The sequence below is a fragment of the Giraffa tippelskirchi genome, chromosome X (genome assembly GCF_054371585.1).
Source record: "Giraffa tippelskirchi isolate mGirTip1 chromosome X, T2T-mGirTip1v1.2.pri, whole genome shotgun sequence".
NCBI lineage: Eukaryota > Metazoa > Chordata > Mammalia > Artiodactyla > Giraffidae > Giraffa > Giraffa tippelskirchi.
Genome location: NC_137289.1, coordinates 109,830,033 through 110,090,433, shown reverse-complemented (window position 1 = coordinate 110,090,433; position 260,401 = coordinate 109,830,033). Strand labels below are relative to the sequence as shown.

At 39.3% G+C, this 260,401-nt stretch overlaps 1 protein-coding gene, 1 long non-coding RNA gene, 1 other non-coding gene and 1 pseudogene across 8 annotated transcripts; 3 read left to right on the top strand and 1 right to left on the bottom strand.

Annotated features, from left to right (window-relative positions):
* The first annotated feature begins 40,273 nt into the window (after positions 1 to 40,273).
* USP9X (ubiquitin specific peptidase 9 X-linked) lies at positions 40,274 to 179,571 on the top strand. Of its 6 annotated transcripts, none has more exons than XM_081564465.1 (45): positions 40,274 to 40,498; positions 96,101 to 96,354; positions 100,644 to 100,789; positions 102,509 to 102,588; positions 104,292 to 104,404; positions 105,594 to 105,812; positions 107,965 to 108,080; positions 108,272 to 108,523; positions 108,596 to 108,734; positions 110,436 to 110,588; positions 111,681 to 111,785; positions 115,460 to 115,666; positions 117,013 to 117,149; positions 118,322 to 118,455; positions 126,122 to 126,209; positions 129,111 to 129,453; positions 131,517 to 131,612; positions 132,346 to 132,557; positions 134,345 to 134,585; positions 134,928 to 135,077; positions 135,927 to 136,047; positions 141,938 to 142,068; positions 142,259 to 142,537; positions 145,727 to 145,852; positions 147,069 to 147,194; positions 148,363 to 148,529; positions 151,804 to 151,912; positions 152,144 to 152,290; positions 152,851 to 152,997; positions 153,902 to 154,124; positions 156,469 to 156,689; positions 158,669 to 158,859; positions 162,882 to 163,055; positions 165,430 to 165,571; positions 166,754 to 167,507; positions 167,873 to 167,996; positions 168,351 to 168,576; positions 169,020 to 169,149; positions 171,791 to 171,976; positions 172,440 to 172,660; positions 172,874 to 172,962; positions 175,486 to 175,642; positions 175,860 to 176,120; positions 176,434 to 176,529; positions 177,971 to 179,571. In XM_081564465.1, exons 2-45 carry the CDS (start codon positions 96,259 to 96,261, stop codon positions 178,106 to 178,108), a joined length of 7,713 nt encoding a protein of 2,570 aa, XP_081420591.1. In that variant the 5' UTR covers positions 40,274 to 40,498; positions 96,101 to 96,258; the 3' UTR covers positions 178,109 to 179,571. The 6 variants fall into 6 exon arrangements, with proteins under 6 accessions (XP_081420591.1, XP_081420594.1, XP_081420593.1 ...); XM_081564468.1 differs by lacking the exon at positions 40,274 to 40,498 and adding an exon at positions 45,528 to 45,682 and having other exon boundaries at positions 175,860 to 176,072; XM_081564467.1 differs by lacking the exon at positions 40,274 to 40,498 and adding an exon at positions 62,307 to 62,926 and having other exon boundaries at positions 175,860 to 176,072.
* On the top strand, positions 79,885 to 80,010 carry LOC145537313 (U6atac minor spliceosomal RNA). Its single transcript, XR_014076336.1, has one exon. It is a non-coding gene; the product is annotated as a U6atac minor spliceosomal RNA (small nuclear RNA).
* Positions 179,572 to 203,164: 23,593 nt separating the features above from the next.
* LOC145537140 (small ribosomal subunit protein uS5 pseudogene) lies at positions 203,165 to 204,024 on the top strand (annotated as a pseudogene).
* Positions 204,025 to 219,552: 15,528 nt separating this feature from the next.
* On the bottom strand, positions 219,553 to 227,315 carry LOC145536053 (uncharacterized). Its single transcript, XR_014075636.1, has 4 exons — positions 225,677 to 227,315; positions 224,725 to 224,928; positions 219,899 to 219,989; positions 219,553 to 219,745 (listed from the first exon to the last, which is right to left on the bottom strand). It is a non-coding gene; the product is annotated as an uncharacterized LOC145536053 (long non-coding RNA).
* Positions 227,316 to 260,401: the final 33,086 nt, after the last annotated feature.

The window sequence follows — 260,401 nt, the reverse complement described above, 5'->3', positions numbered from 1 at the left end:
TCTAAAACTTCTTAAAAGAAAGTCTTGAAGAGATCAAGCTGACCTACAAATAAAATAACTATCTGCCAAAACAAGTCCAGTAGTATTTAAAGTAATATGGCAAATTCTAAGACTCAATGATGTAAAATTCATAATGCCTGAAATCTAATCAGAAATTACTTAGCATTCAAAGAAATAGAAAACATGATCTATAAGGAGAAAAATTAGTCAATAGAAACAGAAAGAGGAATTACAGAATGATAGGGCTAATGGACAACAATAATAAAACAGCTATTGTAAGTATTCCCCATATAGTAAAGTAAAAATAAGAAGTATAGTAAAAGAAAATATAAACAGAATGAAAATAGAAATGGAAGATAAATGGAAATTTTAGATATGAAAAACACAATACTTAAATTTACAATTTCACTAGATGAGATTAACAGCGATTTAGACAACACAGAAGACCAGAGGACTTAAAAGACGTAGCAATAGAAACTATCAAAATGAAGATAAAGAGAAAATGGCTAAGAAACAACCCACAGAGCCTCAATGATCTATAGGAAAATATCAAGCAGTTTAACACATACACAATTGAAATCCCAGGAGAAGAGAAAGAAAAAGAACACAAAAATATCTGAAGAAGTAAGGGCCAACCTTTTTCCAAAATTGATTTTTAAAATCTGATAAACTTTAGTAGGTGAATGAATAAATAAATTGTGGTACATCCAGACAAAGGACTACAGTATTATTCAGTGCTAAGAAGAAATGAGTTATCGACCCATGAGAAGATATGGAGGAATCTTAAGTGTGCATTAGTAAGTTAAATCTGAGAATGCTACATATTGCCTGATTCTAGGAGAAGGCAATGGCAACCCACTCCAATACTCTTGCCTGGAAAATCCCATAGACAGAGGAGCCTGGTAGGCTACAGTCCATGGGGTCGCTGAGAGTCGGACACGACTGAGCGACTTCACTTTCACTTTTCACTTTCAAGCATTGGAGAAGGAAATGGCAACCCACTCCAGTGTTCTTGTCTGGAGAACCCCAGGGCCGGCGGAGCCTGGTGGGCTGCCGTCTGACATGGGGTCGCACAGAGTCGGACATCACTGAAGCGACTTAGCAGCAGCGGCAGCAGCCTGATTCTAACTATATGACAGGGCTTCCCTGTCATATAGTGGCTCAGTTGTAAAGCATCCACATGCCAAGCAGGAGACAATGGTTTGATCCCTGGGTCAGGAAGATCCCCTGAAGAAGGAAATGGCAACTCACTCCAGTCCCCTTGCCTGTGAAATCCCATGGACAGAGGAGCCTGGCGAGCTACAGTCCATGGGATTGCAAAAGAGACAGACATGACTTAGTGACTAAACAACAGCAACAACAACTATATGACATTCTGGAAAAGGTAATACCATGGAGACAGTGAAAAGATCAGTGGTTGTCAGGCCGGGGCTGGGGTCGGAGTGGGGATGGGGATGAATAGCACAGAGCACAGAAGATTTTTAGGACAGTGAAAATATTTTGTATTTATTATAATGGTGGATATATGTCATTATACATTTATCCAAAGCCACTGAATATACACCACCAGGAGTGAACTCTAATGTGAACTATGAACTTTGGATGATTATAATGAATCAGTGTATACTCATCTTCGTTAAAAAAAAAAAAGGATGTAACGTTCCCATGAATGATGTTGATAATGGGAGAGGCTATGCATATAGGGGAGCAAAGGGCATATGGGAAATCTCTGTATCTTCTTCTCAATTTTAGTGTTAACCTAAAACTGTTCTTTAAAAGGTCTTTTAAAAAATAATATTCTTTTCTTAAAAAAAAATCCTATAAACAAATATATCTATATGCTCAAGGAGCCCCAAACATGATAAACACAAAGAAAACTACATGAAGACACATCCAAATCAAACTATTAGAAAACAAAGATCAAGAGAAAATCTAGGCAGCTCTCCATTTCACAAACTTTTCTTTTGGCCGCATCAGGTCTTAGTGGTGGCACATGAAATCTTCCCTTGTGGCACAGTAATTCTCTAGAAGTAGCACGTGGGCTCAGTTGCTCCTTGGCATGTGGGATCTTAGTTCCCTAGTGAGGGATTGAACTCACACCCCTTACATTGCAAGGCAGGTTCTTAACCACTGAACCACCAGGGAAGTCTCATGAAGTGTTAAATAAAGTTGTTTATATCGTTCGAAATTAGAGAGAGAATCTTAAAAGCAGCCAGAGAAGAAAGGCACATTATGGACAGATGTGCAAATGTAAAAATCACTGTAGACCTTTCTTTAGAAACTATGAAAGGCATAGAAGATCTTTACAGAGCTGAAAGATAAAAAAGATATGTTGACTTAGAATTCTCTACTCAAAAAATATATCTCCTTCAAAAATGAAGGTGAATGAAAGAGTTTTCAGGTAAACAAAAACTGAGAGGATTTGGCACCAGCACACGTGCACTACAAGAAATGTTAAAAGTTCTTCCAAGCATATAACACCAGAAAGAAACTTAGATCTACACAAAGGAATGAAGAGTGCTGAAATGGTATATATGGGGTTAAATATATTAAAAGTTATTTTCTTAATTTTCCAATTATCTTACAAGGTAACTCTTTAAAGCAAGAATACAACATGAATGGGTCTAGAGATAGTCATACTGACTGAAGTTAGTCAGACAGAGAAGGAGAAATACTGTATGACATCTCTTAGATGTGCAATCTAAAAAAGAAATGATACAAATGAACTTACTTACAAAACAATAAGAGACTCGCAGACTTAGAGGACAAACATAATTGCCAGGGGGAAGGAAAGGGGAAGGGATAGTTAAAGAGGTGGGGATGGACACGTACACACTGCTATATTTAAAATGGATGACCAGCCAGAACCTACTGCATAGCATATGGAACTCTGCTCCATTTTATGTGCCAGCCTAGATGGGAAGGGGGTTTGTTGGAGAATGGATACATGTATATATATTTGGCTGAGTCCCTTCACTGTTCACCTGAAACTATCACAATACTGTTAATTAGCTATACCCCAAAAGAAAACAAAAAGTTTTAAAAAAAATTAAACATTTCAGTTCAGTTCAGTCGCTCAGTCATGTCCAACTCTTTAGGACCCCATGGACTGCAGCACACCAGGCTTCCCTGTCCAACACAAGCTCCCAGAGCTTACTCAAACTCATGCCCATGGAGTTGCTGATACCATTCAACCATCTCATCCTCTGTCGTCCCCTTCTCCTCCCACCTTCAATCTTACCCAGCAACAAGGTCTTTTCAAATGAGTCAGTTCTTCGCATCAGGTGGCCAAAGTATTGGAGTTTCAGCTTCAGCATCAGTGCTTCTAACGAATATTCAGGACTGGTTTCCTTTAGGATGGACTGCTTGGATCTCCTTGCAGTATAAGGGACTCTCAAGAGTTTCCTCCAACACCACAGTTCAAAAGCATCAATTCTTCACCACTCAGCCTTTTTATGGTCCAACTCTCACATCCATGCATGACTACTGGAAAAACCATAGCTTTTAGTAGACAGAGGATTGTTGGCAAAGTAACATCTCTGCTTTTCAATATGGTGTCTAGGTTGGTCATAGCTTTTCTTCCAAGGAGCAAGCATCTTTTAATTTCATGCCTGCAGTCACCATCTGCAGTGATTTTGGAGCCCAAGAAAATAAAGTCTGTCAATGTTTCCACTGTTTCCCCATCTATTTGCCATGAAGTGATGCGATCAGATGCCATGATCTTAGTTTTCTGAATGCTGAGCTTTAAGCCAACTTTTTCATTCTCCTCTTTCACTTTCATCAAGAGGCTCTTTAGTTCTTCTTTGCTTTCTGCCATAAGGGTGGTATCATCTGCATATCTGAGGTTATTGATATTTCTCCTGGCAATCTTGATTCCAGCCTGTGCTTCATCCAGCCTGGCATTTCACATGATGTACTCTGCATGTAAGTTATATAACCAGGGTGACAATATACAGCCTTGACGTACTTCTTTCCCTATTTGGAACCAGTCTGTTGTTCCATATCCAGTTCTAACTGTTGCCTCTTGACCTGCATACAGATTTCTCAGGAGGCAGGTCAGGTGGTCTGGTATTGCTATCTCTTTAAGAATTTTCCACAGTTTGTTGTGATCCACACAGTCAAAGGCTTTGGCATGGTCTATAAAGCAGAAGTAGATGTTTTTCTAGAACTCTCTTGCTTTTTTGATGATCGAACAGAGGTTGGCAATTTGATCTCTGATTCCTCTGCCTTTTCTAAATTCAGCTTGAACATCTGTAAGTTCACAGTTCATGTGCTGTTGAAGTCTGGCTTGGAGAATTTTGAGCATTACTTTGCTAGCCTGTGAGATGAGATTGTGCAGTAGTTTGAACATTCTTTGGCATTTCCTTTCTTTGGGATTGGAATGAAAACTAACCTTTTCCAGTCCTGTGGCCACTGCTGAGTTTTCCAGATTTGCTGGCATATTGAGTGAAGCACTTTCACAGCATCATCTTTCAGGATTTGAAATAGCTCAACTGGAATTGCATCACCTCCACTAGCTTTGTTCGTAGTGATGCTTCCTAAGGCCCACTTGACTTCGCATTCCAGGATGTCTGGCTCTAGGTCAGTGATCACACCATCATGATTATCTGGGTCCTGAAGATCTTTTTGGTATAGTTCTGTGTATTCTTGCCAGCTCTTCTTAATATCTTCTGCTTCTGTTAGGTCCATACCACTTCTGTCCTTTATCGAGCCCATCTTTGCATGAAATGTTTCCTTGGTATCTGTAATTTTCTTGAAGAGATCTCTAGTCTTTCCCATTCTGTTGTTTTCCTCTATTTCTTTGCATTGATCACTGAGGAAGGCTTTCTTATCTCTCTTTGCTATTCTTTGGAACTCTGTATTCAAATGAGTGTAACTTTCCTTTTCTCCTTTGCCTTTAGCTTCTCTTCTTTTCTCAGCTATTTGTAAGACCTCCTCAGACAGTCATTTTACCTCTTTGCATTTCTTTTTCTTGGGGATGGTCTGATCACTGCCTCCTGTACAATATCACAAACCTCTGTCCATAGTTCTTCAGGTACTCTATCAGATCTAATCCCTTGATCCTGTTTGTCACTTCCACTGCGTAATCAAATCCCTTAGGATTTGATTTAGGTCATACCTGAATGGTCTATTGCTTTTCCCTACTTTCTTCAATTTAAGTCTGAATTTGGTAATAAGGAGTTCATGATCTGAGCCACAGTCAGCTCCCAGTCTTGTTTTTGCTGACTGCATAGAGCTTCTCCATCTTTGGCTGCGAAGAATAAAATCAATCTGATTTCGGTGTTCACCATCTGGTGATGTCCATTGTAGAGTCTTCTCTCGTGTTGTTGGAAAAGGGTGTTTGCTGTGATCAGTGCATTCTCTTGGCAAAGCTCTATTAGCCTTTGCCCTGCTTCATTCTGTACTCCAAGGCCAAATTTGCCTGTTACTCCAGGTGTTTCCTGACTTCCTACTTTTGCATTCCAGTCCCCTATAATGAAAAGGACATCTTTTTGGGTGTTAGTTCTAGAAGGTCTTGTAGGTCTTCATAGAACCATTCAACTTCAGCTTCTTCAGCATTACTGGTTGGGGCATAGACTTGGATTACTGTAATATTGAATGGTTTGCCTTGGAAATGAACAGAGATCATTCTGTTGTTTTTGAGATTTCATCCAAGTACTGCATTTTGGACTCTTTTGTTGACTATGAGGCCTATTCCATTTCTTCTAAGGAATTCTTGCCGACAAACATTTAAGAACAAAAAAAAGTAATAAATAAAGTAAAAATGATTATGATGTACTGTGGGGTTTATAACATATGTAGAAATTAACACAAAGGCCAGGAGAGGAGAAAGGAAACAGTGTTCTTATACCATATGTGAAATGATATAGTATCTGAAAACAAATTTTGATAGGATACACAAGCATTTTGTAAACTCGAGAGCAAATACCTCAAAACAAAGAAGTATGGAAAGTAAGCTAACAGTGGAGATGAAAAGGAATACAAAAGTACTCAACCAATCCAAAAGAAGACAGGAAAAGAGGGGAAAGGAAGTGAAGAACAGATGGATAAGAAATGAAACAAAGAGCAAATGTAAGATTTAATCATACTGGTACATTAAATGTAAATAGTCCAAATGCTTCAATTCAAAGGAAAAATTAGCAGACAGGGTTTGAAAAAATAAAAATGTGAGACCTACCGGTATGCTGTCTACAAGAAGCAAAAACAAGAGAGAAAGCCAAATTATTATTGGAGATTTCAAAACAATCCCCATAGAAATAGATAGAAAAGCAGACAGGAAATTGATAGGAGTAAGGAACACAACATAATCGTTCAACTTGACCTCATTAAATTTATATTTAATATTTAAATTAAAATTAAAATACTTCATACAGCTACAGAATATATGTTCTTTTCAAGTGTGTATGGTTCATTCACCAAAATAGACCATATAGGGAGCCATAAATCAATACATTTAAGATTATAATCATACAGAGCATGCTGTTTAACCACAACAGAATTAAATTAAACCAATAAGATCTGGAAATGTCCGAATATTTGGAAATTAAACTGCACACTTCTATAAAACACATAAGTGAAAGAAATCTCAAGGAAATTTTATAACTTTAAATATTTGTATTATAAAAGAAGAAATGTCTAAAACTAATGATCTAAGCTTCTACCTTAAGAAGCTATAACAAAAAAATCAACTATAGTTCAATTTGTAAAAAGGAAGCTAGAAAAAGAACTTATTAGACCCAAAGAGATTGCAAGAAAGGGAAAAGTAAAGATAGGAACAGAAATCAATAAACTAGAAAATGGACAAACAATAAAGAAAATCAATGAAACAAAAAGTTGGTTTTTTGAAAATGTCAATAAAGTTGATAAACCTCTAGCTAGACTGATCAAGGAGAGAAATAAGACACAAATTATCAAAATCAGAGGTAAAAGAGGACATATCATATGGATCATGATAAATATATATTTATATATATTTATATTTATATAATGACATATATTTATATAATGACTTAACACCATAAGTTTAACAACTAGATGAAATGAACAAATTCCTTGAAAGACAAAAATTACCAAAATGGAGTCAACAAGAAATAGAAAAGAAGAAAAATCCTATGTCAATTACAAAAACTTAATTCCCAAATAACCATTCCAGAAAGAATATCCTAAGCCCTGACGGCTTTACTGAATTCAACCAAACACATAAGAAAGATATAATACTAATCCAACTATACTCTTTTCAGAAAATAGAAGAGAAAGGAACACTTTACAACTCATTGTATGAGACTAACATTATCCTGATATAAGAAAATAAAACTACAGGGACTTCCCTGGTGGTCCAACAGCTAAGGCTCCTCACTCCCAGTGCAGGGGCCCTGGGTTCCATCCTTGGTCAGGGAACTAGATCCCCCATACCACACCTAGCAGTTCACATGCCACAACTAAAGATTCCACATGCTGCAGCAAAGTTCAAAAATCCCACATGCCCCTCCCAAAAAACAAAACAAAGAAAATAAAACTACAGACCAGTATTCCTCATAAACATCGACATAAAAATTCTGAATAAAATAGCAACTCAAATTCAGCAACATATAAAAAAGATACTACACCTGACCAAGTGGTATTTATCTAAGGAATATAGGTTAGTTTACCATTTGAAAATCAACCAATAAAATGACCATATTAACAGGCTAAAAAAAACCTGAATAGGAATTTCCTGGCAGTCCAATGGTTAGGATTCAGTGCCTTCACTGCCAGGCCCTGGATTGGATCCCTGAGGGGGCAACTAAGATACAGCAAGCTGCATAGTCCAGCCCCCCCAAAAAAATTATATGATCATATCAGTACAAACCAACCCCCCCACATTTGACAATATCCAACACTCATTCATAATAAAATCATTCAGAACGTTAAGAATAAAAGACAGTTTTCTTAATCTGATAAAGAATGTCTATGCTAAACCTACAGCTAACATCATATTTAATGTTAAAGAATAAATGTTTTCCCAGTAAGACAAGGAGCGGGGCCAAAACACTGATCTTCACTATTTGCACTTAATATTGTACTAGCCAGTGCAATAAATCAGGGAAAAGAAATAAATGGCATACAGATTGGAAAGTAAAAGGTAAAACTGAACTTATATGACATGATCATGTACATAAAACATTCTAAGGAATCTAAAAAAAGCCCTAGAACTAATAGGTGAGATTAGCAAGTTTTCAAGACATATGAGACAAAAATACAAAAATTAACTATATGTCTATCTACAAGTAAAGAAGAGTGGGAAATTGAAATTTTAAAAATATCATCAATGATGCCATCCAAATACATGAAATAAATTTAACAAAATATATCCAAGACTTAGACATTGAAAACTTCAAAATACTACATTAAGAAATTAAAGAAGACCTAAATAAATGGAGAGATATAGCATATTCATGGATTGGAAGATTCAGTATTATTAAGATAACTGTTCTCCCCAAATTTAATAGATTCAACACAATCCAAATAAAAATCCTACCAGTGTTTTTTTTTTTTTAAAGAAATTGACAAGCTATTTCTAAGTTCATGAGGAAATGAAAAATAACTAGATTAGACTAAACAATTTTGAAAAAGAAGAACAATGTTGGAGGATTTACATAACCTGATTTCAAGACTTAGTAAACCACTGGATATCCACATGGAAAAAAAAAATGTAGCTTTACCTTGCCTTACACCATACACAAATATAAGCTCAAAATGGATCTTAGTTCTAAATGTGAAACCCAAAATAAAAAACTTTTACAGGCAAACATAAGAGAAAATTTTTGTGGTCTTGGTGTAAGAAGAAATTTCTTAGATAGGACCTAAGAAATGTGAACTAGATAAGAAGAAATTAATACGTTGAACCTAATCAAAATTTAAAACTACTGTTCATTGAAAACCAATAATATGAAAATTAAAAAACAAGTCGACTGGCTGAGAGAAAATATTCCCAATATATATGCATATCTGATGAAAGATTTGTATGCATAAAGAACTCTTAAAACAATAAGACAGGGACTTCCCTGGTGGTCCAGAGGTAAAGAATCCGCCTGCCAATGCAAGGAACATGGGTTCCATTCCTGAAGTGGGAAGATCCCACATGCCTCGGGGCAACTAAGCCCATGCGCTACAAATACTGAGCCCAAAGCTTAGAGCCTGTGCTCTACAACAAGAGATGCCACTGCAACAAGTAGCCCCTGCTCATCACAACTAGAGAAAGCCCACGCACAGCAGCAAAGACCCAGCCATATATAAATAAATTAAAAAAAAAACCCAATAAGAAAATCCCCAATATATAGGAAAAAATTTAAACAGATACTTTAGGAAAGAAGATACGGCCCATAAATACATGAAAAGATGTTCAATATCATTAGTTAATGAAAAAATGTAATTTAAAACCACCCACTTAAAAAAAAAAACAAACCACCAACTAGATTGCTAAAATTAAAAAGGTTAACACTGCTAAGAGTTGACAAGAATATGAATCAACTATAATTCCCATACCTTGTTATTGGGAATAAAAATGTTACAGCTGCTATGGGGAACAATTTTAAAGATTCAAAGTTAAACATATACTTACTATACAATCCAAAAGCAATGAAAACATGCAAAAATTTGTGCACAAATGTGCATAGCAACTTTGTTCATAGTAGCCAAAAATTGGGAACAATATGAAAATCAATAGAAAAATGGTTAGACATATTATGGTATATCCATATGAAGGAATACTATTCATCAATTAAAAAAACAAACAATTTATTCACACAACACCAATAAATTTCAAAACATTATGATGAGAAATATAAGCCAGACATCCTATATGATTCCATTCACATGAAATTCTAGAATGAGCAAAACTAATCTATACTGATAGAGAACAGGCCGATGGTTGCCTGGAACTATGAGTGAAGGTAAACATTGACTGAAAAGATGACCAGGGGAGCTTTATGAAAGGCTACAAATATTCTATGTTAAAGGTTAACAAACTTCACCCCCATGGGTCAAATCTGGTCCACTGTCAATTTTTGTACAGTCAGTAAGTGACAAATGTCTTGTACATTTTTTTTAGAGTGTTGAGAAAACTCAAAAGAAGCATGTGAACATTATATGGAATTCAAATTTCAGTGTCCTAAATAAATTAGGGCTTCCCTGGTGGCTCAGATGGTAAAGTGTCTGCCTGCAATGTGGGAGACCTGGGTTCGATCCCAGGGTCAGGAAGATTCCCTAGAGAAGGAAATGGCAACCCACTTCAGTACTCTTGCCTGGAAAAGTCCATGGATGGAGGAGCCTGGTAGGCTATAGTCCATGGGATCGCAAAGAGTTGGACACAACTGAGCAACTTTACTGCTACTGGTTGAAATAAATGCAGTTGATTCTCTATTCCAATACAACCATGCCTATTTGTTTATGTACCGTCTATCGCTAATTTCATGCTACAACAGCAGGGGAAAGAGAATTTACGACCTACACATGTAAATGATTTACTATCCGACACTTCACAGAAAATTTTGCTAACCCTTGAGCTAAGCCATCCAATGCCATGCAGTTTCCACCTTGCTTACTACAACACTCTCTGAGCCTTGAGCTGCCATGTCATCAATCCAGCCACCTGGAGCTACCATGCAGTGGGCACCCAAGCCATAAGGAGAACCAAACGTAGGCACTCTGGCAGACAATTAGAGCTGAGCCCAGACTCCAGAGTATCTTATACCAGGCACCAGACACCATAAAGGAAGTCTTCCAATCATGCTTTGACCCAGCTATTCAACTCATCCCCAGACATTTCAGTCTCCTAGCTGAGGCCCCACACTTCATACAACAGAGATAAACTGACACCACCACTTCCTTTGTGAATTCCTGATCCATCTATAATAAAATACTAGTTGTTTTTTTGCCACTAAGTTTGGAGCACTTTGTTAATCAACAATGCATTACCAAAATAGGTAAACCTACCTTAATAAGAAAAGGATGGATAATTAGGAATCTGGTTTTAAAGCAAACACAGAAAGAAAGAGAGACAAACACGCTCATATAAGAAACCAATCAGTAAATATTTTTAAAGATTTTCCCCATTTGGTTATTACCTCTTAGAGAATGAATTTTCCACAAAATTCCAGCACATAACATCAAAAATATTCAAAGCTCCAGAGGGCTGCCACTATGAGTCATCATGACGCAGTCTGGGTAGAGCTGGCAAGGTTGCCTTTTATTTTTATGAAAAGGGATATGTTTATTTCAGAAATGCAGGATTGGTGTGCAGTTTGAAAGTAAATGCTACTCACTATATTAACAGAATAAAGGAGCAAAATCATGAGTATTTCAAAAACATTAGAAGCATTTCATATAACATTCATTCATGATAAAAAAAAAAAATTCTTCAAAAGCTCCAAATAGAAATGGGCTTCCTTAAAGTGACACCTCCTAAAACCCTACAGCAAACGTCATACAGTGATGAAATAATGAAGGCTTTGAAATTGGAACAAGACAAAGATGCCCACTCTATTTAACAGCCATCGTAATGTAGCTAGGACAATAAGGCAAAAAAGAATAAATAAGAATGCATCATGTCTGTGTTCGTAAGTCACTTTAGTCGTGTCCAACTATTTGCGACCCTATAGGCTGTAGCCCGTCAGGCTCCTCTGTCCATGGGATTCTCCAGGCAAGAATACTTGAGTGTGGTGCCATGTCCTCCTCCAGGGGATCTTCCTGACCCAAGGATCTAACCCACATCTCTTACGTCTCCTGCGTTGGCAGACAGGTTCTTTACCACCAGCGCATTGTGTCTAGCAAATAGGAATAAACCATCTTATTTGTTAGCAGCATGATTGTGTAAATGGAAAGTTGTGTGTGTTGGAAGGTCAGCAAGGTGCAGCAGAAATTGTCAGAACACACAATCAAATTTTTATATGACATCAAAAGCATAGTTAGGGGACTTCCCTGGCGATCCAGTGGTTAAGATTCCAGTACAGAGAGTGCAGGTTTGATCCCTGGTCAGGGAACTAAGATCCCACATGCCGTGAGGCCAAAAAACCAAAACATAAAACAGAAGCAATATTGTAACAAACTCAATAAAGACTTTAAGAAAATAGTCCACATCAAAAAAAAATTTTTTTAAGTGTAATTAGGAAATGACACCTTAAGAGAAATAATTTATATTAGCATCAAAAACACTAAACATATAAATCTATCAGAGTTGTGCAAGAACTCTACAGAGAAAGCTATAAAATACTATTAATATTGTTAACGGGCTTCCCTCATAGCTCAGTCGGTAAAAAATCTGCCTGCAATGCAGGAAACGCGGGTTCAATTTCTGGATTGGGAAGATCCCCTGGAGAAGGAAATGGCAACCCACTCCAGCATTCTTGCTTGGAGAATTTCATGGACAGAGGAGCCTGGCAGGCTACAGTCCATGAGGTCTCAAGAGTCAAACATGACTTAGTGACTAAACCACCAATATTGTTAACAGAAATGCATGGAAACCTAGGTTGAAAGATAATATTGTGAAGATAGCAATTTTCCACGAATCAGCTAAACTTAAGCACCTATACATTGTTCATAAGGGCACATTGGCTAGCTTTATTGACTAAGCTAAAGCCTCTGTCTGTGTGGATCACAAGAAACTGTAGAAAATTCTTAAAGAGATGGGAATAACAGACCCACCTCACCGGCCTCCTGAGAAATCTGTATGCAGGTCAAGAAGCAACAGTTAGACCTGGACATGAAACAACAGACTGGTTCCAAATTGGGAAAGGAGTACATCAAGGCTGTATATTGTCACCCTGCTTATTTAACTTACATGCAGAGCACATCATGCGAAACGCTGGGCTGGATGAAGCACAAGTTGGAATCAACATTGCCAGGACAAATATCAATAACCTCAGATATGCAGATGACACCACCCTTATGGCAGAAAGCAAAGAGGACTAAAGCAACTGGACTGAATTGGATAGCTTATCTTTTTTCCTAATGTTAATTTTAATATTTATAGTTAACAGTGCTGATAAGCAACAAGGATATAGTACATAGCATAGGGAAATATAGCCATTGTTTTGTACTAACTTTAAGTTGTTGTTGTTCAGTCGCTCAGTTGTGTCCAACTCTTTGCAACCCCATGGATTGCAGTACATCACCAACTTCTGGAGCTTGCTTAAACTCACATCCTTGGAGTCGGTGATGCCATCAACCATTTCATCTTCTGTTGACCCCTTCTCCTGCCGCCTTCAATCTTTCCCAGCATCAGGGTCTTTTCAAATGAGTCAGCTCTTCACATCAGGTGGCCAAAGTATTGGAGTTTCAGCTTCAGCAGCAGTCCTTCTAATGAATATTCAGGACTGATTTTATTTAGAATGGACTGCTTGGATCTCCTTGCAGTCCAAGGGACTTTCAAGAGTCTTCTCCAACACCACAGTTCAAAAGCATCAATTCTTCTGCACTCAGCTTTCTTTAGAGTCCAACTCTCAATCCATACATGACTACTGGAAAAACCATAGCTTTGACTAGGCGGACCTTTGTTGGCAAAGTGATGTCTCTGATTTTTAATATGCTGAATAGGTTGGTCATAGCTTTTCTTCCAAGAAGCAAGCATCTTTTTTTAAATTTCATGGCTGCAGTCACCATCTGTAGTGATTTTGGAGCCCAAGAAAATAAAGTCTGTCAATGTTTCCATTGTTTCCCCATCTATTTGCCATGAAGTGATGGGACTGGATTCACTGCAGATGGTGACTGCAGCCATGAAATTAAAAGATTAAAAGAATTAAAGAGCTGACTCATTAGAAAAGACCCTGATGCTGGGAAAGATTGAAGGCAGGAGGAGAAGGGGACGACAGAGGATGAGATGGTTGAATGGCATCACCGACTCCAAGGATATGAGTTTGAGCAAGCTCCAGAAGTTGGTGATGGAAAAGGAAGCCTGGTATACTGCAGTCCATGGGGTCACAAAGAGTTGGACATGACTGAGCGACTGAACAACTTAAAGTTATTACAAAACAATGGCTATATTTCCCTATGCTATGTACTATATCCTTGTTGCTTATCAGCACTGTTAACTTTAAATATTAAAATTAACATTAGGAAAAAAGAATAAGCTAGCCAATTCAGTCCAGTTGCTTTAGTCCTCTTTGCTTTCTGCCATAAGGGTGGTGTCATCTGCATATCTGAGGTTATTGATATTTGTCCTGGCAATGTTGATTCCAACTTGTGCTTCATCCAGCCCAGCATTTCACATGATGCACTCTGCATGTAAGTTAAATAAGCAGGGTGACAATATACAGCTTTGATGTACTCCTTTCCCAATTTGGAACCAGTCTTTGTTCCATGTCCAGTTGTAACTTTTCCTTCCTGACCTTCCTGAACTTCATTCCAGGTTTCTCAGGAGGCAGGTTAGGTGGTCTGGTATTCCCATCTCTTTAAGAATTTTCCACAGTTTGTTGTGATCTACACAGCCAATAACCTCAAATATGCAGATGACACCACCCTTATGGCAGAAAGTGAAGAACTGAAGAGGCTCTTGATGAAAGTGAAAGAGGAGAGTGAAAAAGTTGACTTAAAGCTCAACATTCAGAAAACTAAGATCATGGCATCTGATCCCATCACTTCAAGGCAGATAGGTGGGCAAACAGTGGAAACAGTGGCTGACTTTATTTTTCTGGGCTCCAAAATCACTGCTGATGGTGATTGCAGCCATGAAATTAAAAGACGCTTACTCCTGGGAAGGAAAGTTATGACCAACCTAGACAGCATATTGAAAAGCAGAGACATTACTTTGCCAACAAAGGTCCATCCAGTCAAGGCTATGGTTTTTCCAGTAGTCATGTATGGATGTGAGAGTTGGACTATCAAGAAAGCTGAGTGCAGAAGAATTGATGCTTTTGAACTGTGGTGTTGGAGAAGACTCTTGAGAGTCCCTTGGATTGCAAGGAGATCCAACCAGTCCATTTTAAAGAAAATCAGTCCTGGGTGTTCATTGGAAGGACTGATGCTGAAGCTGAAACTCCAATACTTTGGCCACCTGATGCAAAGAGCTGACTCATTTGAAAAGACCCTGATGCTGGGAAAGATTGAGGGCAGGAGAAGAAGGGGACGACAGAGGATGAGATGGTTGGATGGCATCATCGACTCGATGGACATGAGTTTGGGCAAACTCCGGGAGCTGGTGATGGACAAGGAGGCCTGGTGTGCTGTAGTTCATGGGGTCGCAAAGAGTCGGACACGACTAAGCGACTGAACTGAACTGACACAGTCAAAGGCTTTAGTGTAGTCAATGAAGCAGAGGTAGCTGTTTTTCTGAAATTCTCTTGTTATAAAAAGACTGAATCACTATGTTGTACACCTGACACTAATACATTATTGTAAATCAACTATACTTCAATTTTTAAAAATTTTTAAATAAAGTTACCAGTTCTGTTATTGAGAATATTAAGATGGTTTCATGTTGAAATGATTAAAATGACATTTGGAGTAATGAATGATGAGTAATGCACAAATAGCCCCCAACACTTTTTTTTAGGTATAAAAAGTATAAACAACTATATATATATTTATATATAATATATATTTATAGGTATATCTGGAAATATATTTATATTATATATTCTATAATGAAAAGTCTGCAGAGGCATTCTTTTGGAAGACTCAGAGTCGGGAGACCAGAAACACAAGGCCAGAGGGTCCTAAGAGGTGATCGACCACAAGACTTGGAGCCTTACCACCTACCTGGAAGGATACAGAACATCCCCAGTAAAATGAAAAGCAAGTTGAACTGCTTTGGAACTCAGTCTTCTTTTTCTTTCTAATTGTTCAAAGACTAAAAATGCCTGTTAAAATAGGCCTTTATATTCTGCCAGGGAGAGTTTGCCAAGGTTGGCTGATTTTGAACTCAAATATTACTTAAGCATCTAGGGCAGAGCTCCAAATGTATAGTTTGTTTCTCCTCCTTGCCAAAGTTGCATCAGGCCCTTTTCAAAGATATCTTAATTTCATTTTTCCAGCAGCATAGGTCACCCACAAAATGATGCTTTTGGCTTTTGCCATCAGTACACAGAGGTATCATCCTGCTCCAGGAGGGAACCGCTATGGTGATGAAGGTTAGCTGAGCCCAAGCCTTGGCAAGGAGCCCCTTCTTGTGTGATGGCAGCTTGGCCTGCTGGCCTGGAGAAGAACCTTCCTTAAGTACCACTATAAACAGTTCACTAACCAATTGGAACTCCCAAGGCAAAGCTCCATGGAAGAACTTGGCAGGTTCTTTTCCCTGTCCCCACCTCCAAAGCACTGCAAAGCAGTAGGATGGACTATTAGTCTTGGGGCAAAAGAATCTGGGTTAGTTCTGGAATAACCCTGACAGTAGAAGCAGAGATATCACCACTTCTGCACCCAGCCTCCTCACCCTCTAAGCCTCTCATTTGCCACCAGAATGACCTTTCTCCTGCCTTCCTGTGGGCTGCTTGATCATTTTTTATAATTCCATTTTGATTTACCTGTAGTGTTCTTTGGATGTATCTTTTTTTTTTTTTGGCTGTGCTGAGTCATTGTTGCTCAAGGGTTTTCTCCAGTTGCAGCAAGCAGAGGCTACTCTGAGGTTGCAGTTCATGGGCTTCTCATTGCAGTGGCTTTTCTGGTTGCAGAGCATGGCTCGGGAGTTGTGAGCCTCATAACCTTCACGGGTTTAGTTGCTCCACAGCTTGTGAGATCTTCCCGGAGCAGGGAATGAACCTGTGTCACCTGCGTTGGCTGGTGGATTCTTAACCACTGGACAACCAGGAATGTCCTGGGTGTAACTCTTTGTATAGCAATTTTAGTGGCTGTGCTAAGTTTTATACATACATAATTTACCAGTGCATTTTACCAGTTGGAGTAAAGTGCAGAAATTTTACTTCCTTTTAAGACTCTTTACCCTCCCCCATTCATAATATAATTGTCTTAATTATTTTCCTCTACATACATTGAGGAGCAGGGCACGGCAACCCACTCCGTTACTCTTGCCTGGAGAGTCCCATGGACAGAGGAGCCTTGCAGGCTGCAGTCCATAGGGTCGCACAGAGGTGAACATGACTGAAGCGACTTAGCACACATGCACACACATTCACTGAGAACTACATAAGCCAGTGTTATAATTTTTGTTTCAACCTTGAAACATAATTTAAAAAACTCAATAAAGAGAATGAAAGTCTATTGTAATTACCCACACTTTTGCTCTGCTATTTTTCTTCCTTTCTGATGGGCCGAGATTTCCTCTTTTATCATTTTCTTTCAATTTAGAGAATTTCTGTTAGCTGTTCACAAGAGTAGGTCTGCAGGCAACAAATTCTCTTAGTTTTTTGTCATCGGAGAATGTCTTGATTTCCCCTTCACTCTCTAAGGATATATTTGCTAGCTATACGATTCTGCATTGAAAGTTCTTTTCTTTCAGCACTTGAAAAATGTGCCATTTCCTTCCATCCTCCATGGTTTTGGATGAGAAGAAACCCATCATCGCTCAAACTGTTTTCCCCTGTAGGTAGTGTACTTTCTCCTAGCTACTTTCAAGATCCTTTCTTTGTCTTAATTTTCAGAAGTTTGACTATGGTGAGCCTTGGCGTGCATTTCTTGAGTTTTATCCTGTTTGAGGTTTGCTTCAGTATCTCGAGTCCGTAGGTTTATGCGTGCTAAGTCACTTCAGTCGTGTCCAACTCTATGGGAGCCTATGGACCATAGCCTGCCAGGCTTCTCTGTCCATGAGGTTCTCCAAGCAAGAATACTGGAGTAGGTTGCCATGACCTCCTCCAGGGGATCTTCCCAACCCAGGGATCGAACTTGTGTTCCTTATGTCTCCTGCATTGGCAGGCAGGTTCTTTACCACTAGTGCCAACTGGAAAGCCCCCCTGTAGGTTTATATCTTTTGCCAAATTTGGGGGAATTTTAGCCATTACTTCTTCAAATGGTATTTCAGCTCCACCTTCTTACTCCTCTCCTTCTGAGACACCCATGATCTGAATATTGGTTTTTTCTTATAGTCTTATATGTTCCTGAAGTGTTGTTCTTGTTTTTTCTTTTCTTTTCTTTTTTTAGTCTGTTTTCTCTCTGTTGCTCAGACTGGGTAATTTCTATTCTATCCTCAAATTCTCTCTTTCCTCTGTTCTTTATATTCTGCTGTTAAGTCTATGCATTGATTTTTCAATTTCAGTTATTGCAATTCTTAGATCTAAAATTTCCATTTGGTTCTTCCTTATATCTTGAATTTCTTTCCTGAGATTTTTTAAAAATTTCTTTCAAGCTTCTTTGTAATTGTTCATTGAAACATTTTTCTGGCAGCTGCTTTAAAACCCTTGTCAGATCATTCTAACAATTCTGTCATCTTGGTTATCTTTTCTCATGCAGATTGAGACGTTCCTGGTTCTTGGTATGATCAGCGATTTTTGATTGAAACCAGCACATCTAGCGCAGTGCAGTGTTGTAAGAGTTCAAATATTACCTAAATCTTGTATGTTAGCTGACCTCTTCTGAAGCTGTTCAGGCAGAGGAAGTGAGGACACTGCCCAGCCAGATGAGGGTGAAAGTCCAGTTTCTCCTTTGTTGACAAGTGTGGGGGTGTGCTCCTTGTTACTGCTGGACAGAGATGGGAGTTCAGGCTCTCCATAGGCCTCTACTGATACCATCCTTCCTGGGAAGGTTAAAGGTGCTTCATGACTGCCATCACTGACGCTGTGGTGGGGGGTGGCCTCATAACCTCTGAACCTTGGTGAAAGTCTTGATCCTGCATTGGATCTCCTCTGACGCCACCCCTGAGAGAGGGGGAGGGGTACCTTGTTACTGCAGGGTGACTGAGCTGTGAAAGCTCAGGCTTCCAGATGGCTTCCATTGACATCAAGGGGTACAGGGCTCCTTACTACCCAACAAGGGATAGAAGTCCCACCTTCCCATTCAGCCTTCTCTGATACCACTTGGGTGGGGGGGAAGGGATGGTTTGAGGGCACTTTCTTACAGTACAGCAAAGATGGAGGTCCCCAGTTGGTCTTTGCTGGCAGAGTAGGACCCCAATTTTTGTTCTGTGGTGTTTGCCTGAAGTAGAGAGATTATTGTTTAAAAGTTTTGCTAGGTTGTCCTTCTCCTGGTCTTTTGGCTAGAAAGGGCAGGCTTTTCTTAGAATCCTTCTTTTTCTTTTTTTGATCTGTGGGCTTCTCCAGCACCCAGTCAAGGAGATATGAGACAAAAAGAAAACTCTAGGAATTTACCACCATGCTGTTGCTTGGGTTCTGAGGTTCCTAACCAGTCTGCCTTTTTCTCTCCACCTCTTAGATTCTTCCCATGCTCTAGGGCTTTCCTGGCTGATCAGTGGTAAAGAATGCATCCTGCCAAAGCAGGAGACATGGATTTAATCCCTGGGCCAGGAAGATCCCCTGGAGAAAGAAATGGCAACCCACTCCAGTAGTTTGCCTGGAAAATTCCACAGACATAGGAGCTGGTGGGCTACAGTCCATGGGGTCACAAAGAGTCGGACATGACTTAGCGACTAAACAACAACACCAACAATGCTTATTGTACATATAAAGTCTAGAGAAAAGTACATTTACTCCATATTCCCAGAAGTAGAAGTCTCACAGGTTGCCTTTTGGTGTTAAGCCACAGCCAGTATATAACTGTACCATTGCTCTGTATGTGGATTTGGTGGGTCCTTTCTACTGTATGAGAATCCATGTGTGAATGGGGAACAGTCTTAAAAAATGAATTATTGGATTAAAAAAAAAAACTTGAAAAAGTAAGCACTTGCCAAAATTTTTCTGTCTCCCTGCTGTCAAGATTATGTAAGGTAACAGAGATCCACTGTTGGGGGAGTGGTGAACCCAAGTCTGGGAGTTTCTTTGCAAGTCTTTATTGAGGTATAATTGATACACAAAAATCTGTACCTATACACATTTAAACTATACAATTTGAAAACTATATATATAGTTTTATATATAATATAAATATATATAGTTATATATATACATATGTCTGTATGTTTATATCTCCATGAAATGACCACCGCAATATAGTGAACATACCTATCACTCTCAGAATTTTCCTGGTGCTCCTCTGTAATTCTTCCTTCCAGCCCCTCCCCAACCCACTGCTGCTCTAAGCAACCACTGATCTGCTTTAAGTCACTATAAGTTATTTTGTACTTATTTAGAATTTTATATAAATGGAATATATACAGTATATTCTCATTATTGTCTGGTTTCTTTCACACAACATAATTAGGTTGCAATTCATCCATGTTGTTGCATGTATCAATAACTTGTCCCTTTTTTAAAAATTTATTTATTTTTTAACTGAAGGATAATTGCTTTACAGAATTTTGTTGTTTTCTGTCAAACCTCAACATGAATCAGCCATAGCTATGCATATGTCCCCTCCCTCTTGAACCTCCCTCCCATCTCCCTCCCCATCCCACCCCTCTAGGTTGATACAGAGCCCCTGTTTGAGTTCCCTGAGACATACAGGAAATTCCCATTGGCTATCTATTTTACATATGTTAATGTAAGTTTCCATGTTATTCTCTCCATACATCTCACCCTCTCCTCCCCTCTCCCCTTGTCAATAAATCTGTTCTCTATGTCTGTTTCTCCATTGCTGCCTTGCAAATAAATTCTTTGGTACCATCTTTCTAGATTCCATGCATATGTGTTAGTATATGATATTTATCTTTCTCTTTCTGACTTACTTCACTCTGTATAATAGGCTCTAGGTACATCCATCTCATTAGAACTGACTCAAATGTGTTACTTTTTATGGCTGAGTAATATTCCATTGCGTATATGTACCACAACTTCTTTATCCATTTTTTCTATCGATGGACATCTAGGTTGCTTCCATGTTCTAGCTATTGTAAATAGTGCTGAAATGAACATTGGGGTATGTGGATCTTTTTCAATTTTGGTTTCCTCAGGGTATATGCCTAGGAGTGGGATTGCTGAGTCATACGGTGGTTTTATTCCTAGTTTTTTGAGGAATCTCCCTACTGTCTTCCATAATGGCTGTATCAATTTACATTCCCACCAACAGTGTAAAAGGGTTCCCTTGTCTCCATACTCTCTCCAGCATTTATTGTTTGTAGACTTTTTGATGATGGCCATTCTGACCCATATGAGGTGATATCTCATTGTAGTTTTGATTTGCGTTTCTTTAACAATGAGTGATATTGAACATTTTTTCATGTGTTTGTTAGCCATCTGTATGTCTTCTTTGGAGAAATGTCTGCTTCGGTCTTTTTCCCACTTTTTGATTGGGTTGTTTGTTTTTCTGGTATTGAGTTGTATGAGCTGCTTGTATATTTTGGAAATTAATGTTTTGTCAGTTGTTTCATTTGCTATTATTTTCTCCCATTCTGGGGGTTGTCTTTTCACCTTGCTTATAGTTTCCTTCCATTCTACAGCTGCATCACAATGTGTTTATCCATTCACCTGTTGATGAACATCTGGTTTGTTTCCAATTTGGAGCTATTACAGATAAAGCTGCTATGAACATTCAGGTACAAGTCTTTGTATAGATATATGCTTTCTTTTCTTTCTTTTCTCTTAGGTAAATACATAAGGGTAGAATAGCTGGATCATAAAGTAGGTATATGCTTAACTCTTAAGAAACTGCCAGGCATTTTACAAAGTGGTTGTACCATTTTACATTTCTACCAGCAGTTTAAGAAACTTCCAGTTCCTCTGCATCCTTGCCAATACATGGTATAGTCAGTCATTTTAACTTTTGCCATTCTAATAGATATGTAGTGTTTTCTTGTGGTTCTAATTTACATTTCCCTAAAGGGAATACTGACATTGAGCATCTTTTTAAGTGCTCTTTTGCCATCCATATGTCTTTTTTAGTGAAGTGTCTATTCAAATCACTTGCTAAATTTTTATTGGGTTGTTTGTTTCCTTACTATTGAGTTTTGAGAGTTCTTTATATTTCTTAAACACAAGTCCCTTATAAAATATATGCTTTGTACTTAAAAATAGAATTACCATATAACCCAGCAATTCCATTTCTAGGTCTAGACTCCCCAGAATTGAAAGCAGGGATTTAAAGAGATCATTTGTACACTTATGTTCATAGCAGTATTATTCACAACAGCTGAAAGGTGAAAGCAGCTCAAGTGTCCTTCAATAGATAACAGATAAGTAAAATGGGATATATCCATACAATGGAATAATCAACTTTAGAAAGGAAGGAAATTCTGACACTTGCTACAACATAGATGAATCTTAAAGACGTTATACTACATAGAATAAGCCAGTCACAAAATGATGAGTACTGTATGATTCTACTTATATGATGAAGTGCCTAGAGTAGTCAAACCCACAGAGACAGAAAGTAGGATGGTGATCACTAGGGACTGGAGGAGGGAAGAATGGGAGTTTAATGGGTATAGAGGTTTAGTTTTACAAGATAGAAAGAGTTCTGGAGATTGGTTGTACAATTTCAGGAATGTACTTAACATTGATTAAACTGTACACTTAAAATGGTTAAGATGGTGAATTTTATGTTGTATAAAAATTGCCACAACTAAAAATTCTTAAATATGTTTTATAAATATGTTTCCCAGTTTGTGGCTTGTCTTTTCATTCTCTTGTGTCACTCAAAGGACAAAAGTTTTTCATTTTTATAAAGTTTGATTTATCACTTAGGGAGGGATGGCACTTTTGGTGTTGTATCTAAAAAGCCTTTGCCTAATCCCAGGGCACATTTTCCTGCCTCTTTATATGCCTGGCAATCTTTTTTTTTTTTCTTTTACACGCCATCCCCCAGCCTGGTCATCTTTGATTCGATGCTAAATATTGTAAATCTTACCTTGTAAGGTGCCAGATATTTCTGTAAACCTATAAATATTTTTAACCTTTGTCTGGGATGCAGTTCAACTATGTGGACATAGATTTATCCTTTTGACTCTTGCTTTCCTGATATTTGTTAGGTGGGTCTGGAGCAGTCTAGGACTAATTATTCCCCATTACTGAGGCAAGATCTTCCTGAGTACTTCTAGTTTTGCCTGTTAATTGAGGTGTTTAACCATTTGGGTGTTAGTTCTAGAAGGTCTTGTAGGTCTTCATAGAACCGTTCAAATTCAGCTTCTTCAGCGTTACTGGTTGTGGCATAGACTTGGATTACCGTGATATTGAATGGTTTGCCTTGGAAACGAACAGAGATCATTCTGTCGTTTTTGAGATTGCATCCAAATACTGCATTTCGAACTCTTTTGTTGACCATGATGGCTACTCCATTTCTTCTAAGGGATTCCTGCCCACTGTAGTAGATATAATGGTCATCTGAGTTAAATTCACCCATTCCAGTCCATCTTAGTTCGCTGATTCCTAGAATGTCGACGTTCACTCTTGCCATCTCCTGTTTGACCACTTCCAATTTGCCTTGATTCGTGGACCTAACATTCCAGGTTCCTATGCAATATTGCTCTTTACAGCATTGGACTTTGCTTCTATCACCAGTCACATCCACAGCTGGGTATTGTTTTTGCTTTGGCTCCATCCCATCATTCTTTCTGGAGTTATTTCTCCACTGATCTCCAGTAGCATATTGGGCACCTACTGACCTGGGGAGTTCATCTTTCAGTGTCCTATCTTTTTGCCTTTTCATACTGTTAATGGGGTTCTCAAGGCAAGAATACTGAAGTGGTTTGCCATGCCCTTCTCCAGTGGACCACATTCTATCAAAAAAGATGTCCTTTTCATTATAGGGGACTGGAATGCAAAAGTAGGAAGTCAGGAAACACCTGGCGTAACAGGCAAATTTGGCCTTGGAGTACAGAATGAAGGAGGGCAAAGGCTAATAGAGTTTTGCCAAGAGAACACACTGGTCATAGCAAACACCCTCTTCCAATAACACAAGAGAAGACTCTACACGTGGACATCACCAGATGGTCAACACCAAAATCAGATTGATTATATTCTTTGCAGCCAAAGATGGAGAAGCTCTATACAGTCAGCAAAAACAAGACCAGGAACTGACTGTGGCTCAGATCATGAACTCCTTATTGCCAAATTCGGACTTAAATTGAAGAAAGTAGGGAAAACCACTAGACCATTCAGGTATGACTTAAATCAAATCCCTTATGATTATACAGTGGAAGTGAGAAATAGATTTAAGGGACTAGATCTGATAGACAGAGTGCCTGATGAACTATGGACAGAGGTTCATGACCCCCGACAGGAGACAGGGATCAAGACCATCTCCATGGAAAAGAAATGCAAAATAGCAAAATGGCTGTCTGAGGAGGCCTTACAAATAGCTGGGAAAAGAAGAGAAGCAAAAAGCAAAGGAGAAAAGGAAAGATATTCCCATCTGAATGCAGAGTTCCAAAGAATAGCAAGGAGAGATAAGAAAGCCTTCCTCAGCGATCAATGCAAAGAAATAGAGGAAAACAACAGATTGGGAAAGACTAGAGATCTCTTCAAGAAAATTAGAGATACCAAGGGAACATTTCATGCAGAGATGGGCTCGATAAAGGACAGAAATGGTATGGACCTAACAGAAGCAGAAGATATTAAGAAGAGGTGGCAAGAATAACCAGAAGAACTATACGAAAAAGATCTTCACGACCCAGATAATCACGATGGTGTGATCACTCACCTAGAGCCAGACATCCTGGAATGTGAAGTCAAGTGGGCCTGGAGGAGGAGCCTGGTAGGCTGCAGCCCATGGGGTCGGGAAGAGTCGGACTCGACTGAGCGACTTCACTTTCACTTTTCCCTTTCATGCACTGGAGGAGGAAATGGCAACCCACTCCAGCATTCTTGCCTGGAGAATCCCAGGGACGGAGGAGCCTGGTGGGCTGCCGTCTATGGAGTCACACAGAGTCGGACACGACTGACGCAACTTAGCAGCAGCAGCAGCAGCAGAAGTGTTATACCTTTAAAGGTATGAGATTGGGCTCTCATTCTTTTACAAAGGTGCAGAGCCAATGTGACTAAGCACAGGCAACAAAGCATAAGGATTAGAGCTAAAGGAATAGACCCACTATGGAGTCTAGTTTGTTCTTCTCTGTTACACTTTCATGAGTGATGGAAGTGCTCTATATCTTGGTAGGGGTTTAGGTCACTAGTCATTTGGCAAAATTCAATGAATGTATTCTTAAAATTTGTGTCTCATTATACATAGATTTTATATTAAAAAAATGTAAACAAATGTTCTATTCTAATTAATTATCTGCCTGCTGAAGTATTTGGGGGGACATGTACTGATGTCCACAATTTAAAGTACATTAAAAATGAGATAGATTAATGGATGGAGGGATGGATCAAGAAATTTATGATAAAACAATTTAGTAAAAGGTTAATGGTAAAATCAAATGGGGTATATCAGTGTTCACTATAAAATTCAATTTTGCTGTATGTTTGAAATTTTAGTATTAAAATGCTGATAAAAAATTAAAAGAACACAGAAAAGCATGTTATAAAAAGTAAAAATCCCCCTTTCCCCACCTCAACCTTGGCCCTTTTCCAGAAGTAACCACTATTATTAACAGTTTGGTAGATATTATTGTGAATCCTTTTTCTTTGAATTTGCATAAATGTAAAGGTTGAAATATATAGTGATCTTTTTAAAACACAAATGGGATCGTACTATTCACACATTGAGTAATCTGCTTTATTCACTTTGTATTTTGTCTTGGAGATCATTCTGCTGCTGCTGCTGCTAAGTCGCTTCAGTCGTGTCCGACTCTGTGCGACCCCATAGACGGCAGCCCACCAGGCTCCGCCATCCCTGGGATTCTCCAGGCAAGAATACTGGAGTGGGTTGCCATTTCCTCCTCCAGTGCATGAAAGGGAAAAGTGAAAGTGAAGTCGCTCAGTCATCTCCGACTCTGTGCGACCCCATGGACTGTAGCCTACCAGGCTCCTCCGTCCATGGGATTTCCCAGGCAAGAGTACTGGAGTGGGCTGCCATTGCCTTCTCCGGGAGATCATTCTACATCAGCACAAATGTTACTGACTTTTTTGCTGTTGAGAAAATAAACCTCTCCAAAGCAGCTGGGCCAAATCATGTATAATAGGGCTGTTTTTTTAAAATATTTGTATCAACGCCTGATTCCCCACACTCTTGCCACCACTGAATATTATCAGTCTTTTTCATTTTTGTCTGTCCAATGGGTGAAAAGTGTTTTGCATTTTCCTGAGAGTTGGTGAGTTTCTGACCTGGTATTTTATTGGCCATGTATGGTTTTTCTTTTGTGACTTGCCTTTTCATATTCTTTGTCCTCTTCTCTATTAGGTTTCACTCCTAATTGATTCTTTATATATTCTGGATATATTCCTTTGTCAGTTATCATGCTGAAAATATAAAAATATTGTCCCCTTGTGTGTGGATCATGGTTTCAGTTTCCTTATAGTGTCCTTCGATTAACAAAAGTTTTAAGTGTATTTGTCGCTCAGTCGTGTCCGACTCTTTTTAATCCATGGACTAGAGCCCACCAGGCTCCTCCGTCCATGGAATTCTCCAGGCAGGAATATCAGAGTGGGTAGCCATTCCCTTCTCCTAGGGATCTTCCCAATCCAGGGATCGAACCCTGGTCTTCTACACAGCAAGCAGATTCTTTACCACCTGAGCCACCAGGGAAGCCCATTCAAATGTATAAGCCTTTCTTCATGATTTGTCTTAAGAAATTTTCTGCTATCACAAGATCATCAAGATATTCTCTTATATCATCTCCTAAAAAGTTTTCCAGATATTTTTTTTTTCCTCTGCATATTTATGGTCTGGATAATAAGAAAACAAGATGACATCATGCATGGTGTTTTACAGCCTGTGGTTTTGTCATTTAGCAATAGATTTTGAACATCTTTTCATGTGAATAAATGTATCGGTAATGTTGTGGGTGGGGTTTCCCAGGAAACAGACCCAGAGACAGAGATTTGTGTGCAGGATGTTTATTAGGCAGTGCTTTTGGGTTCAACATGTATGGGGGAAGGGAGTGAAGTAGGATCAGACAGGAGGGCAAGCTAGGTAATGGTGCAGGAGCAACAAGGGCTCCAACTTTGGAGCTTAAAGGGCCCCATAAAGCTGTCTCTAATTGAAAGAAGGCTAGGACTTTATACTCCTGGGTTGTTAGATGTGGGCTGCCCCCACCCCGGGAAGAGGGCGTGACACTGGGCAAGGCAGTTGACTTCCTCAAGATAGATGACACATGGATGCTGTCAGCCTGTAGTACTTCCAATAGTTGGGCTTCCTGAAGAGGTATCTGTGCAGCACATCACAGGGTCCACCATGGTTAGGGACACTTTTGACTCTGAATAGCAGAAAACCTGACCGACCCTTGCTGAATAAACGGGAGTCAGTCTGACTTAACAGAAGGTCTGCAGCAGGTGAGCGCTGGCATCAATAGTATCTGTCCTTTTTATCAGGAAAGCAACATTTTTTCTCAGAAGTCCCCAGAAGACTTCCCCTTCTATTCAATTGGCCAGAACTGGATCTCAGGTCCATCCCTAGGGTCAGGGGAAGATGGAAAAGTGGGAACAGGATTGTCAGGATTCTGTGCCTGGAGCAGTGAACATTCATTGCTAACTGACCAATCTCTGGGTTCTGTTAGCAGAGGAGAGAAGGGGAAAGGATATTAGATCCGAAACTAACAAGGCCTGCCACAAATAGACCCCTACAAAATGATTTTGGAATAATTGCATATAGATATAACTTGTTGAAATGATCTCCCTGGACATGTGCTTGTTTCCAGCTTTTTGCTATTATCCACAGTAGTATAGGGCTTCCTTGGTGGCTCAGACAGTAAAGAATTCGCCTGTAATGCAGGAGACCTGGGTTTGATTCCTGGGTCAGAAAGATTCCCCTGGTAAAGGGAATGGCTACCCACTCCAGTATTCTTGCCTGGAGAATCCCTTGGACAGAGGAGCCTGGTGGGCTACAGTCCATGGGGTTGTAGAGTTGGACATGACTGAGCAACTAACACTTTTACTGTAGTATAATAAATATCTTTGTAATTTTTCCCTGCCCATATCCTCATTTATTTCTTCAGGATGAAATGCTGTACATGTAATTGCTAGGCAGAGGGAATGTAGCTTCAAAAAATGTTTGATGCAGATTGCCAAGATGTACCTTAGAAAGGCTCAACAAATTTATGTTTTATTTGAGCAGTGAATGAAGAAGCCTGTCCTTACTGACACTGGATATTAACATCCTCATTAATTTTCACCAGTTTTATACTCTTTAAAAAGTACCTAGTTTGGGCTTTCCTGGTGGCTCAGTGGCAAAGAATCCACCTGCCAATGGAGGAGACATGGGTTCGATTCCTGGCCCTGGAAGATCCCACAGCCACAGAGCAACTAAACCCGTGGGCCACAACTATCAAGCCCGCGCTCTAGAGCCTGTGAACCGCAACTACTGAGCCCATGTGCTGCAACTACTGAAATCCATGCACTGGAGTCCATGCTCTGCAACAAAAAAAGCCACTGCAATGAGAAGCCCACACACCGCAACTAGAGAGTAGCCCCCGATTCTGCAACTAGAGAAAAGCCCTCCCAGCAACGAAGACCCAGCATAATGAAAAATAAATACATAAATGAATTTTTAAAGTACCTAGTTTTGATTGCATTTTGCTTTGATTTTTATTAACCATTTTTGCTAATGTTTTCATTGTGGTCTAAAAAACAAAAATGTGCTTTGAACACTAAGCTTTCTGGAAAATAATGAGATATAATCAGGGTTTCATTGTCATGCTCTAGGGGTTAATTCCAGCTGGACTGAGTTGTTTTGCTGGGCAAGACATGAAACATAGTGATTAACAGTTTCATTTTAACCTCAGGCCCCAGGAATTTCAGGGCATTTTGACCCAGTTTGTTAACATTGTTTATCAATAACAGTGAGGCTGATGATTTGCAGGTGGTCTTGATGTTACCCATCCCCACCTCCACCCCCAGAGGGCTATTGCCTGGTTACATTTCAGGAAAATGGCTAGGTGTTACAAATACCTAAATATATGTTCATAATTATTCATAGTATTCACAGTGGCAGCAGTAGAACTACACATATGAATATTTGTATGACCTATAAATTGATTTTTAAGATATCACTCAGCAAGGTAAAAGGAGAAAAAAATCATTTTGCTAATTCCTCCAGTGAGGATTGACTTGTGAATTTAGAAACATATGCCATAGCTATCTTATTGGGAAACATGGCAGCGCTGTTTTAAAAACATTTACTGAATATGTAGCTCATGAATAATAGATCTCTACCTCCAGATTGTATTTTCTTAGTGAAAAAGGGTTAACAGTTATTATTAGAGCAAAAATAAAACCATAGTGCTATAAATCTGTAAAAAATCACACAAATATTTTAATATCTCTAAATATATGAATATCTTGTACTAAAATTGCTAGAATAATTTTTATTGCATTTTATATGACTTTTGTATAATCATTGCTGCATTTTATAATTTTTGCACACATTATAGTCTTGCATGTAAGAACTAAGTATTCACTGGCTTAGAAAAATATTAAGTCCACATGCACTTAAAAGATATAGAAATATAAATTTAAACAGTCTAAAAGATATTTGATGTATTTATAGTTTGTAAATTAATAAGTTATGTCTGAAATATAGAGTAATAAACTAACAGTACTAAAGCATGACGTGAAATTACGAGGCCACTACAAGAATATACCTAGATATAATTGTCAAAATAGTATAGATTAAAAACAATTAGACTACTCAATTCAGATTAGAATATAAAGAAAATGTAATATAGTGTAGTTCTTTTCTGAACCAATTTAGTAATACACAAACAGAGCATGACTACTGGTTTTTCCAGTGGTCATGTATGGATGTGAGAGTTGGACTGTGAAGAAAGCTGAGTGCCGAAGAATTGGTGCTTTTGAACTGTGGTGTTGGAGAAGACTCTTGAGAGTCCCTTGGACTGCAAGGAGATCCAACCAGTCCACCCTAAAGGAGATCAGTCCTGGGTGTCCATTGGAAGGACTGATGTTGAAGCTGAAACTCCAATACTTTGGCCACCTCATGCAAAGAGTTGACTCATTGGAAAAGACCCTGATGCTGGGAAGAATTGGGGGCAGGAAGAGAAGGGGACGACAGAGGATGAGATGGCTGGATGGCGTCACCGACTCGATGGACATGAGTTTGGGTAAACTCCGGGAGTTGGTGATGGACAGGGAGGTCTGGCGTGCTGCGGTTCATGGGGTCGTGAAGAGTTGGACACGACTGAGGACTGAACTGACTGAAATAGAGCATAATAACTGTTCATACTTTTGATTTAATGAATATGTATCTGTAGTAGCCTAATATAATAATCCTACATCCGGAAAAACCTGTGTACACAAAGATATCCATTACAGCATTGTCTGTAGTGATAAAAGTTACAAGCAATTTAGACGTCCAAAAGTTGGAGAAGAATTAATAAATGATGAAACCAGTAAGATATCTATATAATGGAGTTTTTGTTGTTATTGTTGTTTTTAGGCCACACAAAGCAACATCCTGAATCTTTGTTTCCCAACCAGGGATCAAATCTGTGCACCCTTCATTGGGAGTGTGGATGGAGTCTTTAGCCCTGCACCACCAGCGAAGTTCCTATAATGGAGTTTAATGAAACTATAAAATGGAGTAATGAAGATCTCTGTATGTTGCTATTAGCTGATTCAGTAGGAGATGACACTAACTGAAAATAAACAAGATGCAGAAAAGCTGAATAGTAGGGAATATGTTTTGGAGTATGAATATAGGTACATATTTCCTGATCTTTTTCAAAACAGAGCAATGGAAAGATAAAGTAAAAACTAATATAATTAAAGTGGTTTTGTAAAGTGGGAGGAAAGGAATGTGGAAAGCACAAAGATGGAAGCTTGTAAAAGATGGCCTCCAAAGATCCCCACCTGCTGGTATTCACATCCTTGTAAAGTTCCCTTAACATTGTGCCAGGATTGGTCTGTGTGGCCAAAAGAATTTGGCAGAAATGATGATATGTGATTTCCAAGATTAGGTTCTTAAAAGACAATGTGGCTTCCGTTTTATTCTTTCTTTTCTTTTGCATCACTTGTTCTGGGGGAAGGCAGTGCCCTGTTGAGCGGTCACTCCCACAGGGTGAGGGTCTGAGGTCTGCCAACAGTCACATGGGTGAACCAACCATCTTGGAAGCAGATCATTTAGCCCCAGTTTAGCCTTGAAATGACTGCAGCCCTGACTGATATCTAGACTGTATTTCATGAGAGACCCTGAGCTAGAACCATCCAGCTAAGCCATCCTAGATTTCTGACCTTCCAAAACTGTGAGATAATGAACCTTTGTTATTTTGAATTGTTAAGTTTGGTCTAATTTGTTAGGCAGCAGTAGATCATGCATACACGTTGGAGCCATAAAATTGTTTTAAATAATTAAAAACCTGAATATAAATAAAAAGAAAGAAAGCAGTCCTTAAAAATTCAAGACAAAGGGAAACAAATAAACCGAACTATCAAGCCAGTGGCAAAACTACACAGACAATAATTACTTCAAGTGACTTGCAAACAGTACTTTTTACTGTACATCCCTAATGTGCTAGATCCTAAGGACAAAAAGAACTGCAAATAAATCTTAAATAACATTCAGTTGTTTAATTGTAAGCAATGACATTGGTATTGCTGCCCTGACACTATTCTCTCCATATAGAAGTAAAGCAAAGAAGTCATTATGTTAACATCACTAAGAACCAAGATTTTGTATGAGTCAGAAAAGAGACACAAACACAAAATCAAAGAAGTAAAAATCCTTTGCTCTTTAATTTGGATTGGAAATAGCAATATAGATTCATTATTTTTCTTTCTCCAAAAATATGTCTTTCCTAGCTCTGTGCACTGAAAGACCTAAAAGAAATAACAACATAATAGCAATAAATACCCATCCAGATTGTGATGACTGAATATAATTTAAAACAAACAAACATGTAGAATTCCTTAGGGAAATGGCTAATTTCAATTCTGAGACTGGGAATAGAAAAGATGAACCTGGAATGTTCTGTCTTACTAGAAATTAAGAGCTACAAGAGTCAAATTAAAGGACTAAGGAGCCAACTTTTTGAGAGGTTCTCACTGGCCCAAGATAGGATACTTTGAGCATCCAAAAAGTGTGATGACTACAAAGTAGTATATGTTTTTATACACCAAATATTTTAAAACTCCATGAGTTCATAATGATGTGTGTGTTAGTGGCTCAATTGTGTCCAACTCTATGTGACCCCATGGACTGTAGCCCACCAGGCTCCTCTGTCCATGGAATTCTCCAGGCAAGAATACTGCAGAGGGTTGCCATGCCCTTCTCCAGAGGGTCTTCCCCTCCCAGGGATCGAATCTATGTCTCCTGCACTGCAGGCAGATTCTTTATCATCTGAGGCACCAATGATACTAAAATGTAAGTAAAACTTCAATGTTCACTTTTTGGAGGTTGCTTGGACACCAACTTATTAATCATAAAATTGACAAAGGAAAAAAATTTAAACTTTTTTTTCCCGCCTGGCTGTGTTTCAGAGCATCCAGAATTAATGGGAAAGTTCTACAGCTTATAATTCAAGCTCTGAAAGAATGTCAGAATTGGAAAATCACCATTTCATGAAGGAATGGTCTGGGTTATGAAAATACTTTCATATCTTGATCTAAGTGGTAGCTACATGACTGGATCATATATAAATATTTTTCCAGCTTTCCATTTAATTTTTATGCATTTTATTGCAAGTATATTTCAATTTAATAATTTTACCTCAATTTAAAAAAAATTCCCATTATGTCATCCCATGTAGTGTAATAGGAAGTACACAGCACCCTATGAAATATCCTTGCCAAAAAATTGAACTTGAATCTAAACAGGGCTCCAGATATAACTACCAGCTCATAGAAAATAAAGAGAACAGAGGAACATGTTAAATGATACCAACAGGGTACAACCAGACAAATGGAGAATATGGGACGTTCTATAGAACAAATGGGGCTTCCCTGGTGGCTCAGCTGGTAAAGAATCCACCTGCAATGTGGGAGACATGGGTTGAGAAGATCCCCTGGAGAAGGGAAAGGCTACCCACTCCAGGATTCTGGCCTGGAGAATTCCATGGACTGTATAGTCTATGGGGTCGCAAAGAGTCAGACATGACTGAGCGATTTTCACATTTCACTTTCATAGAATAAATGTCCATGGAGTAGCCAAGAGTTAGACATGATTGAGTGACTGAATACGAATCTGTGCACAGGACAAATGATGTGACTTCTTCAGTGAATTCATGATCTAAAAGGGAAAGGGAAGGGGAAAGGATGAGTCATAGATTGAAAGAGACTTAAGTGTTAGTCGCTCAGTCGTGCCCAACTCTTTGCGACCCATGGACTGCAGCGCACCAGGCTCCTCTGTCCATGAGATTTTCCAGACAAGGATACTGGAGTGAGTTGCCATTTCCTTCTCCAGGGGATATTTCCAACCCAGGGATCGAACCCGGGTCTCCTGCACTGCAGGCAGATTCTTTAGTGACTGAGCTACAAGGGAAGCCCAAAAGAGACTTAAGAGACATATTAATCAAAACAATATCTGGACATTGTTTGGGTCTTGATTGAAACGAACCAACTATAAAAAGCCATTTTTGAGACTATCGGAATCATTTGAACACAGATGATATTAAGGGATTAGTGTTCATTTTATTAGATGTGATGGTGGTATTGTGTTCATAAAGTCTGTATCCTGGTAGATAGTTAAGTATTTATGGGTGAAATTATACGATTTGCTTTAAAATATTGTTGGGGAGAAATACGGAGAGGAATAAATGACTCAAGAAAGCCACAAGGGTAATAACTGTTGAAGCTGAATGCTAGATAAACTGGGGGTCATTAAACTTGTTTCTTTATGTTTGTGTACTCGATGGACATGGGTTTGGGTAAACTCCGGGAGGTGGTGATGGACAGGGAGGCCTGGCGTGCTGCAATTCATGGGGGTGCAAAGAGTTGGACACGACTGAGCGACTGAACTGAACTGAACTAAGAAGCTCTTCAGTTACTGAGCTTCAATTCACCCTTCTATACCTTTTGATTCTAGGGATGGAATTCGACCATCCACATTTCTGCTTTGCCAACTGTTCCCCATCAGATTCTGACTATAGGGGGTTGATAGACGGAGACTGCAGAGCTGGAGGAGAATAAAGGAATTTAAACTCCTTTCTGTTCTTCCTTCTTCCTTCCTGCCAGCTTCCTGCCTCCCTCAGCATCCCCCCACCCAGGAGCATTTCTTCACCCCTGAACCAGCAGCGCCATTCATGTCAAAAGCTGATTGCAGTTTGCAGTTTTCCAACATTCACAGAATGAGCCTCGTCAAACCCACATCAGAAACACCAGCATGAGGTGAGCAGCAGCTCCTCAGAGGTCTGGGTCCCAGCCCACGGAGCCCTTCCTCTAAGCTTCTAAGTTGTAATAATTCCATTCTCTTTCCCTGGTACTCAAGCCCTGGGGCGGGGGTGGTAGCAGTTTTCTGTTTCCTACTCCAAGATATCTTACAGTTCTCTGCACCATTTGAGTTAATCTATTGATACTTAACAACTTTATGACTGCTTCACACTTTTTACATGAAATTCTGCCTGTTCAAATAACTAATGTGGCTTCTGCCTCCTGACTGAGCCCTGACTGAAAGGTACACCCATCAGCCATTGGTTGAAGGCTGCTTCCAGAGAGGTTCATTACCCAGCATTTACCATCAGTCACAGGGGAGGTAAAGTCGACACCTGCAGCAGGGCAGGGTCCAGTGGCAAGAGACCACACTCAGGCAAAGTACTGTAGGAGCTAGCTTTGGAAGTTGGGCCAGTGTGTACTAAAGTGATAAGGGAGAGGGAACAAGGGCGGGAGGGGGACGGGGTGTGACAATGTTTGCTACACAGCCTAATGCTCTTTATAAAAAATTAATTTCTCATTACACAAGCATTCATTATCTTTGAAAGACTCTTAGTCATTAAGCATAAGGCAAAAGTCCTCTCAATCACCATTCCCCATCTCGATTCCCTTTTCTTCCTTCCTCCTTAGAGGTAATCACTGTTATCAGTTATCATTTACATGTGTTTTTTTACATATATATGTATATAAAACATCCATGGTATTATTTTGTACGTTTTGGTTTTTATTTCAGAGTATACATGTCTTCTTGCAATCTGCTTTATTTACAAAACAATTTGTCTTGGAACTCATTCCATATTATGACACATAGATCCACCTATTTCTTTTTAACTGCTGCATAATATTCCCTAATGTCCATATGCCATTGTTTATTTTGCTTGTGATCTATGTTCACAATTAACAAAATTCTATGATTAATATCCATGCCTGTATGTCTTTGTACCAGTTTAGGAATGTTTTTCCAGGTTAGATACAGAGCAATAGAAATGCTGGGTCAGAGAGAATGCAGATTTAAATGTGCATTAGATGTTAAAAATATGTCTTCCAAAATGTGGTTCTAATGTACAAGCTGTGATATTGCAGCTTATAATAAGAAATATATATAGTAAGTTCCCTACATACAAATGAGTTCCATTCCGAGAACGCATTTGTAAGTCCAATTCGTTTATAAGTCCAACAAAGTTAGTCTAGGTACCCAACTAACACAATAGACTATATACTACCGTACGGTAATAGGTTTGTAATACTTTTCACACAAATAATACATAAAAAGCAAACACAAAAAGTAAGGAAAACATTTTTTAATCTTACAGTATAGTGCCTTGAAAAGTACAGTACTATAGTACAATAGCTGGCATACAGGGGCTGATAGCAATACAAAGTACAGCTTTTACGCTTGCTTCCGCGCATCCTGAGCTTGAAATTAAGATACTGTATTGCTGGACTCTATACAGTACTGTACAGTAAGGTACGTAAAAGCACAATGACTTATAGAGGATGCACGCACATGACAATGTACGCCAGACCTGTCAACTATTATGTGATTGGATGTGCAAACGCACGCTTGCATCTTTGATAGTTCACAACTTGACCGTTCCTATGTAGGAGACATACTGTAGTCGGTCTTCATCCTCATTTCTGGCAGAGTTCCTAAAACCCTTGGAATTTCCTAAGCGAAGAAAGCAACAAAGGTGTCTTTGTGATGTGAATAAGGTGATTCCCCAACTGCACCTAAGGATGGGGGCTGGTTGCCAGGGGAATCAACGTGTGATTAGAGGGTTGCAACTTTCAGTCGCATCTTCTAACCTTGGGGGAGGGGATGGGAGGAGAGCTGGAGGTTGAATCAGTCACCAATGGCCAATGATTGAATCAATCTTGACTAAGTAATGAAGCCTCCTTAAAAACCCAAACCTATAGGATTCTGGATTGGTGCACTCGTACTTATCTGGGGGGAACGGGACTACTGGAGAGGACATGGGCGTGCCTCATCCTTTCCCCACACCTTGTCCTAAGGATCCTTTCTGTCTGGCTGTTCCCGAGTTTTATCCTTTTATAATAAACCGATGATCGAGTAAGTAAATCGTTTCTCTGAGTTCTTTGAGCCGCTTTAGCAAACTAACTGAACCCCAGGAGGGGATCTTTGGAACTTAGCCAGTTGGTCAGAAGTATAGTGTCAGGATTGAGTTGAATTCTTGGACACCCTACTGGTATCTGAAAATTGGTGTTGTATGGGAAGCACCTCCGCTCCCACCAAAAAAACCCTACACATTTGAATTGGGTTTGGGAAGTCAAGAGTTGGTGTCAGTGAAATGGGATTTTCTAGAACGGCCCAGGCTCAAAGAAACTTGTAGTTTGGGAAGGGAAAGGATGAATGGGGGTGGGGAGGTACATAAAACCTTATTAGAAAATTTTAAACTGGTTTGGGAAGTCTTAACATAATTTGCTATTCTGCTTCCCCTCAAGGGTCTTACAGATGCTAATTAAAAACATTAGGTTAATTAACAAGAGAATGAGAAGGCAACTCTTCTTCCCCACTAGGTGGAACTTTTTAAACTGTTTTTAAGGCATAAGGTAGATAAAATGAATATTGACTGGAATGAAACAAAGAAGAATCTGGAGAGAGCCCTGGGAACTTGTACCAGTAGGGTGGAAATCTTTAGATGGTTTTTAAGAAATGGGATGAAATAAAAATGGGACATTGGTGGAGTTAAAACAAAGGTTTCTTTTTAAAAATAATTTCTTTTGGCCACGCTGTGTGGTTTGGGGGAATTCCCTGACTAGGGATTCAGCCTGGGCTGCGGCAGTGAAAGAGTCCTATCCAATAGACCACCAGGGAACTCACCAAAACAAAGGGGTCCAAAGGATGGGTGGGCAAAAGGACCCCTGTTGACTCCCAATATTAAAGGACCCCAAACAAGTCTGCTCTATTTACCCTAGTGGAGAAATTAAAAGCTAGAAAGCAAACTTTGCGATGAGAAACATGACCAGTATAGTAATTGCTTAGGGGTCATGCTTAGGCCTGTTAATCAAAACAGAGATTGACAAAAGGGTTGGGGTCCCTAGGCTTGACCCCTTGCTGGAGACCCAAAGCCTTTTACACTAGAGTGGATAAAATGGGTAGGGGGTGAAGAAGAGAAGTTGCCAGTACTCACTGATAGGAGAATTGCATGAACCCATTGGTGAAGCCCTTACTTAGGTTACAACTAGATCGAGAGAAAGTAAAAATGGAATGGTTGATAGAATCATGAAAGTTGAAATGTCTAAGCAGGGATTATGTAAAAAAGTTGTGTCAGCGTTACTGGAATGTTTTGTGGGAATGGCTGTTATGGCTGGCTGGGGAACACCTCCCCTACCTAGTGCTGTAAAATCCAAACCTGTGGATGATGTCCTAAGGGAGGACCGTAATGGATGGTGGGACTAAGGTAAAGTTTTGTGGGAGAAGCTGTATGTTGGAACAGGCTTTCCGTGAAGTGGTGGTGTCTCTCTTACCTGTCATGGGGATGGACATGCTATCTGACTGGGGAATGTTTCTCCCACTGAGGGTTGTAAAACAGAGGACATGTGACTCCACCCCCCAAGCAATATTAATGGGACTTGCTAAACGGGAACCAGTAAGACCACCTAAGCCCACACAGTGGAATAGAAGCTGGGGTACCAGTAGGGACAAAGTCTCTGTGGCATAGCCCAACATGAAATGTAGCTTGGACTTAGGGCAGGAGCCTGTCAGGGCTCCCCGTGACAACTGGGGCTTGCAGCTAGAGAATTCCCAGTTGAGGGCTATTTGCTACCCTGTTATTGTACATTATTAATTGAAGCTACCCTTATGACTGAAGGACTTAAAGTGCTCTTAAATCTGAAATGGTTATAATGTCAAGGACAATGTTGGAGAAATGGCCTAATGGGAATGGCAGTGCCCAGAACAGTTCCATAATAAGGGAATGGGTTATACAGGATTTTGTTATTGGGAGAAAGAAAGCAAGGAGACAGTTGGGAGCAGGGAGCCTCTTTTCTCCTAGGACTGACTCCAGAACTGTGTGAGTAGCGGCTGGATTCTACGGTCATTTGAACAGTGCCCTATAAACAGCTCTCTACTGACAGAGAAAGAGCCACTTGGTTTGCGGACAGCAGTTCCACAGTAAATGAACATCCCCGATCGAAGAAGGTGAAAACAAATTAGCTCAGTGGGCTGAGTTGCATGCTGTTTGCCTAGCAGTGATGAAAGAATTGAACAGTGGTAAAGCCCCTGTGTCTGAGTTTTTACCGACTCATGGGCAGCGGCCATTGGCCATACGGTCAGGCAGAGCGCAAGGGAAACCTGGCTTATTAAAGGGATGCCCATATGGAAGTCACTATGGGAATTTGAGGGGGGTGTGAAGGTAGGACGTGTCAATGCTTGTTGGAAGAATACCCTTCCGGCTTTGGGAGGTGTGTGGCAGATTCTGGTGGGAAAACCTTGACTGTAGCTGCCAAGTGAGGCTAAGGCTGGAGTCTCAGGGCTCCAAATGGGTCCTGGGTCCTGACAGGAGCAATGTTGAGCCCAGCCTGGGCTTTACTTGCCTGGTGGTCGATGCCAGTTCTCAGGGTGTTAGGAAAGGACCTGAACACAGGAGAGGGCACCAATTTGAACATCTGATCGTCATTTCTTCAGACTAAGGAACACACTTCACCAGCTTATAATGTCCAAGGATGTATGTTTGTGCTAAGTCACTCAGTCATGTCTGACTCTTTGCAACACCACGGACTGTAGCCTGCCAGGCTCCTCTGTCCATGGGATTCTCCAAGGATGGACAGCAATATATCCTCTTCAGAGTGTGATGGAATCTGAAGGGGCAGTTAGAACAATGGTTGTCTATAACAGGGGATATAAGCATGAAGGGCCAGCTTCCATGCCTTCAACACTCACATGAGTGGGGCTAAAGGGTTTCCTCGCTGGGTAGATTTCTCTGTTTCTCTGGTGGATATGAGGGGAAGTGGGGAGTGAAAGGCGCTGGTATTTTTTTCTTCCCCACATCACTTTGGCATTTTTTTCCTCCCTACTTGATGCAGGGGTCAAAAGACCAGGCCTGGAAACAGGGATGGTTCCTGAGCAAGAAACTGTAACTGTGTTTTTAATCTTTGTGTCAGAATTCCTAAGAGCCTGATGGGGCAGGATGTGCCTTCACTGACAAAATTGGGATCAACAGCGAAAGCAGCTATATTGCCTGGAGGTAAAGATAGCCTGCTAGTTCTGAGTCTGTGTAACCTTATCTGACTAGAGGAGCACTCAGGGGGAGGCGCTTGCTTGACTAGTAGCGCTGCCTGCCACCTAGACCAGCACCGCTGCCTGCCACCTAGACCAGCACCGTGGCCGAACCTAAAGTCCTTCAAAGGTAGCAAAATTTGGATATAGATGGAGAGAAGGGAAAATGGTAGCCGAGGGTAAATAGGAATGAATAAATAAATCGGTTCAGTAATGAGGGACATCCAATATTATGTTAACATCTCCCAAGAGGCTCAAAGCAAGATACCTGAAAGGGTGAAGCCACATGTTGCTGACCCCACTCCTGCTTTTAGAACCTGACAAGATCAAACTGAAGCTTGCAAACCTGAGTGGACCTGGCCCTGGGAGACATTTTCATATGATCTGATGCTGGGTTGGAAATTTATTAATGACTGAGTGGGATTCTAGTCATGGGCCGGTATCTTTTGACTTTTAGGGTTATTTTGCTGTAAGGGATCCATATTTGAAGATCAGGGAGTGGACTGGGATATTTTGACTTATAATAAGAAATAAATATCTTTGGTCCCTGATTCTGGCAGTTACTAAAATCCTCGGAACTTCCGAAGTGAAGAGAGCAACAAAGGTGTCTTTTGTTATGTTAATGAAGTGGGTTTTGGAATGTATCTAGGAATGGGGGTTGGTTGCCAGGGTGACCAACGTGTTGATTAGAAGGTTGGAACTTTTAGTCCTACCTCCTCATATGGGAGGAGTAGACGGGAGCTGTAAGTTGAATCTATCACCCATGGCCAATGACTTAGTCACTCGTGCCTGTGTAACAAAGCCTACATAAATGCCTAAAAGTACAGAGTTCAGAGAGCTTCCGGGCTGGTGAACACGTGGAGATGTGGGGAGAGTGGTGAGTCCAGGGAGGGCATGGAAGCGTGAGCCCAGGGGAGTCCTGTCCCCCCACCTTGCTCTATGAATCTCTTCCCTCTGGCTTCCTGAGTTGTAGCTTTCTATAACGAACCAGTGATCTAGTGAGTAAAATGTTTCAGTTCTTTGAGCTGTCTCTAGCAAATTAATTGAACCCAAGGAGTGGGTTGTTAGAACAAAGCCAACTGCTCCAAAGTACAGGTCACAACCTGGACTTGGGACTGGTGTCTGAATTGAGTTACCAAGGGGGACATGGTAGGAATCTCTGATCTATAGCCAGTTTGTCAGAAGAATGGGTCACAGCCTGGGCTTGTGACTGGCATCTGAAGTGGGGGTGAGGTAGAGGGCAGTCCTGTAGGACTGAACCTTCAACCTGTGGAATCTGATGCTGTCTCTGGGTAGATGGTATCAGAATTGATATGACCTGAGTTGAATTCTTGGACACCCTGCTGGTGTCTGAGAATTGCTGATTTGTTTGGGGAAACCTTCCTGCCCCCAACATACATTGGAAATTGGATCTCAGAACACCTAAAAGACAAGGGTACTAGGAAGGTGCCAATGTTCTTCTTACTACAGGACTCACTATAGCTGTCTCAGCTTTCATTTGCCATCCGGCACTGCTCTGGGCCCCTTTAGTAGAGGATAACCCAGTGGGGAGAGAGAGCTAGCTGTTCACCCCAACCATCCACAAGCCACCAGGCATCTTCTGCATTCTACTGTCCATGGGGCCATCCGGGCAGGCCTAACTTGAATGTCACAGGAGACACCAAAGGGGAGTCTTCAGGCTGGCAGCAATGTCTGTGGTGTCCCCTGAGAACACAGTCTCATAGAGATTGTTGGAATGGGCTTGTTCCTGGGCCTCTGTGACAGTCCTTAGCAACTCCTGGAAATAATTACAGTAATTACATATGAATGAGTTCCATTCGGAGAATGCGTTCATTAGGTCCAATTTGTTTGGAAGTCCAACAAAGTTTGCCTAGGTACTCAACTAACACAATCGGCTATATAGTACTGTACTGAATAGATTTATAATACTTTTCACACAAATAATATATCAATTCAGTTCAGTTCAGTTCAGTCGCTCAGCTGTGTCTGACTCTCTGCCACCCCATGGACTGCAGCACGCCAGGCTTCCCTGTCCACCAACTCCCGGAGCTTACTCAAACTCATGTTCATCGAGTCGGTAACGCCATCCAACCATCTCATCCTCTGTCGTCCCCTTCTCCTTCTGCCTTCAATCTTTCCCAGCATCAGGGTCTTTTCCAGTGAGTCACTTCTTCACATCAGATGGCCAAATATTGGAGTTTCGGCTTCAGCATCAGTCCTTCCAAAGAATATTCAGGACTGATTTCCTTTAGGACGGATTGGTTGGATTTCCTTGCAGTCCAAGAGACTCAAAACAGTCTTCTCCAACATCACAGTTCAAAAGCATCAATTCTTTGGCACTCAGCTTTCTTTATGGTCCAACTCTCACATCCATACATGACTATTGGAAAAACCATAGCTTTGACTAGACAGACCTTTGTTGGCAAACTTATGTCTCTGCTTTTTAACATGGTGTCTAGGTTGGTCATAGCTTTTCTTCCAAGGAACAAGTGTCTTACAATTTCATGGCTGCATGAAATAATGTATAAACAAACACAAAAAATAAAACATTTTTAATCTTACAGTACAGTACTGGTGGCTCAGCAAGTAAAGAACCTGCCTACCAATGCAGAGATGCCGAAGATGCAGGTTTGATCCCTGGATCAGAAAGATCCCCTGGAGAAAGGAATGGCAACCCACTCCAGTCTTCTTGCCCGGAGGATCCCATGGACAGAGGAGCCTGGTGGGCTACAGTCCATGGGGTTGCAAAGAGTTGGACATGACTGAGTGACTGAGCCAGACACACACTACTGTACTCTATACAGTACCGTACAGTAAAGTGCACAAAAGCACAACCACTTGTAGAGGATGCACATATATGACAATGTACACCAGACACTTGAACTAACTTACATGATTGACATTCAAAGAAGTGGTAGTTCCTCAGTAGTGTCTGACTCTTTGCAACACCATGGACTAGAGTCCACCAGGCACCTCTGTCCATGGGCTTCTCCAGGCAAAAATACTGGAGTGGGTTGCCATGCCCTTCTCCAGGGGATCTTCCTGACCCAAGGACTGAACCCAGGTCTCCCGCATTTCGGGCAGATTCTTTCCTGTCTGAGCTACCAGCGAAGCCCCTGACATGCAAACAAATGGTCGTATCTGTGAAAATTCGAAGCTTAAAATTTCGTATGTAGGAGACTTACTGTAGTTGCATTTGAGGGGCTCTGAAGTCCTTGCCTGACCCTGGGGCAGAGTGAGTAGCTTACCATAGCCTTCCTTTTATGCCACTAACACTGGACCCAGTGCCCGTGGGAGTGGCATCAGGTCCATGGGCACTGGGTTCAGTGTTAGTAGCATCTGCATGAGAAAGGCTAGTTGGTTTCTTTCAGTTTCCCCTAAGCATACCTGGGATTGGGATCCACAGTGTACTTGGCCATGTCAATATTTGGAAAAATATTTTTCAGGCAGAAGAAATACAAAGTCCTAGGATCTGAAGTGAGGACATGCTTAACATGTTGAAGGAATGGTCCAGAGGCTGGTTGGAATACAGAGTGAGGAGGACAAGTGGGATATGGAGTCAGAGGCAATGATGGGGATTGGAGACTACATCAGCTTTCCAGCTCACTCCTGCCCAAGGGTTGTTTTAAAGTCTGCTTTTCCAGACTCTTGGGCTCTTGCTTTCTTTGGCGATTCAATTCCCTCAAACCTGAATAGGCCTCTGATCTTTCTGCTTCTAGGCAGTTTTGAGTTCTGTAACCATATTCAAAGTTCTTTCCTAGACATAGTTGTTAAGTCTGCTTTGTGTTTTTACCTCCTTCTTCCCATGCTTTTCCTTTTTCAAGTGAATGGTGGCTACCTTGATGCCATCACAAAAAAACAGGCTCAGAAGAAGGATGGACACCAACCACCACCCTCAATCTGATTTTTTTTCTTGTTTTTCATTGAAGTATGGTTGATTTACAATGTTGTGTTAGTTTCAGGTGTACAGCAAAGGGATTCAGTTAAATATATATATATATATATATTTTTTTTTTTTTTCAGATTCTTTTCCCTTATGCTAATGTGCTCAGTCATGTCTGACTCTTTGCTACCCTATGGACTGTAGCCCTCCAGGCTCCTCTGTCCAGGGGATTTTCCAATTAAGAATACTGGAGTGGGTTGCCATTTCCTCCTCCAGGGGATCTTTCCAACCTAGGGAATGAACCCTCATCTCCTACATTGACAGGTGGATTCTTTACCACTGAACCACCAGGGAAGCTCTTTTCCTGTATAGGTTATTATAAAACATTGACTATAGTTCCCTGTGCGATACAGTAGGTCCTTGCTGGTTACCTATTTTATACTCAGTCTGATTTTTGCTTCAGGGCAGAGTCCCTCTGTTTAACTGAGGAGTCTTGTCTTTTTTTTTTTTTAAACCTGAGGAGTCTTAATGTGCTTTGTGTCAAGTGCTTAAGCAGTCCCTAAGCTGGGGCCTGGTGGCTGACACGATTGCAGCTGTTAGGCTGGGGAGAGATAATGAGGCCAAATGCATTTAGATTATATATTACAGAGACCACATAGGCAAGATCAGCATGGTCTCCACTCCCCACGTCCCTCGTCCCACAGCATCATACTGAACAAGAGGAGCCAAGTGACTGAACACCAGTGTGCTAAGTCGTTTTGCTGGGAGGAGGCCAATTCCAAACTACAGCCAAGCAGTTTTCTAGATAGCCATGGAAGTTGGCAGCTGTAGCCTGGCGGGTAGTCAGGTGGGTAGAAAGGGTTGCCCTCCCCAGAACTAGGGAGATGGGTGAGAAATGGCCTTGTGGCAGTCTCCCACAAGATAGTGAGGGGAAACTGCCTTGCAGCAGCTCCCTGTCCTTATCTCCCTTTGTTCCAGGTGGAATCACAGAGCTTTCTGCCAAGTCTGGTCAGACTACCGACAAGCCCTGCTTCTGTGACCTATATGGAGATGTGCAAGGCCACCAGTGTGTCCTGATACAGCTTGTCCCTTACACTCTGTTACACAAAGCCTCTTTCAGTCTTTTCTCTTGTCGTTGGGGATTCAAAAGCAGGCAGCTTTTCTAACCCTGTGTTCCCCAATTTTTTCTCTCTTTTCCTTTTTGTCCTTGAATCTGCCAATTCTGGCCTGAGCTTTTCATTTTGTTGGAAAAATACCTTGTTAAACATACCAAGTAACCATCAATACACACTATTAACATTTCTTTCTATCCTCTTTCCCTAAAGCCATTGGCTCAGTCACGTGTAGAATCATCATTGGGCATGTCAGCTATTAGTTGCGGCACGTGGGATTTTTAGGTGGCATGCAGAATCTAGTTCCCTGACCAGAGATTGAACCCAGAAGGAGCCTGCCTGCAATGCAGGAGACTCGGGTTCGATCCCTGGGTTGGGAAGATCCCCTGGAGAAGGAAATGGTAACCCACTCCAGTATTCTTGCCTGGAAAATCCCATGGACAGAGGAGCCTGACAGGCTATAGTTCATGGGATCGCAAAGAGTCGGACACGACTGAGCGACTTCACTTCACTTCTTCTTCCTGCATTGGGAGCTTGGACCACTGGACCACCAGAGATATCCCCTGACGTCTTTTTTAATACAGGTGTTACCTTAATCAAGCCTTTCGCACCATTTAATAAGACTCTCCATCTTTCCATTCTCCAATATTAGTTTCCCATCACCCACTGGCTCAAACACATCAGAAATTTCCTTATTGCTTCTCTGGGTAGGTGAACAGATTATTGGGACAGTTCTCCATGCAGTTGTTCAGAAACCTAGGCAGAAACTTTGGTATCTTTAACACAGGGTTACCAAGGTCATCCATAGGGTAAGGTACAGAGCCATCTCTGTTGTAGCAAGCTGGAAACATTGTAGCAAGCTGGAAACGTTGTAGCAAGCTGGAAACCGTTGCAGCAAGGCATAAACATGTAGGAGTATGCTTGGGAGGTTATATAGGCAGGCTGAAAGTCACACATGCAGTTTGTTCTCACATTCCTTTGCTATCATTTCATTGCCTGGCCATACCTAACTGCAAAAGAGGCTTGGGAAATGCGTCCCCAAGAAGACACAGAAAACCTGGATTAGGTAAGCAGCTATCCATGTCTGTCAAGTGGTGCTGTGGAACAGTGTATTGGCAGTGTGAGGGTGGTGAGAAGTGGCTGAATTCTGTGTTTATATTGAAGGTAGAGACATCAGAATTTGTTGATGCCAAGGTTTTGGGCTTGAATAATTTGGAAGAATAGATTGACTGTAAAAGGCTATTGCGGAGAAGGCAATGGCACCCCACTCCAGTACTCTTGCCTGGAAAATCCCATGGATGGAGGAGCCTGGTGGGCTACAGTCCATGGGGTCGCTGAGTCGGACACAACTGAGGGACTTCACTTTCACTTTCCCCATTCATGCACTGGAGAAGGAAATGGCAACCCACTCCAGTATTCTTGCCTGGAGAATCCCAGGGATGGCGGAGCCTGGTGGGCTGCCGTCTATGGGGTAGCACAGAGTCGGACACGACTGAAGCGACTTAGCAGCAGCAGCAGCAGCAAAAGACTATTGAGAACTCAGTTTTGAGCAATGTGATCTTTCAGGTGCCTGTGAAGCTTCCATGTGGAGACATTAAAAATGTAGTTGGATGTGCACGTTTTACAGTTCAAAGGAGGGCCCTCAGGCCCTAGATGGTATCTAAAGCCATTGGACAACACTAATGTCAACACTGTATGTACAAATAATATTGCACAAATTTCATTCATTCCATAAAGTCCATTTTTTCACATTTTTGAGATTGGAATGTATCTTAAAACACTCAGTCCACTCTTCAGTGATTATGACTGATGGTGTTATCTTTCCTTGGTGGTAGTATTTAAAATAATGATGTATCTTACAATTGATAGCACCTCAGATTCAGTGAAACTGTGTTTATTAATGGTTGTAGAAACAATGATAATATTTAAAAAAAAATTTTTTTTTGGTTGCACTGGGTCTTTGTTGATGCTCACAGGCTTTCTCTAGTTAGGTGAGAAGGGGCTACTCTAGTGGTGGCTTCTCTTGTTGCAGATCACGGGCTCTAAAGCATGGGCTCAGTAGTTGTGGCACACAGGCTTAGTTGCCCTGAGGCATGTGCGATCTTCCCAGACGAGGGATCGAACTGGTGTCCCCTGCATTGCAAGGCAGATTCTAAACCACTGGCGGCTCAGATGGTAAAGAATCTGCCTGCAATGTGGGAGATTTGGGTTCGATCCCTCGGTCGGGAAGATCTCCTGCAGAAGGGAATGGCAACCCACTCCAGTATTCTTGCCTGGAGAATTCCATGGACAGAGGAGCCTGGCAGGCTACAGTCCCTGGACTCGCAAAGCATCAGACACAACTTGGTGACTAACACTTTAACTTTCCACAAGGGAAGCCCTGATGATAATATTTAGAGCACTTAATGTTGTTCATCACACAGTGTGCTAAGCCACTTACATGATTATCTTTATAGTATGGAAATATTCAGAGCACAGACATTGTGGCCTGACTGTGTAGAAGGCCAAATGCTTAATCTACCTGTGCTATGGTATCCTCATCTCTAAAATAAGATGAAAATAGTACCTAAGTTGGGCTTCCCAGATGGTGCTAGTGGTAAAGTGGGCAAGGCAACCCACTCCAGTATTTATGCCTAGGGAATCCCTTGGACAGAGGAGCCTGGTGGGCTACGTTCCATAGGGTCACAAAGAGTTGGACATGACTGAAGCGACTTAGCATGCACAGTAACTAAGTTATAGGTTTATTAAGAGAATTAAAGGAATCGACACATGTAAAGCACTTAGAACAGTGCTGAAGTTCATTACTAAGGTATTTGATAATATTATTGTTGAAACTATGAAAAATACATGTATGCAAAAACTTCATCAAGCTATACTCTTTAGTGCCTTTTACCCATGTTACTGTATATATTTTATGTCTAAGTAAAAGAGGAAAACAAACCAAACAAAAAAGTTTAGAGAAAGAGATCATCTGTTTTCTAAATAAGAAAAAAATATGTGTACAATGATATTCACTGAAGTATTTTTGTTGGAAATTAATATAGTTACTCCAGCTTTCTTTTTAGTCTATCCCTTTCCTTGTTTTTTTTTTTTTTTTGGCGCACCACACAGCAAGTAGGATCTCAATTTCTGAACCAGGAATCAAACCCATGTCCCCTGTATTGGAAGGTGAAATCTTAATCACTGGAAGTCCTCTATCCCTTTACTTTTAATTTATTGTTTCAATTTATTTGTGTCTATATTTAAAGTGGGTTTCTTGTAGACAACAATGATTGGGTCTTGTTTTTTTTTAATCTACTCTGACAGTTTTTGTCTTTTATTTGATGTACTGAGAACACTGATGTTTAAAGTGATTATTGATATAGTTGGATTAATATTCCTGTTTTCTAATCATTGTCCTTGTTTTTTTGTGTGTGTTTTGTGTGTATGTGTTTGCTTTCTCTTGTTCTGCCTTTTTTCTTTTTATGAGATATAACTGTATATAACATTAGCTTCAGGTGTTCAACATGATTTGTTATGTGTATGTATTGCAAAATGATCACTGCAATAAGTCTAGTTAACATCTGTCACCATACATGGTTACAGAAAAATTTTTTTTCTTGTGATAAGGACTTTTCCAATCTACTCTCCCAGCAACCTTCAAATATTACAATACAGTATTATAAACTATAGTCACCATACTGTACATTTCATCCCCATGACTTATTTATTTTATAACTGGAAGTTTGTACCTTTTGATGCACTTCACCAGTTTTGCCCACCTGCCCCCCCATCTGTGGCAACCACCAATCTGTTCCTGTATCTATGAGCATGCTTTCATTTTATTTTTTAAAGATTTCACATATAAGTGAGGTCATACAGTACGTACTTGTCTGTGTCTGTCTGACTTATTTCACTTAGCATAATACCCTCAAGGCCATCCATGTTTTTGCAAATGCCAAGATATCATTCTCTTTTTATGGCTGAATTATCCCTTGTATATATATCACATTTTCTTTATTCATCTGTTGATGGACCCTTAGGTTGTTTCCATATCTTGGCTATTGTAAATCATGCTGCAATGAACATGGGGGGTGCTACCTTCTCTGGTTTCAACTGAACATTTTGTATATGACTCCATTTTCTCTCCTCTCTTAGCATATTGGTTATATATATTTTTAGTGGTTCCCCTAGAGTTTGCAATATATATTTACAACTAGTTAAGTTCACTTTCAAATAACACTATACCACTTTATGAGTAGTGCTAATAGCTTATAATGGAGGATTTTCAATTCCTCCCTCCTGTTCCTTACAACATTCTGTCATTCATTTCAGTTATACATTAGCTATTACACTTATTAAGTATTGCTATTATTGCTGACATTGTTGCTATTATTATTCTGAACAAACTTATCTGTTAAATCAATTAAGAATAAGAAAAATAAATACCTTATTTTATCTTCATGTATTCCTTTTCTCTTCTTTTTTTTTGGCCACACCATATGGCTTGTGGGATCTTAGTTCCCCGACCAGGGACCAAACTGAGGCCCATGTCAGTGAGAGCTTGGAGTCCTAACCACTGGACTGCCAGGAAAGCCCCCATTTATTTCTTTCCTAATGTCCTTTCTTTCTTTCTCTTGATCCAAGTTTCTAAATTGTATTATTGTTTTTCTTCTTTCTGAAGAACTTATTTTAACATTTCTTGAAAGGCGGATCTACTGGCAACAAATCCTCTCAATTTTTCTTTGAGAACGTGTTCATTTCTCCTTTACATTTGAAGGATAATTGACTAGATACTGAGTCCTAGGTTGGTGTTTTTTTTCCTTCAACACTTGAAATGTTTCACTCAAGCCTTCTCTCTTCTTGTTTGCTTGGTTTCTGAAGGAAATTCCAATGTGATTATTATTTTTGCTCCTCTATAGATAAAGTTTCTTTATCTCCTCTGGCTTCTTTTAAGATTTTCTCTTTGTCCTTGGCTTTCTACAGTTTCAGTATGCTATGCCTAGGTATAGATATTTTGGTATTTATCCTGGTTGGTATTCTCTGAGCTCCCTGTATCTGTGGTTTGATGTCTGTCATTAATATTGGAAAATACTCAGCAATTGTTAGTTCAAATATTTATTCATTTCCTTTTTCTCTTTCTTCAACTTCTGTTATTCCCATTATGTATACATTATACCATTTATAATTGTGCCCCCTCCCCCAGTTCTTGGATAGTCTATGCTGTCTTTTTCATTCTTTTTTTCCTCTTTACATTTCAGTTTTAGAAGTTCCCATTAACATATATTTCCAACTCACTTATTCTTTTCTTGGGCATGTCCAGTCTACTGATGAAGCCATCAAAGGCGCTCATTTCTGTTATAGTGTTTTTTATTTCTAGCAATTCTTTTAAATTCTTTCTTAGAGTTTCCAACCTTTGCTTACGTTATTTGTCTGTTTTTACATGTTGTCCATTGTTCCCACCAGAAGTTTTAGGATATTAATCACAAATATTTTAAAAATTCCTTGTATGATAATTCTAACATCTTTTCTGTATCTGAGTTTAGTTCTGATACTTGCTGTCTCTTGAAACTTTTTGTCTTTTGGTATGCCTTGTAATTTTTGGTGGAAAGTCGGATATGATGTACTGGGAAAAGGAAACTGTAGTAAATGGCCCTTTAGTGATGTGGTGGTAATGTGGGGGGCAGGGGAAGCATTCTATAGTTTAGGATTAGGTCTTAGTCTTTTTGTGAGCCTGGGTCCTTGAACCGTGACTTTCACAAGTGCTTCTCATCCTTTCCCCCTTCCTCATGATAGGTGAAACAGGAAGGCTAGTGGGGACTGGAGTTGAGTATTTCTCTTACCGTTTGTAAAAGGCTACAGGGACCAACATCCCAGCCCACATCTTTTAGGCTCTAGTGATAGCCAACATAGTTCAGCAATGTTAAAACGTTTCCTTTGGGACTTCCCTGGTGGTCCAGTGGATAAGAATCTGCCTGCCAATGCAGGGGACATGGGTTCAATTCCTGGTCCAGGAAGATTCTACATGCTGTGAAGCAACTAAGCCTGCGTGCCACAACTACTGAGCTCACCCACCTAGAGCCTGTGTTGCACAACAAAAGTCACCACAGTGAGAAACCCAAGTACCACAACTAGAGAGTAACCTCACTCTCTGCAACTAGAGAAAGTCCGCGCAGCAAAGAAGACCCAGCACAGCCAAAAAAAAAGTTTCCCTTGAAGGCAGGTCTTTATTAAGGAGAACAGAATACTCTGGGCATATTTCACAAAGGTTATTTTTCCCTCTCCCTGCTGAGAAGTAGGAGGGGATTTTTCTTCAGTCTGCACAAAACATGGTGGAATTCCTAGAGGTAAAACTTAGAAAATTATGGGGGCCCACCTAAGACGGGACACCCCCAACCCCAACCTCGCATTTTTAGCTCTCTAGTTTTTCCACACTGAATCTCCAGTGATTTATTGATTACAATTCAAGTTTTCCTACCCTGGTACTGGCTCCAGCTGCAAGCTTCTGTTCCAAGGCTTCTGCTCTAGTAAACTGTAATTTTCTGTAATTGCCTGTCTCTCCCATTTGAGGGGCAGTTAACTGTAAGATCTCAATTTTCTGATGGATTTAAAAGGAGTGGTTGATTTTCAATCTATTTACCTTTCTTCTTGTGAGGATGGAAGTGATGAATTCCAAGCTCCTTACATGCTGGATGGGAAACCAGAAGTCAGCATTTTCTTATAATAGAAAAAGATTAAAAACATAGCAATGCAGGAGACCCTGGTTCGATTGCTGGGTGGGGAAGAGCCCCTGGAGAAGGGAAAGGCTACCCACTCCAGTATTCTGGCCTGGAGAATTCCATGAACTGTATAGTTCATGGGGTCGCAAAGAGTCGGACACAACTAAGTGACTTTCACTTTCATCCAAATTATGTTGCATCCACCTAATGGAATATTATACAGTCAAAAAAAGAGTCAGCTCTAGATGTCTTAATATGGAAAGATCTACCAGATATTTGAAGTGAAAAGTGCATGGTGCAGAAAATAAATAGAATAAATAGAATAATATTTGCTGAATGTTCTTTGAAGTGAAAGAATGTTTGTTTTTTTTTAAAAGAGGGTATACAATAGCATACAACTACTATTTAAAATAAATAAAGAAAATACAATTTTAAAAGATTAGTGGAAAATACACCAAAATTATAGCAATCACATTTAGCAGGTGGGCCAGGGAGAGAAGGGGCAACATTCTCAGGACAGCGGGCATAGGGGCTAGTGTGTGCTGCAAGCATCTCCAGGGGGTGGTGGTGGTGGTGGTTCAGTTCAGTTCAGTTCAGTTCAGTCACTCAGTCGTGTCCGACTCTTTGCGACCCCATAGACTGCAGCACACCAGGCCTTCCTGTCCATCATCAACTCCCGGAGTCTACTTAAACACATGTCCATTGAGTTGGTGATGCCATGCAACCATCTCATCCTCTGTCGTCCCCTTCTCCTCCTGCCTTCAATCTTTCCCAGCATCAAAGTCTTTTCCAATGAGTTGGTTCTTTGTATCAGGTGGCCAAAGTATTGGAGTTTCAGCTTCAGCATCAGTCCTTCCAATGAATATTCAGGACTGATTCCCTTTAGGATGGACTGGTTGGATCTCCTTGCAGTCCAAGGGACTCTCAAGAGTCTTCTCCAACACCACAGTTCAAAAGCATCAGTTCTTCAGCACTCAGCCTTCTTTATGGTCCAACACTCACATCCATACATGACTACTGGAAAAACCATAGCTTTGACTAGACGGACCTTTGTCGGCAAAGTAACGTCTCTGCTTTTCAATATGGTGTCTAGGTTGGTCATAGCTTTTCTTCCAAGGAGCAAGCATCTTTTAATTTCATTACTGCAATGACCATCTGCAGTGATTTTGGAGACCAAAAAAGTAAAGTTTGTCACTGTTTCCATTGTTTCCCCATCTATTTGCCATGAAGTGATGCGACCAGATGCCATGATCCTAGTTTTCTGAATGCTGAGCTTTAAGCCAACATTTTCACTCTTCCTCTTTCACTTTCATCAAGAGGTTCTTTAGTTCTTTGCTTTCTGCTGTAAGGGTGGTATCATCTGCATGTCTTAGGTTATTGATATTTCTCCTGGCAATCTTGATTCCAGCTTGTGCTTCATCCAGCCTGGCATTTCGCATGATGTACTCTGCATATAAGTTAAATAAGCAGGGTGACAATGTACAGCCTTGACATACTCCTTTCCCAATTTGGCACCAGTCTCTTGTTCCATGTCCAGTTCTAACTGTTGCTTCTTGACCTGCATACAGATTTCTCAGGAGGCAGGTCAGGTGGTCTGGTATTCCCATTACTTTAAAAATTTTCCACAGTTTGTTGTGATCCACACAGTCAAAGGCTTTGGCATAGTCAATAAAGCAGAAATAGATGTTTTTCTGGAACTCTCTTGCTTTTTCGGTGATCCAGTGGGTATTGGCAATTTGATATCTGGTTCCCCTGCCTTTTCTAAATCCAGCTTGAATATCTGGAAGTTCATGGTTCACGTACTGTTGAAGCCTGGCTTGGAGAATTTTGAGCATTACTTTGCTAGCCTGTGAGATGAGTGCAATTGTGCAGTAGTTTGAGCATTCTTTGGCATTGCCTTTCTTTGGGATTGGAATGAAAACTGACCTTTTCCAATCCTGTGGCCACTGCTGAGTTTTCCAAATTTGCTGGCATATTGCATGCAGCACTTTCCCAGAATCATCTTTTAGGATTTGAAATAGCTCAACTGGAATTCCATCACCTCCACTAGCTTTGTTCGTAGTGATGCTTCCTAAGGCCCACTTGACTTCACATTCCAGGGTGTCTGGCTCTAGGTCAGTGGTCACACCATCGTGATTATCTGGGTCCTGAAGATCTTTTTTAGTACAGTTCTTCTGTGTATTCTTGCCACCTCTTCTTAATATCTTCTGCTTCTATTAGGTCCATACCATTTCTGTCCTTTATTGTGCCCATCTTTGCATGAAATGTTCCCCTGGTATCTCTAATTTTCTTGAAGAGATCTCTAGTCTTTCCCATTCTGTTGTTTTCCTCTATTTCTTTGCACTGATCACTGAGGAAGGCTTTCTTATCTCTCTTTGCTATTATTTGGAACTCTGCATTGAAATGGGTATATCTTTCCTTTTCTGTTTTGCCTTTCACTGCTCTTCTTTTCTCAGCTATTTAATAAGGCCTCCTCAGACAACCATTTTGCCTTTTTGTATTTCATTTTCTTGGGGATGGTCTTGATCACTATCTCCTGTACAATGTCACAAGCCTCCATTCATAGTTCTTCAGGCACTCTATCAGATCTAATCCCTTGAATCTATTTCTCACTTCCACTGTATAATCATAAGGGATTTGATTTAGGTCATACCTGAAAGGTCTAGTGGTTTTCCCTACTTTCTTCAATTTAAGTCTGAATTTGGCAATAAGGAGTTCATGATCTGAGCCACAGTCAGCTCCCGGTCTTGTTTTTGCTGACTGTATAGAGCTTCTCCATCTTTGGCTGCAAAGAATATAATCAATCTGATTTCGGCGTTGACCATCTGGTGATGTCCATGTGTAGAGTCTTCTCTTGTGTTGTTGGAAGAGAGTGTTTGCATGACCAGTGCGTTCTCTTGGCAAAACTCTATTAGCCTTTGCCCTGCTTCATTCTGTACTCCAAGGCCAAATTTGCCTGTTACTCCAGGTATTTCTTGACTTCTACTTTTGCATTCCAGTCCCCTATAATGAGAAGGACATCTTTTTGGGGTGGTAATTCTAGAAGGTCTTGTACGTCTTCATAGAACGGTTGAACTTCAGCTTCTTCACCATTACTGGTTGGGGCATAGACTTGGATTACCTTGATATTGAATGGTTTGCCTTGGAAATGAACAGAGATCATTCTGTCATTTTTTAGACTGTGGTAGTTGAGTCGCTAAGTCGTGTCTGACTCTTGTGACCCCATGGACTGTAGCCTGCCAGGTTCCTCTGTCTATGGGATTCTCCAGGCAAGAATACTGAGTGGGTTGCCATTTCCTTCTCTATGGGATCTTCCTGACCCAGGAATCGAACTCAGGTCTCCTGCGTTGCAGGCAGATTCTTTACCAACTGAGCTACAAGGGAAGCCGTTCTTCAAGAGGTACTCGGCCTCAAATACTCCTGCAGATACTCTGAGTATCTAGTTAACATTTGGCATCTCAAAGCCTTAATGGATGACTGAGGATTGGCTTTTGGCTCTAATTGGAAAGTCAATAACATTTATCCAGAAAAATGTGTTTTAAGGCCCAGGCTTCCAATCTACAGCTTCTTGGTTTCAGCCTGACCCCTATGCAGAGTGCAAATAGCTTCTCCTGCCTTGGAACTTTCCACTATGATTTGGCATCCTGTAGCAGCTAAATGAGGGCTTCCCAAGTGGTGCCCTCAGAACCAGCCTGCCAATTCAGGTGACATAAGAGAAGTGGGTTCAATCCCTGGGTGGGGAAGATCCCCTGGAGGAGGGCATGGCAACCTACTATAGTATTCTTGCCTGGAGAATTCCATGGACAGAGGAGCCTGGTGGGCTACAGTCCATAGGGTTGCAAAGAGTCAGACACGACTGAAGTGACTTTGCACGCACGCACACACGCACGCACGCACGCACAGCAGGTAAATGGTAGCATCTTGGGGGCAGGGTAACCGCAGTGCCATTTTGATTGTGAAAATGGTTGAGAAGATCAGGTCGACTTTGCACGTCCACATTTAAATCATGAGGCATATAGTTTAGCTAAGTAAGACTTGGAAAGTTTGGAATCTTCTGGACAGATACGTGGACAGAGCCTTGCTATACCACTGTTGAGGAGCTCTGAGTTTATTAGAGCTAGGATAAGAGCAGGAGAGAAGCCTAATTAGCAGCCAGAAGTCATTCTCAAGCAGCTCACCTGTGCCACAAACTGGTGAAAGGAAGATTCAGGCTTCTCTAGACGCGCAGTTGTTACTCTCCAACTGGGAAAATATGTACTTCTCTCGCTTAGATGAAATAGCAAGCCTGTGCTAGTAAAAACACATTTAAAGGATCAGATTATTTTGCACTGTGGTTTATGTGAAATATATGAAATAGAACCCTTCAAAACTTAAGTAATACCCAAGAGAACCAAAAATTCTAGAGTAAAATAAGTCAAATAATAACCTGGACTGTAACCAAGTGCTTGACTGGGAATAAGTCCGTTTCAGAGAGATCCTCTCAGAGCAGGATGGACGAACTATTTTTAAGCATGTCTGTTCTAGGCACTGGTGTCTAAAATTCAACTGAATATCCTTGAGCACTAGCATATTATCAGCTGTGATCTTTTATGTTGTACCTTTTCTCCCTGGCTTCATTCTCTGCTTGATGTCATGAAGGAAGATGAAATGGGGCCATATCCTCAGATTCTTAGTTCTCATATTTTTATGTTAAAATACTCAGTCACTGTGGACTTTCTTCATTCCAGTCAAATCACAAAGCCTTCTCTAGGGGATATATTATCAAAGATCCTTCCGTTTTTATATTAGCTTGGCCATTAACCTAGAAGACACTTCTGCAGGAGTGAAGCATTTAACACTTTGCCTGTAGAACTTTGAAATGTGTAGCCCTGAAAGTATTCAATAATAACAATTTGTTCAGGAAATTCTGTCTATTCTTTAAGTAAAGTGTACTATGAAGTAATGAATAAACTTATCAAGCTTTTCTGGGGGATCATGGAAATAAGAGTATATTGGGAAATTTTATGAGGAAATGTGATATAATAAGGCTTTGCTGTACCAAGGCAGAACTAGGAAGTAAAAAGTCAGTTTTAAACCTAAAGGACAGGTGTTAGAAAAGAGAAACCAAAATAAAAGACCTAAGAAGGAAGCCTTGGACTATATGGACTTTAAGGAGCTGTACTGTGACATTGAACCTATTCTTTAAACTTGTGCTGTGCTGTGCTCAGTCGTTCAGTCCTATTGGACTCTTTGTGACCCAGTGGACTGTAGCCTGCCAGGCTCCTCTGTCCATGGGTTCTCCAGGCAAGAATACTGGAGTTGGTTGCCATTTCCTCCTCCAGGGGATCTTCCCTATCCAGGGATTGCACCCGAGTGTCTTGCGTCTCCTGCATTGGCAGGCGAATTCTTTACCACTGGGCCACCTGAGAAGCCCTATTCTTTAAATTTAAAACTGTTCCTTTTCTATCCCATTAACTGAGTGGTGGTGGTTTAGTCCCTAAGTCGTGTCCAACTCTTGTGACCCCATGGACTCTTCAGTCCTATTGGACTCTTTGTGACCCAATGGACTGTAACCTGCCAGGCTCCTCTGTCCATGGGATTCTCCAGGCATGAATACTGGAGTGGGTTGCCATTTCCTTCTCCAGGGGATCTTCCCAACCCAGGGATCAAACCTGGGTCTCCTGAATTGCAGGCAGATTCTTTACCAACTGAGCTTCGAGGGAAGCAAGTGGAAGGTGTCAAAAGGGGGCAGTCTTATAGGCCACACCCACCCTGAGAGCTGTGGTGCACACTGGGTAGCTCCAAAGAGCAGAGAAAGGAATGAGTTGCTGCTGACTTTGTGGACTAAGTCCCCCTAGAACTACTGATGGGGATATAGTTTAGGCTAAAGCATATGACATTGATTTTTTCCTACTTGCACAACATTGTAAGTAGGAAAAAATTGGTAAAATGTATATAACATAAAATTTTAAAATGTGTACCATTCATTGGCTTAACTGGCATTTACAATGCTGTGCAACTTCCACCACTTTCGATTTCCAGAACTTTTTCATCACTGCAAACAGACACTGTACCTGTTAAACAATTACTGTTCATTCTCTCCTTCCCCCAACCCAGGTAACCTCTATCCTACTTGTTGTCTCTATGTGTGTGCTTAGTTGCTCAGTTGTGTCCAACTTTTTGCCACCCCATGGACTGTAGCTTGCCAGGCTCCTCTGTTCATGGGAATTCTCCAGGCAAGAATACTGGAGTGGGTTGCCATTCCCTTCTCCAGGGGATCTTCCCGACCCAGGCAGCAAACCTGCGTTGTAGATGGATTCTTTACCTTCTGAGCCACCAGGGAAGCCCTGTTGTCTCTATGAATTTGTGTATTATAGGTACCTCATTAAGTGGAATCATATGATACTTGACATTTTATGTCTGACTTCTTTCACTGAGCACAATGTTTTCAAGGTCCATCCATTTGTAGCATGTATTGAAATGTCATTCCTTTTTAAGTCTAACAGTCCATTGAATGTTTATAATACATTTTGTTTTTCCACTCATCTGTTGATGAACATCTGAATTGTGTCCCCATTTTGGCTATTGTGAACAATGCTGATGTGAATATGGGTGAACAGGTATTTGTTTGAGTCCCTGCTTTCAATCCGGAGAAGGCAATGGCAACCCACTCCAGTACTCTTGCCTGGAAAATCCCATGGATGGAGGAGCCTTGTAGGCTGCAGCCCACAGGGTCCCTAGGAGTCAGACACAACTGAGCGACTTCACTTTCACTTTTCACTTTCATGCATTGGAGAAGGAATGGCAACCCATTCCAGTATTCTTGCTGGAGAATCCCGGGGACAGGGGAAGCCTGGTGGGCTGCCATCTATCTATTCTATTCCACTAATCTGTCTGTTTTTGTGTCAGTACCATACTGTCTTTGGAGAAGGAAATGGCAACCCACTCCAGTATTCTTGTCTAGAGAATCCTGTGGACAGAGGAGCCTGGTGGGCTGCTGTCCATAGGGTCGCATAGAGTCAGACACGACTGAAGCGACTTAGCAGCAGCAGCAGCAGCTGCTTTCAATTCTTGTGGGTATATACTTCAGAGTGGAGAAGGCAATGGCACCCCACTCCAGTACTCTTGCCTGGAAAATCCCATGGACGGAGGAGCCTGGTAGGCTGCAGTCCATGGGGTCGCTAAGAGTCAGACACGACTGAGCGACTTCATTTTCACTTTTCACTTTCATGCACTGGAGAAGGAAATGGCAACCCACTCCAGTATTCTTGCCTGGAGAATCCCAGGGAAGGCGGAGCCTGGTGGGCTGCCGTCTATGGGGTCGCACAGAGTCAGACACGACTGAAGCGACTTAGCAGCAGCAGCAGCATACTTCAGAGTGGAATTGCGGGATCATATGATGATTTAAGTTTAGCTCTTTGGGGAATTGCCAAACTCTTTTTCCAAATTGCCAAATGTTGGCTGCATCATTTTACATTGTCCACCAGCAGTGTACAAGAGTTCCAAGCTTTCCACATCCTTGCCAACACTTGTTATTTTCCACTTTTTGATAACAGTCATCCTAATGGGTGTGAAGTGGCTTCTTCTCATGGTTTTGATTTGCATTTCCCTAATGTCTAATGATGTTAAGCATCTTTTCATTGTGCATATTGCAAAAAACCCAGCTGGGATTTTGGTAAGGAGTGGGTTGACTCTGTAGATATATTTGGGGAGTACTCCTATCTTAACAATTTTAAATCTTTTAATTGTTAAACACTGGCTGTTTTTCCATTTCTTTTGATCTTTAATTTTTCAATGATGTTTTGTAGTTTTCAGTATACCAATCTTGTCCTTTACTTAAATTCATTCATTAGTATTTTATTCTTTTTGATGCTATTGGAAGTAGAATTGTTTTCTTAATTTCATTTTTAGATTGTTGATTGCTGGCATATAAAAATATAATTGAGTTTTAAAATATTGACCTTCTATACTGCAATCTTGCTAAACTCATTTATTAGCTCTAATAGTTTGTTTTTTGTTTGTTTGTTTTTCCGCACTGGGTCTTCATTGCTGCGCCCAAGCTCTCTCTGATTTTGGCAAACGGGGGCTACTCTAGTTGTGGTTGCATGGGTTTCTCATTGCAGTGACTTCGGTGTTGCGGCACATGGGCTCTAGGATGCATGGGCTTCAGTAGTTATGGCTCGTAGGCACTAGAGTGTGTGCTCAGTAGCTGTGGCGCATGGACTTAGTTGCTCCGTGGCATATGGGATCTTCCCTGGACCAGGGATTGAACCTGTGTCCCCTGTATTGGCAAGAGGATTCTTAACCTCTGGACCACCAGAGAAGTCCCTCTAATAATTTTTTTATAGTGTATTCACCAGGGTTTTCTACATACAAGATTATGTCATCTGCAAATAGTAGTTTAAGTGTTCCTTTCTTACCTGAATGCCTTGTAGTTCTTTTTCTTTCCCTGGTTTGAGCCACATGTACAATGTTGACAGTGACATCCTTTTAAAGATGCATTTAAAATTTTTTTATTTTAAGTAATTATTTAGTTGGCTGTGCTGGGTCTTAGTTGTAACTTTCAAACTCTTAGCTGCAACATGTGGGATCTAGTTCCCTGACCCGGGATCAAACTCAGACCCCCTGCATTGTGAGCTCGGAATCTTAAGTCACCAGGGAAGTCCCTAAAGGTGCAGTTTTGATAGGGGTAAAAGACTTATGTTCAACATTTACCAATCCTGTCTGGTGACCTTGTGAAAATCACTTATCCTTTCTGTTATTTAACATCAATAGTAATAAATGTTCTGGCTATCTCATGGGGTTCTGAGGATTAAATAAGACAACCATTCACTTTGGAGTGTATGTGGATGGTAGTCTACTCTTTAGGAGCTCATACCCTAGTGGAAAAGACAATCCATTCATGGAAATAGTTATAAAAATAAGATTAAACGTGGTGTCAATTATTAGGCCTATGAATTTTGTGTCTTGGACACTTTATTGGATGATTTTTATAGTGAAAACTTTGTATAGTTTACTACTGTATACGGAAATAGTTAACAATTATTTTTAATGTTTATTTTTTGCTGCGTTAGGTCTTCATTGCTGGGCGTGGGTTTTCTCTAGTAGCGGAAAATGGGGGCTACTCTCTAGTTGCCCTGCCTGGGCTTCTCACTGGGGTGACTTCTCTTGCTGCAGAGCACGGGCTCTAGGGCACTCAGGCTCAGTAGTTGTGGCTCACGGCTTAGTTGCCTCCTAGCATGTGGCATCTTCTCAGATCAGGGCTTGGACCTGTGTCCACTGCATTGGGAGATGGATTCTTAACCACCGGACCACCAGGGAAGCCCTCAAAATTTAACGTACTAATAGTTTGGGTAAACTCCAGCCAGGAGTTGGTGATGGACAGGGAGGCCTGGCATGCTGCGATTCATGGGGTCGCAAAGAGTCGGACACGACTGAGCAACTGAACTGAACTGACTGAATAACATTATGCTCTCTTGGTGTCATCCTAGTTTGGACTCCATTTTAACAACCGTTTATTAAAAAGGAACTTAATTGTAGCCACTAAATCCATTTCTGTTCTACACAAAATATAATTTTATTTTTTAGGGTTTTGCTATAATTTTGCATACAATTTGGTGTCCACAGCATTTTTTACGTCCAAAGAGTATCTGTGCTTAAATTAGGAGCTGCATTTCTTTTCTCTTTAGCTGGGCATTCAAGACAGGCTGTATTTTCCTTGCACCCCATTTATTTGCGATTACCCTGATAGGCTTCACGTTGGAATATAAACATGTAGAAAATAATCCATGACATGGATGTCATAGGTTCGTAAGGCCCTTCCGGGTTCTAACACTGAATTGTGCTGATGATTTGGTATGAGGCTAATCTTGGTACATTTGCTCTGCCACCAGTGGCACCTAACAGTGTTCTCTTTGATGTTTTAAGGCTCCAAAGGGTGGCAGGTCACGGTCAGGCTGTGAAGGAGCCCAAATGCTTTCTGGCACAGGTGCTGCAGGATCACCTGGATGAACTTCTCACAACACCTGCTTCTAAGATTGGGGAGAGGGCCCCCACTCCCAACTCCCCCCTGCCGCCGCAGGAGATAGCCACACCTTCTCCCTATCTGCAAGGAGCAGGTGGTTGGCCCTTGGCACCTCGCACCACGGCCCCCGCAAGGTACCCGCCCCATGGGCCTGGCCGGCTCAAGAAACACGTGACGAGGGTCAGCTGTGCCACTGGGACCCCCCCCCAACCACTCCGAGGGCGACCGCCCAGCGCGCGGTCTCTGGATCCGCTACCCCTCCCCCCACAATCCCGGAAAACGGGGAGGTTGGTGACGTCATCATCCGGGCACTCGGCGGCGGGGCCTCGTTCACAATGGAACAAAACAAGCGGCCCGAGTCAAACTCCTAGCGACGCGACTGTGACTTGCGCGGTTAACTCTGTCCTGGCCACGCACCCGGCCAATCCCGACATCCCAGCTCCTTCTCCGGCGTGCCAGATCCTTTCGGGCCGCCCCACCCCCGCTTTTGCCCGTCCTCCCCCTTCTGCCCTCACACCGCCCCAGAGGCGAGGGGCATGAACAGTTCCTGGCCGTAGTGCGACCCTGGAGGGCCCGGCCGAAAGAAACAGCCCTGTTTGAAAGATCTTGACCGCATTTTCCTCCCTTCCCCCACCCCAGCTCCCCGAATTCCAAGCGTCTCTCGCCTGGCCTGGCTTTCCCGGAGGCGGGAGCCATTCTTCCCCGGCGGAAGACCGCCCCGGCTGGACGGGGGAGAAAAAGGAGAGCAGAAGAAGCAGCTGAGTGAGAAGGGGGGTGGGGTGTAGGAGGAGGGCTCAGGGGCTGGCCCCGTGAGGGGCGGGGCTTGGCGGGGGCGGGGAACCTCGGGTCTGGGCGGTGCTGGGGCTTGTAGGAGTCTGCGCCTTAGCGCTGCTGCCTCCACCGCCGCCACTGCTGCTGCTACCGCTACCGCCGCCGCCACTGGCCGAGCGGTTTTTTTTTTTTTTTTTTTTTGGTTTGCCGGATCCGCCATATTGAAGAGGACGGGCATCCGCGGCTGCGGAAGCTAGTCTCCGCCGCCGCCGGAGCCGCAACCTCCCTGCACCCGGCCCGTCCGGGCCTCTACCGTGCGGAGCCCCTCCCCGTATCGCTCAGCTCACAGGCCTCGCGGGAGGCGGCTGCTTCTGCGCCCGGTGCTTCGCTGTGCGCCGGGTGCTAGGAGCAAGCCGCAGCAGAGCGAGCAGGCCCGGAGCGGGGACAGAGGCGGCGACCAGTGGAAGGTGAAGCCGCCACTGCGGGAGGAGGAGCAGGAGGAGGTGACGCAGGAGAAACGCACCGCCCGGAGCCCGTCTGCGCTCAGAAAGAGCCTCAGCCCGAGGCGAGAAGGGGGAAGAGGGCCGCCGCCGGCTGAGTAGGAGGGGGAGGAGGAGGCGGCCGCGGCCACCTCTCCTGCAAGGCGGGCGCGGCGAGCAGCGAATTCCGGTGCCCCTGTGCAGTTCCCCGGTCCCTACGCCTACGGTCTCTCGACACACTTTGTCGCCCGTCACCCTTGGGCCTGGGATGCACCCAGGGTCGGCCTTGTCCCGGGACTGAGCCTTGATTGTCGCCTCCGCGTGTCTTGCTTCTTAAGAGAAGACGCCTGTGTCGTGCGGTGAGTAGCCAGCAGCGCCGGGACGCCGCGCTTTTCCGGGGCCAACAGCTGGATCGAGGGGAGGGGAGGGGAGGGAAGGGGAGGAGGGCGAGGGGGTGTGCGTGTGCGCGGTTTCTGTCGCCGCGGCCGCAGGCCCGGCCGGGGGCTCCCCGACTCTCGGTCGTGGGCCTCGGGCGGGGCGGGCGCGCGCGGCGCGGGTGGGGGCGCGGGGCTCCGTTCCACGCTGAGCCGGCGTCCCGGGAGCGTGTCTGTGTGTTTTGGACTGTAAGGGAAAATGGCTGACGGCTCCGTCCCTCCCCCCTCCTCCCCTTCCCGTCCTGTCTGGGGCCGAGTCGGAGGATGGAGTCTCCGGGCGCGGCGTGCAACCCCCGCATCCGCAGCCCACGGCCGGGTCGGCGCCGGGGGCTCGTCGCCCCCAGGCCTCGGGGCTTGCAGCCCGGGGCTCGGCGGGCTCGCAATCGCTCTCCTTCCCAGTCTCGTTCCACTTGACACCAAACGCCATTACTGAGGTGGAGTGATTGGAGCCGTAGAGCTAGGCCTCGGCTACGCCTGGCTATCGGGCCCGCCGACTTGTCCACCTCCCCCCTACCCTCCCGCGATAACCCGCAGCTTCTCCTGGACCCTGGGGTCTGGGAGCCGGAGCCGGGTTGTCGGCCTCCTCCACCTCCCTTGCCCCCCTTCATTTACGGAGGGCCAAAGCTGCGGAAGATGTTTTGATGCAGAAATCGCTTCCCAGAGAGCTTGGACCCACCACTTTTACATTTTTAACTGTTTCTGCAAAAAAAAAAAAAAGTACTAGCATGTGCGAGTTGGTTAATGATAAAATCTTCGGATTCTTGTGACGTGAGGCTTCGGGTTTGAGAAATGGTATATTTTTCATTCATTGTGAAATATTCAAGAGTTATGGAGCAGGTGTATACGTGTTTTGCAGTATTTGTGTGGATTTCTGGGGCGACTGGAACTTATCCGGGGATTTTTAAGCTCTTCAACAGAATCTGCTTAAATTAAGCTTGTTATTATTTGGAAGTTCCATACTTAAAATGTTAATTGGGTTTTCCGTCGTGCAGTTTACAGGTGTGTGTAATTTCTTCAGATTGTCTTTGAATGTATGTGAGCGGGTTCATGGTTAAATAGTCACGCTTCATTTCGAGGCGGGGGAAAGACTTGTGCAGCGTTGTCTGACCTGGAAACCCTCGAGTCCCCCTGAATCTCCATAACATTGGTAAACCTTAACTTTTGAGGAAGAATTCGGGAGTCTTTGATTTAAGAAACTTTTCAGCAGGTACTTAACCTCTTTTGGAGCGCATTATCCATTCTTAGTGATTATACGGTAAGGACTCCTTAACCGTGACTCGCTTGGCTTTGTTAATCCGTACACTTGAACTTAAAAATAGAGACTACAAACTCTTCTTTAGATTTTACTGGACTGATTCGGTGGGCTGCCATTTTGGTTTTAGCAAATGCCTTCATAGTTATGAAAGATTTATGCGTTAAATATACAAAGATGTCAACATTCTCAATTTTATAACCCATGTGCTTTGTCATACTTCTAACAGCGCTTGGATTAGAGTGAAAAAGAAGCATTTGGAATTAATACACCAGGGGCTAACTCAAAATGTTTCTGATAGCTGATTATGTTTTGTTTTCTCTCATTTAAAAATGATGCTTTTGAACTATACGTGTTTTTCTTCCTCTACCCTGTTCCCTATATTTTTTGCAGGAACACAATTTGTAGCTCTTAACCTGTTATCTTAATGTTCTCTCGCCGTTTCTTTTGTTTGCTGACCTTGGTAGTTTCTGAGAGAGAAAATTGCTGGAGGGATTAAATAACAGCAAAAACCATACAGGAATCTATGAATCTAGAATCTGAGAATCTAAATTCTTCAGAAAGGAACTTTGAAGGGCAGATGTTACCTTTCATCAAATTACTGGAATCCCTTGGTTTTACATAGTTTTCTTGTTTTATCAATGAAAATGCTTCAGGAGGATTTACTTTGGGTCTTTTTTTTTCACCCAGGCCTTTGAAATAAATTTTCTGACATCTCAAGAAGACGAGATATTTTATCGATACCTCCTTAAAGATAATTCTTCTGATATGATATTAATAATGCTGCTTCGTTTTTGAAAATGGATTTTTCTCATGAATTTGCTAGTCCTCAAGTTCTTGATTAGTTGGGCACAGCAAGCATTCTTTCTTTCAGCTCATTGTTTCGTAAGCTTGTTGTTTGTTTCGTAAGAATTTTAAAAATAACAATTTTTGTACTTTCGGAATTTTTATATTACAACCAAACTTTGTTTAAATCAGGTTAAAGAAAGTTGTTTTAAAGGATTAGTTCTCTTATAAATGTTTTGGACAATTACAGGGGTAGGGGAATTTTATTCTGTGCTTGTGGAGCTAGTTGGTGTGTTTTTATGTTGTTTTTTTTTGTTTTTAATTTTAAACTGTGTAATGCTTTTATGATAGCCTGCATTATATTTTTCTTAGTGGTGATATGTTTTCTGAATCTTGAAATATTTTCCCCAAGAATTTGGAAAATGGGGTTTTAGTGTCTATGTAGTTCTTTGAGGAGCTGTATCTTTGAAAGGTATTGTATTTATTGCTAAATTCTCTTCTAGTTTTAACATGGAGTCGAACAATGTTTAGAAAAGGTTTAATGCATTCAACCTCAACCCTGACTGTACGTTAAAATCACTTAGGGAAGTTTTTTAAAAAACAAAACAAAAACTAATGCCTGGGTCCGGCTCCCAAAGACTTATTAATTGGTCTGACTGACTGTACGTTAAAATCACTTAGGGAAGTTTTTTAAAAAACAAAACAAAAACTAATGCCTGGGTCCGGCTCCCAAAGACTTATTAATTGGTCTGACATGGGCCCTGGGCAGAGGTGTCTTTTAAAAGGACTGTGGGTGATTGTCACGCTGTCAGGGTTGAAAAACCACTGTTAACTGCTGGTAGCATGTTCTTACTGAACTTTCCAGTGGATAAATAAGATGGTTTTTTCTTCCTTAACTGTTTTCCGTTATCACAACAATTGTCATTTGTTGAATTATGTGCCAGCACTATGTTAAACACTCCATTTGACACCATATGTGGATCTTAAATATTATTTCCATTAAACAAAGGACTAAGGTCTGTCAGGTTCAAGTAGTGGTGCTTCGACTACTCTGCCTTGTTAGTAAAATGACACCAATTATTATTATTTTTTTTTAAACGGGACATCTGTTTCCTGTACCAGAGAGGCTTTAGATTAAAATTTTAATAAAAATATAATAGTCTGCAATTTTGGAAATATCTTGATTGACTAAGGGAAATGCTAAAACTGCTGCAAATAGGTTCTTCCTTCCCCTTCCATATGTTTCCTAACACGTTCAGGTTGATAGTTTAGTTGGTGGATCTGTTTATGACTAAAATAACGTAAAGCAACTTAAGATTCCTAAAAGATGCAACATCAGACATTTCTCTCCCAGCAATTTATTTAAAACATCCCATAAGTGAACATTTAGTATCATGTGAATTTCTGTTATCTCAATTTGAGAACTCAATTTTAGTTTAAAATCAGTGTAATTTTCATAAAAAAATTTCAAAATGAAGATTTTTATTTTGCTTTTTTTGCAGTATTGGTTGATAATTTTATGGGATGAATGAAATAGCAATAACACCTTTATTTGGTGTTTCTCTTAATTCCCTTGGTTCAGTTGTGCTAAATTCTATATGAGAAGGCTGCTAATACGGTCTGTGAGCATCCTTAAGGTGTCACACGATTTGTCACAGATCTGTTACGTTAATGATCACTGTCTTCCTATTTTCTATGCTGTAGGGTCCATCATAAGGAAAAAAGATATGAAAGGTCTGAGTTTGAATTTATCGTTCAGTTATTACTATTGCATATAAAGTAATGATCAATGTAATACGCTTTTAAGGAATATGGTGTGAAAAGGCATACTGTTAAGATGAAATATGTTACATAAATTTTTTTCTTCAAATGTGCCTGTGCTAGTCTTTTGGGCCTCAGTACACACACACTCTCTACATGCATTTCATAGCTAGCGGGTTTCCAGTTCTACAGTCACTGTCTAACAATTTTCTAGTTGAGCTGTGTATCGAATCACCTGTGCAACTTTTTCAAAATGTATTTGCTTAGGTCTTATTCTCTGGAGATTATAATTGAGTAGATTTGAGGTAGCAACTGGCATTTAAAAACTAAGAATATGATTCTGATGAGCAGCTAGGTTATTTTTTGGCAGTGTATTTTAGAAAAAGGAAGATGAGATTCTGAGTTCACACATGTATTTATTCATTATCTCTTACTGAGGATCTTCTTAGAGTTTCAGCTTTAATACTAACATTATTAATACCTGTGGAGGCATTAGTTTTCTTTTCATCAAATATTTATTTGGCATCTACCATGTGCCAGGCACTGTGCTAGAGATTACTGTTGTCTGGAAGCTTTTGTTATATGAAGTGAGGGCCATTGGACTAGCTGGTCTCTCAAGTCCTTCCTAGCTCTAATTTTGTTATTACTTATTGTGCTTCATAAAAGGGGCCTTAATTAAGTTGTTACAAGAAATATGCTGGGGCTTCCCTGGTGGCTCAGCGGTAAATAATTCACCTGCAATGCAGGAGAGATGAGTTTGATCCCTGGGTCAGGAAGATCCCCTGGAGGAGGGCATGGTAAGCCAGCACTCCATATTCTTGCCTGGGAAATCCCATGAACAGAGGAGCCTGGCGGGCTACAGTCCATGGGGTCACATAGAGTCAGACACGACTGAAGCAACTGAGCATGCACGCATGCAAGAAATATGCTTAGTTATGGTTTACGCCAGTGGAATTTGCCTTTACCTTTTATTCTCTTTAAGTAAATTAAATAGAGTTTCCTTATGAATGCCAGCCTTCTCCAGTGAGCCCAAATGTCAAGTACAGCAGAAATGTATTCTTTTAGTATTGGTTTTAGAAATAGCCGTACTTAGGATGCTTTTAATTTTGGGCCAGTAATTACTACATACTCGGGTGTCAGCCGTAATTTTACCATTGCTTTTCTGTATTGATGTTCTGTCAGTTATCTCTGCACTGCTTGTATGTTTTTTGTTTGTCTTACTTATTTTGTTCAGATGCTTTGATTAATTTTATTAGTTCTTCAAATTCTTTTTAGGTTGGTGGCATCTATCTGATCAGATTCAAGATCCTAAGTCATTGACATATGCCTGGCACGTAGACTTTCAATAATTATTTGTTGGACGTTTAGTTCATTTTCTTAGTATGATTTCTCTACTTCTTTGCGGGGGCCCCCCCCCCCATTCTCTTTATTACTGGGAGTCACTTAACTTGACCAAATAATCCTTTTATGATGAGCAGTCCTGGAAGTCCTGGAAGGATCTAGTCAAACTCCTTGTTTTTCAGGTGTGGAACATGGCTCAACAAACTAAGTAACTTCACTAAGCTAGTGTGCGTAGACTAGCTTCTGTGTGAAGCTATTTCCATATCTAACAAGTCACGTTAATTACTGAATTCTTTGGACTCCATAACCTTTGTAGTGATTCAAAATTCACACTTAAAATCTCTTCTTAATAATGGATAAGTAAGGTCAGAGATTCTGTCCTTTACCTCTGTGTATTACAGAGCACATAGAATAACATTGTTTACCGGGGCTTTCCTGGTGGCCCTGTGGTTAAAACTCTGCTTCCACTGCAGGGGGCATGGGTTCCATCCCTGTTGGGGAACTATATATAAGATCCCACATGGCTCACCATATGGCCAAGAAACAAACAAACCCCCCAAAACAAAAAGAAACGTCCCTCCAATGTTGTAAACAATAACTTTGCCTGAATGGCAACATTTGGGGGAATGTTTGACTCCTGATGTCTAGAATGGCCTGTACAAAATTGATGTATCATTATATTATGGCCCCTTTCTGTTTATCTTTTCTATAACTGATCAATCATGTATGCTTTGAACACTTTAATTGGCCAACTGTTACCAGAGAATTGTTTTCCTTGGGACAGTTTCGGGCTGGTTGTCTTGGATCCGATCCTCTGCTACAGAGCCTATGAAGTGGGAAGAGAAGAAAATTTAGAAAGAAAGGGAGTAGGAGAAATCTCTTTTTCCTGTCCATGTGTTAATGTCCATTTCCTTCCTACTGACTTTGGTGATTATTAAGAGTTGTAACTTTAGGTAGTTGCTTTCCTTTCTGTGTTCTGATCTTTTCTTTCAGCTGGCTACTTAGAACTTCTAAGTAAGTCTACACTGTTTAACTTCGATAAGGAAATTATGTGGTATTAGACCCATGTTCTGCCTAGGTAGTGTGGAATGATTTGGCCTTTCCTTGATAACACTGCCTGAGTTCGGAGCAGGGATCAGCAAGGTGTTTCTTGTAAAGGGCCAGATTGTAAATATTATAGACTTTAGTCTTTGCATTCTAAGAGGCAAAATCAAAGCTATTAGGTAAATTTTTTGTTGATAAAAGTTAAACTATAATGATAATTGAGTACAATTAATTGTAATTCTGGTCTGCTACTGCTAAGTTGCTTCAGTTGTGTCCGACTCTGTGCGACCCCATAGACGAGATTCTCCAGGCAAGAATACTGGGGTGGGTTGCCATTTCCTTCTCCAGTGCATGAAAGGGAAAAGTTAAAGTGAAGTCGCTCAGTCGTGTCCGACTCTTAGCGACCCCATGGACTGCAGCCCACCAGGCTCCTCCATCCATGGGATTTTCCAGGCAAGAGTACTGGAGTGGGTTGCCATTGCCTTCTCCAAATTCTGGTCTAATGAAAGGCATAAAATGGGGGGAAGACTAACAATACAGTATTTTGCCTATTGGGAGTTTAAAGTTCGGATGCTCTGCCATCAAGTTGATTGTAAATGACCCTGTGTGAAATCCATTCTCAAGTTTGTGGGCTGTATAAAAACAGGAGGCTAGATTTGATCTGTGATTGTAGTTTGGCAGCCCTGGTATGGAGCATTGGTTCTCAAACCTGGAGGGCTTGTTAAAATAGATTGCTGGGTCCTGCCTCCAGAGTTTGATTCAGTAAGTATGGAATGGGGCCCAAGAACATTCATTTCTAACAACTCCCAAGCACATAACTACTCTTGGAGAATTACTGGTTTAGAGATGAAATCCGGCGTATCCTACTTTTCTTCAGGTTAATCGCTTTGTCTAATTTTTTTGAATATATTTTGTTTTCCTTTGTACTTTAAATTCGATGATTACACGTTAAATGCCTATTGTGTAGTATTATACCAGGTAACGGATACACAAGGTGAACAAAACAGAGTTGTCCCCATTATACATACTAGTTGGAGGGAGTTTAAAAATTAATTTCCACAAACCCTTTAGAGCTGGAGTCTGGGGACAAAGAGCACCATTTTAAAAGCAGTGCAGTGGTATTTGATACTCATGTTAAAGGAAAGCTAAATTGGAAAGGTTCGTTATCAAAATATTCATTAATTTGATTTCTTAGGGGATAATATTCTGTTTAAGTGAACTTTTCAGAACACCAAAACTTGCATTTAAATACTTAAAACTAATTTATTATTTGATGGAAAGCTTTCTAGAGATGTTACATATATATTTTTTTATTATCTTATTATGAAATTACTGTTACTTATTCTGTTAAAAAGTTTGGGTAGCATAGGAGAATGAAAGCAAGGAGCAAAACACACAGACTCCACCCCCTGATAATTCCGTCATGTAGAAGCAACCTTATTATTAGCTGTGTGTTAAAGGTTCTCATCAGATGATCAGTTTACTAAGTCATGTTCCCTCCTGTCCTCTGCCTCACTTCTGCCTCAGGACTTCAGAGTGTGCTGTTTGTTCACCCTAGAAGACGCTGTTTTGGGTCCCTCCTCACTCTGCTGCTCCTTTTTTAGATACTGCTTTGGTAAATATTGCTCAAAAATCATGAAGTTGATTTTAACATGATTTTCCAACTTTCCTGCTGTTTAAAACTTTCTTTTCCCTGTCCTCGGTTCATTTGACTCAGGATTCTTGGTACACTTTGTGTGCGTCCCCACTTCTCTTGCCTTTTCTTCAATCCCCCGTTTAGGGGCTTTCTGTTCTTTGCTAGTGGGAGTAACATCAGGAGTATAACTATTTTTGGCCTGTTTCATTTTATGTATTTTTTGCTTTTCTTCTTTGGTAGCTATTGAAGTTTAAGGATGGTTCGCATATACACTAAAAAGGTCACAGACTGTTTTGAATAAATTTTTTTTTTCCCTTAAGCTATCTTTCTTTCTCAATGTTTATTTTCACTGTTGTTAGTCCTGGTTCCAGTCTTATTTCCCTCTCCCCCCGCCTCCCCCTTTAAACTGTGCTGTGGACTGGGAAAGGAGGTACGAGTTAATTGTCTAAATATATATGTATAGTGACTGTGGATTTCTTACAAGAACTTTGAGCTCTGTTTCCTGTTTCTGTATTTTTTCCCATTGAAACATGTTAGTCCTCAACTGTGATACATAAGATTTTTGTATACTCAGTATTTTTAATACACCATGTATTAACCTCCCTTCTTTTTTTTCTTTTTTTGGTGGGGGAAGTTGCGCTGGGTCTTCGTTGTGGTACATGGACTCGTCCTTAGTGGTACAAGGGCATCTCTGGTTGTGGTGCCTGGGCTTATTAGTTGCCCCGAGTTGTGTGAAATCTTAATTACCTAATCAGGGACTGAATGTGCATCCCCTGCATTGGAAGGTAGATTCTTAACCACTGGACCACCAGGGAAGTAACCTCTCTTCTTTAAGTCACATTCAGACTTCTCTCCATTAGCTGAAATGAAGCAAATGTCTTTTTATTGCACGGTAGTATTGCCTGTCTGAGAACAGTTCTGTTTCGGCAATTATGCTATATTTGTACAGCACTGTCTTGTGTGTTAATTTGCAAGTTCAATTGTATTTTGCCCTTTTATAAAATGAGTAGGAAAGCAAAAGTGCATCAGCTTGAGGGCTCAAACCTAATGCCTTTGAGGCAAGGAACTGATTGGGGATATGAATCTTTAACCTTACTGGATTAGGTTCTGCTCATTTGTTATGTTGGTTGACTTTGTTCCGTGGTGAATGAAATAATTAGAACAAAATGGAAATTAAGTATGGCGAGTATGTAATAAAGCTTATATGTGAAAGGAGAAGTGTAATTAGGGATTTTATAATACTTTCCTTTACTCAGACTGAGAGTTGGAAAAACGCCTATAAACATGTGAATCTGTTGTTGGGTTTGAAATATTTGACTTCTGTCACGTTTTCAGGAATGCATTATGTATGAAAGGAGGGTACTGCCTATGTACAGCGTTTGCCCGGACTCTTGTGGAAATGACTACAGAAAGTCTCATTTTCTTATATTTAACCTGTCTGTGTATATATGTTTACTGTGTTCTCTGTACATAGATATCAATCAGTTACCAAAATTCTTTTTTTTGTTGTTGTTGAATGTAACTGACATACGGTATTAGTATCAAGTGTACAATATAGCTCTCCAAAATTCTTGAGAGTTTTTAACTTGAAGCATGCTGAACTGGGGTGAGAGAGACTGTGAGTCTGGGCTGAGGTTTGGAGAAGCCCAATGAAGTCTCCGTCTCATAATGAATGTCATTATCAGAGCTACCTGTCAGCTATCTTGAATTGCTTCTACTGGAAAATCCCATGGACAGAGGAGCTTAGCAGGCTGCGGTCCTTAGGGTCGCACAGAGTCAAACACAACTGAAGACACACGCATAGTACACGAGGATTACCTTAGTTATCCTCAGTGCATCGTGGAAGAAGAATCATGTCAGTGAAAGGAGACTAATGGAAAGATTCTTTGGCTTCTGTTCATCTGTCGATGCTGTTTAGTAGCTCAGTCATGACCGACTCTTTTGCAACCCCAGGGACTGTAGCCCGTCAGGCTCCTCTGTCCATAGGGATTCTCCAGGCAAGAATACTGGAGTGGGTTACCATTTCCTACTTCAGGGGAGCTTCCCAATCTTGGGATCTTCTCTTGTGTCTTTGGCAGGCAGATTCTTTACCACTGCGCCACCTGGGGAGCCCTCTATTCATCTACACAGCCGCAAAAATCAGGTTCTTCAAGTACTGCCATTTCTCTTCCTTCTTTCTTCCCAAATACTGCTCAAAACTCTTTACCATGTCAGCTTTACCCAAATAGGTCATTTTGATGTAATTGCCATCTACTTTTCAGAGGTTACTTCTTGTTCTCCCACCTAATCAAACTATCCATAGTTGATGTGGAGGCTCTAGTCTTCGCAGTTCCCATGGCTTTACTTTTGGAACTCTGTCTCCCCTTTGTGGCTAGCCTGCCACCTAGCTCACAAGCCATCTTCATGAACTATTTTCTGATTCTCTACAGTAGGAAGTGGTCTTTATTTTCTCCCTCGTAGCTCAGTCGGTAAAGAATTTGCCTGCAATGCAGGAGACCCGGGTTCAATCCCTAGATCGGGAAGATCCCCTGGAGAAGGAAATGGCAACCCACTCCAATATTTTCACCTGGAGAATCCCATGGACTGAGGAGCCTGGTGGGCTACAATCCATGGAATCACAGAGAGTCAGACACACCTGAGCAACTGAGCATGCATGTACGCACGCATGACTGAAGATAAAAGAGTGGTTTAGGGGGAGTGGAGTAAAGGAGGTACCTGAGACTTCACTTATGTGAGGATGATGCTCTGGCTTCTGTGTCACTGAATGGAGTGTGTGGTAAGTCGCTTGTCTGACTCTGCTACCCTATGGACTGTAGCCTGCCAGGCTCATCTGTCCATGGAATTTTCCAGGCAAGAATACTGGAGTGGGTGGCCATTTCCTCCACCAGGGGGATCTTCCCAACCCAGGGATTGAGCCTGTGTCTCTTACTTCTCCTGCATTGGGAGACAGGTTCTTTACCACTAGCGCCACCTGGAAAGCCTTAAAAAACAAGTACTTAGCTAAAAACCTTTATTATCTTCCCTTTAAACTCCTTTCCCCCACTCTCTCCACTGAGAGCTTCTTTCTGTTCAGATCTATTGAACGGTCATCAGGAGAAAGGAATCTGTGTTACAGAATGACTATTTCTCAATGTGGCTCCACTACTTAAACAGTGGATTTTCAAAGCACATGCCCTTTTTTTTTTTCTCATATAACTAACCCTTTCCCTCAGCACGTAGGGGACTAGAATCTGGCTGGCATCCAGTTAAGTGTTAACTGTAGGCTCTCCATAGTTTGTATAGGTGATATTTTACAGTTTTTTAAATAGATTGATACACAAAATAGATGAATAATGTTATTGTTTAAATAATTGCAGTAACCCCACTGACTCCTATTTTGGAGAGTTTTTTGTTTTAAAAAACTTTTCATATTTGAAATGAAAATGATGTAGTCAGTGAAAGTGTACTGGATTTGGAGTCAGAAGGGCTGATGTAATTCTAGTATCCCCCTCTGTATGTTAAATCACTTAACTAACCTGAGTCCTCACTACACTTATCTGTAAAACCAAGGTGTTGGATAAGAGATGACTTAAGGAACTTTATTTTTTTTTAAGTTAGTAAATTTTATCTGTATCCCTAGAGATGTGGAAAAAACTGGAGTCTTACAGAAGAGATATTTTCAAGTAAAGGAACATCGGAAAAGGGTTTTTTTTGTTGTGGTTGTTTTTTAAGAGTTAATAGGCCTAAGCCTATTAGTTAGCATGGGATTGACAAGTAGGGAGAGATAATGTAATTTGAATTTTTCCTCTCCCTTGTTTTTGGTTGTGCGTGTGTGTGTGTGTGTGTGTGTGTGTGTGTGGAGGGCTTTATTTTGTTTAGTGTCCTGTGGGTTAATTGTGCTTCCCCAACAGCTTGTAGTGTGAATTTAGGGATTACAGACTTGCTAGCCAGAGGTATAATTTCTTGGCTGCAGAGCAGCTTTAAAGTTTGGTTAAGTTTTCATCTGAAGTCTAGATTAAGCTTTAAGAAAGTATGCAGATAAATGTAATAGCAGTGATTTTTGTCTGGCACAGATGGTTTCAGAGAAAATGTTGATAACCTTGGTTTTTTTTTCATCACTTTAAGAGAAGTAGCAAAAGAAGCTTATCATTTTTATTGTTTATCAGTAGGCCAGTCATTCTTAAACTTACTGGTCTCAGGACCCATTTATAATTATCGAGGGCCCCAAGGAGCTTTTGTTTCTGTGGGGTTCTGTCCATTGATACTTACTATATTAGAAACTAAAACAGAGACATTTAAAAACTTTTTGTGTGTTTGAAAATAAAATTCATTGCATGTTAATGTAAATAATACTTTCATGTAAAATAACTTCCAAAACAAGTTAAAAGTGACATTTTTAAAATGTTTTTGCAAAATTTCTAATCTGACTTAATAAAAAAAGAAAAAAGATGGAGTCTCTGTCTACTACTTTCTTCAGTTTGTGCATCATATAGACTCTGGAAGAACTCCACTGTATACTCGAGAGAAAATGACAGTGAAAATGGCAAATAATGTCATCTCATTTGTGAAAACAATTTTGATCTGTTAGATCTACTGAAAGGCTCTTAGTGGACCACACTTTGAAAACCAGTGCCTTAGACTCCCAAGGGAAGTTTGATATTATCTTTGATTAAGTTTAAATGAGTGGCTTACCTCCTATATAGGTTTACTTTTTTTATTTTTTTGGCCTTGTGGTGCAGCGTCTGGGATCTTAGTTCCCCGACCAGGGATCAAACCTGTGTCCTCTGCGTTGGCAGCACAGGTCTTAACCATTGGACCACCTTGGAAGTCCAGTATGTGTCTTTTGATGGTCTCTTTGGTATACACCCAGAAGTGAAATTGCTGGATTGTAGGGTAATGTGTGTTTAACTTCAGTAAATACTGGCAGATTTCTCAAGTATTTGTACTAGTTTAGAATCCTACCATCAGTGTAGTTGATGTTCTTCCTTAGCACTTAGTATTGTTGGTCCTTTTAAGTTTGGCTGTTTGGGTGGAGATTTAGGAATGTCTAATTGTGGCTTCAGTATCTATTTGCCTGTGTTTAATGATGTTAGAACTTTTTCATATGCTTATTGGTCTTTTAAACTCTATTTATTGGTCCATTTAACTCTTTCTTACCTGTAAAATTGAAGTTTGGCCCGTAGATGACCTAAGTCTCTTCCAAGGGCTTCCCTGGTGGCTCAGTGGTAAAGTAGTCTGCCTGCCAATGCAGGAGACATGCGTTTGATCCCTGGTCTGGGAAGATCTCCCATGCCACGGAGTAACTAAGCCCCGTGCACCGCAACTATTGAGCTTGTGCTCTAGAGCCCAGGAGCCACAACTCCTGAAGTCAACACCCCCTAGAGCCCATACTCCGCAACAAGAGAAGCCACCACAATGAGACTAGAGAAAGCCTCCACAGCAATGAAGATACAGCACAGCTGCACCCCCCCCCCACACACACAGTGTCTTGCTGCTCAGTGAATTCCCTGAAATAAGAGATTGTTTAAGATGAACTAGTAATTGATCTAGTAATGACGAAGAGGGTTAACATTCCTGTGATAATTTAAAAAATAATTGTGCATTTTATGGCTTTAGACTATTTCTGGAAATATGTTTGCACTTGAAAGAGAGAATACTTCCAATTAAAATACGACCTTTAGAAATACACTGAGAAGACAAATAACAAGTGTTGGTGAGGTTTTGGAGAAAAGGGAGCGTTTGTGCAGTGTTGGTGGGGTGTACATTGGTGCAGCCGCTGTGGAAAATGGTATGGAGGTTCCTCAAATTACAAATAGGATCTACAATATGATACATCAGTTCTACTTCTGGTATTTTTCCTAAGAAAATGAAAACACTAGCTTGAAAAGACGTATACACCCCCATGTTTATTGCAGCATTATTTCCAGTAGCCAAAATATGGAAGCAACTTAAGTGTCCATTGATAAATAAATGGATAAAGAAATTATGGTATGTTTATATATACTACTTGGCCATAAAGAAGAATGGAATTTTGTCATTTGTGACAACACAGATGGACTTTGTGGGCAATATGCTAAGTGAAATAAGTCAGAAAGGCAAAAACCTTATAATTTCTCTTGTATGTGGAATTTTAAACGAATTGAAGCTCACTGATATTGAGAACAAATTGGTGATTACCAGAGGTAGGGAGTAGGATGGGAGAAATGGGTGAAGAGAGGGGCAAAATGTAAAAACATTAAAAAAAAATAGTATGTTTGTTATCATAAAGGATATAAATCAGGAAGCTTATTCCATTCTCCGTTTGTTCAGGACTGTCCAGGTCTTTTATTTTTAATGCATCCCAATAAATGTCTCTAAGCTTGTGTGCATGCTCAGTTGCTTCAGTCATGTCTGACTCTTTGTGACCCCATGGGCTGTAGCCCGCCAGGCTCCTTTGTCCATGGGATTTCCCAGGCAACAATACTGGAGTGGGATTGCCATACCCTTTTCCAGGGGATCTTCTGGACCCAGGGATCGAACCTGCATCTCCTGAGTCTCCTGCATTGCAGGTGGGTTCTTTACCACTGAGCCACCAGGGAAGCCCAGGTTGGCTATTGTTTTTTTTGTGTGTGTAAAATTCAGTTATGAAGTACATTTTAAAGAATTTGCTTGCTGTCTGTTCCTTTAGTGGGGAGGGAGCTAGACTAGTGAATTCCTTAAGGGCAGAAACTATGTGTTGTTTATTAGTCTATCTTTTCAGGGTCTGGCACAGAGTTGCTATTCAGTAATGTCACTAAGATAAAACAAATTATCTTTTTCATAGATATTTTATTTCACCCTGCCTTTATTTAACCAGATTTCACCTATATAAACATACTTTAAGGAACAGGCAAGGGTAGAGATAACCCTTGCATACCCTTAAAACTACTGATTTGTTTTAATAAGACTGCATGTTTTACCACCAGTGAACTTTTTGTATAGGCCAAATTTTCTTTGTTATAATTTTGCATCTGGGGACTTCCTGGCGGTCTGGTGGTTAAGACTCTGTGCTTCCACTGCACAGGGCACAGATTTGATCCCTAGTCAGGGAAACTAAAATCCTGCATGCCGTGGCATGGCCAAAAAATATATTACATCTGATGACAGAGGGGGAGAACCAAGGTTGTGGGTGCTGCCCAGTTATACATGCCATCAGCCTAATTTGGTAATTGGTGCTGGTCTTTTGTTACTGTGAACTGCTGTCACATTGACTGCCTTAGGTTCCTCTGTCCCTGCACACGTTAATTGGGTTGGCCTGCTACTCATCCTTGGGCTTCCCTGGTGGCTCAGCGGTAAAGAATCCGCCTGCCAGTTTCTGCTAATATAGGAGATAAGGGTTCGATCCCTGGATTGGGAAGATCCCCTGGAGGAGGAGATGGCAACCCACTCCAGTATTCTTGCCTGGAAAATTCCATGGACAGAGAATTCAGGCGGGCTACAGTCCATGGGGTCACACAGAGTCGAACACGACTTGAGCACACACACACATAGCACCTATACATGTGCATAAAATTTCTTTATATTCTTACAGCAACTTGAAAAGATAGCTATTGTTATCCTCATTTTATATATAAGGAAACCAAGATACAGATGTAAAGGAACTTGTCCGGTTTGGACACCTAGTAAGTAACTGAGACAGTTTGTCTTCATTCTACATTTTTGCCTTTAGCACTTCTGTTTCTTATTTCATTTTCGATCTGTCAAAAATATTGCTAACCTCTGGCCTCTTTTTTTTTTTTTTAAAGGTCTCAGTATACTAAGTGGGGGAGGTGCCATAATTGAATTAGAATGTTTTAAAGTTTTTAATGTTGTTTTCATGTTCAGTGACTTTATATAGCTTCCTCTTTTGATTTGAGTATTAGCCTTCATGGTATACTGCAGAATGTTATTTTGAACCTTTAGGATTAATTGTACACAGGCAGACTTGAAAGGATAGCTTTTATCTTATATCTCTCATTGGAGTCTACACGTATAAAACCATATTACAGAATAATGCGGTGTCCAACTAATGAATACATAAATAAAATGTGTACCATACAATGGAATATTTTTCAACAGCAAAGAGAAATGATACATGGTAAAACTTGGATGAGCCTGAAAACAGTCATGGTGAGTGAAAGAAGCCAGTCACAAGACTCATGTTGTATGGTACCATTTATAAGACGTATTCAGAACAGGCAAATCTATAAAGACAAAAAGTATCAATAAATTAACTTGGGGCTAGGGGTGAAGCAGGAGGGAATGGGGGTGATTGCCACTAATAGTATGGGGTTTCTTTTTGGGGTGATAAATATTCTAAAATTGATTTTGGTGATAGCTGTACAACTCTGAATAAACTAAATACAGTTGAATTATATCTCAAGACTTATTTAAAATTTATTTTATGTAACTTCAGATATAGTGAAGATAATCTCATTGACTAGAAGGAATTTCAAATTCTTGGTTTTTCAAATTCTTTACATTTGTGATTTAGTCTTGTGAAGGTTCAGGCAAAAAGAGTACTTACCTACTGGATGCACATTGAAAATGGTAATTATTGATACTCTGTCTGCCTTGTATAAAAGGACTAAATGAAATGAAGTCTCTTTTCAATTTGTTGGATCAGCATATTCATGATCGAATTAGTAACTTCTAAGTGAAAGTATCACTCCCTCAAGTTGTGTTGACTCTTTGCGAGCCCGAGTCTCCTTTGTCCATGCAATTTCTCAGGCACGAATACTATAGTAGGTAGCCATTTCCTTCCCCAGGGGATCTTTCTGATTCAGGGATCAAACCTGGGTCTCTGGCATTGCAGGCAGATTCTTTACCGTCTGGGCCACCAGGGAAGCCAAGTGTTAACTAATTTTGATAAAGATTGGTAAGAGCTGTTAATGAATAACTTTGAGTTGTTTATCTTAACCTGTCTTTTAACAAAGAGTAGACTGATAAGTAGGCATATGTTCTGTGATATTTGATATGTCACCGTGTTTAATATTTTAAGTCAGTGTTGCTCACTTTTTATGAGTAGATTGATTTGTTTAGGACTAAAATTTATTGAGACCGTGCACTCTTTTTAAAGATTTAATAGTGTTGTGTGAAAGGAGAGAAGGTTAGCACTCCCCTTGACAAGGATGGAAGAGGCTCTCGGGCCTGACAACACGCATACGGTTAAGGCATTGCCACCTACTTCGTGGCATCTAACCACTGTTTTTAAAAAAAAATAAATAAATAAAGATTTAATAAAGGAATATTTAAGGAAAAGTATATCTTTTTTTGAGAAGTGATTTGAGTTTCTGTACAGTATAAATCTCAGTATTTTGAAGGATTATAATTTAGAAAGTGGTGAATATTATTAACTTTTGTTTCACTGGGCAGAACTGTAAGCAGTGGTGTCAGTGACAGGGGAAATAGACTTTAGACTCAATAAAAAAGAGACCTTGCTGAGAGCAGTGAGCTTTACAGTGTTATAACTGAAAACCTTAAAGGGAAAATGTAAATGTAGAATTTCCTACAATTGGAGCAGTTTCCAAATCTTAGTAGTCTTTGAGCACCTCTGCCTGATGCCCTGCAAGGTTCTAGCCTTAAAACAAGTATCTCTTTGGTGCCCTTTTTGTGCTCAATTTAGAACAAGTATTTTCTTTTTGAAACAAGTCTTTTTCATTTTTATGATATTAAATATTAGCGTATGTGTTTTTGGGTACCTGGATGACTGTCTCATAGTCAAGAACTGCCAAACCATTTCAGCACTTACGTTAGCTTTGTGTTTTTAATGTATTAATGTTCAACTGTACAGTTTGTCAGATGAGAGCAACAGAAGCAGACCTAACACACAGATGATGTGTTGATGTGAAGGAAAAATGATGTCATGGCAAATCACGTATACAGTGATGGAGTAATTTAAGTAGGAAAGCTGTATCTCCCACATGGTACGTGATGGTAGTAGGATAGCCATGCAAAACTCAAAGGAACCTATGCCCTAACAGTCAGCAATGTGCTGCCATCTGTCACATATTATTAATATTAATAGTTTTGTTTGTATTTAGTTTGTAAACTTGTTTTGTAGTAGAGCAGTAAGCATAAGGAGTTGAATTCTAATTTCGTTTATGCACATATTTAAGCAGCATTAAAACAGAAAGTAATTTAGTTTTTTTAAATACTGTTAAGGTAGAACCAGATTTGGCAAACTTGAGCCAGCTTAGTATATTGTTGATGGAAATCTGATGCTTGGAGTCACATGACTGGAACTGGGGCTCCAATTCATATTTCGCTATTTACTGAGTGAAAAATAAATTTATACCTAAAAGGGCAGTTCATTTGTTCATTATTTTACTCAAAAGATAGTTTTACTTACTGTGTAACACTGAATAATTTTGATGTCTTGTTATTGGTTTCTTGAGTTTTCCTATTGTAACATTTTCTTTAGAGCCAGCACAGATTGTGATAGGAATGCTGTGCTATGAATTGTCTTACAGATGGTAAGATTTGATTTGAGACTTTTCAAAAAGGGCAAATTTTTGAAATATGGGATTTCTGTGTTAATGTTAACAAAATAATAAAAACAACTACTTAAACATTGTTGAGGCTGCTCATTTTATTAATTAAGTTCAACCTGCACAGTTACGAAATGTATATCAGGAACACAGAATCCTGGTAATTTACAATTGGGGGAATCCTTTTCCTCTGGACTGATCTAGAGATCATATTCATGGGGAGCCCAGAAAGGTTCAGAATTAATTGTCAAGTGTGCATAATAATTGGACTAGCATTTCAAGGAAGAAATAACCAGTTTTGTTAAAACATTACTATTTATTGGCTGCCTTTGTGCATGGCACTTCAAGTTCATTCTTCCATTAAAGTTTTTCAGGAATCTCGTATTGGCCACCTTGAGAGAGAGAAAAAGATGCTTGGAGGTTAAATATGATCTGTTCCATGTGTATCTATTATATTGCAATTGCTGAAAAACCTCATGGTCTGCAAAATCATGCACCACAAAGTAACAGGACTTATGGGGAAAATAGGATTGAGACCAAACTGATCACTCAGAAGCTATATAGCTATATAGTTACTGTAGTTAGAACAGTAACAAAAGCAATAAAAACTTCAATAAAATAAACAGCACAGTTTAAAAGATCCTAAATTCCTGATAAAATATGGTAAATATAGACTTTGTTTTTTTATTTTTTTAAGGTAACCCTTCCATATAGGGAATGGGGAGGTTACTGAGCTAGGGACAAGACTGAAATAAAGTTAAAATACACAGAGACTAGAAGGAACAGTATATGTACTTCCAGAACAGAGCAGCATATGGCCAGACTGAGCCAAGAAAAATGTAGGGTGACGGCTTTCCAGTCCAGACCTTTATCCCATCCTCAGGCTGCATTCAGCTGCTGTTACTTGGTACAAAATATTAGCATATTGAGGGGGAAATTGCTTATGATCTAACATGATTTTCAGGTGTGTTTACTGGTATTTGCCAGTGAGGTAAATCTCACAAAAAACTACCTTACACTGTTTTGCTTAATGCTCTTGACAGATGTGTCTTTATGCAAATTGAAGATTTGTGGCAACCCTGCATCGAGCAAGTCTGTTGGTGCCATTTTTCCAGACTTCATATTTACCAAGTGTTTTTCACTCCCAAACCCTCGGACATGTTCCATCCGCAGTACTTAGTTAACAAAATAGTTGTCTCTGAAGTGTCCCCCCTCCAATGAAATGTTATTTGAGAGGAAAGGGAACTAATGCTTAACTGGACAGTTCTGACATTTAAAGGTAATCATTACCTCATTTAATCATCACAACCATAGCCTTGTGTCCTCCTCAGGTGAGGAGACGAAGTCCCAGAGAGGTTTGGGAATTTTGCCCAAGATCACACAGTTAAGTACCAGAGTAGAAATATAAGTTCATATATTTCTGGCTAGAGAATTGCTTTTGTATACCACACTGCTTCTGGCAAAATAAGTTTGAGATCTTTAACAAAAGTGGTTGACTAACACACTTAATAGAATTGATGAAGTCCTTCTATTTTTTCTCTCTATGGTCTTTCATCCTATAGCACTGAAATAGAAACAGTAATTGTAGCATAGCAGGGAGATGAGCAAAACTGTTGGTACCAGGGTATCTAGATTTGAAATTTAATTTGCCTCATTTTTTTCCATCTGTAAAATGGTAATAATGAGTACTTAATTCTTGAGATTGAGTATTAAATGGGTTAATAAGTCAAAACTTTTAAATGATACCTGACGTGTAGTAACTGCTCAGTAGATATTAACTGTTTGTCACTGCTGCCCCATTGCTTCCCTCATTTCCTTTTTGGTTCATGCTTTTTCTACGCTAGTTCCATACTGTTTTCCTAATTTCTCGCTTTCCTCCCCATCTCTTTGTATCATTGATTTGGAATAGTTAAATATAGATTGTACTTAACGACTATTAATGTTTCCAGTACTTCCTAAGTTTTCATTAATGTTTTGGGTGTGTATGTTCGAATACCTGTTGTTTGTAGGGCTGGACAGTTAAAAATCAGTGATTGTGAGGACTTGTAATGCTTTTATGTAAGGTAAGTGCTGTGCATTAGTCTAACCATTTTGTGTGCTTAAGTTTTTTGTATTTTATATACACATTAAGCAAGAAAAAAGTGTTATAGTATATTTAAGTGACAAGATCTTACCTTAGTTTTATTTTATCTTTAAGGAGAATTCAGAATTTTTATTATTTGTAGATGGCAGGATTTTATACTGGGAAAATAAGCTGAGGAGCTAGTAAGTGGTTTGAATGGTTATCATGTGAAAATTAATCTATTTAATTTTCATATATTTGTGAATTTCCAAAATTCCCTTGGGCTAAACTCTAATTTTATTCCACTGTGTTCAAAGAATATACTTAATTTTCTGCCCTTAAATTTATTGAGACTGACGATAGTCTAGCATGTATACTCAAGAAGACTATATATTCTTCTGTTGGGTAGAGTGTTCTATAGATGTCTATATGACCTAGTTGATGTATAGTTGTTGAAGTCTTTATTTGTTGACCTTTTGCTTAATTCTATCTATCACTGAAAGTGGGGCATGGGGCGGGGTTGAAGTCTTTTTTTGGCCGTATCACTCCACATGTGGGATCTCAGTTCCCTGACCAGGGATTGAACTCATGCCCTCCATCTTAACCACTGGACTACCAGGGAAGTCCCAAACATACTTACCGTAGCTGTTTGAAGCTATCTTTACTTGATGTAGACCCACTCAAAGTCGTTTGGTTTTTGCTTGCTTTCTACCCCCCACCCCCGGTGTATGGGGCACACTTTCCTGTTTCTTTGCATATTTATTGTGAAAATCAGACCTTTCGTATAATGCAGCAAATTTGTATACTGAGTCCCCAGTACCCCCATCCCCAGGGCCTTGTTATTTGCTCACTTATTTGTCTACTGACTGGCTAGACTACTTTAAAGAAGTCTGTTTTCCCTGCATTGTTCAGCCTGTGCTTTTTGCTCTTTAGAGGGCACAGCTTTAGTTAGACACGCAGTCATCCTGGGACAACAGTGGTTTTAGCGAGGCTTTGTGATGATCTCCCTCTCAAGCTGTCTCCCTCTGTTGGCATCACCTGCAAATGTTAGTCTCTACTAAAATGTTGGCTGATTGCTGTATTGTTTCAGGTGATATCCTGGGATTTAATTGCCCCACAGCCTTATCCGGTTTGATTTCCCCTGCTTTCCAAAGGGGTAATCTTTGAGGTCAGTCTTTCAGGTTTGTTCGGACCTCAGGGAGGCTCTTCTTAGCTGTTTTTCCCCCTTGTTCTTTCTGGTAAAGTTGAGCTTGTTGCCCTCATCGGACAGCCTCTTAAGTGCTTATTACCTCAGCCTCTATTGTGTTCAAGTGCAGCCTCAGGCATCAACTTGCCTTTACTCTCTTCCAAGTAAAGTTAGCTCACTTGGAGAGAACTTCAGAGCTCCCTTATGGCCTCCTTCTCCCCTTGAACAAAACCTTTACACCATTGCTTCAGAATTGGGGTGGAACAGTGGCCCTGCTTCATGGGGTGCCTGCCAGTGAAACCCCTGCTTCATGAGTAGTGCTGAGTGGGAGCAGCAGCCTCTAGTCTCCTGGTGTGGAACCTCAGTCATGTGAGTGAGATGGAGTGAGGGTCATTAGGACCGCGTTATTCTTGGCCTGCTGAACCTGGGGTCAAAGCTTCTGCTCTGCAAGTGGGACCTGGATGGAAGGATAGAGCCCCACCCAGACTTCTCAGCTGCTCTTCCCTGCAGTAGGAGCCTTTGCAACTGAGAGTTGAGGATGATGAGAAATGCTTGCTGCCTTCCTCCTCTTAAGGGGAAAGTGGGGTGGGCGGGGGGAGGAGTTGACTGGGAGTTTGGGGTCGAGAGCCCTGTGTTCCTCTCTGTACCCACCTGGAATGGAGCTTCTGTCCTGAGCTGGCTCAAGATGCCAGACTCTCTGTTTTTACTGAGTAGATTTTCTTTAGTATTCATTTGCTGTATACCCTTGGGATGATTATTCTAGAGACTGCAAAAGTTTTTTAATGGTTTTTACCAGTTACAGTTGTTTCACTGGCGAGAGCGTCCACAGAGCTTCTGATGCCATCATTCCACAAGTCTTTTTTTTTTCCACACCGTGCAGCACACAAGGATCTTAGTCCCCCAACCAGGGATCCAGTCAGTCTCTCCTGTGTTGGAGGGCAGTGGGGGGGGGGAGTTTTAACCACTGAACTGCCAGGGAAGTCCCCCATAAGTCATTTTTAATTTATTACTCATTGCCTACAGCCACTAAAAAATTCACATTTGAGAATGCTTTGGGAAGGATGCTAAAATTTATTGAAGATGCTAGAATTTGATGCTAGAATTTGTATGTATTTTATGTACATACAAAAACCTCTAGTACCCTAATTGTGTACATATGGCTTGACAGACACAGTATGGAGAAGTTGTGAATAAAAAGGACCATTTACTGAACATTTCTAAAGGAGTAAATTTCTGTTGCCACAGAGTTTAGAATGCAGGATGCAGTTCTTTTGTGATGACTTCTAGGAAGTACTAGTGGATATACATAGTGATTTAGTGACAAAAATTAATGGTGTGTGTATTTAATAGTGATGATAATAGAATATGGACATTTAGCTTAAGTAATGTATTTAGATTTAACAAAGATTAATTAGACATCTTCATTTGCATTAGCCTGAGTTATTGATCGAATTTGAAGCTATCTAAAACTAGCATCACACTGGAGGGGTGGGGACTCTTGAACATAGCTGCCTTGACTGGTTTTGTGTATAATTTATCGTAATAATGTGTGATAAGAATGATGAATCCTGTTATAATGATAATGGCAGTGCTGATGGAACTACAAAAAGAAAGGCCTTTATTCTTGACTGAAGGCTACATTTTAAAATTGCCTAGGGATATTTAGGTTTATAGTTATGGACATGAAATGGCATCTTCCCATTGAACTATTGTTTTTATAACATCATTTTTGATTATGCCATGTTTCTTAGGAGTACCACTGTTGTGCTTTAGAAGAAAATATTTTGTGTTATGTAGGTGAATATAGAAAAAAATAAGAAAGGTGAATATAAAAGAATACTTAGCATGAGGAAATTAATAAATTAGGTGAAAAATCCAGCTTTATCAAATGTGCTTCTGCATCATAAATATTCTGATACTGTATCTTGAAGGTGTGGATATGGTGAGATTAATGGTAGTTTTCTCCCTATTTTCAAGCACTATTCACGCGTGGCCTGGTAGTTAAGACTGTAGAACCCTGGAACTTGTACTCCCTCGGTTAGAATTCTGGCTCTTCCACTTGACTGCCTCTTCACTCTGCCTCACTTTCTGAGGCTTGTCAACCTGACTGTGATAGTATTGAAATTGGGGAACGAGAGATGGACTTGGAAAGATAAGTTAGGGCTGATTGTGATTGATCTTGAACAATATTATGTAAAAAGTAGAGAGGAGGCAGCCACTAAAGGTTTCAGAGACTGAAAGTGTTGCGAGATTGATTTAGCAATAATATACTAAAAAGATTGGTAGTGTGGAGACACATCCAGGATGTTAAAATTGGAGTCTAGCCTAGAGTGGTGTGAGTGGGAGTGGAAAAAATAATGTTGGGCATGTCATAAAAGGAATTAATAGAACTGGAAAGGGAGAGGGTTTGACTTGTAGTTAACCACCACCACCCCCTTTTTTTTGAGTGTTTACCTATTGTGTGCTAACGAATCCTTGGGATTTAATGATGAGGAAAGCTCATACAGCTTCTGCCCTTAGACTTTGGTGGGTTTTTTTTTTTTTTAACTGTTCCTTGAGGCATGTGGGATCTTTGTTCCCCTACCAGGGATCAAACCCGTTCCCCCTACAGTGGAATTTCAGAGTCCTAACCAATGGACTGCCAGGGAATTCCTGCTTGTGGAGCTTTTCTGTTCTGGTAGGGAGAGAGATCATACAAGAAAAGTGCAGTTCCCTCTGAAAGCCTCTGATAGGAGTACTTGATGGATTCTGAGTAAGTAGAGTTGAGGACTGGTGAGTCAGTATGGGCAAGACTAAGACCACTTTTGCAAAGGCTCCACAGTCAGCATGAGAAAGTGATTTTTGAAGGAACAAGAAGGTGGCGAATTGGAGTTAGAACCAGCTTTGGGTAGAGTAGTTGCAAGATGAGCCTGAAATTGGGTGTTCAAGAGAATGATAGACGAAGTATTTTGGTCTTCATCGGGTCTTTGAGGATTTTTAAGCAGGGCCATGATATTTTAGGGTTTGCATTTTAATAAAATTCAGTAGTGATTATTTTTAATGCCAAAAAGAAACATAACTGGCACAGACAGGCCTGACAGTAACTGTGCTTTTAAGAGAAAAATCAGTCTCTTATCCTTGCCCCCCCCTTCTCCTCCCTCTTAATTCTCCCTCTTCAAATATGGAAAGAATATCTTTATCTTGGAGGCTGTAGAGAATCTTCATGGTATATAATGGAAGAGCCAATGGCTTTGAGAATCTAAAAAGATGTTAATGCCATCTTGGACAAACTGAAGTTACTTAATCTCTTAGCTTCTGCTTCCTTATGTTAAATTGGATAATCATGGAGTAGGTATCCTGGTTATTAAATGAGGTTATATAAATAAAGGACCTACTGTTGTGCCTCGTACATAAGTAAGTGCTCATAACTTTTCTAGAGTGATGTACAAATGAAGATGGAGCTGGAAGGGAACCTGTGATATTGTGATTTATAATAAGAAATGGTCTTTATCCCAGTTACTGGCAACTGAGCTTTTAAAACTTAGCATTTTCTAAGTGGTGAGGATCTGGAAAGTGTCTGTTGTTATGTTAATGAAATGACTTGAGAAGCCCCTAGATCCCCAAGGATGGGGGCTAGTTGCCAGGGAAGCCAACCCTATGAATAGTGTTCTCCCTCCCTTCCTGAAGGAAGGGGAGAAAGGCTTGGAGGTCCTTAATGGCCAGTGGTTTAATCGATTGTACCTAGGTAATGAATCCTTCCTAAAACCCCAAAAGGGTGGGTTTCAGAGAGGTTCCAGTTTGGTGAACCCATGGAAATATGGGGTGAGTGGTGAGCCCAAAGAGGACATGGAAATTCCATGCCTTTTCTCCATACCTTGCCCTATACCATCTGGCTGTTCTTAACTTATACCCTTTTACAATAAATAAACCAATAATTTAGTAAGTAAAATGTTTCTTTGATTTCTGTGAGCTCCTCTAGCAAATTAACCCAAGGAGGGAGTCTTTGGAACCTCCAGTCTATAGCCTGTCGGTCAGAAGGACAGGTGACAACTTGGATTTGTGGCTGGTGTGTGAAGGGGGAGGAGGGTTGATCTTGTGACTCTGAGCCCTTAGCAAGTGGAATCTGAAGCTGTCTTTCGGTAGCTAGTGTCAGAATTGAGTTGAATTGTAGGACATCCAGCTGGTTTCAATAATTACTTGGTTGGGGCAAAAAAACACCCATTGTAAACAATGGGATACAGAATTGTAGAGCCACAGAGAAACTTTGAATGGACTAGAACCAACAACTCCACAAAAGAAAAAATTTCTTGGATAGTATAAATACTGAAGTGTGTTTTGCCTTACCCACTAGAGTGGTTATGGATCATGGTGTATTAATATAATTGATGGTGAGGTGTGTCACAAGTAATAATAATAAGTAGTTAAATAATTAGTTAAAACAAATACAGTGACAATGTTTGCAAATGAGTTTATCTAAAAATTAGTCAGGATTATCCCCCAATAATTTTCACTTAACATTTCAATGTTACCTTAGAAGGGATTTTAAAAAAACCAGAAGTCCAGGTATTGCACAGATAATTAAAAGTACATGCCTGTTTTTAATTGTTGTTTGTTTTTTAAAATTTTGTGTTCTGTCTCATACACTTTTGAGGATTTTGGCAGTTTTTTTCTGTCCATGGAAGTGTGTCAAACCTGTAAATACCCCATGTGTGTCATTTCTTATGTTGTAGAAGAACTGCTATGTAGGGAAGGATATTTCTTCCAAACTACAATGCATAAAAAGTTTGCTTTTAAACATGTTGAATCTATCATAGCAATAGAAATTCCAATTTAAGATTCAAAAAGATCTAAGTACTCTTGGCTTAAAATAAGCCAATACACTAAAATAGTGGTTATTTTGAAATAAAGCTTAGAACTTAAAAGATGTTTCATATTGACTTACAATAAAGATGAGACAACTCACACATTTTGCAGTAAAATTTTAAACCAACATGTAAGTTCTTTCTTTCTGTTATCTGCTAGAGTATTAATTGCAAAATAATAGTTTGTCTAGTTAGTTGTAATTAAGGTTTTCATTTTGTAGTGATTGGTCAGAGTAGTAAGGTCTAGTGCTAGGTATGTACAGCTTGTGTTTCACAGTTATGTCTCTCACCTCTTGAGTCAAGTATTTTAAGAGGAAAACAAGGATAATAGATGCCAATTAAACATACAAAGTCACTAGATGAAGAAAGATAATTGAATAATTTTCCCCTTTGGTTTTGACACATAAAACCAGAATAGGTTAAGTTCTCAAGATAATTTCATGGATGTATATAAGGATGATCTATCAAATTAGTTTCTAATGAACTCCTTTTGGTGATCAGTAAATAATTTGTCGGACTGTCGGACTTGCCATTGTTGCTTGTTTATCTCTCAACACAATGTGTAATGTTAGTTCCACGAGAGCAGAGACATTTGCCAGCTGTGTAGTGCCATGTATTTATTCCTTTATGCTTAAAATAATATGTGGCCCACTGTAGATACTCAGCATATATTTCTTAAATGACTAAGCTTTGAGTTTTTATTTTAATGTCCTTTATATTTTGGATGAAGAGAGAAAAATTTAGAAAGAGAAGGGACTCTTTAAGTATAGTAGGACCATATATGTGGAACTGTAGAGACTTTCAGTGTGCTGTATAAAAGAGATTCTGGAATGTAGGGAAAGTTTGAGCAGAGATGGGAAGAATGTGGAGAAGGTCCTGTAGAGAATGACCATTCTTTTGTCTTGAGGGTTTCTGTGGTATTAAGGCCCTTCCATTTGAAAGCTGCTATAGAAATTCAGTCCTACAAAGTTTAAAATCAATACAAATGGTTGATGTTTATGGAATACTAGGTTATTTAGTATAATGGGTGACCAAGCTTTATCCAGGTAAATGTGATGCTATTCCCCATCTTGGAAGATGCTAAGTTTGAATATAAAAAATACTGTAGGTTCTAAAGGGACTATCCTTTTCAACAAAATAACACTGAGGTAAATGGAAAAGGCAGCAGTCTGAGACCTCTCCCCAGGTAAAACACCTAATATTGCTGTTTTGTATTGCAGAAAATCAAAGATGCATTCTGATAAAATTCATGTGAAAGGGAGGGAGAACAATGACCCTTGCAGTACTCTTGTTTTTCTAAAATTAAATGTTAAGCTTCAAACTTTACTTCGTACAGTATATTTTCACATTGTGATTTGTTGACTTTTAGTGTTCCTACAGGAAGTGGTGGCTATTGTGTCAGATTTTAAATGATTTGAATGATTATTGAGTTGCTCAGTTCTGTGTAGGCTACTGCTACTTTGACTTGGTAGAAAGTTGGTTCTAACTCAGATATGAACACCTAAATATCTGTGACTTTAGAACCTTGAGAGTACTTCTTGAAATCAAGTAAAGGAGTGTGATAGCAATTCAAATCCTATCCACTTGAATTGAATGGGATTTATTAAGAAAGGTACCAGTGTTCCAGGGGATTCCCTGATGGTTCGCATGGTAAAGAATCTGCCTGCAGTGCAGGAGACCCTGGGTCGGGAACATCCCCTGGAGAAGGGAATGGCTACGCACTCCAGTATTCTTGCCTGGGAAATCCCATGGACAGAGGAGCCTGGCTGGCTACAGTCCATGAGGTGGCAAAGAATTGGACACGACTGAGTGACTAACATTTACTTTAAAAAAAAAAAAATTAAGAAAGCTACCAGTGTTGGAAATTCCCTGGCCATCAGTGGTTAGGACTCCGCACTCTCACTGCCAGTGACCCAGGTTCGATCCCTGTGGGGAAACTAAAGTCTTGAAAGCCCTGTGGTGTAGCCAAAAAAAAAGAAGAAAAGAAAAAGGATGGGAAAAAAAGTGATGTTATTCTTGGGTAACATAGTTGTAGCGTATCTTTGATTTTTTTTTTCCTCCATTCAGACTTTCCAAATTATATTTGAATACGTTATTTTCAAATTCTTAGCTCAAATATTCAATAACCCTGCACAGTACACTATAGAAAAGGAAAAGAAAATTAAAATTTTTGAGAATTACTATGTGTTTGGTATTTATGAAACACCTTTATTAAAATAATTCTCATAATTTTTTTCTCTTTTTGCTGTGCTACACGGCATGTGAGATTTTAGTTCCCCAACTGAACATTGAACCTCTGTTCCCTGCCTTGGGAGCATGCAGTCTTAACCACAGGACCACGAGGGAAGCCCCTTCATGGCATTTTTATGGGTATCACTGTCTGCTTTTAAGACCTGGAAAATTAGCGAGAGTACTTGTTACTGGACTTTAAGGTAGGGCAGCTTGTAAGTGGCAGAGGTGGGGTTTTGAACAAGAGTTATGTTTGAATCCAGAAGTTACTTTTAATTGCTCCATTCCTGTGTCTTGTTCTTAATCTTTCAACCTAGCACACTAAGGAAAAAGTATCCAATTCTTACTTGGTGGTAAAGAGATGACTTGTTAAAAATAGCAGAATAGAGCGGGATTATATGCTGTGCTGAGACCTACTGTGCCTGCTGAGCACAGAAATGTGGAGAAGATGATTTAGTTCTGTGGTCTGAGAGAAAGGTGTTTTATTTCGGGAAAGGTCTCAGACTGCTGCCTTTTCCATTTACCTTAGTTTTATTTTGTTGAAAAGGATAGTCCCTTAGTTATCCACAGAATGCTTTCATCTAGAATAATTTATTCTCTGACTTTTGCCAGATATTTTTGATTTGTCTATAGATGGAGCAGAGAAGGCAGTGGGAACCCACTCCAGTACTCTTGCCTGGAAAATCCCATGGACGGAGGAGCCTGGTAGGCTGCAGTCCATGGGGTCGAGAAGAGTTGTACATGACTGAGCGAATTCACTTTCACTTTTCCCTTTCATGCATTGGAGAAGGAAATGGCAACCCACTCCAGTGTTCTTGCCTGGAGAATCCCAGGGGCGGGGGAGCCTGGTGGGCTGCCGTCTATGGGGTCGCACAGAGTCAGACACGACTAAAGCGACTTGGCAGCAGCGGCAGCATAGATGGAGAGTTCCTGTGATGCATATAGATGGAATGACGTTGAGCATAAACAAACAACATGAGAATATAATTTTAAGATGTTTTAAGTCAATGTCCTAATGTTAAAGGAGTACAAAGCAAGAGAGCCGTTTAATATATATATATAATATGTATATTATTGTGGGAAAAATAAATATCTGGTTTTAACCATTATTAAGAATACAGTTCAGTGGCATTAAGTGCATTAACATTGTGCAACCATCACCACCATCCATCTCCACAACTTTTCATCCTCCCAAACTGCAACTCTGTACCTCTTGATCAATAATTGCCCATCACCCCACTTTCCAACCCCTGGTAACCACCTTTCTACTTTCTTTCTCTGAGTGTAGGTACCTCATATAAGTGCAGTCATGGACTGTTTGCCCCTTTGTGACTCATTTGTTTCGTTTAGCATTACGTCCTCTAGGTACATCCAAGTCAGAATTTTCTTCCTCGTTAATGCTAAATACTATTCCATTGTGTGTGTATACCAAATGTTTATCCATTCACCCTTGGGTTTGCTTCCTGGAAATACCTTTTGAAGAGTGATGGCATTGGTTTAGTGGACAAAGTAATAGAATTCACTTAGAGTTATTAACTTATCAATCTGTGTTTTGTTCAAGTCACTTCTTAGAGCCATGGTTTTCTAGTTTACAGGAAAATACCACATTCTATGTAAACTGTAAGAATGTACCTTAAAAACACCGTTTTAATTTTGTTGTGCCTCAGGATTTGTTTCCCCCTTCCCAACTTGCCCTACATTTGGGAATAAATTATGCGACTTCTTCCCACCCCCCAAGATCATGACTCCTCACTTTCAGAAGGAGGTGTTTATTTTGGGGGGGAATACCATATGATGCTAGAAGGGGAAGATGGGGAAACAGTGTCAGATTTCATTTTCTTCGGTTCCAAAATCAATGTGGATGGTGACTGCAGCCACAAAATTAAAAGACACTTGCTCCTTGGAAGAATAGCAATGACAAATCTAGACAGTGTATTAAAAAGCAGAGACATCACTTTGCTGGCAAAGGTCCATATAGTCAAAGCTATGGTTTTTCCAGTAGTCATGTATGGATGTGAGAGTTGGACCATAAAGAAGGCTGAGCGCCAAAGAATTGACAGTTTCAAACTGTGGTGCTGGAGAAGACTCTTGAGAGTCCCTTGAACTGCAAGGAGATCGAACCAGTCCATCCTAAAGGAAATATCCCTGAATATTCATTGGAAGGACTGATGCTGAAGCTCCAGTACATCGGCTGTCTGATGCAAAGAGCCAACTCATTGGAAAAGATGCTGATGCTGGGAAAAATTGAGGGCAAGAGGAGAATGGGGCAACATAATGAGATGGTTGGATGGCATTACCGACTCAATGGACATGATTTTGAGCAAACTCAGGGAGATAGTGAAGGACAGAGAAGCCTGGTTTGCTTCAGTTCATGAGATCACAGAGTTGGACACGGCTTAGCGACTGAACGACAACCCATATGATGCTAATGAATCCATCTCCCACTCTTCTGTGAACATTAGCGTTCTCTTTAAGACCCCCACCCCCAAGTTTTCCTTCAGTTCCTGACCTAGAGTCAACTGTTTAGTGGATGTTTTCACTGTTGTTTCAGCATCAAAAACTGGACTTGTCACTGATGTGACTACTGTCTACTTACTATTCTCTCCCCTCCTCTTTGAAAAGAAGTGGAAAGGAAATCGAAGTTCAGGATTGTAAAAGCCAAGGAACCTCAGAGGTTCAGGAAGGGATGTGGGAGTAGTGGCAGCCAGTTGGGGCTACTTCTGAGACGAACACAGACAGGGTGAGCAGCAACAGTCATTTGACTATCAGCTGTCAATTAGTAGAGCACTGATCAGTGAACCAGACCTTCTTCCCCCTCCAAAGTACATATTTATAAAGATTTACATGTAATCTGGGGGGAGTTAATCCTCAAACCTGTCCATAGACCTCAACTGAGGTCTAAGACCCAGTGTATCTAAGTCTTGATAGCTTAGATACAGCTAGATGATGAGAGAGAATGGAAGAAGGGAAGGGGGAAGGAAGCAGAGGCATTCTTTTTAAGATTTGGGGGGAAAGGGAAGGATGGAAGTTGGTGAATTTTCATTTTGGTGATGAAGATTCAAGCACATTTATAGGCTAAGAGACATCCAGGAAAAGATTGAGGGGGGTGACATTGGGGTATCATTCATTGGGGATCATGAGTAATGGGGTCAAAGGAAGAGATTGGAGCAGGGTTGAAGTAGAGAAGATTGAAGTTGAATCGGTTAGCGATGTTTTGAGTGGTAAGAAAAAGAATAGTTAAACAATTTGCCAGCCAACCCAAAATGGCTGAAGAAAGTGATAGGTGGGTTTTTCTGGGTTTTTTAAATTGTCTACTTCACATAAAACTTTTTTGTAATGTAGATTGTATAAAAATGGAAAGCAAAAGTGAGAGAGAGCTGTTCAACCATGTTACCTTTTGTTTTTCCACTTTACGTATTAAAGGTTTTTCCGTTTTTAGCCTCACCAGTACTTGATATTATCAGTCTTGAACTTTTTATTATTCTAGTTTGATAAGTGAAAGGAAATCTTCTTAGAACCCCGTCTCTGGGTTAAGTGATTATATTTAAGTTTGAGGCAAACATGGAGTAAATGGAAATGTGGTTTCCTTAAAACTAAATACCTGTAATCAATCAGTTGAGGTTCTCAGTCTTGTGGCATATTAGAATCAGTTATGGGGGAGATTTTTTTTTAAGTACTGATGCCTAGGCTTAACTCCAAAATATTGTAGTTTATTCATTCTGGAGAGGGGTTTGGACATCAGTGTTTTTAAAAGCACCTCGGATGATTTTGCTCTGCAGCCAAGAGGGTTTGGTGGTCTTCCTCTATACGCCTTTGCTGCTCAGGTAGCAAAGAATTCCATTGTTAAACAGTTTGGGTCTGGAGCCCTGCTGTGGCTCTGGGAGTGCCTGTGGCCAAAACCTTCCCAAAAGGGAAAAGTCAAGGTCATTTGACAAAACAGGTTGTATTGGAGGAGTAGGATACAGTTTGAACCCTCTCCAAAGAAAAAGTCCCCCAAAGTTTTAAAGTTTCTGTTAAAACCACTTGTACATTTGTTTAGAAACCATTTTAATACCCATGTACCAGTGATAAATGTTAGTTGTACAGTTCTTCCTGAAATATTTTTAATAATCAGATTTTATTACTTGGTGTCTGTCTTAAATACATTTGTGAAATTGTATATATTCAAGGCATTAGCAAATTGAAGACAGTTTTTGCCACTCCATAATTGAATCGAAATAACAGCCAAATAAATAACCTTGATAATGTCTTTGGAATCCCAGGAGGAAACTGAAATATTCTGAGGCTGTACTTGTATGTTTTCTTGATGTAACTACTGATGTACTATTATCAGTTTATTTAAATACAGTATTAATGAAACTAAGTTTTCACTTTGTCCTCTCTTTTATATAGCCACCTTCTCCTGACTAAATTCACTGGTAATATTGAATTTGAACAATTCCTTAATGTTTTTTATGTCTAAAACAAATGTGCTTTTTTTCCCTTCTATTTGTAGGTTATGCAATGGTCACTGCAAGATGGTTTATTCATGAATTGGAGCTTTTTAAGACTGACAAATGCTGGTACTTCATCTTCTATAAGTGGACTATAATTTCTTTTTTCAAGACAACTACATAAGCAGACAAAATTGCAAAGATCTGCCCTGTGTCGAGTATGACAGCCACGACTCGTGGCTCTCCAGTAGGAGGGAATGAGAGCCAGGGCCAGGCTCCTGATGGACAGTCTCAGCCCGCCCTCCAACAGAATCAGGTAGGAAGTTGAAGATATTAGTTAAAGCTACATTGGTGTATCTGTTATGGGTACAGATATCCCATGTTTTAAATAACTAAATATCCCATGTTCTGAATAATTAGGAGCATGTTCTGAATAATTTGTGAAGTAACCGTAAAGCTGTTATTAAGAAAAATAAATATGCGTCTTACACAGTAACAAGAATCTCAAATGCTGTATAGGTAGTGGTGCTTGGGTATGTAGCCCCTTTTTTCCCTGTGGTGTCTTTGCTATCAGTAATCATTAAAGATAAGCCCTTTGTCAGTTCCAGAGCAAAGCATTAAATCATTTGATGTAGCCTGTGGTGAGAGTACGGACTCAAGTCATGTTGCTTGTGTTCACATTTTAGCTTTGTACCATGCGATGCTAGCTTTATGACTCTGGGTAAATTATATGACCTTTTAAGCCTCAGTTTTTCTGCTGTAAAAAGATAACAATGCTGTAACTATAACTACTTCATGGGATCATTAAGAGGATCAAACGAAATAATATTTGCAAAGAGCTTAAAATAGATTTTGGTATCAAGATTTTATGCTAACCTCAAAACTCAGAGGGTAATATCCTTTTTCTGTTCTCTGGATGAATTTGTGTAAGATTTCAGTTATTTCTGCAGTAATAATTTCACCAGTAAAATCAAAACAGTCTGACCTCGGGCTTTATTTGTGGAAAGGATATAACTGCAGATCCAAATTTTTTTTAATAGGGGAATTTTCTGATTTTTGTGTGTGTGTGTATGACTTTTGGTAATGTGTTTTTTCAAGAAATTTGTCCACTGCATCTAGATTGTAAAATTTATTGAAGCAAGACTGTTTATAATATTCCTTTTTATCTTTTTAATGTCTTAGGATCTGTGGTAACATCTCCTTTTTCATCCCTGATACTGCTAATTTGTGTTCTCTCTCCTGATTACCCTTTCCTAAAGGATTTACAAATTTCATCAAACCTTCCCTCAAACCAATTTTTGGCTTTAACTCTCTCCCCCCTTTCTACTTGTATGCTTTTAACCCTTATTTTGTGTTCCCTTTTACTTCTTTTGAATTTGAATTGCCGTTCTTTTTCTCATTTCTTGAAATGAGAGTTAAAAGAATTAATTTTCAGCTTTCTATTGTACATACTTTCATACCAGGAAATATTAAATTGAATAAGACAAACATTAAAACTTGTAATGCAGCTCAAACAGCACTTAGAGGTGAATTTGTCACTGCGGGGCATGCACGTGAATCACAAACTTGCTTACAGTTGGTCCATGTTTATGTAGAATTCTGCATGGGTAAGTTTTAGGCAAAAGTTATCATAGAGTACTTATATCTGTCATTTGAGGATAAGTTTTTATTGTGTAGCTATTACAGGTTAGTCTTTCTATTTACAAATATGATAGGAAAGAGTTGCACGTGTGTGTGTGCGCTCGCCCATGTGCATCCTTGTTTCCCTCCCTCCTTCCCCCACTTTCATCCTCTCCCTCTGTCATTTTAGAGAAGTGAGCAAGTCAGGTTTTAATAAATGTCAACTTTATTCCTTTTCCTCTCCAGTTCCCACTTTTAGGACATGTAATACTTAAGTATGGAGAAGGCAATGGCACCCCACTCCAGTCCTCTTGCCTGGAAAATCCCATGGACGGAGGAGCCTGGTAGGCTGCAATCCATGGGGTCGCTAAGAGTCAGACACGACTGAGCGACTTCACTTTCACTTTTCACTTTCATGCATTGGAGAAGGAAATGGCACCCCACTCCAGTGTTCTTGCCTGGAGAATCCCATGGACGGGGGAGCCTGGTGGGCGGCCGTCTATGGGGTCGCACAGAGTCGGACACGACTGAAGTGACTTAGCAGCAGCAGCAGAGTACTTAAGTATATGGTCACAGGCTTTGGACAGAGTTAAGTCTTTCCTATGTCATAAATTTGTTAGCCGGTACTCGTGTTTCTTTAAACGTAGTCGGTTTGTGGTGGATGCCAGAGATTTATATTTTTAAACCAGGAGCTTGTAGTTTGAGTTCCAGTGTCTTTTGCCCTCTCTTTTTTGTTTCATACCTGCACTGTGCACAGACTCCTAAATCATTCACCAGTGTTTGCGGTTTGCATGGCTTATCTTACTCATCTTAAGGTATACTAAGAGCTCTTGGGTTTGTGATCTTCAACCTAATATTAGGCATTTGCATTATGTCCTCTTCCTTTAAATAACTCTTTACATTTTTGGAGATGATAATTAAAAAAGGAACAAACAAATTGCATTCTTTCCTTTTTTTGGCCTTGCAGCTTGTGGGATCTTAGTTCCCCGACCAGGGATTGAACCTGGGCCCTTGGCAGTGAGAGCATGGAGTCCTGACCACTGAATTGCCAGGGAATTCCCACAAGTTACATTCATAACCATCTGTAGTATCCCTTTTTCACTTTCTTATCCTCTACTTTTTAATGTTAGGACTCTAGTTATTTCAAAAGGTTTGGCACTTAATGGACCTGGAAGAAGCAACCATAGCACTAATCACTGCCCACCTTATGGCTTACCTTGAATATATTTTTTTCATATGGCATAAAGCCAGTTTCTAAAATCAATAAGATTTTTCACTTAATATAGTAATTTTTAAAAGGGTTCCCATAGGAGAGAATTTTAAGCTGTACTAAAGCTCAGTGATAAATGAAGCAGCCTTGGCAAAGGCCCTATGAGATGAACACTCTTGGGAGATGTTTATGGGAGGGTGCAGACTTTGTGGAATGGAATTTGGTAATATATATGTAAGCAGCTCTAAAAGAAATAATTTTTACTGTTGTTGTACTAATTATATTCCCAGGGTCCTGTCCTAAGGAAAAATTGAAAATTTTTATGTAAAAGATTTATGTATAAAAGTATAATTTTATGTTAGCAGTAAAAATTGCAGGATGCTAAATGTCCCTTAATTTTGTTTAATTGATTGAATGCTATGGCCATAATGGCCATTAATCAGCTCTTTAAAAAAGATTGTTAGTGATGTGGGAAAATAGTTAAATGGAAAAAGACAAAGTTAAGCAAGTATAATCCCAATTTTATTGAAAATTTACACTTACATATGGACAGGATTTGTGGGTCACAGAACAAAAATTTCAGGAAATAATTGAAAATGTCTTTGGTGTATTATTATGCGTATCTTAATTGTTATTTTCGTCTTTACAATTTCTGTGAGCATATATATAATACATATATACCAGAGGAAATGGGGCTTTTTAAAAATTAATGAAGCAGACTTCCTAAGTTACACACTTAAAATGCAAATATTTCTGTTGGGCTTCTAAAACTTCAATTCTGTTCTGTAGTTTTTTTGCCTTGAAACTAGCCCTTTAGCACCTGCACAGTGTTCATCACCTTAAGTCAAGATTTGCTGTTTTCTTGCAAATTGGCTCTATGAGTTCATGTATAATGTTTGTAACTAGAATATAGTATACCCACCTGTCTTCAGTACAAGCATTTATTTATGCATCTGTTCAGTAAGTGCTAATAAAATGATAAAGAATGGGGCCTTCTCTAGAAGGGCCATCAACCTACAGTGGGTAGAAAATTCAAACAACACACAAAAATCAGCTTAAAATTTAGATTAGTTTCAATTAGGAGAAAAATACTATCTGCTTTCAAAATTAATAAGGGTTGTAAAAGTTCATTCACTTAGTTATAGAAACACTATGTACAGCTAAAGTATGGAGGGGAAAAAAAGAAGCACCAACAATGAAGAATAAAGTTAGCCTTATTAGTTGAAGATGAAGTGACTTGTTTAGAAACCACAATAAAGTTTTAATAATTGTTTGGATAGTAGTTTGAGACTAGGGGAACTGTGGAATAAAAGTTATTTTTCCTCTTCAGAATGAAAAATAAAAGTTATAAGTCAGAGACTTTTTAATCTGTAAAATGTGTGCAGTAATTTGTATCATGAAGGGCTCATATAATGGGAAAGGTAAGTGGAGAAGCAGTACACATTGTAGATAAGAACTCAGACTTTAGAATTAGACCTGAATTTAAATCCTGACCACAGAATTGGAGCTGTGTGACCTTGGGCTAATTACGTATTGTCTGAGGTTTTGTTTTTTTAATTTATTAAGTGGAAGAATACTTCCTTAGGCTGTTGAGGATTAAATGAAATTATGTTAAAGTGTAGTAGCACAGAGAGACTGCCTGATACATCATAAACTTACAATGATCATATCTTCTTTAAAAATTTGAATTATTTCCCCCTAATCTGTTTTGGTGTTTGAATTATTAGATGTACGTTTGTTATAGAAACTTAAATCTGGAATATCTTATCTTTAAGACCTCCTCGCCTGATTCTTCCAATGAAAATTCCCCGGCAACTCCTCCAGATGAACAAGGTCAAGGTGATGCCCCACCACAGCCTGAAGATGAGGAGCCTGCATTTCCACATACTGACCTGGCAAAGTTGGATGACATGATCAACAGGTGAGTTGATTTTGTCTTGCTTTTTGATGTATGTCATACACAGGAAAAACAAGATTTTCAGCATAGTGATTAGTACAAAGAAAAGAGAAAGAGTGGATAGGAATATCACAGTTAACTATGTTGCCTCTTGAAATAACCTAAATATCTTAGTCATTGCCAAGTACTTTTGCAACCTGTGGTTCTTAATGGATTTAAAAATGAAAGGAAGCAGCAGTGTCAATAAAGTGTTAAGATTAATGATGATCACCCTCAGCTGGTGTATTACTGAAGTGGAACCATATGTATGATTTCCCTTTTTTCTTATTGGTGAATGGGTTACTGGATGACTTGAATACTTTTTGCATGGCCCTGAGGTAAACCAGGTCATAAGAAGATTGAATTCCTCAGAGCCTGCCTCTCCTTTGTCGATTGACTAGTTTGAGGCATTTAAGCATCTCACCCATTTGTTTCTCCTGATCTTCATCTCATGGGAGTAGTTCAAAGTAGACATTTTTTCATACTCATAATATAAACATTCACCTCCACCCACCCCCACGCTTTGATTATTTGGAATAAGACTCAGAGAGTGAAAGTTGAAGCTTGTGTGTACAGGAAGGAAAATATTTAAAAAGAAGATAAGGGACGAGTGTGTCATGGACGCACCCTCCCGCCCACACAGGTCTGTGGTCTTACACCAGGCTGTAAGCTCAACAGGTGAGTCCTAGGGAGGTGTGACACATCCCCTCAAAAGAAAAGGAGAACACACACACTTACAGGGACTTACTTGCTTTACCAAGTTTACTTTTTAAAAATCAGTTAATACCATTACATATATAATATCAGGGGAACTAGAAACTATTTGCATTTTTAAAAAACATTCTGATTACATAACTAATATAATGTAAGTACACATTGTTAAACATAGAACTATGTTAGGTCAATAAGGTTCACTGTAATTTCTTCCTTAGGTACACACCTCCCAACCAAAAGTTACCACTAGCAATAAGGTGTGCATTCTTCCGGTTATCTTGGTGTTTATTATCATAAGTACTGCTTTCTCTACAAATAATGGAATTCTTACTATATTACTGAAATGTTTTCCTCATTTCATTTATCTTAAATATTTTTCTTATTAATATGTATTTAATTCATTGTTTTTAGAGGTATATTTGAAAGAACACATTAAATGTATATAATGACTTAGTCAAGCAAACAAACAGTTTGTATAAAGTTGTAATGTCCCTGACCATTCCCTATAGCAGAGATACAATAGCAAAAAGTTGTATTTTGTTTTTTGATTTTTGTCTGGTGGTTGCTCACTCAAGGACAAAATTGCATGTTAGCAAATCTGCTGGGGAAGAGAAACATAAAATGATTGTTTTTTATGTAAATAAAAGAGCACTTTTGTATGAACTCTAACAATAGATATCCATTTAAGTGATATTTGATTATTATAGTAGTTTTATATCTAAGTTATTAAAGTAATTTATTTCCCCCTGCTCTCAGTGCTATATTTTTTTCTTGACAGTTCCTTAAAAATTTTTTTGTTTGTAGAGACAACAGATGACACTTTGTCAAACAAAGCAGATAGTCGGCCAACTTTGTGGTTTTAATATTTTAGTGTCATTTTAATTTTAATATTTTCATGGTGAGATAAGTAACTGTAATTAGTAACTCATTTATAGTGCTTCTTTCAGTGTTCAACCAATAAACATCTTTTTATGTTATTAAAACTCTTAGGCCTCGATGGGTGGTTCCAGTTTTGCCAAAAGGGGAATTAGAAGTGCTTTTAGAAGCTGCTATTGACCTTAGTAAAAGAGGTAAGTTTAAATGGTATTAGGCTTTCCATATAATGTATCCTACTAGAAAATAGTTTCACTTCATACCTGAATACTTTTTCTGTATATTCCTAGACAAGAACATTTAGCTAAGTTTTCTTGCTATGGCGTAAGATTTATACCTAGAGCAGGGGTTCATATCCTTTGGACAACCTCCAAGGATGTTTGTGAACTCTATGAAGTTATACATGAAATTTGTATATATTCTTGTTTAAACTGTCCAGCTTCTGTGTTGATTATTTTTTAATACACAGAAAGGTTTGAATTTCCTCTAAAAGAAAAAAAGACTTGAAAGATGAGATACTGTGTTTTTGTTTTTTTTTAATGACCCATTTTTTAAAAACTATGTTTTTATTCTTGTCTAGAAGTAAAAGCTTAATTTTTGAATTAATTTTTTCAATGATTGGTTCTTGGGGTACAACTGAATTCTCTTAGCAAAGGGCTACTATTGTAATATCTACTTATTTTTAAGGCCTTGGAGATTAAACAGCAGTAATATTTTAGTTTCTGACATTGGGTAGCCATGGATGTGTTCTAATTATCAGTTGAAATTAATTATTGTAAAAATTGTCTTTGGTACCTTGCTTAAGTCTGTCTCATTCCATGGCAAGGGTAAAATTTCCTTTGTCTTAGTTACCCTCCTTCATTTAAAGAATGTGTCTTTACACCTTATTAATCTTATAGAACCAATCTAATGAGTTGAAAATGCATTATGAGATTACCATTGTTTTCTACTACTCAAATTTCTTTTGTTCATTTACACATATATTCATCAGTTCAGCAAATTTTTTGAAGAGTTCTGTCCTAGGCATGTTTTAAGTCCTGACTGTACAGTGATAGGTAAAAACACACAATGGTTATTTCATTTAATATCATTGACATTCATGGGACATGCAGTCTCCACCCCTCCTACTCCCCCATATTTCTTTAGGACCCATGGTTTATTTTAATTTTAGACAAGGTTCAGATTTTTTTATAGTACTAGGTTTAAATGTCATGTCTTTTGTACAACCAAAATCAGATAATACCTTATATACACATTGAATGGCTTTTCATTTTGTCATCAAGAGTTAAAGATTTTTTGTATGTGTTTGGGGACATGTAGCTCTATTGCCTTTCTGAAATCAGATGGAATTAAAGGCATAAAGAAACAGATGTTGAGCCAGTAAAAGAGACTAATAATGAAGATGATAATTTATCTTTAATTGATGAAGCTCTTCTGTAGAATAATATAATAGTATTTGTCAAGTGGATAATTTACAACCAAAATGAGATTTTAAAAATAGTTGAGAAACGATCATTTTTTGTTTGTTTTAAATTTTGTTGTCAATAAAATACTGTAAAGTATTTAAATCTCCTATCACATTGTTCTCATAACCATTTTGTTTTTAATGTTGGGCCACTGTCATAATTAGAAATATTTTCAGTTCATCTTAGTATTACTTGGCTTAATGTACTTTTATACAGTTAAGTATTTTTGAAATTCACTGATGGTTGTTTTTGTTTTTCAATCTGTTACTTTTTTGACCTCTTAGATAATGCTACGAGTTTTTTTCCAAAACTAGTCTGCAATTGTTAGCTGTTACTGAATATTTTACAGTTACTGCTTTTTATCATGTAATTGTACATTGTAAGACAATCAGAGAAGTAATTTGTTTACATTAATTTTTCTCTCCTTTTCATAGGCCTTGATGTTAAAAGTGAAGCATGTCAGCGATTTTTTCGAGATGGGCTAACAATATCGTTCACTAAAATCCTTACAGACGAGGCAGTGAGTGGCTGGAAGTTTGAAATTCATGTGAGTCTTTCATTTTAAAAATCTGATTTATATAGTAATTATTTACATATATATATATTTGGTTACATATTTGAGCATTACTTGAATTAAAGTATTTTTTAAAATGAGAAATTTTATAATTTCTGTTGAAAGAAGCATGATCATTTACAATGAGTGAGTTTTCAAGTTAGAAAACATTGGTTCAATGTTTCCTTATTTCTTGAGTGCCTTGTGACTTTCTTGAGATGCCATCATATTTCATTGAAAATATGACACAGTTGTGAAATGCACTAGTCACTTATTTTATGTACCACTAAGGAAGGAAAATGCCTAAGATGGGGAACCTATTATCTGGCACACAAAGGGTCAATGCAGAGAAATAAACTTTACATACAAAAAAGAGACACCAAAGAAACCTGCACATTTCAACTGTGGCACCTGGTGGAGGGGGAGAAAATCTCTTGAAATTGTAAACCACAAGCCAATATTCAGTAGTGATCTCAGATTTATATGATATAATATTGTATGATTATATGGTACAATCAGATTCCAGAGATCTTAAAAAGTAAAAAAAAAATGTGCGTTTTAGATTGAAGTACCGTAATTACTACAAGTCTCTGTTCCTTGTTTATTATAGGGAAATATGGTCACAAATTGTGAGTTTTTGAGTATGAAATAGAAGCTTTGGGAGTGGTATCAGACTTTTGCATTGAGGCTTAGATCGCAAACCTACTCCGTCTTGGATTTTAGTACATTGCTTAGATTTTAGAATTGTTGCCTCTAGTTTAAAAATTGCAGGGAGGAAGCAGTGGTAATTTGCATCTTGTCTGGGGACACAGAGCAGTGCCTACTTCATTTTGTAAGCCATTGCAGATGGTTTTTGAAAGTAGATACTATATAATTTATAAAGTAAATGCTAATTTCTTTTTTAAATTTATTTTTAATTGAAGGATAATTGCTTTACAATATTGTGTTGGTTTCTGCCATAGGTACACATATGTCCCCTCCCTCTTGAACCTCTCTCCCACCTCCCTAATTTCTTTTTTGATACATCAGTTTGATCCCAGTATTAGTAAAGTTAAACATAACTCAAGTGATCAGTATCGAACAACTGAAGGATAATTATTAAAATATAATTAATCAAGATTGAAAGATATTTCTGTTCAGAATGTCTTTATTTCATTAATTACCTTCTCCTTTTATATAACAGAGGTGTATTATCAACAATACTCATCGCCTGGTGGAGCTGTGTGTGGCCAAGTTGTCCCAAGATTGGTTTCCACTTCTAGAACTTCTCTCCATGGCCTTAAATCCTCATTGCAAATTCCATATCTACAATGGTACACGTCCATGTGAATCCGTTTCCTCAAATGTTCAGTTGCCTGAAGATGAACTCTTTGCTCGTTCTCCAGACCCTCGATCACCAAAAGTGGGTTGATTTGTTGTTTTCACAGTTAAATGTTACAGTTGTTCTGCTCTGCTACAGAACTTTAAATGATCTTAACCTCCTGGTAGCATGGAGTAGAGTTATTTCATATAGCTCTTAAAGGGATTTTGCATTGTTATTATTATTTTTTTAATTTAAAAATATTTTTGACTTTTTCAGTGTAGTTAGTCCCATTGTCTTTTGCCCGGTCTCTTGGGAAATAGTTATAATTTGGGTTAGTGTGAAACAGAACATGTTTTTCCTTTTCAATAAGGGTGGAGTAGATTATTTCTTTGACCAAGGCCTGTCTAATGTGTCACAAAACAATAGGAAATACAAATGAAAGCAAAATAGCAAAGCTGACAAATATCAATTAAATATATTTAGTATACAAAATGTAAAAGTCCTCCAGTATAAATTTTCTATACCAGCATAAATAGAATGTACATTAAAAAATGAATGCCTAACTATACTTATTCTAATAAATATTAAATAACCATATATAGTTTTTAAATTTTAGAATTTTGGAAGACATTTTTAAATTCAATGACCTTATTATTATTATTTTTTAAAACAGGAAAATTTGAACTTAAAATGTTTGGTTTATTCTGTTAAAAGTGGAAGTCATCAAAGAATATTGATTATAATGAGCTAAGATTTTCTGATTTTTCCTAAGATTCATATTGTTGCCGCTTCAGGCTTTTTTTTGAGTAAATCAGTATTTAAATAATGACAATCTCCAAAATATACCTGTATCTTCTTTTTAATTAATTTTTTGCTCTATAGTCAACAATAATCTGTTAGAGTCTCAGAGGGGGCAACTTGATTTAGGATGGCTTCAAGTTGAAGATTTTTCTTATGTGTCTTTCTTTGAAGCCTAGCTTTTCTTGAGTATTACTAGTTTTTGAGTATTTCTAATTGCTTAAATGTACATTGCAACTAAAAACATATGAGATTAACTTTAGACTCATTTTTACTTTGTGCACATATATATAATATGCTATATATAATAACTGTTGAGTATATCAGCCTAATAGCCCCATTCCAGTTACTGGAGAAATAAAAATACATTACTTAATAAGTATGTACTTTCTTTGAATTGCTGAAGGCCAGAAGGGACCTGGTGAATTAAATGCTCAGATTTTTCATTGTTTTTGATTTAGTCTTTCAAGGCCAAATAAAAAGGAAAATATTATAATGAACTTAGATAGAAATATGGTAGTTGATTTATTTGAGAATTTAATTGATTTAGAGTCTCATAAAAATCATATCAAAACTGCCATAGTGTTTCTTTAAAGCATTATCTAATACTTGGCATTTTCCCCATGTCCTGAACATTGTTTTTTATTTGTTTTTAAATAGTTGGAGAAATGACTTTTGCTTAAGACCTAATATAGAAAGTGCCCCTTCCCCCCTACCCTCACTCCCCTTTGTTTTTCTTCCCTTAGCGACTTCTAAAATATAGCCTTTTAGAAGGCAAGGAATAGAAAGCTGTTTTACATGAGTTTTTAAATACATTTGATTCTTTATCTGTATAAGCTATTGATTTGTTTTTAATTTTACCTATAGGCATGCTTTTAACTACACAAACTGTTGCCTATCCAAGCTACGTTGTACTTGTTCTCTCTTAGGGAAGAGGTTGAAAGGTAATTCATACTATATTGCATTGTGGTACCTCTAACATGAGAACTGGGGGTATTCACAAGTTAGCACAAAGCATCAACCAGCATGTTCTAATTAGGAGCAACAAATAGAATACCAGGAATTCATTTTTAATGGATAGGTCACACTTTCTTTTTTAAAAGTCTTTTTACCCTCTTAAATTTTAAAAAATAGACGTTCAGATAATAAGATATTCTCATGATGGGATCTTTGAGATAGAAGCATGGCTTCCAGTTCCAGTTCACCAGTTATATTGATACAAACAAGCAGCTGTGCCCTAATGATCTAATCTGTACTACCAATTATGCCCTTCCTTCATAGACAGGATTACTGTGAACAACATGCAATATTTTGTGTCTTTTTTTCAAAGATGGTTTTACATAATTATTTTCCTTTATTGCATTTCCTATTTCTAATGTGTTTAAGAAATTACTTCAGATAGCATTTTTCCTCCAGAAGTAGGAAGTTAACGTTTTTATTAACTGTATTACAGGGTTGGCTAGTGGATCTTCTCAACAAATTCGGCACTTTAAATGGATTCCAGATTTTGCATGATCGTTTTATTAATGGATCAGCATTAAATGTTCAAATAATTGCAGCCCTTATTAAGTAAGTTATGTTTTAAAATGAATCTTCAGTGCATTCTAGAAATTGCTACTTAATTGCTTAATAAAAATTGAGTTTCCTTTTTCAAATATGGTTTCTTTAGCTGGTAACTTGGGTTAAAAAAAACAGTCTGAGTTCAGTCCTAGTTGACTGTAAGAAATTGTATATTGAAAGAAATTTCTTTCTTGTTTCAGACCATTTGGACAATGCTATGAGTTTCTCACTCTTCATACAGTGAAAAAGTACTTTCTTCCAGTAATAGAAATGGTTCCACAGTTTTTAGAAAACTTAACTGATGAAGAACTGAAAAAAGAAGCAAAGAATGAAGCCAAAAATGATGCTCTTTCAATGATTATTAAATCTTTGAAAAATTTAGCTTCAAGAGTTCCAGGACAAGAAGAAACTGTAAAAAATTTGGAAATATTTAGGTTAAAAATGATACTTAGGTAAGATATTTACCTCTTGAAATAATTTATGTGAATTTTAGAATCCTATTTAACACTTAATTTCTCTTACAGATTATTGCAAATTTCTTCTTTCAATGGAAAGATGAATGCACTTAATGAGGTTAATAAGGTGATATCTAGTGTATCATACTACACCCATCGGCATGGTAACCCTGAGGAGGAAGAATGGCTCACAGCTGAACGAATGGCAGTAAGTCCTTTGGTTCTAATTTCATGAATAAGAATCTGTCTATAAGGCAAAAACCATAGCTCTACTTAAAGCTAGTAATATTAGCATTTTAAAGAAAATTTTGCAATTGGGAGATGTTTGGATCAATTTGTAACTGTTAATCCTGAGAACTTTTTGTAAATAAGGTTTATTATTTGGTATTTTTGGTGATAATATCATTATTTGATGATAATGGGTAGCTTAGCATATCTTTGATAAACTTACTGCTGAAGGTAGGTGTTCTGAAGTAATTATTAGCTGGGTGGAGTTGAAATTGAGTAAAGAAAGGCGATTGGGTAGTATCTGGTACCTATTGAATGAAGTGACCTATTCATTTGATGAATTCCACTTAAAGATTTTAAAATAGGAAATACAATTACTGGAATAAGAAACACATGAGTTAATGTTTTATCATAATTGTAAGGACTTCACTTAACCACTTGTGTTTATATTATTTTGATGTTGAAAGTTTAGGAAATTTTATTTACCATAGATGCTTGCATACTTGTAGTTTAAAAATGAATAAGAATGCCACTTAAACATTGGTTGCATAACCTCAGTGCCTACTGTCTGACAGTACTGAGGAGACATCTGTAAAAGAACTGTCCTTGACCTCAAGGAGGCCTCAGTTTAATAGGGAAGACAATGACTGGAATGTGATAAAAGGTATGGTATGTGGAGGATGCTTTGATATTGGCCCTGTGTTAGGGGGTCAGGTGTAGCCTTCTGGTTTGGGGTATGTTATTTGTCTGTTCACCTTGTGGGATGTCTAGCACAGAGCTACTCAGTGTGGTCTGAGGTCTCATTCTGGTCCTTGAGCTGCTACAAAGCCTAGATGAATACAGAAATTGGCATTAAGTGTTTAGGAACTTCTCTAGCAAATTGATATTGCCACATTTTAATTGTGTTCTTCAAAAATATATGCCTATAACATATTAGAAGTAAAAATGGACCTTTACTAGCTGAGAAGTGTACTTCTTTCTCTAACATGTTTTGGGGCTATATAGTTTTTGTTCTCATTAAGTTGAATACTGTAAAATCATACAGTGTGAGCTATTACTTTGTATTATATCATGAGTTAGTTTTCTTGTACTGGCTTAAATATTAAATAAATGCCTGTCAAGCAATATAGCATAGTGTTCAGACTTAGGAAGCCTACAGCCTTGATTCAGTTTCTGGTTCCAACACGACTGAGCCTGTTTACTTCTCTGTAATAGGGCAGTATAGCCCTCATTAGGATTGTTAAAATTATACAAGCTAATGAAGACACAATAATTGTGTAATTGGATAATAAATAAAAGCAAAAAATTAAAAAGGACATTTTATCCAAATCAAAACTGGTATAAAAAATCTAAATCCTAAAATGGGTCCTCTACCTACCATACTTAAACCATGGTGATTAGCTACATTTAAGTACATTAAGTACATTTCTGAGTAAATGCTAGAGTAAAATATTTTTTTAATGATTTCACTATTTTTAATTCATGGAAGCATTTCTGTTTGTGCAAAATTAAGTTCCATGAAATTGATTTTTCATAATTTTGTATCAAAACACATAAATGTGTTACATTAGTACATTATATTTTGTGAGTTTTTAAATTCCTACTAATGCTCTCAAGTGTGAGCAATACTTTATGTATATATCTTTGAAAGCTTTGAGACAAGTTTTTGAATTCTTTCTAGGAATGGATACAGCAGAACAATATTTTGTCCATAGTCTTGCGAGATAGTCTTCATCAACCACAGTATGTGGAAAAGCTAGAGAAGATTCTCCGTTTTGTCATCAAAGAAAAAGCCCTGACCTTACAAGATCTTGATAATATTTGGGCAGCACAGGTAAGGACTTTAAGATGGTGGTTATTTGGTTTGTAAAAAGAAACGTACTAAAAACTAAAGAAATGAAGTAGTTGTAGTGAAATGGAATGAAGACTTATATTGTTTGAAAGTCCTGTCAAGAATCTTTTTGAAATAGCCAGTCATATTTTTAAAATAAAAATAGTCCATCATCTACTGTATATATTTGGTAAAGGTCAGCAATTTGTAGATTTTAAATAAGAGACAAACAGTAAAATAATGAGAAATATCTATTGAAAGAGTGTAAGACATCTATAATTGATTTCTTCGTATACTTAAAGAACTCTAGTGTCAGGAGAGTTAAATCACTAGATTATTTATAAAAACCTGTAATAATCCAAAGGATTAATAGTTTTTAGAAGGGTAAGTAGTCTTTGGTTTCAGAGATAGAAACTGTGTGATTCCTTTGATTATCTTAATGACAGGTTTTCTATTCATGGAGCACTTGAGAAGTATTGAAGAGTTCTAGGCTACAAAGCTTTGTTTATTGAGTTTGCTGTTGTTTAGTCGCTCAGTTGTGTCCAACTCGTTTGCAACCCCATGGACTTGTAGCACACCAGGCTCCTCTTTCCATGGGATTTCCCAGGCAAGAATGCTATAGTGGGTTGCCATTTCCTTCTCCAGGGTATCTTCCCAACGCAGGGATTGAACTCATGTCTACTGCATTACAGGCTGGTTCTTGACCACTGAGCCTACCGGGGATGCCCTTATTGAGTCTGTAGAAACTGAGAAAAAATTGGGTTTTGTCTTTGGTTCCAGTTTTGAAACAATACCGCTGGTGTGCCTTACTGTTTTCCTATTTTCATTGTTAAAATTGGCACGTTAAATGCAATAAACTGTACTAAAAGTTAACATGAGTTCCCAAAGTCTGCATTAACCACGTATATCAAGAAATTGAGTTGTCAGGTTTTAGATGGCTGTTCTAAAACATTTAAAATGTTAGGAATTTCCTTAGGTTACACAGTTAGATGGAGATGGGAACACTTTATTAATTAATAGTGTTCACAGACAGTATATGCTACTTATTGCTGTTTAGATTTTAGTGTGCTCTGATTTTGTTTGGTTTTTCCATAGGCAGGGAAGCATGAAGCCATTGTGAAGAATGTACATGATCTACTGGCAAAGTTGGCATGGGATTTTTCTCCTGAGCAACTTGATCATCTTTTTGATTGCTTTAAGGTAATAGTTAATGTAGTTTAGTATTACAGTGTCATTTTTAATAGAATTAATTCATTAGATCTCTGAATGATTCTTACCCAGTAAATACTTAAATAGAAATCATTAAATGATTTCTGGTGTAACAGAATTGACCATTGTTTTCTTTTTCAATGAGGACTTTTTATAATAATACCCCTTATAAATAAAGAACCTTTTTTGTTTTTTTTCTTGTTTTTTAAACTCAGAGGGTCAATTTGGATTCCTTTCCCCTAGCAGTTTGTGTTTTTATTATAGGTTCTGTAGGACTGAAGGGAAAGATAATTGGTTACAGTGAAACATCGTCAACAGCAAGGACTACCTGCTGTGGGTCGTCCTGGTAGTCTAGGGTGATATGCACAGGCAAGCTGGAAATGTAATTCATGGACTTTGTGGAATTGTAATTCATAAGGTGTAGCCCAAGAGCTCCTGTGGTCATATCTGCATTAGTGCTGTCATGCACTTTTTAAGGCCGTATTGTATAGTGGTCTCTCCAGTTACTAGTATTGGGTTTGTAAAAGCCAAGTGATGAGTGAATTTGTGGATTAAGAAGACAAGACATTATGGCAGTGTTCACAAAGGGGTATTCTGTTAATAACTGGCGTTAGATCATGAAGGTATCTTGTTAAAAATAAGTTATACTGACTGGTGATGGGAACATAAGTTCCTGCAACCACTTAGGAAAATAGTTTGGTGTTTCTGGAAAAGTGTTAAGATTTTCATGGCAGTCAGTTTGACTTCTGAATATATACTCTAGAGGAACTGATGCATATGTGCACCAGTATACATATTCAACATTTGCAGCAGAATTATTTGTAATAGCAAAAAATTGCTGTGTAAGTTGGATAAATGGTGGAATGTTCATATAATGAAACATAACAATGAGAATGACCAACTCAACCACAAGGATGAGTCTAATAAACAGAAGATTGAAGAAAGAAATGAAGATACACAAGAATTCATAAACCTTGATAGAACATAAACTTCAGAAATAGACCCAGCTAGCTTCTGGAGTGCTGCTTACCATTTGTTATTTTCATCCTGGGTAATAGTTACATAGGTGTTTATAATATGTACTATAATGTGTATGTTTGTACCTTTCTTGATGTGTATTTCACAGTTGAAGAAAAAATAACACCAATTACTACCTTCCATCCAAAACCAATTAATTCTGAGTTGCTAGGACCTGGGAGTCTGTATTTTAAGCAGGATTCTCAGATAATTACAGTAGAGTTGTAAATCGCTGCCTTATGGAAAAATTAAGTTTGAAGTCCTCAAAGGCAGCTAAGGAAATAATAGAATCAGTTATGGTGGGTACTCTAACTGCCATTCATTTCTAATTTTGAGATGGCTTATGAAATGATGGTACATGACCATTGATGACCATGATGGGAAAAGGAAAGAAGAAAGGTTGAATATTATTATGTTCTCTAGACCCTCTACCCCCTCTTCTCAGAGTGGTCTAAATATATTAACAGTCTAAATATAAAAAGAATTCCACTATGTTCCTCCTACTTTGGCTTAATAGGTTTTTATTGAGCATTTATTATTTGGTAACAAGCAGTGTTTTTTGCGATGTTGGTAAAACTAGAATTTTTATGGAGTGTGTCTTGAAACTTTCTACTAATGAGGATTGAAAGGAAACATGAAGTCCAGGTCACTTTGCAGTTCTTTATAGAGTGCAACCAAATGATTTCAAAACTTAGTGACAGACTTATATACTTGCCTGGTCTACTTTTTCATTGTTTTGAGTTCTAATTAAGTCTGTGTTCTTTAAAGTGCTTATACCGGTTTACAGTCCCATCAAGATTTTCACATCCTTGCCAGCACTTGTTTTTGTCAGAATTAGGGATTTTTGACAGTCCGCTTGGTATGAAATGTTACCTCATTGTGGTATTGGTTTTTATATCCTTGATCACTAATGAAGTTAAACATCTTTTCATACGTTTCTATTCTTCTTGTATGTGTGTGTGAGAGAGAAGCCTATTCAAGTCTTGTGCCTAATTTTTCCCTTTTGAGTTATTGATACTTTCCTTATTGATTCATAGGAATTCTTGACACATTTTGAATGCTAGTCTTTATCAGTTCAATTGTTGCAAATTGTGGTTGTTTTTTTTGTTTGTTTGTTTTTACTTTATGGTGGCTTTGGATGAACAAATGTTCTTAATCGATTTCTCCTTTTCATATTTAATGATTTTAGTATATATCTGTTAGAGATGAGTACATGAACAAAAACTTGGCAATGTCATTATCATACCTAAAAACTAATGCTTCCTAATTGTCACATAGTGATAAAACTTCCAGTTGTCTCAGATTATACTTTGTTTGAAGTTTGTTTGAATTAGGTGCCATAGTTTGTAATCAGTTGCAAATGTTTTTTAAGCCTCTTTGAAGCTATAGTTTCCCCCACTGTCTTTTGTTTTTCCTTGTAAATTATTTGTTGAAACTGGATTTATTATTGCTTTGTTGCATATGAAAAGTATGAAACAAAGGCTTTTTCATTGTTCTTTTGCTAATATATATCATAGGTGGTGATGTGCTCTTCCTTTAGGGGGCACATTATGCTTGCTAGTCTCTTTAAAATATTCTTAATTGTAATATAATCTAATATTTCAGTCATATTCTTAGCAGCTTTCTCATATTCTTTTCATAATTTTAAGGGGTTTGGAGGAATTGGAAGTATGCATTCCAGTTGACTTCAAGATATCCTGTATTTATCACATTGTTAATGTCTGCGTGATAATTCCATTGAAAGAATCCTCTGTAATTACTTAATCATCCTGCTATTTGCCATTTGGTTGCTTTCAGTTTATTTTCCAATAAACAACCAATTACCAACTTTATACGTATACCTTTGCTCATGTTGTTTAGCAACATCCCTGATTTCTACCCACTGCATGCCACTAGCACATACACACAGACACACACCATTATATAAACTGGGTGTTTAAAAAGTAGTATTTTAGGGAGGGTTTTTTGGTTGTTTTGTTTTGTTTCTTTTCTATTTTAGAATTTTTAAATGAGTGGCCGGTCTTCTACTAAATTGAAATAGTGTTGTATCATGTCTGTAAGTTAGAAACTTCTTCTTAGATAATAACAGACTTTGTTATAGACTTTTTTTTAATGTGTGCAATGCACATTGCTTTTTCATTTATTATGAATATTTTTGTATATCAAGTTGTCTTTAACATCTTTTAATATAAATTTAAAGGTACAAATGACAGACTGAATCTAAGGCATTAGTTTTCAGCAGGAGGCTCTTACGCTTCCCAGAGATACTTGGCAATACGTGGAGATATTTTTGGTTGTCACAGAAAAAAGGAGGAGGTGCTACTGGCTTCTAGTGGAGTAGAGGCCATGGGTGCTGTTGAACTTCCTATAATGCACAGGACAGCCCCCCAACAACAGTTTTCCTAGTCCAAAATGTTGGTAATACCAAGACTGAGAAACCCTGATCTATGGTATTTAACTGTAAATGGAGATTTTTTTTTTATTTTTCTTGGAGTTTAAATCTGTCATATCTTATTGTTCAGTACCACTTAAATAATTCTGTGCTCAGCTGTGTTGTTTTTCTGATGAATATTCTTTATCTGGTGACACTTTTAAGCAGTGATGAATAATAAATGTTGTTGCCATATCATTTAAAATTTATTTTCTAGGCCAGTTGGACAAATGCAAGTAAAAAGCAGCGAGAAAAGCTACTTGAGCTGATACGTCGTCTTGCAGAAGATGACAAAGATGGTGTGATGGCACACAAAGTGTTGAACCTCCTCTGGAATCTGGCCCATAGTGATGATGTGCCTGTAGACATCATGGACCTGGCTCTCAGTGCCCACATAAAAATACTAGATTATAGTTGTTCCCAGGTAAGGGTGTGCTGTCTTGCTCACTTTCTGTGACCTTTCTCTTTCACGATGAGGATGGCTTTTAGATATAGAATAGTTCTAGGTTTTTCTGACATTATTTTTGAAGTGATCTTTAAGAATTGACATACTTGGTTCACGTAAGTCTGCCTTCCTGTGTCTCTTATGTCTTAAATTTTCTGCATCATCTGAAAGCATTTTAGTCTTCTTGGTAGAAAGACAGTATAAATAAGTTACCTAGTCGTGGTAATGTCAGGTGTATGGTGCTAAATACCAGTTTCAAGTAGATCATAAGATACTAAAACTAATTATGGACTTTAGAGGTAAGAGAAGTTAGGTTTTCTTTGCTTCTTAGGGAAGTTAAGAAAAATTAATAGAATTTGCTAAATACTAAAACATTTAGTGCCTTCCCTATAAGCAAGTGATACAACTTCCCTGCATTCTAACTTGTAGCATGTGTATCTTTTAATTAATGGTAAAATGAATATTGCTGAAAAACTAATATCCTGCTTGTTAAAACTATTTGCTATACTGATGAACTGAAATTTAGATAAAAACCAATAAGTTCAAGCAGGTGTGGGTGTTTTTTTTTACTATACTTGTGATAGTTCATTAAGTATTTGGTATATCAAATAATAAACACCTCAAGTTTAAATTATTTGGTTAAACACACAAATACAAAATAAAAGTAATCCGAACTTAAATTTTTAGGTACACAAACCTGCATTTCTGATTACTATGGACTCAGGAGTAAAGTAAATTAAGTAGGAAAAGTAAAAATATTTGAAGTAGTTTTGATTTTATAACATTAATTTTTAATTGCTTATCACTGTTTCTGTCTCTCTCCTTGTGTGTATGTGGAGATGTCCTTATTTTTATTTTTGGTGAATTTTTTTTTCACTCGGTTGCTGTACCATTGTTTCCTTGATAAAATACAAGTTTTCTGTGTTCTTACTATGCTAAAAACAAACCCATGCAGAGTAGCAATCAGAGTTACATGTTCTTGCTGGATTTTTAGTATATGGTAGAATCTCTTAAAACATTGGATAAAGCTTAAATGCCTACCTTCTGGCAACTTTTAAAATCAAACTTTCTGTCAGTGTGCGTAATACCTTTCGGTAGATATATCTGAATCTATGTCATGTTGAGTTTTTATAATAGTATTTAGGAGTTTTGGTAGTATATGTGGAATAAAAGCATATTTAAAGCAGCTTTTTTTATTATTAAATTCTTTACTGCAATGATGCTGGTATTACAAGAAGAGCTCTATTTGGTAATTCTCAAACTAATTTGGAGGTAGAATTCTTCTGAGTATTGACCTATATAAAACACTGAAATTGTTTCTTAAGGACCGTGACACACAGAAGATACAGTGGATAGATCGTTTTATAGAAGAGCTTCGTACAAATGACAAATGGGTAATTCCTGCACTGAAACAAATTAGAGAAATTTGTAGTTTGTTTGGTGAAGCACCTCAGAATTTGAGGTAAGACTTAACAGAAAATTTCAATGTTTTTAATTACATATTTTATTGAAAAGAAACATTGTTTGGTGAAAGCAGGTTTTAAAAAGAAAACTAGAGTAGGGTGACAGGAAGCTTGCACACTAAATTCAAACAAAAGAGGATTCCTTTATCACATCGACCTCTATGATTTTATTGACTAAGAAGACAGAATTTAGTGATACATATCAGAATAGAGGTGATAATATTGTCTTCATGTTATCTGTTCCAGCTCATAAAATCAGAAAGTCCAAGAACAAATTATTTCAGTAACTAAAGTTTGGCATGTAAGATACTTAAAGTTGGCTATTTAACAGAAATTTAGCTAAAATAAATCAGAAAAAAGGTATTTTCAAACTATGCCTTGTCATCTTTCATCATTTAAACATACATGCAATCTAATATTTGAAATTAACTTTAAAAATTAACCATTTAAAAAACTAGTAGGTTTATTTTACTGTGAAGACTTTCGTAGCATGACATTTCAAAGTCAATAAAACATTAACTATTTCAGAGTAAACCGATCATGGAAAGATAACATCTGTAAGAAAGAAAAATTAATGGATTAGCGTAGATACTGGTGAAAAGGGAAACAAAGCAGGAGGGATAAAATGAAATGAGAAATGACGTTAATAGATAGAAAACATGCCACTGAAAGTATATTGGCATACTTGCTAGAAATAAGAGATAATTCTGTACTTTGGCTAATAAAATTTTAATGAAAGCCCTTTCTTTGATTAAATCCTCCACTACAATTACAACATAAATCTTCGTGGTGCTAATGTTAAAAGAAATGTTTCTGTTTTATAACTCTGATAATAATCATGTAAACTTAGAAGCACCTTGGTACTACTATGTATAGTATAGAAGACGACATCAGTCGTTGATTTTTCCCATAGTGTGAATTGGAAAATATTAATGCATAGTTTTTGTATAAAGTAAGAATAATGGAATTAATGTCTTATTTTTGAGGCATTAATTATTTTCTTTTAAATCGCTTACTATTATCGTTAAAGTAAATGGCCAAGTTAATTCTGTTACAAAGGAAACTATTTTAAGTTTTTAAATTAGGAGCTAAGAATTTAGATTGTATAAGCTCTTTTGATTACAGCAGAATTTAATTGCCTAATTATATTGTTAAGTTCTTCTCGTTTCAGTCAAACTCAGCGAAGTCCTCATGTATTCTATCGCCATGACTTAATCAATCAACTTCAGCACAATCATGCCCTAGTTACTTTGGTAGCAGAAAACCTTGCAACTTACATGGAAAGCATGAGGCTGTATGCTAGAGGTATGTATTGTAAGCTAACATGGGAGCTATGGGAAATCACAGCAGTTTCCCGTCCCAGCTTTTTTTTAATCAGTTACCATAGAAGTGACAACAGATATATTTTTAAAGATACAAGGTAGTTGGTTTTATAAATTGTGTTCCTTTATGAGCTTGTGATCTTCTTTTACTTCTGAATCTTACACACCCTAAACTCCAGCCAGCAGTTCAAGGCTCTTTACTAAGCGCTTGCCTTTCTTACTCTCTTTCTTAAATTGATTTCTTTTTCTTCCCTGCCTGGGAGCTCTGCCTGCCTATACTACAATTGGTTGTTACCTCTCTAGGTATGTACCTGACTCGCTTCCAGCCTTTGCTTCCTTCCTCCCACCACCTTTATCTTTTTAAGAAAACTTTTGTCAAAGTCTGTTCTTGCAAATACCATAGTTCTTTTGTAATCCTAAGTCTGTGTCTCATAAGTTCTTCAGACTTGATGAATTGAAAATTTATGAGATCCAAGACTACTAGAGTCCACATACTTACATTGGATTTCAAAGTGTGAATTTGTTTTAACATGTTCAGGTAGAGATTTCTGTGGCGTCAACAGTCAGTTTTTAAGCGCCTGCCATGTATGGAGCTCTGTTTCAATGTGTTTTTGCCCTCTGACAATTGTGTCTGAGTGTGTGTGCTAGAGTGCAGATGGGTTGTTGGTACATATTCCTCTGTCTTACACCAAATTCATAGGCTCCAAAATAAACCCCCAAACTTGCTTGTAGGTTGAAGTTGGTCCCCATAGCCACAGAAAGAAAACTTTATATTACCAGAGAGATAGAATTAACATAATGGATATTGAACATAACACTCCTTTAACATGTTAGAGTCTGCAGAAGCCAATATATGTATTAAAAATGAGGATATTTCTCGTACCTCATTATTTGAAGATTTAGACTGTTGGCATCGTTGAATAAAATTCCAACTAAGGCTCTTGCACATTGCCAGGATATTTTTCCTTAACACTGTAGGTACGTACGTACATACATTCCCATATAAAATTCAGATAAACATAATTGAAAAATGAAGCAGCTCTCAGATACCTGAGCTGATTTTGTTGACTGTCTTCCATTTACACTCTGAGCATAAGCAATCTAAGCATCAGGCAACTGATAGGCACCAGGCAGTGATCTTTTATCATTTCATTTCTTAGTTCCTTCTGAGTAGCATGCTAGAATAATCATGGCAATATATGAATGCAGCCAACATGTGGTACATGTTTGCATATGTCAAACGAAATCTGAGAGAGGTATAAGCTTAGTTTAATGTAATTGATTCTTCATCATGATGTCACCTCCTCTTTCTGGTACAATGCCCTCAACAGAGGCTAATGTAGGCCTTCCACCCAATGAAGCCTTAATATAAATCACATGACTCCATTGCTAATTTTTACATACTTTATTTGCATATGCTATTTCATTTAATTTCATTGGCACAGTTTGAGACCCCTGTTGTAGAGGCTATCAGGAGATGATACACATGCAATTCAACCTCACTCGAATTTTCTGCTCCTTTGCAGTCAAATTCTACATGAGTCTTTGCTTCGTCTCAGTTGCATGGACTTAACATCTTCAGGCTTCAGTTTCCCCTTCTTATATTGTCTGTATCTTCATAAAGTAAGAACTGTGAATCTGCACAGATTGCCTAGATTTGAAACATGACCTAACGTATTAGGTGTATGACCTTGAACAAGTTATTTATGCTAGAATAATGCCTGACACATAGTAAGCCCTTGAATTTTTGTTGCTATGTTCCCCTGAGTTTATTGGAACCATACCTTCTGTTTGTCCTAACCTTTGATATACCTTTTCTTCCTCTGTTATAGTACTCTTCTGATTAATACTGATCAGTCTCCAGCTAGTAAAATTCTCCTATTAAAACAGGCTTTTCACAACATTTAGAAATTGGTGGTTGATGATACCATCAGTCACCAATTTCCAAGTCTGTAATTCTAAAATAAATTTCTTTTAGCCTCTATATAATAAAAGTGTTGCATGGATCCCATTAGGTATGAGACATTATTCAGTAGGATAATATCAGGCTTCTAGTTTACTGATATTCTTAGTTTCTGAAAAGTATTTCACCAATATTAAGTATTTGTCCTGCCCATGTTTCATCTCTACTAGTATCTTAAGCTTTGGGGAGGAAAAAACACCACTTCCTCAATAGTATAGTCAGCTGATTCTACCTCCTGTTTTAGCATTATTTATAACTAAAATTGTCTTCAGTATTTACTCGTGTTCTTATTCTTACTGTCTTGGTGCTTACCAAGTTATTCTTTAAAAGGTTTTTTATGTGCATACAACACAATATAAAACCATCTTTCAGTTTTTCCTTAAGTTTTACCTTATTGGTAGGATAGACTGTACTGAGTTGAACACTTATAAAAGGTTTTATTTACCTTTTTTCCTTGGTTTCTGGTTAGAGTTGGAGGACTTGTCTTTACTGTAGATCACATTTTTGCATTCTGTCTTCCAAGGGCTGCCACTTTAAATTGCATCCTCATATACAAGGAAACCTCACTAAAATTAACAACTGATTTATCAGAACATTGAAGGCAATAGGACAACCTATTCAAAGTGCCAGGGGCAGAGGAGGGACCTGACAACTAAGAACCTTACATTCAGCAAAACTGTCTTTCAAAAATGAAAAGTAAAGACATTCTCAAACACTGGGATAATTTGTTGTTAGCCAGCTTGCCTGAGAAGAAATACTAAAGGAAGTAATTAGACTGAAAGCAAGTGACAGCAGACAGTAATTCAGAGCCACCCAAAAACAGCAGAATGTATATTCTTCTCACATATACACAGTATTCTGCAGGACAGACCATACTCTAGGCCATAAGCAAGCCTTACTAACCTTAAAAGTGTTGAAATTATACAAAGTAAGGTTTTTTTGGTCTACAGTGGAATTAAATTATAAATTAAAAAGTAAATCTGGGAATGTCACAAGTGTGTCAAAAGTATACATGCATTACTAACCTAGTGGGTCAAAGATGAAATGACAAGTGAAATGAGAATATGCTGAGATGAATGAAAAAAAACATGGAATATAAAAACTAATGGTGTGTTCCTAAATCAGTGCTTAGAGGAAATCAGTAACATTTCACCTTCAAAAAGTGGGAGAGAGAAAACTAACCTGAAAACAGAAAGAAATTAATAAAGATTAGAGTGGAGATAAGTGAAATAGAGAAGAGAAAAATCAATGAACGTTCTTGAAAAAGATCAGCAAAATTCACAAACCTTCTAGTTAGGCTCAGTTGGGAAAGTCAAAAAGAAGATACCACTGCTAACCTTACAAAAATAAGAAAAATAAGAGAATGCCAAATTACTGAAATTGACTCAAGAAGCAACTGAAAATCTGAATAGATGTATATAACATGTAAAAAGATTGAATTAGTAATCAAAAAACTTCCCACAGAGAAAAGCCCAGAACCAGGTGGCTTCATTAGTGAATTTACTGAGTATTTAAAGAAGAATTAACACTAGAATTAAACCAATTCTTTCAAAAAGATAGAGGAACTGGGGCTTCCCTGGTGGTCCAGTGGTTAAGAATCCACCTTGCAAAAAATAAAATTCCTTGTATTTAAAAAAAAAGAATCCACCTTGCAGTGCAAGGGACACGAGTTTGGTCCCTGGTCAGGGAATAAGATCCCACATGCCTCAGAGCAGCTAAGCCCCCACTCCACAACTAGAGAGTCCATGTTCTGCAATGAAAGCTCCAACATCACAACAAGGATCCTGTATGCCACAAGTAAGACCCAACACAGCCAAAGAAAGAGGAGCATTTTCAGGCTCATTCTATAAAGCCATTGTTAATCTGACACCAAAATAATACAAAGACATGGAAAGAAAACTACAGACCTTGTGAATATAGTCAAAAGTTCTCAAAAAACAAGCAAACAGAATCTTAACGATGTATAAGAAAGATACTGAATGTGTCCCTGGAATACAATGTTGATTTGACACTCCAAAGTCATTTGTTATAGAATAAAGGGCCAGAACTATGAGGTCATCTCAGTAGATGCAGAGAAAGCATTTGACAAAGTCCAACACCTTTCGTTATAAAAACATTCGGCAAACTAGGACTAGAGAAATTTCCTCGACCTGATAAAGCACATCTCAAAAAAGCTACAGCTAACATCATACTTAACAGGGAAAGGCTGACTACTTCCCTCTCAGAAACAGGAATGAGACAAGGATTTCCACTCTAGTCGCTTCTGTTGAACTTTCTCCTGGAGATGCTAGTGAAATTAACTAGACATGAAAAAGAAAAAGCATCCAGATTGGAAAAGAAACAGTGTCTCTAATCCTAGATAACACCATGCAAAAAATCCTAAAGAATCTGCTAAAATCTCAAGTCGATTGGCCAGTTGAGGCCTGAAAAGAACCATCCATTGCAGATCAGAGCCCTTGCTAAATCGATGAATAAGAAGGAGAGTGAGTCTCTTCCTCCCCTTAAACTTGTCCTCATTACCATGAACTCAAGGTAAACCAGCTGAGAAGGCTCGATGGAGGACCTAGGAGTTCAAGACCTGGAATTAAACATTCCATTTGATGAATTAAAGAACTACTTGTCTCAAGGAACCAGCATTTTGGGATTGGGATTGTTGAGTGTATGGCAGCTGGCACGATTGTCCTCATACACGATTCATCGTCTGTGGAAAGATTATTCCAATAATGCCATACCTGTACAAATTAAAGATATTTTGTATTAAAAAAAAAGACATAATTAAGAAATGGGCAGAGGATCTGAATAGACATTTTTCCAAAGATATACTAGTGGTCAATAGACATGAAATAATGCTCAATACCATTAGTTATTAGTGAAATGCAAATCAAAACTTCAGTGAGATACTAGTACTTCACACCTCTAGGATGTCGGGAGAAAAAAGACAACAGCAAGTGTTAGCCGTAGGCTGACTAATCTCAGTTATTTAGAGCTGAATGTTTACAGGAAGAATATAAACATCCTGTTTATGTTTTATAAGCCCGGAAGCTCATCTGTAGCAAAGTGGAAGGCTTCTCTATTCCTGTTTAGCAGAGAGGGATCTGTTTACTTCTCGACTTTTTGTGATTATTGTTTGGCTTTCACTGAATGTTTTCAAAGCTCTTCTATATGTTCAGGGTCCTGGCTCTTCAAGTGCTAACATCTAAATAGAAGGGAGAGAAGGCTGAAACTGGTGGGTAAATTTGATAGACTAGCTATTTGCATAGTCTGAAAGTGTCTCCCCATGAATTCATTAAAAAGAAAAATAGTAACTTTACAGTGGAGAAACCTGGTGGAAACCGCATTCACCAGGTGATGATAGTTGATGTGAATACTGCCGCAGAGGGACACACACTGTTCCCCCTGATACTGATTCTTTGAGGTGGCTAGAGGGTCATTTTTGTGGTACTCTGCCAAATATCTAGCTTGAATCTAATCATAAGAAAGCATCAGGGGTTCAGGATGGGGAACATATGTAAACCCATGGCTGATTCATGTCAATGTATGGCAAAAACCACTACAATATTGTGAAGTAATTAGCCCCCAACTAAAATAAATAAATTTATTGAGGAAAAAAAAAAGCATCAGAGAAGCCTACATTAAGCAACACGCAACAAAATTGGCTCATAGTTTTATAAAAGGTCAAGAAATAGGATGTTGAATTCTCCAGATTAAAGAAGAGTTAAAAGGCACGACAAATAAATGCAATGTGTTTGATCTTGGATTTGGAGAAAAGAAGGCATAAATGGGAATTATTGGTAAAATTATAATTGGAGTTATTTTTTGGTTATCTTAATTTGGGGTGGGGGGAGATTGGGCAAGGACGCTGCTGGAATTTAGTAGATAGAGAGGCCTGGGATAGTGCTAGATACCCTGCACTGCCCAGGGCAGTCCCACAGCAAAGAACTGTCCACTCCAAATGTCAATAATGTGCTGTTGAGAAGCCTTGGATTAGATAATGTTATTTTATCAGTGTTAATTTGATAATTGTGTGGTTATATAAGAGAATGTCTTTGTTATTTGGAAATACTCATTGCAGGATTTAGGGACATGTCGCCAGCTGACTCTCAAATGGTTTAGAAAAATTATACACATGCATGCATGTATGTAATGACTAATCAAGCAAATAGGGCAAAATGTAAACAGCTGGTGATATGGGTAAAGGTGATGAGGGTTTCTAATATTATTTTTTAAGCTCAATTTTGAAATTATTAAAATTTCCACTAAAAAAGGACCTGCAAAGTAAACAAATCTGTGAGTAAACTCCTTGGTGGGGGTGGAGGTAGTCCATTATTTATTCAGATACTTTGGTGCTCTGAAAAAGAAGATTGCTGACATAGTGGAAGAGAGTTCTATTCCGTTTCTTGAGAAGACCCCTTGAGAAATGGTGCTTTGAGCCCTGATGAAATTGAATTTTTTGGGAATAGACAATGTGTTCAGAACTTTGGGTAGATGGCAGTAGATGTAGATGTAGAAAGCAGGTAGTCATAATACATTGGGCTGCTTTTCTTCACCAAAGCATCAAAAGATGTTTCTAAACATCGTAAATGTTCCATCTTTACAACATGTTAAGATTTTGTTCAGAGAAGAAACCTCACTGTTTTTGAAGACATTGATTACCATTACTGTTTTTTAAGGGTCTCACACAATTAGAACTCTTTGGCACCAGCACACATATACCTTAAGGTTCAGGCTATGAAAATACCAATAATTAATGCTAAAGAGAAATTACACAATTTCTTATTCCTCCATAACTTTCATCAGCTTTCTGGGAGAAGTGTCACTGTTCCCGAGAGGTTGACAGCACTTGTTCAGAACATTTGCTTCTGCTCTAAGTCACAAATCAACCTGACCATTTCCAGGTCATATGACTTTTTCTAATAAATTACAAAAACATAAAACACTCTCTAAGGTGTTTTTAGGACTGGAGGTGCTTTTAAAGATTTTTTTTTTTTTTTTTGCTCTGATCTTCCATTGCAAACACCAAGGCTCTTTTTTTTTTTTCCTATTGTATGATATACTCTTAAGAAAGTAAAATCAAAGGGTTCACTGACTTTTTTTTTTTTTAAGTTTTTTGTTTAAGAATTTCTGATTTAAGCTAGACCTTGTGACCAGTACCTACTCATCCTCATGATAGAAGGGTAGGTTTTCTTAAATTTATCTAAGACTTTAATAACAACATGCTGGGGATAATTACGGTATGATAACTTCATTATATAGAGGAGCATCTTGTGTTACTCTAATGTCCAGATAGAAGTTAGTAATATAATTTTTTATAACTACATTTTTTTCTTCATGAAGACATTTCAGTGTAACAGAAAGGAAATTGGAGAAAAACGTTTGTCTTGGTGGTCAGTTCATAGACCATTCAGGTCAGTCTTATGCTGTAATCAGACATTACTTCATTATGTATGAAAATTGGACAGGGTTGTATGAAGAATTATTTTCGACGACACATTTAACAGACCATTTTCTTTTGGTTAGAAAAAAGGGAAGATTATTTTGGTTGGGAAAAAAGGAGATGGATGACTAATAAGTAAATTTCAATTTAGTGATAATTAACGATCTTTTAACTGACTTGTTTTTCTTCGATTAAAGTCAGCAATGATATGGGTAACCATGTGTATAATGCACAATTTTTCTTAATTTGCAGACCATGAAGACTATGACCCACAAACTGTGAGGCTGGGAAGTAGATACAGTCATGTTCAAGAAGTCCAAGAACGGCTTAACTTCCTTAGGTTTGTTTTAAACAATTAGTGTTGCTCTTTCTAAGACACAGATAAAGAATGTCAAGTTGATATGCTGCATGGCTAGGTCTTTGTTAGGTGGCTCTTGTCACCTTTGATTTTTTCCAATCTGGAAATCCTTACATGAAAGTCACAGGACATTTCCCTGTGTGTTCATGATTAAATATTTTTAAATTATTGACTGAGTTTTAACTTTTCTTCTTTGCAGTATTTGAAAAGAACATATTTAAACCTTTTGTATAGAATTCTGGTCTTCATATTTGTTTATATTGGGAATATATTTAGTTTTTAAAGAACAAATTTCCACATTTGACACAGCCGGCTGGAGAACCATATTAAGGAAATGGGGACAAAAGTCTTTTGGACCAGTACCCTAAAAGAGTGCTTTGAGTTCTCTGGTGCTTTGTTTATACTAACAGTGGCTGACAAAGGCAGTCTGAAATCATGTGTTAATAACATTCTGTTGGGGATGGAGAAAAGAGATTTCTTCCCATAGTGAGTGAGTGAGGGTGTGAAAGTCGCTCAGTTGTGTCCGACTCTTTGCGACTCCATGGAATAGTCCATGGAATTCTCCAGGCCATAATGCTGGAGTGGGTTGCCGCTCCCTTCTCCAGGGATCTTCCCAACCCAGGGATTGAATCCAGGTCTTCCACATTGCAGGCAGATGCTTTACCAGCTGAGCCACCAGGGAAGCCCCTTATTTCCTGTAAGCCAAAGCTAAATGTAGTCCATAGTCCAGGGCTTGATATACTCAGTGATTCACTTTTAATGATTATACACTTATATATTTTAAATTGTTAAAAATTTTTGATAATGAGAGGTTTCTTGCAATTCAGAAACCCCGTCATATATTTTCAGATCATAAGCAAGCTAAGGGAAATGCCCAAATTATCAGTGCTTCAGAAAATCTATTGCATGTATTGTTTTGATACACTGGGGAATTTTCTCCTGGACTGCATTAATTATAGGCTTATGTTTACTGAATTATGTGCTTACTTGGAAATATTTGCATAAGTAGTTACATTAAGATTTTAACTTGAGGGTAAAATCTAGACAACAGAGTTTAAGAAATTTGGCCTTTGTTTAAAGCGAAATGGTTCTGTGAGTTGTAGGGGGATGGGGGTGGGGGGTGGGTATGGTGTTTCAACCATCTGAATGAAAGGACCCTCCTCCCCAGATTGAGAATCATTGCCATAGTAAGACATTGTTATTGATTGGTGTGTGTTGTATCCTTAGATTGCCCAGAACAGAAGAGTGGTTACAAGCTCTTTTGATAAATTAAAGTTTTGGATCACAGAACCTGTTTTAGTCCCTGCTCTATTAGTACTTATCTGTATGACCTACATCAGTTCTCTGAAGGCACAGGAACTGAACTTGACTCACTTTACATTTAAACCTCATAGCAGCACAGGAAGACAGGTATTATCCCCATTTGATTAATAAGGAAACTGAGATTCACATGGCTTAAAGCTATGTTTGAAATCATACAGCCCTGGTGTATAGTTAGTTGCACTACTCAACTAGGTGTATCCAACTTCAGTCTTTGCTCTTTCTATTAGACAAGTGATTTTTCAAACCTACTTTGGAGCCTTAGGGCTTCTGAGAAGCTTCCTCCAAGATTTCTGGACAAGCAGTGGAAGTTTTATCTCCCTTTCTCACTTCTTTCCTCCTCTTCCCAACAGTTGGAGCAGCTCTTGCTTTTATTTTTTATACAGTGCCCTTCCAAATGGAATTTTTGCTTAAAGAAAGCAAAAAAAAAAAAAAAAAGAAGACCACACACACACACAACCCAAAAATGAAAACAGTTGTATTATATCACTTTGGACCTCAGCTTCCTGTCTATAAATTAGACAGGGTAACAGGGTTAGGTAGGACAGGTGCTAGAAAGCCCTCTTTAAGCTCAACAATCTTATGAAAATATCAAAGAGAATAGAATTAATAACTCAAAATACTTTGAAATGAAAAGGGAACCTTAAATACATTCACTTTACTCTGTAATTGGGTAAAGAGGCACCATTAGATTAGCTAAAAATTGTGTTAAGTTTTTCAGAATAAAATGAGATGTTCATTCTGTCATTCAGAGATACGGCAGACAGGGTGGGTGGATGAATGCTAAAAGAAAAAGAAAGCTAACTGAAGAAACTAGGTGAAACAGAGTTCACCATTATTGTCTTTAACTAAACCTATAGTCCTCAAACTAGAAAGACCCCTGAGAATGCCACTGAATAATTGATAAGCATCCTGTTGAATTTTGACATTAAAAAGTTGAAGACATATGTAGGTTACTCAGTTCAATGTGGCCAAATGCAGAGTGATGACTGTTAGATCAGATCATCAGCAAATATTAAAATTTAAGGAATTTTAACTCTACAGTGTTACGATTTATCTGTGAAAGTCAAATGATAGAATGCCTCTTTCTCCAGTGACACCATATAAGCAGAATGCTAAAACTCAGATAACCTATTAAACATACTTTCAAAATTGGCTGGTTTCAGTGATCAAGTCAGGGAACAAATCTTTTTTTCTCCCACTGTGTATCCTTTTGTTTTTATTGAAATATAGTTGATTTACAGTGTTTTCAGGTGTACAGAGAACAAAGGTTTGTTTGGTTGTTTTTTTTTTTTCTAGTTTAGGTCCAGTGATGTAGCCGAGTTCTTGGCACATTGTAGATGCTTAATATGTGCTTGCTGAATGAATGAAGACCTAGTATTTTTTAGTAATAGATAAAAATTAAGAAATGAATTATTTTAAGATGCTGATAAGAACTGACATCCTTTAACCTGTAGTTAAAATATAGTTGTGATAAGTGGATTATTTCCCATATATACAGATAGATTGCCTTTCAGGATAAAAAATTATGTAGATCTAATTGCAAATTTTATGTTTTTCAAGATTTTTATTAAAGGATGGCCAACTGTGGCTATGCGCTCCTCAGGCAAAACAAATATGGAAATGCTTAGCAGAGAATGCAGTTTACCTTTGTGATCGTGAAGCCTGTTTTAAGTGGTATTCCAAGTTGATGGGGGATGAACCAGACTTGGATCCTGATATTAATAAGGACTTCTTTGAAAGCAATGTACTTCAGCTTGATCCATCCTTATTGACTGAAAATGGGATGAAATGTTTTGAACGATTCTTCAAAGCTGTGAATTGTCGGGAAGGAAAACTGGTGGCCAAAAGGAGAGCATATATGATGGATGATTTGGAACTAATTGGATTAGACTACCTTTGGAGGGTAAGTGAGAAGGAGGAACTTGATAAACAGTGTATGTGATACAGGTTTTTCAAATAGGTAAGAAATCACAATTTTACGTATAAATTATATGTATATGTGCTGCTCTGATGCTTGTCCTAGGAGCTAGTGATAGTTCATCTTTATCTTACTATGTCATTTGTCATTGGACTTTTTCATATCTCTCTCCCTCCACCTCACCCTCCTTCTGCTACTGATATTCCTCTTCTCTTGGCTTAGAATCTGTCTGCCCCCGATGTGTTTAGAAGTAAGTGCACTAACCATAGAAATCTTTCATGCCTCTCCATGAAAGTTATTTTCTTCCCTTTTTAATTTAATGTAAAACTCTGTTTCTTTTCAGTATTAATTTTAGCTTATTATACACTTAATGCTGATATAGAAGACAGAAAAGAAGACTTTATTTAGAAAGGCTTTTGAATGTATACTTTATCAGCACTGTTTTAACTTGCAATATTATATATATTTTTTAGTTGAGTTATAATTGACATACAATACCATATTAGTTACAGGTGTACAACACAGTGATTTGATGTATACATATTGCAGAATGATCACAATCTATTGTCACAGTTTTTTTTTTCCCTTGTACTGAGAACTTTTAAGATTTACTTGGGACTTCCCTGGTGGTCCAGTGGCATTTGTTTCTTTGATTTTTAGATTCCGTATATAAGTGAAATCATACAGTATTTCTCTCTCTGACTTATTTCACTTAGCATAATGCCCTCAGGTTCCATCCATGTTGTAGCTATTAATATATTAGTCCTATCTTTAAATATCTTTAAAAATCTGACCTGTTTGCAGCAGTTTATATTGTTTTCTGGATATGAAATGCATTTCTGCAAACCATAGGCAGACTAAGTTGTCTATTTTAGTATTTGATTACTCACACTTTAAGTGATTTTCAACATTTTTAAACAGCAGAAACCATTTTTTAAAATCAAAGTTTACATAACACTTCAAAATGTAAAACTAGTTGAAGTGAGAAAAGAAAGCCTGGTTGTTTTTTTTCTTGTGACTCAGTCTCCCTATGCTTTACTCCCTTCCCCCTCCATGCCTATTGTAGGGTTCATCCCTAAAACTCTTCATCACTCCTGGAGTTCTATACATAGTTTGAAAACCACTGATATGATTAGATGATAAAGATCTATAGTAATGGGGTGGGTAGCCTTTTATGCTAAGCTGTATTTCATGTAATCTTGATTTCCTTTAACTAATTTAAATTCCTTCTTTAATATCTCACTACTTGGTTGTTGTTGTTTAGTCACTGAGTCATGTCCAGCTCTTTTGTGACCCCATGGACTATAGCCCTCTAGACTCCTCTGTCCATGGGATTTCCCAGGTAAGAATACTGGAGTGGGTTAGCATTTCCTTCTCCAGGGGATCTTTGTGACTCAGGGATCCAACCTGCGTCTCCTGCATTAGTGGGCAGGGCTTCCCTGGTGGCTCACCTGCCAATGCAGGAGACCCCAGTTCGATTCCTGGGTTGGGAAAACACCCTGGAGAAAGGGATAGGCTACCCACTCCAGTATTCTTGGGCTGCCCTGGTGGCTCAGATGGTAAAGAATCTGCCTGCGATGCGGGAGACTTGGGTTCGATCCCTGCATTGGGAGGATCCCCTGGAGAAGGGCATGGCAACTCTCCAGTATTCTTGCCTGGAGAATCCCTATGGACAGAGGAGCCTGGTGGGCTACAGTCCATGGGGTCACAAAGAGTCGGACACAACTGAGCGACTAAACACAGCACCAGGGAAGCCCACTACTTGGTTACCAAGATGTTGAATTGCAGGAGTAAATGATACTAATGACAGCATATTTTATTCTTAGTGAAATGTGTCTTCCTTTCTTAACTTGATTTATACAAACACTTGAGTTTTGCTTTTGTTACAGTTGGTCTGTTTTCTCACTTTAATTTGATTATTAAAAGTCAATATTCCTTTTTAAATTATTGAATGCTGTATTAAAAATACTGAAGGTATGGTTTGAATGGAAATAGCCAACTAAAATATTTCTTGAAAGATATTTACACTTGAATCTTTTTGAATCTAGGTGGTGATTCAGAGTAATGATGATATTGCCAGCAGAGCTATAGATCTCCTTAAAGAGATATACACAAACCTTGGTCCAAGGCTACAGGTCAATCAGGTGAGTATTAACATGTATTAAAATTTTCACAAGTTTGAAGAATTTTTTCTTTAATTCAGAATTAACTAGAAAATTGTTTTAACTCATAAAAATATACCTAAAATATTTAGTCCACATTTCTCTCATACAAAATGCTGTCTAAATGAGTCTCGTTTTGAAAATTATCTTGAAGTGATTATTTTGAGTATAATTATAGTAGGAGATTTCAGCTGAATTTCTTTCAATTTTAACACCACATCCTGAAATTCAGTTTTTGTGTGTCTAGTTTATACTTGTTAACTTTTAAATAACCTTAGCTTTCTTTGACAAAACATAATGAGTGTTTGTTGTTGTTTTTATTTTATTGAAGTGTAGTTAATTTACAGTGTTTTGTTAATTTCTGCTGCACAGCAAAGTGACTCAGTTATACATATATACAATGTCTTTTTTTATATTCTTTTCCATTATGGTTTATCACAGGATATTGGATATATTTCCCTGTGCTGTGCAGTAGGGCCTTGTTTATCCATTCCATATATAATAGTTTATATCTACTAATCCCAACCCTTCCCTCCCCTAACCTCTCACCCCCCTTGACAAGCACAAGTCTGTTTTCAAACATAGTGTGTTTTGTTATCAGTATAAACTCTTGTTAAATACGATTATGGTTAAATGAGATCTACCTTTAAGTTAATTGTTCCCATCTTTAATTATTTAAAACTTGAACTGTCTTTATTTGGCCCATTATTTGTAGGTGGTGATCCATGAAGACTTCATTCAGTCTTGCTTTGATCGTTTGAAAGCCTCCTATGACACTTTATGTGTTTTGGATGGTGACAAAGACAGTATTAATTGTGCGAGACAGGAAGCTGTTCGAATGGTTCGAGTATTAACTGTATTAAGGGAATATATAAATGAATGTGACAGTGATTATCATGAGGAAAGAACAATTCTACCTATGTCAAGGTTTGTAACTGATCTACAGTGCTGTTACTTAATTATTTGACAGTCTCCTAGCCATTGGATTTTAAAATGTGATGATGTACAGGAAGATGGAGAGGAAATTTTTCATTTTTGAAAATGTTTAGCATCTTGCTTAAGAACAGTGATTGTATCTTACAGAATCTTTTTTTAATAGTAGACCTTTTTTGTTTTGTTTTCTGGATCTGTTTTTTGTTGGGTTTTGTTTAGGGCATTCAAATTAAGTCTAGTTTCTTTTTATTCTGGGGGGGCGGTTTGTTTGGTGTTTTGTTTTTGTTTTTGCCATTGACTTTATTGCCCATTAAATGTTGCCAGGGATATTTTGCAGTTGAGGTGTTTTGACACCATTCGTTTCCACTTTTGAAAATAATAGTATAGTCTGATTGCAGAGTTAATTGGAAAGAACTCTTAAAATAGCCTGCTTTGACAGATAGCCAATATAGTAAGAAATATTTTCAAATGATTAGTTACATTTCTTTTTTCACCCAATTTTATTGAGATATAATAGACATACAGCCTTTATAAGTTTATAATAATTTAGTACATCATGAAATGATTACAATAAGTTTAATGAACATCCATCATCTCATATAGGTAGAAAAGAAAAATTACTCTTCCTTTGTGCCAAGAACTGTCAGGATTTATTCTCTTAACAGCTTTCATATATAACAGCATTATGTTAATCATGTTGAACATTACATCTCTAGTACTTAGTTATATCTGGAAGTTTGTACCTTTTAGTCACCTTTATTCAATTCCTCACTCCCTGTCCTTCCCCCTACCTGCTGATCATAAGTCTGATCTCTTTTTCTATGAGTTTATTTGATTTTGAGGTATAATTGACCTACAATACTATGTTAATTCCTGGTATACAACTTAGTGGTTGAATATTTCATTACAGAACGATCACCATGATAAGCCTAGTTACCACCTGTCCCGTGGCTCTTTTATTTTGTAACTGGGAGTTTGTGCCTCTTAAAATTTCCCTTACCTAATTCACTCATCTTTGGGTCTATTAATGTTTCTCTTTAAGATTTTACCATTTAGTAATTGCAAACAATATGTATAATTTAGAAATATTTATTGAATATGAGCCATTAGTATTTAAGAGTTCTATTTTTAACCATGAAATTATTTAAATTGCTCCTTGAATATGTTTTTTATTTTTTTGCTTCTTATCTGCAGAAGATAATATGCCCACATAAATATCATTGAGGGGATGAGTTTTGATATTAGTTGGGCTTTTATAGCATAAAAATAAGTAAAATGTTACTCATGTCTCTGTTATAATGTCTTGTAACTAGCTACCTACAAACTAGGTACAAGAGTAACAACTATGATTATTGTGTTTTGAAGATTAGTTATAATATTTGTAGTTAAAAGGAGCAGTAAATGCTTGTTTTTAAGATCCTAAAAATAATGGGCTTCCCTGGTGGCTCAGATGGTCAAGAATCCTCCTGCAACGTGGGAGACCTGGATTCAATCCCTGGGTTGGGAAGATCCCCTGGAGGAGGGCATGGCAGCCTACTCCAGTATTCTTTCCTGGAGAATCCCCATGGACAGAGGAGCCTGGCATGTTACAGTCCATTGGGTTGCAAAGAGTTGGACATGACTGGGCATCTAAGCACAGCACACAAAAATAATATGTCTTTAACTCATTTTCTCTTGTTTAGTAAGGGAATATTCCATTTTAAATTCCTAGCTTTATTTTCTTAGCAAGAAGATTGAAAGTCTGCTGAATACGATGATGTTTTCCCTTTTTATTTTCCCAGAGCTTTCCGTGGTAAACATCTGTCTTTTATAGTTCGATTTCCAAACCAAGGCAGACAGGTTGATGACTTGGATGTATGGTCTCATACAAATGATACAATCGGTTCAGTACGACGATGTATTCTCAATCGTATCAAAGCCAATGTAGCTCATACAAAAATTGAGCTCTTTGTGGGTGGTGAACTGATAGATCCTGCAGATGATAGAAAGTTGATTGGACAATTAAACTTAAAAGATAAGTCGGTAAGTATCTATAATTACCAAATCTTTCAAGAAAATCAAGCCTGAGACTCTCAATTTAGTAGTCAGCATTTCAATCAAGAAATGTTAATGAAGCATCCGTTATATGTGCGACTGTATTAGGTGTTTGAATTACTGTAACACTGAGACAGGCATAATGGTGCCTACAATATAGCAGAGGAAAAGGTTTCTAAAAACAAAACTATTTAAGTGATTAGGTTAGACAATAGTTATAAATTATATTTCTAAAAGTATAGTGTGTAGTTTTTTGTTTTGATTGGTATATCACTACTGTTTTCTGTGTTTTTCCTTGTCTTTGATACTAACTTAGTATATCATTTTTAGCTAATTACAGCCAAACTTACACAGATCAGTTCTAATATGCCTTCAAGCCCTGATAGCTCTTCTGATTCCTCAACTGGGTCTCCTGGAAACCATGGTAATCATTACAGTGATGGTCCCAATCCAGAAGTGGAAAGCTGTTTGCCTGGGGTGGTGAGTAGATAGTTTTAAACTATTATATGCAAGGCATTATGCTAGATTTTTTAAGAAGAACGTGTATAGAATAGTTCTCTTTTTTTGAGCTTACAATTTATTGTGGCAAAATATCAAATAACTGTACAGTTAACCATCAACTTTCAAATGGATCCGTTTGAAAGATGATTGTAACTTGGTTGAAATTTTTAAAACCACATTTTGTATAGATAGAGTGTCATTATATTTACATAAAACTAGCCTATGATACAACTTAATTATAACTTGTAAGTTCACTGAGAAAATAGCACTGTATTTTGTATTTGTACCACAAAAAATGAATTCTTCAGAACTGTTTCTGTAGGAAAATACCCACAGTCTTTCTCAGATCGTCAGTAACGTATTTTTGTTTCTAAAGAAAGTAACTTCTCCCTCCCTTACCTCCCCACAAAAATTTTAATGGCTACAATAATACCAGCCACTCTAGTGTCGGAAGAGTTGGCTCTATCAGTTGGATTAGGAATTTAACTGTTAGGGGGGCATGGCAGCCGTTTGTTTATACAGAATCTGACTTGTATGAATAATAGAAATAGTTTAACAAAATAGTAAAAAAGCTGTCAGACACAAAGTACTAGAGGTGGCTTGGATAATATATTCAGTCTACATTATGAAGGATTGCTAAAGGTGAGAAGATGATGACCATCTTGATGATGACCATCTTGATGATGACCAGAGGTGAGTAGGCTGACCATTTCAGGATAGAAATGACAGAAGCAACAGTGTGGAGATTAACAAACACATTTATTTGGGGACTCTTCCTTTGTGGAGATGTAATTTACAGGTAAACATTTCGTGTATTTTGTATTCTAGATAATGTCACTGAATCCCAGATACATCTCTTTCCTTTGGCAAGTTGCAGACTTGGGTAGCAACTTAAATATGCCACCTCTTAGAGATGGAGCAAGAGTACTTATGAAACTTATGCCACCAGGTGAGAATCTTCTTCTTAAATAATTATAGTGTTGATAAAGTACATGTTGGACAGGAATGGGTTTGTTAACAAATTCTGTTCCTAGATGGAAAAAAATGGGAGTTGGCAAACTATAGTTCACTGGCCAAATCCAGCCCACTGCCTGCTTTTTGAATAGTCCAAGAGTTAAGGATGGTTTTTACATTTTCTAATTGCTAAAGAAAAAAATCAAAAAGAATATTTTGTGACTTACGAAAATTATATGACATTTAAATTTTGATATCCATAAACAACGTTTGATTGGTGTACCAGCTATCCTCATTCATGGACATGCTGTCTGTAACTGCTTTTGTCATAGCGTAGCAGCAGTTATGGGAGAGACCATATGGCCTGCAAAGCCTTAAATATTTACTATCTGGCCCTTTACAGAAAACATTTTCTGACCCTTGGACTGTGTTTTGGGTCATGTGTCATCTATAGCATTGTTTCTTTTTTATTCCTGGGAAACAACCTTTTTCAGTTTGTAGCTTTTATTATCTGTTTGTATTATGTAAATAATACCCTCATACAACTGTCAATTTTACATAGCTACTGATTTTCCATTGTGGAAGTAAAAATTTATTTCCACTTTCTTCCAATTTTTTCTTTTTCCTTTTTTTGCCTGCACCACATGGCATGTTAGTTCCCTGATCTAACCCAAGCCCCCTGCAGTGAATGGGCGGAGTCTTAACCACTGCCCCTGTAGGGAAGTCCCTCCTCCGATATTTTCTTAAAATCATATTCAGCATTTGCTTTTTCAAGAGTGTGTGAAAAGTAGTTTGCTAGATAAATGGCAGGGTTTTTTTCAGGGCTTAATAATTTTCCCTTTTCATTTTCTTGATTTTCTATACACCTATCACTAATTCTTTCCACGTATTCTCTAATAATCTCTCAAAATAATTTTCCATTATCATGGGTATTATATAATATGTTGGCTCCGCTGTTGTCTTGGAATTTTTCTTCTGCCTCCTCTCATCTGGTTGCTGTTTGTTATGCAGTTACTATTTTGGGACTTATTTCTTCAGCCTTCCTGTGGTAGATTTCTGTTCATCAGCTCCTATGTCTTGAGCCTTTCTTGAGGTACTCTGTTATCGTGCTGAGGCACACCTTCCTGCATTTATTTCAGAAGGGGTACATGGGAGGTGGTTTGGTTTGTTTGTTTGTTTGTTTCCAAAACAATACTAATCTGAATATATAACGTTCATATTTGATTAGTAGTTCGGCTTTGTGGTGGCATCCTTAACTTTTTCTAGCTCTTCTGTTAACTTCTTGACCCCAGATAGTCTAGTGTTAAAATTTTAAGACCTTCCTCCAAGAAATCCTTTCCGTAGGATTTTGTTTTTCATGAACACATTTCAGTGTTTGTGCTCTAATAGATGTTTTCGTCTAAAACCTAACATTCTACAGTTATGAGCTGAAAATAAGAATTGGACCAGATCATTTGATTCTATACACCTTTAAAAAAATGTTTAAAAAAACTTTTTGGACACATTTACTACCTTACAGAAAAGTTGTAAGTACAATTCAAGAACTCCAACAATGATAAGGTAAAGCCTTGCTTCTCCCCTGTAAATTATGTGTGATCACTATTTACTCATAGATTATTATTTTATCCATTGGGTTATAGCCATTGCGTTGTTGTTGCTCAGTTGTTGAGTAGTGTCCGAATCTTTTTGACCCCATGGACTGCAGGCGCTTCAGGCTTCCCTGTCCTCCACTGTCACCCAGAGTTTGCTCAAGTTCATGTCCGTTGAGTCGGTGATGCTATCTAACCACCTTATCATCCATTACAGCCATTATAATCATTATTTATTTTGATGCTCAGCTGTCCCAGTTACGGTCAGTGGATGTATGCACTGTGTTTTCTATATGAACCCAATGCTTTTTTAGATGTAGTTTAGATATAGTTTTATCATCTTTCAAGTACTTTTTATTTTCTGGCACAAGATATTTAAAGTTCATGTAGTGCTTTCTCTGTTCCAGCCCTAGAATCAGGCATTTCTCCTTTTAGCAAGGGGGAGGGTACTCTGGTAGAAACCAGAATCCAACAGCTAAATTGTGCTCGTTACTACTGGGGTGTTCTTGTCACCTAGGCCTTTTCTTTGAACTGAGGAAGTAATACACACTTAAACACACACACATTTATATCAGAAACATGGACTCATACTGACTAATCTGCTTTTTAGTTTTTCTGCATTCCATATTTGTCTCTATTCTCTGCATTAGTGAGACATCTGCTTCCCAGCTATATCAGTCTATTGGGGAGGGAGATAGAGTAGAAAGTTGCATCTTTTGCAGACTTCAGTCACTCTGTTTTTAAAGTCTTTGATTCATCTGTATCTGCTCAAGTATATTTTGCTTTCATATCCTTAACTTTCCTAGAATTTGGTGGGGTGCTGATTTATAGGTACCCTTCCCCCCCCCAAAAGCACTTCTTGGGTTCAGCTAAGCCAGCTATTAATATCTTCCATCCCCTCTACACCTTCAATAATTTGCCGACATCTCTAACGTTCTTTCCACTCCTTTCAGTGTCTTTATTCTTTTTGAGTTTATGTATTTTAATTTATTCTCATTTTAGTGACGTTTATTGCGGATAAATGCAGTTCAGTAATTGGCCTAGATAATTTTTAAAACTGTCTTGTGTTTCTGTTATCTCCTTTTTCTGAAGTAGACACCATGTTGACCTTTCTCACCCCGTCTTGTTTCCTGAGTCATATGGTATAGAATCAATTCAGATGTTAATTAGATTCTTAAATAAAGCTTTTCTTAATGACTTGATTTAATTTGATCTTTATCTGTTGTATTGCTTAGAATTTATTTTACTTACCTAGTATTCGAGTAACAGTTGTTGCTTTATGTATGCAAATTCAACTTGAACATTTGAAAAGGCCATCTCGTAATCCCTGATGTGATTGGAGCATACTGCCACCAGATGGTGAGAGTGAGCTCTTGCCAGGCAGCTCAAGCAGAAAACTAAAGAGGGTGCTTTTATCATATTTTATATAATCCAAGTATCGTACCTAAATTTGAAATAGCCAGCTTTGAAAATGCCAGTAATGGTTGTACGACAGTAGACAAATCATAGGCTTTGGACTCAAATGGACTAGAGTTCATCCTGCTTCTTCAAGTTGCTACTCCATGGCCTTAGACATAAGTTTTCTTAGTTTTTCAGAGCTTCCTTATCTGTAAAACTGGACCCGTAATAACTGTTTCATAGAATTGCATAGATTAAATGGGATCGTATATGGAAAACCCTAGCCTAGTGACTGGTATTTAATCAGTATTCAACAAGTGTTAACCTAGTGTTTGTCACTGTGGTTGTTAACACACGTGGGCATGTGCATGAACACATTCTTTAAGAAAGGAAGCAGGAGCTCAAAGAAGAGGAAGTAGTTATAAATTCTGTTTCTAACATTTGAGGAATCATTTAGTCTTTGTGCACACTTGCACATACTTTAAAAGGAGGAACAAAACCAAGGTGGAATTAGAAGCTTTTTCCTAGTAATTGACTTCTGTTTATTCTGAATCTTTGCTTAAAGTCAAGTACCTCCATTATAATTTGCTGTTAAACCTTACAACTTACACAGTCCTCTGTAGGTAAACTCCTCAGGAGTTCTTGTGACCCTCACGCACATCAGGAAACCAGGTTTTTGCCTGATACAGAGAAGTTAAAATGTATATTGCTTTACCAGCAGAGGAGTTGCTTTTCCTCTTCAGAGCTTTCTTTTTCCCAGGAGTTTAATCTAACTAATACCTTCACACTTGTTAAGTTACTTAACCTCACAACATTCCTATGGAGGGAATTATTACTTACGTTTGTATTTTAAAAATGGGGAAACTGAGGCACAGAGTGTTCTGTTGTTGTTGCTGCTGCTGCCACTGCTGCTTTTGGCCAGAGATAACGCAGCTTAAAGGAAGTTCTAAGATAATGCATGCAGTTGGCCTCTAAAGTTTGTACTCTTAACCCATGTGTTACTGCTCATCATTTTCTAGACTTTTTAATAGCATGCTGCTATATCATATAATCGGAGAAGGCACTGGCAACCCACTCCAGTGCTCTTGCCTGGAAAATCCTATGGACGGAGGAGCCTGGCAGGCTTCAGTCCATGGGGTCGCGAAGCGTCGGACACGACTGAGCGACTTCACTTTCACTTTTCACTTTCATGCATTGGAGAGGGAAATGGCAACCCACTCCAGTGTTCTTGCCTGGAGAATCCCAGGGTTGGGGGAGCCTGGTGAGCTACCGTCTGTGGGGTCGCACAGAGTTGGACACGACTGAAGTGACTTAGCAGCAGCAGCAGTATATCGTATAATTAATTAGGCTTAGGTATCTCTTCAAAGGACTAGAAAGAGATAAACTAAAATCCAGGATTATGGGCAGTTTAAATTTTTCTCTTATTTTCCATATTTTGTTAAATGAGCATGTACATAATTGAGGACCTAAGTTATTTAGGTTCATAGATGCTAAAGGTGAAATGGCCGCTAGTGATTTGGTTCAGTTCCCTCAAATGAATAAGCTATAATCCAACATTAAATGATTTACTTAAAATTCAGTGCATCCTTTTCTTATAGCTCTTGTTTCTTTTCTCCTATTCCCTTTGCCCTTCACTCAGAATACTTATAAAACTAAGCAGGATGTTTTCAGATACAGTATATGAATTGGTTTCTTTGTAGAGAATAATTTGGATCTTTATTGTCTAAAAAAGTTTCTGAGAAAACCTAAAATACCCAGTGTTAGAGATTAAACTAGTATACTGGTTAAAATGACGCATCATTTTAATCATTAAAAATGATGTAAAGGGTGAATATTTAATGACAGGATAAGATATTCACAAATGTTATATTATTAAAACAATATTTCATTCAGTTGCATGTTACTCCCTTCAGAATAGGGAAAACCAACAATTTCAACATTAATTTGAATTTTTTTTGATAAGATATTTCCAGGCCACTAAAAATGAGCTTAGCCTATGGAAATTATAGTAATTTTCAGTTATCTTTACTCTTCAAAAAAAAAAAAAAAAAGCTTTTACTTAAAAAAGAAAATCTTATTTATCCAAGTGTATTTAAATCATAAGGCATTTACCTTGCAGATTATTTCATTATTAAAGTACATTCTGAAGTAACTTTGACTGTTTGGTAGCTAATAATGGGATTCTTTCTCTTTTCTACTGTATCTTTTCACTGTGATTTAAATGAAGTGCATCTTTTAATATTATAAAAAAAAATCTTTTTACTTTGAGGTACTGTTCCCTTTTTTTAATGTTTACTTTTTAAGGTACAGTTTCTAATGGAACCACTAAGTTTCTTGCATTGTAACAAACCAGTTAATACATGGTGTCATGGAGGCTAACATTAGAGAAGTCGGAAAGAAGAGCTTATCATACTTTCATTTTGTTATTTTCAGTAAGAACTACTTCCTTTTGAAGTGTGTTGTATTTTTTTAGTCTCCGTTGCTGTGTGCTCAGTCGCTCAGTCACTCAGTCGTGTCCCACTCTTTGTGACTCCATGGATTGTAGCCTGCCAGGCTCCTCTGTCCATAGGATTTCCTAGGCAAAAATATTGGAGAGGGTTGCCATTTCTTTCTCCATTTTCAGTCTCTAGTGTCTGAGGAAGACATGTTGATTTCAGATCTCTGAGTAGGAGGAGACTGCTTCCTTCGAATCTGGGTTGAGTGATAAAAGAGCCCTGGTTGATTGTGACTTTTTCTTTGTTTTAAATCAATGCAGATCTGGTTATGTCTTGTGAAGCTTGAGTCTGTAACTCAATTGATTTCTATTCCATACTAAAGTAGTCTTCAGAATATCCAAAATGAAATATGAATGCATGAATTATGTTTTATTTCAGACTGTGTCTCTTTTTTTTCTTACAGATAGCACAACAATAGAAAAATTAAGAGCTATTTGTTTAGACCATGCCAAACTTGGAGACAGCAGCCTTAGTCCATCTCTTGACTCGCTTTTCTTTGGTCCTTCAGCCTCACAAGTACTATACCTAACAGAGGTTTGTTTTTACTTTTTGAATTTATCCCATGTTCTTTAAATTTGACCTTTTATATGATAGTGTAAAGAACATGGAAAACTTGTGAAGTATTTTTGAAAGAATTTAAAAATGCAGGAAAATTTTAAACTAATGATGAGGCAAATAAGTTGTCTTTTTAAAATCTTTTAATACAGTTTTTCTTTTTTTCCAGGTAGTCTATGCCTTGTTAATGCCTGCTGGTGCACCTCTGGCTGATGATTCTTCTGATTTTCAATTTCACTTCTTGAAAAGTGGTGGCCTCCCCCTTGTTTTGAGCATGCTAACCAGAAATAACTTCTTACCAAATGCAGATATGGAAACTCGAAGGGGTGCCTACCTCAATGCTCTTAAAATAGCCAAGCTGTTGCTAACTGCCATTGGCTATGGTCACGTTCGAGCCGTGGCAGAAGCTTGTCAGCCAGGTGTGGAAGGCGTGAATCCCATGGCATCGGTAATACAGACTTTTTAAAAATCTTTTTATAATAATACATGGCAGTTTTTAAAGTTAAACTTGTTAGCAACTCTTAAATATAGAGTTCAGAGTTGATTCAAAATTCTTTCAGTTCCTTTCCAGTAGTACCTCATTTTTATTGGTTTCCTTCTATTAAATTATATTTGAAATGCTTTTCACTGACTGTACTCTGAGCGGAGAATTCTTCCCAGCCCCCTTAAGTCCTGTTGACTTCAATTAATGTTTATTGACACGTAGTTGACTTACAGTGTTATGTTAGTTTCAGGTGTGCAGCATAGTGATTTGATGTTTTTCTAGATCATACTTCACGTAGTTATAAAATACTGGCTATATTCCCTGTGCTATACCTTACATCCTTATAACTCACTCACTTTATACCTAGTAGTTTGTACCTCTTATCCCCTTCACCTCTTTTGCACTTCTCCAACCAACCCCTCTCCACTCTGGTAACCACTAGTTTGTTTTCTGTATCTGTGGTTCTATTTCTGTTCAGCTATACTTGTTTGTTTTATCTTTCAGATTCCACATATACATAAAAATATACAGTATTTGTCTTTCTCTAACTTACTCTATTAACATAATACCCTCATGATCGTCCATGTAGTCACAGGTGGCAAACCTTCATTCTTTTTATGGCTGAGTAATATATTCCATTGTAGACACACTACGCACACCCTGCATCTTTTTTATCCTTTCATCTGTTGATGGACACTTAGGTTGCTTCTTTCCATCTCTTGGTAATTGTGAATAATGCTGTTATGAACATTGAGGTGCATGTGTCTGTCCAAATTAAGGTTTTCATTTTCTTCAAGTATATACCCAGGACTGAAATTGTTGGATCCCTGTTAGCAGATGACATGATAGTATTTTTAGAAAACCCTAAAGGCTCCACCAAAAAAAAAAATAGTAGACTAAGTGAATTCAGTAAAGTTGTGAGATACAAGATTGATATACAGAAATCTGTTGCATTTCTATATGCTAATAATAAACTCAGAGAAATCAAGAAAGGAATCACATGAAAAAAAAATAGGTCGCAATAAATTTAACTGAGGAAATGAAAGACCTATACTCTGAAGATTATAAGACATTGATAAAAGGAAGTTGTAATATGATATGAAGAAATGGAAAGTTATGCTGTGTTCATGGATTGGAAGAATTTATATTGTTAAAATGTTCATACCCAAAGCAATCTACAGATTTAATGTAATTGCTATCAAAATACTTGTGACATTCTTCACAGAACTAGAACAAATAATCCTAAAATTGGTATGGAACCACTAGAAACCCCAGATAGTCTTTCAGTTATTTTATTTATTTTGGCCTTGCTGAGCAGCTTGTGGGAACTTAATTTCCCAACCAGAGAATGAACCCAGACTCTCAACAGTGAAAGTGCAGAGTCCTAACCACTGGACCACCAGGGAAGTCACTCTTTCAATTATTTTAAACCTATTAAAAACTCCATATGAATCTCTTACTACCTCATATAGACACAGGTGGTAATAAAAAAGGTGTACAGTTGACCCATGTACAACACAGGTTTGAACTGCTCGAGTCTACTTATGCATGGATTTTTCAATAAGTACTGTAGTACTACACCATCCTAAATTGATTGGAACCACAGATACCCAGGGCCAACTGTCAAGCTATGTGCAGATTTTCGACTGCATGGAATGTCTGTCTTAACACCCATGCTGTTCAGGGGTCACCTGTAACTGATTTACCCTGTTGCCAGCCTCTCTTCCCACCTTAACAGGCTTAACCTCCAACTCTCATCTCATTTTGACTGTTTTCGTCTTGATGGCATCCTTGATCCATTTTAGCGAAGGTTCTCAAGACATGCCAGAATTCAATGTCTGTTCATGAGAAGTTAAAACTATGCATATGAGTTCTTTCACATGCCTCATAAGTGATGGTTTTCTTAGTTAATAGAAGATACAAGGTTCAGGAATACAGATTTTCTGTTTTAAGAATGGCTTAGGTCTTAGGGAGATTAGAATATTGATTATATATGTGATGTTATAATAATCACATGTAATTGAGATAATAACTTATAATTATTTTATGATGATGATACTTACAATTATGTTTAAAAGAAAGAACCCTCTCAAAAATAATTGTCATTTACAAATGAAATTAATATAATATTTAGCATTTGCTTCAAAATAATCCTGGGGTAGGGAGAGGATAGAAAGTGAGAGGGAGTGGTTAGCCAAGATAATTTTGGTCCTTTTGTTCATAATTGTTAAAGCAGCACAGTGGGTAATACTATTCTCTCCATTGTCTTATATGTTAGAAATTTTCATTAAAAAGGATAATGGAAAAAAGTGGCCTAAGTCTTAAATTGTTCTGTATTAAACGTAGGATACTTACTAGGATTTTTAAACAGTGGTCTTCTTCTTAAGATAAAAACAAATTCTTACTGTAATCCCTGACACAGGAGCTTATTAATGAGGTAAACAAAATATAAATGCTTCCCTGTTTCACTTTTATTCAGAAAATGTGCTACTGTGGATACGAAGGTACATAATAGCCTCTAATCTCAAGGAGCTCACAGTCAGCAGGACACTAAAGGCAAAATTAGTAAAACAGACTTGTCTTAAATAGTGTTGTAGAAATACTGGAGCATAAAGAGGAGGTAGAACTTGTAAAACAGTCAGAATTGCTTGGCTAATGACTTCAATGTTTTTTCTTTATGAACTTAAGTGTGAAGCTCTAGTGCCTTTTATACATTAATGCTTCTATTCTATTACTGATATTCCTGTTTTTCTCCTTTTCTAAGAAGAATTTGATGACCAGGTGAATGGGGAGCAGGGTCTGCCCAGGAGCACACATGTGGAGTACTTTACTGAGTTTCTAGATAGAATTGGAATGAGTCAGTTTGGTTTATCACTCACTCACCTCTACAAGTTAAGCTGAATGCAGTTGTAGAGACACAAGTCAGATTGATCTAAAAGGGATTTGCAGAAGGATATGTGGCTCTCCCCTGCGCAAGGAAAAGAGGAAGCCCACGTTGCTGGTAATGCAGAGAACTTTTTGTGTAAGCCACACAGGTTCTACAGTGTATTTACAGAAGGCACATCATCCTAGGGGAGTGGGGGTGAATGAGGGGCAAATGATTGGCTCTGGGTATGTACATAGTATTAAAATAAAATGTTTGACTTTTTTCAGGTCAACCAAGTGACTCATGATCAAGCAGTGGTGCTACAAAGTGCCCTTCAGAGCATTCCCAATCCATCATCTGAATGCATGCTTAGAAATGTGTCAATTCGTCTTGCTCAGCAAATATCTGATGAGGTTAGTATTAAACTTGTAAGGCTCTCAAATATTAGAAGGTTCATTTCTTTCACTTTTGACCCTCTGTTAATGTAGAAATAACCCTTGCCACATTTTGGGGCTTCCTTTTCCTAGACCCACTCACTCTAATCACCAAGTCAGTCCAGATAAAGTTCCTTTAACATGAATTGTATCTAATGTTAATGTTAGTACTTCTTGGTTTTAATCACCTTTATGTACAATAAAGGGCTTCCCAGATGGCTCAGTGGTAAAAGAAAAAAAGAAAAAATCCACCTGCAAATGCAGAAGATTTAAGAGATGTGGGTTCGATCCTGAGGCTGGGAAGATTCCCCTGAAGGAGGAAATAGCAGCCCACTCCAGTGTTCTTGTCTGGGAAATCCCATGGATAGAGGAGCGTGGTTGGCTACAGTCCATGGAGTCGCAAAGAGTTGGCCACAACTGAGCGACTGAACACACATAATACATGATGTACAATGAATAGCATCCTTTTAAAGTATATACTTCATTGAAATCTAACAAATACATGTTTGTGTCACACTTCCACTGTAGTCAAGACACAGAACATCTCTATCCCTCTTTCTGTATGCCCCTTTGCAGTCACTTCTTCCTCTGGCCTCAGATAACCACTGATGTTTTCTTACTGTATAGTAGTTTTCACTTTCTAGAATTTTACACAAGTGGAATCTTACAGTTTGTGTTCTTTTATATCTGGCTTCTTTCACTCAGAATAATGACTTTGAGCATTATCTGTGTGGTGTGGACCATTAGTCCATTCCTTTTTATTGCTGAGTATTATATCTCCCATTATGAATATTCCACAGTGTGTTTATCCACATACTTGGCGAAGTACATTTGGATTGTTTCTCTTTCTTAGCTCTGAATAAAGCTCCCATGAACATTCTGTACAAGTGATTGTGTGGACTTAAGTTTTTATTTCTCCTGGATAAAAAACTAGGAGTGGAATGATTAGGTCACGTCTGTAGTCTTTTTCAGATTCTTCTGAAAGTAGTGTAGAGCCAGATAATAACTTGGAGAGCAGACTTCATGGTATTGCTCTTAAACGAAATAATGGAACAAAGGCAATGTGGGAACCTAAAGTCAGTGGTACTGCTTCATAGCCATTTCTGTTTCCTTTAGAGAGAAGCATTTTTGCTCTTCTAGGGATTATTTCATTCCAATGCTTTATCAACTGTTCTAATTACTTACTATCTTGCAGGCTTCAAGATATATGCCTGATATTTGTGTGATTAGAGCTATACAAAAAATCATCTGGGCATCAGGATGTGGGGCATTACAGCTAGTATTTAGCCCAAACGAAGAAATCACTAAAATTTATGAGAAGGTAAGAATTAACACAGAAATGTAATACTTTAAAGTAAATGCTGTTTAATTGTGCATGAGGCTGTTATTTTATCTGCCATCTTTAAAACCAGTTGCATTTTAATGATTGAAAATAAACTGGTAGCTACAGTTAAGATGAGGATATAGTAAAATTTTACTTTGAAAATAAAGGACTTCAGATTTGTGCCACAAGGCTTTTTCTTAAACTATGTTTTTCTACTTCTTACTATGGTTAGATACAGTTGTTTCATACTAAATTTGCTTTCTCCTATTCTCTTTATTCTTCTTTCATTATCTTTCTGTCTTGTGTAAATTTTGGTTTAGGTGACTGTCAGTTGTGATACCATGGCATTTAAGTATTTTTGATTCTTTTAAAGCAGTCAAGAATATCAGCCAATTAGATATCATCCTTGATCTCCCATTAGATTAATCAAGTTATTTAAAGAAGAGAGACTGACTCTGACTTTCTGTTATATATACCTGCCCTTGATAACCACTGCTGCACATATAGAAGGGGAAATTAAATTGTAGGAGCTTCCCTTTTATGGCCAGCGTAACCCTCGTTTGCCTGGGATATGTTTTGATGTCCTATAGTATGTCTGGTGTGATACTGTTTATTCATTTAGCTAGTATTTGAATGCCTGTTCTTTTGCCAGCATGTACTAGAAATACTGCTTATTGATAAATTCAGGTTAGAATTTATTAGCTACCTACCGAAGCATATTTTAGTTTATAAAACCTTCAAATACTTCCTGAACAGTGGTCTGAGACCATTGCTTTTGAATAAAATAGCGCTATAGGTAAGCTACATGATGGAATTAGTCAGTTGAGTAGTCTGGCTGCAGAGCCAGAATGATTCTTGAGGAAGGAACAGTTGTTGGTGCAGAAGTACACAACTCAGAAGGTCTCTAGGAGCCTGAGGGGCAAAGAAGCAGGTAGTATGCTCAGAGTGCTCCCGCAGCCCTCCTTGGGATGTAGCAGAATTAGACTTCATCCTCTATTCATAGTCATTTCTATACTATTCCAAGGGGGCCTTAGGAGTTGTAGGTAGAGAGGCTGAGGCCAAGTGGTTTAAGTGAGTAGGTATGTATCAAGCACTAACTTGAAGTTGTATGAGATTTTTCTTAAATGCATCTCTAGGTAATTTGTCCCTGACTATAATTTTACAGACCAATGCAGGCAATGAGCCAGATTTGGAGGATGAACAGGTTTGCTGTGAAGCAATGGAAGTGATGACATTATGTTTTGCCTTGATTCCAACAGCCTTAGATACTCTTAGTAAAGAAAAGGCTTGGCAGACATTCATTATTGATTTACTATTGCACTGTCACAGCAAGTAAGTATCTTTTTAATTGTAAGAGATTTGATCTTAATTTTTTAAGCAGAAATGAATTATGTTGGCAAAATTTATCCTGGAAATCAAATGTTTATTGTCTCTATAGCACATTAATATTGAGGAAATTTTTGTTAAACTGTATTTTTGCCTAGACCTGAATTTGTTTGGTTTTACTGTCTACACAATGCCAACATTATTCTCAAAAGTAAAATTACTTTTTCTATAATTCAGAATTTAGTTTCACCTAAGAGGTATGTATTTTAGTCCATTTAAAAAATGTGGTTTACAGGATTCAAATAAACAGGACATTGGCTTCCTTTCTTGCATACCTAGAAGGCAAGTGTTTTTTTAGTGAAGTTGTTAAGTCAGTATGAAATTCACAAGGTGTGGTTATGGCAAGAACTTTCACATTATACACCAAGAATAAAGACCAATTATAAAGTCCTAGCTTTTCATTTTAAGAGCATTTAATCAATGACATTGATTGTGCTTTGGACTTCTTTTTGTGCAAGTCAATCAAATTTATAGAAAATGTCAGTTTTCCATCCTCTTATGTCAATCTAATCTTGACCATCATAAGGTAACTTTTTAAACTTGGGCTCTAATCAATATTACTGTCATAAGTATCTTGGCTATTGGGGATATAGCAGTAAATAAAACAGGCAAAACTTCAGCCTTCTTGGAGTCTGTACTAAAAGGAGGGTGAAGAGTATAGAGGGAAGACATGGGAAAATATATGGTATGTTATAATAATAAATGCTATTCAGAGAAAGCAGGAATTAGGGATAAAGGGGAGGTGGTCAGTGGAGTTCAGTTTTATGTAGGATAGTCGGAGAAGGCTTCCCTGAGAAGAAAACCTTTTAAACAAAGCTCTGAAAAGAGTGACTGTAGTGATCAATGGAGGAAGTGTGTTGGATTTTGGGGTGGGATTTTTTTGTGTTTTGTTTTTCATTTTGAATTGTATTATGTTATTTTGTTCAGCTTTATTGAGATGTAATCAACATAACTGTAAGTTTAAGGTGTACAAAGTGTTGGTTTGATACACTCATATCTTGCAATATGGTTACCACCATAGCCTTAGGTTAGCTAGCACCTCCATCATATCTTATTTAAAATTTTATTTTATGTTTTATGTGAAAAATATATTTTGGTTATGTGACCAAATATATATTTTTTTAATGTTTGCTTTTTAATTAAGGTTATAGCTGCTGTACAGTGTTTTCAGGTGTATAGTGAAGTGATTGAGTTATGTATTTTTTCAGATTCTTTTCCATCATAGGTTATTACAAGATACTGAATATAGTTTCCTGTGCTATATAGTAGGTCCTTTTTATATACATAGTAGTCTGTTAATCCCAAATTCCATGTTTATCCCTCGCCCTACCGCCTTGGGGGAAAGTGTGCTTTAAGCAGAAAGAAACAACAGATGCAGATATCCCAGGGCAGGAACAATATGGAGGATTACTGAAACAGCAGAGGCAGGGGAGTCGTAGGAGGTGAGGCCAGAGAGGCAACAAGCAGCCTGTGAGGATTTTATAGATCATTATAAAGACATTAACTTTTACCCTAAGTGAGATGGGTATCCATTGGAGGGTTTGTTTTCCATTTGGGTTGGGTGTTTTTTTTTGTTTTTTGTTTTGCCACTCCGCTGGGTGTGTGGGATCTTAGTTCCCTGACTAGAGATTAAAACCTGTGCCCTCTGCATTGGGAGCACAGAGTCTTAACCATGCGGCAAGGCCCCCATTGGAGGGTTTTGAGCAGAGGAATGATGTGCCCTGGGTTAACATTTAAGTTTATTCTGGTTGCTTTGTTGAGAAGAAGTTAACAGAGTGGCAGGAAATGCACTTGGACTACTTCATTAGTCCAAATAAAAGATGAGAGAGTCTGGAAGTACAGCAATAGTAGAAGTGTGAAATAATCAGATTGAGTAAATTGTGAGGATACAGACAACCGGATTTTATTTAAAAATCCTATTAAAGACATGTTTCTTTTTTTTTGAGTTACTGAAGTCTACATGTGTGAGGGAGGGTTCATTAGGAACTGGCAAGCATCAACTCTGTAGACCCTCATGCTCTTTGGGCTGCATGCCTAACTTCAAAAAAGATAAATAAATAAACTGGGGCAGTATGAATGACATTTATCTTTGTAAAAGTTATGGACCCTCTACCCCCCAAACTAAGTACTCTTGGTGTTGATTTATTTGAGTTTCACCAGACTCAACCGACAAAGCTTCTAAAGGTCCCTCTGGTTTATAGGACCATGTACGAGTTCAGAAACCTAAAAAATATCCAGGAGGGAGGTTAGTACACAGAATATATACTTTCAGCTTCTTATATTGAATTAAAAAATTGGTTCTAAGCTGCCTATCAGCTAGCACATTGACAGAAACATAGTTATTCACAAAATGTAGTTTGCAATGTCTGAAATGCACAAATGTTTTGTCAAGAGATAACTTTTTGAGCATCTTCCATATGTCAGAAGTTGCTTTAGGTGCCAGGAACTCATGTAACAACGAAGCAAAGCCCTGCCCTGAAAGAGCTTACTATCTGATGGAGACAGACCTCCATCTTGTAAACCAACAGTACTTATACATCTGGTAACTGGTTCTTAGCACCTGTTAACATGCCAGACATGATTCTTCATTCTGGAGGTACAGAAGTAAACTAAATGGTTGATGTTTTTGCCCTCTTGAAGCATTTATTCTAGTGATAGCTGTATAGGATACATATTTTTTAAGAGATCCATGACGCTTAGGTAAAATTCCCAGTACTCGGACCAGAGAAGTTTTTCCCATGAGTAATTGTGTAATACAGTTGTCCTCAGTCTTCAGCACATGTTAGAATCACCTGAAGGGTTTATTAAAACACAGGTTGCTGGGACCTGAGAAACCACATAGCATGTTCTCAGATGCTGCTGATCTGGGTAATATGCTTTGAGATAAAAATTCTGTGGAATGCCCAGAAGATGCATAAGGCTTACCATACAACTGTTGTGTCTAGAGGAACATTTCCAGCCTGTTCCAAGAAAGAGGATGTGAGAGGGTATCCCTCAAACTTCCTCAGTGACATTTTGACATTTTAGTTCTTGACACAGAGCTTAAGTTCATCTATGAAATGTTGCTGCTTAAAGGGGTGTTACATATTCTTGTATTTTTACTTTGAATTTACCAACCCCTTAACACCATCCCCCATCCCAAGAGACAGTGTTGGAAGTTTTTTTTTTTCCTTTTTCTTCATGAAGATAATATATTGAATGTGAAAAATTTTTATTTCAGAACTGTTCGCCAGGTGGCACAGGAGCAGTTCTTTTTAATGTGCACCAGATGTTGCATGGGACACAGGCCTCTACTTTTCTTCATTACTCTGCTCTTCACCGTTTTGGGGGTGAGACATTTTTAAAATATGCTTATCATTGTGATTCATTCTTACACAAGGAACAGTCAAGAATTTATAGTTTTAGCTTATATTAAAGTTAGAGCAGTCTATATTTATTTAGTAAATATTAGTAATTGCCCATTCTACCTTAGTCATCTACTCTAGTTAACTCTGGGTTTTTAAAAAGTAGATTCCGAGGATGGACTTGTAAATTAATATTATTCAACTTTATTGTTTCAGAGCACAGCCAGAGAGCGAGGTAAACATTCAGGCGACTACTTCACTCTTTTAAGGCACCTTCTTAATTATGCCTACAATAGTAATATTAACATACCCAATGCTGAAGTTCTTCTCAATAATGAAATTGATTGGCTTAAAAGAATCAGGGTAAGTTGCATTTAATACTGTGTTTCTCGTATCAATAAATAGAATGTTTTATTAATAGATAGTTGATAGTCTTTGAGCAATTTGGGTAAAGAACCAAAGAATATACTCTGCGTTGTTGGATATTACTAACTCATGATTCACTGAATGAATGCATAACTAGTTTTGTCAAATGCTTTGTTTTACATAAGACTCAAAACACTGATATTCAGCTTCTTCCATTTTAGAATCTTAGGCCCATTTCAAATTTTCTTCTTTTGAAAAGTATTCTTGAATTGTTTTCATCAAAAAATCAGTGATAGGCCAGTACTTAATTTAACTTTATTAACATCTGATACTTGTAAAAGAATTTCTTTCTAAAGAGATTGGTAACTAATAGCCTTTGGATTAACATTTCTTCCTAGTTTGGGGAGCCTACTTCTGAAAGTTCTGGAGAGAAAAAAATTGCTTAGAATAGAAAGATTTAAGGATATTGTCTCTGTCCAGCTCTCTCTTGTTCTGACTACTCGTTCCCTCTTTACCACCCTTTCTTAAGTTAGGCATTTGATATTTTTCTTTGGCAGGATGATGTTAAGAGAACAGGTGAAACAGGTATTGAAGAGACGATCTTGGAAGGTCATCTTGGGGTAACAAAAGAATTACTGGCTTTTCAAACCCCTGAGAAAAAGTATCATATTGGTTGTGAAAAAGGAGGTGCTAATCTCATTAAGGTAAGTTATGTCATCTTGGTCCTAGGCTAGATATCATAACCTTCTGAAGGTTTATTAGCAAATCTGTCTGGTTAATTTATGGTATCGTTAGTCTTTGGTGTATTATCTTGTCCTTTTCTCTTTTTTTTACTTTTAAAGAATATAGAGGTTACAGTAATGTTTTAAATATCGTTTCTAAATTTTATATATAAATAAAGTTTCAGTACTGTGTAAATAAGCACTATTTAATTTTTCTATTTAGAAAATCTGAACTTTTCACTTCGTCAGACTAGGTAAAATGAGACAGACCTCTATTATGTAAGACTGTGCATATTTCTTTCTTTTTTTAATATTTATTTGGCTGCACTGGGTCTTAGCTGTGGCATGCAGGGTATTTAGTGGCAGTGTGTGGGGTCTAGTTCCCTGATCAGGGATCAAAACCTGGCCCCCAGCATTTGGAGTGTGGAGTCTTAGCCACTGGACCACCAGGAAAGTCCCAAGACTGTGCATATTTCTATAATGAATTTTTTCACATACGTGGTAATGGAAGGAAACAAAAAGTAGCACTTTCAGACATTTTCTTCTAATTCAACAGTTTTGGTATAGATGTGATTAAGAGAGTAAATTTACTTAATGTGAATTGTAAGTGCTACAGTCACCTTGTTCTTGATACTTAACATAGTTTTTAACCTGACAAATTGGGTTTGTTAATTGTAGGAAAGTGTGTTGAAGTAGGGATCTTTTTATTAGAAAATCCAAGTAAGTTAGCGGAAATGTAATGAGATCTTGTGTTCTGACAAGTAATTTAACAATATTTTCTGCCAAGAGACATTTCTTTCTTAAGAAACACATGCACACATAAATAACTCTTTTTTTATATAAATACATGCCATTGCTAATACATAATCCTTTTTCAACTTTGTAGGAATTAATTGATGATTTCATCTTCCCTGCGTCCAATGTTTACCTGCAGTATATGAGAAATGGAGAACTGCCAGCCGAACAGGCTATTCCAGTCTGTGGTTCACCAGCTACCATTAATGCGGGCTTTGAGTTACTTGTAGCATTAGCTGTTGGCTGTGTGAGGAACCTCAAACAGATAGTAGATTCTTTGACTGAAATGTATTACATTGGCACAGCAATAACTAGTAAGTATTTTAAAATACAAAGTTCTAATGACAGATAATTCTCTAATGTGTTCAAATTCTTTTCCTTTTAGTAAATATCTTCAGTGTTTTCCTTTCTTTCAGCAACTAGTTTAACACCATTACAAGCGAGTCTTAATGTAGAAAAGTTTTCAGATGTTTGTAAGATGTATTCTGTGAGTGGTACAAGTATTTAGCAACAAAATTTGATTTCAGTCAAATCTGGGCTAAAATCCAAACTCCAGAGTAATAAATGGTGGTTTAGTCGCTAAGTCGTGTCTGACTTTTGCAACCCCATGGACTGTAACCTGCCAGGCTCCTGTATCCATGGGATTCTCCAAGCAAGAATACTGAAGTGGGTTGCCATTTCCTTTTCCAGGAGGGAATAAATAGTCAATAGATTTCAGAGTTCAACAGCGTAAAAATTCAAATTACATGCATTGAAAAACCTTTCAGGCCCTCACTTAGAAGCTCTTTAATGTTATTTTCAGATGAATTTTGAGAAAATTTGGTTTTAAACACTAGGATGTAAGAAGATAACATTCTAGTGCCCTTGATCCTCAATTAATGCTCACATAAAGCCCATGGAACAGACTGTAGGCTCCAGATCTCACTGATAACAGAACTGAAGCTCAGAGGGGATGAGGGCGTTACAAAAATGACTGACACAACAGACATAAGACAGCAAACCACAATGGAGGCTGTTCTGTTTTAGACGAAAACCAAAGCATAAGAATATAATTGATTATAGGCAGTCTTCAAGAACATGTCAAATTATTTTTTGATATGTTGTATTTTAGAATATCAAGATGTTTTTAATAATATTTTAGGAGATTCTGATTAAACTGCTTAAAAGATTAGATAGTTATCCTATCAAAATCTATATACAGTAGGATGGGGTTTTTTTGTTTTCATTTTTTTAAACAATTCCACACTTCAGTTTTCAATAAGTTTAAACCCTCAAGAGATACAGCAGAATTCCACAGGAACCAAGCCACTGTTTCCATGGACACAAGTTATCTTTTCCCCAGATTCTTACAGTTTTGTTCAGTTTGGCACCAGGAGTCACTGTTCTTTGCTTTGTACACGTGAGCACATCTCTTGCCCAAATTTCAGTTTCATCTTGGGCATAAACACCTCCAATTTTCAGAAGAGGAACCAAGTGCTCCCTCTGGTTTCACAGGACCCTGCTTATAGCCACCAAAAGTGGAGCCTTGGACCATAGCCTTCCAGACCTTTTTGTTTTAGAAGTCCTGTTCCCAGCACTTCTCCACAGGCTCCAAGATGGCAGAAAGAGAAAGGCCACTTGTTTTTAAGTAGTACATTTGCATGGTAAAAATTTCAAGTACCAAAGAAGGGTATATTCTACAAACTGTTTCCTGCCCATTCCAGTCCCGTAGTCCCCTTTAATAGCTGTAACCGTCATCTTCAGTCTCTGTCTGTCCTCCCAGCATCTCTATATGCAGAATCCTCACACAAAATCTTGTTCTGTTTGTTTAGTTTTTTAACCACACATTGTGATGTAGTGCACAGTGTTCTTCACTTTGTTCTTCTGTTAATATATCTGACTATTTCCTATCAACACATAAATATTTACCTAAATCCACTTACTAGCTGTATATCTTTCAGTTCAATATACTATCGTTTCTTTAACTGGTCTTATAGGCAGTGATGATATTTGCATTGTTTCCAGGTTTATACTAGGCAGAAGGAGATGTTAGTGATTTACAATTCTCACAGAACTCAAATCCACTGTCTCCTTTGCTCCTCAAAATAACATTGTAGTTATAGGCAAGGCAAGTGTTACTCTTATTACGGCACTTCTTAGGAAGGAAACAGAGCATTAGCTGAAGATGAAAGAAAGAGTTGGTAGGCATCAGAACCTGGCTATTAACACAGGTAATATCTTAGGATTATTTAAAACTGAGTAAACTAAAATGTATTTATATATTTTATATAACACTTCATGCCAGAATGAGTTTGAAGGCGCTTTAAAAAAACAAACAAAAGTAGAAAAAATTAAAGTTCATAGTGACTAAACTATAATAAAGTTAAAAGTAAACATGTAGAAAATAGCCTTGTGCCATCTTGTGAGACTACTGAGACTGCCATAGAAGCAACCTCAGATAAAACTTGGGTTCACAGACCCTGGGATAAGAATGTATACAGAGGTACATGTTGCCATACATCTTAGGTTTGTTGAGACTGAAATGTATGCTTAGAGCGCCACTTCAGGTCGCCGTAAGAGTAGTGGAATTGTTGGTGATGTTAATTTATCAACTTGATAAAGTATAAAGTGGGCAAAATATTTGTATTCACGCTACAAGAATCTTTTGTCTTCTCTCAGCTTGTGAAGCACTTACTGAGTGGGAATATCTACCGCCTGTTGGACCCCGCCCGCCAAAAGGATTTGTGGGGCTGAAAAACGCTGGTGCTACTTGTTACATGAACTCTGTGATTCAGCAGCTCTACATGATTCCGTCCATTAGGAATGGTATTCTTGCAATTGAAGGCACAGGCAGTGATGTAGACGATGATTTGTCTGGGGATGAGAAGCAGGACAATGAGGTAAATTTTATTTAGCATTTTTGTCTTCTGTGTTCAAAGTTCTGATACCAGATAACTGTTGTTCTCCCTTAGAGAGCTACTTTTGTTGGACCTGTTGGCATATATTTGACAATAAAGCTAGAACCTCCCAGTGTAGACTGCTACCTCGACATAGTGCTCACTACCTACGAGACTTTGAACTACAGCTGATTTTTATGATAGTTAATATTTTTTAAAGCAACAGTTAATGTACTCACTTTTGGAGATTTGGTTCAGAGTTTGTATGATGATAAAAACCTTCATCTTTAATAATAGTTTAATTATACTTTTACTTTCCTGTTTGATATTTTAATTATGTATCTCCATTTATGCTAAGTTATATACTATACCAGTTTTGTTACCTATGCTTACGTTTTGATTACTTTTGCCTTTCTCCCAGATCATAACTCTTTTTACTTAGGAAACAAGCTTCTCTCTACTTGTGACAAAATTTAGGCTCCTGCCGAGTATCCAATGCAGAAATAAAGCTGTGAATAAATTAGATAGTGGTGGATCAGAGTTGACCTAACTATGGCATAGTTCTTTGAAGAAGAGACTGTGGTCATGTTTGTGTTCACCCTGTATTTCTTTATTTGACCTTTTCCCATTCATGGTGTTGGTGAGAGCCGAGGAGAGGAGCCAGAGCATTCTCTGTCTGTAGTAAATATCTTAAATGGTTCTTTTCTCATTCGTTCTGTTCAGTCACCAAACTCTGCTCTGGGTAGTTCAATCACTTACAGGGAGGGCTTCTGAAACATACACTTGCCTCAACTCTAACCCCAGGTTTGCTTTTTTTGCCTGTGTGCTTTTTTCCTTCACTAGACTAAGTTTCTCTTGAGCAGGGACTGAACATTGTCTATTTCTACATCTAGGTCTCACACATAATTCCACAGCCAGCATTGTCTTTCCATCTCTATGAATTTGACCATTCTGGGTACCTCATCAAAGTAGATTCGTACCATGTTTATTTTAATGTGACGGGCTTGTTTGACTTAACATAATATCCATTTCATAGCATGTTTCAGAATTTCCTTTCTTTTAAAGGCTGAATAATATTCCTTTGCATGTATGTACCACATTTTGTTTATCCATTTATTCATCAATGGACACTTGGGTTGCTTCTGCGTTTTTCTTTTTTTTTTTTGCCACTCGGCTTGTAGGATCTTAGTCCCCCAACCAGGGATGGAACCTGTGCCCCCTGCATTGGGAGCCTGGAGTCTTAACCACTGGACCACCAGGGAAGTCCCTGCTTCCACCTTTGGCAAATAATGCTGCTCTGAACATGGGTATTCAAATATCTCTTTTAAGATCTTTCTTGCAGTTCTTTGGTTGTTGAACCCAGGCATGGAATTGCTGGATCATTTGATGTTTTAAGAGTTTGGTAGTTTTAGCTCTTACATTCAAATCTTTGATCCGTATTGAATAACCTTTTGTGTATAGTGTTAGGGGAAAGTCCAACTTCATTCCTTTGCGTATGGATATCTAGTTTTTCCAGCACCATTTGTTGAAGAGTACTACTTCTCTTAACATGTACATTGTATTGAATGTTTACAAGTCTAAGCAGTTTACATACATTATCTCATAACATCCTCACAACAGCTACATGAAGTGTATGTTCACCCATTTACACATGAGGCACTTAATTGCTCAAAGTCACTTAGCCTTACAAGTAGTAAAGCCTGCATTTGTGTCCAGTACAGCCTAAGTTAATTACTTCACTGTCCTTTGCTCTATCACCTACCTCTGTGATGCATAGTTATTCCTTTATGACAGTTCTTATGTGAAATGGTGGGGATAAACACTGATACTGTAAATTAAAATTTATAAATTGAGCATTAAGTGCTTTGGAAATAGAAATACAAGTGATTTGTTCACTAATCGTTCAGCATTTGTCTCAACATAATTTTTTACTGTACTTTGATGTTCGATTAGCTCATTAGTGATAATGTTTTGCTTTCCAGAGCAATGTTGATCCCAGAGATGATGTATTTGGATACCCTCAACAATTTGAAGACAAACCAGCATTAAGTAAAACAGAAGACAGAAAAGAGTACAATATTGGTGTTTTGAGACACCTTCAGGTCATCTTTGGTCATCTAGCTGCTTCTCGACTACAGTACTATGTGCCCAGAGGATTTTGGAAACAGTTCAGGTAAATTATGGATGACTAGTAATTGGGATGGAGAAGGCAATGGCACCCCACTCCAATACTTTTGCCTGGAAAATCCCATGGATGGAGGGGCCTGGTAGGCTGCAGTCCATGGGGTTGCTATGAGTCGGACACGACCGAGCGACTTACTTTCACTTTTCACTTTCATGCATTGGAGAAGGAAATGGCACCCCACTCCAGTGTTCTTGCCTGGAGAATCCCAGGGATGGGGGAGCCTGGTGGGCTGCCGTCTTTGGGGTCGCACAGAGTCGGGCACGACTGAAGTGACTTAGCAGCAGCAGCAGCAGTAATTGGGATATTGCTTAAACCTTTATGACCGTCTCATGACACTAACATTAAACTTCTAAAACCTATACTGGAAAGCACTTTTGTGTTTAATATTTAAGCAGTAGTAATAATCAAACTTTATTTCATAGTTAGGTTTGTTTTCTCATTGTCTCCAAAGGAGGTAGGAAATGTCTTCATAAGAGGCAGCATTCTTTAGTCTCTTTAGTTCAGTTCAGTTCAGTAGCTCAGTCATGTCTGACTCTTTGCGACCCCATGAATCGCAGCACGCCAGGCCTCCCTGTCCATCACCAACTCCCTGAGTCCACCCAAACCCATGTCCATCGAGTCGGCGATTCCGTCCAGCCATCTCATCCTCTGTCGTCCCCTTCTCCTCCTGCCCTCAATCGTTCCAGCATCAGGGTCTTTTCCAATGAGTCAGCTCTTCGCATCAGGTGGCCAAAGTATTAGAGTTTCAGCTTCAACATCAGTCCTTCCAATGAACACCCAGGACTGATCTCCTTTAGCATGGGCTGGTTGGATCTCCTTGCAGTCCAGGGGACTCTCAAGAGTCTTCTCCAACACCACGGTTCAAAAGCATCAATTCTTCGGTGCTCAGCTTTCTTTATAGTCCCAACTCGCACATCCATACATGACCATATAGCCTTGACTAGACAGACCTTTGTTGGCAAAGTAATGTCTCTGCTTTTTAATATGCTGTCTAGGTTGGTCATAGCTTTCCTTCCAAGAAGTAAGCGTCTTTTAATTTCATGGCTGCAGTCACCATCTGCAGTGATTTTGGAGCCCAGAAAAATAAAGTCAGCCACTGTTTCCACTGTTTCCCCATCTATTTGCCATGAAATGATGGGACCAGATGCCATGATCTTAGTTTTTTGAATGTTGAGCTTTAAGCCAACTTTTTCACTCTCTTCTTTCACTTTCATCAAGAGGCTCTTTAGTTCTTCTTCACTTTCTGCCATAAGGGTGGTGTCATCTGCATATCTGAGGTTATTGATATTTCTCCCAGCAATCTTGATTCCAGCTTGTGCTTTCTCCAGCCCAGCGTTTCTTATGATGTACTCTGCATACATCATTTAGTCTCTTAAGATGTTAATAATTTTTTATTTTGAAAGCTTATAATATTTACATACGTAGGGAGAATAGTATGAACCCTTATGTATTCATCACTCAACTTCAATAATTGTCAGTTCATTGCCATTTAATCTACATTCCCATCTACTTCTTTTTAGATTGTTCTGAAGCAGATGCATAATTTGACCCATAAATATTTCAGTGTAATCTCTAATGTCTTTTTTCTCTAATGTCTGTTAAAATAGACATAATACTATTATCGTGTCTTTCAAAAATTCCTTAATATCCTTGTCAATGTTTGATTTTACCCAGTGACCTCATAATTGTTTTTTTTACTATTAAGTTTTTTGAAATCATGACCCAAATGAGGTCCATATGCTGCAGGTGTTGATATGTCTCTGTAGTCTCTTCTTTTTTCACCCTTGTAGTTACTTGTTGGGGATAAAAAACAAGTTAACTCTGTACATTTTCCCATTTGGATTTTATTGAGATCCCTGTGGTGCTTTGTTTTCCTCAGTTCCCTAATGTCATATAAATAGGTAGAGAGAGCTAGAGGCTCGATCAGGTTCCACTGTTAGTTTTTTCTTGTTTTGGAGTGGATAGACAAGGCCTACCTCATAAGTGATAACAATAAGCTCAGTCAGGAGAAGTACATGATGTCTCTCTGCCTCTTAGGATAACACCCATTGATTATCATTACCTAAATGCAACATTTCATCAGGACTACAAAATGGTCACATCCTAGTTTTATCATTCTTTCATTAATAGCCAGAGTAGATCTGTAAAGGAAACGTCCCCATAGCAACTTTTTGGCTAATGTACAGTTTTATAGGAAAGGTGTGATAAATACTGGGGGGAGGGTGCAATTTGTTGTTGTTTTTTAACTTAAAAAAATCTTCAGTTATGTCTTGATCTTATTTCTCTGGCTTCATTTATTTCACCTTTTTTTAAAATTACGTCTTGTGTCATGCACTGTACTAAAATACTGTAGTATTATACAACTACGGATCTGTACTATGTATGAAAACACTATAATCCTTTGTAATCGTGTTTTTGTTTTTAAATAGTACTCCTTTCTTTCCTTTTTTTTTTTTTTTTTTTTTTTACTGTACCAGACAGCTTGTAGGGTCTTAGTTCCCCAACCAGGTAGTTAACCCAGACCCTTGGCAGTGAAAGCGTGAAGTCCTAACCACTGGCCCAGCAGGGAATTCCCTTAAATAATACTCCTTAGAATCCCTTCAAGGTATCTCCCAGACAGCTGAGAGCAGGGGAGCCAAGGGTCACCTGACACTACCGCTCTGGTCCACCTTCTCTGCTTCAGTCATAGCAGCTGCCCTTTTCCCTACCAGGATACTAAGATTTCTTTTGAAACCACTACTTTATAATACAGTGACCTCCCTATGACTCACCATATAAATTCTACCGATTCCTCTTAACTAGGCCCCCTATTTAATCCACACTTACTGGCTTGCACACACACACCCCCCTCTTTCCCAGCTCTGCTTTCGCTCTTTCAGTCCCATCACCTGGCAGAACTCGCACCTTCCTCTCTGACTATTCAAGATTTCTTTCTTTCTCTAGCTTGTCCCATCTCTGCCATAAGGCTTTTATCATTTCTGTTCTTTCTCTTCCAGATTATTACTCTTAAACTTTTTGAACTTTTGTCTTAAAATTTGTTATTCGGTTATAATTATCACTCTTCTTGTAATACATTTGCTTTTTTTGGCTTCTCAGTTAATTCTTCCCTATGTTAGTGGAGCTCTCAATTTGTCTAGACTAGCACTTTTGGATTATCTACACTTTAGACCTCTGATGAACTCTAGGTACATGTGGGTAAGTTAACCACATTTTGCACCCCCAATTTTTTATGTTGAAAAATTTCACACCAGCAGAAAAGGTAAAGTAGTATAGTAATCACCTTTATGATGCATATTCTTCACCCAGATTTACCAGTTGTTAACATTTTGCCATATTTGCTTATGGGTATACTTGAGTTTTGGTTTTTGTTTGTTTTTGCTAAACTAATTGATAGTTGCAGATATTACTCTTGATCCCCTCATATGCCTCAAAATGTATCCTCTAAGAATAAGGACATTTTCCTACATAATATTTAATGCAATTATCACATGCATGAAATTTAGTATTCAGTAATGTCTAATTCATCAGCATATATTCCAGTTTCCCCAAAATAGTCTTTGTAATTTTTTTTTTCCCAAAAATTTGGTTGTTAGCTCTTCAGTCATCTCTAAATTAATCTCCCTAATTTGTCATGACCTTTATGGTACTTTATTGATTTGTGTGATTATTTCCCCATGATTAGATTCAGGTTAAACTGTTTTGGCAAGAAAAAATACCTCTGAATGCAGTGCAATGAATATAATAACATCACCTATGTACTTTTTCTTTGTAGTTTTGTGATATTTTTTTCCTATTAAAGTACCACTTTTACTGTGAATCTCACTTTCTCCTCCACAACAATCAATACATAAACAGCATTTGTTTTTTTCCTACTTCCTCATGTAGTTGAGGAATAAAATCTCAGTTTATATGTGTTATTTTGGTTGTATTGCTTTTTTCCTGAAAAATATATTGTATTTATTGTCCTGGGAGTGTCGCACATTACATATTTTACTCCATTCATTTCTTAGGCTTTGGGGTGAGCCTGTTAATCTTCGTGAACAACATGATGCTTTAGAATTTTTTAATTCACTGGTGGATAGTTTAGATGAAGCTTTGAAAGCCTTAGGACATCCAGCTATGCTAAGTAAAGTCTTAGGAGGTTCCTTTGCCGATCAGAAGATATGCCAAGGCTGCCCGCATAGGTGAGTACTAATTGCATACTTAATATGTATGTTGTACTGTTTATTATTAATTTTGTAAAGAAGTGAAGTATGCTATCGATTACTAAATACCTGAGATGGGATGAATTATATATTGTGCATTCCTTATTACTAAGGGCAGTTGTTTGTGTTTTCTCATTTTATTACAATGAAGTTGAACAGAACAGAAAATCCTTTGTGGATCTGTTTGTTTGTTTTTGTCAAATAATACTTGGTTCCTTTAGCTCTACCTAAGCTCTTACTATTTTATACTCTTATATGTCCTTATGTATGATCATGCCTAAGAAAATACATGGCATTCATTTTGCATATACAGGTATTGCTAATGAATTTTTCCTTTATCTTAAAATAGTTAATAATATTGTAAATATGTTAAGTTTAGAAGATGACAAGTGTGGGGCACTATTTCCTATACAAATGAAATACTGACTTTTTGAAAATAGCATTGATTTCTGTCATTGTCTTTAAGGTATGTTTCCCACACAAAGCATTTATAGCAAAAAAATGAGTATAAACAAATTTGTTTGGGTTTTTTCTTTTCTTCTTAAAAAGGGAAGTTGATTAAGAACTCTTACTGAAAATAGTTAAAATAACTATTAAAGTTTATTACTGATAGATACACGTTTATGACTACTTTATTGAAGTTTTACTTTGGAACTTCTCTTGTATGTCATCAATTAATTAATGTTAGTTATTGAAGTCCCTTCTCACCAAAATATCACAGCAAGGTAGTATTTTCTACAAGGACACAACTTAGCAACTGAACAACAGCAACAAACGAGCATTATGTATAGTCATAGGTTATGTGTGTATATGGTTAGTGGGGGTGCTTCATTTTTGAACCATTTTAGAATCATTTCATTTTGGACATGATTGAGGGAGTGGTAATATTATATATAAATGTTAAGCTATTCATTCTGAATGAGGCCATAAAATTGTTTACTCAGACTGGGCAACTTTTGCTTCTTTTGAAAGACCTTGTGCATTATTAGGTGGACCATAAAATTGTCGTTTTAATCTCTTGTTTTTATACTGATTAAAAAAAAATTTTCTGGCTATCTGTTTTGGTCAGTTTTTCTTGGTTTCTTATAGACAGTTTTCACAATTATTGGGAAATTACTGGTTTTCTTTGCTAAGTGAAAATGTCCAGAGAACATATAATCTTAAGTAAAATTCCTGAAGTTCAAATACCTACTCCACAACTAAACTAGTCCTGTTCCATGCTAGAAGGTTACATAAATGAGAGTCCTGTGACAGTCTGTTTTAAGGTATTTATATAGAATAACAGTTAACAAACTATGGACCATAGGTCAAGCCCAGCCCTGCATCTGTTTTTGTAAAGTTTTATTGGCACATACCCACTCCTTTACCAACTGTGTGACTGCTCTCACTGTAACAACAGAGTTGAGTATTTGCTATAGGGACCTCATGGCCCAAAAATGCTGGTAATATTTACTCTCTGGCCTTTTACATACAGAAAAATTTTAATGACTTCTCATTTTCGAATGACCAGTTTTTTACCTGAAATCATAAAATCGAACTTCTTTTTTCTCATCTATGGGCTGTTCCCTAGTTATCATAACAATTTGCTTAATACTTCATATTCCATTCATGTCACTTATAAGTGCCTTTTTCACTAACTAAATTGGAAAGCCCTTAATATGAGGGACCATCTTAAACACTTGACTATCCCGCAGTGCTTTATACATGGTAGGCACGGCCCATATTTGTTCAGTGAATTAATTTAATGGTTGAGAGTGAAATTCTCACATCCCATGTTCTAAATTTATGAATATGTCTCATCACAAATCTGAAAATTCCTTTGGTAGAATATTGCCAAAAGGTGGGATTCTGGCTCCTATTCAGATGGCTTAGCCCATGTTCATTTGTATGTTCAACTTGTGCTTTAGTAATGTTTCCATTATAGAAGAGGAGAAACATTTAGAAATTTAGCTCATTATAATAGATCTAAACAAATGATGGCGGAAGGAGCATGGTAGACTATACAGAGATGGAGCTGTGAAGCCAGACAGATCTAGCTTCAAAACACCGTTTCTCCTGGTAATCTTGGCCAAATTCACATTCTGAACCCCACTTCCCTCATCTCTGATGTGGAGATGGTGATAGAAAATATGTGTTGTGAAGACAAAGAACCTGTTATGTATAGTATGTAAACAATCTAATGTAGTGCCCAGCAGAGGATAAATGGCCCTAAATGGTAACTGTCATTTTTTTGGGTTTTGTGTTCTATTATAAATATTGCAAAAGTAGTTTACATTGAGCCCATAACTAAGTAAGATGTTTAGAAAATTAAGGAATAAATTCTCTTTGATCATTTCTTAAATAATATCTTTAGATACGAATGTGAAGAATCTTTTACGACTTTGAATGTAGACATTAGAAATCACCAAAATCTTCTTGATTCTTTGGAACAATATGTCAAAGGAGATTTATTAGAAGGTGCAAATGCTTATCATTGTGAAAAATGCAATAAAAAGGTATGGATTGCCCAGTTTTGTTTAAAATAATGATGGTTACATATAATGGGTTTGGAAGAATGATTGTTTTCATTTGTTCTCAAAATTTGCCCTCTTTATTCCCTGCCCTGTTTTGTTAACAGTGGTAGCAGAGAGGTAGTTAAGATAACAGTACTTAAAAGGTTTGTCAGGTAAAGAGATTAGTGCCTGAAAGGGCTAGGGAAAACAGGTAAAGATAAGAGTGAATCACTTTAGAGGTCACACAATAGCTTAATACCACAATCTCTTGTCTGACTTACACAAGCACCTTTTATCCATATCTGACCAGACTGCTTGAGCTCCACAAAGCTACAGAGCTCATAGAGGAAAACATTGCTCCTCTCACATCCAGAGTTACTAGCCAAGACCGAGAAGTTTGCTGAAACCAAACTGTTAATGGCTTTATTTAGCCACATAAGATTTCTTCTACCACCTATATTTTTTAAACCACTTGGATCAAATTTTTTTTTGACTCACCTGGTATTGGTTTTTGTCTATGGATATTTAATAGTATCTTTCCGGGCTCCCAAGCCCTCTCACCTCTAAGTCACCTGTATTATTTTGACTTTACATACCACTTGGAGAGGTTTTAAAATCTAGAGATTGAGATGACCTGTAAAGTCATACCCCTGCCACTCACAGCTCTAAGACTTGAGGCAGGTTACTTAAATCTCTCAACTGCTCCTCATGCTCATGCTTAAGGTTCAGTAGTACCTGCTTGAGAGGGTTGTGAGGATTATACATGTTACTACTGCGGCAGCACTTAGCATATAATTTGGCACCTAACTGCCCAATAAATATTAGCTGCTATTATTATATTTCTGTAGTTGGCTCACAGCAAACCACACCTTCATTAAAATAACAATATCAAACTGGTAATAATGGTTAGATAATACTGCCAATATAGAAATCAAGCAGCGAGTAAATCACTAATCTTTGCAGTTTGTAGCAAGTGGCATCAGGGTACTTCTGTATTACTTGTTTTAGTTAACATTAAAACTATAAACTGACAGAGTTGCTCTGATTATGTTCACTATCACATTACGTTTACACTTAAAATTTCAGATTAATGTTGAGAATTTAATAATAGAGTTTTAAGGTTTGGTGGGGTTTTTTGCAGTGGATTATAAGAGAACATCTAGTAATTTGCTCTGTTCATTTTAGGTTGATACTGTAAAGCGCTTGCTTATTAAAAAATTGCCTCCTGTTCTTGCTATCCAACTAAAACGATTCGACTATGATTGGGAAAGAGAATGTGCAATCAAGTTTAATGATTATTTTGAATTTCCTCGTGAGCTGGACATGGAACCTTACACAGTTGCAGGTGTTGCAAAGCTGGAAGGAGATAACGTAAACCCAGAGAGTCAGTTGATACAACAGAATGAGCAGTCTGACAGTGAAACAGCAGGGAGCACGAAATACAGACTTGTGGGGGTGCTTGTACACAGTGGTCAAGCAAGCGGAGGACATTACTATTCTTATATCATTCAGAGGAATGGAGGAGATGGTGAGAGAAACCGTTGGTATAAATTTGATGATGGAGATGTAACTGAATGTAAAATGGATGACGATGAAGAAATGAAAAACCAGTGTTTCGGTGGAGAGTACATGGGAGAAGTATTCGATCACATGATGAAGCGCATGTCATACAGGCGCCAGAAAAGGTGGTGGAATGCTTATATACTTTTTTATGAACGATTGGACACAATAGACCAGGGTGATGAATTGATAAGATACATATCAGAGCTTGCTATCACCACAAGACCCCATCAGATTATTATGCCATCAGCCATTGAGAGAAGTGTACGGAAACAGAACGTGCAATTCATGCATAACCGAATGCAATACAGTTTGGAATATTTTCAGTTTATGAAAAAACTGCTTACATGTAATGGTGTTTACTTAAATCCTCCTCCAGGTAAGTATCAAGGATTTAGCTTCTTAGTAACAAAGCATACTTCTTGCAGGATTTCTTAGAGGCATCAACATGTTTGTTTTCTTTCTTTCTGATTGTTTTCAAGTCCTGTTTCAGATGACTGTTACCTTTGAGCATTATATATTGTCTGGGTATTTAGAGACAGAGGAGCTTTTGTTTGTTTTAACAGTTTGTTTTTATTTACTCGAGCATTAGTGTGCTTTAATGAACAGAATTATTTCATAAGTAGCCTCAGAGGGGTTTTAACATAGTTGGGGCTTCGAAAATTGTAGGTAATGCAGATTTGTATGAAAATGGGGCTTGGGCATACAAATTTGACTATTTTTTAATCTGCACTTTATTTATAGGGCAAGATCACCTGTTGCCTGAAGCAGAAGAAATCACAATGATTAGTATTCAGCTTGCCGCTAGGTTCCTCTTTACCACAGGATTTCACACCAAGAAAATAGTCCGTGGCTCCGCCAGTGATTGGTACATTGTTTTAGATTTTCATTCCTGTTATTATTGGCATTTAGTTTGGTTCTTTAATATACTGCTTTATTTTTTCCAAGCCCTAATAATCTTGTTTCAGATTTGGAATGCAGAATTTAAAAAATCTTGGTAGCAATAATGAAAGAAATCATATTTAAGTAATATCTTTGACTTCTGTGTACAAAACATTACAGGATGGTACTTAAAGGTTATCTAATCACAAAATTTTAGAGACCATTTATATCATACCTTGATTTAACAATATTTACTTAACTATTATAATAGTAAGATGTTAAGGGAATGGGGGTTATCATTTTTGTCGTTGAACCTAGGATTTTGTTTGTTTTGTCTTAGGTATGATGCATTATGTATTCTCCTTCGTCACAGCAAGAATGTACGTTTTTGGTTTGCTCATAATGTCCTTTTTAATGTTTCAAATCGCTTCTCTGAATACCTTCTGGAGTGCCCTAGTGCAGAAGTGAGAGGTGCATTTGCAAAACTGATAGTTTTTATTGCACATTTTTCCTTGCAAGATGGGCCATGTCCTTCACCTTTTGCGTCTCCAGGACCTTCTAGTCAGGTAATTGCCCAGTTTACTTCTAATGATTAAATGCTTACACGTGAATTCTGTTTCCTGCAAGCTGAAGCCACACATATGTGCATCTGTTTGAGATGTTTACCCAACAAATGTGCATGAGTGTGTAATAACCATGTGATCTGATGCCTCAATGAGTTCCATTGAAAAGTACTTCCTAGCAATGAATAGTAACTATTGGCTCTTTAAAACTTAACGGAATTTTCTGTTAATTCCGTTAACATTCATTCAGTGGTTTAGTTATACACGAATTTTAATTCATCCCCTTTCCTAAAAAAGCAACCCTTTTTAATCGTGTGATCAGTCCTTCCAGAAATTTCTGCCTATATTTAACATGTATATGTGCATCTTCCTTTTTTATGCAAAGAGAATTATATCATACCTGCATCTTGCTGCTGGAAAACAACCAGTGTTTTCATCTTTTACAGGCTTATGACAACTTAAGCCTGAGTGATCACTTACTAAGAGCAGTATTAAATCTGCTGAGAAGAGAAGTTTCAGAGCATGGGCGTCATTTACAGCAGTATTTCAACCTGTTTGTAATGTATGCCAATTTAGGTAAGAATTTAAGTTTTCATAATTCTGTTTTAATGTATTAAGTAATGAAATCATTTAAGTCAAATGATGAAATATAACCTGGTCTAAAATAGAAAGTGTTTCATAAAACCTATTATGAAATTTATCTGGAACTTGTTGCTACACTTTTTACCTTGTACTTTATTTATGCATGTGTCTTATCTCTGCTCAGACACAGGTCAGAATCTGTATCTTAATCATATTTTTATCTCCTGAAGCAGTTGTGCTAGACCTGGTTTTTTGAAAATACTGATTCCTAGGCCCCATCCCAAACCAACTGAATAAGAATTCTCAGAACTAACACAAGGAATCCACATTTTCAAAAGGTCCCAGATGATTGTGTAATATTCACCAAGTTTGGGTAAAGGATTTAGTCTGTACTTAAGTTTTGGTTGAAGTAAATGAAATTAAAAGTTGGATAATATAAATATTCACTTAAATTGCCTGTTATTTATGTTAAATTCTAAACCTAAACATTACTGTCATTCCAGGTTTTGTGTGTGTCACTTACTAATCACCAATGATCCATGACCCTTTTAACACAGCAACATTCTACTTTGTATTTGTCTTCTTTTCCCTTACCTCCCCATACTAGAGATACTTGCATATTTGCAGTTGAAAAGAATATTTATTACACAAACAAGGGAAATCTGTACTTCACACTTAGATGTGCCAAATCTTAGGTATTTATAAAAATTCTACTCTGTTCAACTCCCTTTTTCAGGTATTCTCTGTCTAAAAAAGCATTCATCATTTGTCCATAATGTAATCTAAAGTTTCGCTGCTGAAAGCAAATACAGGTCTATAAACTTTAATGCAAAATCCTGAGGACCAATAGGCTTTGGGGTTCAAAACTATTTGGGTTTAAGAAAGGTAAAATAGTGCATATACCATAAATTATGTAACATTCCTGGAGCAGTGTCCAGAACAGCACTTTGTAATCATACACATGAATATTCACATTGAGAGGGGTTGGATGGAAGACTGTAATAGCTCTTGTCAGTTCAGGTCAGATTTTCAAACCAACTTTATGAGTGAACTTGTTTATATTGATGAAAAGAGCTGTTTGAATCTAGGGATTTCAAATAAGGGATTGTGGACTTGTATTTATTATACTTCTTGGAACATGGCAATAAATAAGACTGTTACTTTCTAATGGGGTATAGAAGCAAATTAAAGGGTACTTGCCATAAAATGTTTGTGATGCTAATGGGGAAAATACAAAGTGCTGTGGAAGTACATCAGTAGGGGTACCTGACCAGATTTGGGGAGTGTGTGGGACTTAATGGAGAAATTGATTGTAGGAATTGGTTGAATTTTTCCATCCAGAGTGAACAGCAGGTGCAGAGACTTGAAAGTAAATTCGGCATGGCTCATTGGAGGAAAGGAAAGGTTATCCAGTCTGACTAGAACTGATATAATATGAGGATGGCAGGAGCAGTGAGCAGAATACTCTAATCGTGCTATTCTGTCAAGCCTTGAGAGATTCTGGACTTTATCCTGAGGGCACTGATGAAAGATCATCCTAGCTGCGGTGTGAAATGGATTACAGGGCGAGTAAGACTAGAGGATTTTTTAATCCTAGACCACCTGTTCACAGAAATGTGGCTTATACTGAGAAACTGACAATGAGGGGGATACAAGTAGTCAAATTCTGGTGCTTTTCATTAGATGTAAGGCCAGTAGGATTTGGTGATTGGATATTCGATTTGGTGATTGGATATTCAGGGAAGGGTAACTTGGAAGAGATGTTAAGAATGATGCCCAGAATTCCAGCTTGATAAACTGAGCAGGTAGTAGTGCCATGTACTGAACTGGGGAGACACAGGAAGAACATGGACAGGGAATTTGAGTCTTTGTGACACCCAAATAGATGTGTCCGGTAGAACGGGATCTATTTGGAAATATTTTTGAATCAGCTGAATGAAAATAGCTGGAACTTGAAGCCATTAGAATGGGTTTGGTCATCCAGGGAAGGCATACAGTGTGAGGAGATAGCCTGACATGGGAACTTGGAGGACCATCACTTTTTAAGAGACAGAAGGAGGACTCACAAATAAGAACAAGAAGAGGTAGAAAGAAAATAAGAGAGGAACCCAAGAAAGGGTGAAATGGTTATAATTTGAGAACTATTCCTTAACTTTAAACCAGAAAGAGGGGCAGAAGCCAGGTAAGCATGGATTGAAGAGGGGGAAAACGAGAAATTAGAGGGAGCGAGGTTAGGCTTCTTTCAAGAAGCTTGACTTAGAAGAAAGAAGAAAGGCAATTTATAAAAATTCAGATTTCTCCATTTTTGGCGTTCACCTAAGGTTAAGGATTGCCGTCTAGGCTGGTCCCTGAGACTCCCCAGGCCATAGAAAGTGTCCAGAGGATTGCAATGTCATAGTCGCTGTTTAACCGTTTTAATACTTAACTCCAATTAGATTTTTGCTTCTTTTAATTTTTTTTAATAATTTTTTGTATTAAGTATTATTTCTTAATAATACTCTGAAGGCCAAGTATAAGTAATCTTCTGATCATAAAGGTTGTAGAAAAAATAACTACTTTATTATGAAGCCCTTCTGTCCCAGTTCTTTCATATAATTCTTCCCCTCTCTTCCTCCTTCTCCCTTCTGTACTGTAGGTGTGGCAGAGAAGACACAGCTTCTGAAATTGAGTGTACCTGCTACCTTTATGCTTGTGTCTTTAGACGAAGGTCCAGGTCCTCCAATCAAGTATCAGTATGCTGAATTAGGCAAATTATACTCGGTAGTGTCACAGCTAATCCGCTGTTGCAATGTCTCGTCAAGAATGCAGTCTTCAATCAATGGTAAAGTCAAATACTCCATTCTTTACATTGGTTTTAAAGTACTACTGGCCATAAATAGTACCTCATTAAAAGTGATTCTGAAGTTTCAGTATAAAACAAGAATCTGTGAAAGTCCATGCTTTGGAATATTTTATAATATTTTGAGTCCTGCACATTTTTCACATGCTTAAAAGGGAATCTTTCTATCTAGTTGCTACTGAGGTTGGTATCTTGTTTATGAAGTAGTTTTAAGAACTAACTTTTAAATAAGAAAACACCAGGATTGGTATTTAACTTTTATGTTTTATCATCTTGATATATCTGATCATTATAATGCTTCATATTACTTTCTTTGTACTTGGGAAATGATCTATATTATTATTTTCTTTTAAAAAAAATGATAAAGCTCTTTTCTGTAGTGAAAGCTGGATATTCTTGTGGAGAAGCTGATTAGTTTTTCATTGATGACAAATCTGTATTCTAGGTAACCCTCCTCTTCCCAATCCTTTTGGTGATCCTAATTTATCACAACCTATAATGCCAATTCAGCAGAACGTGGCAGACATTTTATTTGTGAGGACAAGTTACGTGAAGAAAATCATTGAGGACTGCAGCAACTCAGAGGAAACCGTCAAATTGCTTCGTTTTTGCTGCTGGGAGAATCCTCAGTTCTCATCAACTGTCCTCAGTGAACTTCTGTGGCAGGTTAAAGGAAAATATACATTCATATGTCACTATAACTTGTTATTTTATTTTTATTATTTTTATTATATTTTTAAGTATTATTGACTTTACAATTATACTAGTTTTAGGTGTGCAACGTAGTGATTTGATGTTTTTGTACATTACACATTACAAAGGGATCACCACTGTTGCTGCTTTAAATAAGTTCTTCACCATGTTTTTACCTGTTTTTAGGTGGCATATTCCTATACTTACGAACTCCGGCCCTACTTGGATCTGCTTCTGCAGATCTTGCTGATTGAGGACTCCTGGCAGACTCATAGGTAGCTACCCTTTTTTTGTTTCTTGCCCAGTTCTTAGAGTAAGTGAAATTAACAGCACATTTATTTTTTTTAACCTCTTGGAAGTCTAATAAATGTTTTATTGTAAAACTTAAGGATGAGTAAAAAGGTTCCCTCTTCCCTCACAACTTCATTTTTTTTTCCTCTCATTGCCCAAGTTGCATACTTAATATACTAACCTTTTTCTTTGAATTGACGTTTTTTATTTGGAGGAATTTTTTGGTAAATGTTTCTATTTCATCAGTGATGCTCTAGAGTTATTTTAGGATTGGATTACGTCTGTTTTAGAATTACATGAGAGTCCCTTCGGTAAATAAGTATAAGCGGTTCCCAATATTCATAATAGTTAATGATCTGAAAGTCGGTGTGAACACTGAGCAAGTACTAGGTCATTGCTCCCTGGGGATACACAGAGTTAGGTTCGTGCAAGCCTCTGGGAACATTTTTTTTCAACCAATCAAATACATAACCTTTTTAAAACTGTGTTCTGTTTAAAGAAATCTTATTTAATATATATTGAAGAATTTGTTGGGAAACAATTAAGAATTTGTATAGTCGACTGCTTCATCTCTGTCACTATAGCTAAAAAAGAAACCTGAAAACAAGTTCTGTAACAACAAAATGCTTCAAGAGAAATTAAAGTCTTGAGTGTTAGTGTGGATTGCAAATGCCAGAAATCATGAAAGAATATTTTCAAATTATTCACCAAAATTAACAATCATAGATTTCAAACAGTTAATATTATAAAAATTGGATTAAACCAGAAATCAGTTTCCATTAAATACAAAATTTAATAGTTCCAAAACTGTAGCCATTTATTTTGAACACTACCAGTACCATTCTCAATATGATCAAAGGATTTGAAACTTATGAGTCAGTTGAAATGAAATCTTAAGTTTTCACTATTTTCTTTAGAAAATATTGTAAACATGTATAGCTTTAAACCAGTTAGCCATATCTTAGCCCTAATTAGAATAAGTAATAACGCTAAAGGTACATGTGCTGGTTTAAACATGGGAATTTATTTTTTGTGTAATAAGATTGTTGTTATGATTCCCTGGCACCAAGCTTGAAAATAATTTTCTCATAGTGGGCTTTTAGTCATTCAGTAAACTGTGTATTTATGAAGCATCTCCCATGGGCTTCGCACTGTTAGGCATTAAGGAACAAGGGAGGCAAAGATAATATTGATAAAAATGGCATTTGTAAAGCAGTTGATTTGTTATCACTTGAAAAAATTGAAGGTAAAAACAGAAAATACACTGCAGTGTTTCAGATTAAATAGCAGGAAGCCTGTACGTGGTTGATTGTGTGGCCTGAGATGGTTTTAACTTTGCAGAATTACAAAGTTATTTCCAAACAAAATGAATTTTATGAATGCATGTAAATACAAAAAAGACAAAACTTGCCTTTTGATTTGAAACATTCTATTAAGTAAAATATACAGTGTATAAAAGGTTTTTTAAAATTAATGACTATACAGGTAATGTTTCTTTTTTGAGATAAAATTCACTATTTTTTTTAAATTCACTATTTTAACCATTTTGAAATATGTAATTCAGTGACTTTTAGTATATTTAGTGTTGTGCAGCCATTATCACTGTCTTATTCCATTCATTTTCATCACTCTGGAAGGAAAATCCAAACCCAATTAAGCAGTCACTTCCTAGTCCTCCTATCCCCCAGCCCCTGACACCCACTCGTCTGCTTTCTGTCTCTATAGATTTGTCTATCCATGGGCAAAATACCCAGGACTTGGATATTCTGTTCATCTCATATGATCGGAATCATACAATATGTCCTTTTGTATCTGGCTTCTTTTACTTAGCATAGTTTTCAAATGCATCCATGTTAGAGTACATATCTGTAATTCATCCCTCTTCATGACTGAATAATATTCTGTTGTATGGATACATGACATTTTATATATTTGTTCATATGTTGGTGGATGTTTGGGTTGTTTCCACCTTTTGGCTGTTGTGAATAATACTGTTGTGAATATTCATGTACACGTTTTGTATTTTCAAAAAAAAAAACACCTGTTTTCAATTCTCTTTTTATATAGCTCAGAGTAGAATTGCAGGCAGGTAATTTTTAAAATATCTTTTGAAAAATTGGAAGTATCATAACAGGATTTACTGTTTTAACCATTTTTAAGTGTGCAGCGTTGTGTTACCATCACTTCTGTCCATCCCCAGAACTTTTTCATCATCCCAAACTGAAACACTGTACCCATTATTCTTGCTTTCTCTGACTTTTGCCTATTTTGAATACCTCATATAAGTGGAATCATACAATATTTGTCATTTTGGATCAGAAATAAGTTGGTTCTAGGCAGCCATATGACCTTGGGTGCAAGCCTTTTAACCTCTTTTTCTTATGTGTTCAGGTATTAGATCACACAACTACATCAAAGACCTTTATTGAATGGCCCATAGTAAGCACTTAGTAAATGTTAGCTGCTATTTGATTTTAGAAGTTTTAATTTGTGTCGTTCCCTTTCAGAATTCACAATGCACTCAAAGGAATCCCAGATGACCGAGACGGGCTGTTTGACACAATCCAGCGCTCTAAGAATCACTATCAAAAAAGAGCATACCAGTGTATAAAATGTATGGTAGCTCTCTTTAGCAATTGTCCTGTTGCTTACCAAATTCTACAGGTGAGGGTTTTTTCTCTCTGTATGTGTGTGTGTGTGTGTGTGTAATTTTGTAGAAACCTCTGTCTGTGTGTGTGTGTATAATTTTGTAGAAACCTGAATCTGATTTAAGGATTCTGTTTTACAAGAAGAGAATTATGAGAGTTTGGAGTTGTTTCCAATTAACTTTGAAAAACATTGCAAAACCTTTTTACATACATAGCTTTATTTTCTTTTGAAGGGCAATGGAGATCTTAAAAGGAAGTGGACCTGGGCAGTGGAATGGCTTGGAGATGAACTTGAAAGACGACCGTACACTGGCAATCCTCAATACACTTACAACAATTGGTCTCCTCCGGTGCAAAGCAATGAAACATCAAATGGTTATTTCTTGGAGAGATCACATAGTGCTAGGATGACACTTGCAAAAGCTTGTGAACTCTGTCCAGAGGAGGTAAAAAAAGCCACCAGTGTGCAGCAGATAGAAATGGAAGAAAGCAAAGTAATTCTTTACTTTATAGGCCAGTGTTTATGTATTAATGATAATGGGGGAAGAATTATGTGGAGTTTTGTTTGCTTAAATACGTATACTATACGTTGTCTTAACTTAATGAGGGAGTCTTCTTTTAAAGAAATTTTGGGGAGATTGCCTGAATCTAATATTTCTGAGAGAACCCAAATCAGGTTTCTTTCAGTTATTTTATCTATAATAAAATTTGTTAGTGGGTCGGTTTTTTAAAGATTTTATTTCAAACCAAAAAAAAAAAAATTGAATTTGCCTACATAATTCTTTATCTTTAAATATTTAAAATCAGGAGCCAGATGACCAGGATGCCCCAGATGAGCATGAGTCACCTCCACCTGAAGATGCCCCATTATACCCCCACTCACCTGGATCTCAGTATCAGCAGGTATATCAGGCTTAGTTTGTGTTTTTATTCCCTAGAATTTTTATGCTTTATTTATAGGATGGCTAAGTTTTTTGTTGCCACTGTAAAGTAATAGGGGGATAATCTAGGCCAGCTTTGGGAGCATGATCAAAAGAGGAATGGTTGGCATGGGGTCACAGTGTGACATGTTTGAGCTTCCCCTGTGGTGTTTCCTGGTCAAGTATATGCACCCCTCTTATACTTAGTAGATGAAGTTAGTAGAAACTATGATTATTTGTATCAATATAAAATGATAATATTTAGTATAATGGATTAAGATGACATTTCCTGGTAGGCCAAGTCTGCTAGTAGAGACATGAAATATGGCAGTGAAGGAAGACCCTGGATATGGCAATGAAGGAAGAACTGTTTGCTTACATAGCATAACCAAGACTTCAATGACAGTAAAAAATTACTGGAAAAAAGTCAGGGATTTGACAGATCTCCATGAATTTTTTTAGAAGATCAATAACTAAATTTAGATGAAGAAACTTTCTAAATGAGAACCTGTCTTAAGTCCCAGGTGTGACTAATTTCGATCTTTTGTGGCAGTGATTCTGGAACAAGCATTGGAATCCCCTGGTGGGCTGTTGAGGAGGGGATACCCCAGAGTTTCTGATTCAATAGGTCTAGGAGGTGAAAAATCTACTTTTCTAATGAGTTCCCAGGTGATGCTGCTGCTGGTCTAGGAACCATGCTTTCAGAACCATTATTTAAGCATTCATTCTTACAGTTCATAGTAGAGGTAGAAGCATGCTAATTAGAAAATGCATATTCAAGATATTTAATTTTCCTAATAGAAATTACAGAAAGTGAAAGCCTAAAATCTTCTTGGCTTGGCTGGTGGGAATATACAGAAAAATAAGAGTTCAGGGGTTTAAAACGTTAAGGTCCCAAATCCAGCAGAAGAGAAAGCTCATGCTTAATCATGCCTGATTAATCCATTATCGTCAATGTTGTTTTGTTTTCATTAACATCATTCTGTGTTGAGGGTTGTTGCTTATGCAGATCTCATATGATCATTTAGTCAGATTTCTCGTGTAGAAGTTTCAAGGTGCTTAGAGTGAGAATGGATGTGTTCTGGCTCTTTTGTGAATTTTTTCTTTTTTTTTTTTTTTTTTTACCACAAGCAATAATGGGCTGTGTTATCCATTATTTGTCAGACTCAAATGGGAATAATTTGGGGTGCTTAAAATCACCTTGGCCAAAGAATCACACCTACGCTGCTCTTACTTGGGGCTTTGAGGCTGTCTTTTCTGTTTCAAACCAATGTTTTCCATCGTAAGCCCAAGCGTATTTACTCGTTAGGTCCCAGGAATAAAAAGAAATGTTTACATTTCCACAAACTTCAGCCTGTGGTCTTTAAAGTTGAAGTTCAATATGTTAAAAAGTTTTAACATGCAGATCTTGTCTCCCCTCCCAGAATAACCATGTGCATGGACAGCCGTATACAGGCCCAGCGGCACATCACATGAACAACCCTCAGAGAACTGGCCAACGAGCACAAGAAAATTATGAAGGCAGTGAAGAAGTGTCCCCACCTCAGACAAAGGATCAGTGAAATGCACATGATTAACTGGTTCCATCAAGACTGTGCACCCAGGCCTTACAGTCCAACCTTTTTCTGTGTCTGGCTAATATTTAAAACTAGAAAAAACGATTCCTAATCAATATGGAGTGGAAAGTTTATTCACTGTCTTATCTGCAGAAATTTGCTGTCAATATATAACTCGCCTGCAGTGGAAAGTGTATAGTGTTTTGTAATAAATGGCCTGATGCTAATGTGTAAATGGCAAAGGTGTATATAGTATATTAATGTCTGACTGTTAATTCTTAAGCAAGACTTTTTTCTTGATGAGACTCACAGATCTACAAAACCTACAAAAGTTAATTTTCTTGTTACACCCATTGCAGTCTGCAACCAGTGTTGCCTGCCTGATGGCAGTTGGATCAACTCCTTTACAAAAACAAAAAATAAACCAACAGCAACAAACCAGAGCCCATCCATGTCAGCCACACCAATAGTTTCATGTTAATTCTTTGCCACTGGAGTCAGTTTTATTATGAGCAATGTAAGGCTGGTAACCTTTAAATTATTTGGTTGATGTGGAAAATTGGTGATGTAACATTGTTTCTAGATCTTTTTCATTGCCTTTTTATTCTGATGTTAGGTTAATCACTTTGAAGCTATAGTTATGCTGTAACATTTAGCATGGCTTCACACCAGGTTAGTGTAGCCAATGAGGAAAAAATTACCATAATGACAGCAGTTGTCCCAGTGTGACAGCTGTATTGCTCAGAGCTTTTCCTTCTTACACCTAGAATATAAAATATAAAAACAAGGGGAGAAGTGTGATAAACAGGTGGATTTCAGTTACACATATGTTGCTTACATCTTAATGTTTGACAATTCAATCTCTGGGTGGGATAAAGAAACTTTAAGTGTCAGTAATGGGAATTTTAAAAGATTTAAAACAAATATGCAAACATTTGCTATGCCAGGATGCTCGGAGCATAATAGAAGACTGTGTTTGGTGTGCTTGTTTTGTTTCTTTTGTAGAGCTTACTAGGAGAACCTTCTAAAACTTGCCTTCTGCTGGATCCCAGTGAAGCGAAGCGGAAGTCATCAGAAACCCACAGTACTTGGAATACCACTGCACCAAGATGTTTGCTGAGCTGCTGCTCAGTCACAGTTTTACTTGAAAGCAAGAGTTGTCCTAGCTCCTTTTCCATTATTCCAAAAATTTTCATGTTTGAAGCAGGGTCTAATTAAAAAGAAAACTGGTTAATATAATTGAGGTATCAATTATCAGAATAAACATTTAAGATGATAAATTCATCAGTTAATACTGTATTTAAAAGAGAATTGGTAACTTGAATGTGTGTAATTTTTTGGAACCTGTCTAAAAACCAAATACCCCTGCAAACAGATACAGTCCACCCTATTCTATTTAAATATTTTGCTGTTTTATTTTATAGAAATTATTTTGCTGAATTCACAAATAGAATTTGATTTAAGAAGAACTTTTTGTCCTGTGGTGTGTTTTTGGGTTTTTTGTTGTTGTTGTTGTTACTTTTTTGTCTTTTTTTTTTTTTTTAAGGAGTGCATATTAAGGTTAATTCTGTGCATAGCACACCTAGACATGACCCTGAATTCAGGAGTTCAGTCACATTGAGTTTTTGTGCACAGAAAGATTTGACCTTTGGCCCTTGACGGAAGATTTAAGAGAAAAACAGGATGTTGACACTGTAAAAGTTTCCTAACATAATCAATCTTGTACTTTTTGTATGTTTTTTATATACATGTATATTTAATGAGCACAAGCTTGGTTGTATTTTTTACAATTCAGTTAATAGGCAAATGTTTTGTCAAAAAGGCTATAGTTGGAATTGAACAAAGCAGAAACAAAATTGAGAATTTGTTATTTTGTGATTAAAGGGGGCAGGTATTTAAGATAAAGCTTTGGATATCTTATTTGCAGTACTCTGTAGTCAATCTGTGCTTCTAGGTTTTCTGTAATATTAGGAAAATTTGACACCAGATAGAGCCTGTTTTTATCTTAAGTATATTACATATGAGTTTAAGTGTCAGCCAAAGTCATACACACTATCTGCAGTTCCAGTTGGTAACTTTAATTTAGAAGTTCCTCAATTCCAAGTTTCCTTAACAATGAGCAAAAATAGGTTGAATTTATTTGAATTTATTTATCATGAATTATACCATCTAACCATCTGAGGTGATTTGTGTGTGTCCTGGTCCTTAACAAAAGTATGTAATATACCTAATTTAAAAACGAATGACTTCCTAGACATGAAAACTTGACATTTTAAAAGGCTGTGAATTTTTCTCCTTGGAGGGAGATCCCACCTTGGCTGCTTTGAGGGCTTGTGAATCCTTTCCCCCTCCACTTGAGGAAGAGTTGTCTGTGCTGTGATCAGGATCTAGGGAAAGTGAATGGAAAGAGTTAACTTTTGTTTGTTTGTGCAAATTATTTTCTCTATTTAACTCTTAAGCAAGCATTAATGTATAACTGAAAATTTTAAGATGCATGTTATTGTAAGAGCAACATAGCGGTGATTTTGAGGTCTTTTTCTGAACACACATGGCACATTTTAAACTTCAAGTCTTCAAAGTGCCTACAGATTATTTAATTCTCCCTCAACTGATTTCTTGAGCCATATATATTTCTTACTTTAAATGTTTGTTGCAGAATCAGTAGTCTTCCTTTCAGAGAAGTACCCCCGAAAATTCTAAATGGCATGGTTATTTTATAGGAGACAGTAGAATCTGTTAACATAAAGACTGAAGATATTTGCATTGTTAATCTGTGTGAACAAGGGCTTTGCCCTGTTGGACCTAAGTATTTCAGTGCACAACTTGGCAAAAACCATACTGCTGCTGTTTCTAAGCCCTCTACCAACCAAATTTTCATGGTCAGCATTGTCGAGGCAGAAATAAGAACATCCTCATATATGGGATTTTTGTCTTCATTGATTTTTCTCTCAATGATAATTTCCCAGCCTTGTCTTTCAGCTGTTATGTGTACAAATTTAGAATTATGCAAATGTTTTATATTTTTTTCATGATTAACTTTTATTAGTGAATGATAACAATTTTAAGTATTTAACCCTAGTGGTTAAAAAGATGAGGAGCCTTTTTTATTTGAATTACATTTATAAATGAAAGCAAGTCTGTGAATACTCAGATGACTACTCCAAAATAGTTCCATTTTTTCTTATTTTTCCAGCTGGAACTCTTACTTTGCTGAATCTTGTAGTTAATTTTGGTGGATATATCCTGCCTTATTTAGAATTATAACTGGATTTTAAAAAATTGCCTTTTTGTAAGTGCCCAATTTTGGTCTCTAGTTTGAAGGTATTATTACATACTGCCGAGAAAGTAAACACTGCTCCCCCCCCCAAGTTTTTGTGTTACTGATTTAAAAAAAAACATTCAGTACTGGTTTCCTAGTGGGGCTCAACTAAAATTGGTCCTGCGCCTATGTAAGTGTTTAGTGTTTGAAAATAAGGTTTTGGGTGTGGTAAATCACTACGGAAGTGCTAAATGTATTAAGAACTTGCTGCCGATTGTATTTACGATTATTTTAGATTATTTTACGTTTGCAGAAATGTAGCACTTTTCCTCCGAATTTATAGGTCTAAGAAAAAAGGGGGAAAGGTGCACCATGTTTTAAACTTGCAAATGAGTGAAAACATTTTTTTGCATTTTGAAATCCAGATTCCTAAAAGGAAATCTCACCACCCAGATCACATACTTCTCAGCCTTTTACAAGCCAACAGACTGAAGATTGTCCACAGTTCCTAAGATTTAGCACATATACAAAAATAAAACTTTATAAATTAAATTTCGGTTTCCCCTTTTATTTATTAAAATAAGATTTTCTAAATGGAAGGTAAATTAGAGGTGTAATTGACCTGAAGGAAACTTTAAAAGGAAAATGTTTATAAGTAGAGGGATGCAGCCCTTAATTTGTATCTTCACATCTAAGCCTCTCAAACGAGATTGCGGTCTAACTCTTGACAACCCTTCATTCTAAAACCAAGACTGATCAAACACTTGGTTTCAAAGTTCACTTAAATCAGCAATAAAGCAGGTCACATATTTGAGGGGTGTTAATAGAAGTGAAAATTCACTGAATTGTCTAACAAATTCCATTTGCTCTGCTTTCTAATATCTGAAAATGAATTCTGTTGTCATGTTCCAAAGAAGTATGACTTCCATACAAACCTCTTGGTACTTCCCTTAAGTTGGGTTAATGCAAGCATTACTGCTAAAGAAAGAGACATAGCCCTAATTTTCATCAAACTTTGTTTTTTAAAAAGAGAACCAGAAGATGAATAAATCTAGTATTCTGCAGTTTGGAAAACTAGTTGGATTAAGCCGTTTGACTTTGAAGTATTTTTAGACACACGAACACATCTAACAATGAAAATGTATATGGCCACCAATATTTTGAACTGCTTCATTGTAATCTGATGATTTACAGGTAGGTAGAAAATGGATACTATTTCTACCTCGAAGTTTAAAGTTAGGGTGATAGCAAAGGCTTTATTAATAATTCATTTGCTTTAGGACCTAAATTCTCAAGGGAAATGTTCTTAAACTAGACTAAAAACTTTCCTCCACAAGACAAATTACAGACCCACAGAAAAATCAGTTGATTTTTAAAGACAGTCCACTGAAATGTACACAGCTCAAGAGGAAAATGGGAATGCTTTTAGTTGTCATCTGAAAACAGAAGGTCGTCTCATTTTGCTCCATCAGCATTTATCTAAAAAGAAGTTTTTCATTGTGGTGGGCTTTTTTCACGTAAATGACAGTTCAAACACCAACTGCCCAGGCCTCACCTTCCCTTCACCACCTCCTGCCCCAGAGGGAGCCCAGTGGGGGCCACCCTACAAAATTGAAGTCTACTCATTTCCTATTTAATTGTATAGATGTAAAACTAGTCAAAACAGATGCTTTGGACACTGGAATGTTTTTCTGCAAGTCCTCCATGGGCTCACATGAGGATTCGATGTGTATTCTTTGAGTTGCCATCTAGTTCTTCCCCACCCATTAAAACATGGGTGCATCTTTGGAATCCAGAAATAGATAATTTGGGGTCTTAAATCTGGTGCTCTTAAGTGGGACTGAGAAGGAAGTGTTAACATTGTGAAGGCTGGCAATGTCCTACTATGCGTGCCCCATGACTGTCAGCAAGGAAGAGTGTCTTTGGGGCACCAAGGAGATAGAGGTTAACCCTTCGTAATCCTTTTCCCAAAGGTCTCTGTTTAGGATGTGTCCCTGAAGGGTTCTTGATATAAATTAGTGTGTTCTGTTGGGTGAATAGGGAAACAGGTTTTTCAGGCTGAGTGTTTATAAAGTCAAAAATCTAGAAGGTTATTACTACTGAAAATATTAATCAGTAGTACTAGTAGTTAGTTCTTCCAGTCATCTACTTTCAGAATGTCTTAAACATTTAGTATAAATCCTTTCTTAGCAAAATGGGCCTAATGTGGATTCCTACAAGGCTGTGTTAACCATACCGTCCGTCCTTAGGAAGTCTGACTAGGTCAGAGGCTAAGACCATGAATGTATTACACTAAAGAGATTTAAAAGCTAAAGTTACTGAGTCACATGTAAATACCAAGCTCTTGGGTTGTAGTTCGCCTTCTCTATTGCCCCAAGGTTGAGATTTTTAATTAAAAGCCAAAAACCAAAAATTGAGATTTGCAGGCTTCCCAGGTGGCTCAGTGGTAAAAGAATCCTCCTGCCAATGTAGGGGACATGGAGTTGATCCCTGGTCCAGGAAGATTCCACATGCCTGGAGACAAAAAAGTCCATGCACCACAACTACTGAACTTGTACTCTAGAGCCCATACTCCTCAACAAGAGAAGCCACCACAATGAGAGACCCACACACCACAACTAGAGAGTAGCCCCCACTCACTGCAACTAGAACAAAGCCCTCGGAGCAACAGAGACTCAGCATAGCCAAATCAATTTTTTTACAAAAAGCTTCAGATTTGCAGTCAAGTATGAACAGATTTGCCTTTCTAATTTACTGAAGCTTGGATTAGTTAACTGTGACTAGTAATGTAAGTGGTAGATAAATCGGATGTTGGGTTTTTGTTTAGCACTTACCCACTCAGCATCAGACACTTGAAGTAGGCTTCTTAGACTGAGATTAGCAGACACTCCATTCTTACTGGGAAAAGCTTCCAATATACAGTTTTGCAAGGAGTGCCCGAGTAGAATGTAGTGAGTGTTGAAAAAACCTTACACTTGGATAAACCTTACATTTGATAAACAAGAAATGGCTATAGGATGTCCCTCTTATTGTGTTTTTGTCTTTAGAAAAGCATGGTGCCAAGTAACCAAAAGCAGCACTTAACATTTTCAGACACTTTTCTGCAGTGATAATTTATCAATATGCAATTCACATTTACGTTTGTAATTGCTATTCCTCTGTGACAAAGTGTGACAGGCAATAGTCATTACAAAACCAGTTTGAAGCTGAAAAGACTAATAGTTTATATCGTAGAGAAGCTGGTTTAACTCTAGAATGTTTAACACTTTAAACACATTTAAACACTTTCTTTAAAGTCAAGAATGAACTGAAAATGTAATGCTAGAACCAAAGGAAGACGTACATGTTATACCTGAATCTCAATACTCAAGTTCAGTGTTAACGTTGGAGTGAAGTGAAAGTCACTCAGTCGTGTCCGACTCTTTGCGACCCCATGGACTATACAGTCCATGGAATTCTCCAGGCCAGAATACTGGAGTGGGTACCCTTTCTCTTCTCCAGGGGATCTTCCCAACCCAGGGATTGAACCCAGGTTGCCCACATTGCAGCTCGATTCTCTACCAGCTGAGCCACAAGGGAAAACAAGGTTGGTTTGAAAGCAGGTGTTAAAATTTGGCCTTCTAAATTTGGCTAGTGACTAAGGGGAAAAAAAGTAAGGTTTTTTGGTGTATTCTGAATTTGTTTATGGATGTATTAAATCTGAAACACAGTGTTACATTTTGAGCCTAGGTTAAAAGGAAATACAGCTGCCTAAAATAATATCCCATATTTTAAATTATGCTTTACATCAACTGCAGTAGTCCTTTGCCATGTGTTTAGTGTGAGCTCTCAATGAGGAACAGCATTAGTTAAGAATTTGACATGAGGTTACAACTTTGAAAAGTGAAATACGCCTTTTACTTTTTTTCTTGGTTCTGATTTGAAAATAAGTACATTTGAATGGCAAGTCACCCCAGTATTCTTGCCTGGGAAATTCTATGGGCAGTGGAGCCTGGCGGGTTACCATCCATGGGGTCACAAAGAGTCGGACACAACTAAGCGTGCACACACATTCTGAAAAGCTATACTCACATTTCTGGTAACTCAGATGAGGGGGTTTCTTGTAGCCAATTCTTGGGATGCGAAGATGCTAACATGCCCTTCAAGAAACATAGACCCCTGGGGAAAAGAAAATGACACCTCATATTTCCAAGGGACAGTAGGATGTACCCTGCCCTAGTACCACTCTCAGCCATTTCCTCTGCCCTAAAGTATGGATGCCACAGACCCCAGTAATGACTTCAATCTCACACCAAACAGAAGAGGTGGTCTATGCGCTGTGTTCTTGCCCACTCAAATAGCAATGCCCAGAACAAGGCAGCCTGACTTTCTGTGTGGTTCTCAAGTTGGATCTCAACTATAAACATTCTCCTCTGTGAAAAAATAAAACGCTTTTTTAAAAAGCTTGTTTATTCATATTAAACCCAACCATGGAGATTTTGATTTAAAGACTCACCTCCTTATAACCCTTTCGGAAATAGTCTGAATTTAAAGTGCACCTGGAAAAAAAATAATACAGTGCACCTGGGTAGCTGTAGGGCAGGGACTTTTCTCATGTGCATTTCAGTCTGGTCTTTGTTAAAAGGAGTTTTCATCAGAAGTTAATTTTGCTGTAACAGTCACTCTGAAGAAGTACCTAGTACTGCAAACAGGTTGTGGGCCCTGAAGAAATAAATGAATATAAAGAAAGGAGGTGAGGGGGCTTATCAGAGCAAATGGAAGCACGAGTGCTGCATGTCAAGCACACTTCTCACTCTAAGGCAAACTCCGGATAATGCGTTCAATTGCATCGTCTTGCATTGCTCTCTTGGGCTTCCCAGGTGGTGCTAGTGGTAAAGAACCTGCCTGGCCAGTGAAGGAGACAATAGACACGGGTTCGATCCCAGGGGAAGATCCCCTGGAGAAGGGCATGGCTACCCACTCAAGTATTCTTGCCTGAGAAATCCCATGTACAGAGGAGTCTAGCAGGCCACAGTCCATGGGGTCGCAAACAGCTGGACATGACTTAGCAACTAAACAATAACAATAGTTGCTCCCTTGATTTGAATATGGGGATTGGGTCCCAAGTGCATCCCTCATAAGCTCTGGTCTCTGGTCATCAAGCGCAGTCATTAATCCTGAGTGTAAAGTCATTTGCGTTCGCTCCAGAGAAGTGCTAGGGTCAGCATGTCCTTGCTGGGGGTTTTCAGATGCACTTGCTTGTGTCTTTTATAAGAAAAGCCAGTTTTCTTTATAGTCATTGCAACCTTCAAGTTTAAAGAAAGGCGATCAGTCAAACCTTTCAGTTTTGAATTAAAATCAAAAAACTAAGTTTAGAATTCCTGTAAATAAAATCCTATGTTGAGCTTGGTTACCTGGATAGGGGGACACAGCCCAAAGTGGTTTGTTTACATTGTTGGCTTTTGAGTTGCTTGTTCGTATTTACTTTTTCTTTAACATTCAGATTTTGAACATATACACATTTAAGGAATATTATTTTGTCCAACTCTGGCCACTTTCTTTGTGACTGCCTGCTAAGTCACTTCAGTCCTGTTCGACTCTTTGCGACCCCATGGACTGTAGCCCGCCAGGCTCCCCTGTCCATGGTGATTGTCTAGGCAAGAAAACTGCAGTGGGTTGCCATGCCCTCCTCCAGGGGATCTTCCCGACCCAGGGATCAAACGCGCATCTCTTTTGTCTCCTGCATTGGCAGGCGGGTTCTTTACCACTAGCGCCACCTGGGAAGCCCTTATTTCTTTGTATTTGCTTGAATTAGTTTGCACTGAAAATGATTGAGGGACTTCCCTGGTGGTCCAATGGTGAAGACTGCACTTCTACTGCAGGGGAACTAAGATCCCACATGCCACATGGTACAGCAAAACAAACAAAAACTCTCTGCTGTTCTAATGTTCCTATAGACTTGAACTTGCTTTCCTTTTTCTAATGTTATGAAATCAAGGAACCAGCAAGGGCTGCAGTGGCCCCTAGGAAAGGTGTGGAGCCACACAAAAAGAGCAGGGACACTTCACATGAGTACAGCTGGTCACTAGGTCTCTGGTTCTGCTCTTATAATAAGTCTGTCCACATCAGTGAAGTTGCAAACAAGTCAGAGGATAGGAGAATTTTACACTGAGAAGGGAATCTTCTCAGTTTTCACTACCTACTGAAATGTATGTAAGATGTTGTTGGACACGTGACAGGTATCCCATGAATATGGATGTAGGATACGATCATGACAGGTGCCAAAGAAATACACAATGATCCCTGCAAGGTTGGGCTAAGAACCCGCCCAGCCCAAAGTGGGCCAGCCTCACACTCACAGTCCCAAACACAGTCTGGACAGCCAGGGCTGGAGGGCCCTTCCGACATGGAAGTGCTTCTCACCTGTTAGAGGATCGATCTTAAATTTTTTTTAAAAAGGAGAAAAACCCAGCCTAGTCTTAGCTGTTGTGAGGAAAACAAACCATAAAATATGCTTGCTAGCAAGCCATACATAGTCATAGAATTGTCCTGGTTTTGATTTATTAGGTTTAGCTACCTTGACCAAGCTGCTGCCAAATAGCAGAGAGCTATTTAATTTCACTTCTTTGTTTTGTTGCTCACCATCTCATGGAGGATGGGGGTAGTGGTGAAGGTGGCGTAGTGGTAAAGAACCTGCCTGCCAATGAAGGAGACGCAAGAGACTTGGGTTCGATCCTTGGGTTGGGACGATCCCCTGGAAGAGGAAATGCCAACCCACTCCGGTATTCTTGCCTGGAGAGTCCCCCTGGACAGAGGGGCCTGGCGGGCTCCAGTCCACGGGGTCACAAAAGTCGGACACAACTGAGCCATTGAGCACAGATAGAGCAAAAGGGAGGGATTTCACATGGAGGCATTTTCACACTGGGGCAAAAGTGTCAACGAGTGACTTCGTGCACATGTAAATGTAAGTACACATATGTGGACTTAAACTCATTACCTTTAAAACAGTGCTTTTGAGGGAACATGGCAGAATTCCCTAGTGGTCCAGTGGTCAGAATTCCATGCTTCCACGGCTGAAGGCCTGGGTTCGATCCCTAGTCAGGGAACTAAGGTCTCACTATCTGCAGCCAAAAAATAAATAAATAAAAATTAATTAGTAAAACTAAAAAATTTCTGAGTGAGCCTGGGAAAAGAAACTTAAAGCTAAACACAAGGACAAGCAAAAGAACTTCTGTACACAATTCTATAATATCCAATCATATGGGGGAAAAGATGCTATTGTCAAGCTGAACTGCCCTAAACCTGGCAGAATTAGAGTTCCAGATTGAAAAGGAAATTTCATGTATATTGAAAGGCCATTTATAGACTGTGTTGTAATCTAAAATCTAACCTATTAAAGTTTAAAAGTTTGGCTTTAAAACTGCACAAGGATCTATGTGTTGTCAAATGAGTTTGGACCTAGTTTTCACAAAGAGACTAAAAAGAGACCCTTTTGTTACTTTAGCAAGACCAACAATTGAGGTTATTATAGTTAGATTAAAAGGACCCAATGATAGATACACACTAAAAAACAACCACCCCGTAGTGTAAGTTAACACAATTTAGGGTTATACATAGGATTATAAGTATTATGGGTTTCCCAGGTGGAGCTAGTGGTAAAGAACATGCCTGCCAATGCAGGAGACCTAAGAGATGCAAGTTTGATCCCTGGGTCAGGAAGATGCCCTGGAGGAGGGCATGGCAACCCACTCCAGTATTCTTGCCTGGAGAATCCGATGAACAGAGGGGCCTGGCGGGCTACAGTCCAGAGGGTCACAAAGAGTCGGACACAGCTGAAGCGACCTAACACACGTTCGTAAGTATTATAATACTTACAAGTATCAACTGAATGATCTTTGCAAGGCAGTGGTGCTTCAAAGCTGGTCTAAGGGCTAACGCTGGACTGGCTGAATGAGAACCATTTGGGGAGCTTTTTAAAGGACCCTAATTTCTGGGTCCCACCCCTGAAAACTGAGTATAGGCATAGCGGGCCCAGGAATCTGAAACATTTTTTGAAGTTCCACATGTAACTGCACTCAGGTTTGAAAACCATTTCCAGAGTGCACTGTTGTTCTTTTCAAAAAAAAAAGGAGGGGGGTTGCCCAACTTTAAAACTATAGGCAAGTAGACAGAAACCCAGGTACCTATTACTGGCATACTTGCTTCATGTATTATTTTCATTAAAAACATCAAGTGTTACAATAAAGCCCCCGAGTCCCCCCACCCCCATCCTCAGCCCCATTCCCTTCCTCCATTTCAGAAGCCATCACGGTCCTGACTCAGCGAGTGTCCCTCAGGCACTGTTTGTGATGGTGCCCAGTCTGCTGCCAGGTGGCCCGTTCAGGAGCCATAGCAGCTCACCCCCGGGCACCTCACAGGGTTTCTCTAGAGAAGGAGCAGGGAGAATCTTCCCTAAAGAACCCCAAGGGGAAAAAAAAAGGATTTAGTAAATTCAGGAACATTGACAATGCAGTGTGTGAACAAAACAACCGTAGTGTAGTATCTTGTAGGCAAAAGTGTCAAAGGTCAGAAGTGGTGAAGGGATTCTAGGTTAGAAATGGATTTCCCCACCAACTATAAGGCTGTAGGATGTGACATGACTGCTGATGGAAGAAGGTTTCAGGTATTGAGGTATGGAGAAGTCATTCTGGCTTAGACATAATCGAACTCGAATTTCATGCTAACTAAACAGCCTGTTTGTGGCCTACGAAACATATATTGTATATCTGCTTTAATTATTGAAGAAAAGGGTGCCTTGACCAGAAGTAAGAAAGTTCATGTTAAAAAATAAAGATTATGGACTTCCCGGGATGTCCAATGGTTAACACTCCATGCTTCCAATGCAGGGGGCCCGGGTTCGATCCCTGGTAGGGGAACTAAGATCCCACATGCTGTGTGGCAGCCAAAAAGTAAAAATTAAATAATAATAATAAAATAAAGATTAAATGCTCCCTGTCCTGGGACACCAATGGTGGTGCTCCTTCAATGATAAGACTCCCTTCCCAGAGGCCAAGGCCATACTGACTCGCTCTGTATGTGCTGATCTGTTTTTTCAAACCTTGCAGGAATGTATCCCTGACTTGTTTTATGTTCTTCGTTCTGATGAGATATATTAATAAAACTGCGTTGAAAACCAAGCTTCTCTAGAGCACTTTCTCAGAGTCATCTGAGAGGCTGTCTCTTGGGCTATAATCTTCAGTTTGGCTCAAATAAAACTCTTTTTTATTTCTATTACAGACTGTTTATTGATTATTTTCATCAACATTGCCTTCCCCCATTTGTAAATACAAGATTTCTAGCCACCTGGTTTTTCTTCACCTGGAGGAAGAGCCCCACGGGCAAGAAGAGAATGGTTTCTTTGTCACCTGTTCCTTTCAGGAAAGGAAAATACTGAGCCCCAGCTTTGCAACGAGGGGCTTTGATTCTGCCCAAGACAATTCCTCTAGCCGAATGCCTGTAAGCCCAGCAGCCCGACTCCGCAATATTCCCCAAACCGATGATGACAAATGAAATAGCATTTTAACCATCTGTTCTAGTTGCTGCATTTTGCCTCTGGTGTTTATAAACCTGCTTCCATGAAAATCAAAAACAAAGCCCAGAGTTTAGCAGAAAAGTATGACTGGGTGAGCAGCCAAAAGCAATTTCCATCTCGGAAAGAAACACAACTTAATTTATTTTTAGCCAAGATGTTTTGGGAACGTGTGATTTGCTTCAGAGAAAGAAATGTAATGTGCTCTGGTGTTGCTCAGGCACCCCTCCTTTTGGAAGAAAAGCAAGAAAATGTGGGGATGTGGCAACAATGAGGGGGTACTTTTCTGTTTAAATTTGGCTTTGTTGCCGAAATTAGCACAAAGGATCTTCTGGAACACTGGCCCATGTAATTCACCAAGTGATTCCTGGTAACGCTCAGGGGACAATATTCATAAATGACCAATGGTGGTTAGCTTTCCTCTGTGTTTGCTTTGGAAAAACCCAGTGGGGATTTTTCCTTATTGATTTGCTAAGTGATATCACAAGATCACGTTATATTTATTTGCTCTTTTCTACAGAATTGGACAACATGAAAAGATTGGATTATTTCATTCTCAGCGAGCAGGACAGCCCTAATCCTCAGCATCATATGAGTTATCATGCACGTGAAGAAATTTCAGCTCAAAAAGCTTAAATGACTTTTTCTGGGGTTGCTCAGCCAGGAGAGAGAAAAATGAGAAATTGTTTTCTTTGTATTAAACTATTGGTCAAATGAATAAAACAAACAGGAGGTAGCTTTGTGAAACTACCCCACAGTTATGGATGGTGCTGATGGCTGGGGCTCCTGTGTCGTGACTTGACTGGAATCCATCAGCATTTAATAATGAAATGTTTCATCTGTGGGACTGGGGACCAAAATACACGGTTTTATCTCTTTGAAGAGATAGCTAGCATTTCCTGACTGTTGTTATTGTTCAGTCACCAAGTCATGTCCAACTCTTTGCGACCCCATGGACTGCAGCACGTCAGGCTTCCCTGTCCTTCATTCTCTCCCTGAGTTTGCTCAAACTCGTGTCCATTGAGTCAGTGATGCCATCCAACCATCTCATCCGCTGTCGCCCCTTCTCCTCTTCCTGACTGTGCCTGATACTATTTGTTGATCAATTCTACCCCCCACGCCATGATTAATGTTACATAACCAGAGGAGAGAATATTGAAGATGTTTTTGTCCAGAAACAAGTCACACTATCTTCAAAGGAAACAAAGGAAAAATTGAGTTTTAAATTTGTACAATGTTACACATCAAATGTATTTCAATTAGAAAAACTGTATTGCAGAGATTAAAGTTATCATTAATTATTGGTGAGCAAATTGTAATTGAATCTGCAATGAGGAAGACCTGGGTTCGATCCCTGAGTTGGGAAGATCCCTGTAGAAGAGAACAGCTACCCACTCCAGTATTCTGGCCTGGAGAATTCCATGGACTGTATAGTCCATGGGGTCACAAAGAGTCAGACACAACTGAGTGACTTTCACTTTCAAATGGTAAGAAGTGTTATATATATATTTTTAATATTTTTATTTTTGGCTGTGCTGGGTCTTTGTTGCTGTGAGTGGGCTTTCTCTACTTGCAGTGAGGGGGGACTACTCTCTAGTTGCAGCGTGCAGCCTTCTCTTGTTGTGGAACACAGACTCTAGGGCACCTGAGCTTCAGTAGTTGTGACTCCCGGCTCAAGAGCACAGGCTCAGTAGTTGTGGCGCATGGGCTTAGTCGCTCCGTGTCATGTGGGATCTGCCCAGACCAATGATCAAACCCGTGTCCCCTGCATCGGCAGGCAGATTCTTAACCAGTGGACCACCAGGAAAGTCCATAAGTATTGTATCTGTAACTGTGTTCTTTTCCTTCTCCTTTCTAAATTTATTACCAAAGCAGAAAAATCTAATGAAATTGCATAAAACTAGAAATGTAGAAAATAAGACGAGAACTTCTGTAGCTTTCATGGCCTCTAATAAATGGGCTCTGCAATGCTGCAGACTTCAGAGAGAATGCCGCTCAGGATTTTCTACGTCATTTGTTTAACAATGAAAACCAATTTGAGAATTAAGGCCTGGCAGACAATGTATTTAGTCTTGCTATGGTAAGGAACATTCCCGCCTAAAACAACAAACATAAAGAAGTGAATTTTGAAGCGTCTCCCAAATTATGTGATTTCTCCAAGTTTTGTACCCTATGTCTGTTCCTCCTCTGCTGTATCATGAATAAGTTCCCATATGTGCCATCTTGCTACCACCTTACCCTCCTCTGGTCCTTTCTGTAAGTCCCTCTGCACTAGTGGCCAGAACAGAGTGATAACTAAATAGATAACAGTGCTTTCTCAGGGGTTCCAATACGGGCACTTTGACTCCAGATGTTAACTCAGCTGCCTCAGCATCAAAGGAATCAAATTCTTTGTTATCATAGTTCTAATCAACTAGGACTCGAATGATTTAGTAAATACAAGTGTCAATCACACAATACTTTGAGTTAGGACCTGTGTGTCAAAATCTGCCTGATAACACATAAGGACTTATATTTGTAATATTTTTTAAAAGCCTCCAAAACCAGCGATTTCAGTAAATTCGCTCTGGGCTCCCTTAAGGGCCTCTTAGGAAGCCCTCACTCCCTGGGGGCAGCAGCTATTTTGAGCACTGGCCTTTATGGCTGCACCTTAGAAACCATTTGAGTTCTGACTGAAATGTACAGTTTGCAATGTATTACCAAACAGCAGAATTCTTAATAAGCTGGTTTCCTGTAGTGCATCAAAACAAGTCTAACTGATGTATCAAAGGGAGTGAGATGAAGCCTACTACTTGTAATAAATGGTTTTATGCCCTTCTATTTATCTCCACCTTCAGCCTGTCAACTAATTTTGGGATAAAAAATTAGAAAACTGCCTCTGTGTGACTAGTTTTCAATTCTGCCTATATTAACATTTTAGTAACTGGCAAATGGCATTGGTTGCTCATTAGAATAAATCTACTCGATTGCACAGGCAAGCTCCCCTGGAAGAAAATACATATTTCCCCCACAGGATTCAAAGCTATTTTCATTTGCAATGCAAATACTGGCAGCCTATAAGCATCATTTTCTTTCCCTGAAATTGTCTGTTGAGGAAGGCTGCGTGGGGGTGGGGGGAGCAGATAAAGGTTGCTCACCATTAATACACTAATGTAGAGATTTCTAGAAGCTATCAGAGGTTCTGATTTGAGCAGTATGCTTTCTAATTAGCATGGGGTGCTATCCACAAGAAGAATAAGTTCTGAGGCTGTAATGAATAGCATGCTGATGGTAGTTAATAAAAAGGTATTTGATACTTGAAAGCTGGCAAGAATAGATCATAAGCATTCTCTACACACATACACACACACACACAGAGTTAACTATGTAAGGTGATGGGTGTGTTAATTATCTTGATCTTGGTAATCACTCTATGTGTATGCATGTCAATAAATCACATTGTACACTTTATTCTATTTTTATTTTTAACTTTTGGCTGCATTGCATGGCTTGCAGGATCTTAGTTCCCAGACCAAGGAATGGAACCTATGCCTCCTGCAGTGGAAGTGCGGAGTCCTAACCACTGGACTGCCAGGAAAGTCCCCTATTGTACACTTTAAATACATATAATTACATTTGGCAATGATTCCTCAATACAGTTTTTTTTAAGCAAACTAGAAATCATCCATACTTCAATTTGAAAAAAAGAGTAAACTGGAAATACCAAGACAATGTACAGATTCAATGCAATCTCTATCAAATTACCAATGGCATTTTTCACAGAACTAGAACAAAACATTTTTTAATTTGTATGGAAACACAAAAGACCTTGAATAGCTGAAGAAATCCTAAGAAAGAAAAATGGAGCCAGAGGAACCAGGCTCCTTGACTTCAGGCTATACTACAAAGCTACAGTAATCAAAAGAGTATGGTACTGAAACAAAAGCAGAAATATAGATCAATAGAAGAGGATAGAAAGCCCAGAATTACACCCATGAACCCATGGTCAATCTATGACAAAGGAGGCAAGAATATACAAAGGAGGAAAGACAGTCTCTTCAATAAATGGTGCTAGAAAAACTAGACAGTTACATGTAAAAAAATGAAATTAGAACATTCGCCAACACCATATACAAAACCAAAGTTAAAATGGATTAAAGACCTAAATGCAAGACCAGATACTATAAAACTCTTAGAAGCAAACATAGGCAGAACACTTTGTGACATAAATCACAGCAATATCTTTTTGAATACACCTCTAAGAGTAATGAAAATAAACAAATGGGACCTAATTAACCTTAAAAGCTTTTACACAACAAAGAAAATGATAAAAAATTTAAAAACAACCCACAAAATGAGAGAAAATATTTGTAAATGAAGCAACCGACAAGGGATTAATCTCCAAAATAGGCAAATAGCAACATGCAACTCTATATAAAAAAAAAAAATCAAAAAGTGGGCAATCTAAATAGACATTTCTCCAGAGAAGACATATAGATGGTCAATAAACACATGAAAAAACGCAAATCAAAACTGTAATGGGGTATCACCTCACACCAGTCAGAATGACCATCATTAAAAAATCTACAAACAATAAATGCCAGAGAGGGTGTGGAGAAAAGGGAGCTCTCCAACACTGTTGGTGGGAATGTAAATTGGCAAAGCTACTATAGAGAACACTATGGAGGTTTCTTTAAAAACTAAAAATAGAACTACCAGCGCCATCCCTGGTGGCTCAGTGGTAAAGAATCCTCCTGCCAATGCAGGAAACATGGGTTTGATCCCTGATCTGGGAAGTCACCACATGCCAAGAAGCAACTAAGCCCATGCACCACAGCTATGGAGCCTGTGCTCTAGAACCCAAGAACCACAATTACTGAACCCTCATGCCACAACTACTGAAGCCCTCACACCCTAGTGCCTGTGCTCAGCAACAAGAGAAGCCATGGCAATGAAAAGTCTGTGCACTGCAACTAGAGAGTAACCCCAGCTCACCATGACTAGAGAAAAGCCTGCATAGCAATGAGGATCAAGCACAGCAAAAAAATAAATAAATAAAATAAAAAAAAAAAAAGGAACTACCATATGATCCAGCAATCACACACCTGGGCAAATATCTAGAAAAAAATAACCTGAAAAGATACACGCACCCCAATGTTCATAACAGCACTATTTACAATAAATGTCAAGATATGGAAGCAACTTGACTATCCATCAACATAGGAATTGATTAAAAAAAAAAAAAAAAAAAAGACATGGTACAGGGAATTCCCTGGCAGTCAAGTGGTTAGGACAACACACTCTCACTGCTGAGGGAGCAGCCTTCCCCCCAAAAAAAGACATAGTAGATATATACAATAGAATATTACTCAGCTACAAAAAAATGAATAAACTAATGCCAATTTGCAGCAAAATGGATGGACCTAGAGATTCTCATACTAAGTAAGTCAGATAAAGACAAATATAATATCACTTATATGGACTCTAAGAAAAAAGATACAAATGAACTTATTTACAAAACAGAAACAGACTTACAGACTTCAAAAATAAATTTATGGTTAACCAAAGGGGAAACATGGGATAAATTAGGAGATTGGGATTAACATATACACACTACTATATTTAAAACAGATAACCAACAAGGACCTACTACAGAGCACAAGGAACTCTACTCAATATTCTGTAATAACCTATATGGGAAAAGACTCTGAAAAAGAATACATATATATAATATATATATATATATATATACATATATATATATGTATGTATATATATGTACAACTGAATCGCTTCACTATATACCTGAAACTAACACAACATTATAAAGCTATGTGCTGTGCTGTGCTCAGTCATGTCCGGCTCTTTGCAAGCCCATGGACTGTAACCCACCAGGCTCCTCTGTCCATGAGATTTTCCAAGCAAGAATACTGGAGTGGGTTTCTGTGCCCTCCCTCCAGGGGATCTTCCTGACCCAGGAACTGAACTCTCATCTCTTACGTCTCCTGCATGCATGCAAGTTCTTTACCACTAGCGCCACCTGGGAAACATATATATAAATGAAGTTTATAAATGATTTTTTAATCATATAAATGTTTATAAATGAACTTCATATAAATATATATGAAGTTGTTGTTCAGTCGCTAAGTTATGTCTGACTCTTTGCAACTCCATGGACTGATGGACTGCAGTATACCAGGCTCCTCTGTCCATGGGATTTCCCAGGCAAGAATATTGGAGTGGGTTGCCATGCCCTCCTCCAGGGGAATAAAATGAAAATAAATAAATAAGCTTAAAAATAAAATTGGGAATACTAATTGAAGAAGGAAACAAGATAACCAGATGAGAAGATTCCAAGGGCCCTGGTAGGGGATCAGTGAAGAGGTTTCTAAACCCTAGTGAAAATGTTAGTCACTCAGTCGTGTCCAACTCTTTGCGACTCCATGGACTATATAGCTTGCCAGGCTCCTCTGTCCATGAAATTCTCCAGACAAGAATACTGAAGTGGGTTGTCATTTCCTTCTCCAGGGGATCTTCCCCACCCAGGGACTGAACCCAGGTCTCCCACACTGCAGGTGGATTCTTTACCATCTGAGCTACCAGGGAAGCCCTAAACCCTGTACTGGTCCCCAAACCTCATATTCTGAGCATTCGTCTGGTCAAATTAAGGAAAAATGAGAGAAACAGGGACAACATAGAAAGATTTTCATAAAATTGAATTTGTTTCATTTAAAAGACTGCCTTATAAGCTTCCCTGGTGGCTCAGTGGTAAAGAATCTGCCTGTCCATCCAGGAGACTCAGGTTCGATCCCTTGTCTGGAAGATCCCACATGCCATGAGGCAACTAAATCCATGCTCCACAAGTATGGAAGCCCATGCATTCTAGGGCCTGTGCTCTGTAACAAGAGAAGCCACAAAAAGGAGAAGCTGTGCACTGCAACCAGAGAAGAGCCTCTGTAGCAACAAAGACTCAGCAAAAAATAAATCAATAAAATTATAAAAATAAATAAATGAAAAATAAAAGACTGCCCTATAAGATTATAGGATCTTTGGATCTTTTCTTGGTGTTATTTTAAATTTTTATTGAAATATATATATATTTTCACATTCTCTTCCATTATAGGTTATTACAAAATATTGAGTATAGTCCCCTGTGTTACAGAGTAGGTCCTTGTCAGTTATCTATTTTATATAGATGGATCTTTTGAAATTTAAATCTCCATCCTTATATGATGAGGTGGCTTTGTGTGTATGTGTGTTTCATTCTCTAAATGGTATAACACAAGGTTTACAAACACCTCCAAGATGACACTAAATAACTGTTTCTCCTAAATTCAGTCAGACAAATATAAGTAAAATGAAGAAGCAAGGAAGCACTCCCAATTAAAAGAGTAAGAGAAATCCCCTGAAAGAACAAACAATGAAACCAACCTCTCCAGTCTACTAGATCTTCAGTTCAAAAAGGAGGTTATAAAAATACTGAAGGAATTACAAAAGGCTATCAATAGAAGTGCAGATCACTATAACAAGGAATTAGAAACTATAAAGAGGAGCCAATTAAAATTAGAAAACTCATGTGCTAAGATGAAAGCTGAGCTAAAGGCAATAAATAGCAACTTTAATAATGCAGAAGAATAATAAATGATCTGGAAGATAGAATAATAGAAATTTCCCAACCAGACAGTGGACAGAAAAATGAAAGCAATATATGAGACCTATCAGATAAAGTGAGCCTAGCTACTCATAACAGGGTTCCCAAAAGAAGAAAGAGAAATGGGGATCAAAAATACATGTGAAGAAATTATGGTGGAAAACTTCCTAAAGAAGGAAATAGACATCCAGGTACAGGAAGTACAGAGGATCCCAAACAAGATGAACCCAAACAGACCTACACTAAAACATAATTAAAATGGAAAAAGGTAAAGAGAGGATTCTAAAGTCAGTAAGAAAAAAACAAAGTTAGTTACAAGGGAACCCCCATAAGGCTATCAGCGGATTTCTCTACAGAAAAGGGGCAAGCCAAAAGAGAGTGGCAAGAAATATTCAAAATCCTGAAAGGGAAAAACCTGCAACCTAGGATACTCTACTCAGCAAGATAATCATTTAAAATAGAAGGAGAGAGAAAGAATTTCTCAGAGAAATAAAAACTAAAAGACTACAGCAATACTAAACCAATCCTAAAAGAAATTATTGAAAGGTCTTCTTGAAACAGAAAAGCAGCAAGAATCTGTAAGAGAAAATAAAAATTGGAAAGTAAATCACTTAAATAAGCGAGTACAGGGAATTCCCGGGTGGTCCAGTGGTTAGGACTCAGTGCTTCCACTGGACAGGTAACTGAGATCCCTAAAGCCACGTGGTGCAGGTAGTGGGGGAAGCTAGTACACAGAATACAAAAATTTTTTGTGAATTCAATTATAACTCCAAAGAACAGCAAAAAGATGAACATGAAGATGTAAAAGAGGACATCAAAATCATAAAATGTGGGGAAGGGGAATAAAAAATTGTAATTTTTTTTTTTTTACTTTATCTATTTGGCTGCACTGGGTCTTTGTTGCTGTTTGCAGGCTTTCTCTAGTTATGCTGCACAGGATCCTCATTTCAGTGCCTGCTCTTGTTGCAGAGCACAGGCTTTCAGTAGTTGTGGCACATTGGCTTTGTTGCCCCTTGGCATGTAGGATCTTCCCAGACCAGGGATCGAATCCGTGTTCCCTGCATTGGTAGATTCTTAACCAGGCAAGTTCTGTAGTTTTTTCTAAAGAATGTGCTTGAGCCTATATGACTACCGGTCTAAAGCATGTAGATACAGCACTGGGTTAACATACTTGAAAATCAGGGTAACCACAAATCAAAATTCTCCAAGTTAGGCTCAAAATTCTCCAGGCTAGGCTTCAACAGTACGTGAACCAAGAACTCCCAGATGTTCAAGCTGGGTTTAGAAAAGGCAGAGGAACCAGATATCAAATTGCCAACATCTGTTGGATCATAGAAAAAACAAGAGAATTTCAGAAAAAACATCTGCTTCACTGACTACACTAAAGCTTTTGACTGTGTGAATCACAACAAACTATGGAGAATTCTTAAAGAGATAGGAATACCAGACCACCTTACTGTTGCAGGAAGGGGGACCCCTTCCAGGGCCCGAAACTGGGCTCTTGTATAACACTTGGAAATGAATTGTCTGAGGAGACACATGTGCTGACAAAGCAAGAGATTTTATTGGGAAGAGGTGCCCGGGTGGAGAGCAGTAGGGTAAGGGAACCCAGGAGAACAGTTCTGCCACAGGGCTTGCAGTCTCAGGTTTCATGGTGATGGGATTAGTTTCTGGGTTGTCTTTAGCCAATCATTCTGACTCAGAGTCCTTCCTGGTGGTGCACGCCTTGTTCAGCCAAGATGGATGCCAGAGAGAAGGATTCTGGGAGGTGGTCGGATATGTGGTGTCTCCTTTTGACCTTTTCCGAACTCTTCCGGTTGGTGGAGGCTTATTAGTTCCCTGTTCCTTACCAGGACCTCCTGTCGTAAAACAACTCATGCAGATGGTTACTATGGTGCCTGGCCAGGGTGGGCAGTTTCAATCAGTGTGCTTCCCCTAACATTACTAGCCTCCTGAGAAACCTGTATGCAGTTCAAAAAGCAATAGTTAGAACCGGACATGGAACAACAGACTGGTTCCAAATTGGGAAAGGAGTATGTCAAGGCTGTATATTGTCACCCTGCTTATTTAACCTATATGCAGAATACATCATGGGAAATGTGGGGCTGGATGAAGCACAAGCTGGAATCAAGATTGCCGGTAGAAATATCAATAACCTCAGATACGCAGATGACACCACCCTCATGGCAGAAATCGAAGAGGAACTAAAGAGCCTCTTGATGAAGGTGAAAGAGGAGAGTGAAAAGGCTGGCTTAAAACTCAATATTCAAAAAACTAAGATCATGGCATCTGATCCCATCACTTCATTGCAAATAGATGGGAAAAAAAACAGTGACAGACTTTATTTTCTTGGGCTCCAAAATCACTGCAGATGGTGACTGCAGCCATGAAATTAAAAGATGCTTGCCCCTTCGAAGAAAAGCTATGACCAACCTAGATAGCACTTTAAAAAGCAGAGACATTACTTCGCCGACAAAGGTCCATATAGTCAAAGCTATGGTTTTTTCAGCAGTCATGTATGGATGTGAGAGTTGGACCATAAAGAAGGCTGAGTGCTGAAGAACTGATGCTTTTGAAGTGTGGTATTGGAGAAGACTCTTGAGAGTCTCTTGGATTGCAAGGAGATCAAACCAATCAATCCTAAATGAAATCAATCCTGAATATTCATTGGAAGGACTGATGATGAAGCTCTAATACTTTGGCCACCTGATATGAAGAGCCGACTCATTACAAAAGACCCTGATGCTGGGAAAAATTGAAGGCAGGAGGAGAAGAGAACGACAGAGGATGAGATGGTTGGACGGTATCACTGACTCTATGGACATAAAGTTTGAGCAAGCTGTGGCAGACGGTGAAGGACAGGGAAGCCTGGTGTCCATGGGGTCACAAAAAGTCAGACACAACTGAGCGACTGAACAACAACAACAAATCAAAAACATAATAGATACACAAAAACCAAAAGAAGATAACTCAAGCATAATCGATTCTCAAAAAAGAACTATAAAAGAAGACCATCAAACCACAAAAGGAAAAACAAAAAGAAAGGAAGAAGAAATATAAAATCAACTGGAAAAAAAGGTTTTAAATGGCAATAAATGCATTATCTATCAATAATTACCTTAAATGTCATTGAACTAAATGCGCCAATCAAAATACATACAGTGCGAATGGGAAGGAAATCTAAAAATGAGTGGATATATGTGAGAGTGTTAATAGCCTCGGTAGGGAGACCAGAGGTCGCCAAGCAGCAGAGGAAACAAACTGCAAGTGGCAGGCTTTTTTTTTCTTTTTTCTTCTAATCCTGTGTTGTCATGGCGACACCTGGTTCTGCCTGAACTTAACTTATCTCAAACCTTGAGCTAACCATTGTGTTTTTCTTATGGAAATATCTTTCTTAAGCTATGTTAATGAACTATGTATTTGCTTGGAAATCTGCCTTTCTTCAAGATTCCTGTGAATTGTTTTATGGCCCAGGTTGACTCACCTTGTGCCAATGCTATCTCAAAATGCATGTTATGGGTGAGGGACCTGGTGCAACTCGCTCAGTTTTGAGGCCCTTCCTTTCTCTAATTAGCAGCTTGCTAATAGGTATATAACTCCTTGCTAAAAACTAGCAAGGAGGCACTCTTTCTGTCCCCTTCTGATGTCTATGTCAGAAGCTTTCTCTATCTCTTTTATACTTTAATAAAACTTTATTACACCCAAAGCTCTGAGCCATCAAGCCTCATCACTGGCCCTGGATTGAATTCCTCTCCTCCAGAGGCCACAAATCCTGGTGTTGTTCATGGCTCATAGCAGCAAACTTTCATCCGTGTACATATCACTGATTCACTTTGCTGCAGAGCAGAAGCTAATACAACACTGTAAAACAACTATACTCCAATAAAAAATAATTTAAAAAAAGACATAGAGTGGCAGACTGGGTAAGAAAACAAGAACCTACAATATGTTGCCTACAAGAGACCCATTTTAGGGCAAAGGGCACACAGATTGAAAGTGAGGGGATGAAAAAGGCTATCTCACGCAAATGGAAATGACAAGAAAGTAGGGGTAGCAATACTCATATCAGACAAAATCGACTTTTAAAAAAGGCCATAAAGAAAGATAAAGATGAACACTATACAATGATAAAAGATCAGTACAAGAAGAGGATGTTACACTCATTAACATATATGCACTCAGTATTTGTTGTTGCTCATTCACTCAGTCGTGTCCAACTCTTTGCAACCCCATGGACTGTAGCATGCCAGGCTTCCCTGTCCTTCACTATCTCCCAGAGTTTGCTCAGACTCATGTCCATAGAGTCGGTGATGCCATGCAACCATCTCATCCTCTGTCACCCCCTTCTCTTCCTGCCCTCAGTCTTTACCAGAACTCAATATAGGAACACCTACATACATAAAACATACTAATAGACATAAAAGGAGAAATTGACAGGAATACAATAATACTAGGAAACATTAACACCCCACTGACATCATTGACAGATCTTTCAGACCAAAACAAAACAAAACAATAAGGCAACAGAGATCCTAAATGACACAATAAAATAGTGAGACATAATTGATATTTTCAGGACATTACAGCCTCAAAATATCAGAATATGCTTCTTCATAAGAACACCAAATGGCAGATGATACTGGTGCTTTGAGAAGGCCTAGAGGCCCTGGGGGCCCTGGAATGAGAGGCTGTGGTGGCTTCCAAGGTGGCTTCAGCAGGGAGATCCTGGGCTTGGGTCACGGCCGAGATCAGGGATAGGGCAGAGACCACAGAGCTCACGGAGGCAAAGCCAAGGACAAGGTGTGGCTCCTGGTTACCAAGCTGGGCTGCCTGGTCAAGGACATGAAGATCAAGTCCCTGGAGGAAATCTATCTCTTCTCGCTGCCCATCAAAGAATTTGACATCATTGACCTTTTGCTGGGAGCATCCCTCAAGGACGAGGTTTTAAAGATTATGCCCATGCAAAAACAGACTGTGCTGGTCAGCAGACCAGGTTCAAGGCATTTGCCACCATCAGGGATTACCACGGACATGTTGGTTCAGATGTCAAGTGCTCTAAGGCAGTAACCACTGCCATCCATGGGGCCATCAATCCTCATATGACGAGGCTACTAGGAAAATAAGATTGGCAAGTCCCACACCGTCCATTGCAAGGTGACTGGCCACTCTGGTTCTGTGCTGGTGTGCCTCGTCCCTGCTCCCAGGGGCACTGGCATCATCTCAGCCCCTGTGCCCAAGAAGCTCCTGATGATGGCTGGCACTGATGATTGTTACACCTCTGCCAGGGGCTGCACCACCATCCTGGCAATTTCGCCAAGGCTACTTTTGATGCCATTTCCAAGACCTACAGTTATCTCACCCCTGATCTCTGGAAAGAGACGGTGTTCACCAAGTCTCCGTATCAGGCATTCACTGACCATCTTGTAAAGACCCACACCAGAGTCTCTATGCAGAGGACCCAGGCTCCAGCTATAGCCACCACATAATTTTATATGAGAAAAATAAAGTGAATGAAACCAGAAAACAAATACCAGAATACACATTCTGTACAATTACACATGGAATATTCTCTAGAATAGCAGGACACAAAACAAGCATCAACAAATTTAAGAGAATAGAAATTATTTTGGGGATCTTTTCTGGTCACAATGGTTTGAAAGTAGAAATCAACCACAGAAAGAAGGAAAAAATGATTACATCGAGACTAAATAACATGCTCTAAAAAAAATGGGTCAACAATGAAATCATAGAGAAAATTTAAATATACCTTGAAAAAAAATTACAATGAAAACAGAATCATATAACATCTATGGGATGCAGCAAAAGCAGTCTTAAGAGGGAGGTTCACAGCAATATAGGCCTTCCTCAAAAAACAAGAAAAATCTCAGATAAACTCCCTACTTACCACCTAAAAGAATTGGAAAAAAGAACAAACAAAACCTAAAGTCAGCAGAAGGAAGAAAATAATAAAGAGCAGAGAGAAAATAAATAAAAGAGAAATTACAAAAATAATAGAAAAAGAATGTCAATAAAACTAACAGCTATTTTTTGAAAGGGTAAGCAAAACTGACAAACCTCTGGCCAGGCTCACCAAGTAGAAAAAAGGAACCAAATAAACAAAATAAGAAATAAAAGAGGAGAAATAATAACAGATACTGCAGAAATTTTTTAAAAATAGAATACAATGAACAATTATATACCAACAAATTCAACAACCTAGAGAAATGGACAAGTTTCTAGAAACAGACAGCCCACCAAAATGAATCAAGAAGAATTAGATAAATTTGAACAGATCACCAAAAGTGAAATAGAATTTGTATTAATAATAATTAATAAACCTCCCTGCAAACAAAGTCCAGGACCTGATGGCTTCATTGGGGAATTCTACCAAACACAGGAGGAACTTATACTGATTCTTCTCAAATTCTTCCAAAAGACTGAAGAGGAGGGAATACTCCCAGTTATTCTATGAAGCCACCATCACCCTGATATCAAAACCAGACAAAGACACTACCAAAAAAGAAAACTACAGGGAAATATCTCTGATAAATATAGATGCAAAAATTTTCAGCAAAATATTAGCAAATCAGATCCAACAATATGCAGAAAAGATCATACACCATGATCAAGTTAGATTCATCCCAGGGTCAAAAGGATGTTTCAACACATGTAACCCAATCTTGTCATACACCATATCAACAGAAGGAAAGACAAAAACCACATGATTGTTGGGGTCCTTTAATGGACTGGAACCTGGTGGTATGGAGTCGACGATAAGACAGTAAAGGAAAGAGGCTGATATTCCCTGGTTTACGCAAAAAGCCAATAAAATCCTAGACAAAGGATTTGCACCGTTTACGTAGGCACAGGGCGCCCTCTTGAGGAGGTCTTGAAAGCCCCGTCAGGTAAGTAAACACAGCGAGCCTCTGCACTCCAGGAAATCAGCCTGAAGGAGAGAAATAGAGTAAAAGGGAGAGAGAGAGAGAGAAATGAAGAAAGACGTGGGGACCCATGCTCTGACGGAACAACGGCATTTATTCAACATAATGTGGGCATTATGAAAAGCCAGCTTACAAGATAGCTTTTTCAGCAAAGATAAGGATCAAAAATCTTACAAATCATCCAGGAAACATGAGGCTAGAATCCATCTCAAAGAGAAGGGGTTGTAAATAATCACTTTCCATATCAAAAAGGAATAAGGTCATAAATAGTTACTTTTCACCATATGGAAAAGCTAAGGAAGGAAATGCATGCATTCCTCAGTCCCCGGGAGAGGTTTGCCATCTCCTCTTAAATCTTGAATATTCAAGAATTAATAAGGGACATAGGAATCATGACAGATCAGAAAACAGGACACAGGAAGCCTCCTGCCAAATGCTTCCTGACAATTCCCCCTATTTTATTATATTTGTAAAAAAGGTCCTGACCATTTGAGTTTGTTTAGTATTAACCAATCTTATAGAAAGGCAATGGTAAACAACAAATAAAATCACCAAGACAATCACCAAAGTTACAGTTCCAGACCCAATGCTGTGAATAATATTTTGAAATCAACCTCGTGGGTCTAGCCCAGATAAGTGAACAGCTAGTTGCTCAGCTAAAGTCTTTAAATTAGTGGAAGAAGGCAGACATTTAGAAAAGTTATCACAGATTTCTTTTTGCAGTAATTGTACATTCAGAGAGGCATTATCATGTATGTTTCATAAATGAAATTTGATTTGTTCCCAGTTGGAGGCACTATGATTAAATTGAACAGGAGTAACACAATATTGAGTGGAATTCCAATCACAATCAAAAGGGAATCATTTTTTAAGCCAAGTATATAGTTTGCAGTTAATACAAGTTACAGAACGTAAGGTCTGATTAAATTGTAAGTTTCCTATGGCTATAACAAAAGGAAGTGGAGCACAGGCCTGTATAAAATAGGATTGATTATAGCGAAAAAAATAGTTACTAAAACCACAGCTGGTCCCTGTGAAATGTCCGGTCCAAGTCTCAAGTTCTTCGGTGCTCGCAGAAAATTTCTAGGTGTACCGTAGTTCAGGCCCAATCTGTTTATTGAGAACGATTAGAGGGCGAAGTGGGGAGATTTCTCCGTCAAGCCACTCAAGAAGTCCTTTGTCATGGTAATGAGTTCTTTCCCTCTTCCCCTAAAGTTTCCATAGTATAAACATGGTTCACAGACAAAGAAAGGGCTGTAAACAATCCAAGCAACATCCAAAAGTCCTTTTTGGGAGGCAGGGTGAAAGCCCACGTTTGTCGGCTAACGTTTATGCATCCTTTTGCTGCGCCCATGCACAAAGGAAGGACTTCATAGCCTAGAGAAATATTAATTAGTTTCCCTTCTATTTCAGGGTGTGAGTGCCCTTTAATGCTCCAGGGAGAAGGTATATGTTTAGAGTCATTAGTAGAAACAATTGGTCCTCTCTCCGTCCATTCTACCACCTGTAATAAAGGGGGGTTGGGTATGAATAATTAGTCTGGCTCAGGCAGAGGGGAGGCACAGGCCAGCAGACTGAGCATTGCCTGGAAAATGTATTCAGGATTCCGCGGCATTCCCTGTTGAAATACCAAATTTTCAGCTCGATTAGTAAGGGTTTTTATTTGCCCCCAAGTGGGGAGATCATAAGGTTGATGCCGCCAAGGGCAGTGCTTCCTGGAGGTCTTTAGAGCCGCCATGGCCCGTATTGGAATTTCTTCCTCCTGGGGTTTTGTTGTTTCGTCTCTGTTTTGAAGGCTGGGGGCCCCCTTGGGTCGAATTTTCCAAAGAGGAAGCCATGTGAGTTCATTGGATCCATCTGAGGAGATACAAGCATATCCCTTTCCCTGTAAGATTAGTTTCCCAGATTTCCATTGTTTCGTTAACCTGTCTTGGTACCAAATGGGCAGAGGAAGAGAAGTGTCCTTCAATTCCTCGAAATGTTTTTCTGCTCTAGTTAAGATATCTCCCTGTGGTAAGTTTAAAAAATTTAAAACAAATAAAGCTGTATTAACAATAGTTTTATAGGTTTAGAAAATATCTTATGTTGGAATCTAGTAAACTCTGCTTTAGATAAGGAAGACAGTAGTGTTCCTGTGTATTTCCCCTTTTTTAATTTTTTTATTTGCAATTTTAGTGTGTGATGTGCTCATTCGACTATGACTTGTGCTTGTGGATTATAAGGAATACCTGTAATATGTTTAATAGAAAATGATTGTAAAAATTGTTTAAAGTGTCTAGAAATATAGGCAGGGCCATTGTCTGTTTTAATAGAACTAGGAGCTCCCATTACAGCAAAACAAGCTAGTAAGTGAGTTACAACGTGTTGTGCAGCTTCACCGTGAAGAGGTGTGGCCCAAATAAAAGAAGAATTGGTAACATTACAGACATGTAAGAAAGAAGAGGGAGAAAGGTCAGGGCAATGAGTCACATCCATTTGCCATAGTTCATTAGGTTGCAAACCATGAGGATTAATTCCTTGTGCGATGGGTCGAAGATGTAAGGGTCTACAAGTGGAGCATTTATTAATAATTTCTTTAGCCTGGTGGTATGGGATTTTCCATAGCTGGTGTAGGGAGCCAGCATTGTTATGTAACAGAGCATGCTGTTCCTCCCGAGTAGCAAAAGAAACAAGTTTGTCAGCTTGTACATTACCATGAGTCATAGGACTGGGAAGACAGGAGTGTGCTCGAATATGGGTAATATAAATGGGATAAGTGCGGTTTCTAATGATGGATTGCAGTTCAAAAAAAGGTTGTTGAATAATAGGTTGATTGGAGTTTATGGTGGAGATTTCTATATTTTTTAATACAAAAACTGAATATAAGGAATCAGAGACTATATTAATGGGGTAAGGATGCAGGCAAATAACTTGAATAAGAGCATACAATTCATTTTGTTGAGCAGAATGAAATTTAGTATAAAAGACTTTATATTCCTTAAGAGACCAGAATGAAGCTTTGGCGTTTTTAGTCCCATCTAGATAAAAAACCTTGGCTTGTGGTATAGGCTGTGAGCTGATAACGTGGGAAATAATAAATTCAGTATTTTTGAAGAAATTCCACAGCTTACCAGAAGGATAATGAAATGGAATTTCTCCAAAATATTCCAGACACATGGTGGGAGTATTCATCATCCCTTGTGGTAGCACAGTCCATTGGTACTGTTCATGAGGTCCAATATGATTAGGATAAGGGAGAGAGAAAGCGAATCTCTCTTGGTCTAAAGGGTGTAGAGGTATATTAAAAAAGCAGTCTTGTAAATCAATAATAATAATGTGCCAATTTTGAGGAATGGTGGTAGGTGATGGGATTCCTGGCTGTAACGCACCCATAGGTTTCATAGATGCATTAACTTTTCTAAGGTCTGTTAGGAGACGCCATTTGTTAGATTTCTTTTTTATAACAAAAATAGGAGAGTTCCAAGGAGAACAAGATTCCTCAATATGTTTTAATTCTAGTTGTGTATCTATAAGTTCTTTAGCTGCCTGTAATTTCTCTTTCGTGAGGGGCCACTGCTCTGTCCAAATAGGCTCATCATTCTTCCAAGTTATTTTAATAATTGCATTGTTTGTTAAATGAGCAGTGGCCCCTAGGAAAAATGTGGAATGTGAATTTGAGTCTGCCATTGTATAAGTTAAGTCTCTCCTTATTAAATTAAGGGGTGCATGTATCACATAAGGTTTTAATGTTGCAGGTTGGCCTTCTGGTCCCTCACATGGATATATTTGAGTACTTTGATAAACCTCTTGTACTTTAGTTTGAGAAATTCCTGAAATTTGGCAAGAAATTTTTTGTATAGGCCAGGATTTGGGCCATAAATGTTTGGAAATAATAGTAATATCAGATCCAGTGTCGAGGAGACCAGAAAAGTTTTTACTATTAATTTTGATATTTATATTCGGTTGGGCAAATTCAGATATTAATGAAGTCCACAAGGATTGTTTTTGATCTGTACTGCCGAATCCGCCCGTCTGTACATCTTTAGAAGAGTTAATAGAAATGTAAGGTAAAAGAAGTAATTGAGCTATTTTGTCCCCCTTTTTGAATTGCCATAAAATCTGGGATGACATCATAATTTGAATTTCTCCTCTATAATCTGAATCAATTACTCCAGGATATACAGTAATTCCTTTAGAAGTCAAACTAGATCAGCCAAGTAAAAGACCAAAAGTTTGTGGGGGCAGGGGTCCAAACAGTCTGGTAGGTATTCTAGAGGGGACTGCTTGAGGGTAAAGGAGAAAGTCATTTATGGCTGGTATATCGACGGCAGCACTGCCAGATGTTGAGGGTTTGAGGGAAAAGATGGAATTGGCCCCTGGTTTTTGTTGAAGGGGACCTGGGGGGTCCCCTGCTTGGAGTTTCCCGGAATAGGTTTCCCTTCAATGTAAAATTTAGATTTACAATCTTTGGCCCAATGCATTCCTCTACGGGCAGCGAGGGCAGATTTTGGGAGGTTTTTTATTAGCCCTCTTAGGGCAGTCCCTTTTTAAATGGTTTTTATCTCCACATGTAAAACATCCTTCATTTCCCTTTTTAAGGGGAGCAACCATTGTTTCAGCTAGCATTTGCATCTTTTGAGTTTCTGATCCTAGATTGCGACAAGCCTTCAAATAATCTATAATAGTCCCTGTCTCCCGAATAGGAGCTATGGCCTTTTGACATTTCCTGATTTGCATTTTCATAAACAAGTAATTTCTCTAGTTGTCTTTTAGCTTCTTCTCCGATTACAGTGCGGGAAATAGCAGTTTCTAATCTAGCTAAAAAATCAGCATACGTTTCATTAGGTCCTTGTAATATTTTAGTGTACCTACCTGTAGGCTCCCCTTGAGGAGTAATTCGATCCCAAGCTTCAAGGGCCACTGTTTTTACTTGTTCATGCAAAAAAGGAGGGCACTGTATTTGAGATTCTAAAGCGTCAAATTGTCCTGTACCAGTTGGCATCTCAAAAGTAATTTGATTTTGGGGAGCGCCAGCTCGAACATTTCTGTTAGCATGATCTCTGGCTATATCATGAAACCACATTATCCATTGAAGATATTCTCTTGGTTTAAGGAGAGCTTTTACTAAAGTTTGCCAATCATGGGGAATAAAATTTCCAAGAGTGGATGTTATAGAACTTAGAAGTACTTTAGTAAAAGGTGAATGTGGGCCATACATAGTTACAGCCTTTTTTATTTGTTGCATGTGATAAAAGTTAATAGCCTCATATTGAGGTATTACATGCCCTTGAGTGTCAGGATTTCTTAAAACTGGAAAGGCGGAAAAACCATCGGCTTCAGAGATTTGTGACTGCAAAGCTAGCCATTCAGAAAGCCTCTGTCGTGAAGGAGATTGAGTAGGTAGCAAATTTCTACAATTAAGAGTATGTGGTACATTGTTATTCAGAAAGGTGTTGTCAATTTTAATGTCAAAAGGTGTTCTAGAGGAGTTGCTGCCAGAATCATTAGGTTCTAGCAAACGAGGCTTTTGGATTTGTGTCTGCTGGCAGAGGGGGAGTGCTTGGAACAACCGGGGGAGGGTTTATAAATATATTATGTTGTTCTAATTGGGCCTTTTGTAAGGTTTCATCATTTAGTTCATGTTCATGTACTAAGTGTTCTGCCTGTTGCTGAATATCAGGAGGGCCAGGATTACCTTGAAGTGGCAGAATCACAGTTTTAATAAGAGCCCATAAAGGCCAGAAATCTGTAGGAATGTTTTTCCCCTGTCTGGTGGCTCGTTTAACATTCTTTTTGACCTGGTGCCAAATTTCTAAATCAAGACTGCCTTCCTCAGGGAACCAAGGGTTACACTCAACCACTGTTTGAAGGCAAGCCTCTATTTCCTGGCGCGAAACTGAAAATCCCTGAGCTTTAAATAAGCGATAAAGTAAACAGAAAAGTGATGGGGCTTTCCCGCCGTTATACCCATGTCTTTAGTACTTAGCAGCCTCAATAGGCTCCTAGGTCACTCCGCCCGCACTTCCACGTGTACCAAGCTCCTATTTTGGGGCCCACTTGTTGGGGTCCTTTAACGGACCGGAACCTGGTGGTATGGAGTCGACGATAAGAAAGTAAAGAGGCTGATATTCCCTGGTTTACGCAAAAAGCCAATAAAATCCTAGACAAAGGATTTGCGCCGTTTACGTAGGCACAGGGCGCCCTCTTGAGGAGGTCTTGAAAGCCCCGTCAGGTAAGTAAACATAGCGAGCCTCTGCGCTCCAGGAAGTTAGCCTGAAGGAGAGAAATAGAGTAAAAGGGAGAGAGAGAAATGAAGAAAGACACGGGGACCCATGCTCTGATGGAACAACGGCATTTATTCAACATAATGTGGGCATTATGAAAAGCCAGCTTACAAGATAGCTTTTTCAGCAAAGATAAGGATCAAAAATCTTACAAATCATCCAGGAAACATGAGGCTAGAATCCATCTCAAAGAGAGGTGGTTGTAAATAATCACTTTCCATATCAAAAAGGAAGAAGGTCGTAAATAGTTACTTTTCACCATATGGACAAGCTAAGGAAGGAAATGCATGCATTCCTCAGTCCCCGGGAGAGGTTTGCCATCTCCTCTTAAATCTTGAATATTCAAGAATTAATAAGGGACACAGGAATCATGACAGATCAGAAAACAGCACACAGGAAGCCTCCTGCCAAATGCTTCCTGACACATGATCATCTCAATGATGCAGAAAAAGCATTTTATAAAATTCAACATATATTCATGATAAAAAGTCTTATCAAAGTGGAAATAGAGGGAATATATTTCAACATAATAAAAGCTATTTATGACAAACCTACAGCCAACATAATACTCAACTGTAAAAAGCTAAAAGCCTTCCTGCTAAATTCTGGGACAAGACAAGGATGTCCATTCTCACTTCTATTCAACATAGTATCAGAAGTCCTAGACACAGTATCAGACAAGCAAAAGAAATAAGAGTTGTCTAAATTGGAAGAGTAAAATTGTCATTATATGCAGATAATTTATGGCTTAAAGACTTAAACATAAGACATGACACCATAAAACTCATATAAGAGAACATGGGTAAAACATTCCCTGACATAAATTGTAGTGATGTTTTCTTAGGTCAGTCTCCTCCCAAGATAATAGAAATAAAAGCAAAAATGAGCAAATGGGACTTACTTAAACTTATAAGCTTTTGCACAGCAAAGGAAACCATATAAAAAACAAAAAGACAACCAACAGACTGGGAGAAAATATTTGCAAACAATTTGAGCAACACGGGCTTAATTTTCAAAATATACAAATAGCTCATACAACTTAATAACAAAAAAACAAACATCCCCAACAAAAAATGGGCAGAAGGCCCGTTCTTTCTCCAAAGAAGACATACAGATGGCCTATAAGCATATGAAAAGATGTTCACCATCTTTTTTATTAGATGCTAATCAACACTGCTAATTATTAGAGAAATGCAAATCAAAACCATGAGGTATCACCTCACACTGGTCAGAATGGCCATCATTAAAAAGTCTAGAAATAATAAATGCTGGAGAGAGTTTGAAGAAAGGGGAACCCTCCTACACCTCCTATACTCCTTCCCTTATATTCCTAGGGAATATAAATTGGTACAGGCACTATGGAAAACACAGAGGTTCCTTAAAAAACTAGAAAAAGAGTCACCATATGATCCAGCAATCCCACTCCTGCACAAATATCTGGAGAAAACTAATTTGAAAAGATTCATGTACCCCAATGTTCATTACAGCACTATTTACAAAAGCCAAGACACGAAAACAACCAGAATGTCCATCAACAGATGAATGGATAAAGATATGGTTCATATATACAATGGACTATTACTCAGCCATATAAAAGAATGAAATAAAGCCATTTGCAGCAAGATGCATGGACCTAGAGATCAAACTAAGTGAAGGAAGTTAGAGAAAGACAAATGCCATATATCACTTATATGTGGGATCTCAAAAATGATACAAGTGAACTTATTTACAAAACCTACCCACAGTCATCGAAAACAAACTTATGGTTACCAAAGAGGGAATGAGGAGGAAGGAGGGATAAATTAGAAATTTGGGATTAATATATACACAATATTATATATAAAATAAACAACAAGGTCCTACTATATAGCACAGGGAACTATATACAGTGTCTTATAATGAACTATAATGGAAAAGAATCTGAAAAAGAAATATATATATATATATATACATACATGTAACAGAATCACTTTGCTATATACCAAAAAGAAAAGCAGTAGTCGCTCAGTCGTGTCTGACTCTTTGGGACCCCATGGACTATAGCCCATCAGGATCCTCTGTCCATAGAATTCTCCAAGCAAGAATACTGGAGTGAGTTCCCATTTCCTTCTCCAGGAGATCTTCGCAACCCAGGGATTCAACCCTGGGTCTCCTGCATTGCAGGCAGAGTCTTTACCATCTGAGCCACCAGGGAAGCCTACAGCAGAAACTAACAACAATGTAAATCAACTATACTTCAATTTGTATTATTTTTTTTAAGTATTTTAATTGAAAAAAATTTTTACCATGCTGCACAGCATGTGGGATCTTAGTTCCCCAACCAGGGATTGAACACATGCCTCTTGCATTAGAAACACGGAATCTTAACCACTGGACCACCAGAGAAGTGCTTACTTCAATTTAAACAACAACAAAAAAGGATCTAAAGAAGAAAAAACAAAGTTGGCAAACCATTGTTGTGCTGTGTACTAAGTCCTGTCCAATTCTTTTCGATCCTGTGGACCGTATGTAGCCTGCCAGGTTCCTCTGTCCATGGGATGTTGGTTTCCTTCAAAATAAAAAAAAGTGAAACCTGGGTATCTGAGAGCAGCTCATCCAGGATATCTCAGTAAACACTGAATCCCAAGTGCAGTGAGTTAGTGGGGCTGCTTGTGTTCAGTGGAACAGCTGATTCAGAATCTAGCAAACCCAGGTGGCGCTTGTGGTAAAGAACCCACCTGACAAATAAGCTTTAATCCCTGGGATGGGAAGATCGCCTGGAGGAGGGCATGGAAACCCACTCCGATATTCTTGCCTGGGAAATCCCATGGACAGAGGAGCCTGGTGGCTATAGTCCATAGGGTGGCAAAAGAGTTGGATAAGACTGAGCAACTTTAAAAAAAAAAAGATGCATCAAAGGATCCTAGGCCATTAAAATCCTAGATTGACAAGGTTTGTTTGCTGATTCACAGGCCTAGAGAGGATTCTCCGCATGTGTATTTTGTGGATTTGGGGAGAAATTCCCCCTATAGAGGCCCATTGGCTACCTTTTCCAGGACCGGTGATCACAATTTACCCATCTCACTTGGCAAAGAAGGACCCCCTGGTTCTACTTGTCCAAGTGGGGTTGCCCCCCTGCTCCACATACACACGCCACCTCCCCTTCTCCTGCTTCACATCAGGGTCTGGGCAGACTGGCCCTGCTGAAGCAGAAGAAAGCCCCTCCCGACTTCCCATCTGCATTTTCCTGGGCCGTGGCCTCCATGTCCCACATTGTCCCACCCTCCAATCATGTGTACATGTTGTTATCAAGAGAGTAAGTAAAAATGAAAGTATGCAGGATCGTATTTTCGAACTGACACCTTTGTTCCCCCATGTCCTCCCACCTTTTAGTGTTTTTCCATTGTCCCTAGCTCGTCCACCCTCTCATTGTGGCAGCAACCAGACCAGTCTTGTTCTCTGCTTTATGGATGCACTGATATTAGCAGAGAACAGAAAAAGGGGCAGATTCTGGTGTCTGAGTTGCAAAGGTCTAGCCCCTGAGAGGAAACAAAATAACTCCAGTGAACCCTCTCTGTTTGAGGTGGTGACTGACGAGTCCAAGCTCCCCCAGACCACACAGTTTCCCTGGGCTGGGGTGGGTGGGGAGCGGGGGTAGATGCCAGAAGACCTGCTCACAGCCCAACATTCAGAGAGAGCTGCACGCAGAGGGGCCCACAGAGGACAGGAAGATGTAATTGTACATGTGCTTCTGTTCCCAGTCACCAAAAGGCAAAAACTGTGCAAGTGCTCATCAACAGCTAAATGGATTCACAAAATGTGGTCTACCTGCACAACAGAATATTATTTGGCCATAAAAAGGAATTAAATACTAAATACCTGCTATACCGTGGATGAACTTTGGAAATATGCTGAGTGAAACAAGCCAGACACAAAGACCGTACATTGTATGATTCCATCTACATGAAACGCCCAGGATTGGCAAATTCACAGATTAGATAAGTAGTTGTCAGGGGCTGGGAAGGGATAGGGAGTGAGTGCTAATGGGTGAGGGTTTCTTTTTGGGGTGATGAAAATGTTTGGAACTAGACAATGTTGATAGTTGCACAACACTGTGAATGTATTAAATGCTACTGAATTGTATACTTTAAAAATTGTTGGGAATTCCCTGGCAGTCCAGTGGTTAAGACTCTGCACATTCACTGCTGAGGGCCAGGTTTCAATCTCTAGTTGGGGAACTAAGATCCTGCAACCATAGAGAGTGGCCAAAAAAAAAAAAACCCAAATTGTTAAAATGGTGACTTTTACGTTATGTGTATTTTAACACACACACACTACATAGGCTTCCCCTCCACCCCACCCTCTTGTGGTTACAAGGAGCTCTTGCACACACCCCTACTCCCACTGCTGGCTATGCACTGGTTCCTTGCACAACCTCCTGTACCCTCTTTGTTTGGCTGATCCTTTCTGCCATCTATCCTCCCCCTCCCAAGTCAATAAGTATCGATTTAAATTGAGCCCTGCACTAAGCCACAAAGGAATTCCACATCACCATGGACCAGGGCTATCCCAGGGTTCACTCGTGGGGACAGACAACTGTTGTGTTAGGCAGATCGATTTTCTCACCTACATCCTTTAGCTTCTGCCTCCTCACCCCCACCCTTTCTACCCAGACATGGGAGGGGGGCCCAGAGCCCCCTCGCATGCCTCAGGCCCAGGGATGAAAGACAAAATCTCTTGCGAACTTTCGTTGAGCAATGCCCATCACCCTGCAAGAGGGCCACACGGCAGGTTGGGCTCCTCTGCGGGTGCATGACCTGACCTCCAAATGGGGGCTCTTCGGACGCCATCAGATCATACCACCCAGCCCAGGGCAGTGCCACCAACACAGGCCCTCCAGGACTGGAGCCGGAAGAGCAGCCGCCTGGGAGGCCCTGAGCCTTGCTCTCTCATTGGTGGTCCAGTCCGTCACAGATCACTTACTGATCAGCCCTTCCCCGTCCCCGACACCTCAAATCAAAGAGGGTCCTGTGAGTGTCATGAGCCTGAGGGGTGACAAAGCCCCCTGGTGGCAGGGAGGGCCACGGCAGGTATCACACCACTTCGCCTGTCACGGAACCCGCCTACTCTCTAAACCTCCTGTCGCATCGCGAGCGGCCATTCAAGGCCAAGCGGAGTCTGCGCGAGGCCCTGCCCACTTCACCAGTTTTCTGCGGGCGTCGACGTTTCCCATGGAGCACGATTCGTGATTGGTCGCGTAAAGCATCTAAGAAGGCGGAGCTGAGCCAGCAGCTGCTAGACTGCCGCCGCCGTCGCCTTGGCAACCCGGCCCAGTCTCCTGGCCTCCCCAGCTCTGAGACGAGGCTATGGTGCCCTCTAGCGGCCGCGTGCTGACACGGCAGGGGACCGGGAACGGGTGGGCGCTAGGAAGCCTTTCGCGCGTGGGAGGCTGGGAAGTGGGGGAAACCGAGGCGGACGGAGAGAGGAACAACCTGTTCAAGGTCACGGAGAGACACAAATCCAAGCCTTCCGGAGTAGGCCCTTTGGTATTCTGCTGCCGCTTTTGTCAATTCAAAGAAACAACAAAAACCCCTCACAGGCTGGTACCTACACAGAGCTTAAAAGCGGCAGAGCCCCTCATTAGCAGACGACTCTTGGCGGGGGTAGGGGTGGGGGTTGGGGGTGTGGGCAGCAATGGATCCACCTGGTCCTACGTGTTGATACCATTTGCAGGAGTGAACTGCAAATTGGTTAAGATCCGTATTGAATCGTAATAGGTAAAGATGGCTCTCTCCTCACCCTGACTCTGTCACACTTCCCCTTGGGTCCTGAAGCATTAGAAGCTGCCTGAGAGCAAGTTGAGTTGGGGGTACATTTTACTGTGTCCTTAATGGGAACTGTTTACATAGATAGTTATTACTGGCTATCCTGGGGTAGGAATGACTTCCAGGAATAATCCCACTGCCCACCTGCCATCATGACACTGAGCACTAGAGCAGCTGGGATGTGGGAGGAGGAGGAGAAACAAGGTTTGAAATGTACAGAGCCAGAAGCTGGTATGTGGAAAATTCTTCCAATCATCAAATGCCTATATTTATGAGCAGCTCAAAACGGAAGTTTTTTCTGTTGAGAGTTATCATCAATAATGCAGTGAATATAATTGCAAACTCCCTCTAAAAATTTTTCAAATATGTCCATATGTAACCAACAGAAACAATTCTGGCATGGAGAAGTAAATTGTAACAAATTTTTTTTCAGATCATACCAAAAGAGAAAGAGATAAAATTTGAATAGAGGCAATATATGGGTTTGGGGATTAATAATATACTTAATTCCAAAATCACTGCAGATGGTGATTGCAGCAATGAAATTAAAAGACGCTTACTCCTTGAAAGTTATGACCAACCTAGACAGCATATTAAAAAGCAGAGACATTACTTTGCTAACAAAGGTCCGTCTAGTCAAGGCTATGCTTTTTCCAGCAGTCATGTATGGATGTGAGAGCTGGACTATAAAGAAAGCTGAGCACCAAAGAATTGATGCTTTTGAACTGTGGTGTTGGAGAAGACTCTTGAGAGTCCCTTGGACTGCAAGGAGATCCAACCAGTCCATCCTAAAGGAAATCAGTCCTGGGTGTTCATTGGAAGGACTGATGTTGAAGCTGAAACTCCAATACTTTGGCCACCTGATACGAAGAGCTGACTCACTGGAAAAGACCCTGATGCTGGGAAAGATTGAGGGCAGGAGGAGAAGGGGACGACAGAGGATGAGATGGCTGGATGGCATCATCGACTCAATGGACATGGGTTTGGGTGGACTCAGGGAGTTGGTGACGGACAGGGAGGCCTGGCATGCTGCGGTTCATGGGGTTGCAAAGAGTCGGACATGACTGAGCGACTGAACTGAACTGGATATACTTAATGAGAAGAAGTGAAGTATATGAACACACTGGAGGAAAATTAAGTTTCTTGCTGTCTTGACCAAAATACTGACGTTGACAAAAATAACACAAATCTCATAATAGATCTTTACAAGACATTGCGGTCAAGTTGACTGAGTATTGTCACTTCAGAGTATTTAAGATGGGTCTCTGAATGTGAAACCTTGATATGCCCAGAAAATGTACAGCTTTTATAGGAAAGAAACTTGACAGAGGTTTCCCGAAATTTGACAGCAGTCCTAAAAATGTACACAGCATTAATAACAAATTGCAAAGCTGAAACTTCTAAACTATCAATAATGAAAACCAAATTTCCATCCACCAAACTAAAAGAAAATCAGCATGAATTATCTTTCTATCCTCTTGCTAGAAAATGATATTACAAGATTGTTGTCATATGAAAAGGCAGGCAAAGCATCTGCAGCCAAAAATTGTAGGGGGAAAAATGTGTTATAGGAGTTTGTCAGGCAGTTAACAAAACTATGTCAGTTTTCTGAATTATGTGAGATTTGAAGTATTTCTCAGCTTTTAAAATGTTATTTATCGTGTTTTCTTTCTGATTCTAAAGAACATTCCTTTCCTAACTAATTCTGTATTCCTAATTTTCTGTTCTTTTTTAACCCCCCCAAGTTATATAATCTTCAGTAACCCACAAAACCTGGAGCTGCCTCAAACGAACACCCACACACCACCATTCATCACATACTTGAGAATCAAGAACTATAGGCTCATTAAGTAAAAAGAGGCACACAACCTGTTTTCTAGAGACATTTGTGTGCTTTGAAGTAGCTCTTTTATCAGTAAAAAGGTGCTGGTGAACATTAAGTCCAACAGCTGACTTTGACTCTAGAAAATTCAGAGAATCACAAAATCACAGACTTACTAAAAAAGCTTGATCCAATGAGAATGACTTTCATTAAGCTACTTTTGCTGTTGGTTCCCCCAGAGCCTTCCATTCCTTTAGTGTCATCCCCCAAAGAAACTGCAGAGGACAGGTTGGGGCCATTCTGTCACCATTCCCTCAGACAGAAGGGGTGAGTTTTCTTCCCCGTTAGTCTCTTGGGTATTTTAGGATTGTCATCATCTGTTATGCAAAACAAAACAAAACAAAGCAAATTTTCATGTTTTACCTTAATGTTTCATGAGGTAAACTTCTTTCATCTTGTCCTATTGACATCTGTAGAACGAGGATTTTTTTTGAAAGTCTGTTGCTCAGAGTTAAGCGGCTACAACTTACAGAAAGGTGCCTTATCCATTCGAATGTACAACAATATCCTCTTTGGTGGAGAGCTTCTAGTCCCATGTTGGTTTTTTCCCATCAGGCTGTACTAGAAGAAGAAACATAAGAGGCACAAGGGTATGCCAGATGGTGAAAAATAGGTTTACTGCACCAAAATAGTGTTGTTTTTATTAAAAACTAGGCTAGCATGGAATGCCAGAAGGTGTGGAACCCAGCTCTGAATAACAATCTCCACATTTAGTGTTAATCTTGGCCTGTGTGAACCTCCTACCAGGTGAAGCAGGGTGGGCCTGCCAGCCTTCCTGGGGTGGAGGGGTGAAGGGGAGCGGGCAGGGAGTTGTTTTTGCAGGGCTGGCTGCAAAGGATCCTGGAGGCCCATGGGGGAGCCAGTGGGCCTGCTTTTTAGGGGCCAGCTTGGCTCCCCACCCCTTCCTATCCCCATGCCCCACTGTCAATACACTGAGATCCTCAGCCGGGTGCTGATTCACCCACATCTCCTTCATACTGGAGTCCAAGAACAAATACGGCTGGAAACATGACCTCCAAGAAATCCTAGGTTTCTTCAGCATTATTTTATATAATTTTATCTCTTTTTGACTGTGCTGGGCCTTCGTTGCTGTGCAGGCTTCTCATTGCAGTGGCTTCTACTGATGTGGAACACGGGCTTTAGCATGTTTGGGCTCAATGGTTGCAGCTACCACACTCTAGAGCACAGGCTCAATAGTTGTGGCGCACAGGTTTAGTTGCTCCGCAGCATGTGGGATCTTCTTGGATCAGGGATCAAACCCGTGCTTCCTGCATTAGGCAGAAGGATTCTTTACCACTGAGCCACCAGGGAAGCCTTCTTCAGCGTTATTGAAGGGAACTGCTGCTGCTAAGTCGCTTCAGTCGTGTCCGACTCTGTGCGACCCTATAGACGGCAGCCCACCAGGCTCCGCCGTCCCTAGGATTCTCCAGGCAAGAATACTGGAGTGGGTTGCCATTTCCTTCTCCAGTGCATGAAAGGGAAAAGTTAAAGTGAAGTCGCTCAGTCGTGTCCAACTCTTAGCGACCCCATGGACTATAGCCTACCAGGCTCCTCCGTCCATGGGATTTTCCAGGCAAGAGTACTGGAGTGGGGTGCCGTTGCCTTCTCCGATTGAAGGGAACAGCCACGTCCAAAAGTTTTCCCCTAATCCTTAGGGTTACCGAACCAAACTTGGACCCGCTCTCCTGCACAGTAAAGCCCATCTACTGATGCCCGGTTGTGGAGAAGGGAAGCACACCATCTGTCTTAGGGCTTCCAGCAAGGAGCCTAGGCAGTACTTAAGGCTCAAAAGATCCAACTCTCTGATGGCTTCAGGGGAAGGTTTTTAAAGATGAGAGAGAGGGTTGCTGGGTATGTGATCAGCTGGTGGACATTTTTCCAATGGATTGGTGATGAGGTAATCAAAAGTCAACATCATCAACCACCTGGTTCCACCCAGTCTTGGGCCTGTGTGCTTGTGGCCACCAGACAGTTAACTTCTTCCACCTGGTGGGGGTTTCGGTCTCTGCGAAACACCTCAAAGGATTTGGCTCAGAATATTATCTATAGCCCTTGAGGAGGAACTAAAGGTCCCTGGCTTTGTTTAAGGGCTAAACTATCATTATTTTGTCCTGCTTGACTGTTGTCTTTCTGCATTTTCTCACAACTCTGATTATATTCTTTGGAACCCGGGGAAGGGCTAGAAGGCTAAAGTTTTCCTACAGACAAGAGGCAGGTGGAGGACATGGTTGCGGGGAGGTGTCTGTCCTGGGAAGGCTCCCATAGGGTCCTGCTTGGCTACATTACCAAACAGTGTCCCTCAAACTCTCCAACTTTAAGGAAGCCAGCATCTGAGAGGGTTAGGCTCCTCATCAAAAAAGTCCATTGTCATATTCTGAGTCAGTGAGCTTTTGCTACAAAACAACCAACCACAAAGCTTGGTGCTTTAAGGCAGTGGTCCTCAGCCTTTATGGTACCAGGGATGGGTTTCATGTAAAATAATTTTTTCATGGACCAGGGGGTGGAGAGGTGGTTTCAGGATGATTCAAGTGCATTACATTTATTGTGCACTTTATTTCTATTATTATTACATCAGCTCCACCTCAGATCATCTGGCATGAGATCCCGGAGGTTGGGGACCCCTGCCTTAAAGTACCAACTCTGGATTTAGCAGACTGGCAATCTGGGCTAAGCCCCACTGATGCACTTGGCTCATGCCCACATCTGTGACATCAACTGCCAGGTTGGCTGGGGACAGGCTGGTCTGAGATAGCCTCAGCTAGTTAGATTGTCTTTCTTCCGTGTGGTCTCACATCTCCCAAGGCTAGCCTGGGTTTGTTCACAGGGAGATAGCTGAGTTGCAGAAGAGTAAGCTGAAACAGCAAAAAAATGCTCACAGCCTTTTGAGCTAGGCCTGGACCAGGAATAACATTTTGTATTCAACTGGTCAGAGCAAGTCCCAAGGCCAGCTCAGGTTCAAGGGCTGCAGCTCTTAATGGGGGCAGCTACTCTGCATTGAAAAGGGATGCAGGTACAAAGAAGATAATAATGGTGGCCATTTTTTTTTTCTAAAATTTTAATTGAGGTAACATTCTTTTGTATAAGTTTCATGTGTACAACATTATATTTCTATTTCAGCTTGCAGGATCTTAGTTCCCCTATCAGGGATTGAACCTCGGCCCTCGACAGTGAAAGCGAGGAGTCATAAGCACTGAATCACCAGGGAATTCCCATATTTCTATTTCTTTATACACTAGAACATGCTCACCACCAAAAATTTAGTTTTCATCCATCAACATACAGTCGATCCCCTTTACCCAATTTGCCCCCCTTCCTCTGGTAATATTGGGGGATTGAGGGAACAAAAAGTGCCCATGAAACTGAGAAGTCATCTTGAGACCAAAAGATTAGGCAAGCAGCTCCATATAATCAAGTTGGCAGCTGCACTTTGGACCAGTGAGGGGCATTGGGACAATTTTATAGTTAATCTAGGATAGGGGTACAGATACTTGAAAACAGACCACGCATTCCTAAATTAAGATTTATGAATGGGTAGCTAGTCATGTGGGCACTGGGAATACGTCACAAAGGGTTTTCATCATTGTTTGGGGACTAAGAAAGCATAGAGCCTACCAGATACTGATGATTATGAAACAACATCTATTAACTACAAAACCTTTGATGACAGATAAGTGATTCACTACATAGTACAGTCTGGGTAGGGTCAGCGAAAAGATGGGAGAAATTGCAAGAGCCCAAGATGGCGTCAGTTATGCTACCAGCCATACAGGTAGCCACTACTCTGCCCTCTGTATCTATATATTTGTTTTTTCATTTCGCTTGTTCATTTATTTTTTTTTATATTCCACATATGAGTGAAATCATACAATATTTGTCTTTCTTCATCCGACATCTCACTTAGCATAATACCCTCAAGATCCATCCATGTTTTTGTAAATGGCAAGATTTCATCTTTTTTATGGCTGAGATGTAATCTATTATATATAGATAAAGAAGCTGTGAGAGATATATATCTCATATTCATGATCATATGTTTTTTCTCATCATTGATATAGTGAATTACACTGATTAATTTTTGAATATTGAACTAATCTTGCATTCCTAGGATAAAACCCACTCAGATATGATGTATTTTTTTCTTATTATATATTATTGAATTTGATTTGCTCAAATTTTGTTAAGAACTTTTGCATTACTGTTTCTGAAATACACTGGTATATAGTTTTTTTAATAAAATTTTTGTTTGATTTTGGTGTAGAGTAATGCTGACCACCTCATAAATGATTTGGAAAACAGTCTCTCCTCTTTAATTTCCTGGAAGAGTTTGTGGAGAATTGACTCATTTTGTCTTTAAATATTTATTGGAATACTCCCATGAAGCCAGTTGGGCCTGGAGTTTTCTTTGTAGAAATGTTTTCAATAAATTCAATTTCTTTAATCAATATAAGGCTAAACAGGTTACCTATTTCTTCTTAATGAGCTTCGATAGTTTATGTCTTTCAAGGACTTTTTCCATTTCACCTAAGTTGTCAAATTTGTTGGCATAAATTTCACGATTTTGTCCCAACACATATTAAAAATACTATAAAGCCTCTAGAATGAAAACAATGTAGTATTGATACAGGAATAGAAAAGAAACCAGTGGAATAGATCAGAGAAAGTCTAGAAAGAGACTCAAATATATTTGGCAATTTAGTATATGACAAAGTATATGGCATTTCAAATTATTGGGGTAAAGATGTACTTTAAAAAACTTATTTTGGTAAAATATCCACAGCATAAAATTGACCATTTGAGCCATTTTGGGGTGTGCAGTTCAGTGGCATTAAATACATTCATATTGTGGAACTTCCCTGGTGACTCAGAAGGTAAAGAATCTGCCTGCAATGCAGGAGACCTGGGTTCAATCCCTGGGTCTGGAAGACCCCCTGGAGAAGGGAATGGCAGCTCACTCCAATATACTTGCCTGGGAAATCCCATGGACAGAGGAGCCTGGTAGGCTACAGTCCATGGGGGTCACAAAGAGTTGGACAGGACTGAGTGATTAACACTTTCACTTTCAGAGAACTAAACTCTTACATGCTGAATGGTGTGGCAAAAAAAAAAATACTTTCATGTTGTACAACCATTACCACATCCATTTCCAGCACTGTTTCTTAATAGACTTTTTTTTTATGCTACCATTTATTCATTTAGTATTTTAGTTATTACAAGACCATTTCTTTTTACTGCCTCAAAAATCCTCTGTGCTCTGCGTATTCATCCCCTTCTCCCCCAATTCCTGGCAACCACTGACCTTTTTACTGTCTCCATTGTTGTGCCTTTTCCAGAGTGTCATATAGTTGGAATCAAACAGTCTGTAGCCTTTTCAGATGGGCTTCGGTCACTTACTAATATACATTTAAGCTTCCTCCATGTCTTTTTCTGACTGGACAGCTCACTTCTTTTCCGTATTGAATCACGTTCCATTGTCGGGATATACCACAGTTTATCCATTCACCTATTGAAGGACATCTTGGTTACTTCCAAATTTTGGCAAGTATGAATCAAGCAGCTATAGACATCTGTGTGCATGTTTTTGCGTGGACATAAGTTTTCAATTCCTTTGGGTAAATATCAAGAAGCACAAGTAGTGGATCATATGGTAAGTATAAGTTTAGTTTTCTAAGAAACCACCAAATGATTTTCCAAAGTGGTGGTATCATTTTGCATTCCCACAGATGATGAATGAGAGTGTCAGTGGTGAATTGGAGAAGAACTATATTCAATATCCTGTAATAAACCATAATGGAAAATGTCATGTATACTTATATACATATATATATATATATACACACATATATGGGCTTCTCTGGTGACTCAGTAGTAAAGAATCCAAAGAATCCACCTGCCAATGCAGGAGATGCAGGAGACATGGGTTCCATCCCTGGGTTGGGGAAGAAAATTTCCTTCTGGAGGAGGAAATGGCTACCCACCCCAGTATTCTTGCCTGGAGAATCCCATGGACTGAGGAGCCTGGTGGGTATAGTCCATGGGGTCACAAAGAGTCGGACATGACTTAGTGACTCAGCACGCATGCAGTGCAAGCATAAAACCTCATATGTTGATAAAAACTGTGTACTAGACTGGTTAACGGCTACAATCCCTTGCATGCTAGTATTCACTTTGCAAAGTATCCTTGCCCTTCATTCCTCCCATCCCAGGGTGGGTCTATTTCTTCACCCTCCTACCCCAGAGTCTGGACTGGCCTTGTAACCTGCTTTGGCCAATAGCAGTAGATGGAAGCGACTTGAGACTCCCACAGTCAGTTCAGGAAGCTTGAGGCTTCTGCCTTGATTCTCTCAGAAAGTTCTGGTTGCCATATAAAGGAGTCCACTTAGCCGTCTAGAACATAAAAAGCCATGGAGAAGAGGAGACCTGAGGAGCCCTAGTCCATAGCCAGATATGTGAGTCGGCTATCTGGAATCTTCCAGCTCAGCTGATTCTCACTCTTGAGTGAGTCCAGTCAAAACTGGCCAGAGGAAGTACCTAACCAACCAGCACAATCATAACACATCATAAACTATTACTGTTTTGGGCCACTATCCCTTGGGGTGGCTTGTTACACAGGAAAAGGTAATTAAAACGAGTTCAATTTATCATTAAAAAATGAAAAACCATAATAGGCAGAGGAAGTGGCTGGGGGTAGAGAGGAAACAAAATTGGCCTTACCTTGATAATTACTGAAGCTGGGGATTCATTATCTACTCATCTATTTTTGCATATATTTGAAATTTTCCATAGTGAAAAGTAAAAAATAAAAGGGAGGGTTGGAAAGATTTCATTGGAAAAATGTGGCTCTTCTCTAGTGTTCCAGTGGCTAAGATTCCATGCTACCGACGCAGGGGGCCGGGGGTCCATCCCTGTTGGGGGAACTAGACCCCCAATGCCGAAACTAAAGATCCCACATGTTGCAACTAAGACCCAGTGCAGCTAAATAAATATTTTTAAAATGTATATGTCTATTTTTGTTTTTTGGCTATACCACTGGGTATGTAGGTTCTTAGTTCCCAGCACCCCTGCTTTGGAAGAGGCAAGTCTTAACCACTGTATCGCCAGGAAAGTCCCTTAAAATGTATATGCATACTTGATATTCAACATATTTAATTTTTTTTACATGATTACATAATACACAGAATGAAATACATTTTTTCCCCCAGCCGGCCACATTTTGACTCTCCAAATACTCTCCAGTTCACCCCTGAATGTCATAGAGATATTACATAAAATTTCTGGGTGTGTCATGAGACCAACAAGGATGAGAAACCAGCTACTAAGGCAGTTGGGGGCCCCAACAGGGAGGACTCAGCGGGGCAGGAGCCCCCAACCCCGCAGCCCGGAGTATGAGGAGACGATGAGGAAGTTCGGCTTGGGGCAGCCCGCTCAGCCTTCCTTTCCTCCTTCCTGCCGCATCAGGTCAAGACTGTACCCAGGCCCGCCAGCCCTGCTCGCAGCACGGGCTCGGGCTCCGGGGGAGGGTGAGAGTGGGGCTGAAAGCGGCTGGAAAAGGCGGAGCAGCCTGAATTTCAGCCCTCCATCCTTGCAAGGGGACAGGCGAGCCACCCTGGGGCTAAAGGTCGCTCTGGAGCTCTCCAGGATTCTGCCCCTCTGAGTCACGCTCTCCCGGAACCCCGGCATCCCCGGGCTCAGATTCTAGACTGTAACGCCTGCGGGAAGCCCCGAAGTGAAGGAGCGCAGCTGGGCGCCAGGCGGTCTGGGAGGTGCGGCGGCTTGCGACCGCCCTGTTGATCCCGTCCCAGCTTCCTTAAAGAATGACTGATGGCGAGTTCTCTGGCCTCGAAACCACTCTCTCAGCAAGCCTTTTCCTTCCAAGGACGCCCGGAACCCGCGGAGGAGGGGGAAGAAGGTGGGGAGTCGGTGGGGGGAGGGAGGGAGGAAGAGGAATGAATTGCATTGGCCCGTCGCCTCCGCAGCGGAAGATGCTGACACCCTCCGTCCAGCTCCCTCCCCGGGGGCCCTGCGTCCCCCTTCCCCCTGCCAGGCTGCAAACACACAAGCACACAGACCCGCGCACTAGAACATAAACAAGGCTATTTCATTTCTTCAATTTTTTTTTTGCACACTAATAAATAAACTACTGCAACAACAACAGAAAAAGCAAGAGGAATCCAAATATCCTCTCGGTTGCCATTTGGTTATATAAGAAGGACGAATTAAGGCGAGCTGGCGGTAAAGAGTCGCTCCAAATCCGAGCCCCTGCACCGGCCTTAAATCAAAAGGGAAAGTGGGGCAGAGTTCTGCCAGCAGCAAACATGATCTGCTTCTGGGGAGAGGACTGTCACAGGTCACAGAACTCGGCCCAGCTAAAAGTCCGCAGCCCCTGCACACCTCCGGGAACCCTCATTCGTTGTTGTTCTGCAGGGCTGGGCTCCAGGCAGCTTCCTTTGTAAGGTGCCCCCCACCCCCAGCCCGCGGGTCGAGCTGCTGGGGCAGGGAGCAAACACCCGCCCCAAGGTACTGGACCACCGGCGTCCCTTTGCCCAGGAATTTAGGATTGGGATGGAGAAAAAGAAAACAGTGTTTATGAAGAGCCAGAAAGCGTTCTGTGTAAGTAGGGGATTGTGGGAGGCTGTGAGCCTGAGGAGGGGAGCTGTTTGAAAGAACAAAAGGCTGAGGCGGGGCCAGAGCAAGAGAGAGAGAGAAAAGATAAAGACTTGCTGGCGTAGAGAGGGACAGGCCACAGGAATTCTGGTTGAACTCCCTGCTGCCTTCCAGGCCTTTTCGGGCCCCAACTGCTGCCTTCTCTCATTTTCCAGAACAAAAATCTCTGTCTTCTGTTTCACCAGACACCTATGACCTATAACCTTCTTCGGAGGTTCAGGAAGCTTGAAACTTCCGGTACTTGTACTCAGAATTCTAAATAATATGCCCTCAAATTGAAGCTTTCATTCTCATTTTACTTAAAATTTTTTTTTTAAATTTTTTAGAGCAGTTTTAGGTTCTCAGCAAAATTAAGAGGAAGATGCAGAGATTTCTCATATAACTCCTGCCCCCCCACCACAGCCTCCTCCATTATCAACATCTCCCCTAGAGTGGTATGTTTGTTCCAGCTGATGAACCTACCCTGACACACCATCATCACCCGAAGTCCAGAGTTTACATTATGGTTCACTCTTGGTGTTGTGTGGGTTCGGATAAACGTATAATGACCTGTATCCACCATTTTAGGATTTTAGCGTGTGCTCAGTCATGTCCGACTCTTTGCGACCCCATGGACTGTAGCCGGCCAGGCTCCTTTGTCCGTGGGATTTCCCAAGCAAGAACACTGAAGTGGGTTGCCATTCCTACTCCAAAGGATCAAACCCGAGTTTCCTGTGTCTCCTGCATTGGCAGGCGAGTTCTTTACCGCTTGAGCCATCAGGAAAGCCCTACAGGATAGTGCCACTGCCCTAAAAATCCTCTCTGCTCCTTCTGCTCATCCCTCCCCCACCTCCAGCAACTGCTAATCCTTTCACTGTGTCCATAGCTTTGTGTTTTCCAGAATATCATATAGTTGGAATTGTGCAGTATGGATGGCTTTTTGGATTGGTTTCTCTCAGTTAGTAATTCATCTTACTTTTGTGGTAAAAGTTTGCTGCTTACATTTTCCTAACCCTTCTCTCCTTTAGTACACAGTCCATAATACCTTACAGTTGAGGAAAAAAAGCTTATGTCGGGCTTACAAATAAATTGGAAACAAATGTTTTTCCTTTGGGAAAAGGAAAACTCATACTTCCTGCATACTGGAAACTAGAAATCCCAGTGTTTCCAGTTTCAGCCACAGTACAAACTTTTTCTTTTTTTAAATTTTTATTGGACTATAATTTATTTATAACATTGTATTAGTTTCAGGTATACAGCAAAGTGAATCAGTTATATACATATATCCACTCTTTTTAGGTTCTTTCCCCATATAGGTCATTACAGAGTATTGGGGAGAGCTCCCTGTGCTATACAGTAGCTCCTTATTATCTATTTTATATGTGTGTGTGTGTGCCCGCTCAGTCGCTCAGTTGTGTCTGATTCTTTGTGACCCCATGGACTATAGTCCTCCAGGCTCCTCTGCCCAGGGAATTTTCCAGGCAAGAATACTGGAGTGGGTTGCCATTCCCTTCTCCAGGGGATCTTCCCGACCCAGGGATTGAACTCGAGTCTCCTGCATTGGCAGGCAGATTCTTTACCAATGAGCCACCAGGGAAGCCCATTTTATATATAGTACTGTGTATATGTCAAAGTCCAACCTTTCTAAAGCATTCTCTGACTTCATCTTCCGGAGCAGGGATTTTTAAAACCCAAGGACGCATGCTCAGTATCATGGCTGCTTCACTCAAGAATGGGCATGACCTGAGGCCTGGCATCCATGGAGCCATCCTAAGGGCTGCCTCTCCTCACCTGGGCAGGATGGTCCCACCTGCAATATACAGCGCCTGGCCATGCTCTGCCTGGAGGCAAAACCCACAGGGGCCTGTTTCAGGAGGATTGGCAAAGACTCATCCCACCCTTACTTCTCCGGAAGTCACAATCATGGTGCTGTGGCAATGCTTCTCTCACCTCCTCCTCACACAGTCTCTGCAGCCTTCTCCCATCAGCCAGAATCATAACAACAACAGCAATTGACATTTACCGACTGTTAATTACATGCCAGGTACCTGGCTAAGCCCCTTTTATGTATGTATTTAATCCTCATGACCTGATGAAGCAGGTAACAGTAGTGTCCCCCATTTTTATCACTGAGGAAGCTGAGGCACCGAAAGATTAAGTCACGTGCTCAAAGTCACACAGCCTCGAAGTAGCCTAACCAGGAGTTAAGTCCAGACAGCCTAGTTTCAGAGTTCAGCTGTGAACCACTACACTGTGATGGGAAAGATAATGGTTATAAATTGCTGTGTAACGAATTACTCCAAAACGTGGCGGGTTAAAACAATGGACAGTTATTAGCACACGTGTCTTCTGAGGATCAGGAATCTGGATGCTCAGGGGAGCTTACAGGGAAGGCTACCAAGACTGTAGCCTCCCAAGACTTGACTGGGCCTACAGGATCTGCTTCTGACCTCATTCATGTGGCTGTTGGCAGGAGGCCTCAGTGCCTTGCCACGTGGGCCTCTCTATGGGGCTTCTCCAGACAAGTGTTCCCGCAGCCCAAGGGATGAGGGGAAGAGAGAGATTGAGAGATGAGCCACCCTGCCTTTTATGACCTAGTCTCCTGGTCACCCATCATCATTTCTGCCTTATTCTACTCATTAAGTCCAACCCACACTCAACAGGAGGGCTTACACAAAGGCATGAACACCAGAAAGCACCAGGAAAGCAGAGATCACTGGAGGCCATCTTGGAGGCTGGCTACCACAGGTGTGAAGAGGAACTAAACAAAAGGACCATGTCCACAGAAAAACCTAAAACCTGCTCTAGAGGTGACGGCAAAGAGCTAGCATGCAGAAATTAGAAGCAAAGGATTGTATGTACACATAGTACCAGGGACGCTTCTGAAAAACTTAGTGAAAAAAACAGGATGAATTATAGAACACAATACCATTAATGTAATTTTAAAATAATATGCATACAGGTGCCATTCATCTCAATTGCAAAAATAGGAACCCTAATCGATGCTGTTAGAAGTCTGGACAAATTGCCCTTGGAGAGGAGCTTCTGGAACACTCATCATGTTGTCTTTTTTGGGCTGGGAGCTAGTTACACAGCTGTACTCATTTTATGGAAATTCATCCAGCTGTGCACTTATGATGTGTGCATTTTCCATATGTCTGTTACATGGCTATACAATTTACATTAAAACCAAAAATACATTCATGGAAAACACCAGTACCCATTTTGCAAGAGCCTATATAAAGGAAAAGATACACATTAAAATGATTGTCTATGGGGGGATGGAAGTGGGGAGTAGAGATCAAAAGGAAATACACACACACACACACACACACACACACACGACAGGTCTTATGTGATCGTTGTTGATATACCACAGAGGAGTGTTATTAATTTGACCCTCTGCACCTGAGGTTAAAAAAGATAAAAAAGCTGTGTTTGTGATCTCACCATTCAGGTGGACCACAGGAGAACTTGATTTTTTTATGGTGCTTATAAGTCTGTCTCCATCTACCCAGTTACCTAAGGTCCCTCACCCATCAATGCTCCCAAATCAAAAAAAGTTGATCCCAGAGGCCCCACCAGCCTCTACAGAAGCGGGTCAGGTCAACACCCACCCCAGCTGAGTGACTTAGTGGGGAGGAAAGATACACTCTAATCAAATCCCCGGAAAGACTTTAAAGAGCTTAGCAAGTTCTCACACTCAAGCTGCATCCCATTACCCTGGAGAGCTCATTAAAGCACCGAGTGCTGGGCCCCTCCCTCGGAGTTTCTGAATTTGCATTTCTAACAAGTTCCCAGGTCCTGCTGTTGCCGGTGGGCCCAGAAGCTCACCTTGAAAATCACTGGTGCTACAAAGGAGGCCGAGGAGGAGAAGTATGGTTACTGCCATTTCTGATTAGCAAGTTTTCCACCCCCAGGGCGATCCCAGGTTCTAGAACAAACCTCAGCCCTGGCTGCTGTCTAACCAGGTGGTGTGGACTGAGAAGCGGAGCTAATCCCAGAGACAATAGAGGAAGCTTTGTGAAGGGGAGATCTCTGGGCTTGGAGACATCAACACTCACCTTTGGCAGCCAGCCCCACCCTCCATCCTGAGAAAGAGGTAATGGTCTGAGCTTTCTGCTGAGAAATCTGGGCCGCAGCCATGTTCACTAGAGTGGTAGTCTCAGGGAAAACATGGGTGTAAAACCAAGCAGAACCCTGTAGGGTCCTCCCGGGTACAAAAGCCCCTCCATGTTTCCCATTTCTCGTTTGTAGAGAAAAAGCTTTAATCTCCTAGGCCTTCCGTGAGTTCCAAAGAGCAGACTCAAGCACTTACTAATTAGGGAAGTGAGGGAACTCAGAAACAAAGGGAAAGCAGTTAAGCAAGAAAAGTAATGATAGCTTCAACAACAGCGAGCAATGAAACAGAGTCCTGGTTCCTCCTCTCAGAATAGACACAACAATCTGACACATACCTTTTAGTTGTTCTATAGAAACTAAGACCCCTCACCCAGGTAGAGGATGGTGACCACACGCCAACCACAAGCAGGTAGACCCCAGACTGGTTGGAACCAGAAGGTTGATGATTAAATTTCCTGACACAGTATGGAGGTTCCTTAAAAAACTAAAAATAGAGCTACCATATGATCCAGCAATCTCACTCCTGGGCATATATCTGGAAAAGATGAAAACTCTAACTCGAAAAGGTGCGTGCACCCCCATGTTCATAGCAGCATGATTTACAATAGCCAAGACATGGAAGCAACCTAAATGTCCATCAACAGATGAGTGGATGAAGATGTGGTACATATATACAATTGAATATTGCTCAGCCATAAAAAAGAATGAAATAATGCCAATTGCAGCAACATGTATGGACCTAGAGATTGTCATACTGAGTGAAATAAGTTAGAAAAAGACAAATATATGATATCACTTATATGTGGAATCTAAAAAAAGGGTACAAATGAACTTATATACAAAACAGAAACAGAGTTACAGATGTAGAAAATAAATTTATGGTTACCTGGGGGAGGGATAAATTGGAAGATTGGGATTGATATATATATACTACTATATGTGAAATAGATAACAAGGACCTGTATGCTTGTTATTGAACGCTACTCAATACTCTAGTTGCCTGGGAATTGCATGGGGAAAGAATCTAAAATAGAATGGATATATGCATAACTGATTCAGTTTGCTGTACACCTGAAACTAACACAACATTGTAAATCAATTATATCCCAATAAAATTTTTTTTAAAGTGTCCTGAATCACCACCCTGTTACCTCACCACCAACCAATTAGAAGGAAGTTCACAAGCTACAACCCTCACCCCAAATGTTACTTTAAAAACCCTTCCCTGAAGCCATGGGGGAGTTTGAGTTCGTTAAGCATTAGCTGCCAGTGCCCCTTCCTGCCCACTCTGATAAATGCTTCTCCCTCCTGTTACTCCCTTGTCGGCCTGAAGGACCTCTTCCATCAACCCAGGTTTTCTCTAAAGACTGGAAAGAGGACTTGCCTTGAACAGCTCAGTTTTGTTTTGTTTTGATTGAAGTATAGTTGATTTACAATGTTGTGTTAGTTTCTGGTGTATAGCGAAGTGATTCAGTTATACGTATATATATTCTTTTCCATTATGGTTTTATCACAGGATATTGAATATAGTTCCCTGTATTATGCAGTAGGACCTTGTTGTGTATTTTATATATAGCAGTGTGTATATGTTAATCCCAGTCCCCTAATTTATCCCTCCCTGTACATTTCCCCTTTGGTTAACCATAAGTTTGTTTTCTATGTCTATGAGTCTATTTTGTAAATAAGTTCATTTGTAGCATTTTTTTAGATTCCACATATATGATATTTGTCTTTGTCTGACTTAGTTCACTTAGTTAATCTCTAGGTCCATCCAATCTCTAGGTCCATCCATGTTGTTGCAAATAGAATTATTTCAGTATTTTGATGGCTGAGTAATATTCCATTGTATATATATACACCACATCTTATTTATCTATTCATCAGTCAATGAACATTTAGTTTACTTCCATGTCTTGGCTACTGTAAACAATGCCAGCAGCTCAGTTTTGACCCTGCAGAGACTCTAAGGCAAGGAGCTACACAGGCCTGGCTGGCATGCCAAAGAGCATATAAAAGACTAGTTCAGTACTTCATCCTGCTGAGAGTGATCAGTTGGGACAAACCTGGGAATGCTAAGGATCTTAAACTTTATTTTGTAGGCATCAGAGGTTGCTAGAGTTTTTTCAAGAAGGAAAGTGTCATGACCAGTTGTGTCTTTTAGAAAATAATTCTGGAGGCAGTGAGAAGATGCGACTAGAACGGGAAGATTCGAAAGCAAGGACACTACTTGGGAGGTGCCTGCCAGGTTCTTAAAGAGAAACAGTGAGGCAGTCCAGATGGAACCTTAAGGAAACTTGGTTATAAAACTGATAGAATGTGATGTTGGAAGTGGGAAATAGAGAGGGAAAAGTGAGTCTGCATTTTCTATGTTTAGTGGCTGGATAATGATTTCTAGCACTAATTGAGTACATATTATACATCTGACATTATTCTAAATGCTTTACACGCACTAATTCATTTAATCCTCCTGCACTAGGTATGAGTATTACCACCATTCCCATTTTACAGGTAAGAAAACTGAGGCTCCAAGAAGTTAACTTGCTTAAGGACACATAACTTGTAAGTGAAGGAGCTGGAATGCAAATTGAGGCAGTTTAGCTTCAGACACTGTGCTCTTAATCATTACGCTCTGCCATGGCACTTGACAGTCCTAGGGATGTCATTTGTGATGTCTGCCAATCCTCACCATCTTCTCAGTGAGACTGTCCCAGCCACGACCCCCTGGAAGGTGTTTTTCAATGAAACACCTGACTTCACCCACTTTCAAAGGCCAATCAGATGAGCGTGAGCACTTAACCCGAGACAAATAAATCCACAAGCCCAGACAAGATTTCCTCTCACTTGGTGATTAAAACTAGCACATGCTGAGGAACTCATCGGATAATAGTGGGAGCAGAAGCTAAAAGGTCACGATGTGGGTAGGCCCTGAGTCAGCAGAGGTTATGAGGGAACAGAAAGGATGAATGAGTAAGCAGAGGATGTGATCATCAGGGAGAGAAGACAGCAGATTGCCCAAGAGCCGGGAAGATGTGATGAGAGGGTGGCCTGCAAGAGTCTCAGGCTTCTGCTGCCCTGGCTCCCTTCTGCCTTTGGTGGCCTGAAGAGGCCTTGTGGCCCGTATCCCTGATTTCCACACATGGGACCTACAGTTGACCTCCCTGAGGAAAAACTGTTTTCTATTATCTAAAAAGTCCCAATTAAACTGGAGATACTGTCAACAGAAAGAGGGACGACAGAGGAGGAGGAGCTGAGAAGGAGATGTCCATAGAGGAGGCCTTTGAAAAGTTCCAACATACACCTGGGAATCTAGAAGGCCACCGGCATGCATAGGGATGTGCACGTGCCTAGGAGAGACCTGAGAAAGTCCTCATCTCTCAGTTCTGACTGAGCTTGAGGCTCTGTGCCAACAGGAAGTGAAGGCTGTGGCAGAGTTGTCAACTGCCTGACTGAGCACTGAACAACATATACACAAAGCCCTCCAGCAATGACTGAGAGACTTATTAGTTCCAGACACTTAAGGACATCTCTGGCCACTCACTAGCTGACTACTAAGCTGATGAGCGGACTTCAGTGGCCACTCATAAAGAAGAATACATTTTACGGAATTAGTTCAGAAACAAACAATGAGAATACACAGCAGCAACAATAACTAACATTGGAATGGGGGAGACTATGATTTCCACAGTTGTCATATTATATTATTTATTTAAAGTGTCCAATTTTCAACAAATTTATGAAAATAGAACTCAGATCTCAGAGGGATCATAGTTACACCTATCTGTAAATATACTAAAAAGCATTGAACTGTACACTTTAAATGGGTGAGGGAATTCCCTAGTGGCCCAGTGGTTAGGATTCCACGCTTCCACTGCCAGGGGCCTGGGTTCAATCCCTGGTTGGGGAACTAAGATTCTGAAAACTGTGTGATGTAGCCAAAAATAAATAAATAAATAAAAATAAGGGCTTCCCTGGTGGCTTAGTGGTAAAGAATCTGCCTGCCAATCCAGGAGACACAGGTTTGATCCCTGCTGCAGCAAGATCCCACATGCCTCAGAGCAACTAAGACCATGTGCCACCACTATTGAGGCCTGTGCTCCAGAGCCCAGGAGCTGCAAATACTGAGCCCATGTGCCACAACTAGTGAAGCCCATGTGGCCTAGAGCCTGTGCTCCACAACAAGAGAAGTCACCACAACGAGAAGCCCACACACCACAACTAGAGAGTAGCCCCCACTCTCTGCAACTAGAGAAAAGCCCACGCAGCAATGAAGATTCAGCACAGCCAAAAATAAATAAATATAATTATTAAAAAATTTTTTAAAAGTTGGTGAATGGTATGTATGTAAATTATATCTTAATGAAGCTGTTTAAAAAGAAGATGGTTCACCACTTCATGCTTTATACACTGAACTTTCTGATTTTAAAAAAATGCTCATTTGGAAAAATTTTTATCAAGATTAAATAATTGTTTAAAAACAAATATTGATATTGATAGTCACTAAAATTTACTGCAATTTGTTGTCAATGGTTGGCTTAATAAAATTATTTCTAAGGTCAAAACTAAATTCTCTCCTCAAACGTAATGTAGACCTATGATTGTGCTATACATGGAATTCTCAGTAGACTCTCTGGATAAAAAGAAATTAGATCAGAGGCAATTATGGCAAAATGCTAACATCTGACAAAGCTAGGTGCTGGGTCGATGGTATTCATTATATTAATCTCTCTTAATGTTTCAAATGCTGAAAATATTTCATGATAAAAATCTAAAAGAAAGCAGAGTGCTATCACACAATGGTTAGAATGGCTAAAGTTAAAGACTGACAATACCAAGTGCTGACCAAGATGTAGAAGAACTGGAATTCTCATACACCACTGGTAGGAATGTCAAATGCTACAGAAACTCTGGAAATGTTTGATACTTCCTAATCAACATAAGGAGGCCTCCCTGGTGGCTCAGCGATAAAGAATCCACCTGCAATACAGGAGACACAGGTTCTATCCCTGAGTGGGGAAGATCCCCCAGAGAAAGAAATGGCAACCCACTCCAGTATTCTTGCCTGGGAAATCCCATGGACAGAGGAGCCTGGCAGGCTACAGTCCATGGGGTCTCAAAAGAGTCAGACACAACTTAGCTACTAAACAACAACAACTATCAACATAAACATAAAACTACCCTATGACTCAGCCATTTTATTCTTAGATATTTACCCAAAATAAACGAAAACAGGGAGTTCCCTGGTGGTCCAGTGGCTAAGATCCCAAGCTCCCAATGCAGGGGACCTGGGTTCCATCCATGATCAGGGAACTAGATCCCAGATTTCACATGCTGCAACTAAAAAAAAAAAAAGACTTGGATACAAAATGTTCATGGCAGCTCTATTCATAATATCTTTTAAAAGATTGGAACTAACACAAATATCCTTCAACAGGTAAATGGATAAATTATGGTACATCTACATGGATAAACAAATTATGGTACATCTATGCAATGGAATACTACTCATCAGTTAAAAGGAATTAACTACTGACATGCAACAACATGGATGACTCTCAAAGAACATGTTGAGCAAAAAGAGCAAGATGCAAAAGGGTACATACTGTATGATCTGCTTATGTGGAAGTTTAGAAACACAAATCTAATCTAGAATGACAGAAAAGGGGACCAGTAGTTGCCTGAGAAGGGACACAATGGAACTTTTTAGGATAATAAAATCTTTTATACCTTGATTGTGATAGTGGTTACACATGTGTATACATTTGTAAACTCATCAAAATATACACTTAAAGTTGGTTCTTTGATTATATGTAAAGGATACTTTAAAACTGTCTTTTAAAAAAGAATTCAAAACACATAGGAGGTGCCCTGGGCCTAGACAGTGGCTTGCAGTGGTTTGGGGGCTGGAAGGAGAGGCAAGAGAGATGTGGTATGGCCTGGGACAGAGGCTGTGCTAAAAGCCACAATTTGGGTTTTATTTTTTCAAGGACAAGGGAAATATGAATCACATGGACAGCCTGTGAAGATGAAATCTGGTTCAAGAGAGAATACATAAGAGTAGGGAAATCATGAAAGGTCTCAGACATGGATGAGAAGGATGAGTTCAAGGGCATAAGTGCTCTGTCAGCCGCATGAGGGGGCACGGCCACTCAGCCAGTCTCTGAATTAGGAGGGACCTAATAGGCAAATTGATACTTTTGAACTGTGGTGTTGGAGAAGACTCTTAAGAGTCCCTTGGACCTCAAGGAGATCAAACCAGTCAATTCCAAAGGAAATCAACCCTGAATATTCATTGAAAGGACTGATGCTGAAGCTCCAGTACTTTGGCCACCTGATATGAAGAGCTGACTCACTGGAAAAGACCCTGATGCTGGGAAAGATTGAAGGCAGGAGGAGAAGGGGATGACAGATGATGAGATGGTTGGATGGCATCACCGACTCTATGGACATGAGTTTGAGCAAGCTTTGGGAGTTGGTGATGGACAGGGAAGCCTGGCGTGCTGCAGTCCATGGGGTCGCAAAGAGTCGGACACGACTGAGCGACTGTACTGACTGAACTGAATAGGCAAATGAGGAGAGAGGAGTTGAGGGTTTACGGCCCTCGGTGGAGAAAGAAGGACCAGTTATCCCTCTGGACTGTACTAGGGGAGCGTGGGGCTGTGGGGAGAAGCACAAGGCTTGGAATTTCTGTTAAGAGGAGCTGGGAGCCACTTGGTTCAAGTCCAAGGATTGTCAGACATAAAGCTGGAGCTCATTAATCGGCAACGAAGCCAGTCAGTGTGTTTATGAATTTCACCCTAGCAACCTGGGAGCAGAGCGGAGGAACAAACATTTCAAGTGCTAGTTCCCTCCCAGCCCCCTGGACCGTGCCAGCTTCTCCCACAGGGCAGGCTGGCCACAGAGAATGTCTGTATGAGCCTGTCTCTGCCGGATGGAGAGGCTGCTGTGCAGCCCCTGAGGCCTGGCCTAGGCTCTCTAGCCAGATGCCCAGGTCTTGGGGCCTCTGCGTGTGGGTCTCTCAGCTCCTATATACTTAACCACCCCTGGCCAGGGCCCAGGTTGGGGGTATGCATTTGCTCTGCTGACAAGTCCCTTTTGCTCAAGCAGGAAATCATCACAACTTCCTGGGGGTCAGCTTCCTCCAGAGCCCTAACCTTTTGTCTGTCTGCCTCTTTCTCAGTCATTCTTAGGGATTTAAGTGAAAGCGGACCCCTCCCTCTTCCAAAACATGAAAACCCTCTCCTGAGATGACTTTCAGCCAGAGTCTCATGACATGTTCTTCTCATGGTCATCCATCATATTAAATCCTCCTGTTAGAGCTTTTTTCATCTTTAATTATCTGGTGATTAAAAATTACATGCTCCTTGGAAGACATTCAAACAATGTGAAAATATATTGTGTTAGCCAAAAAGTTCATTTGGGTTTTTCTGTAAGATGGCACGACAAAACCCAAATGAACTTTGTGGCCAACCCAATATAATATAGAATATTCTCTGTGCTTCCACCTTCCAGATGGCTTCCTAAGTAGCGCAGTGGTAAAGAATTCACCTGCCTACATAGGAGATGCAGGAGATGTGTGTTCAATCCCTGGGTCAGGAAGATCCTCTGGTGGAGGAAATGGCAACCCATTCAAGTATTTTTGCTTGGAGAATTCTATGGACAGAGGAGCCTGGCGAATTACAGTCCATGGGATTGCAGAGTCAGACATGACTGAGTAACTGAGAACACATGGCACCTTCCAGAAACAACACCTGCTCACCCTGGTTTATATTCCTCAGGAGATATACGTATATTCTCATATATAAGAATGTATGTATTTTGTTTTTATTTAATTTTTATTGTGCTAAAATATATGTCACATTTAAAAAACGTATACGTATGAAATAGCAGGAGGAGAAGAGGACAACAGAGGATGAGATGGTTGGATGGCATCACTGACTCAATGGACATGAGTTTGAGCAAGCTCCGGGAGTTGGTGATGGACAGGGAAGCCTGACATGCTGCAGTCCATGGGGTTGCAAAGAGCTGGATATGACATGACATGGACATGAGCGACTGAACTGAACTGATGAAATATTTAAAGTTGAGAGGCATTAAGTACATTCACATTGTTGTGCAACCATCATCACCGTCCATTTCCAGAACTTTTTCATCTTCCCAAACTGAAACTTTATACCATTTAAAACACTAACTCCCCACTTCCTCCTTCCCCTAGCCCCTAGCAGCCACCATTCTAATTTCTGTCTTATAAGTCTGGCTACTCTAGATACCTCATATAATTGGAATCATACAATATTTGTCCTTTTGTGCCTGGCTTATTTCACTTAGTAGGAGGTCTTCAAGTTTCATGCATGGTGTATGAATTTCCTTCCTTTTTAAGGCTGAGTGATATTCTTTTATTTATTTTATTTGGCTGCACCAGATCTTAGTTGTGGCCCATGGGTTCTTAAGTTGCAGCATGTGGGACCTAGTTCCGTGACCAGAGATGTAACCCAGGCCCCCTGCATTGGGAGTGGGATGTCTCAGCCACTGGACTGTCAGGGGAATTCCAAGCTAAATGATATTCTATTGTATGACTATATCACATTTTTGTTTATCCATTTATCCATTGATGGTATTTGGGTTGTTTCCACAAGAATGTATGTATTCTTATATATAAATACATTCTTACATGAAAGAATATCGTTAATACCATTGATTCTCTTTCTCACCCCAACCTAGTTTTTATACAGAAGCTGTGCCCTTTCTCCTTCTATATCCTTAATCTTTTAGCAGTTTCTTTTGCCTGAAACTATCTCTGTGCTCCCCATGCCTAGCTAGTCCCTACTTGGCTTTCCCAACTAGTCCAACTCTCCCCATGTCCAGTGGCACCTGCTGTTCTTCTCCACAGCAGCACTTTTACAGATTAGCATATAATATACCTCCTGTTTGTGTTATTATGACTTCCCAACTTTTTCATCAGCAGTGTATACGATGTTAAAACAGATGGCCAAGTGGAGTTATTGCAGGAATGCAAGGATGGTTCAGCATCAGCAAATCTATTATGGAATTTGGTGTTGAAAGAACTCTTGGGGTGGGCATCAGAAGACAGAATTAAGTGCTATCTCTGTTCTGCCATTGACTAGCTGTGTAACCTTTTGCATCCCTCCCTCCCACTTCCAAAGGGGTTCTCAGGAAGGGCTCTTCACTGAGGAGGGGAGCACAGCTTTGAGAAGCAGCCTATTCCTCTCCCTGTTCTATTTTCTTCACCTGTAAAATGAAGAAATATTCTAATTCCATGATTTTATAAGCTTTCTAAAAGGAAACAGAGTCAAGCAAAATAGGAAGGGAAAAACTACTGTGTAGCTAGGTCCTAGCCAATTGTGTCCATGGTGCTGGTGGGCTCCTCAGAAGAAATCAGACCCACAGTGCCACACTGTGGACTGTTGGGGCATTCATAAAAGGCTTAAACATAGCTAGGGTAGACTGATTACAAAAAGAAATAAATTTGGACTAAATACAGTGGTGGATGATGGAAGTACCTGACGTAGTTTTGATAATAAACAAAACTGAATCTGATCAAGCCTCTAGATCTGCATTGTCCACTAGAGTAGTCAATAGCTATGTGTGGCTACCTATATTTTAATTGGGCTAAAGAATTGATGCTTTCAAATTGTGGTGCTGAAGAAGACTCTTGAGAGTCCCTTGGATAGCAAGGAGATCAAACCAGTCAATCCTAAGGAAATCAACCCTGAATATTCATTGGAAGGACTGTTACTGAAGCTGAAGCTCCAATACTTTGGCCACCTGATGCAAAGAGCTGACTCAAAGGAAAAGATCTGATGCTGAAAAAGATTGAAGGCAAAAGGAGAAAGCTGAGGCAGAGGATAAGATGGTTAGAGAGCATCACTGACTCAATAGATATAAATCTGAGCAAACTCGAGGAGATAGTGAAGGACAGAGGAGCCTGGTATGCTACAGTCCATGAGGTTACAAAGAGTTGGACACGACTTAGCGACTGAACAACAACAATAGTTGATTTACAATCTTGTTGGTTTCAGGTGTACAGCAAAGTTAACTAGTTATTCATATACATATATCCACTCTTTTTTAGTTTCTTTTCCCATATAGGCCATTACAGAGTACTGAGTAGAGTTCCCTGTGCTATATAATCCTTATTAGCTATCTATTTTATATATAGTAATGTATATGTATTAATCTCAATCTTCCAATTCACCCCAACCCCATCTATATTTAAATGAACAAAAAACTACATAAAACTAAAAATCCAGTTCCTCAGTCACACTGGCCACATCTCGGGAACTCAAAATTTGCATGTGGCTAGCGGCTACCACACTGGACAGTGCAGATATAGAAATTTTCTGTAGCTGCAAAATATTCTATTGGACAGCACTGGCCTAGCTCTAACTACCAATTTACAGGGAATACAGAGGACAGAGGAACATGTGAAATCATACCATGAGGATGCACTAAGCAATGTTCAGGTTATGGGAAACTCTTATTTTTTTCAACAATGACAAAAAATTACAAGAAAAAAAAATGAGTGGAGAGTAAACCTATAGATTAACAGACTTAAGAAACATACTAGCCAAATGCAATGTATGGATTTATTTGCATCTTGATTCAAACAAACTATTAAAATCATATTAAGACAATTGGGGAAATGTGACTATTGACAAGATAATTGATAATATGGAGTAATTATTGTTATGGGGAGTATTCATTGAATTGTAATTATATTCTTTTATATAAAACTCCTTAACTCTTAGAGATACATATTGAGAAATCTAGATTAAATGATATGATGTCTGGTATTTGCTTCAGAGTGTTCTGAGGGTGAGGAAGTACGCAAAACTATGGAAGATATAAGATTGGCTGTGAACTGATAGTTTTTGAAACGGAGTGATTGAGTACAAAGGATTTTATTAGAGTATTTTCTCTGCTTGGGTATATGTTGAAATTTTTCATAAACTTTTTTCATAACAAAATTTTCAGCATTTTAAAATGAAAATGAAATCCTGCATTTGCAGCAACATGGATGGACCTAGAGAATCTTATGCTTTGTGAAATAAGTCATACAGAGAAAGACAAATATTATATCACTTGCACATAGATTTTTTTAAAATAATACAAATGAACATACAACAAAACAGAAACAGACTCATAGATATAAAAAACAAACTTGTGGTTATCAAAGAAGAGAGGAAAGGAGGGAGGAACAAATTAGGGATATGGGATTAAGAGATACAAACTACTGGGAATTTTCTTTGTGGTCCAGTGGCTAAGATTCTGAGTCCCCAATGCAAGGGGACTGGATTTGATGCAAGGGGACTGGTCAGGGAACTAGATCCCACGTGCTGCGACTAAAACCCTGCACAGTCAAATAAATAAAATTAAATTTTTTAAAAAAGAGAGAGATACAAACTACTATGTATAAAATAGATAAGCAACAAGGATATGTTGTATAGCACAGAGAATCATAAGTTTCAATATTACCTTGTAATAACTTTCAAGGGAGTATAATCTGTGAAATGCTGAATCGCTATGCTGTACACCTGAAATTAATATAAATCAACTATCCCTCAATCAAAACTAATGTATTAAAATAAATAAATAAAATGAAAACATATGCATAGATATGTCCAGCTGCCTTCCTTGTTGCACCACATTTAACATAGAACTGAATCCAGGGAACCCACCAGGAAGAGGAGATAGATCAAGGATGGTCCACAGCAAGTTCACTACAGGTAGGCTATCAGCTACTTAGCAAAGGAAAGAAAGAAAAGAGAAGCTGGGATGATGAGAAGAGGTAAGAGAGGAGAGGAGAGGTTGTAGGAAGGAAATTCTGCAGACTAGAGAAGGAAATGGCAACCCACTCTGGTATTCTTGCCTGGGAAATCCCATGGACAGAGGAGCCTGGTGGGGTACAGTCCATGGGGTTAAAAAGAGTCAGATATGACTGAGCAACTAACACACACAAGCAGGGAGAAGCGAGCCAGGAAGAGACACAGGAAGGGTGGGAGTTAGGCTGGCTCTTGGCTGCAGAAGAGCCACTGTTTCTAGGAGGTACAGTAAGTCCCCTACATACGAACCTTCAAGTTGCAAACTTTCAAAGATGCCAATGTGCATTTGCATGTCCAATGATGTCAGGCATGAGTGAAATTGCAGCTTGCCCTCCATCTCCTGTTGTTGATGATCCTTCAGCTTTACCATCTCCCACCTCCTCTCCCTTCTCCAGTCATTAACTCTTCTTGCCTGTTCACTTGATGCCAGCCCCTGTATGCCAGCTGTTGTACCATACTATGGTCCTTTTCAAGGTACTGCACTGTAAGATTAAAAAATGTTTTATTTTTTGTGTTTGTTTTTTATGTATTACTTATGTGAAAAGTATTATAAACCTATTACAGTACAGTCCTATATATAGCTTGTGTTAGTTAATCTGTATATATAGATTGTGTTAGTTGGGCACCTAGGCTAACTTTGTTGGACTTAATGAACAAATTGGACTTACGAGCTGACTCTTGAAACAGAACTCATTCAAAGGTAGGGGATTTACTGTACTGGCCTGTCCCCTCGTCCCCAGGGTGGCCTCACCAGCATTCAATCCAATTCATGGCAATGGAGTCAAGACACAATGTGCATTTCTGGGCCATCCCAGGCACGCTCCTCTCAACCCATTCTAGTTTGCCTCCATCTCTCAAAATGGAGGGGCTTCCCTGGTAGCTCAGCTGGTAAAGAATCCGCCTGCAATGCATGAGACCCCGGTTCGATTCCTGGGTCAGGAATATCCCCTGGAGAAGGGATAGGCTACCCACTCCAGTATTCTTGCCTGGAGAATCCCCATGGACAGAGGAGCCTGGTGGATTACAGTCCATGGGGTCACAAAGAGTCAGACTGAAGCGACTAAGCACACACCATGACTGGGCACTCACGCACAAGACCAGATGTAACAGTGAATTCCTTAGGGTTATAACTATGGGGTGCGGCCTGCAGTTCAGAGGATGGAACCCAAACTGAAAGCCAGGAAGCTACTAACAGTGTCTCAAGACAGAGAAGGAAGATGGAAGGGGACAGGGTAGCCAAGGATCAGAGTCAGGTTCAGTAGGCCCCACAGGAAGTCCTGAGCTAGTTCTAAGGGTGTAACTGGCATGTTGTCTATGCTTGACTTGCATATAATGAAAACATGACTTTTATTGAGTCACTTAAAAATCCCATTCAGTGGGGACTTCCCTGCTGATCCAGCGGCTAAGACTCCAAACTCCCAATGCAGGGGGCCCGGGTTTGATATCCCTGGTCTGGGAATAAGATCCCACATGCTGCAACTAAGAGTTTGCATGCTGCAAAGAAGATTCAAGATCCTGAGTGCTGCAACTAAGACTCATTGGAGCCAAATAAATACAATTTTAAAATGTATTTCCTGAATGTGATGGTTTATTTTACGTCAACTTGACTGGGCCAGAGGGGACCAGATATTTGATCAAACATTATTCTGGGTGTGTCTGAGGGTGCTTTGGGGTTTTTTGTTTGTTGTCTCTTGAGAAACCTGTATGCAGGTCAGGAAGCAACAGTTAGAACTGGACATGGAACAACAGACTGGTTCCAAATAGGAAAAGGAGTACGTCAAGGCTATATATTGTCACTCTGCTTATTTAACTTCTATGCAGAGTACAGCATGAGAAACGCTGGGCTGGAAGAAACCCAAGCTGGAATCAAGATTGCTGGGAGAAATATCAATAACCTCAGATATGCGGATGACACCACCCTTATGGCAGAAAGTGAAGAAGAACTAAAGAGCCTCTTGATGAAGGTGAAGGAGGAGAGTGAAAAGGTTGGCTTAAAGCTCAACGTTCAGAAAACTAAGATCCTGGCATCTGGTCCCATCACTTCATGGGAAATAGATGGGGAAACAGTGGAAACAGTATCAGACTTTATTTTTTTGGGCTCCAGAATCACTGCTGATGGTGACTGCAGCCATGAAATTAAAAGACGCTTACTCCTTGGAAGGAAGGTTATGGCCAACCTAGATAGCATATTTAAAAGCAGAGACATTACTTTGCCAACAAAAGTCCATCTAGTCAAGGCTATGGTTTTTCCAGTGGTCATGTATGGATGTGAGAGTTGGACGGTGAAGAAAGCTGAGCACCGAAGAATTGATGCTTTTGAGCTGTGGTGTTGGAGAAGACTCTTGAGAGTCCCTTGGACTGCAAGGAGATCCAATCAATCCATCCTAAAAGAGATCAATCCTGGGTGTTCATTGGAAGGTCTGATGTTGAAGCTGAAACTCCAATACTTTGGCCACCTCATGCAAAGGGCTGACTCATTGGAAAAGACCCTAATGCTGGGTAGGATTAGGGGCGGGAGGAGAAGGGGACGACAGAGGATGAGATGGTTGGATGGCATCACCGACTCGATGGACATGGGTTTGGGTAGACTCCGGGAGTTGGTGATGGACAGAGAGGCCTGGCATGCTGCAATTCATGGGGTCGCAAAGAGTCGGACACGACTGAGCGACTGAACTGAACTGAACTGAACTGTTTTTTCAGCCATGCTGCACAGCTTCCAGGATCTTAGTTCCTCAACCAGGGATCGAACCTGGGCCCTGTGAGTGAAAGCACCAAGTCCTAACCACTGGGCCACCAGGGAATTCCTCTGTGAGGGTGTTTTTGAATGAGGTTAACATTTGAATCCGTAGACCAAGCAAATTGCCCTCCTGTATGTGGGTGGGCCTGTTCTAATCAGTTGAAGGCCTGAATAGACTAAAGAGGGAATGCCTCCCACCTGGCTGTCTTTGAACTGGTACATTGTTTTTTTCCTGCCTTCAGACTGGAACTGAAACACTGGCTCTTCCTTGGTCTTGAGACTGCTGTCACTTGGCCTGGACTACATTATCAGCTCTGTGGGTCTCCAGCTTGTTGACTCAAGACCTTGGGACTTGTCAGGCTCCACAACAGCATGAGCTGATTCCTTATAATAAATCCCTTTCTCTCTCTATATATACCCACATCCTATCAGTTCGGTTTCTCTGGAGAATCCGGACAAACACACTGAATAAATAAATGCCATTACTAGATAAATATTCCAATGGACCCCATTACCTTTCAGCTCAGTCTCAGGTAACATAGAGCCTTTGAGTCCTTCGAAGTAACAAATACAGCCTCTCTTCCATAATTAGAATATCCAGCCCAAGATAATCTTTATAACATCTCCCCTCCCCCAGCTCAGGCCTGCTTCCAATTGAAACCGTCCAGCAGTAAGTCTGTGTGACTGACTTCCCTTTCTGCTTCTCCACCTTGCACTTCCCCTTCCCTTCCTCACCTCCAGCTCCTCAGGGGGAGGGTGGAGTAGGGGGAAGAGTGATGTCTCTTGACCTGGTTCTCTCTCTGGACCTGGCAGGTATCTAGAGCTGATTCTCTCTTTCTCGAGAGTGTTCATGGGCATTGCGATGGCAGTACCTCCCAGTTTCTCTCTAAGTAGAGGTCTCCTTGCTCCCTACCCCAGAAGTCCTCTTGGGTAGTCCGAGACAACCCGTAAGGACGCTGTCTCCTTTCAGGGCCAAGGAAATGCCCAGACAACCTTTCTCCCAACACAGTACAGGCTGATCCAACATGGCAGTGCTCTCCTGTCTTAGTCACCAAGGCAGTGAGCCTGCCATTTGCCCTTTAGATGTCCGGGGTGGGAACAGACCCCAGTCTCCAGCCTGCTTTAGCTTTCTCAGGTATGCAGCTGACACAGTCCCTGGGCCCCCGGCAGCAGCATGTCCCTCTGCTGAACTAGCACCTCTCACTGGGGCCTGGGCTTCTTTGTGGCTGGGTGGAGGCTGGGGGAACCCAACATTCTACATGTGACATTCTACATGTGTGCAAACACCCTAAGTGCAACCCTCAATCTATTCAGGCTTGGAGCCTGAATAAAAAATTTTAAAATACTGTCTTTTTCCATCACTCAGACAGACATTCCTGAGGCACTTTTTACATGGCTTCTCAGGAAGTCCCCAGTGATATGAGACCCCAGTTCCCTACAATAATGATGAACTTGGATTGGCTTTCCCTTCTTCCCTGTCCTTCATTCCTGTTCCTTGGGGAAGTGGGAAGTGTTAGTGGCTCAGTTGTGTCTGACTCTTTGTGACCTCATGGACTGTAGCCCACCAGGCTTCTCTGTCCATGGGATTCTCCAGGTAAGAATACTGGAGTGGGTTGCCATGCCCTTCTCTAGGGGATTTCCTTGACCCACGGATCGAACCCAGGTCTCCTGCATTGTAGGCAGATTCTTTTTTTTTTTTTTAAGGGTAATTTGTATATATATTTTTTAATTTTATTTATTTATTTATTTTAGTTGGAGGCTAATTACTTTACAACATTGTATTGGTTTTTGCCATACATTGACTTGAATCAGCCATGGGTTTACATGTGTTCCCCATCCTGAACCCCCATTCCACCTCCCTCCCCATCCCATCCCTCTGGGTCATCCCATTGCCCCAGCCCTGAGCACTTGTCTCATGCATCGAACCTGGACTGGCGTTCTGTTTCACATATGATAATATACATGTTTCAATGCTATTCTCTCAGGTCGTCCCACCCTCACCTTCTCCCTCAGAGTCCATAAGACTGTTCTATGCATCTGTGTCTCTTATTCTGTCTCGCATATAGGGTTATCGTTACCATCTTTCAAATTCCATATACATGTAGGCAGATTCTTTACCATCTGAGCTACACAAAGGAAGCCCTTTGTGGACAATTCCACATACACACCAAAAAAACTACGCAAAGCCCTTTCCTCAGGCTCTGCTTTCAAGAGGCAGTGAGGACACCGGCTCAGAGGGACACCTTATTAGGCTTTGGGTTAAAAGGCGTCACCTCCACATACATCCTTCCCCATATAAACTCTCATTTTTAGGGGGTGGGTGGGGTCTCAGACATGGCAACTACTACCCACCTCTACCTCAAATCTCTTCATCTATTTTCCACTTCCCACTCTCAGACCTTTCCTATCCTTGACCCCCAGAGTCCAGGAACCATTTCTTTTGTAAATCTGTATATGATGACATATGCCAATTTGGAACCTCACTCTGTAAGTTCTCAGTTACTGTCACTTGGTGTCTCTGTAGAGGGTTCCATTTTCAGATCGGTTACCCACTAAGCGTTCAACCTAGAGTTCCTTTTCCGGAAAACAATGACAGCTAGTTTTTCATAGTGTGTATACCACAACTTCCAGTTCTCCTACCATCCTGCTCACCCCCCATCCCCCACCACACCCAGACCTGTTCTGAGCTGGGTTACTAACGTCAGTCTGAAACTATGCCCACTCCCTCCCCACTGCTAGCAATACAATGAGGCGCACTCCACCTAAGATCTGACTGGCAAACAGCCTCTGCCTAAATACTACGCAGCTATAAATGCAGCCTAATACTGTGTTTGTTTTAGCAGCCACGTCATCTGGCTACTTAGTGGCTCCCGCTCCCTATTTCCTAATGCCCGCTGGTCATTTCCACTCGGATGCCTGCAGGCTCCTCAGATTAACAAGCCCACAGCAGGGCATCATCATCGTTATGCCCTCCCACTTAGCTCTGCCTCATGTATTTGTGGTCTTGGTGGATGGAATCATTGCAGGCTAGCCACCTCGGAGGCTTTCCGAAGGGCTCTGACTCCAAGTCTGCAGAAACCAGCCTTAACAGGCTTCCTCAGCCTCAGCCTATGGCTGTGTGTGAGGCCCACGTGTGTGATCTTCCTCTGAAGTCCAGTGAGATTGTGGCTTGAAGCTCTGTGTCCCTCTTCACTTCTGACAGAAACCCGGTGACTGTGCTTTTCCAGTGTCATAATTTTCTGCTCTCATCATTTTATTCCTTCATGGAGTCAGGTTTCTCAACGATGACACCTTTCTATTAATTTTCAGAGACTCAGGATCATGCTGGCTGCATTTAAATAGCAGTCATCTGAGTACATAGTCCCCAGTCGCCTAGCACCATCGAGTGACCAGGGCTCATTAGGGAGCCACACAAATGGCCTGCGTGCTCTACTCTTAGCACCCTGGCTTCACTGGCGAGATCCTGAACACTGTGATCTTCTCCACTCACACCTCTCAGTTGTTGATGTTGCCCTGAGAGGCTATCCTACGGCACCTTCAAAGTACCTACTTGGGTCCATGAATCCACAGAGGCTGATGGGCATGTCCATGCTCTTGGAGTGACAGAGGAGACCCGTACCACTGTAAATCCATAAGGTGGAAGCCACTCAGACTGTGGGTGGACAGTTCTTAACTTGGGACTAATCAACCTGTAGGTGGTAAGTCCCCAGAAATATTCGGTGAAATCTGATGATGGGTATTTACACTTCTGGGGAGAAAATTTACAATTTTCCTCAGATTTGCAAAGGGATTTGTGACACAAATGAAAAGTTCAGAAAAGGGGAACAAAGGGGATTTACAGACCACTATTTTGTTAGAATATGTTTATTCCTGATTATATTATATATGTAATTGATAATGTGCACTGTAAAATTGGAAAATAAGATGGGCACAAAGAAGTCTCTAAAATCACTTTTGGGAATTCCCTGGCAGTTCAGTGATTGGGGCTCCACGCTCTCACTGCCAAGGGCCCCAGTTCGATCCCTGGTCAGGGAACTAAGATCACACAAGCCACTCAGCACAGCCGAAAAAAAATGTATACACATCCCTCAAAATCTGGACAAGATGCTCCTTTGTGACCTGCTTCCTTCTACTTAAGGTATTATGGACATTAAAGATTTTTCTAGAACTTTAATGACTTAAATGACTTCAGAGTACTCAGTCCTTTCGGTGCCCTATTTTTTCACATTGGTTTCTTTTGCTCGTCTTTGCTATTATAAATAATATTGTGATACACAGCTTCTTACATACATTTTCAAAATACATCTTTGATTTATTTTAGTGCAATTCTAGAAGTGGAATTTCTAAATGAAAGGGTATAAATGCTTTTATTTAAGGATTTTAATATTGAAAAAATTGCTGTTCATAAAGGTTGACTGCAATTTATTCTTCCACAGTAAGGGGATATTTGCAATTTGAAATATTACATCTCAGGTCGTACTGGCATCTCTTGTGGAAGCTGGTCTATGCTCTAGCTGTGGATTGCACAGTTAACATTGCCTGAGAAGTCTTTCCCGAGTTTTGGCAACCCTCTGACAGGTGCTATTCAACAGAAGATGAGTCTGCTTTTCTTTACCCGTTTAGGAGGCCTGACATGGTGACAGATTAATTTTCAGGCAGTGATTAGAGTTCATGAGATTGAGTGGTGACAAGTAAATATTTGGTGTCTCTTTAAAAAGATTCCCTTCTCTCACTCCCTGGTGCTCCAGGGATTAGGACTCTGAGCTTCCACTGGAGGGTGCACGAGTTTGATCCCTGGTCGGGGAACTAAGATCCCGCATGCCACTTGGCGTGGCCATAAAAGAAAAAGATTCTCTCCTCTCATCCCTGGCTTAAGCCAAAATTTCTATGTCTTGTTAAAGTTTAAGAATTATGCCTTATCCAGAAATAAACTCACACACGTAGGGTCAGTTAGCCTATGACAAAGGAGGTAAGAATGTACAATGGGGAGATGAAAGTCTCTTCAATAAATGGTGCTGGGAAAACTGGACAGCTACATGTAAAAGAAATTAGAACATTTTCTCACACCATGTATAAAAATAAACTCAAAATGGATCAAAAGCATAAACATAAGACCCGAAATCATAAAACTCCTAGAAGAGAACATAGGCAGTATGCTCTTTGACATTGATCTTAGCAGTATTTTTTTGATCTGTCTCCTCGGGCAAGGACAACAAAAGCAAAAGTAAACAAATGGGATCGACAAACTTAAAAGATTTTACACAGCAAAGGAAACCACCAACAAAATGAAAAGACGACCTACTGAATGGGAAAAGATATTTACAAACTATTCATCTGATAAGAGGTTAATATAAAAAATATATAAAGGTGTAAGATAGCTAGCTAGCCAGAAGCCACTGTATAGCACTGGGAACTCAGCTGGCTGCTCTGTGATGACCCAGGGGTAGGGTGTGGAGGGGGGAGGGAGACTTAGGAGGGAGAGGATATATGTATACTTAGAGCTAATTCACATTGTTGTACAGCAGAAACATAACATTGGAAAGCAATTATCCCCCAATAGATAAATAAAACTACTTGACAAGAGAAAAAATATATATATATAACTCATACAACTCAATTTCCAAAAAGAAAACAACTTGATTAAAAGATGGGCCGAGGAGCTGAATTGGCATTTTTCCAAAGAAGACATACACGTGGCCAACAGGCACAAGAAAAGATGCTCAACATCACTAATCATCAGGGAAATGTAAATCAAAACGATAATGAGATGTTGCCTCATGCTTGTCAGCATGGCTATTGTCAAAAAGGCAAGAAATAATAAGTGTTGGCCAGGATGGGGAGAAAAAGGAACCCTAGCACACTGTGGGAATGTAAACTGGTATACCCGCTATGGAAGACAGTATGGAGATTCCTCAAAAAATTAAAAATAGAGCTACCATATGAGCCAACAATCCACTCCTGGGTATTTATCAGAAGAAAATCAAAAGACTAATTCAAAAGGATACATGCACCCCAATGTTTATAGCAGCATCATTTACAATTGCCAAGGGATGGAAGCAACCTAAGTGTCCATCAACAGATGAATGGATAAAGAAGACGTAGTATATTTATGTGGTATGTATATACAGTGGAATATTACTCAGCCACACAAAAAATGAAATCTTGCCATTTGTGACAACATGGATGGACCCAGAGGGTATTATGCTTAGTGAAATAAGTCAGACAGAGAAAGACAAATACTGTATGTTTCACTTATAAGTGGAATCTAAAAAATAAACAAATAGAACAGAACTGAAACAGACATACAGATACAGATAACAAAGTAGTGGTTACTGATGAGCGAGGGGTGTGGGGGGAAGGGTAAAATAGGTGAAGGGGATTAAATTACTAGGTATAAAATAAATTACAAGGGTGCAATATACAATACAGAGAATATAGCCAATAGTTTATAAAAGCTTTGTTGCAGTATAATCTACAAAAATATCAAATTACTATGTTATATCAGTTCAGTTCAGTTCAGTCACTCAGTCAAATCTGACTCTTTGCGACCCCATGGACTGCAGCACACCAGGCTTCCCTGTCCATCACCAACTCCCAGAGCTTCCTCAAACTCATATCCATCGAGTTGGTGATGCCATCCAACCATCTCATCATCTGTCATCCTCTTCTCCTCCTGCCTTCAATCTTTCCCAGCATCAGGGTCTTTTACAAAGAGTCAGTTCTTAGCATATCAGCTTCAGCATCAGTCCTTCCAATGAATATTCAGGACTGATTTCCTTTAGGATGGACTGGTTTGATCTCCTTGCAGTCCAAGGGACTCTCAAGAGTCTTCTCCAATACCACTGTTAGAAAGCATCAATTCTTCGGTGCTCAGCCCTCTTTATAGTCCAAGTCTCATCCATACATGACTACTGGAAAAACCATAGCTTTGAGTAGACAGAGCTTTGTTGGCAAAGTAATGTCTCTGCTTTTTAATATACTGTCTAGGTTGGTCATAGCTTTTCTTCCAAGGAGCAAGCATCTTTTAATTTCATGGCTGCAGTCACCATTTGCAGTGATTTTGGAGCCCAAGAAAATAAAGTCTGTCACTGTTTCCATTGTTTCCCCATCTATTTGCCACGAATTGATGGGACTGGATGCCATGATCTTCATTTTCTGAATGTTGAGTTTTAAGCCAGCTTTTTCACTCTCCTCTTTCACTTTCATCAAGAGGCTCTTTAGTTCCTCTTCATTTTCTGCCATAAGGGTGGTATCATCTGCGTATATGAAGTTATTGATATTTCTCCTGGCAATCTTAATCCCAGCTTGTGCTTCATCCAGCCCGGCATTTCACATGATGTACTCTACATATAAGTTAAATAAGGAGGGTGATAATATATGGACTTGACGTACTCCTTTCCCTATTTGGAACCAGTCTGTTGTTCCATGTCCAGTTCTAACTGTTGCTTCTTGACCTACATACAGATTTCTCAGGAGGCAGGTAAGGTGGTCTGGTATTCCCATCTCTTGAAGAATTTTCCACAGTCTGTTGTGATCCACACAGTCAAAGGCTTTGGCATAGTTAATAAAGCAGAAGTAGATGTTTTTCTGGAACTCTCTTGCTTTTTTGATGATCCAACGGATGTTGGCAATTTGATCTCTAGTTCCTCTGGTTTTTCTAAATACAGCTTGAACATCTGGAAGTTCACGGTTCACGTATTGTTGAAGCCTCACTTGGAGATGCTGAACATTACTTTGCTATCGTGTGAGATGAGTGCAATTCTGTGGTAGTTTGAACATTCTTTGGCATTGCCCTTCTTTGGGATTGGAATGAAAACTGACCTTTTCCAGTTCTGTGGCCACTGCTAAGTTTTCCAAATTTGCTGGCATATTGAGTGCAGCACTTTCACAGCATCATCTTTTAGGATTTGAAATAGCTCAACTGGAATGCCATCAGCTCTGCTAGCTTTGTTCGTAGTGATGCTACCTAAGTCCCACTTGACTTCTCATTCCAGGATGTCTGGCTCTAGGTGAGTGACCACACCATCGTGGTTATCTGGGTCGTGAAGATCTTTTTTGTATAGTTCTTCTGCATATTTGTTATATACCTGAAACTAATACAATATTGTAAGTCAACAATACTTCAATTATAAATAAACAAATTGTGGCTTATCCCAAAGTCCCTCTGGCATGCCCCGATAATTTAATAATTCAAGGGAAAAAATGAGCATGTCTAAATAAAAAACCATCCATAATTAACAAACATCTGCATAAAGGCATTTCTTATTTTATGGAACAGACATGCTGGGATTCCAGAAAATTGTGGCTAGCTGAAATCCTATTTCTAATTTCTCTAGGATTGCCCAGGGTGATTCTCTTTATGAAATAATAACATTTGTTGCAAATCCACATTTTTGTCTAGCTAGAGGGCTGCAAGTCACTTAGTCTGTTTACCAGAATACTAATGTATGAAGAACTTTGTGTTAGGACCCGTAGGAAGGATTTTGCTTTTAGTTCTGCTGTCACAACTGTTCCCACTGTCTTCTCAATCTTTGGGTACCAGCAGCTTGAAAGGTACAGCTGAGGGAAAGCAGATAAATGTGGAAAGTGACCCCAGAGTCACCAGCCCAGACAGTACTGTTGTAAAACTGGCCAGCAATGTCAACCATCAGTTTTTTAGTGTTGTTTTTTGGCCGCGTTGTGGGGCATGTGGGATGTGGAATGGATCCCACACTCCCTGCAGTGGAAGCGCAGAGTCTTAACCACTGGATTCCAGCAGTTTGTTTAAACGGAAAATTGTTCCTAAAGGGAAATGCCTGCATTTCTCTGGTTTTACAGTAAGGCTAAAGATTTCCACAGATGGTGACAGCATGGCGTGAAGACACAGAATATTTTGAAACTTCCCCCATCGACTTTGCTTTTCAGTTTCTTAATGTAATACAACCAAATCCAAGTTTATGATATAACTCCATGGAAAGAAGAGAATGAGTAGGAAGAAGTCAGAAACAAATGGGGTGTGTCCACAAAATGCCATGCTGAAGTTTGTGGTTTCAAGCTTGGAATGCTTTTTCCCAGAGGAAAACAGTAATGTTTAAAATGGTTGTTAGATTTCTAGGCTAGACCTCAAAATTCTATATATGTTATATTATGGCTAAAATACCCATATCTTATAATTAAAACTTAGTAGGAAACAAACTGTCATTTTACAAAAATAATTTTTAAAGAAAGGAAGGAAAAACAATTTCAGAACAGAAAATAAGACAGGTTTTATTCATCCAAATCACTAGTACTTAAAAAAAAAACCAAAACACACTTAATAGAAAGTAGAAAAGAAGCCATTAACTTTTAGGAAGATTTTAATAGGTACTTCTGAGTACTTTCAAAGAGTTTAAGGACTTGAAGTCACTGGTACTTTTGGTCTAATTTTAGTTCACAATGTATGGCCTTTTTTCAATACAACCATAGCCCTAAAAGCTCCCTGGTTTAACATCAGCCATGGTTAGGCGGGGCTTGGGGTAGTACACGGAATCAAAAGAGGGAGAGATATTACTGAACTAACTATGTACTAGTTGGAAAGAAGCTCTGGGGAAAAGGTGAAGGAGGACAAAAGTGAAAAAAGACAGTCTGAGGTGGAATTACTTTGCCTGGCATGGTGACAGACAGTGGTGAGCAAACGGAATGGTGAAGGTAAAGAAAGCTTGGGCCCGCCAGTGTCCTGGCCTGCAGAATAGCTCCTCCGAGCCTGAGAGCTTGGGTTCTGTGCCTGGTGTTGGGAAAGGCATGCAAGACACCATGTGTATCCCACCACTCATATACTCGCATATAAGTCCTGCTTTAATACTGGTGTTAGAAACCTCCTCATGCCTGCTCCATAGTTCTACAAAGGACTGGTATTCGTGCTCCTGGACCCTGACTGACCCTGGAACTTGTTTTTTTGGCTAACAGAACACTGTGGAATGACACTGTGTGACTTCTGAGGCTAGGTTCTAAGGAGTCTTGCAGCTACCACCTGGGTCTCTTGAAACATGTGCTTTGGCTGCCATGCTGGCTTCAAGAAGCCCAAGTCCTTGGAGACTGCCATGCTGTAAGGAAGCCCACATCTGCTTTCCAGCCACTCCAACCCAGGGGCCAGACGAGAGTGAAGAAGATTCAGTTAAGTCCAGCCTTAGGCACCATTTGACTTCAACCAAACTCAGAACCTCAAGGAAGCACCGCATAGCTGAGCCTTTTTTATCATCCCTCAGAACTGTGCGGCTAGTGGTAAAGAACCCGCCTGCCAAAGCAGGAGATGCCTGAGACTAGGGTTCGATTCCTGGGTTGGGAAGAGCCCCTGAAGGAGGGCATGGCAACGCACTCTGGTATTCTTGCCTAGAGAATCCCATGGACAGAGGAGCCTGGCAGACTATGGTCCATAAGGTTATTTTATTTATTTATTTATTTTTCGCCACACTGAGTGGCAGGCAGGAACTTAATCCCCCAACCAGATATCGAACCCATGCCCCCTGCATTGGAAGCATAGAGTCTTAACCACTGGACTGCCAGGGAAGTCCGTGGGGTGTCTTTTATACAACAGTACATAACTAGCACCCAGATTAAGCCCCAAACAGTTTCCTAAGTGCACTAAAATTTCAGTTCCAAACTACTGTCTACTCCTATGAGGATGTGCTGACTCATCCTTCTGCATGCTAAGCACAAGGGGACATCAAGAATCTCCCCAGCATTTATACTTCAGCTTTTATTAAAAATTTTTTTAAAGATATGCATTTTTCTTTTCTTTTTTTTTAAAAAATATTTATTTGGCAGTGCTGGGTCTTAGTTTCAGAATGTGGGATCTTTAGTTAACAGCATGTGGGATCTAGTTCCCTAACCAGGGATTGAACCCAGGCCCCCTGCACTGGGAATGCAGAGTCTTAGCCACTGGATCACCAGGGAAATCCCTATACCTCAGCTTTTAGACCTCAATTAGTTTCTTCTTGGATTTTACTTGTGGGCCCCCTTTGCTAGGTTGGAAGTTTTGTGATTACAATTAAGGAAAATAAATTAAGTAATAACAATCGTGAGCCTCTTGAATGAATAAAGGTAACATTAGCTACTGGTAGCATTCTGGTGGGGCAGCCTTGGTGGAACCCAGGAAGTAACTCTGGGCCAATGTTCCAGAGCTGACTGGAAAAACAGCTTCCTGTTGCTACCATTTCACTGCTCTTAGTTAAAATCATGTTTCTCCAGGATCTCTTTCTAAGAACTGGGTCCTTCTGGAGACATAGAACACAGTACAGGTGTTTTTCAGAGACTGGCTTAAAGAACTCAGTAAAGAAAGACAGTCTGGGCACTCTGCCTGAGATTCCTTGAGCTGCGGAAACGACTTTAGCAGAGCAGTCGTTTTCTTGCTGAGTTTTCACTGGATTGTTGTTGTTGATGATGACAAGGCTGGTAGACTCATCGATGAACAATTACGCACATGAAGGCAGTCAGGACAACACAGTCGTTGAGCTGACGGAGAGATTCCAGGTTCACCAATTCCCTCCTCTCAGAAGAAGGAACGAAACATGTTAATTACATTAATGGAGCTGATAAGACACAAAGAATTTGTCCAAGGGTCAGTGTCCCCCACAGGGTAGATAATCAACAGGAATTGCTTTCTTCCTTCTCCCTGGAATGCTATCACAAACACAGATGGTACTCAAAAATGTCTGCCTAATGAATGAATCTATGACTTAGAAGTCCTGAAACTGAGTAGCCTGGAGTCAGGTAACCCACAGAGATACTATAAATAGCCGGACTGAAAACAGCTCCATTCATGGTGTAACTGAGTCACACCCTAGCTAACTATACAGGGTAATCATCCAGAAAGGAAAGGGGCAAAAGTATAGATGTCATCAGGACATCATCAGGTAAAAAAAAAAAGCATCTTAGTCTCCAGAGTTTATGGACGCCCTGTATATTAAGACCAAATATTTCTGCTCTTTTACTGGTTTGATCTCAGAGGGTGTAACAAATCTTTGTTGTGTGTTGGAAGGCTTTGTTCAAAATCCTGTGCGAGAACTTCCCTGGCGGTCTAGTAGTTAAGACTTCGCCTTCCGCTGCAGGAGGTATGGATTGGATCCTGGGTCAGGGAACTAAGATCCCACCGGCCTCTTGGCCAAAAAACCCAAAACATAAAACAGAAGCATTATTGTAACAAATTCAATAAAGACTTCAGAAATGGTCCATGTCAAAAAATATCTGTAACAGGAATCAAACCCACACTGTAAAGCAATTATCCTTCAATTAAAAATAAATAAATGAAAAAAAAAGTTAAAAAAACCCCCACCAGACGTTCTGGGACAATAGCATTGAAACATGTATATTATCATATGTGAAACAGAACACCATTCCATGTTCGATGCATGAGACAAATGCTCAGGGCTGGGGCAATGGGATGACCCAGAGGGATGGGATGGGGAGGGAGGTGGGTGGGGGGTTCAGGATGGGGAACACATGTAAACCCATGGCTGATTCATGTCAATGTATGGCAAAAACTACTACAATATTGTAAAGTTATTAGCCCCAACTAAAATAAATAAATTTATTAAAAAAAAACAAACCACCAAAGCTGTGTGACCATAAACCCTATGGTCAGCACCGCCAAGGAGTCTCGCACAGAAGACTGACTCAGAAGTGACAAAGGTGCTTGTGAACTGGACTGTGATAGCTGGTTTCTCTTGGGGCCCTAAGGGCATGGCGAAGGTATAAGCAGTGCAGACCCGAGGCCCAAAGGCCAATGGCAGGGAAAGCAGAAGCAGAACAAGAAGAGGCCTGACCTCACCCCTATAGACACAGACTCCCAGATCTTTCTCAAGAAATATTTTCCCTGAGGGGACTTGCCTTTCTTTTCTCTCTGCTTCACCATCCAACCCCTTCGGAGTCCCTGGAGGACCTGGGAGAAATGTTCTTCCTAATATTGAAATCCCAGTTTCCAAGGTGATGAAATTAGGAGGTGTGGCCTTTGGGAGGTGATTAGGTCATGAGGGCAGAGCCATAGTGAATGGGATTAGTGTCCTTATAATAAAAGAGAGCCCAGAGAGCACCCAAGCCCCTCATGTCAAATGAGGCCACAGAAGCAGATGATCATCTAGGAACTAGGAAATGGGTTCTCACCAAACACTGTATCTGCCAGCGTCTTGATCTTGGACTTCCAGACCCCAGAACTGTGAGAAATCAATGTCTGTTGTTTCTGAGTCACCCAGTCTCAGATACTCAGTCTGAGTATTTTGTTACAGGGGCCCAAATGGACAAGACAGTTCTCCAGTTGTCCTTGTGATGAGGTCAAGAAATAACAGAAGCTGGTGATGGTTAATTAACCACCAAGTAAGGAGCCCAGCCTGCTATTAAAGTTAGGCTAATTGAAGAATATGATTGTCCAATAAACCTTTGGGAGAAATGACAAAAGGAAAGTTCAGCATGTATGTCACTGACTAATTTACATCTCCGGACACTCTCTATTCATCTTCCAGGATCATCAGAAAACATTTTTCAGAAGAGTTTACCAAGAAGGAAAGCGATAATGATTTCACTAACCAGGAAGAAAGGAAAGGAGGGGACTGGCATTGGGCCTCTAAAAGAAATCAAGAAAGAAAGAAATAGACTTCCACTGTTACCATCACAAAACAATAACA

What these genes read in the sequence shown, in the direction of transcription:
- USP9X (XM_081564463.1), top strand. Translation starts at nt 96,259, where the DNA reads ATGACAGCCACGACTCGTGGCTCTCCAGTAGGAGGGAATGAGAGCCAG. An exon ending in GCTGGAAGTTTGAAATTCAT is followed by an intron (nt 104,405 to 105,593) that starts GTGAGTCTTTCA and finishes TTTATATAACAG; the next exon opens with AGGTGTATTATCAACAATAC. An exon ending in CATTGGCACAGCAATAACTA is followed by an intron (nt 154,125 to 156,468) that starts GTAAGTATTTTA and finishes GTCTTCTCTCAG; the next exon opens with CTTGTGAAGCACTTACTGAG.